The sequence below is a fragment of the Aedes albopictus genome, chromosome 3 (genome assembly GCF_035046485.1).
Source record: "Aedes albopictus strain Foshan chromosome 3, AalbF5, whole genome shotgun sequence".
Taxonomy (NCBI): Eukaryota; Metazoa; Arthropoda; class Insecta; order Diptera; family Culicidae; genus Aedes; species Aedes albopictus.
Genome location: NC_085138.1, coordinates 124,433,298 through 124,660,429, shown reverse-complemented (window position 1 = coordinate 124,660,429; position 227,132 = coordinate 124,433,298). Strand labels below are relative to the sequence as shown.

Sequence of the window (227,132 nt, the reverse complement as noted above, 5' to 3'; positions counted from 1 at the left end):
GGTAACGATAGAACCGAAACCCAAGCATAGGCATATCTTATGGCACGCTGTAATTATCAAAGTTCGTGCTCATGGAAAATCTCTCACGACGGCGAGGTGGTTTGCGAGGGCATTCCGAGGTTGTAGAAAAATGGCAAAGCTGTCGTACAAACGTCGAATAGTTCTTGGAATAAGGTCATCAAGGTATTGGTTCTACCTAGAACTGTTGGTATTACGTGATAAAGAGTTCAAACACAAAAGTAAGACCAAAAGGCCCATATGTACAGGGGATAGACAAAATGATCGGGACTGTCAAAATTTTCACTTTTCAAAAAATGTACAATTAGCTGTAACTTTTTAGAAAGTGCATCAAATATTCTCAAATTTTCACTCTAAGTTGTGCATCAGTTCACAAAATTTGGAAAAGATGGGGATATTTTGTAGGAAGTTATGAGCATTTTAGAAAAAGGTAGAAGTATCCGATAGCCAACTTTGAGCTGTTATAACTCCGGATTCAATAAACCGAATGCAATGAAATTTTGACCATTTATGACTTATATGAGCTTTGAAAAACGTTTGACTCAACTTGAAATTATTACGAAGGAAAAAAGTTATAGCTATTTAATTTATTTTATGTTTTTTAGTAAATCGGTGTATTTTTAATATGCATCCTATTACTTTGTCAATGAATTTCCGGCTATGTTGTTACTTTCTTTCAAAACATATTTATATTTAAGACAATTAGAGAAAATTTAAATGAACTATAATTAGCACCTTGAATTTTGAGCGATGTTGAAATTAAAGTAAATTTGGTATTTTTTTTAATTTCTTTTTATTTGTGAATTTTTACGTAGACTAATTCTTCACACTGGTATTTTATTAGAAAATAATCTAATCGTTATAATTTTCTTCCGTATGAAGAATTTTAAGCTAAGTCAAAAGTTTTTCAAAGCTTATTGTATAAGTCATAAATTGTCAAAATTGCATTGCATTCGGTTCATTCAATCCGAAGATATAACAGCTCAAAGTTGGCTATAGGATAATTATACCTTTCTCAGGAATTTTTATAACTTTGTGCAGAATAGCCCGAACTTTTCGAAATTTTGTTCAATGATACACAATTAGTTGATCAACTTACAGTGACAATTTGAGAATATTTTATGCATTTTTCGAAAAGTTACAGTCATTTGAAAATTTTTTGAGAAGTGAAAATTTTGCCTGTCCCGATCATTTTGTCTATCTTTTGTATCTACTTAGTCCGCAAGAAAGAGTTATATATAAACAAAACTTTACTATGGAAAAATGAACGTGGGTCTTGGATGACCAAAAATGAACCTGCGTAGTTTGTGGATAGAGCGGGCTCGTAACTGAATAACAACAAACACGTTTGAATTCAGTTTGTTTCAAATTAATGTAAATATTTTTTTATGGAAACATTACCAGATTGATATGAGTCCAATGTCAGTGCCAATGTTTGATCATCTGTATCCAATAATCGCAGAGAATCGAGTGCGTCATCGCGTTACACGTTCTTGTTAGCCTATTCAGAAAAATCCCCGACTTGAACCATAGAGAACATCGTACTATTTATTCAGTTGTTCACAATTGGTACTGTATCTGCAGTAATACTTGTGATTCGTCATAATATTTTGGCAATCTGTTTGGAAAATTTTCAGTGCATACTTGGTATAGGTTCTTGTTTGGTTATTTATCTACACCTTTTATTTCTAAACACACCTCCTTTTCCCTATTCGTCATTTGACGTCATTTTTTACTGTCAGATATTTCAAGGTTTTGACAAAGTGGTGACACCTGGTTCAATTCACCTCTGGTGAACAGAACCATTTCACACTTATCAAAAATATAACTGTATCTATCATATTTGACGCTTGCAAATACCAGCTTGACAGTACACGAAATAAAGAAAATACTTGTGATGTCATTATTGTTGAATTGTTCAATTAGTGTTTCTATCGGTAATGAAATGTTTAATCGACTAATCGAGATCAAATTCACTTTAATATTAGAAATAGATAAGGGTCTGTCCATGAACTACGTAGACTCTGAGGGGAGAGGGGAGTTTCTGGTCAAAGTCTACGCTTCATACAAATTTTCAAATTAATGTATGAACAACATTTTACGGAGAGGGAGGGGTGTGTTTCTGAGATGGCCTTAAATGAGTCTACGTGGTTTATGGACAACACCTAATAACTATCATTAACAGCTAAGGGAGTTCAAATCCATCAACTCGCTTGAAAAATCGATCGAAAAAAAAGTTTTATGCAATTCAGAATTATAATTCACATTTTATATAACTTATTTTGGTATAATAATGGCCAGTTTTTCCGAACTGGTTCATTATGCAACTGAAATGAGTTGCATAATGAAAAATAGTTGTATAATGTTCATAATGCAACTCATTTGAGTTGCATTATGAACATTATGCAACCCAAATGGGTTGCATTATGAAAAAAATCATTGCATAAAATTTTGTATGGAACTCGTTGCAAAACTCGATTTTTTCAGCACTCTTCGTATTTATCCAACTCGGCAAGCCTCGTTGGATAAATGCACGACTCGTGCTAAAAAAATCAAGTTTTTGCCACTCGTTACATAAATAACTATTATTGGCCATATTGACTTGGATCATGGGATTTTATTTGTTTCGTGCCTCTAAAACTAAAATCCTGAATCCAATGACTCATAAAAATGGAACGTTGAGTACATATTCTAGAAAACCATTTTTTTTTGCTTACAACCAAACAATCTTAAAAAGGCTAACGAATGGCAGACGAATTAATTGATATACACTCATTCTAATATTTCCTTATCAGTCAAATGGTTTAGTCGAAAGTACGTGTCAATTTTCGCGGTGTTTCACTATTCTTATGGTGTAAGATGGGAACTTCTTCACTTCGACGTGTAAATTTCAGGTTTTTTTTTACAGAAAAAGATCCTTATGAGGGTAAGAGACGACTTTTCTCCCCCTTGAATAGTCATTTTACGAAACAACAGTGGCGTAGCAAGGGGGGTGCGATGGGTGCGGTCCGCACTGGGCCTCCAAATCAAGGAAAGTTTCTAACACTAATTTGAATAAAATTCTTAAAATAGCGAAAGTTTCCTATAAGTATAAGTTTAGTACTTCGCTGAACTGCTGATAGGTATGTGGGGCCCTTTTGTGATTATCAAGAGTTTTTTGGAATGGGGCACATAGATGGCCCCAAAATTACAAGAAAAATGTGTTAGAAAAAAATGGATTTTGCGAAATTCGTTACCTTCCAAATCGGTAACGAATTTCGCAAAATCCAATTTATGAGCATTGTGAAAACGTCCCTGATATCCTAATAACAGGACCAAATATAGTTGTTGACTTAGCTTAAGGTAGCAGCTAAAATTCCGGGGCCCGTTTTATGGAAATTATTATCTAAACACATGTCAAGTCAAACCGTTATAACAATAGTTAGCCGTTTTTTTTTGCTTTCGTATGAAAAATAAGTGCATTTAACGTATTCCAAAGATTTTATCAAGTATTTATTTCCAAGTATTCCTTGATACGATTTATCAAGCAGTTACTTCAGAGATTTCTACAAAAAAATCCTCTGAGATTTAATTCAGAACTTTTTCATGGATTGCTTCAGATTTTTTTCTAAGCATTGATTTTGGAATACTTGAATTGATTCCTTCACGACCACCTCCAAGAATTTCTTCAGGAATTTCTTCAAAAAATTATCAAAGAATCCTTCAAATATTCCTTCAAGGATTACTTTTTTTGCGAATTCCTTTAAGCATTCCTTCAGGAACACCTCTTCGGATACCTTCATAAAGTCCTTCAAGGATTATGCCATGAAGTCCTTTAACGAAACCTTCAGATGAACTTTAAAAAATTTCTCCAAGGATTCTTTTAGAGACTTCTCCAAGAAGGAATCTTGCAGGAGTTCCTCATGGAAAATATCTGTGATGAATTTCTGAGTTCATGCTTGATCAGGTATGGCTCCTGAATGGATCCTTGTGAAATTTTCTGAAGAAATTTTGGAGGTACTCCCGGAAGGATCCTTGTAGAAATGCTTGCAGGAATTTTGCTTGCAGGTATGAAGTAGTACTAGAAGTACTATGAGGAATTACTTAAAGGATTCATGAAGAAATTTTGAAAGCAAAGGGATTTTTGGAAGAATGCCTATAATATTTTTCGAAGAAATTATTGGCATAAACCCCTAAGAATTCCTCTCAAATTCGTTGATGCATACCAAAAACAAATTTATAGAATTTTTAAAAATTTTCGTGTGGAAATTTCTGCAGGAAGCCTTGGGGGAATTTCTTTAACACCCCCTGAGTCAATTTGTGCAGGAATCCTTTGGTATTGAATGTGTTCACCCTTGATTATCTGAAAAAAAAATTGAGAAATCCCTGAAAAAAAATTGTAACGTAGCTTGAAAAATCCTTGGAGAAAAAGATGAAGTCTTTACTGGAATTTCTTAAAGGATTTATGAACGAATTGTGAAAGAGGAATTGAAAAAAATGCCTTATGAATCTTTGAACGATTTTATACAGCAATTATTGAAAGAGTTTGAAATGCTTGAGCAATGCTTCGTAGGAAATCCTTGAAAGGAATTTAAGAAAAACTATTCGAGGCATTTCAAAAAGAACCCTTGCAGAAATTTCTGAAAACAATTCTTGAAGGAATTCCTGAAGAATTTCTCTGGGAAATTTGCTCAAGGGATCACGTGAGGTAGCCCCAAAGGAGTCGTTTCTTGAAATCTAAAAAAAACTACTGAAGAAATACTTGGAGGAGTCCCCGAAGCAATCGCTGTAGCAACTATCGAAGTACATCTTGGAGGAATTTGTAAACAAGTGATTCCTAGATGAATCGTAAAAGATATCTAAGAAAAAGTTCTTGTAGTTCCTTATTTGAAACACATGTTTGATGAAATCGATAGAAAAATTGGAATGAGGAATCTCCATTTGACCTTCTTTGCACTTTTGAATGTTCCTTCGCAAACTTTGCGTATTCAGGCGTCCCTGCTCAACAAACTAGGGCACCTGTAATAATTGGTTGCGATCACATTTTATGGATAACTCGCTTCCATTGCTACTCCAAGAGAGTTTCATTGTGGTTTTGTTATTACAACGCCCTTCATTGTGGTATACCATAGTTATTGCTTTGAAAGAAGCTTGTCATCTGCGGTCTGTGCGGACCGCCAGTGATTTTCCTGAATGGAACTCGGACCTGTTCAAGTTCTAAATATCTTCGGATAAACCAGTCTTTTGTATAGCTACGAATCTTTAGCTTCTACCCCGAAGATTGTAGCTATAGAATCGATTTAGTGAGCACTAAAAAGCTCTGCTTACTTCAAATCTCCTGGAGCGAATGGGGCTTTGTCCCATTTTTCTCCAGTGAGATTTGAGTTTTTCAAACAGGTTTTGAACTCTTGTAGTTTTCTATTGGGTATTTTCATGGCGTGAAATTACTCTGTAGTTTTATCCCGAAAGGGTGCGTGCATTGTAAAAAGAAGGAATAAGTTCCAGATTTATCTGGTTACCCCGTTCTTTCTGAAATGCTTGAATCGCATTGTCGATTATCACATCTGTGATGTTCGTCTGGCTAACATGCCTGTTCATGTGAACTCACATGTCTCCCAATTTGGGATGTCCACAGTGACTCTTTACACAATGTTGTATACGTTTTCAAGAAAGCACTCGCTCAAACGTAGTTTTTGCTTGGGTGATTTCTTGAATATTGAGGATGCTTTTGATGACGTGCCTTTCTATGTCATATTGAAAGTCGCATGACGTCGCAATCTACCTCCAATGAGCTATACTGCCCATATTCGCATAACAGTCCCATGTTTGCTGGGTTTCCTATTCACATGGGACTGTTGTGCGAATGGGGACAGTATAGGCTCTCTTTACGCTTATGCGTTTTACAGTGTCCTTTTCAGGGCACTGATTAACCCCGTTGTGGTATGGGCTTTGAGCTCTCGTTGCGCTTATGCGTTCATTCCCTCTTTTAGGGCACCTCTTCCTATTTCATCACCCTTCCCTTTACCAATTCCCATCCCTTGTCCCATTCTCCCTCAGGTAAATGATGAAATAGGCTCATATGTATGGCGATGGCACAAATGTCCCAAATGGAGGATAACGTGCCTCTGGAGCCGGCCTTCTGATTGAACGATTTTATACAGCAATTATTGAAAGAGTTTGAAATGCTTGAGCAATGCTTCGTAGGAAATCCTTGAAAGGAATTTAAGAAAAACTATTCGAGGCATTTCAAAAAGAACCCTTGCAGAAATTTCTGAAAACAATTCTTGAAGGAATTCCTGAAGAATTTCTCTGGGAAATTTGCTCAAGGGATCACGTGAGGTAGCCCCAAAGGAGTCGTTTCTTGAAATCTAAAAAAAAACTACTGAAGAAATACTTGGAGGAGTCCCCGAAGCAATCGCTGTAGCAACTATCGAAGTACATCTTGGAGGAATTTGTAAACAAGTGATTCCTAGATGAATCGTAAAAGATATCTAAGAAAAAGTTCTTGTAGTTCCTAATTTGAAACACATGTTTGATGAAATCGATAGAAAAATTCGTGAAGGAGATCCGGATGAAATTGGCTAAGTAAAACTTTTATGGTATCAATAGATGGAAACCTTGGAAGATTACCTAAAGAATTTATTGAAAGAATTTCAATATATGTCTTGGACGAATTTGTGTGAAAATTCTTGAAAAAAATCTTGCATTTGTTTATTAGATTTTTCATTCGGAAATTTCTTTTGGATCTTTTTCAGTAATTATTATGGAAAACCGTGCAGGAATTCCTTAAGGAATATCTTTGAAAATTTATTTGAAAACTCCTTCGACAGATACTCCGAAAATTTTCTCTGGAAATTGGTTTGAGAGTTATTTTTTTCCTTTGGTTATTCCTCTACAAATTTCATTTGATAATTCCTTACGGAATTCCGTCTATTGTTACTTTTGAATTTCTATGAAATACACTTTTGGGAATTAAAAAAAATCAAGCATTTACAATGGAAAGGTCTAAGAAAATCTCAAAAAAATACTTTAGGAATTTCCAAAAATCTAAAATAGTTCACAAATAATTTCCTTAGCCAAATCGCAAAAATGTTTGATGGCATACCAGTAGATTTTTTTGGGGGAATTTCTGTGAGAATGCTTGAAAAATCCTCCATTTTTTTTTTGAATCAGTTGAATTGTTGGAGAAATCGCAAAAGAATTATTGGATAAACTAATAAAGAAATCTTTGGAAAAACTCCTGAAGGAAGTTTGAGAGGAATTTCAAAAGGCGTCTTTGAAGAAATTCCTTTGTAATATTGAATAAAACCTTGATAGAATTCTTAAAGCGATTCCTGAAGAATTAGATTGGAAGATGGATATCCTATATGAAGTCTTAATCCTGCATTAATCATTTTAAAGATGCCTCTAGGCATTCTTAAAGAATTCCTTAAAAAAGTGGCAAAACAGTCTTAAGAGGAGTCCCTGGAGAAACTTTTCAAGAAATTACAGTAAGGACCCGATTTTGTCAGCCATATTTTTAGACAAACTTTTGGCTCTCGTTATCCCACGGTCAAACTTTAACCAATTTATATGTAATTATCATCAAACTACAGCGGTAATGCAGTACATAAAGGGATAAAAAGTTTGAAAAACTGTTTAGGTTTTTGAGGAGAGCATAAAATGTGTTCCGAAAAGGGGCTGACAAAATCGGGTAACTTATGTATTTGATTTTATCTTATCAAATCAGGTATCTGTTCCTTCACTATATAAGCATATACGCTTCTGTTTTAATCCTACTAAAAACAAAGGAATTAAGCGCTTGTTTGTTAGAAGTGTCATGAATGATAACAAAAATTACGGAATCAATCGGTGCCGTAATCGCTTTGTTTTCGAATAAGACGAATATAGAATTGTATGGTTAATAAGGCACGGTGACCCTACTAGGAATCCTTAGAGATTTTTTAAACTATTTTTCGGAGGAATTTCTGAAGAAATAATAGATAAAAATAAACCCTGTCGAATTTTTTGACTAAGAGGGCTTGATGGAAAATTAGAAAGGAATTTCTGAAGAAATAATAGATAAAAATAAACCCTGGCGAAATTTTTGACTGAGATGGCTTGATGGAAAATTAGAATGGTTTTTCAAAAGTTTTTTTTCGAAAGAATTTTTAAGGAGTCTTTTCAAAAGTCGCAAAAGGAATTTTTGGAAGAGTTCCTACAGGTATGCCTGAAGGAATCCTTGGGGAAACTCCTAGAGTAGGTATTTTTTAGAATTCGTAGGAAATATCGGGAAGGATTTTTTGAAGAAAATCCTACAGAAGTTCCTCTAATATTTTGTTAGAGGAACACCTGTAGGGATCCTTGGAGATTTAATTGTCATCTAATGGATTCTTTGTTAATTTCTTAGAGGATTTCTAGGATAAATCTATTAATGAAACTTTAGAGAAACTTCTTGAAGAATCCTTGCAGATTAAAAAAAAGCGTTGTAGTAATTCTTGAAGGAATTTATGAAGGAACGCCAAGATGAGTAATGAATGCTTGCGGAAATGCTAAGATAAACTAGTGGATGAATCTATGGAGAAATGCTTGACTTCCGTGGAAAAATCATTTAAGGAATATTTAGAGGATCTCCTGAAGAAGATGAAGAAATGTTTGAAGAAATTCTAGAAAGACTTCTCTTCCGAATTCCGGGATTCTGATGTAATTTCCTGGAAAAATATCTGGTTCCGAAAAAATCAATGGAAAATTTTTTGTAGTGATTTTTTCTAGAATTACTTAAGAATTCTTTTATCTATTATTGATATTATTGATAGAATCCTTGGTGGACCCGCTGAATTTTTTTTTTGAGAAATACTCGATGAAGCCTTTGCAAGAATCTTTTGAATCATTTGAGAGTTAGAAGGAAAGATTTATCATTGTAAAATATATACATCTGTAATTTTCATGGGGGCCCACAAATTTGGTTCCGCACCGGGCCCCCAAATTCCTAGCTACGCCACTGCGAAACAACAATACTGTTGATATGTATTGATATTAATATTCACGTGTTAGGACGCCACTTCCTGTAAAATATTTATTCATAAAATCGGATCGTAAAGTGGACTATATGTAGGGCACTGCAAGCTTTGGTCGTTAAACTAAGTCTTTGACGTTTCGTGGCCTTGTTGTTTACGATTCGGACTTAACCAAATTTCGTCAGCTTTCCAAGAAAAAAATGGGAATGTGTGCTGATTTATGATTTGATGGTGGCACGGTGGCACCTCTCCGGTAAGACCTTCTGGAATAGAAATTACATCCGGGGCTCCTCCAGGCAATCCTTTGCGGTTTCTCAACAAATTAGTTCCAGGAGTTTTTTCTGAGATTCCTATAGATGTCCTATGGGGTTTCTTCAAGAGCTCTTGTTAGGATTCCTCCATGAAGTACTCCCGAAATTCTTTAAGAGAAGTTAATTCACATATTCCTTCAGAATTATTCCTGTTAGGATTAACCCAGCATTTTTTTCTGAAATTCTTTCTGAAATTTCTTCCATGGATTCTCCACAAATTTATTCTAGGATCCTTCTGTGCATGCCTCAGGGGATTCGTTTTGGAATTTCTTCAAAATTTTCCCCTGGAATCCTTCCAGGAGTTTCCACAGGGATTCCTTAAAGGTTCAATCTTTGATTCCTTCTGAAACTTTCAAGTATTTCTTCCAGGATTTCTCAAGGAGTTCCGGGAATCCTCCAGCAATTCTATCCAATATTATCCTAACAGCTTCTTTTGAAATGTCTTCAGAATTTTTTTCGACTTCTAGAAGGTATAGCTCCCGATGGGAACTGTTGGAGGAAACCCGGAAGAAACTTACTGGGGTTCTTCATCAAGGAAATCACTCAAGAACTTCATGAGGAATTCCATGAACGAAAACTGGTGGAGGGTGCTTGAAAATAGTCTTGGAGGATTTACCTCATAAACTCCAGGGTTTCCAGAAATTCCAAGAGGAATCCCGGAAATAATTTTCAAAGAAATACCGGGAGAAATTCACGGAGGATTCCACAGAAATTTCAGAAGCAATTAATGACAGAAGCCCATCACAAGTTCCCGGAGGCATCTCGGAAGAAGTTCTCGAAATAGTCCTAGAGAAATCCCATGAGGTTCTTGGAGGAATACCAACAATAATTTTAGATGGAGCTCCCTGAGGAATCACAGAAGAAAATCTTCGATGTATTCTAGACTAAATGTGTAGAGAAACCACTTAAAAAATTCCTGGATAAATCTCAGTAAAAATGTTGGGGTAATGCTAAAAGGAATTATTTAGGGGAATCTCGCAATTCATTGCTAGAGAAATTGTGGAAGGAATTCTGAAGAACTGTAGTAGCTCCTGATGTTACTGAGAAGGTATTCCTTGAAAACCCCAAGAATGAATCTCTTCTAGGATTCTACAAAAGTTTCATCAGGGATTCCCAGGATGTTCTTTATGAGAATCTTCCAAGGTCAATTTAGGATTCTTCTCGGAGGTTCTTCTGAGATTTCCGAAGGTGTTCCATCTGGGATTCTTCTAGGCGCTCTGCCAAGACTTCTTTGCGATTCTTTTCGTTTTTTAAGGAATACCTTCGGGCCTGTCCGTAAAGTCATATTCATATTTCTTGAACCAGTTGACCGATTTTAAACTTCTTTTTTTGATTGAAAGATATTGAATTGTGGTTTTTAGGAGTAATACGTTGAAGAGGCCAAAATGTATTTAGATGCAGAAAAAAAACAGATATTTTAGTTTTCTTCACGTCTCATGAATCTTGGGGCCAAAAGGGTACCCTGGTTTTAAATTTTTATTTTTGAGATTTGATTTTTTGGAGTATAGAGAGTCATATATTTTAATTCTAGCTGCTTTAAAATCACATGATATTGTAAATTCTCATAAAACTATGCCTTGTATTGCTGTGTTGAATGATTCATGATGTTTTTGGTATCCGTAGTTTTATAAGGATTCGAAATATAATCAAATTACCAAACAGGATAAAATTTTATTTTCAAAAAATCATATAAAATAAAAACATACATCTCTAACTCGCCTACTCCCGATAGTTAAACAGTACAAGCAGTGCAAAGAAAAAGCCAAAATACTCCCGCCACTAGAACATCACATTACCGTTAACCGTTCAGTACCACCTACAACAGATTCCACAAAAGGACAAAATGACAGGCTAAAAGTTGTAGGACAAGAGCGAACAATTCTTTGTCTCTGAAAAAGGCCCAAATCCTAGACTGAAACGTCGGAGCAAGAACATTGTAGTCCGTTTAATTCTCCAATAATACTGCCGAGATAACTACCATGAAAGATCCAATGGACATTTTAATATTTGTAACATATCCTCGCTGATTCGTCATTGATATCACCGTCATCATTGAAATTTCCGAAGCAGTTTTCTCTTTCAAGGCATAAATATTTACATTGAAAATGTATTCACTGTATTGCATACTTCATCTGGAATACCGTGAATACATTTTCATAACAAACAATTGTGTTTGGAACGAGAAAACTCCTTTCGAATTTTTAATGATGACGGTGATATCAATGACGAGTCCTTCAACCTTAATGCTAAAGCAAAGCAAATCAAAGATAACCGTATCCATCGTAGTTGCTATTCTGTGATTAACCAGAACAATCAACCCAAGTAACACAGAAAACATCTTTTTTTTTTTTTTATTCTTACTCACTTAACCTAATTTACAGCTCTTTTGTCCACTAGGGCACTACGTGAGCGATTCCAATTGGACGCTGCACTTATATTTTGTACAGCGCCTACATGTATTCTATTCTAATTCAACAATATCGAACTGGTGTCTTGTTCTGCTTCAACTTTTCTACCCTGTCCATGGTAGAATGATGAGCACGATGATGCTGATGTGTGGCTGCTGGTTCCTTTTCCAGTCCGATTGAGGGTCCATTATGAGTTGCGGTTCGCCGATATCCAAATTCCGGGTCCGTTAGAGCTATATGCTCCGAAGAGGGTCAGGTGCCAGCTGCTCTCGGGGGGAAGAGCAACTGACGAAAAATTGCAAGTGCCGGGGCTGGGTTCGAACCCATGACCATCCGCTTATGAAGCGAACGTGTGGACCACTGCGCCACGGGCCCCGACATTAGAAAACATCTTTGGAAATCAAAATTATCGAAGAAGTATTATTAATGTATTATAAGTAGATTTCAAAACAATGTTTGCTTTAGATTAGCTCTAATTGTGTTTCTCGATTACAAACAACGAAAAATGTATGACTTTGCTCATTGGTTTCATTAACGTATGAAATCTGTGGGTTATACAATGATAAAACATGTCTGAAACATCAGACACCAAGTAAATCGGTAGTGCCAACAATGTTTTCGTTTTGACACTTCGCAACTTTAATGACCGAATCTAAATATGTCATACACAGATCGAAAAAAGAGTGTAAAATTCTGTGACATATGATGCACATAATTGGAGCGTGGGATATCATAGAAGTTTACATGACATATCATGTAAAGTTCATGAAATATCATGTAAACTTCCATTATATGTCATGTAATTCAGCATGACTCTGAGAGTTTACATGACATATAACACAAATTTACATGATATATCATGTAAACCATCATAACATTAAGTTTACATGAGTAAAATGAAGTTTACATGACGTGTAAATCTCATTATTTTTATCTGTGTAGTCGTGTGCCTAAGAAACTACCCACTCCAGTAGTGTAGTGTATCTATTACTTTTTCACTTCAGATTCGAGAAATTATTAGGCTCTGCACTGATAACTGTGGAAGATAGAGCTAACATGAAACATATACGTCGTCATTCATGGCATTGGTGATGCACATACGGAGAGATGTTTTGGTTGGGCAAGCACTCCTTACTTCACCAACCATCCAATGTTGGTGTCTATGTATGAACTTGCGAATTCGTATTTGGGTGGATTATACCGAACCTACGAAATGCGCATCTGCAATTTCACGGAAAATACAAAACTTCACCATAGCACTGGACCATCCGAAGAACAAACCGCTTGATTATTGACAACAACATTTTGACGTTTTGATAGACTTAAAGCGTCGTCAAAAATAAGTTATATTTCACTTATCTTTAAAGTCCCATAGAACCAATGAATGGTGTTTGGGACTAGCTACCTACCTTGATACCTTGTTGGCTACAGAGTAACTTAACTCCAACGCCGAGCGTATAGTAGAGCACCATCTTCGTCGGTCTTGGGCGATGTTCCTCCACACAGAAAGAAAATATGAATATTAAATGAAACATAATCGAAGATATAATGTAAACTAAAGCCATGTAAGCGGCTTTTGCATTTAAATTTCCATTATAAATCATCGAATTGAAGCTTATCCGACAACACTCATAACATTGATCTCATATTGCTACAATAATCCAATCAACTTTACATGACGCCGCTGTAAAGTTGATTTAGCGTCAGATCCAATATGGCGCCAACATAAACAAACACCCGTCGTCGCCACAAACGAGATACTAAAGCAGAAGTCTGATTTATTGGCAATATTATGGAATCCATCAAGTGTTTCAGGTAACTTTTGAAGGACTACAGTAAATCAGTGATAATAATCATAGTTTTGTATTGATAATCCAGATAAATCGTGCTGAAGGATTGAACCAGGAGTAAGTACCTAGCAGCGAATAGCAGCATGAGAATGGCAGCGGCGGCAATCTTTTGAGAACCAGCCAATATGGGCATCAAATGGCGGTGTGATTCATGGTGTTTACCGCAAATGTGCCACCTTTCGTGGGGCGGAGTATGGTGAAGTATGTTGCATCGGAAGAGAAAACAATTTGTATCGGAAAACGTGAGGTTTATGCTACAATGCAAGTGAAAGTGTAAAGCAATCTACATATGATTTGTCATTCAAATGTGTATATTAAAATATGTTATTAACTTAGTGAATAAATGTGACAATAGAAATTGCTGTCTTATTATTCATAAAAACTTAAGAAACCTAAAATAGTACGAAACTCGGATGACAATTTTGAAAGTTACATCGCCATGAAATTTACATGACCAACCATCTCCTTGCAAATGAAATTTAATATGACACGTAACATTACAGTGAATGTCACGCTCCAATTATGTGCATGATATATGATGTAAATGTACATAAATTTTTCGAACTGTGCAGTTTCCCCGAACGTGTAGGGATCGTAGATCTTCTTCAACCGCGTGCAGCCAGCGAGTTCGCGGCCGCCCACGAAGTCGCCTACCTCTACCGGGTTCTCTGCTGAATATTGTTTTCGCTATTCTTTCTTCCGACATTCGCACTACGTGTCCAGCCCACTGAAGTCTGCCGTATTTTATACGTTTCACAATATTCACATCTTCGTACACTTGGTACAACTCGTGATACATGCGTCTGCGCCACACTCCATTTTCTTGTTTCCCACCGAGAATTGTCCGCAGCACTTTGCGCTCAAAAACTCCAAAAGCTTTTCGGTCTACCTCCTTTAACGTCCACGCTTCGTGACCGTAGAGGGCAACCGGAAGAATCAGCGTCTTATACAGAGCGAATTTTGTTTGCGTTTGCAAGTTACGGGACCTAAGCTGGCTACGCAATCCGTAAAAGGCCCTATTCGCAGCTGCAATACGCCTTTTCACTTCACGGGAAACGTCATTGTCACATGTCACTAGTGTTCCAAGATAAATAAATTCTTCAACAACTTCAAACACTTCCCCATCAATCACTACCTCAGCACCAACACCACTAGGCCTGCACAGTTCGAAAAATTTATGTACATTTACATCATATATCATGCACATAATTGGAGCGTGACATTCACTGTAATGTTACGTGTCATATTAAATTTCATTTGCAAGGAGATGGTTGGTCATGTAAATTTCATGGCGATGTAACTTTCAAAATTGTCATCCGAGTTTCGTACTATTTTAGGTTTCTTAAGTTTTTATGAATAATAAGACAGCAATTTCTATTGTCACATTTATTCACTAAGTTAATAACATATTTTAATATACACATTTGAATGACAAATCATATGTAGATTGCTTTACACTTTCACTTGCATTGTAGCATAAACCTCACGTTTTCCGATACAAATTGTTTTCTCTTCCGATGCAACATACTTCACCATACTCCGCCCCACGAAAGGTGGCACATTTGCGGTAAACACCATGAATCACACCGCCATTTGATGCCCATATTGGCTGGTTCTCAAAAGATTGCCGCCGCTGCCATTCTCATGCTGCTATTCGCTGCTAGGTACTTACTCCTGGTTCAATCCTTCAGCACGATTTATCTGGATTATCAATACAAAACTATGATTATTATCACTGATTTACTGTAGTCCTTCAAAAGTTACCTGAAACACTTGATGGATTCCATAATATTGCCAATAAATCAGACTTCTGCTTTAGAATCTCGTTTGTGGCGACGACGGGTGTTTGTTTATGTTGGCGCCATATTGGATCTGACGCTAAATCAACTTTACAGCGGCGTCATGTAAAGTTGATTGTCTTATCATGGAAATATCCGAACCCTAACAGATTTTTTTATGAAACGGCATGCTTTTATCGTATCTGTTTGGATTATTGTAGCAATATGAGATCAATGTTATGAGTGTTGTCGGATAAGCTTCAATTCGATGATTTATAATGGAAATTTAAATGCAAAAGCCGCTTACATGGCTTTAGTTTACATTATATCTTCGATTATGTTTCATTTAATATTCATATTTTCTTTCTGTGTGCTTCTGTCTTTACCCGCTATCATGTACTTCGTCTTGGTAGAGTTAATCGTCAAGCCTATCCTCGCTGTCTCTCTCTTCAGAGGAGCATAAGCTTCCTCTACTGCCCTACGATCGATGCCGACGAGATCAATATCGTCCGCATAACCGAGGAGCATGTGCGACCGTGTGATGATAGAGCCATTCCTCTGCACGCCTGACCTCGCTCCTTCGAGGGCAATGCACACTGGGCCACGAGCGGGATCTAGCAAGTAAAAACCTCTAGCGTTTTGGGAGTGCATATTTTTGAGTTGGTGTCTTCGGAGACTTGTATTTATTTTACCTGTACTTTTATGTGGTGAAGAAAATTAGTTGGTTATTTTGCCGCATAGGTGGCGCTGCGATACTAACTTTTTTTGTTTTACGTCCTAGAGGTTTCCCGTCTTCTGCAAAGTTGTAGAGCGTGCAAAAATAAGCAAAGTCGCCGAAGACACCGAAGTTGTGTGACTTCAAATAACGAAGTTATACTAAAAATAGTAAAATTTACGTGAAAATCACGTTTTCATGACTATTTTGAAAGTTAATTGCAAATTTATCAATTTTAACACTTCACACGTGTTAATCAAAGTAGCCTGCGTCGGATGATACCAACTTCAAAATTTTTCGGGACATTTAAAATGGTTTTTTTGGGCAAAATCTAGGACAAATTAGTAAAAATTACTATGATTTTTACTAGCAGTTTTTTCAAAAAGTTGCAAATTTCGGCAAAATTTGATGCTTGCGTGAAAATATCGCCCCCTTAATGCTAGAACTAGGTAACTCGTTTTGGAAAGTACAGGTAAAAACTGCTGGTAAAACTTATCCAGCTAGAAAACAAACTTTGTGTTGGTTTTGAAAGGTAAATTAATATGTGTTTTTGTAGTTTCAATTAACAAACTTTTGTTTATTGTGGTGTACGTTCAGATATAAACATATTTCTCGCGATTTCGCAAAACGAGTTACCTAGTTCTAGCATTAAGGGGACGATATATCACTCAAGATCTATTAAATCTTAAAGTTTGCGGGAGGTATAATTTGGTGTTTTTGAGACATCTTGTTTTTAAATATTGATATTTTTATACCTAAATTATTTTGAAAGAGAAGCAATTCTTTATTCCGGAGTTGTCCTGCCAGTATAAACTAAGCTTAAGCTAAGTTTTATTTTCATAATTTCATGAATATCCATCTAAACATATGAACGTTGAGTTAACTGAAAATCATTATTGATTCCACGGGTTGGTTACCGGAACTTAGCACTAACGTAAGTCGCTCACACAGGATCAAAAAGCATTATATTTTTATTCTTTCAAAAGACCAATAAATATATTGTCGATTTAATACATTAATGATGCGCAAGACAATTGAACACAAAACGTCAATTTTAAGTAATTAGGGCGTTGGGTAAACATAAAACTTTTAATGCCAAAGTGATCCGTGAGGATCTTTGCAGGACAACTTCAGAATAAAGAATTTCTTCTCTTTCAAAATAATTGAGGTATAAAAACATCAATATTTAAAAACAAGATATCTCATAAACACCAAATTACACCTCCGGCAAACTTTCAGATTTAATAGATCTCGAGCGGTATATTTTCAAGTAAGCAACAAATTTTGACGAAATTTGAAACTTAAAAAAAACTGCTAGTAAAAATCATAGTAATTTTAACTATTTTGCCCAAAAAACTAAATGTCCCGAAAAATTTAAAAGTTGATATCATCCGACCCAGGCTACTTTGATTAACACGTGTGAAGTGTTAAAACTGATAAATTTGCAATGAACTTTCAAAATAGTCATGAAAACGTGATTTTCACGTAAATTTTACTATTTTTAGTATAACTTTGTTATTTGAAGTCACACAACTTTGGTGTCTTCGGCGACTTTACTTATTTTTGCACGCTCTACAACTTTGCAGAAGACGGGAAACCTCTAGGACGTAAAACAAAAAAAGTTAGTATCGCAGCGCCACCTATGCGGAAAAATAACCACATAAAAGTGCAGGTAAAATAAATACAAGTCTCCGAAGACACCAACTCAAAAAAATGCACTCCCAAAACGCTAGAGGTTTTTACTTGCTAGATCCCGCTCGTGGCCCAGTGTGCAATGTTGAACAATAAATTTGAAAGAGCATCCCCCTGCTTCAATCCATCCAAGGTCACAAACGACGTAGACACTTCGTCCGCGATCCGAATACTTGATTTTGATCCATCCAGCGTTGCGCGTATCAGTCTAATTAGTTTCGCCGGAAAACCATGTTCTGACATTATCTGCCAAAGCTCATTTCTTTTCACTGAATCGTACGCTGCTTTAAAATCAATGAACAGATAGTGAGTCTGCAAGTTATATTCCCGAAATTTATCTAGGATCATCCGCAGGACAAACATTTGATCCGTCGTTGGTCGGCCCTCACGAAAACAGCCTGGTATTCGCCGACGAAGGACTCCTCAAGAGGTCGCAGTCTGTTGAACAGGACACGCGACAGTATCTTATACGCCGAATTTAAAAGGGTAATCCCTCTGTAATTGGCACACTCCATTCTGTGCCCTTTCTTGTAGATTGGGCATATGAGGCCATCCAACCAACTGGTGGGCAATTCTTCATCCTCCCAAATCTTTATAATCATCTGGTGGATTGATTGATGTAGCTGCTCGCTTCCGTGCTTAAGAAGTTCGACCGGGATCTCGTCCTTCCCAGCAGCCTTGCTGTTTTTCAGCTCCTTAAGGGCCTTTTTAACCTCATCCAGTGTTGGTGGTTCCACTGCTTGACTGTCATCCATTATGTTAATTCTGTTCCTGGGTGCTCCTTTGCTGTTACCATTCAACAAATCTTCGAAGTGCTCCTTCCACCTGGCTGCCACCATTGTTTTGTCTGTCAGCAAATTTCCTACCCGGTCATTGCACATGACGGGTACTGGCGCAGTCTTGTGCCGCGCGCCATTGACAGTTGCATAAAACCTCCGCATATCGCTCCTGTCCATACTTTCCTGCGCTTCAGCAATAACACTCTCTTCATGTTGCCGTTTTTTTCTGCGGTGGATTCGTTTCTCTTCTGCTCTTGCAACCCTGTACCGCTCTCTGTTCTGCCGAGTACCGGCCACTAGCATTCGTCTTCTGGCGGCATTCTTTTCGTTCGTCCGGCAGTTCGTTGGCAGTCCTCGTCAAACCAACCATTACGTTGGCGTCGCTGAGTGGTACCTATCACCTCTTGCGCTGTTGTTGTTACTGCTTCGTGGATAACTCCCCATAAGCTGTTGACATCTCCAGATCCGTTGATCTCTCCTATCCTCTCATCTAGCTTCTGATGGTACTGTGCAGCAACCCCTTCGGCTGACAAGCGATGGATATTGAAACGCATCGTCCTGTTGTTTCTTGAACTCGTGACGCTGGATAATCGCGCCCGAATTTTTGCGGCTACAAGATAATGATCCGAGTCAATGTTCGGGCCTCTGTATGACCTCACATCTATGACGTCCGAAAAATGTCGCCCGTCGACCAGCACGTGGTCTATCTGGGAGCAAGTGTCACCACTCGGGTGTCGCCAGGTGTGTTTTCGGATATTCTTACGTGCGAAGTAGGTACTGCTGATTGCCATCCCTCTAGCAGCAGCGAATGTCACAAGGCGCAGTCAATTATCATTGGTAACAGAATGAAGGCTTTCCGTTCCAATGACAGGCCGAAAGAAACTTTCTCTGCCGATCTGCGCATTTGCATCTCCGATGACTATTTTGACATCTTGTTTTGGGCACTCTCCGTAGGCCTTATCAAGACTCTCATAGAACTCATCCTTCATGTCATCGGGTTTGTCGTTCGTTGGCGCATAGATGCTGATCAGGCTGTAGTTGAAGAATTTGCCCTTCATCCTCAACACACAGATTCGGTCGCTTATCGGCTTCCACCGAATAACCTGCTTCATCTGCTTCCCGATCACTATAAAGCCAACTCCGCGTTCTGCCTTATCGCCGCCGCTGTAGTAAATGTGGTATGTACTTGAATGAAGTGTTGGTGATGGGATCCACCGCTCGGATTTCGCGTTCTCCAGTTTTGGGCCAGCGTATCTCCTGGATAGCGGCCACATTAACGCCGACATTCTGCAGTTCACGAGCCAGGAGCCCAACACGTGCGGGTTCATTCAAAGTTCTCACGTTCCAAGATCTGACTTTCCAATCGTTGTCCTTTATTCGTTGCCGGGTCTGTTGCCGTTGAATCAGTCCGTTTACTCTACTATTGCTTTTCTGGGTGTTTGAAGGTTTTCAGTAGGCTACCTTACCGGGGCCGCGCTGCCTACATGGCGTTGAAGAAGCTGCCTTCTTAGGTATAGCTGACGCAGTACAGCATTTCATACTCAGCGGCTGGATGCCAGAACAGACGCTGTTTGAGCCGCACCTCCTTGGTGAACAGACGCTCGGGACGTACCTCCTCAATCTAGCTGAAGTCAGAAGGACAACAGTGCCCAGGCTGCACTACCAGCTAAGCACACAACTCTTAGCTGGCGGTCTTTGTCATCGTTTGACCCGTGGAAGCATGAGGTAGGAACTTGTGAGGACCAGAGCTATGTTGGACGTTCTCCTTATCGACTCACCGTTTGGGACTAGCTACACACTCTCAATGTGCATAACTCTAGAGATCAATATTTTAAAGTAAATAACGCCGGTCACGTTTTTACAGTCATCGGTAAAGGGAAGGAATGTTAGTTCGACACAGTTGTCTCGGGAAGGAGTGTTTGTTAGTAAGGTAGGCTAAGGTGTTGATCTTGGGGCCACGTTTGGTAGGTGATATGATCCACTAGTTAAATAAAAATATACGACACGGTCTTTATCACGATTATGATTTATTTGCTCGCAGTGACGCACAATAATAGGGGTAATACACATAAGTCAACGGAACGGTCGTTCAATATTAAAACGCGTCAGTTCATTCATCGTTTAATTAAGGCCTATTTGCAGGTCAGAAGGAATCTCTCGGCCTATCTTGATGCATGGGAAATTCCTTATTGCCTGAATCACCCAAGAAATCCTTTTTCTTCGATGACAGTACGCAGTTGCGAAGAAATAACAATTTAAATGGCAGTCACTGTAGAAAGTTTCTGCCAGGAATTGGTCAATAAATTTCTTGAGCGAATCCTTCTAAACACGAAACTGGGCTTTAACCGTGAAAACCGACCTTTCCACGAAAATTGTCGCGCGCTTCTGATTCCGCATTCCCCATCTTCCTACCGAGAAAACCGACCAACACACGAAAATAGTCGCGAACTTCTCACAGTATTCAGCTTAGAGAAAACGGAGAATAAATTTTCAAGCTAAGAAAGCCATTGACGAATTATGTATTTTACTAAGCATAGTCCCGGTTGAGGTAATTTAGCCAATTATTTTTAATTATCTCAATGATTATTGTGACCTGCACTTACTTTCTTCCAACGTTTTTATCGCTTCAATATTAAGTCAGAATCAGAGCTACAAGATAAATTTGCAAAAAATGACCAGACTCCAGGAGTCCTCTTGAACACGCATTGGCAAAATTACCACGTCAAGGATGTAAAGAAAAAATCGGAATGATCTCACCCAGTTCCATGTCGTCGGATCAATGCAACAACTCCTTGACTCTTTCAATTTTCTGCAACACCGTTGGCTACCACTTCACGAGGAATCGCAATGTGCAGTTCATCCGCCCGAAACACGTGTCACTTTTCGATTTTTTTTTGCTGAAAAATACAATGCGACCGAGATACCCTTCACAACACCCTGATTTGCTGCTGAAGTCTTAATGCTGATGAGAAAATAACAGAAGAAATTATGGTACTTCCAGGATGCTTTTCAATGTTGGCTGTGCAAAGCGCTGAAAAAAAAAATGTATAACGTGTTTTATCATTATCTGCCATAACCAAAGGTCGAGGGACTTTTGGCGCAAGGTTAAGGTTTGGCGCCCGGATGAGCCCGTGTGGTAAAAGCTAAGCACACAATACACGCATAGAAACTAGCACTGCTTGTTTCAGTGCTTTATTTCCATTTTGGTTGGCGCTTTTCTCCATCGTTTGGCGGTTGGCAGTATGTATGGCAATGTAATGTTAAGGTGAAGTTCGCGCAATTGTTTCCGCATCATCATCGACTGTCGGTGCACTTGATTGTTCGATGCAAATGGAAGGCATGTGGGATCATGATTGTCTTTTATAAATCCAAAAAGGAAATTCGTTGAAATACTAGCAAAAATAGGGACGACATGGGATATCATGCGCTTGTTAACCTATTCCAACTGTTTTCAGACCTGTTATTGGAGAGGACTCAGAAGATCCAGAAATGCATTGGATATTACACTTTCCCTATATTAGTTTTTTTTATTAGTAGTGATGTATACTACACTTTATCTATTTAGCAATTAGTTTCCGAAAATTCGTGCATTCCAATTATTGTTCAACTATTTGAAATAAAATTTAAAAGCTTAATAAATTAGCAATTGGCATGCCTGGAAGCTTGTATTCGCAGTAATCGTTGAGACGTCATTTAAGTCTATCGTACTACCTTTAGACGCCGCCCGTCTGCGTCTCAACGTTCAGCTCACGTTCGTCATTCGAGAGTATAGTAAGAGAAAAAGAGCTCGATTGCTGGATAAAAATGGGAATCTGTGGGGAATAGAAGAAAAAAAAAACTGGTTGTGCTTGTTGGTCTAACCAATCGACCAACCCGATCGACTGACTGACTGACTGGGGAGCACACGGCCAGCAGTCCCACATCTCTGCCAACATCAACATCAACAACAGTCAACCGACGGACGGCCAAACCAGCATACCTTAGCCATAACCAAGCAACCAGTCTGGAACTGTGGACGGTTGGGGCTGATGATGATGACGACGACGACGACGACGACGACGAACAAGTCTCGATCGACCGAAATGGGATGGAATAGAGAGACACGAGGAAATAGTTGACCTCTTTCTCCACTGAACTGGTGTTGGTGTGTTATGTTGGTCGAGCTGAGCCCCAGCAGAAACGACGACTCTGGTGGCTGGTTGGCAGGCTGGAGCGAGGCCCAGAAAAGCGCTTGGTTGGCGCTGGGGTAGAGAGATACTAACAGCTCCAATCGGCAACATCAGCATCAACATCAACATCATCAGCAGCAGCAGTCAGTTGGAGAGTCTCTGCACGTTTCGTTTACTACTAGCACACTGGCCGCGTTCACAAGCGCTTGGTCCAGTGATTTTGTAGCATAGGGGAAGAAATGGGAAGTATCGTGATAGTGAATTTTACCTGTGAAGTTTCGCGTGTAAATCCGGATAACATCTGAGTGGTGTCCACTGTCCAGCCATTTGGATGAAGGTTTTTGGACCAAGTGGTCATTAGGGTAAACAGGTATAAGATGCCGAAACGGCAATATCTCTGAAACTAGTGTCTTATTCCATCTATTGTTCACTGCAAATCGTTGTTCTTAAAGTCAATGTAGCGTTGCATGTGAACAATGCATTTGAGTCACTCTCGATAAAACCGGCCCACTATTTACACCTTGTCTTTAAAAATGCTGAAGGTGGCGATTTTATGAAAGTCCTCGCTAAAATAAGTAAGAAAATGCATTTGATTACTCAAAATGATGGACCTTCGTTAGTAAGAGCCACAACAATGTTTGCAGATCCCTCGATTTTCGTCAAATGGTGGCTCATTTAAACCGTTATAACTCGCAAGTTTCTCCAAAAATCATCTAAAAACGAAATGTTGTTGAGAAGAGGAAAGATAGAACTACTATTAATAATTATAAAAAGTTGGGTCGGCCATATTGGTTTGGAGCCAAAACCATCTTGGATTTTTATACCAAAACTTTTTTTCACCATGATGACAACCACCGATTTTCAAAATTTTTGCATCAATTGGAAGCTGAGACATTTATTCATAACATATCAAAAAAATAGAGATGCCTTTTCTTCCTATCAAAAGTTATCAGCAGTTATGTAAATCAAACCACGTTTTCTCCATACATTTCCATGCGCACCGGCAATGACATGCAACAGCATCAGAGCTTACTATATGCAGGCACAAAGGCACCTGCCGCAAAATTTGGGTAAATCGGAGGTTTATTTCCTTTTTTTTTGTTTCTCAATGATGCGGGCAGAGGCGCGACCATGTCCAATTGCGTGGGTAGGACAAATGTATGTTGATTTACCCGGTATGTGAACCACTATACCCATTAGGCCGTCCCTTATTTTGCAAAAATTAGAAATGTTATATGATCGTTTAAGCTAAGAAATGATCGTGTCAAAATTTGAAGTCCATATCTTAAGGCTAAGTGGTTTCCCAAGGGGCCTAAAGTTGTCAAAAATGGTGTGGGACCAAAAAAAAACATGAAATTTTTTTCGACGAAAAAATACGCCATTCTACTAAAACCGGTGATTTTAGGACCCTAAAATGTGCTTAGATTTGCGATATCTCTACTCGTTTTTGAGTTATTGAGTTATTCGAATTACGTCTTCGAAACTCGACTACAGCACCTGTAGAAACAACACCGATCAGTTACAGATCAAAACTCAAACTAAAGCTGTATTGAATTCAATATAATTGCACGGTCTTCTAGGATCGGTCGTAGAATTTAGGGATAGCTTTGTTAGTGTAATGAAGAATAGCAGACATACCACAGTGTTATTATTCTACCAGATATATATATCAAAAGAAGAAGAATGGCGCTCACGTCAGTAGGGCACTACATCACATTTTCTCCTTCTCTTTCACTCTTACATTTTGTAAAGAACAAGGCCAAGAAACGTCAAAATCCCATAGAAAATCAAAACAATGCAGTGCTCTCTAGGGCACGGCATACGGCAGTTGCTATGATAAAGTGACATTTCATGGCCTGGTTTACGATTTTGACTAAGAAACATTACATCAGCTTTGACACTTGGGGAACGTCCATAAATTACGTCACGCAAAAATCGACCATTCTCTACCCCCTCTCCCCTAAGTCACATTTTTTTTGTGTGGGCCTCTAATTTGTTGTAAGGGTCGTCACACTTTGCTGAAACCCACCTCCCCCCACTCCCTTAAAGCGTGGTGTAATTTATGGACGTTCCCTTGGGAAAATTTCGCCAGATTTTCATGAGTGGTTTGATTTGATTCAGAATGTGGAAGGTTTTTTTTGTGTGTTTCGTGTGCATGTGAAAGTGTTCTGATTTATGGCTCGATGACGGCACGGTCCTTCTGGGATTCCGCAGGAGTTCTATCTGAGATTCCTCCAAGAGCTTCTTTGCGGGTTTTATACGGATTTGTTACAGGGCTCTTGTAGGATTCCAGGAGTCCTTGGTGAGATTTTTCCGGGATTCCTAAAGAGGTTCCGTCTGGCATTACCTGAAAAACTCTTGCCAGGATTCCTCCAGGATGTACTCCCGAGATTCTTTCAGAGAATTTTACTGGAATTTCATAAGAAATACCTCCTGAGATTACTTCAGGAGTTTTTGAATTCCTTCGAAATTTCTACCGAAATTTCTCTAGCAATTAATTCCAAGATTTCCTGCTGTAATTCTCTCTAGGATTCTTTCTGGGATTCTTAAAAGGCTACTTCAGGAACTCCTTTCAGGATTCCTTATGGGATTCTAGGATTTTTTTCCAAGATTGTTACAAAAACTCCTTCCCAAATTCTGTCTGGGATTCCTTCCACGAAATTAATGCGAGATTCCTCCAGGATTTCCTTCTTGCCCGTGTTACCGAACGGTAACAAATTTGTTTAGTTCTTTACGGTGTGTGAAATTAGGGAAACAGTTTATACGAGTTAGGCTCAAACGGTTGATTTAAAACAAACGCAAGTTTCTGATAACTGGGTGAAAACGCATATCTGCGGTGGAAAACACAATAACTGAAGTTGGCTGCGATGCTATAGCGGATATGTGGAACGCCAGATGATGAACGATAACGAAGGACTGGGTGAAGAAAACAAAAAAAAAGAGAGTCGTATAACAGCCGCCGAAGAGACAACCTCGCGAAAGTGGGATCGTCGGTTAGTTCGGGCGCACAGCGAATACGCCACTATTATCGTTACATCGCACTCGCCCCCCCCCCCCCCTTGGGGGGGAAGGGAATAACATTCTACGACCAAACGTCGCCGACCGCCAACGCAACAGCGGTAGTGGACAGCTACGTGATACGTATACCCTCGTGACCGCTCTCCTGCCGCGCAGCAGCTACTCGACGCCCATGCTCCGACCGGTCGCGTGCCGCTTACCCTCCATCGGCGCTGCTTGCCGGCCGTATCCGAGACGCTCTCGAGAAATACAGTGTCGCTATCCGGCGGCGTCACAAACTCTACAATCAAACACCGTGGTCAGGCTACCACGAGCCAGCTGCCGGTACTGCCGGCATTTTCGGTTCCGGCAAAGCCCCTCTGCTCAACGACGACTCCCCAATCCCCCCCCCGGAATTCCACGGCCACGCCCCTGCCGTTACCGGGCGTGTTTAGTGCGGGCCCTCAACTGACGCTCTGGCAGCTTTCTGGTCGCATTCAAGCGACCACACCGACAACGCATTAGTCGCTCAGCTGCGACGCAACAAGCTATCTACGACCGCACGCCTGTGACGCTCCTGAAGGTCGCTCCCTGGTCGTGCCGAAGACACCCTTCACCAGTACCCCGACCGCTCGCAGACCGCCTTGACAATTGTGAAACACCCCATGTATCAGCACCTGGATCAGCCGAATACAAGATTGAAGGTAAATTTCCCTGTAGTTGTTATAGGTTCAACACCGTCCGAAACTCCCCCTCTACTAAACGCCCTGGGACCCGGGAGACCAAAAGAAGGCCTTGAGTGCCCACCCCGGAAGCGGCCGAGGCTCAGACCAGCTGCTTGGGGCTTAGGTTAGTCCCCGTCTGGGACGACGAGTGCTCCCGCGGTCATAAGATGTTTCACCCGGAAGTTCTTCTGGAATTCTTTAAGAATTTTTCTTCCGGAATTTCTTCAGGAACTCTTTCCAGGATTCATCTGGGATCTCTTTTTTTTATTTTCCCCAAGAGTTCCGTTTGGAATTCCTCCAGAAGCTCATTCTTGAATTCGTTCATATGTTTCTAATGGACATCTTCCAATAGTTCATTGTAGAGTATGTTGAAAAATTCCTCCTGCAGTTCTTATATATAGCATTCCTCATGAAGTTCCTACAGGATTTCTTTGAGAAAATACTCCAGCAAGTTCCTCCTGGTTTTCCTCCACCAGGAGTTCTTGGGCGAATCTCAGATGAAACCTTTTGGGAAGCGCAGAAGAAATGAGGAATCGCAGATGAAGATTCTGAAGGAACCCTAAAAAACCCCGGCCGTAATAAGATCAAGATCAAGATCAAGGCCTAGGAATCCCACAAGAAACTCCTAGAGGAGCTCTGGAACAAATTTATGTAGAAACCGCCGTATGCTGTGCCATATACCATTTTTCATTGTTATGAAGTGGAATAAAGACCTCATGGATAAATATAGACAGGTGGCACGTAAAAATCTTGAGTGAAATATAAATTGTAATTAATGTCAACTTCAGGCCAGACAATGCTCTCTAGCATCAAAAATTAATGGAAATCGATATGTAAAACGTGGGTGAGTTATTTCGAAGATTTCAGTTTTTTTTTTTGGATCAAGAAAAAGTGGATTGCCAGCATCAGCAGCTCCTTTTGTGCATGTTGAATACAGTAATATCCCGATTTTATCAGCCCCTGATGAATTTTGGAATGATAAAACAGAGCCAGTGGTATTACTCTACCTGAAAGCGTGACGTAATTTACGGGCACTCCCCATAACATAAATGATTCTTTAATCTGCAGAGATTCCTCTAAAGATTTCTCAAATAAATTTTGATGGTACCAATTGTTCGATCGCCGCGATTTGCAAAGAAATTTTGCAAAGTTTTCATCAGTGATTCCTGCATAAATTCCTCCTGAGTTCCCTTCGCATGTTCTTTTTCAGCTTCTTGGCATAACGTCTTCACTGGTACAAAGTCTGCTCTTCGATGTTCTATGAGAACTTCCTCAGTTTTTTACTGAGTGATTCCTTCGCCAATGACTTTTTTGCATGTGAAAAACGTGTGTCAGGTACGAAAGATACCCTGAGTCCAAGAAAGTCAAGAAAATTTCCATTATCAAAAGTTCCGGACGGACTAATCGAACACGTTTCCCTCTGCATAGTTTTGCTGAATACACTCGTGTTTACCGCTTCTACTATAACTGACCATCTTTCCTCTGGATTCATAAATAAATAAAAATTGGTGAGAGTTCGGCTTTGCAGTCTTAAGTTCTCTAGAACGACCGTTTAGGATTCGTCCCTACGTTTCGGCAATTGTTGGTTCCTTCTTCAGGGGAACTGGGAGGGGGGAGGGTTTATTTTAAATGTTGTTTTGTACAATAACTTAGAATCTATACTTACAAATCATGAATATCGTTCACCGTCTAATGTCTTTGCCAATAGTGTTGTCGTGTTATGTTGTGGTAGGTTGTACATATGCTGTGTAATTTTGGAATTTTTACCCAAGTAACCAGTAAGCATTTAAAATAGCATTCCTTCAGCATTATAGTAGCCTTTACGACAAGGTGTTAAATGCCAATTAGCCGTATATGCGCCTATAGTGCTACCTCACAGCAGGTTTTGGCAAAATAACGGGCTGTCTTAGTGCTACCCCTTCAGGAACGTCGTGACGGAATGTCAAAGAAGCGTAACGCCTCGTCGACCAAAAAAAAAAAATAAAAATAGATTGACGTCTGCCTCTCGTACTCTGAGCGTGCTTCCCCGCTTCATCGTCCTTCCATATTCCAGCTGGTGCTAGGTGGTACTTATTTGCTCATTTTTGTTGTGATGTGGGTTTGAACTTACGATCCGGAGATTGATCAATCATATCTGCTTCGGATTCTGTTGCTCCTGATCCACGATGCTACAGCTGTTCCGGTGGCGTGAGTTGGTTTTACCGCCAATATAAAGAATGATTGAAAACAGCTGCAGTTCCAACATCCAAAACTTGTTTTCAAAGATATATTTCATTGTGTTAGAGCATTACCCTTTTATCTGTGAAATATGATGCTCTCTTCCCAAAGTATCCACCTATTCGGCACACATTTTCCGACGAAATGATAACACTAGTTTACAAAATAAAACGAAAGTCGTGAACTTCTGTCTACGACCAAAATTTTTGAAGCACAATTTAGCGCTGATTTCGAAACCGACCTTCAAAAAATTTTAAGTAGAACAGTTTTTGAGTTTTAGCTGAATATCGAGTTTTACAACTTTTCAAAATATGTAATTTACTAAAATTCAAATATATTGCGTTTTTTTCAACCAATTTTAAATCTTTTTCCATAAATTAAAAGCTGAGTACAATACCATTCGATCATCTGAATGCAGGTTTTGCGTCAGATTGATGAAATTCAAGATATTGGTGTGTTTTAGGGACGATCTCCTTAAATTTTAGCAAAATTCCCAAAAATTTTTGAAGAAATGTATTTTTTTCAGTAAGAAAAAACCAATTTAAAAATTCTTTCTCGACGTTTATTTGACATATCATATGTAGGCGAGTTACAGTAAAAATTTCAGCTCAATCGGAGCATTGATTACGGAGAATGAGATGTTTGAAGTGAGCGACTTTGCTTAAAAATAGAACAAAAATCGATTTCAAATCATCAACCTTGTATGGAAAGTCGGAAAAATTTCCGCTCTACTGTAATTTTTTTCCTTCGCGTTTTCGAACTCAGGGCATGATTCTACACTAAAAATGATCATCAGCTTACCAAGTTCAAAAATGCTGTAAACTAGTGTAATTGATGATCAATCCAACCCAGCTGCAGTAATGTTTTCTGTGGGGATTTTGGATGAGTAGGGGGAAATGAAGAAACAAATCAAATGCATAAATTTGTAAACAGGAGCATAGGCTCTGTAAGAGAGAGACAATATGTGTTGTCAAATGCATAACATATCTCCCAACCTTTTTGCTCTTAGCATTTAAAGAGCAGTTGAAAAGCATTCTGGTTGCTTCCAAGTGAAAACACCTCAAGCAGTTGAAATGCTAAATAACAGCCAAAAGCTTTTTAGTAGCACAGCTTATGCTAACTCAAGGCAGTTATGCATTCGAACTGCTTATGTAGGGCAACAAGCAGTTCGAATGCATAATACGGGCTGATGTACGGCTTATTCAAATGCTTAGTGGTTACCTGGGTAGTGATTATGGTTATTATTATTTTTGGCTATTGACTTACATTCGTTTTTGTGTTAAATTTGTCCATTTACTAAATATAATCACTGTTTTAATTTTTGCACTTTTGGAAACAGTCTTAATGGAACACAGTATCGACTACCAACACAAATTTAATCTCGATAAGACTAAAATTATAGACAGAAGTACCAACACAAACACATTAGGCTTTTTAGAGATGTGCCACATCTACAATACCCAAAACACCGTAAACAGAAGAGTAGACACACAAGGACTGAATTCAACGTACGCAGCTATTTTACACACAATCAAATCTCGAACCTATAATTCCACAACAATAACGCATAACCATGAAAATAGTCAAGACTCAAACCATACACACAACCTATCCTAGTAAAAATAACCCTACAGTTAAAGAAAATAGCTACTCCATCCAAAAGTGCAAAAATTAAAACAGTGATTAAATTTAGTAAATGGACAAATTTAACACAAAAACGAATGTAAGTCAATAGCCAAAAATAATATTAACCATAATCACTAAAAATTCCAAAATTACACAGCATATGTACAACCTACCACAACATAACACGACAACACTATTAGCAAAGACATTAGACGGTGAACGATATTCATGATTTGTAGGTATAGATTCTAAGTTATTGTACAAAACAACATTTAAAATAAACCCTCCCAGTTCCCCTGAAGAAGGCACCAACAATTGCCGAAACGTAGGGACGAATCCTAAACGGTCGTTCTAGAGAACTTTAGACTGCAAAGCCGAACTCCCACCAATCGTTACATCCAAACAGTCGAACCCTCGAACATCCAAAAAAAAAAATAAATAAATAAATAAATAAATAAATAAATAAATAAATAAATAAATAAATAAATAAATAAATAAATAAATAAATAAATAAATAAATAAATTTATGGAATTTCTTCCACGATATCACCTGGATGCATTACGGATTCTTTTCGTAAGTTATCTCGAGAATCCTCCTCCTTCTTTGGGTATTCTTATCGAGATTTATTGAAGGTTTTTTTCTCGGTACTTTTTTTTTAGCATTCCTCTTGGTATTTCTACAGGGATACATACAAGTTTTTTCTAGCATTTTCTCCAGGAATTCTCTTGAATGCTTTCAAGACATTCTGAAGTTCTAGCGGTGTTAATCCTGGAATTTTTTGCAAGGGTGTTTTTCAGGGAACCTAAGCAGATTTTCATCACTTATTCGTTTATTTTGGAGGCTCGCTCCTCAGTAGATTCTTCTCGTATTTTTTCCATTATTCCTTCTGAAGTATCCTACACAGATTAAATTTGAGATTCCTCAAGGGGTTCTTTCAAGGAATCTGTGCGCTTTAGGTTTATTGCGAGCAAGCGGGAGCTGCGGGAATGCACTACTGCTTTGTACTTTGACATTGCTGCACGAGGAAATACGACACGGGTGACTATGATACGTGACGCCTACTAGATTGCTTGATGTGCTATGCGTCGTTGTACACTGTTCAATATGACAAAATAAATCTACTGTCACACAGATTGCTTTTAGAATATCTCCTGAGTTATCTTGAAAGATAATCTCGGAAATCCAACAGGATTTTTTTACACGATTCGTCCAAGGATCACTCCTTTTGTTCCTCCCGAGGTTTTCCTTGATTTATCCAGAAATCTCTCCTGAATACTCAGGATATTTCTTTCTTAACGGATATTCTCAGGTTTTTTTTAAAGGATTCCAGCACAAGCTACTCATGTGGTTCTATCAGGCATCTTGTCAGACTCTGCCAGAGTCCAGATTTTTTTTTAAATTCTCCGGATTCAGGAGTTTTTTCTTCCGATTTTTTGTTCGGTTTTGTCCAGGGCTTCCTTTTGGCAGCCATTCAGCGGTATTTCCGGAATGCCGCATGATTTTTTTTCTGGGAATCTGCGATTCTCTTAATGTCGTAATATCAAGATGGAGAAGTTAAACAAAAAGTAAAGGTATCAACAATCCAATTCTACTATTGTGGACTGTTTTTCTACCTATCAAGTCTTAGAGGGTGACAAAATCGGGTCGAGAATGTAGCTTGACACAAAATCGTAGAAATTCCTTGTATGAGTTCTAAATCTGAAATCACTAGTTCAATTCTTTTCTTAGGGAATCCATGTTATAGATCCTACAGAAACCTTTTAGAAATTACAAATTGAACAAGAAAATACCGATGAAAAAAATCCTGAAAAGTTGGTGAATTGCTGAACACACTGTCTGTGGTATTCCCAAAGAAGCTAATAAAAAACTTCTTGGGAAAATTCCCGGGAGACATTCTTTATAAATCCTTCCTAATCTCTGGCGGTTTTTTTGAACATATTTTGGAAGAAATTTTGGTGGAATTCTCGGGTGTAGTCTTGTGGCAGATTTCGGAGGTACTAGTGGAGAAACTTCTTAAGGAGTTCTCGATTGAATTGAACGTATTTTCTTAAGACAATATCGTTAAACGTTTACGTTAATGTTGTTGGATTTCTTAACAGAATCTCGTGGAAGAACTTCCACAGGAAATCCTGAAGAAATTCTTGTTAAAACTGTTGATGTAAATACCGGTGGTAGTCCGGAAGAAAATCCCATGCCATGTGTGAATCAATCTCAAACTCTACATTTTTCTGTTTACAAAATTGCTTCCAGTCCATCGATTAGTTTTGCATTGAATTATGGAATAGAAATTGATTATGTTCAAACTCTGTCAACTGATTTTTAGACTTTAGATAATATGTATGTTCATGTTTGTCCCACATAATTCACTCCAAAAGAAAACAAACAGTATTATATGAGCAAGTCACTCTCATTCCCGCACACCCGAACACAAAAACCATCCGCTCCACACAGCCCGAGCCGATTCAGCTTGCGCACATTATTGCATGAATCTGGTTTGCTGCGGCTGCCCAGTTCCCACCACCCCCTGAACACCGCTAGCGCTCGCAACCCACAGCAGCCCCATCCACCCAGACCCAGCGCTCCCGCCCGGGAGAGATGTTAACTCGAAGCTCCGCCAACATGCAGACACGAACCCATCCGGCAGCAGCAGCCCGGAGAAAGAAGAAAGCCATTTCTTCGGAAGACTCTCTTGGCGTGCGTGCGCGGGTTCGCTCTCGCTCGACACTGATCGCCGCGCTCTTGCGCTGTTCCCTCTGCTTCCTGTGCCGCTTCGCTTGCGTGGAACGTGGAAGCTTTTGCCAATGCTGGATGGCTGGATGGAATCTGAAGTTCAGGGTGAGAGACCGATCGACTCGCGCGGTAAAAGAGAGTGAGAAAGAGTAAACACAGAGACCCCCAGACCGACCGACCGACTGCGCCGGTTCTTCGCCTTGCGGGCGGGTATTGGTTCGATCGAACGAGAATGCAAGAGAGAGTAGCAGCCGGGCGGAGGAACGGAGGTTGATGATCATAGTTTTGTGGGTCTGTCAGCCAGTTTGTTGTCGATCGTTGCTCTATGCGTTTGTGCGCGCGCGCCCAGTGTTGCTAGACGACGTCCGCGTGGCCTGCCCGAGTCGTAGCCTGCTCCTTCCGCGTAACGTGAGCGTGTGGTCTGGATTAAGCGGGGGGTGCGCGAGGTCCTGAATTCCTGAAGGATTCTATGGGGTGGTTAGCCCCGGCAGTGGATTGAGATTTGGGTGCGATCGATCGAAGAAAACTTGGATTGTGTGTGGAGAACGGTTCGCAGCAGCTTGAAGTAACCCAGTTTTCCGTTGACCTACTTTGGAACCTGTTCATGTGCGAGGTGCGACCCGTGAAGAATGGGATAGTTGGAGCTGTGGAGTCGAGATTGACCCAGTGAAGTGAGATCGATAAGATTCCGGAGGTTTTGATAAAAAGATACTGACCTCAGTGAGGAGTGAAGATACGAAGTGGCAGTGGGCAGTGATTTCAGGAATGCTCAGGAAGATTTAGTAGGTCAATACAGAATTCGGCAGGTGTTGATCAGTAGAATAAACATCTGAGTAACCGCAAGTGGAGCGAGAACTTGGATAATTTCCGAGTGGTGAAACGATTGATGTGTGTAGAAGAAAAAGCTCTATGGAAAGGTGTCAAGTCGCAGTGGTGGAAGAAAACTTGAAAACTATCTCACTCTAGTTGGTTGACCTAGATTTTAGTCGAACGAGTGGAACCGGAGTCTCTCAGCTCAGCACGCAGCGACGTCATCACGGGTTGGATTAGTGGAAGCAGCCGTTGATCAGCCTTGATCGTGATTTTCATTCATTGAGAGCCAGTCGCGGCTCGTATCGGGAGAGAAATTGAGAGAAGTGGAAGAAAGTTTCCATGCTGCGTAGTGTGTAGTGTGCGGTATCCCAACAGGGCTGGTACGTTGCGTGTGAAACACATATTTTGAATTCGCTACCTTTCCGACACGGCGCATAAGTGACACATAGGGTGAGCGAAAATAAAAACCGAAGGCAGTGTCAAAACGAAGAACCCAATAATGACAACAACTACGGCAGTGGCGGCAGAACCAGCAGTGTGTCGTTGGTAATGCATTTATGAATGCAGATGACCCGGATATTAAAAATACTGAGACTACACGCCATTGCTGCGATTTACATTTAATTGTGTCAAAGCTGTCCGACGTGCTGCGCTTCCGTGGGGATATGTGTTAATTAGATTTGCGCACAGAGAGCAAAGAAGAAAGATCGTGCAAAGAGGAATCGCCGACAGAGCCGTGAGAGAGAGCCGTAGGCTGTGAGTGAAAATAGAAAAAAAAAAACGTACACGAGCAGTGATCTGATTAAGAACCGCACCCCGCACCTTTCGATTGGTGGATCCTGCGCTTACGGCAAAGCGGTGCGATGAGAGAAAAGTGGTGAAATTGGTGAAAGAGAATGAGAAAAATTAAAATGTATTGAGGTGAACCTAATGAGAGCAAAACAACTAACCAGTGTGAACCGTGTGACAACAGTGATCTAGATCGAATGGATCGATAGATATTTATGTGTGTTATGCATGAATGATAAGCTACCCGTAAACAACCGAAAGTGAAAAGTGATAAATTGTGACGAGAAAACTTCCTGGATACAAGTGTTGCCAACCGATGCTGGAGTTAAACCGCCCGACAACATCTTGTACATAAATAGGCTAAATTTGGACATCCCCGAAAAATATTTCTGTGGTTTCCCCAAATTTTCAACGCCTGTTTCTTCTACCTGTTGGATCGATTGACTTTCGGCCTAGTAGAGGATCCCTCTTTCAGTATTAGTCTATCCATAGAGTCCCAGTGAGTATCAGAGTTGACCTTCGTAACCATCGTGTCTAACCCCTTTCCTCACGTTGGAAACACCCCAAATTTACTAACGCTTCCATTTTTCCACCCGCGACTAACCTCAAACTAACATAAACCGGCTTCCACTCAGAATAACCTCGAATCACACCCATGTAAATGTTTCTCGGGGATGCTACTCGCTTGTACTAGTGTGACACCCAAACGCTCAAACTCAAATTTGCACCGAACTGTCCGACCAGCACCCGTGACAAGTGATTTAGGATTTTGACCTGACCTCGCCCCTCAGCCGGACGAAACACCTGTTGAAGCGGTTAAGGCAGCACGCGGCCGGCAGCACACCTCCTTGCCTGAAAAGGTCGCCGAACTGAGTCGACCGATTGGTCGATTGATCGATCGACTGACTGACGACCGTAGTCGCCGTCAACCTGCTCTGCTACTACCGACCGACGACCACCCTTCATTATGCAAGTATATTCTATTGCCTGCCGTTCGTTCTGCTGTGCGGTGGTGGTGCTTGGGCTAGGTTAGTTTATGCGGAATTGACATGACCTAATGAATCTCGGACTTACCTGTGTGTCTGTCCACGGCGCGGCGTCCATCGTCGTTCGCCGTGTTGTTGGTGGTGATGACGAAGGAATTTCAATCGCGCAATGAGTAACCGGCCGCGGCTATCTTGCTGAGGAGTGAAAAACATTCCAATTTATTGCCTATCATATTCGGTAGCTGTGCGGTATGAGAAATCTGATGTATGTAAGCAAATGTTACACAACTTGGAAGCTGCGTCACGGTGACACTAGGAGAAATAATGGTCTTTTAGTGAATCATCATGCATCATCGAGACTTGTTGTGAGATGATTCCGAAATACTTTTCATATTACTTTATCGAATTGGCAATATCCGTAAAGTACAATGATTCAGACTGCATTAGTAATATGAATTGACGTATATGTTAAGTTGTGGTTTAAAATTGTTTTAAAATATGTTATGCCAAATCAAGAGACTTGAATGCAAGACGGAAGCGAAAAGGCACAAACTTGATGTAATCGATAACTACAGAACTATTCAGAAAGTACTTTTTCTCTAGTTGTGAAGTTCATCAGTTGGTTGAGCATTGTGAAGTAAAATGGACTATTAAGTGTTATTAAGTGTTTGATGATTGGTGAGATTTTATACTTGCTTTTTTATATTCTTGTTACGATTAAGGCTCCAATGAGAATTGCATATTATCCAAAACTGTGACGAAAAAGCGAACAAAACCACCTGATTGTAATAATTGACTAAATAAACAATCGGAAGTTCTTATTTTCTTCGATTTGTGGATCATTTTTTGAAAATGTGCTTTTTTAGTTCTGGAGCATTTGCCTTTCTCAATTGAGACTTAAACATGTAATTGTTCCACTGGAATCGTACCAGTAACGACCCTAGGGGAGACTGGGGAGACTTGATCCCTTTTTCTTAATTTACCTGAAATTTTAAGAAAAAACAAAAAACTAGATCCGGTTTCCGTACAAAATGACAGGTAAACATCTATTGCAAGTTAATACACAACAGAAGGGCTTTAAATTATTGTAAAAGTTTTAACTGTGTTTTTATGGAGGCATGTTTTATGATGTATTTTTCAAAAATGGGTGAAACTTGATCCCCCTTTGAACACATGGTTTATTTAAAGGGAAAACAATTCCAGAGTCTTTCCATTTATTTTCTTTTCGTGTTTTCTTGTATTTTCGGTGAATATGGAGTGTTTGAAATTGCAAGATTTCCTTAAATTTTTAAGGATATGCCGTATTTTCAAAATGGGGAGACTTGATCCCCCTTTTCTTGGTTTGTACTAAAGTTATAATAAATCTGACACATTTTATGGTTGAATAGACTAGAATTCCAAGTAAATAGAGGCTTCCGGATAGAGTTTTATTTTTCACATGTATGATGTGTGTGTAATCCTCGAGGGATCAAGTCTCCCCATGTCACTGTTGTGTATACTAAGCTGAATTAATGAAAATATGTTAACAACAGCCTTATTTGGATAAATAAGTTTGAAAGTATTTTATTCAAACTATGTGCTGTGAAATTTTGACACGATTTGGTTCAATTTTCACAAAGTTATTGAGATTTTTCGGAATCGCCTAAAAGATTTCTGAAGGGTTGAAAACAAACCACCAGCCGTTAAAAATAATGCAATGTGCAATCGGTATCACTTGCAGCCAAAACATAGTCGTTTGTCCAGGAGTAGTTTTGGAAAAATTATGCTAGAAGAAAAATGTTTTTGATTCCGAGCAAATATGGGGGGAACAAGTCTCCCAAGGGATCAAGTATCTTAAATCTCCCCTATTGCTCCATGAGTTTATATCATGGTACGTGTACTGTACATAAAAAGTAAAAATGATCCTTAGAGAAATCATATATTCCAATTGACTCAGATGAACGTATTGATTAAAGTTGTCTTTCAAGAGCCTGTAGATTGTGGTTCCCAGCATTTTGATGCATTTTGCTCGGAAGTGTTGGCTCGATTTCCCTCTCGAAGACAGTATGTCAACCGACAGCATAGACTTTATTTTTCATATAGAATAGACGGCATTGGAAAGATGTAAGTTTGTCTCCAAAAAAATCTATTTTTCTCGTGAACACGCACGATGGATGATGGATGATAAACAGTATTAGTGTAAAGAGGATGGTAAAATTTATATCAATGAACATCATATTTTTACGCATTACTCTTTTGGAGATATAATGCAAATTGCCTAACAAGATTAATGGCAAGATCCTCAAACGATGTGTATTGGTATATTACAAATTCCGTGCCAGACTTCTAATTAATAACTGGAACATTCACGCACGGAGAATTTCAATAAATTTCTGATTTCCTTGTATTTCTCTCCTTATAATTTTTGAGTGTAGAATTAGCAACTAGTTAAAATACACAAAAATAAAAAAAAAATAAAAATCCTTATAATTTTGGGAGATCTGTAGTACATTTCCAACGGGATTATTACCGAACTAATGGAGGATTTCAGGCAAAATTGCAAGGAAGATTTTTGGTAGATACCGTAAACCGGGGTCAAATTGATCATTCTACTAGGAACTCTTAAACGTCGTAATGATCTTAAACTTAGATGTCTAAGGATGAGTGAAGACTTTATTTTTTTTATAAAACAATAGTTTTGCTTTATTTGTTTAGGAATTTACAATGTATTTCTCATTTAGCTGAAATCATTGCTACTAAACAATCGATTGCTAATAGGACTTCCCGTAAATTATCTGCTTTAACATTTTTTGGAGCCTTGTTTGGGAAGTTATGTAGCTGATGAGAGCATGAAATAGTTAAAACAAAAGTTCATTTTATGATGAAATAGTAATTTATTGTGACAAAAATCACTTATTTTAGGCGTTCAGGCGTTTAAGGGGAAATTTCAAAATTTAATTTTGCATTTGAAGTATTAAACTCACTAGTTGTAAGATTTTAAACGCTTTATTCGGTTTAGGAAGCGCAAAACTAAGCGAAGAAGGGAATTTTCCTTTCCAACCGATGCTTAATTGTATACTGATTAATTTCGCCCCAAAGTGGCACTTCCAATTTTTTGATATTTGGAGTTATTTAACTTAAAGTTTGATTTTGTTGAACAAAATTCTGTCACATGGTTTCATGGAGATCCTCTGGGTACTGGTTTTACAGAAACTCTTTTGGCAATATTTGTATGACCACTGATGTTATCCGCAAAAGTTGTTTTAATGTGATCAATTTGACCCCGGATTACGGTGCTTCACGGTAAATGCATAGAAATTTAAAATGGTTTGTTCATAAAATTATACCTATCTCTTTTTTTTTTTGATAATTCGTTGCGTAAAACTAAGCCATCTTCTAAGATAATCTCCTAAGATAATTAATGCCCAATCAGCACACAAGTCACCAAGGAGTGTCGACAGCGCAGGTTTTTGGTTGTATAGGAGCTACATTCATTTAATTCTAACTCAAAGGCAGAATAACTTGAAAATGACTCGTCATGTCAACCAAAAACCTGCGCTGTTGACACTCTTTTGTAACTGCATGGACATGATGGATTGGTTTTATAAGTTATACAAAGCCGATACAAATATTTATTTCACTTTTTGTCCCACCACTCTTTGACTGGTCGAGGAGGGGGGATAAAAATAATAAAGCATTTAATTTAAAAAATATTCAAAACAAAGAATTTTTAGCAAGACCCGATATTTTGGTAAATATTGTTTTTATCTGCCCCCTCAAAATGCAAATTTCAGCCAAAAAAAAATAGAGGGGGGAGACAAAAAGTCAAAATCAAATTTGTATCAGCCTTAATTAATACTCATCTTCTTTATCAAATATGTATACGATATGCCTATGAAAACCTGAATTCTGTTCTGGGCTTGAGTAACAAAAATGCTTGGTAAAATTGTTCGAACGTGATCGATAATGCCACATCAACTTATTTGAGTTGAATAATAAATGTTTTTATGCAATTCAGTATCATAACTTATATTTTATATAACTCATTTTGATATCATAATGGCCAATTTTTCCGAACTGGTTCATTACGCAACTGAATTGAGTTGCATAATGAAAAAATAGTTGTATAATGTTTATAATGCAACCCATTTGAGTTGCATTATGAACATTATGCAACTAAAATGGGTTGCATTATGAAAAAAAAAAAACATTGCATAAAACTTTGTATGGAACTCGTTGCAAAACTCGATTTTTTCAGCACTCTTTGTATTTATCCAACTCGGCAAGCCTCGTTGGATAAATGTACAACTCGTGCTGAAAAACTCAACTTTTTGCAACTCGTTACATAAATAACTATTATGCGTTAAGCAAATCAATATTCCAGTTTTTATTTTCTCTTTTCAAGATTATTACATGATATACAGGGGGTGGCCAAAATGTTTGGAATAGGCAAATTTTTTTCTTCCACAAAAAAAAATCAACATGCTGTAACTTTTCATAGAGTGCATCAAAAATCTTAAATTTTGACTGTTTGTCAACCTATTATATGTGCATCTTCGGTACAAATTTGGGCTGGATTGAATAATGTTTCGCAAAGTTAGAACCCGTCGGGTAAAGCACTATTTTTTAGACAACTCATTTTTGGGCTGTCATATCTCGGAAACGAGTGAACCGAATTGAATGAAATTTTGAACGTACACTAACAATATGTAAATGCTTCATAAACTATTAAAACATAGGTACTTTTTATACGTTGAAAAAAATTACCATGTATTAACGCTTTTTTGGATTTTCTCGAAAAAATGTATTATTTTTACATCAATGTCAATAAATTTTTGTGTTGATATCCAAAGATTTTCCACTTCTGTTCTCAAGTTATCTCTAATCAGATATATAAGAGCCTATTAAGATTGAAGGAAGAATACATTTAGTAATTTTTGTGTGGTATAATAAATTTGACTTATTTTCCTCTATAAGGGTAAAAAATTCAACCCGGTATAACTTAATTCCCTTTATGAGTTTCTATTGTACACTTATAATGTTTCTAATGTTATGAGTTTATAAACTTCACTAAATTTCCTTGTAATATTTCTTTTAGAGCTAGAAAACCTTCGTAGGGATCTCTTTACTTCATCGAATTTTTCGTTATATATTTGTTTTATTCAAATGCTCACAACTTTTTATACGTGAATCCATTTTGCAAAATAAAAATAGCCCTGCGTTACCGGTATATTGGAAATTGATCTGAAAATCGATTGGAAATTTATCATAATTTGATCAGTGAAAGTGCCAAGTGTTCTCAACTTCTTAAAACTCTCTTATTTTAATATTTTTAAACAGGACTGTTGCGTCAAAGCAGCATCGGCTCAGAGCCCTATCACATTGAAATACTTCATAACAATAGAAGATAACTCTCGATCGAAGTGGTAGCAATATAATCCACAAGTACAACCTACACATCTACTATTGTGCGATAGTTCATTAGTGATATGTCAAATGTGAATACCATTGTTTATGTAAAACTAGAATGATTTAGCTATCTATATACTATATACTTTGTAGTAATTCGTTGACCGTCCAGGAGGGCTGATGCCTCTCGGAGGTAATATTAAACCGTGTATAATAGTGAATCATATCGTTTCTGGACTCCTTCTTTTGCTGATACCCGCCAAGCTACAAAACACCACAACATAGGGTTGAATCCTGGCCAAAAAAGGACCTTTAAAACTACATAAGTAGTAAAGCTCCCATGCATTTTTCGTTCAATGGATGCGCTTTCAATTGTGGCTCGAGCAACATGTCGACAGTATTTTAGCTTTTCTACAAGTCTTAAACAGTTGTCACAAACATGCTGTTATGCTTAAATATAGCATTTAACAAAGTTTGTTCCGAACTTCACTGTAGGTTCTTTTGAGAACCCCTTCTATCCAAAAATAAAAGTTGAAGATGATGTGATTTTAAAAACAAATTTATAACGGCTCTCTTGTTCGAATGCTGAACGATAGTTACTTGTCGAGGTCACGATAAAAGTTTATTCTATCATGTTTTGTCACTACAAGAGCTATTATAAAATCTGTCTATTTCCACTAGATAACTTTCCCCTACTACATGATAACTCACCTTTTTGACCCTGCAAAATTGATGTTTTTATTCGTCCGCAATTGAAACTATCTATTATTCTCAATTTTGTGAGTAAGCATTGAGTTATCTATTATTCTCAATTTTGTGAGTAAGCAAAAAGATTTTCAGTGAAAAATTGAAGTAATAACGTGATTTCCATTGTTTTTGGATGAATTCGATTTTGGTAAACACGACAACTGTCAAACTTGCTGATTGCTTCTTTGCTACCATAAAAGACGAAAAATAACTAAATGGTCTTCAATCGACATTTGTGAAAGCACTTGTGCACACATGAATGCTTTATCGCAGCAAAGTGCTCTAGTTCGTAACTTTGATAGAGGAATAGTTTTGCTCAACGAAAGTTGAAAATTTTTGATGATGATTGCTTACCTCTGTTTTTCGAATATAGGGCACTGCATGAAATTCTCTCCTTCTCTTTCCCTCTTACATAATTTTTGTAAACAACAAGGCCAAGGAACGTCAAAATCCCATACAAAATCAAAACAGTGCAGTGCCCTATGTGCCGTTTTTCAGGAACCATTATGTTTTATTTATTTGATGTTTAGTAGGCTGCGGCTTATTTTTCAAAAGTTGTTGAAACCTGAGACGAGACTCGCGAAGAGGACAAAAAGCAACGTCAAGTGCAGCCCAACTGAGCTGTCAGTTGTAGCCCGTTTGATTACGTTACCTAAAACGAGTAAAGTATTGCTATCCGAGATAAATTCTGAAGCCAAAATTCACTCCGAGCAGCATTTTCTTCCTCTGTACTGTCAAAAATAAATTGAAAACAAAGTATTCCAATGATTACTTTGCTTGGCGATTGTTGGCGATGCAAAATTTCACCTCAACATGATTTTGTGCGTGAATGGGATTCAATCACACTGCATGTGAGGTGATGCGGTCACGTACGTGTTTGAACCACCAGCACCAAACATAATGTCAACACAGATAGGAAGAAGAAGAAAATAACAAAGTGGAGAAAAAGAAGACCGTCTTCGCGAGTCTCGTCTCAGGTTGAAACCTGTAATTCGTAAGCTCTTCTGGATTCAAATAACATAGGGTAAACAGGTATAATATGCCCCCCTAAGCAGAAATGGCAATATATCTAAAACTTGCACCTTATTCCATCTATTGTCCACTGCAAATCGTTGTTCCTAAAGTTAGTGAAGTGTTGCATGCATACTTTGCCTTTGGAGGAGCGGCTGTGGAAGCTTTGAAACGTTTTTCGAAAACGTTCCAAAATTTGCCTTATCAAAACAAACGGGGCAATACGCCCCATCAAAAGAAAAACCTCCAGCTCCGTGATAAAACTGTTCCAGGGAATAATTCCACTTCATGCTTATCCTAGGAGGGTCTTTTAACAAGTGTTTAACTGTATAAAAGTTGCAAAATAACACAAGCGAACAGAGCTAGCTTCGTTTACAATGATGTCAGTTTACAAGAGGTAAAATATTACGCCAAAAGCCTCGATTTCAGACTTTTTGATATTTTTGTTGCTTTTCTGTACCAATTAACTAACGGATCCGCTTGATGGCAATTATTCTTCAATATTCAAGATTTCGAATCGGTCACGCATGCGAAAAGCGCATGAATCGATAGAAAATGAAGGGGGGCGTTTTGCCCCGGTGGGGCGCATTATACCCTTTTACCCTAAATAGAGAAACCTCTGAGTATGAGCCAAAAATATTGAGATTTAGAGGTGACGCAATCGCCTCAAAGTTAAATTTTTTTATTTTGTTCTTCTTTTTACAAAAAAAAAGTAATTTTGGAGTCCAATAACTTTTCAACCGGTTGACCAATTTCAAATTTTTCAGCTTTCTTTTGTAGATATTGCTGTTGCCTATCTTTGTCCCAAACAAACTATTCATCAAAGTAGTCATTTTTATGATAACTGCCAAAATATGCCTTAAAATTTGTTTTTTCATGCAAAATTGGAGTTTCTGACGATTACTTGCAATTTTTTACTCTAAACCAGATACTTAGCGTCATATTGAGGGATATGGAGCACATTGGAGGATTTTTTTTTATTTTTTTTTTTCTCGCATTTAGGACATGAAAATATTTTTTGATTCAGAACACTCCAAAAACTGTAGTTTCAGGTTTCTATGTGATTATTTAGAATACATTTTTCACTTTTAGCTCGAAACTAAGCATGAAAACAATTAAAATTTTGCCAACATTCTGATTTTTCCAATAAAATACGTGTTTTTGAACGGTTTTTGGTATTTATTCATTTTTAAACGAATTTTAAAGGTACAGTTTATTCACAGCTATCTTGGGCAATAAAAATACCTGCAAGAGTAAGCTAAACAAATTGAAATTGGTCAAACGATCAAAAAGTTATAGGACTCTGAAGCTCAAAATGTTTGTAAATAGAAAAAAAAAAACAAATTAGATCTTTAAAAACTCATATTTTGCGTGACTTAGGAAAAAAAAATTCTTTCGAAATTTAATTTAAGAGAAATTTATAAAAAAAAGCTTGAAAATCGGTTGAAAATTGAAAAAGTTATGGTACTTGATGTGAAAAAACCTTTTTATTATTCGAAAATTCAACCCAAATCTCAATAGTTTTGGCTTAAACTTAGAGGTTTCTTTTTTTGTGTCATTTTAATCCAGAAGAGCTTACGAATTCCAGGTGTCAACAACTTTTGAAAAATAAGCCGCAGCCTAATGTTTAGGTACTATGTGCGGAACGAAAAAATCATTCGATATTATATAGTGCATGAAGAATGCTTCAATGAAGAGTGCACTTAAAGCAACCCGTTATTACATTGTTTTACTTGTTCTTGGTAAACGTATTAAATTAAACGCGCCATTTTCCGAGGGGGCACTTAAATTTTGCGTTTTTTTTATCTTTTTTACAATAAATACTGTCCAGCACTTGAACTTAAGACACTGAGCGGCAAATATTTCACAACTGTTAAATAAATTTACTCTAGGTTTAACTTTTGGATTGATTGTTGTTCGATGTTTTTTTTTTTTGAAAGTATGTAGTTGTCAAACTGAATCAATGTTTATGTTACGATAACAGAAATTTTGAGATGTAGCAGCAACGCCTTGCTTTTTCTATAACGAGGAACCTACAATATGGCAGTCCTGCACACCGCCTATTTTAATTGGTAAAACTTGGCAGCTCGACTACATTTTTTAAGATTTTAATCGGTATGATTTAGTTTTTACAAAAAGAAATAACTGTAGTGTTTCTATGATATCTGAGTTGAGTTAGGTACAGTCAATGCATCTTTGAAAAATCGTAACTACTCTTATCTAATCTCATACATACGCGGAATCAACCTGGAAAGCAATCGTGTTACTTTTCTTGTCAATACTGATGCTTGCAGCATATCAGAGATATGACACATGCATCAAAGCGGCCTGGTCTACTGCGTTGTATTTACGCGCAAAGATGATTCTTCGAAATACTTGGAGTACAGAATATTTTATTTCGGCAAGGAACTTCTCGAATTTACAGGGGAGGAAGGATGCGTGGACGGTGAAGTTACCCATTTCGCACACTTTCTTCCTAATGTCTCGTTTATTTAATTTATATTTAATAAACCACCCACTGACGACCACCATTTTCAAAAACAGCAATCAAACCAAAACTCTTTTGCCTTTTTGAAATATACAAGACAAAACGAAACGCGAGGCACAGCTCTTTCAAAGCGGAGGATCTCAGCCCGGAAAGTGAAGAAAGAAAACCTTGTGGTCACTTATTACCGTCAAATAGTTTCTTTTCGGGTTAGAAAACACGCACATCTTCTCACCGGATTCTGCGTCGGATGACGATAATTTTGAAAGTTGTCGGAACGAACTTCGCGAGTTTTTTCTAAATGTGCGAAACTAAGCTTTACTTGCTGCGTAGAAAACCCGGCTCAAACAAGTACATGTTAAAACAGCAAAACTCACTGAATCACTATACATTTCTTCAAATATTAGTTTCGAAACGATCGGCCGAATCAAAAACTAAAGGTGCGATTATGAGCAATCGTAACTATTTTTAAGAGAAAATCAATACATTTTCGATATGCTTGATCCTAAAATTGGCGAAGAAGGGAAAACTTTATTCATAACATGCTTAAGCAAAGCTTGTCAATTTAAACCTATTATTTTTCTGCGTTTGTATTGTCACTCTATCACAATTCTATGTCAGACAATTTGTTGTGTTATTCGTGTAACGATCTATGATATTGATTGGTTGAAAATTTCAAATATTTGATGCAATCTAAATTCCTACCTACACTGAAATAAATTTTGTTGTTGTTTCCACCGAAACAATGGTAAAATTAAGAACTGTACCAACAATTTTCAACCGTCAACCGAATGTTTTTAGTCAACAGTAATACACGCATGGTAATATTGACAATGTTTCAGTACAATTAACAGAATTTTGCATTCGGTTGAAAATTGTTGGTACAGTTCTTAATTCTACCATGGATTCGGTGGAAACGACAACAAAATTTATTTCAGTGTATACAAAACAAGAAAATCATTCTCTAGAAACTATATAGGGGATTCTGGGGTAATACGCACCATTTAAGGAAGATGCGTCCAAATGCATATAAAAAGGCAATAATTTATTGGTTTAATGCATGTATTCATTGCATATACTTTCATTCTAAGAGAAACCAAACAAAATTTCAGCCTGAATACAGTTCAGCTCTTGAAAATAACGTTTTTTGTAAAGACTAACATTACGGCTTCGTATGTTTATGCGGGGCAGTATGCACCCTTGCTCGGGGTAAAATGCACTACAACAATGGGGCAGGATGCACTCAAACAAAGGGGCAAGACGCACCACAACATTGAGGCAAGATGCACCGTTGAGTTTAGAAATCTTTTTACTTCTTAGACAAAATGCATGTTTTATAAGGTTTTGAGACAAAAAATAGCTCAATTTAGTTTGCGATTACTTACAGAGTACTCATAGATATTATTACAGCTTGTTTTCTATAGGTGCGTTTTGCCCCAACCAATGGAGTGCATATTTCCCCAATCAATAGCAAAAAATAAAATAGTTTAAAACATATAATTTACGTAGATTACTGTTTAAGTTATTTTTCCTCTGCTTAGCATTGCCCTCAATGAATTGAATAAACACAACAGCATTAGATGTTTGGTAGGTTTTCACCATCAAATCATTCGACAAACGATCGGGAAAATTACATCAGAATCGTGCTTTTCAATTTTATTCATTTTTCTCACTAATTACGTAACGCAGAAATGTAAAATTTTCCAGATGCTCATTTTTTAAGACGTTCTATTAGACTGATAAGGTTTCAAAGCTCTAAAATCGATAATCCCTGAAAAACAAAGGGGGTGCGTTTTGCCTCGACAGTGCGTATTACCCCAGATGCCCCTACCTGGCAACAAATCCATACTCATGTTCTTTCGTCTCCTCTTTACGCTACCCAGAGAGCTTAACGCGAGAGAGCGCACGAGCCTACGGATAGAGACCGTACTTTGCGTGTCTCTATATTCTAAGCCCTGCTACGAACCGTACGTAAACTTTTCGCTTTCGAGCCCTACTTAGCAGCGACCGGTGCGGTCAGAGTGTCTGAAATCTCATGTATACATGAATGAGACAGTGTGCCATGCGCTGTTTGGAAATGCATCTCAAGAAAATTTGCGTGATTTGAGATCATAGCATGCTCATAAAAAAATGTGTGTGCGTGCCTCAATGAGACGTCTCGTGAGACTCGTCTCATTGAGACATTTGTCAGTTGAAACGAATTGCAGAGGAATTATTTTAGAGGCCCAGATATCTTGTGAACCTGATCCCATCCTAGAATTAAGGCAGAAATAGCGAGATCGATAATTATCTAGGGATTCAATATATTTATCCATGAGCGGTAATGGCGGTGGTGGTTTGGATTTTGACGTTTCTTTGGGGGTTACCGAAGTGGTTCGTAACCTCCTCACCCTTTCGCAGACCGCTCGCAAACTTGAGTTAATTGATGATCCAATGAATATTGGTTTTGGTTACATCGATTAGAAACTATGTAAGGTACACAACTCTGGGGCACTGGGTGCACACGTTCAACTTGCTTGTGTAGATCATAATGAACCCACTTTTTTTTTACAAATCCTTACCAGAATAAACCGTATTTGACACTGGGGCGACACTGAATAGCTACAGAGGAAACACAAAAACTGTTCTCGTTTCTAGTCGCTCCAGGCTCTACTTGCCAAACCAATTATGGTACATTTATGTGAAGTGAAAGAAGACGGAACCCGCCGATTTTAATCTATGAATTGAAGAACGTTAGGACCATTTCCCTTCATTCCTCCGTTGGTCAATCAAAACACGTCCACAAAATCACCAATCGCAAGCACACGAACTGACCAAACGAGTATCTACAGCACTCTTATGCAGTTTCTCGAAACATTATGAACATTGGACATATGTACTCACATAACTTGGAAAGACGCTCGTTCCAGGATTGTTCCTCTTAGGTACCACGTTTCCCGTCGTAAAACAACCTCCGGCATACTTATAACCAGAATCCTTTCCACTCCTGGAGTACGTCAACCCAATCCCAGATGAACATTATCTGTAAATGTAATCCTAGTGAAGGTTTAGCGAGTGTATCAAGTCGGCGTCGGGTAATAACAAGCTGCACTAGACCCTCCTGGAGCTTGTCTCATTGAGATGTCTCATTGAGACTCGCAATGCTAATGTGATGTGCACCAACATCGCGAGTCTCAAGCTCAAGGAAATTCCATGTACACACAGCCAACTTTTCTCAATCTCGTAATGAGATTTGTGCGTACAGATACTCTGGGTGCGGTTCGCTTCTTTGTTCGGGGCTCTACTTAACGTTAAAACGCTTGATTGAGCCCATGAGTGGGCTTGGTCTAAGAGAGATGAGTGATGCTAAAACCACAACACATTTCCACTTTCTAGTTTACGTGCCACGGCTGTAGAAGCCATCATCATTCACATGTCCAGTCAATCATATGTAATAACGAACTAAATCAATGCTTTATTACACCAACGAATCTAACCTCAAAATTACTGACAAGTCTCAGGTCACTTTGACAGATGTAACATAAGCATGCAAAGGACGGCAACAAGATCGATAAAGTAGAATGTTGGTGTAATGAAGAATAGGAAAACATGCACTGGCATACTAATTCCATGGTATCTATGATCGATTTAATTATTAGCACCTGCCGAGCTCATAGCATAACGAAGCAACTGCCGGTGTTATACTCATGCCTTAAATATATCAAAAATCTAATGCGCTTTATCTCTATAGGTTACCCTGTAGCGCGGTTCAGCACAATCGTCAACCCGAGGATCGAGGGATCGAATCCCAACTTGGCCGAAATCAGCAAAAAAAAACAGCAGCAGCAGTTCAGGACGTGCCCCAAGCCTCAAAAGTTCCACAGCAGGAGAGTGAGAAAAAAGAAGAGAAAAGGAAGCCGTAAAATAGGCAGAGGAAATATTTGTTTTTTTTTGACAAACTGGGGGATAGGAGAGATAAGCATTCAATCAGCCGTATATCTTGCCATAACTGCATTTTATTAGCACTAATGGCGCATTTACGGCAGATTAGCATTTAATGGCCTGCTGTAAAGGCGCATATGATGCCAAATTAATACCATTTAAACTGCTAATAGGTTACCTGGGCAGTATTGCAATATCCAAAATTAGGAGGAACAATAGAGTTAACCCAGAACCAATAAGTTTATGGGTACCAGTTGCATTTTCAAAAGGAGTATTTTTTCTACCGGAAAAATTCGATGTCGTTTCCGAACTCGTTAAAATTTGACAGACAAACGATAACATTTTACCGAAATTTGGTAGAATTCCGGTAAAAAACCATTACCGAAAGCTCAGCAGTTAAGATTTCGGTAAATATTACCGAACGCGACTAGCTGTGTATTTTCAGTATGAGTGTTGCAATTTGCGATTCCATATTTATGGAGGGTTGTATATATGGTACTGGTTCCCTTACATACTAAGCATGTGGCTCCCATTTTCATCCTACGAAAAACAAAGCGTTGTTAGTTTCGTTTCTCATTTTTGTAATTTTTGTTAGGAATGAGCACACATGAAAACAAAAAGAATGGAATCAATCGGTGCCGTAATCGCTTGTTTTCGAATAGGTTGAAAATAGGAGCGTGAGATTAATGATGGAGCACATACCTAAAATATTTCATTGAATTCACAGGCAAGATAGACCAACAAAAAGTGAAAAGTTAGTTCAGATTTCATTATCACGTTGAAAATATAATGTAGTCATTTGCGAAAATCGTGAAAAATTTCAATACCTCTGAAAGAATCTTAGATAGTTTTAGCTTTGCAGACGTCAAAATTTTGTAACGTCATGGTAGAATGTGTCATAACAACATTTGTTACAAGATTATCACAAAACCTTTAACAAATTTGTTCCAAAATAGAAACCAATACTTGTTATAATGTAGTTTTCATTCGAGAAGCTTACCCTATCAAAGTTTGATACAAACTTGGCCTGATCATATCCCAATTTGTAATATTTTTGTTTTAATGTGAGGGAGTGTTGTTAAATTTATTGCTATTTAAATGAACATGTAAATGCAACCTGAACATTCTACAGGATTCCTTATCAACGAAAGAAATAGGAAATTAACTGTGTTTAACGCTTCGTCATGCAGAGTAAATGGTAAATCTCTTTCAAGAGTTCCACTGGAAATTTTAACTATATTCCCTTTGGATTCAACCAGAATCTTTTCCATGGACCAAACTATCTAGTGAATGTCTCTTAATCGAATTCTCCGGGGGGATGGATGACAGAACGTTGTAAGATAAAACATCGAATGCCAAAACGTCGACAAAAAGAAACGTCGAAAGTGAAAGAATGTGATTCATTTAAAAGAATATTGAACTCATTACCCAATAAACATTTTAGCTGTACGAGAGTTGAACAAACCACTCTTAAGCAAACTTTAGCGTAAGAAACTGTTATTCAGCTAGTTCTGTTTCTTGGGTATTTGTGATAATCATTTTCAACGTTTGGCATTCGATGTATTGTCTATCCCACATCCTATATTATCCAATCTTGTTGTTCCATTACTCTGCTTAAAATTCTTGTCGGGAATTTAAAATTAAGACAGAAACTTTTTTTCCCATAATTGCTAACTTTCCGGTTTTGTTTTTGTTGATAATAATGAATTATTGATATAAAAAAACTATATGATATTGCTATCGAGATTTTTGGTAGACATGACAACACATGATACACGTCTGCTGTATTTCGTATCTTATCTTGTAGGGTAAATGATATAACTTCTGTAATTCTAACCTATGCTAACTATATTTGCTTGTGCTAACCTGATTGACTTAGCTGCTACACATCATTATTCGCGATAACCTGGGAAGGTCCTTGCTGGATTCCTTTTGAAATCAAGGCCTGCGTGTAACGCATGTACTTTTTTTCTCGAACCCTCGGAGCATCTTCAAGAGTGAACCTTCCTTGCTCTAATTGTATTCGTATGATTTGTTTTTTTTTCATCTAGCTGATAATATTTTCGAAAATGAAGGCAGAGTATTAAAGTATCGCGGTGAATTTGTTATAGCTTTCCAGCTCCCCATCCATTTCTCAGCTTGGTTTTAGTTAGAGTTAAGCCTAAGCATTTCATTCGTCTACAAAACGAAGCTATAAGACTCCAAACTCCCAGAGACCCATCTCACCAGCCAGCCAAACAACGACAAAACCACACGGAAATGAAATCGGCACCATCACACCGCACCAGAGACGACACGCCCTGAATACTGCTGATGGGATTCATCGCCAAAGCCATCTCATCGCATCGTCTAGCTCATGCAGCTAGCTAGCTAAGATTCCGATGCGAGTACAAGTTTGTGTTTCTATGGTTGAGGTTTCGAGAAACACCACATGCCGGCTGAAATGGGGTCAACAAATGTTTCGCGATGGGGGAACCAATGCAATGCAAGACTCTTGTCCCGAAATGAGGGGAAATGGAAAACGATGATTTGTTAAGTGAATTTTGTGGATACGTACATGCTGCTGTTTCTTTATAATAATAACTTTCTATGGAAACACTCAAATTATTCAATGATGTTTTGGACGCTAAAGGGATCAAAATGACTTTGTTTAAAAAAATCGACCTGGTCGACCCTTACTAAAAACGTCTTTAAAATACATTTACAAATATATATTTCAAAGTTTTTAGTTGAAATTGTCTGATGAATTCAGTCACTATTTTCTTAGAATCTCTGAAAAGATTTTATGAAAATTTATGTGAAAACTTATAGAAATCCAGTCGGGATTTCGATACAAATCACCTTCCGTTTACCTTTCGTTACTTATCAAAAGTAAAACTAATGAATCGTCTAAATTTTGTTTTTTTTTTTAAATACTTGTACTTGTCACTCATCATCTATCTGTTCCAATCATCGACTCAGAGGAAGCAACGTTTCATAATCATCTCAAACAAAATGCAGCAACCTGACCTCACAAAGCCAATGCCAGCTCAAGACTATCAGATGCAACTATGTCGTGGTCACAACGCAACGGATCCATCTAGTAAGTTGAAGGTCCTGATAGCGGATAACGCTCCGTCGTCACCGTTTGTTTATCTTCTACATATACTGACTGGACTGACATCGATCCATCTGATTCCGATTCACCACGATCAGAGCCAGTCAGCAGGTATCTACTGGTATAACTGCATTTAAATGGATCTTCCTCGGTTGGGTGAACCGCGCGCGCGTCACACACGCACACCTTTTTCCGAGGCGAGACTCATTTTCATCATTTCACAATGCATGCGATCGCATCGCAACCCAAAGAAGTGAAGAAGGTGCAACCGGTGCGGTGGTGGTGTGTGGCTTACCTTGAAATCATCTGTAAGAAACGCGTCCATCCGTTGGGCATGAGGTTCGTTTGTAAGTCCGATTGATTGGTCGATGATGATGCACCGGTTGCGGTTGTTGGTGCGGTACCACAAATTGTTGGACATTAGGGTGGAACGAAACGTGAAGAGGCCGAAGGCAGTTGGATTTCGATGTAGTTTTGGTGCATACCTAGTTTTTCCCGAGGCCCAAGTCCATGTTCGATGTTGTTATGGGCCTGGAAAATTGATTTCACTGAGAAGCAGTACACTGAAGTTTTTTTTTACGCGGTTTTTTTTTACGCGGTTTTTTTTTACGCGTTTTTTTTTACGCGGTCCGTCCTAAAAAAAAACCGCGTTATTTCAAGACCCGTCGTAAAAAAAAACCGCGTTATTTCAAAAACCGTCGTAAAAAAAATCCGCGTTTTTTCAAAAACACGCGTAAAATAGTCAGCACCACATCTAACGTGACTTGACTTTTTTTACGACGTTTTTTGAAATAACGCGGTTTTTTTTTACGACGGGTCTTGAAATAACGCGGTTTTTTTTTACGACGGGTCTTGAAATAACGCGGTTTTTTTTACGCGGTTTTTTTTTACGCGGGACCATTACCGTCGTAAAAAAAAACTTCAGTGTACACATTGCATTGGCCCATAGAATTGGGAGGACAAAATGTGTTAACCAATGCGATGGAGTAGATGTAAAATGTGTTTGGCACTAAGCTTAATAATTTCATGAACATATCTTACAAACATCACCAACACCAATTTATATAAATTTCATTTTTGAAGTTAACACAAAACAATCCCAAGTAACATTTTAAGTTTTGTTCGGCTCTACAATAGATCTTCATGACCAATTTTATAAAACTTGCAATAAAACTGAATCATACATCAAAACCTCTTGATAACCTCTTTAAGAGTATCTTCCGGCTAAGTGGACCACTCTCGGAGAGGTTTTGCAAACCGCATTAAGAGTAGCAATAAACCCGTTTTAAAACCTAGTTGAAATATTTCCCATTCTCGATTGTTGTTGTTTTTGTTTTTCAACAAAAACTATGACAGCTCAAGATGCAGAGAAGCTTCTTCGATGGCACGTAAAGTTCAGGAGGAAACATCATTCGTAAGTAGAAAGCGATTATTTAAAAGTAGTATTTTAGTAGTTATTGTGCTGGTAGGCTTATGGGCATTCGAATTTACCGTGAATATTGGGGTTGCAGAATCATAATATTAATGCGCTTCGAAAATAGTGAATATTATCATCTTGGAATGAAATAAATCAATTTGTGAATTTAGTAAAACTATCCCGAATCACAAGAAAATTCAGCAGACAGAGTTTATTTATGTGAGCATGTTATGAAAATGGTTGCAAACTACTAATTCATTGCTAATTTAAGCAAAATTAACTATTTTTCATTCACGTAAGCTAATTCTTCAATATGGCGACGACCATAATCAGCGAAAACAAAACGAAAGCATGTTTACTTTTATGATGACCGCAATAAACCTAGCAGTGTTGTAGTTTCTGCTTTTCCACCAACAGATGTCGTTACTAATCGAACGCATCGCCATCTGTTGAGAGTTTTAACAGTTTTATTGCGGTAATAATGATTGTCAGAAGGTTTACATATCGGAAAGTTTTGTTTACTCTTAAAATCTGTCTTTATGGATATCTTTAAGAATACTATAAAACATTTTATTAATGGTTTTCATAAAAGCAGTCATAAAACTGTGAGTTTTAATTATTGCTGTAATAAAACATTAATAAAAATCAAACAAAACCAATCAGCGATGGAATTGTTACTTGGGATGTTCAAACAAGTTTTTGTGCCAATTGATTTGGAAATTCTCTGCCAAAGTTATCCACTTTTTAGGTCATTTATATATTGCTCCCGGCCAAGTTTTTATTTTCGTAAGAGATTCTTCACTAATGGTTCTCGTTTCGAAACATTTCCGCTTTTTGCAAACTTCAGGTACCTTCCTAGCAAACATTTGAGTTGTACAAGGAAACTTTAGCTTAAGGAAAATATTATTCAGCCAGTTCTGTTACTTAGGTTGTTGGGTTTGTGTTGTTGAGCTGTCGGCAACCAACTTTGTTTTGGGGATGATTATTATTATTGCTTTGTTATGTAGACTTTCAGCCCTTTTGGGGATGATTCCGAACATACCCGTAGAACATTTCTTCATTTTCTCGGATAGCCTTAGTTCTAATGAGGCAGTCCGGTTAATGAAACATGTAAGACACGCATCTTTCTAACAAAAATAAGGAAGTAGATGCGTGCACTGCACTATGGGGCGGCTCCATGCAAAGTGGTGGCCAAAAACATTTTTTTGGTTTTTCCGCATTTTTTGGAAGTATTCTAGTAAGACTAGCATAACATTAGTCAAATTTATGTATTTTCATCACATCTGGAAGCTGTAACTAGTATTTAACCCAGTTACACAGAAAGAAAATATGAATATTAAATGAAACATAATCGAAGATATAATGTAAACTAAAGCCATGTAAGCGGCTTTTGCATTTAAATTTCCATTATAAATCATCGAATTGAAGCTTATCCGACAACACTCATAACATTGATCTCATATTGCTACAATAATCCAATCAACTTTACATGACGCCGCTGTAAAGTTGATTTAGCGTCAGATCCAATATGGCGCCAACATAAACAAACACCCGTCGTCGCCACAAACGAGATACTAAAGCAGAAGTCTGATTTATTGGCAATATTATGGAATCCATCAAGTGTTTCAGGTAACTTTTGAAGGACTACAGTAAATCAGTGATAATAATCATAGTTTTGTATTGATAATCCAGATAAATCGTGCTGAAGGATTGAACCAGGAGTAAGTACCTAGCAGCGAATAGCAGCATGAGAATGGCAGCGGCGGCAATCTTTTGAGAACCAGCCAATATGGGCATCAAATGGCGGTGTGATTCATGGTGTTTACCGCAAATGTGCCACCTTTCGTGGGGCGGAGTATGGTGAAGTATGTTGCATCGGAAGAGAAAACAATTTGTATCGGAAAACGTGAGGTTTATGCTACAATGCAAGTGAAAGTGTAAAGCAATCTACATATGATTTGTCATTCAAATGTGTATATTAAAATATGTTATTAACTTAGTGAATAAATGTGACAATAGAAATTGCTGTCTTATTATTCATAAAAACTTAAGAAACCTAAAATAGTACGAAACTCGGATGACAATTTTGAAAGTTACATCGCCATGAAATTTACATGACCAACCATCTCCTTGCAAATGAAATTTAATATGACACGTAACATTACAGTGAATGTCACGCTCCAATTATGTGCATGATATATGATGTAAATGTACATAAATTTTTCGAACTGTGTAGGAACTACTTATTCTTGAACAATTAACTTGAACGTTTTTTTTTATTTTTGAGGCAATTCAAATGCAAATCAAAACTAGAATAAGATTGCCATGCATAAGATAAAACAGGAGAGGTGGAGGTAGAAGCACCCCCCCCCCCCCCCTTCGATGCAAATCTGACCCCCATCCCATTTTTCAAATGTTATATAAGAGTATTGTTTTATCGATCATGTATTTTGGTAAAGAATTGTTTATCTGCCAAGAGCCCCCCCCCCCTCCAACTTATATGCCACCACCTCCCCTCCCAACCCCCCCCCCAACCCACACTACAGTAATATTTGTTCAAACTCGTCGAAAGGATACTTTTTTAATATGCTTCTATTATTTTACTGTTACATATCAACTTCAATAACTAAGATTATACTGCATGAATGAATATACTGCTAAATAGATCATCATTTTCATTGATAAATTTCCATCACAAATTTTATTAATTAAGTTTCAGGAGACACAGCTTAATCAAATTCACAAGCAATATCTACTCATTTTTCTGTTCAGGTGACATCATTCCATATAAATTTTTGGGAATTGTAAACATTTTAGATTCACTTTCACGATTTTTGAGAACATGGCCAATCAAATTCGCCATATTTGAATCGTTATGTCTATATGCAGTTTTTCTATAGTGTCCACATTACCGCCAAACATAACATCGTTTCCAAGTTCCGAATAAGCGTCGCGCCAATCGTTTTTTATTTTTCAAACCTTTTTTTGCGTGAGCCTTTTGCTATGCATTGTAAAAATATTGCGCTACGTACTTCAACTTTTGAGGTACAGTAGACGTTCTATAACTGCAACATGTTTGCGTTTCACTTAACGAATGAAATTCGATAACTGCAAAAACTGGCAGATGTCATAGAACTGTCAGTTGCTGCAGAATGCAGTCAATATGCATTTGAAAAACATCACATTGCAGCAAAAGTGCATGAGAAAAACATCGCATCGCTGTTGACATTTCATTATGACGGATAGCGGTGCGATAACTGCAAAATTGTTCCATGCAGTTAAAGCTTTTGCACTGAGCGAATGTCTACTGTAGTCGTTCTTCTTTAGCAAGATCAAAATTATATTTTGCCTTGATATAGTCGAATACTTTTGTTGCATTGACTATTTGAGATTTTTTTTTTAGATTTAAAGTAACACCACAGACGTCTCACTCTACGCAGTTCCCATCGTTTCCCTTTTTAACGCAATTAGCATTGGACGATTATGTTTTCGTGATGATGATTTTCATCGCATTTTGTCCCAAGTGATATGTCTGTTTGTCTGTGGTAACACGATGCTCCTATGTTCCATATTACCACAAACAATTATTTTCAGATTTGTTTGCGTTGAATTAACTACTGTGCTATATTCACGTTGCTAGCGCTGAAATTGAAAACGAACTTATAAATTGAAAATATTATCCTCGTCTTTTAAGTACAAGTAGGTAGTTTTTAGTAAAATCAATTTTTAAGACTTAATTTTACAATTAACAGTGCCACCTTTGAAGCACTGTTTAATTTGTACGATTTTTTTGTATGTGCTCGCATAATCAATAATCATAGTTAACAAAAAAAAAAACAATTTTCCGGGCTTGGGCCAAAATGACGTTCATCCGCAGCTATCCGCAGCTGGATTCGCGTTCCGCAGATACTATAGACCCCAAACTAAACTGTGGAGGCGGTCTCTTGAGACTGCTCGACCCTGCTTGTTAGATATAGACCAACTTAGGCAAAAAATGTTGCTTTTGTTAATAATTACTCATTTTTTACTGATTTCAATTAACCGTGTAACCCGAACAACACACCCATTTTAAAGTTCAGACAATAACATTTCCATCGGTGGATTCAAATCCAAAATTAAATCGTTTTTTCACTGAAAAAACTGCATTTGTATAAAATGAATTTTTTCTACAATTTTCACTATTTTTCTAAGTCTGATATCTGTGGCGCAATGAGTTTCCATCACAGAGGGCTGAAATTTTGGGAATCTAGGTTTGAACTATCTGGCTCTCAAATGGTATATAAGACACGTTATTTAAAGCAAGTCAATTTTTCGATTTTAGGCCACCACTTTTCCCATAGTGCACTGGTCGGAAGAACACACAAGAATACCTTTGTATGGGTCCCCTCACATCCCAAGTAACACCGAAAACATGATTCGCAATCGCAAAGTATTTACTTTGAGCAATATTGCTCATTTTATAGCAATGAGAAGGCAGTCTAGACTCTCTCGCAAAGGAAGGCTATCATCACCATGGTTATGCTTAAAACCATGTAACCTCCTCCCAATAATAACTCTGGATAAAAATTATTTGTTATTATATACAAAAGAAATAAATTTCGGCACACGCCATTGTGCCCTAAATAAATGAACTAAAAAAAGGACATATTTAACCTTTGGTTAGTAAGTATATTGCTTAAGGTGGCCCACACTTATATGAAAAACAAAAAAATCGAAAAATGCCAAGTCTTACCTCCTGAATCAGTTGTTTTGGACTCCCAAAAGCTATGTTCAAAATTTGACCGAAATCGGTTGAGCCTAAGGGGGCGCTCAAAACGCTTGAAGTTTGTATGGGAAAACTTGGCCAAATGTATGCAGAAATTAAAAGTTTTCGAATTTTACCGCTAGGTGGCGCTGTAAGCGTTCAATAACCAAATCCTTTGGTATTATTGTAGGTGATTATATACCAAACAACTTTGTCGAAGACCGCAAAGTGATCCAACGTCTGTGAAAAAAGTTATACCCTAGGTAAAGTGAGGATAAACTATTTTGTTATTTTTCCAATACATGTAAAGGAATAATATCAATAATGAAATCTCAATACTTTGCCTCACTTTGCCTAGGGTATAACTTTTTTTACAGCCGTCGGATCACTTCGCGGTCTTCGACAAAGTTGTTTGGCATATAGTCACCTACAATAATACCAAAGGGTTTGATTACTGAATGCTTACTGCGCCACCTAGCGGCAAAATTCGAAAACTTAAAATTTCTGCATACATTTGGCCAAGTTTTCCCATACAAACTTCAAGCGTTTTGAGCGCCCCCTTAGGCTCAACCGATTTCGCTCAAATTTTGAACGTAGCTTCTAGGAGTCCAAAACAACTGATTTAGGAGGTAAGACTTGGCATTTTTCGAAATTTTTGTTTTTCATATAAGTGTGGGCCACCCTAATATTGCTGCATGAAGATGGATTATGAACCATCTTTGCGATGATAGATATGCCATTTTTTATGAAAAGTACGCTTACCTTCTAAGAAATAATTGTCACACCGATATCGAACCAATTCCCGAGTAGAAAAAAATACCTTAGGGTACCCAGGACTAGTGGGACCCAAAAAAGTGCTAATTTGATTTGGTAATGCCAAAAAAAATCCAACACAAATTATTTGATAATTCAAATAGTTCTAAAAGACGTTTTTGGTATATTTCTTCATATTACGGTGAATTAACACTGTTTCAAAATATTTACCTTCCCAAATGCAAACATGAAAAGTATAGCAGATCTTCATTCACTTAGATTCACGATCAAGTGGGACCTATTCGGATGTTTTGTTCAAATGGCTTTATATAGTTGCTGCAAATAATGTAGTCTACATTAAAAATATCTTATACGAATAACTATAATGGATATCACGCCGAGGACCTGGGATCGAATTCCACTCTCGATAAACTCGCAAAATGTGAGTTCTTCTTTCGGAAGGGAATTAAAGCGTGGGTCCCAATATGAACTTGCTCAGGGCTGAAAATTTCTTTAATACAAATTGATTTTTTTAACACAAAATGCGCCATAAACTAAGTAACAAAAGAATTCTAAATTGCTTTCCATATTATATAGACAGGATAGCCACCCAGTTGGAATTTCCGGGAAATCCGGGTCAAGCTCGTGGAATTTGAAACTACTAGGTAAAAGTCGGGGCCTCCAGTTAGCCTACTGGATGAAGCTATGGGTAGCCAATCCGGAGAAGGCGGGCTCGGTTCCCGTTCGGCTTGGGAACATTTTCTCGGCTTCCCTGGGCATACCCTAGCAGAGGTGAATAGCAAATTAATAACTACGAAATAACATAACCTGTTTTGATATCTCGTGTTGTTATTAATAAATTATCAATGCAAAACATTCCGATAACACATTTTGTTGGACAATCTCATTTTGTAATGATCAAGCAATTGGTGTACGTACATCCATGAAATACACGCAGAAAAATTAGGCTTGTTTAAAACAATAAAACGCATGGTTGATTTTCAAACTGAGCATTCACTTATTCCAAAGTTATATTTCTTTGTTCTTACTTAGAGTTTATCGATCAAAACAACCAATTCCCATCATTCCATATAACCTTAAAATCTTCATTTGTTTCAACAAAATGGGGATCATAAACATGGCCCGGAAGCACTCACACATCTTTAAGAAATCTTAATCCAACATCGCTACAACGAAGAAAGTGTAGCAAATCCATCACTCCAACTTCCACGTACAGTTTTGGCCGTGATGTAAAACGCGCAGGTACTCATCCACTGCATCCATAAAAAGTTGGTCGTTTTCGATTATTTGCCTTTTTTTGTTCGTTCTCGCTTCCATCCGCTTGTCGAGTGTCTAAAAATAGATTTCCGAGCTGCCGCAGGAGTTGCCGTCACCAACACAATTACTTCCCGGCTTTGTTAGTGGCAAAAGTGCAGTCGTTTAAAACAATCTGTTATTTTATGTTGAAACTACCAAATCTCTGTTTGTTCTAACAAACTGTCAAAAATTTCGGCAAATGAAAATATTTGTATTATCAAACAATGGAACAGTTTAGTTTTAACTAGAAATCGGTTTGTCGCTATAGCAAACTGAAAAATCGATTGATTTGAACTAGAATTTATTTGTGTTTACAATTTATTTTTCTGCGTGCAACAACAATAGCACAACAGTTTTGAAATCAATCCCAAATAGGACATTTCGTTTATGTATAGATACGAACAACTACAACTTATCTCATTCTTTCTTGCGTTACCTCCAAACTGAGAGAGAACCTGCACATTACACTGATATATGTTGCCCTTTGCTGGCATTTACCAGATTTTGCTGGTATGTCATAAACATACAGAAAAACTTGTAGTTAGAAGACACAGAATGTTGCTAATTGACAAATTGAGGGAAGAATTTTTAAAAAAAATCGCGTTCTGGTGGGAGTCGAACCCACGACCCCGTATTCGCTAGACCGGTGCTTTAACCAACTAAACCACAGAACAGGTGATAATTCTGCGGAATAGAAAGTCAAACTGAACCCGAGCCCTCACCATGAACATTCACTTTTTCAAGAACCATCTCTCTTTCGGCTTAGATGTCAATCCACAACACAGCCTCGTTTGTGCCCAATAACTACAAGTGAGAGCGTATTATTTTTATTTGAAGCCGAGACTTACTCTCGCACTCCGCATACCTCCACATTAACTCTACTTTTCTATAAGCACTTCCAAATTGACTGAGAGCTTTATTTGGAAATAACCATGTTTACATTTGTGTATTGTGTGGCAAGCACGATGCTACTCTACGCTCATTTTAGAAACAATTGGTGGACTTTCTGGAATCGTAATAGGAATCTCTAAAAAGATGCATGGAAGATGTGGAGAAATTTCTGGAAGAGTCATCTTAGGATTTAAATGTAGAAATAGCATTTAAGTTAAAATACACGTTAATATAAAAATCTTAGTATTATTTGGATAAATCATCAGAGAAATGACACAGCGCAACATTTTTTTGTCTCAAGAGCCAACCTATGTGTCTCCGTAGGATTTTGGGCCGCTGAATCCGAATTCGGGCTCAGATTTGCACTAACACGTCACAATTTTGAGCTATACCTCAATTTATAGGGCAAAATATGCGATTTTGGGCTTTTTTGACTGCAAGCCATTAAGCAAGGAAATATTTTTTTTTTAAGCAATCAAAAGGTTAATTGGTCAATTAACATCTAAATTAACGACTCATGCGAAATATTTTGTTTTACCTCATCAAATTTGATAGATTTAAGCATTTTATGTTAGTATGAAAACTTGCATGCATCTTTTGGAGGGTGACTTGTATGGGAAATATCGTACCTAACATAAATCGCTTAAAACTATCAAATTTGATTTGGTAAAACGAAATATTTTACAGGAGTCGTTGATTTAGATGTTAATTGACCAATTAACCTTTTGATTGCTTAAAAAAATATTTCCTGGCTTAATGGCTTGCAGTAAAAAAGCCCAAAATCGCATATTTTGCCCTATAAATTGAGGATAGCTCAAAATTGTGACGTGTTAGAGCAAATCTGAGCCTGGATTCGGATTCAGCGGCCCAAAATCCTTTGGAGACACATAACTTTGCACTTGAGACAGACAAAAAGTTAATTTTTGTTACGCTGTGGATGACCTTAGAAAACATGGTAGAATTTTCAGAAGATATTTCTAGAGAAACCCTAGACGAAGTTTTCTATAAAATTCCAGGAAGAATCCTCGGAAGAATCTTCGATGAAATTTCTTGGAACTTGGAATTTTGAGAGGAGCTTTATGAAAAATCTTTTTTTGGGGAATCCTCGAAGAAATTTCCGGAGTAAACTGAAATATAGAATTATAACTTACTCTGTTATGAGTTTGATATTATAACAAATGTTGCTCTCGGATTATTATCAATAACATATAAATTTCAAAACATATTATCGAAATATTTTTAAAATTCGCTGTTATTGAGTTTTTATTCAATCTGACAAAACAAGTTATTGAAATGGTCTTCCGGGAGCATTTTTTTGTTATGATGTTTGTTATTTTGCCGCTTATGACAGGCAAGTTTATAACATAATATGCTATGTCAATAACACAAAAATAACTGATCATATTATTCAGCTATTTTGTCAAAATAACGCATTTTATTATGCTGTTGTTATTCCCTTTTGCTCGGGTAGTGTATCACCGTACTTGCCTCACAATATACAAATTCATGAAATGGCAGGCGAAGGAACCCTTCATATAATAGCTGTGGAAGTACTCTAAGAACAATAAGTTGAAGAGAGGCAGACCAAAAAAGTAAGGAAAACCTTGGGAATCATCGCTAGTCACTTTTTTTTTAATTACATTTGAAGTGTAGTTTCCGGGAGCATATGGAATTCTGATGAAATTGTCGATGGATTTCTCAAATGATTTAAGAATTTCTATAAATTCTTGATATAATTTATATAAGGAATTCATAATTGGGGTCTCCAGTTAGCCTAGTGGTTAAGGCTATGGATCGCCAATCCGGAGACGGCGGGTTCGATTCCCGTTCCGGTCGGGAAAATTTTCTCGACTCCCCGGACATAGTGTATCATTGTACTTGCCTCACAATATACAAATTCGTGCAATGGCAGGCAAAGAAAGCCCTTCAATTAATAACTGTGGAAGTGCTCAAAGAACACTAAGTTGAAGCGAAGCAGGCCAAGTCCCAGTGGGGACGTAGAGCCATAAAGAAGAAGAAGAAGAAGAAGGAATTCATAATGAAAAATATAAAAATTTGGCTGATTAGTTTTCGTGAATTGCTTAAAACACTCTGACAAATTAAAAATAATTCGTGACACATACGGAGGAATATATAAAGGTATTCTTTGAGTAATACAGGATTTCTACCCATAAGACCATTTTTTTTATAGAGTTAAGTAATGCAATATTTTCATTGTAAAAACCAGTTCAGTGTATATATATACATATACATAATAAAGAATTAGAAGTTCCTTTGAAGCAACAAAACTCACGAACGGATGAATTTGATTCGTATTCATGGTGACTGTATAAGTAGAAAAGTTAAATTGTCAAACCACCACAACAATGCCGGGTCAACTAGTATTTTATAAAATTATGCATACTATGTATGTTTTTTTTTTTCAAATTCTAAAAACTATACACAAACTAGCTGTCCCAGGCAAACTTTAAGGCTTTTTCTGCGAGTTGTGTGAGGTGAGACGAGTCGAATAAGGTGGCAAAAGTCAACTCGTTCCGATTTGATTCGTATCAGTTGTCTCACGTCACGTGAGACAAAACCGATCAGAATAAGCCTGTTTGTCTTCCCCACTGTATTTTCAACGATCCCACAGTGTTGGTAAAATCACACTCAAGTCTCACTCATGAACCGCTCCTGCGTGAGCAAACTCGTGCGCGATTCTGAATCATTTTCTCACGCGCGAGATTTTCATGCAAAATCTCGCTCTCGCGAGTCAAGCGCCGAAAACTCGTTCGCTTGTAAAACGAAACCAAATCAAATTAAACGACATTTAATGTTTTTACATGCAAGATATGGTCTCTTTCTGTCATACAACCGTCAACACTTCGTTGCAAATAATAAGCAAACCGAGAAATAAAGCAATGAGTAAAATCATGCTTGATTTTAGCGGCAGTGAGTTTGGCGAGTCAAGAATCGCGCGTGAATAAACTCAACCATGAGTTTTGAGATTTTGAGTTTTTACCAACACTGCGATCCCATCCAAGTTCCCGTCAACAATTTATGAACAATCAATGTTCAAAAATTCTCATTATCTGCATGTTTTTTTTTACCTCATAAACTATACTTGGGTGAAAACTAACAGAACAAAGCAAAGACGATCCAAATCCACTGCATTTTCATAAATACACTCCCCATCAAAAGTTTTGGGTCCCCCTCAAATACATGTTATTTTTTAAGCCTATGCCAGGCAGAGGCGAAGAACCAACCACGGACAATATAATAACAAGTTTTGCCATCATCTCATTTTATCATTCTTATGTTATTTATGAATAATACCAAATACGCCAGATTTTTTTGCTATAACTCACTAAATTTTGAACCAATTGACTTGATTTTTCGTACACAGGTAGTACTAATACCCCCATGTAGACACAATTTTATGGGAATCGGTTTAAAATTGTCAGAATTATGGCAATATCTCGACCCGTGAAAAAAAAAAATCGAGTGTAACTCACTAAGAACAAAACAAGTTATCAAGGGAAAACTTGTTTTTCTTCGTTATTTCTGATTTCTGAATTATTTCAGATTGACAATAAATGACTGAATAATAACAAAATATGCAATTGAAACAAAACAAATTCTTCTGGGCATCCCAAGTAAAATAACATCCCAACGGCATTTTTGGCAATCATAATACATTTTATTATTGTTTGAAAAGTTGATTTACCATCTCTCATTGAATTCAAATTTACGGCTGTATCATTCACTAAATTTTAAATTAGCCAAGATAAATTAAAATTGAACTAAAGATGGCAAATATATCAATAAATCACTCTTCCACATTTTTCTAAAGTGACCCCAATTTGTTTTTCGATGACATCAATATGTAATAGATTTGCTTAAAAACTTTCTGGCAGTTTAAAAGCTAATCGCAAATAGGCTACATTCATGCTCTAATCTTAAAATTTGGTCGACCCTATTTCCAGCAACATTGCCATAAGTTTAAGTTTATTTTTTTAGAATGTTTAGCAACTTTAGCTTAAGTTTACATACAAATATTTTTGAAAATGTTCCACCTAAATCGTGTTTAAAGTTTATGAATTTTATTATCTTTAGAATGAGACGTAAGTACTTGAAATTTGACGAAAATTGATGGAGATAAGGGCCTAAAAATTGACAAGTTTTTAAGGAAATGACCCCAAACTTTTAATCGGCTATGTATATGGTTATATTTATAAGTTCAGTTAAAACTTTATTGAAATCTCGCAAAAATTGATATCAAAAATTCAGAAGTTGCTAAGGAAATAGCACTCGAATTTTGTCAGAAATTGTTGAAAATAATGGTTAGATATTGCTTTGACCCAAGCAGCACCTGCAACATCATCCAAAATGTGGCTTTCTATGCTTTGGTCTAAAAGAGGTGCAATAAAAGCGCACGCAACTTCCATCTTGTCAGTTGAGTTGCATTTAAACTCCGAATATCGTTAAGTTGCAGCTTTGTTTCATAGGAATTACAAATAACATCGTATTTAACATCGATTTATGGAGGCGGAGCTTACATATTCCTCACAAGTGGCAATACAGTCAGCTTGCATTAAATGTGCTATGTAACACACATGAAACATCTTACTCTGGTTTGTTTGTTCAGATTAGGTTCCAAATGTGTTGCGGAAAACTTGCGCGTCTTTTCATTTTGACAGCTTTCTAACTTGTGGCAAAGGGTACAATGAAGTAACGCGTAACTTCAGTAGCTTTTATGGTGCATTGAGCAGCAAATCTTTCACAGAGCTTCTGGTGTAGTATGTAAGGTGAGAGATTAATACCCCTGGTGTCCATGGTTCGAGTCTGAATATATTTTTTACATTTTTTTTATCATTCCCCCTAGCTCAAGTTGCATAACGATTTAAAATTTGCGCTTTTTGCGTTTCAAAGAAGAAGCAATTGTGTTCTGTTGTCCTTAATTTGAACAGTGAATAAATTGCACTAATGTTGCTGGTACTGGCTTTGAAACAAGTCGTGTTGCTTGGGGACATTTCCACTATAAAACCCTTAATTAAATGAAGGACATCTATCCTCTAAAAAAAAGTCAGAGAAAAGTAATTCAAATTCCAACTTCCAGTTTCTAAAAAAAATCTGCATAAACATGACTGGTATGTCCGCTTTAATTTTATCTCGCACTTTTTTTTATTCCTGTTCGGGTTTGTCACTGCGACCAGTTTTTAGATCTATTGTGACATTACCCGTATCCTTAGTGTAGTGCATGTCGCATTACTCAATTGCCATTGAGGGGCAATAAAGTATCGATTTTGATACAGTTTTTGTTTTGTTTTCTTAGAAAACAAAACAAGAGTACTGATATTGGCCATGCATCGGAAACCTAGCATCACCCTTGTTTTACTGCTAAATTCTCCCCAGGTTTAGGACCCGAGTTTTAACATTAGCAGCAATATCATTTCAATAATGGGACATGTGTTCAGTAATAAGGATTCTAGTATGTTCCTTGCGTACTAGCACTTTCCAGTCTTCGAAGAGTTAGTACATACATGGATCCCTAACCCAATTTGATTTCCTTTGCATTGAGTTTAGCCTCAGATGGTGAGGTTTTTAACTATATGCAAAGTAAAGTTGGTAAACTTAGTTTTATTCAAAGACTGGAAGTCATCACAACACCAGTAGCAAGGACTAAATACTATAATGCCTATAATTATCAGAACACATATTCCAAAATTGAAAAATAGGACGACACTAGATTTCGGTTTGGTAGATCTAACACCGCAACGCAACCCAAAAAGGCGATCTACCCACGATACGGGCTCCGTTAAAGATCGAGCATGTTTTAAACCCCCTCAACCATTCATCCCTCAGCACGGGTCGCCTGACACCTTGGATTGGGGTTACCTGTTTGGTGGGCTTTTACCCCCGGAACAGGTGGTCCGTAGTGCTATTCTAAGCCGGCAGCTACACGGACATCTCGCACTTAATAGAATGACTCTTAGAATTTTTCTGTTACATTACAACAGAAATTTTGACAGGAAGTGCGTATTTTCATGTAGAACTTTACAAAAAGGAATCCGGCATTGAATAATTCAAATGTTCAATATTACCGTCTGTTACTAAAACTGATTCTGTTGAGAACTCCGAAAATAAGACTACGAACATCTTGTATCCATCAATAAGTTCATCATAATTTGTAATCAGAAACATATTCAAGTATCGTCTTAAAACTGTACAGATGAAACCGATACAAATTCTTTCCATATTTCTACCATAATTTACTACAAAACATTCTCAAACTACATCAGACACTTCTTTAAGATGCGTTCAGTTGTTTTGAAAAGTGATAATTTTTTGTCGGGAATGTTATGGTCAGTATTTTTTATTATTTATGTAAATAACTTGATTATCAAAATCAGTTTAATTCTGAAATCTATCCTGGCAGCTACAGTGCTGCTAATAAAACAAAACAAAAAGCCGTTCGTTGGATCACTAATCAGTAATAAATCAATAACTTTTTTCACAAGCATCCAATTGTTTTGCGGTCTTCGAAGGAAAGTTTCATAAATGATTTTTCTACAAGAAACGTTGATCGATTTGAATTATGGAGACAAGGGGCGACCTCTGGGATTTTTTATCTGAAAGTGTAACTTTTCCCATAGTAAATCCTATGCAAACTTTGAACCGCTTGCGATAAATTATAGTTTCACCGATTGCGCTGAAATTTTGCACAGTTCATATGGGACCTAAATGGAATCAAAAAAGTCGACTGGAGCGATAATTTGATGTGTGTCCCATACTACCCAGCAGTATAGGAAATCAGAGTTGCTGCGGTGATCTGAATTGTCTGAGGATGGCTGGAAGAAAAGAGTAGGCCGAAACGTCACACAAATAAAAGGCGTGTTTTCTTTGGCTCACCGAAAAACATCAATAAAATATTCACCATAACTCAAAAACGAGAAAAAGAGCATTCTAAAAATTTTAGCGATTAAAGCTTAAGAAATTATCTTCTCAAAACTTTTTTTTTATTTTCCACGAGTTCGGGCATAGTTTTTCCGTCCTTTCTTTAGGAATTTTCTCAACTGTGAAAATTTTTGTGGAAAACTTTTCCCAGTTATTCTCTATGATTCCTGAGATAGTGAAATGAAAGCATTTCTAGAAAAAAAAACTTTGTTTCTATGATGCTTCCTTTTTGAGTTATATTTTTTCAAAATAAGTAGTGTCAGGGGAAAACAAAAAATGTCCACCTAAGTTTTCAGAGAAAATAAGCGACCCTGATTTTTTCTCATTTTTCTTGTTCATATATCCATGAGCCCTGCCTGTGGAAGATGTTTCATAAAAATCTGAGACCCTTCGGCCTAAATCCGTACGGTTATTAAACAAATCCCCATTTGAACAGTTTTTATTTCTGCAAATATCGAATGAGCAGGGTAAGACGGTATATTGACTTGTAAGTTTTTGCCTTTCTCGTACACTAAGTGTACTGGAAAGGCTATATGTTCACTCCAAAAATGACTTTCTGATAGAAGAAGAAGGCCCGGAGGGTCGAGTCACATATACCAATCAACTCAGCTCGACGAATTGAGGTGATGTCTGTGTGTGTGTATGTATGTGTGTGTGTATGTGTGTGTGAGTATGTGTGTGTACAAAATAAACTCACATCACTTTTTGGCAGTAAACCTCAACCGATTTTAATGACCGACGGTTCATTCGACGCGGAATCTGCTCCCATTGTTTCCTATTGAAAATGGTTCGAATCGGTCCAGCCGTTCCGGAGTTATGGCCATTTAGGTGTTCCGGATCGGTACCCGAAGGAGGGGCCAGATATGAAAATGCTACAAAACCATGCATGCGACATATCAGACCGCGGCTTTTTCGATAACCTGACGAACGGTAAGCAGGAAAATACTCTCAGTCCATATCTGAGCCAGTAGTATTCCGGAATCGGTTCCGGATGTCCCGCCGGAAGTGGCAAAATATAAAAGTGAGCCAAATCCATGCATGCGACACATCAAATAGCGGCTTTTTCAATAACCTGATGAACAGTGAGCAGGAAAATAGCCTTTGAGCCAGCAGAGACTACCGGTAGTGTTCCGGAACCGGTTCTGGGTGCCCCGCCGGAGGTGGCCAAATATAAAATTGAACCAAACCATGCATGCGACACATCAAATCGCGTCTCTATAGATATCATGATGAACGGTTAGCAATAAAATGAAATCAGACTATATTTAAGAAAATCAGTAGTATTCCAGAACCGGTTCCGTGTGTTTTGCCGGAAGTGGTCAAATGTAGGTGGGAACCAAACCCATGCATGCGACACATTAAATAGTAGTTTTTTCGATAACCTGAAGAACGGTAAGCAGGAAAATAGCTTTAGATCACAGCAGAGACTACCGGTAGTGTTCCGGAACCGGCTCCGGATGTCCCGTCGGAAGTGGTCAAATATAAAAGTGAACCAAACCCTTGACCAAATCCATGCATGCGACACATCAAATAGCGGCTTTTTCGATAACCTGGTGAACAGTAAGCAGGAAAATAGCCTAACATCATAGCAGAGACTACCGGTAGTGCTCTAGAACCAGTTCCGGATGCCCCGCCGGAAGTGGTCAAATGTAACAGTGAACCAAATTCATGCATGCAACATGCCTCTTTAGATAACCTGATGAACGGTTAGCAAGAAAATGGTTTCAGACCATACTTGAAACAACCAGTAGTATTCCGGAACTGGTTCCGGGTGTCTTGCTGGAAGTGATCAAACCCAGACAACCAGTCATCGTATAAGATGTTGCATTAGACGATAAAGTGGAGGCCTTATGCGTGCATGCCTCCATTTAGGCGCATGTAAAATGTACGCATATCGCCTCTACTTCAACATCTTATGCAACATCTTATACGATGACTGGATGTCTGGGATTGCATATAGGAGTCAAACCCATGCATGCGATATATCAAACCACGGCTTTTTCGATAACCTGATGAACGGTTTACAAAAAAAATAGTCTCAGATCACGTTAGAGACTAGCGGTAGAACCCGTTTTGTATGTCCCGCCAGAATGACCAAAATGTAAAATGAATCAAATCCATGCATGCACATCAATTTTTGGCTTTTCAGAAAACCTGTTGAACAGTTAGCAAGAAACTTGTCTCAGACCATATTTGAGACAATAGGTATAGTCTTGGAACCGGTTCCGGGTATCTCCCAGGAAGTAGTAAAACAGTTAAAATAAGCAATGCAAACGATAAATATGTGTAAGAGAACAAAATCTTGACAAAACTGATGCAGGCTCATCAAATCACACCTTCTCATATTCCTGAGGTGTAAATATACGGTAGAATGGGGGTTGCATGAGAAAATTTAAATTTTATCGCATCAACCTCGAGCAAAGATTTTCAATCCCCTTTTGTGTCTAAAATTGCTGCGCAAAATTTTGAACCGACTGATTGCTCCTCGCGTTCTGTGATATGGTTCTAATTTGAATTGGATTCAGTACGAAAAATTTCACTTGCTTCCATTTTTTGGTCAATTTTTTTGAATCTAGTAACCAATGATAATAAAAAATAGCCTGAAGTGTGCAGGAAAAAGTTTATCGAAGACTGTAAAGTGATTTTTGGTTGTGAAATAAATTATATTTAAGCTTGCAATTATCGTCTTGGTATTGATGGGTCTCCAGTAATAGTAAAGGTGGTCACGCAGTCAACTAAGAGGTCTGATATTTTTCAACTCTGCCTAAAAATTGAACATAACACCGAAAATATGTGCCATCAGTAAGTTTCCCAACTGGATGATGGCTTGGATAAAATTCTTGCCTTTATAAATAAAGTATTGACAGGATTCAGGATGCTTACGTCGACGGAAAGATCATGAGTACATATTCGACGAGAAAGGCACTATCACCACTAGGTGGATTAATCCGGGTTTTTATCTCTACGCTTGCATATGCAAAGTATTGTTGATTCCATTTTTCCTAGTTCTACGCTTGGTTTTAGTTTCCTCCACCGCACCACCCTAATAACAACACCCATTTGCTCGAAGATGCTGCTGCTGCCGCCGCATCGCGTAGCCAAAGATTACCACTGCTCCGGGCCGGGCGGGTGGACGGTTGTAAGTTTCAATGAGCGAAGATTATGGATCATGCGTCTCGTTGTCTGGCCGTTGGGTTTTTCTCGCGCGCCGGTCCAACCCGACAACGGCGGCCGCAGCAGCTGCAGCGGGGGAGGCCAAACACATTTTGCCGTTATATGGGGCCGTGTTTCACAGTCGTTGGCCATGATCATGATCATCATCGCCGTTGTCTCTGGGGTTGGTCGCTTGTAAGAGGTGCTCGTTCATGGTCAAACACGGCCGCCGCGCCGATCGTTTTGTTTGTTGTTGGAGATTGGGTTTCTTCCACGATGTTGCTGCAGTCGAGGCGATGCGACGGTGCGGTGCCGGGGGCTTGGGTGATAAAAATGATTAGCTTGGAGTGTGCTTGGCGTTGGAACTGAGAGGAAAAGAAGAGTGGAGTTTTTTTTTTCCAACGGTGAGTTATAAAATAGGTCGAAGGGTATCGATTTCGAAACGCGTTTTGATGCGTTGCAAGTCGGTGTTAATAGGAGACCTTTGGATTTGGTATTCAGATTCTATCGATGCTTGGTTACTGAATGGATTCAGATTTTTAAACTTGACTGGTTCTCACGTCTGTGATGATTTTGTTCACATTTGCTGAGACCTTTGACGAAAGAATCATTAACGAATTTTGAGACTAGACGGCTATTTATACGATAAATCTATAACCGTTTCGGAAGGTTTCTGATTCGAAGGATATAAATTCACTTGTTTATTGATATCAGAGTAGATTCCCATCATAATTAAAGCCAAATTTAAGAGCACGTCATTTGTTCCAATCTAGGACAGGGGCCTATACAGTTGAAGAACCAGTATCTGATACCCATTCAAAACAATCATGGTTAAGGACATGGTGCTCAATGTTTTTTTTTTAGAAAATGAAAGCAAATTTTCTCAGGAATAAAAAAATATGAACTGGAAAAAGTTTTCCACAAAATTTCTACAGTTGAGATAATTCGTAAAGAAAAGCCGGAAGAACTATGCCCGAACTCGTGGAAAATTTTCGAAAAAATATTTTTGAGAAGGTAGTTTCATTAGCTTTGATTGCTGAAATTTTTGGAATGCACTTTTTTTCGTTTTCGAGTTATGGCCAATTTTGTTGAAAAATGTCCAAATGTGTCATAAAAGCCTTTTCATTGAAAAATCATAACTCAAGAACGAAGCATCGTAGAAACATTTTTTTAAGAAAACGAAAGCAAATTTTCTCAGGAATAAAAAAAAAGATAAGGAAAAAGTTTTCCATAAAATTTTTCACCGTTGAGAAAATTCATAAAGAAAAGCCGGAAAAACTATGCCCGAACTCGCGGAAAATTTTCAAAAAAATTTTTTGAGAAGGTTATTTTATAAGCTTTGATCGCTGAAATTTTTGGAATGTAATTTTTTTGTGAAAATGACCATGTAGGCCTGAGATTTGTTAGAGATTTTTTTCAGAAATATTTTCAAGAATTTATCCGAGAATTCCATCGGGAGCTTCTCAATTTATTTTACTGACAATTTCTTCAGAGATCCGTTGAGAAATTTCCCGAGTGTTTTTTTTAAGAAATTTATGGAGATAGATCCATCAAGAGAATCCTCATTGCAACATATCTCCAGGGATTCCATCGGTATTTTTTTGCCAAGATTTTGTTAAAAAAAAATCTTTTTGGATCCTTTGAGGGGTTTCTACAGGGTGTGATTAATCTGCATAAGTTAAAATTCACGAATAAAAAAAAACGATGAACTTCAAGACCGATTTCTTGTGGAGTTTCTCATAGGATTCATCCAGAGGTTTCTTCACGAATTGGTCTGTGGATTCTACAGGTCATTTGAACGAGAGTTCCTCCAACAATTCTTTCAGGGATTTCTATGTGAATTTTCATCGGGATTGGTTCGTGGTCAGTTATGACTATGTATTTTCAATGATCTTAGGGTAATGTCCGGTAAACTTTTGTGATGTCAAATCAAGCGCGTTATTTTTTAATATTTACTTTTGTTCTCATATGTTGAAATTCCAGAGATCCAGAGATACTATCGCGAATCCTCCGGCATCCCTCCATAGATTCTTTAACAGCCAATTAATAGAAAATTGATATAGTGCAGCTCCTCCGAATGTTGTAATAGTTTCTAGGTTTGTTGGTCATCAAAAATAGTTAGCCCAGTATGTTTTTTATTCCTTTATTTGGGTGACGATTTTTCATACAGAGTGGCAATAAAACAAGATTTTTCAAAACTAAAATTTCTCAAAATATAATAACTTTTGATCCAGTACGCCATTTTTTGTTTGTTTTGAAAGATACTGAGTTTAAATTTTTCGGCAAAAATACGTTGATATGGATAGACTGTGTAAAAATGAAATAAATGTGTAAATTTTTTTTCCTAACCTGTTGGGGAAAGTAAGCCACTGCGTCCAATAAGCTGAACTTTTGTGGGATAAATATATTAGTTTTTTTTACGTTTTTATAGTCTTGGCCGGGTGGCCTGTTTTATATTTTTACTAGCTGTCCCGGCCAGTGGTGGGAATACTCACTTGCAAGAGTTATACTCACTTGCTTCTATCTCAGTCCAGAAGCATGCTGTCAAAATGATGTTTGAAAGGCTTTTAGATTGTAGTTTTATTTAAAAGTTTGTCCAAGAAGGTAAAGGTCGTAGACGCATACCAGGGTCGTTAGAGAGCTGTGAGTACGAAGTGAGTAAAATTAGTGTAATTTAAACTCAGCTCTCTCATGATTTTGGTATACGTATGCGACCTTTACTTTATTCGGCAAACTTTTAGATAAAACTACAATCTAAAATTTGATTGATTGATTTATCTTTATTTGAGAGACTTTCAGTCCTTGGCTGGTTCGCCTCTACAATCTTAAAGTCCTTAAAACACCGTGTTTTGATAGCATGCTTTTGGACTGAGATAGAAGCAAGTGAGTATAATTCTTTGCAAGTGAGTATTCCCAACACTGGACTCCCGGCAAACGTCGTACTGCCTACTAAGTTGGTGAAGAACGTTAGAAAAGCTGCACAACTAAACGCCTGACAATCTATGTAAATCGCCGCAGCTGATCGTCCTCTCATGAACGAAGTCGATGCCCTAATACAATCCCTCCTCTTTAATTTGACTACGCTCAGAATTCAGTGAAATAACCTCAACTTTTTCGACGAGTATTTGTGCTCCATGCCCGACATCGTCCTGTCGATGGGCAACGTCGAGCCCGAAACCGGTCGACTTAAAAGGTAAATTTAAATCTTTTAATTTGTTGTAAGAACTATACTGCCCCCACTCGCATAACTGTCCCATATGAATAGGAATCCCAGCAAAGATGGGACTGTTATGCGAGTGGGGGCAGTATAAGTGTTGCGTCCAGTCACGCGTCGCGTTCTATGTTTATTGTCGAGGTTCTTACGCACAAATCTCAAGAAATTGAAACTTCCAGTAGTTTCTTCTGGAATTCCTCCAAACACTCCTTTGGATTTCGTAAAGAATTTTTTTCTAAAATTCATCTGAAGTAATCGTAGAAGATTTCAAGAAAAATTCTACAAGAGACTTCTATATGAAACAGAAGGATCACCATAAGGAATACCAGAGTAACGTCGAGGAGAGATCTTAAAAGGATCTTCCAAAGGAAGAGCAGAGGAACTTCCTAAAGGATTCCTGAAAGGATTTCTGAGAAAATTTCAGAAGGATCTTCAGCGATTTCTGCTGAGGCTACTTTTTGGAGCTTCTCCTGTAATTCTTTGTTGATTTTTTTAAATCTCTTGTGGTATTCCTTCAGATATTTATGCTGAGATTCTTCAAGGAGGTTCTTCTTAAATTTTCCAATAATTGCTTTTTATTTTCGGGTTTTTCTGGGGTATTTTTAAGGATTTTTTTTCTGTAATTCTGGGATTCATAAATTTATTATGCGATCCTCAAGAAGTTCCTCCTCAATTTCTACAAAGAATTCCTTCTATGATCCTTCAACAAGAACTGGCTTCAACAAGAAGTGACTTTTGGAATCTTATAAGAATCTACAGGAAGAACATACGAAGGATCTACTGAAGGAATCCCAGAACAAAGCTCAGAAACTCCATTAAATAATCCAGTAAAATGCTAAAAAAATCCAAAAAAAAATACAAACCTCAAAGACACTTGATTCTGTAGAGACAACTGAAAACTTCAAGGATGTTTAAAAATTTTCAAGCCTCTTCATCCGAGACAAGCTATCTTAAATTTTAAAGCCATATTTTCCCGACATTTTTTTTTTGTCGGAACTTGTGAAGAGATTGCTGATAAAATTTCTAGAGAATCCTAATTACAGGCATTGAGTCATTTCAGGCATGCGAGACATGTAAAAGTTCAAGGTAAATTCCAAGAGGTAAAGACTCCACAGAATTCCTGAAGAAATTATTACATTTATCCATAAGATCTTACCTTATGTTATTTCTAGGATCCTGAGAATTTCTTTGGCAGTGTTCGAATGGAAAAGGTTAAGTGTTTTGAAAATTCCTAGTACTAGTCTCTTAGGATCATTTGATTTTTTTTTTTTGAAAAATCTATCAAAGCATCCTATTTATTTTTTTCCAAATTTTCTTTTATGGAATATACGAGAAATTCCTTTAAATATCCAGGAGTTTTTTTTTTTAATCTGTATTAACGAGATTTTTAGCCCTAGGCTAGTTCATCTCGGGACCCACACTTTACTTTCCTTCCGAAGGAAGAACTCACATTTTGCGAGTTTGTCGGGAGTCGGATACGATCCCAGGTCCTCGGCGTGATAGTCCCAGGAGTTTCTCATTTCGACTTTGACACTTCCAACCTGAAACTTTATTGATCACTTTTCGATTTGTTTAGAAAAATTACATCATTTAGCAATATGTATCTTAACATGTTTCTATGTTGCTTTTTGCAAGAAATTTCTTTTGTTATTATTCTTGTTTTATGGTATTACATAACTACCGGAACAGGCTGGGCATTTCATCTGTTTTTTTTTCATCGCTTCTCATACAGTTATAAACTAATTACAACTTTTTCTTTTTTTTTTCTCCATTACCGAAATTTTTGGTCCTAGGGTAGCTCATCTCGGGACTCACAATTTACTTCCCTTCCGCAGGAATATACTCACATTTTGAGAGTTTGTCGGGAGTGGTTCGACCCCAGGTCCCCGGCGTGATATCGACGTGTTCAACTATCACACCAGATCCGTTCCAATTAAATACATTTTACGGCAATAAATCATATTTATATTCGTACACGGTGTGCTGCTATGCATAACTATATTCCATGCTCTGGGGTGTTAAACAAAATCCTTAAATTTATTCAAAAATTTCCACTTGTATGTCTTCCCTGATTCTCACTCAGAATATTTCCATGAGTTCTGCAAAACATTACACCCAGATTTAAAAGAAAATGTCTCAAGGAAATAGTTTCGCGACATCGCTAAATACATACCAAAGATAACATGATAAAACCAGTTAAGAACCATTTACAAAATTATCGTGTCTTATAAGCCTCCAAATGTTCAGAAAAAATCTGAAAGATGTGTGTAGTATTTCAGGAATCTACCTGACAATATGTCACAAGCATCGAAAAAGATTTTTTTTAAGTTATTGCAATGCTTTCATAAATAAATCCCAGGAATACTTGTGACAACCTTGTAATAACTTGAGTAAGCTCTCAGAATCCAGAGGTAAGGACCACCAAAAAACTAGTAACATGTTTATGTGGAGCGGAAAGGTTAGATCATTTTTCTATCACGCCAATAATGATCTGAGATTGCGTCCCACTGCTGACATGTTCATAAAATGTGAGTTATTGCTTCGGAAGGGGAGTAAAGCCATGAGTCCCGAAATGAACTAGAAATTTCGTAAATAATGCAAAGAAAAATAAAACAAAACAAAAGTAGCATATTCATAAATATTTTCATAAAAAAACTTGATTTCTGTTAAAAAAAGATGCCCTCTGGACCTGTCAGTTACTGTAGAATAAAATGCAAAAATGAAAATATGGGTAAACCATATTTAAAGTTATGAATTAGTAGAACACACTACTTGTAGAAATTATTTAAAATTTTCTTCTTATCCCGGGAACATAACAGAAATAGAAAAAATTGCTTTTGCAATGAATGATGCATGGAAAAATTTGCCTAATAATCCATTGATAACTATTCAATATTCCATAAAAGCATATCAGAAAATCTTAGAGCAGTCATTTGAATCAATGAAAAATTATCGACTGAATCCTTCTTTTCAAATGTTTTTTGCAATAAAAAATTCCAGAATTTCCTAAACTGCTTTATGAAATGACTCAAACTATCCATCGAATGTTCAACACAAAATAAGAAGCGATCCCTAAAAAATTGAAAATGGCCAAAAGAATATGGGAAACAATCTTAAAAACGTAAAAAATGATAAGGTACACCGGGGCAAGTTGAAACGCGAAGTTTTGAAACAGATTTCAATAGATTTTGGAAATTTCTCTTTTGCCAAAAGATTGTTTTAAATCATGTCACTCGAGCTTTATGGATTACATATTTCAAAAATGTAATGCACGCTACAAAAACTTTATGGATCGTTTCCAAATTTTTATGGTTTGGTTTCATGGATCGTTCTCCTTTTTTCTATGGATAATTTTTCATGTTTAATGGATGGTTTTCCTATTTTGAGTTGATCATTTCATATTTTTTATGGATAAATTTAGCCATTTTATTTAATAGTTTAGGAAATTCTTGAATTTTTATTATTTTCTGATATACATCTTTGAAATAATAATAATAAGTTATCAATTGATCATTTGGCAATCATGGATCGTTTTATTTGTTTAATGACGCAAACAATGGATTGCCCAACAGATATACAGGAGGTGGCCAAAATGTTTGGGACAGGCAACTTTTTTTCTCTAACAAAAAAGTTCAATATGCTGTAACTTTTCATAGAGTGCATCAAAAAATCTCAAATTTTGGCTGTTTGACAACCTATCATATGTGCGTCATTGGTACAAATTTGGGCTTGATTGGTCAATCTTTCGCGAAGCTAGAACCGTTCTCGCAGAACACTATTTTTAGACAATTAATTTTTGAACGGCAAAAGGTTATTGCGACCATAACATATTGCAAATGCTCCATAGAAAATTTAAAAGCGCTCCCTAAAGAATGAAAACATGTTCCATGAAAATATACAATGTTACCCATAAATAATTGAAAACGTTCCATAATTTATAGAAAATGTACCGGTAAAACATAATATTTTCTCATGAAAAGTGCTATTTTGTACCAATATTTATACTAAACTGTTCCATAATAAACTACAAATGTTTCATAATAAAATGCAAATGCTCCATAAAAAAAATAATTGTACCCATAGTTAATTGAATATTGCTCCAAAGAAAAACTAAAATGCACCATAAAAAATTAAAATGCGCCATAGAGAATAGATAAATGCTCCATAAGTACCATCAAACTGCACCATATAATATATAATTTGCTCCATGAAAAATTGAAAATGCTCCATAACTTTAAACATCTGCACCACTCATGTAGTGCAACCTAAAGCAATTCAGCACTGCCGAATTTAATTAGGACGATATGCTATCTATGGAGAATTTTTATTTTTTTATGGAGCAATTCATTTTTTATATGGTGCAATTTGATAATATTTATGGAGCGTTCATCTATTTTCTATAGTGTAATTTCAATTTTCAATCAATGCTCCGATTAAGCTGAATTTTTTACTGTAACTTGCCTACATATGATATGTCAAATAAACGTTGAGAAAGAATTTTTAGATTGTTTTTTCTTATTGAAAAAAAAAATACATTTCTTTATATATTTTTGAAAATTTGGCTAAGATTTAAGAAGATCGTCCCTAAAACTCGCCAATATCTTGAATTTCATCAATCTGACGCAAAACCTGTATTCAGATGTTCAAATGGTATTGTATTCAGCCTTTAATTTATGGAAAAAGATTTGAAATTGGTTGAACAAAACGTAAGATATTTGAATTTTAGTAAATTCCATATTTTTAAAAGTTGTAAAACTCGATATTGAGCTAAAACTCAAAAACTGCTCTACTTTATTTTTTTTAAAACACGGTTTCGAAATCAGCACTAAATTGTGCTTAAAAAATTTTGGTCGTTGACAGAAGTTCATGACTTTCATTTTATTTTGTAAACTAGTGTTATGGAACATATATAGTTTAATATGGAACATTTTAGTATTATTTATTGGTACAAAATTGCACTTTAAATGAGAAAATTATATGTTTACCGGTACATTTTCTATAAAGGATGGAACGTTTTCAATTATTTATGGGTAACATTGCACATTTTTATGGAACATATGTACATTCTTTATGGAGCGCTTTTTGATTTTCTATGGAGCATTTCTAGTTGTTTATGGGTGCAATAAATAGCCTGCCTTTTTGAACTGCCATATCTCGGAAACTAGTGAACCGAATTGAATGAAATTTTGAGCTCGACTGTAAGGTCGAAATACATATTTGTCAAAGGATGCAAATTCTTAGTGGAATTGCAAGGAATAGTACTTAACCCGATTTTTTTTTTACTCATTATACTGATAACGACGATTTAAAATGTTATCTTTCTCACAACAAGTAAAGTTATACCGGTTTGACATTTTCGCCCATGTAGAGGAAAATAAGTCAAATTTACAACACCACACAAAAAATACTAAATGTGTTCTTGCATTAACCTTAATTGGTTCTTATATATCCCTTTCAAGATAGCTTGAGAACAGGGGTAGAAAATCTTTGGATATCAATACAAAAATCTAAGATATTGATGCAAAAAATTAGAATTTTTTCGAGAAAGATCCAAAAGCATCATTACTTTTCTCAACGTTCAAAAAGTTCCTATGTTTTGAAGACTTTTGAAGCATTAATATATTGTTAACTAGCAGTCCCGGCAAACGTCGTCCTGCCTGCTTACTCTGTTTTTTGGCATCCGGTTCCATGAAGAAATGCCCCTCAAAATGGAATTTCAGATTTTCCTGTTTTTCTTGCCTTCCCGGTCACTTTTTCTAATTATTTTTTTTCGTACGAACACGTCGGAGCCCTGGCGGAATGCAACGGTGAAAGAATCATCCCGATCTGTTGACCCATTCCCGAGCCTATTCGTGACATACAAACACCATTCCATTTTTATTTATATTGATAAACGCTCAAAGTTTCATTTGATTCGGTGCACTGCTTTCAAAGATATGACAGCTCAAAACTTAGTTTTTTGGAAAATAGTGTTTTACGAGAACGATTCTAGTTTCACGAAAAATTAACCAATCAAGCCCAAATTTGTACCAATGATGCACATATAATAAGTTGACAAATAGTCAAAATTTGAGAATTTTCGATGCACTCTATGAAAAGTTACAGCTTGTTGATTTTTATGTGAAAGAAAAACAAAAGTTTTCTATCCAAATAATTTTGGCCACCCCCTGTATCACAAGAATTGTTTTTTTTTTTAATTTCGGGATTTCTTGGGTTTTTGCCAGGTTGGTAACCCTGAAAATTCAGGCGAATGAATGATAGCTTTTTACTAGCAGGGCTTACTTAGGCATTGCGTGCTACTAGTATTTGCCTCGGATGCTAAACTAACATTCAGCATATTAGCCGAGTAATATCCCTACGAGCACAAAAATGCAAAATATGGTGCTCATAGCTAATCGGATACGGTAACAAACAAAAGTTAACAGTATGTTATTTGATTTTGGGATGGTCGATTGTAAAATGCACTCCACGTAGGGTAAGTTGGGTAAAGATGTCATGTTTTCCATTGTTTTAAATGACAAATATTCTCATTTGTTCAAAATGTTTGTTCGTTTGTTCATAATGATCAAATCACAATCATGAATTATTTCATGAGTTGTGTCATTCACCCCACCTTGACATTGTGGACTTTGTTCCTCTACGTATTCATATATTAGGTAGTAACTAGCACGTGTGTTGTGCCCCCCTGGTTGAAAATCAATACGATTTTTGAAAAAGTACTTTACGCTCAAAATCTGAAAAGTGTTGCATGTTTGATTGTATGTACCAGATTTGAATACTTTCATAAAATTTATGGACCCCAAGTAACAAATTGACAACCTTTCAGCTTTCGTGGTAATTTATAAAGGTTTTATTATAGCAGCAAACATGCTGCGTTGTCTACAGAAAGCATTTAAATATACAAAATAACCACAGATAAAAAAATAACTTTTAATTGTTTTCACAACCTTCTGTAGCCAAAATTTAAAACCAAATATGGCATGGTTTTCAAACTAGGTTTATCATAGCATTCTGTTCCTCTAGAGAACCGTTCATTCAAAACTATACACATGGACTTATGAATGTTGTGATATATTATTTTATAAATGTAATTTGTTATTATAAAAGACGCGAGTAAGCCAAATGGTTTTATATGAGATCAAACGGCATTTAACCAGCTGATCAGCGGTTGCCTGCTGACCGAGCGGCATCATTGCTTTTAGCCCCATAATTCACATTCCGTATAGGCGATCTTGCCGTGGCCAGCAAGAATCAATGTATCGAACCAAAAAAATGTAGTCGCGGTTGAAACCCGAAGTTTCCCCACACGCGACAATCAAACTTTCTCCAAATCAATACCTGAAACCTATCGTCGGACGTATTGCACTGGCCCTCTATCTAGCGCACTTTGCCCGACGCACGTTTTGAGAGAAAATTCGATTTTCTCCTTCAAGAACTTCGATTTTCAACTGCACAAACAATAACTACGGATGGAAGTTCATCACGGCATGGGAAGTTCATCACTCCAGGCCATGGGAGTACAGCAGAACCACGGACGGAATAACATACGGAACACTTTACGAAGCACTCACCAGTGCCACATCAGGGGCCTGTAGCATAATGAAAATTTTACTAATAATATTAGTCTTGTAGCTTGTAACTTATAATTTTCTGTTGCATAAAAATACTACAAGTACAAGTTACAAGTCCAATACTACAAGTCGGTTGGACTAATATTATTAGTAGAATTTACAAGTGTATGTTGCATAAACAAACTACAAGTATAAAATATTAGCTATGACTTGTACTTTTGATTACAAGTCTCAAAGGTCTTGTAAAATAATTTACAAGTTAGATTTAAAGTGTTGCAGAAGTCATATTTAGTTTTGAATATATCGATTTACCATTTTGATGAACTCAAAAGATATTAATTATCTAACATGTTAACCTTAATTCCAGTTTTCGACGATTAAATTTGGCGGTATGTATTCGAAACTCATTGAAGAGAAAAATACACTTTGTATCCAAAACATAATTTCTGCTGAGTCTCTCAAATTCTCCAAAGTTTCCAATACCCATCTTTGATAAGAGGTTCTTGGTAAAATTACATATTATGGTCACTGCATAAGCACAGGTAAAGTTGCAGATGCGAAATTAATTTGAATCAATTACTTGTATTGCGCATCATTAAGCTAATCAAGAGCTACAATATACATACACTAAGTCGAATCGAATTGCGACATATAAAAGTAGGTAAAAGCTAAATTTTTGCATCCCAGATCACTTCGGATTTTAACAAGAAGCATGATACATGTTGCTAAATCTTTATACATTGTTTTTCAACCAGTACTATTAAATCTTTGGGACATTTTACTAAAAATCTAGGTGCTTGCAGTACCATACTTTGTAAAAAAAATATTTCGTCAGAGCGACCGAAAATTATCCAAACAGCACATGCTTTTCTTCATCTATCGTAAATATAAAGAATGCAAAACTTCGGAATAAATGAAGTTATTTCCGGATGTTACGCGGAAAATGCAGAATATAAACAAACATCAACTGCCATTTTAAATTAATAGTGAACTGTCGGATGAATTTTGACAGGTAAATGAATCAAAACAACTTGTATTTTCATGGTCACTAATATTATAAGTGCTAATAATATTAGTGGAAAATTGAGCCTTTATGCAACACAAATTATTAGCACTTGTAATATTAGTACTTGTAACTTGTAACTTGTAGCTAATATTATTAGCCCGATTATGCTACAGGGCCCAGGAAGTTCACAGCCAGCATCTCTCACGCTCGTGTCTGAATACTCGATTACTTACCACTCAGTTGCCGTTGGGAAAAAGCCATCGTTTGAAGGTAACTGCTAACTTTATAATCACTTTGATAAGAATACATAAAATCTTTTAAAATAGTTACGATGAAATACTTTCACTCGAATGGATGGGTCAAATGTAAACATCACATTCCAGCTGTCAAATTTTTAACATGTTGCTGTTTAGTCTTCATAAAAGTAAAAAAAATAACGAAACGGCTTTAGATCAGCTTTTATCGTAACCATTTAGCATGCAGGTTGTCATTACGAATGCAATCACAAGGCATTATGTGTTAAATAATGCTTTTATGAAAGCAAAGTGGAAATGATAGAAAAATAGATATTTTCAGCGCCGACATATTGGATTGTTGAATTATTCTTCCTCGATGATGATTTTCAATCATATTTTCAGGTGACATTTGTATGTTATATTAACGGTTTCGAACGGGGCGCTTATTTTTTCGCATCTTTTATAGCATATTCCACATGAAATTTCATCCGGCAATTGGTTTGGTGGCTTTATACTATAAATAATCACCGTGCAAAATTTGCAAATTTGAAACGCATTATTTGCATTATTTCTCTGCCAGTTTTGTTTTTTCTTCAATGATGAATTTATCAAGACGAAATATAATTTATGAATTCAGAATAGTTACGATGAATGTCATTATTAGTGGGGATAGCATTTACCTAGGTAGAGTACTCTAGAGATAGTTACCACAAATGCTGGATTACTTTTGCTGAATACACTTCAAAACCTTCACCAGGATGGGCCAACTAGCAAGATTTTAATCTTCCTGAGGTTATGGTATAAGCAATTCGGATAATTTTGCCTTGACAACAGTTTTATTGAGGTAGGTTTATGATAATCTTCTGAAAATGTTACTTGGGATGTTCGTTAACCCGGGAACGGTCGCGTCGTGTACTGAGTACACGCACCATAAAAAAAGCACGCTTGTGGTACACAACGTTAGCGTGGTGTCGCTAAGGGTGGCCGAAGACGGAACTACTCGAGCGTTAAGTTTTGTTTTCAGAAATACAAGGACAATTTCAAATGCACTCCAGAGGAAACTTTTGATACATTCACATAAATGCTCCCATATTTTTGGATCAAAAGCTTTCATCGGTAGCTCTAATTATATTATCTCCCAAACCTTAATTTGATTTGTTTCACAAGACCGTTGATCCATTAACCAACAAACCAGAAAGTAATCAAAGCCTCATAAATTTCCAAACGCATCTTGACTCCGACTCCATTTCATTCCGATTCCCCCTTATCCCCATCCATCCACCAGCCTTCCTACCTTAACGTGGTAAAATGCTAATGAATCGCTTTGATTCAGGTGCCCGCGCGCGGACAGTGCTTTATTTATCCAAAATTCCACGCCCATTCAACCGACCCGTCGTGCCGACCATTTCTCCAAACACAGCTTTTCCGTCCCAAAACGGTTACCGGCCGTCCCACCGTTCCGACCCCATCTAATCTCTTTCCGCGCGGTTTCTTCTGTGTGCCTTTCTTCGCAGCGCGGCGTGCGAAGTGATTAATGCCCACGGTGGTGGCGCGGCGACTCTGTCGGCGCAGCTCGACTCGGCATCTGCTGCCGCCGCGAGCTTTATGCGATTTTCCGTAATTAATTCGTTGTATTTTTCCCGTGTGCGCTGCTGCGCACATCTTCCTCGTTTGGACGGCGCGGCGACGACGGAACCCCATTGAGGAGGAGAGTCACAGCCGGCTGGCAGCAACCAGGCGCAAAGCAGTCAGTACCAGCGCGCGGTGGAACTACATATAACGAAAGGGGTTGGAAAAAGTGGGCTTTTGGGTCTCTGTGGCCCACTTGTGCGTTTGTTTGGGGTTTCGATGAATTCGAGGTCGGTCGAGCACTGTGGGGTAGATATAGAGTTTTTGCGACGAAAATTGTCGATATTCAACTGAAGTCTACCAATTATTGTCCGAGCGGTTTTCTAATCGGCCGAACAGGTCATTAGGCTGATTAGTTTAAAAGGCCGAATAGGTCATCCAACCGAATAGGTCAGTAGGCCGAAAAGATCGTTTGGCCAAAAAGATCAATAGGCCAATAAGGTCATTAAGCCGAAAAGTTTTATTTTTTTATTCCTTTTTATTTGTTAAGCTAATTTTTCACACAGTAAGCCGAAAAGTTCATTAGGGGCTGTCCATTAATTACGTAAGGGTTTATGGAGGGAGGGGCGCCATACAAAAATATTTGGGTTCTCATACAAAAAATCTTACAAGGGGTGAGGGGTGTCGAAAAATCGTGAAATTCCCCTTACGTAATAAATGGACAGCCTCTTAGACCAAATAGGTTATTAGGGTGAATAGGTCATAAGTATAAAAAGGTCATTAGGCAGAAGAGCTCCTAAGGCCAAATTGGTCATCATGCCGAACATAAGTGACGAATAGGTCATTGGCCTAATGGCCTATCCGACCAAATAAACAATTTGATGTAACAACATTTTGCAGCCACATGACCTTTTTCCGACCAATCAATATATCGACCTGGCGACCTTTTCGACCTAACCAAATTTTCGGCCGTTTTGACCTAATAACGTTTGCGGTCTTATATCATGCCTTATTTCGATAATACTGTGTATATTTCTACAATAGAACAATATGTATCTATCCAAAAAAGTTTTTTTGTAAAAACAGTGATTTAAAAAATAATAATACATCATTATGTTACGCATAATGAATGAGCTCTTGATAAGTGATTTATTTATTAAATTTTACAATTTAAACTGAGGCAGAATATTTTATAGTTGCAGGCGATCTTTGATGCATGAAGTTACATGTTTGCCACATTTACAAAAAATGTCCAAAAAAGGTCATTCACTTTAAAGGCACCTCCCATTGACCGGTGTTTCGGACTTTGCAAGTATCGAACCGCAATTTTACCGCATTGTTTGATATTGCAAGTTATCTAGATCGTTCCGGACTTATGGTCACATTGGAAATCCAGAACCAGCACCGGTGGAACTGGCCATGAGAGTTTGTAGAAATAATTTAAAACGATTAAATTCAAAAAAAAAAATCTACGCGGAATAGCGAAAAATGAGCTATTTTCTGGCATTTTGGGTACTTCAATATGAAATCAAAACTTCTGTTCTGTTGTCTAAGAATGTTCTATTCTCTAAAAAAAGGTTTCTTTGACAGGAAAACTCTATTTATTGTAGATAAGCCAAAAAAATGATTTTGGAAATATCGCTTGATTTTTTTTATCTAGTTCATTTATTTGGGGCTCAATCAACCGCTTGAAAATGGAATAACTTCATGCCAAAACAATGGTCATCAGCCTTTTAGTTCGTGCATTCGTGTGTTGTTGCTCCACGGTTCGTGGTTTCTCGAAAAATCTTAAGAATCTTTTTCACGAATCTTATCAGAAATGTCTCCATAGTAATAATCCAAAAAATCCACCATGCCATCTTTTTGGAACTCCTTCAAAGATTGCTTTACCATTTTCTTCCTTCAGAAAGCTTTCCATTGGATTCCTCTAAAATTTCTCCAATAATTACTTACTGGACTTCTCTCAAAACATCCTCTTGCGAACTATCCAAAAAATCTTTGGGCATTTATTCAAGAATTCTCTTAAAATTCCATACGAGGATTTCATCGAACACTTCTCCAAGTATGAATTCAAAAATTAGAAGCAACGCAGAGGATTTTTATAGTCTAAGGATAACATTGAGAGTTCCATTAAGGGTTTCTGAAATCTGCCAAGAGTTAATTCAGGAATTCCTTCAAAGATTCTCCAAGTAGTTTTTTCAAAGATTCCTTTTTTAAATACTTAAAAACTATTCACCATTTCAGGAAAAAATCCGGCAAAAAATCCTTATATAGGGTATTAGTTCCCTTATTAAGCATGTGGCTCCCATTCTCATCCTACAAAAAACAAAGGATTGAAGGGCTGTTTGTTTTGTTTCTTATTTTTGTATTTTTTGTTAGAAGTGAGCACCCATGAAAACAAAAAGAACGGAATCAATCGGTGCCGTAATCGCTTGTTTTCGAATAGGATGAATATGGGAGCGTGAGATCACTGATGGAACACATACCCTAAATAACGAATCGCTTTAAATGCTAAACTTTCCCAGACGTTTTATAAGAATTTCTTGTATTTCCACCAAGAATTCCTTTAGGGGATTTTATAAATATTCCTTTAGCGATTTTCCAGAAGAATTTCATCGATTTCACCAAGAATTTCTCCAAGTTTTTTTTTTTCAGAATCCGAGAATCTCTACAGGAATTTATAAAAGGTTTTCTCCAAGGATTCAATTAGCATGCTCTTTAACATTACTTTCAAAAATATCATTAAACATTCGAAGAGGTTCGGAAGTTCCTTCAGAAATTTTATTAGGCATTCATAAATTCTTCCAATTCTTTAATTCGATTTTCATCAAAGTATTTCTAGAATAATTCCGTCAAGGATACATGTAGGAATTTCTTCAAGGATTCTTCGGAGTTCATCCTAGAACTAATTTAGAAATTTCTCCAAGGATTCCTAGGGAAATTCCTCTTACTAATTCTATTAGGATTCATTTATTTTTTTCTTAAGGGATTTCTTTAGAATTAAACAAAATCTCTTCGGATTCTTAACTATTTCTAGAATCTTTTAAAATGTTCCTCTAATAATTTCCTCAAGCATTTTTTCGAGCATACCTTTAGCAATTTTGAAATAGTTCTTGAGGAAATTGTTTAAGAAATGCTTACGGAATTTTTCCAAGAATTAGTCTTGTAGTTTATACAAGGAAATATGCAGCCATTTTTATTCAAAATGTCTTCAATAATAGCACTAGTTTACAAAATAAAACGAAAGCCGTGAACTTCTGCCAACGACCAAAATATTTGAAGCACAATTTAGCACTGATTTCGAAACCATGCTTCAAAAAATGTTGAGTTGAGCAGTTTTTGAGTTTTAGCTCAATATCGAGTTTTAAAACTTTCAAAAATATGGAATTCACTAAAATTCAAATGTCTTGCGTTTTGTTCAAACAATTTCGAATCTTTTTCCATAAATTAAAAGCTGAATACAATACCATTCGATTATCTGAATGCAGGTTTTGCATCAGATTGATGAAACTCAAGATATTGACGAGTTTTGAGGACGATCTCCTTAAATTTTAGTCAAATTTCCAAAAATATATGAAGAAATGTATTTTTTTTCAATAAGAAAAAAACATTCTAAAAATTCTTTCCCAACGTTTATTTGACATATCATATGTAGGCGAGTTACAGTGAAAAATTCAGCTCAATCGGAGCATTGATTACAGAGAATGAAACGTGTAAAGTGAGCGACGTTGCTTAAATTTAGAACAAAAATCGATTTCAGATCATCAACCTTGTATGGAAAGTCGAAAAAAAATCCGCTCTACTGTATTTTTTTTCTTTCGCGTTTTCGAACTCAGATCACGATTCTACACCAAAAATGATCATCAGCTTACCGAGTTCAAAAATGCTGTAAACTAGTGTAGCTCAACAAATTCCTGCAAGTATATCTTCAAATTTTTCTCAATTACCCCTTCAATTTTTTTTCACGAAATCTGTATGAGACACTAAGAATCCTTTCAGAGATTGCTCAAATGTTTCACCTAGGACCTAGGAGTCCCGTCATAAATTTCTTGAGAAATTCGTCTAAGAATTCTTCCAGAAATTTCTTCAAGTATTCTTTTTGAAGTTTCCCAACAACAACTTGAGAAAAAAGTTCTATAACAACACCTTCATGGTTTTTATTAGGATTATTTTAGAAATATTCTTCCGTGGGTATTTCTAGGGGCTTTTCTAAAGATTCTTCTAGTAGTCAAGTTTCATTTTCTTCAGGGATGCTATCAAGGATTCTTTCAGGATTAACTAAAACTTCTTTAGGAGTTCCAGAAAATAATTCCTTATTGAATATTGTTTTACCGTTTTCTTCAAGAATCCAAATCAAACAAATCAAAGAATCGTAATTATAAGAATGCGACTGGGTAAAATTTCGTTAAGAGTACTTTAAGACTCTTAATTTCCTCCAAAGTTTTTTTTTTGGGATTTCGGCAAGGATTCACGGATTTACCTATGTACTCCTTCAAGCATTTCTGTAGCTATTCTTTCAGCAATTCTTTTAGAAATTCCCCCAAGAATTGCTTTAGAAATACCTTCTAGTTTTTCAGGTTATTTTTCATAAAATTCCTTTGTTAGTTTCATCAAGGACTCTTGTATGAGTTTTATTATATTGCTTCTAGAATTCTTCCAAGGTTTCTTTCCTTTCCATTTCCAAAAATTCTTCATGGGATTTGTCGAGAATTTCTTCAATCTGTGCAATACGATTTCTTTCGATGATTTTTTCAGGTTCTCCTGAACAGAGTTTTGAAGGAATTTGTTCAAGTTTTGTTTTAGAATTTTTTTTTCTGAGTTTTTTAGGAATTCCATAAAATTTACCCGCAGGATTTTTCAAGAATTCTTTTCGAAGTAGTTTTCTAAAAGGTTACTTATGTATAATATAAGATGTCCCTCCAAGAAGTTTTATTCGAAAAGATTGAAGATTTTATGTAGAAAAACCTCAGATTTTATTTCCAATGATTCTTTTTAGAAGATCCTCTGAAGATTCATTTGGCGATATCACTAAGTGATCATTCAAATATTTTACATTAAACTACTTCAACAATTTAATAAAGTAGTTTTTCTAAGTATTTATCTAAGAATTCGTTCAGGAAGTCCTCCAAGGGTTTCATCAGTGACTTATCCATCGATTCATTCAAAAGTCACTTACAGATTTTTAAGTAGTTTCTCCATCTCTCTCTCTCTCTATCTCTCTCTCTTCTTGGTGTAACGTCCTCATTAGGACAAAGCCTGCTTCTCAGCTTAGTGTTCTATGAGCACTTCCACAGTTATTAACTGAGAGCTTCCTCTGCCAATGACCATTTTGCATGCATATACCGTGTGGCAGGCACGAAGATACTCTATGCCCAAGGAAGTCAAGGAAATTTCCTTTACGAAAAGATCCTGGACCGACCGGGAATCCAACCCGCCACCCTCAGCATGGTCATGCTGAATACACGTGCGTTTACCGCCTCAGCTATATGGGCCCAAGTTTCTCCATCTATTCCTTCTGAAATTCTTCCAATATTTCTTTCAGAAACTCATCCTAGGATTTCCTCGGGGTTATCTTTAAGTATTGCTCGATGTCTTTTCAGTAGTTCCCACAAAGATTCTATTGACAATTTTCGAAAGAAGTCCCTTACTGATTTATTTGGAAATTCCTAAAACGATCCCCTAAGAATTTTTCTAAACACATTCTATTGTAATTCCCACAAAGCTTCCTTTGATAATCCGAATAGAATTCCACCGCTGACGACAGAAGGTACAAAATTGCATAATTCTTTGAAACGCCCGATGGAAACTTAAGGATTCGTTTTTGTGTTATTCCTTCAGTAATTCGGCTATCCTGAATTAATCCGCGAATAAATTCCTAAGGGAATCTTTGTAGAACTTTATACTGCCGTAATTCTGCAAAGTGACGTAAGCGCCATTCAAAATTTCGAAATTTTTTGGTATATTATATATAATATCTGGTGTACAAATAACACTGTGGTATGCCTGCTGTATTAGAATGCAAGATCTAATCGTAATCTATCATCTTTGGAAAGAAACTTAGAGGATGAGCAAGAGTTTTATGCATAATAACCAAAAATTGGGCCAAAACTCTCAATGTCGCTTACGTCATTTTGCAGAATTACGGCAGTATAAAGGTCTATCTGAAAGAATTCTCGGAGGCATGATAGAATAGGATAGGATTTTATACTGAAGAGATTCTTGGGAAACTTGTACATGAAATTCTTCGAGTACTTTTCAATTAAATCTACATGGGTTTCTGAAGGAATTTTTGAAAGAATTCTTGGACAAATCCCCATTGGAGGAGATTCTGAATAGATCTTTGAACAATTTCTATTGAAAAAAATTCAAATCTGGTTCGGAATTCTGAGATAATCTATGGATAAATTACAAAAGAAAATTTTGGGAGCATTCTGAAATGAATACTTGGAGAAATTCCTTAAGAAATCTTCTTACTTTTGATTTTATATTCCAACCACGATAAAGCCTGCTTCTCAGCTTTGTGTTCTATGAGCACTTCCAAAGTTATAATAACTTTCTCTGGACGTATCGTTTCTGACTACAAATATACGGAATTCCTTGGAGGAATTCCTGAAAGAATCGTTGGGAGAACTTTTCCTGGAAGGATTCTTAAGAAAATCTTAGAAGGAGATTCTGGGGGGGGGGGGAATTTTAGGAATCACTGCATGGAGATTGTTTTAAAGAAATATTCGGAAGCATTCTTCAGAATAGTATTCAAAGTACTCTTCAAGAAAAACTTGCAGTGATTAGTGAAGAAAACCTTGGTAAAACTGTTAAAAAAACCCTTGGAGTTTTTCACATTTTTCAGAAATATTTGGGGGTATTCCTAAAAGAATATGTACATGTTAAAATTTTAGAAGAAATCCTTGAAGGAGTTTATGGATGTTTTTTGATGACAGTCTGTGGGAAAAAAATGAATGAACTATCGAAAGAAATGTCAATTTCTTGATTTTGCTTTGGCTGACCAAGCCATGTGGGAAATTACACTGTTGAAAATTCTTTGACATCCATGTGCACAACAGAACATGTGCTCGATGAACAAATTGAGATTTGAAATTATGAAAAGAAATCCACGTACTCCGGTGAGACTCGAACTCACGACTCCCAATTCGCTAGACGGGCGCTTCTATTCCTTCAAGCTACGGAGTCACTCGACTATCTCCGTCGCCAGCAGGCCTAGAACTGAACTCGATTCCACAATCGCACATGGTTAACTTCTTTTCACAATCCAAACCCCCTTCGGATGGGATTTCGAGAATCAGTATCGAAAGAATCTTTGCAGAAATTCCTAAAGAAATCTTAAAAATATTTTTTTAAATTCATTAAGATATTTCTGAAGAAAATCCTAAAGTAATAGTTGAAAATTCATCTGAAGGCATCTTTGGTGGAACTCATGAGAGAATCCTTGCAGGAGTTCTTTATGAATTTGAGGAATTTCTTAACAAGTTCTTGAAGAATTCTCTGTCGAAATATCCTAAGCAATCATAGAATAATCCTGGAACGAATTTCCTAAATAATTCTTAAAAAAATCCTGAAAAAAAACTTGTAAGAATTTCTCAAGAAATCATTAAAAAATTCCTAAACGACAAAATGGATATTTTCCAAATAAAATCCTTGAAGAAATTCCTGGGGCATCCTTAATTCTGAAGAATCCTGAAGAAATCTTTAGAGAAAGTTATGACGGAAACCTAAAGGAATTCTTGAAGGGGTCCTTAGGGGATTGCCTTTAAGAATCCTTGGAATAAGGTACCCCGGGGCAAGTGGGACCTAAAAAAATGCTAGTTTGGTTTTGTTAAGCCAAAAAATTCTTAACATAAATAACTTTATAATTTCAATGGTTCTAAAAGACATTGTTGGTATATTTCTTCTTAGTAACGGGCATTAAAACTGTTTAAAAATTTTCACAATCTGTATATTATGCATATAATGAAAAGTGGAGCATATCTTCAGTCGCACCGTATAACGGGGCAAGTGGGACCTATTTGATTTTTTTTGTACAAATGGGTTAATATAGTTGCTCCATACATGTGAGGTAGCATAAATTATAAATATCTTTTGCGAATAACTATGTTTAGTGATTTATGTTGAAAAAGTTTTGTGGTATCGTGCATAAATTACGTAACACATATAATAACGGATCACTGCGAAAAAATGATTTAACTCTAGCAGTTCGTACAAAACAAATTGATTTTATTTATACAAAAAGCGCCCTAAGGTTAAATGTCGAAAGATTTCCAAACTTGCTTTTCATATTACGAATCGATTAATCTTGCCATAAGATTTTACAAGATTTACAGATGTTACGATCATTAAATAAAGATTTTTTAAATCGTGAACTTTGAATAAGTCGTTTTCCATTTTTTTTTCATACTTTATGACCAGTTCCTTAGCATTCAGAAAAACTCATTATGCAGTGAAAAACGAAAAAAAAAATAATTTGCTTGAACGAAAATAAGAAAAATAGATAGTTTCGAAAAAAAAATGTTCTACCCTAGACTCTACCACTTTAAACAATAGCTTCATCATCAGAATAGAAGTAATATTTTATAATTCAAGTTAAGGCGCCGATTTTTACTTCACTTTTGTATAATTTTCGACTTAGGCTGAAGAAAGCGAGATCAAACTGTGAAACTGTAAAATTGTGTGTGTTTACTCTCATGGGTCTCACTTGCCAAAGATGCTGAAATGTACTGGGGCAAGTGAGAGCACCTAACTAAAGGTAACAAATGAAAATAAATTACAGCTTTTTCGCTTGAAATAATTTGCAAGCACTCCAAATGTTATCCTGAAACCGAAAAAGTTTTATTTTATTTGTTATTCTATTTTTAAACGACGAATGTAGTAGAGTACGTTAATTTCACTTAGTGAATTGAAAATTACATATGAATAACAATCACATATATGGTCTCTTTATGGTGAGAACAATAACAATTTTTGAATTCAATGTATCCGTTGGTATGATACCTATGTTTTCTATGAAGAATGTTTGCTTAAAAAATTAAAAAATTAAATAAATACAGCTGTAGGTCTCACTTGCCCCGGATTCTCACTTGCCCCGGGGTACCTTACTTTTCGAACAAATACTCAGAGGAATTCCTGAAGGAACCTTTGTAAACAGTCTTAAAATCAATTCTGGAAATATTCCCGAAATTTGTGAGGAATTCTTGAATCAATAATGTTTGGAAAAATCCCTCGAAAGAGTTCAAGAGGAAATTTATTATGGTATGTTTGCAGAAATTTCTGACACAATCCTTTTAGGAATTGTTGATGAAATCCATGAAAAAAAATCTGAAAGAGTCTTTGAAGGAATTGCTGAAAAAAACCTACCTTGTATTTCCTGTAGGAAATCTCGGAGACTTTTCTGAAGGCGTACATAGAGGACTTTCTGAAGGCCCTCGTCGGATTTTGTACTGAGCGGGGATTTTCAGCAGTTGCCCAGCTGTAAAAAATTAATGTCAATAAAATCTTTGAATTTGCTTCCAGGTTGGGTAAAAGCAATATTGTTCGCCACTGCTCTAGTCTTCGCCCCATCACACAAATTTCATTATTCATGTATGAAATAGTACAAATGGAGTTGTATCATGTACGAAATCACGAATCCGACATACAATGAACTTGCTCATTAGTAGATTTTAGCTCCTGATTTGTAAAATGAAACAAAATAAACAAATGTCTTACGCTTTTTACCAACCATGCGTAAAAAGAAAACTTCGCTTCGTAGAATGCAACAAAGATTTGCAGTCATCAGTGATGCAATCATCACTGAATCGCAGAGAAAACAAAGCAATATGTATTCATTATTACACCAACGAACCTAACCTCAAAATAACTGATAACTCTCAGGTCATTTTGACAGATGTAACATGAACATGAAAACACTGAAACAAGATCGATAAAATAGAATATATGATCCGTCTCTTTCGTGCATGTGTGTGGTTTGTCGGAGTGATTTTTTCACGAAACGATTTCAAGCACATTACAAATCTTTTCATTGCAGTAAAAAACGAATGGCATTTGTAAACCGAACGCGCGATTTCGTACAATCAAACGAACTATATTTTCAGTGCAGTTAGTATAGTGGTTAAGGGGTACCTGGGCATAGTGTATCATTGTCCTTGCCTCACAATATGCAAATTCATGCAATGTCAGGCAAAGAAAGCCCTTCAACTAATAACTGTGGAAATGCTCAAAGAACACTATGTTGAAGAATGCCAGGTCAGGTTCCAGTGGGAACGTAGAGTCATATAAAAGAAGAAGAACTTCAAAAAATATGAAACCAATCAAAGTGGCTCAAGAAGTTGCACTTTCGTATATGTAGTGGTAATCACGTTCAAATGTATGCGTGTCTTTTTTGTAGATGTAGTTGTGAAACTGTGAGGAAAACATTTGCACTCTTACCCCGGAAGTTAGTTTTATCATTATTTACCCGTTTTACCCAATTTGATTGGATAATATTTGCATATGCAATTTGAATAGCCTTTAAATTAGCGTGCAATTTTGTGTGAGGAAAAATTCGCGCTAGTGTTCGTGTGCTGAAATGTCACTTATCTGTATATATTTTATATGATTTTGTTTTGAAAATTACACCTTCTGACCCACAGTGTAGTGGGAAATTCGAACGGAGGCTTGTTGGTGGTTCCGTCTCCAATAATGCAATGGACTCCCACATCGAACGATGGTGGTGGTGGAAGTTAGGATTGTAAATGGCCGAGGAAAATACCCCAAAACGAGATGGAAGAAATTGATAATGTAATTAAATTAATAGGAGATGTGCTGATGGCGGAAGCAGCGGGGTGGGGTAATGGAAGATTCAGTTCCACGCAGTCAGTCAGTGGTCTCTATTATCTTCGGCGGCGGCGGTGGCGTTGTACTCCTCAATTAGCTCAACGTTCGCCTCTTCCGTTGATTGTGGGCTTCCGATTGGATAAATAGCTGCCGGGCGTTTATCAGCTGAATAGATAGTGGTCTCTGAAAGTTATTGGGGCATGTTAATTGTACAGTCGTACGTTATATCGTAGTGACAAGGTTAATTTCGGTAAACATTTCTTTCTGATAGAGCTAAGAGCTGGTGAAGATGTTGTCGGGGTACGCTGACAACACAAAGCAGTGATGGGATTTTGCTTCCATTGCATCTGGGCAGATGCAAACAAAAAACAAACTTCTCGTGAACAACTGGAGCATGTGTCTTATTCCTTTTTTTTCGCGAACAAGCAAAATATACACAAGCACTAAACTGTGATTTGTGAAGTTGCTTTGAATGCTTCGTAACGGATTTCGTGGTCGGTATTTGAGCCTCGTACTGTACACCGCTTGTTAGATAGAGCTTCCTACGAATTTAAGGGCTCAACTAACCCTCAAAGACGCTTAAAAAAGTTTTCAATCTTCTTTCTTTAAATATGAGAATTATTCTAACGCACAATAAAAGGTTTAATTGATATCGATGAATTACGATCTAGGGGTCCGTCCATAAACTGCGTAGAATCTTATGAGGGGGAAGGTGTTTGAGGCCAATGCCAACGTCCTTTGTATGAACAAAACTCTATACGAGGGAGGGCATAATATGAGTTAACGATGTTTATGTACAACGGCTAATGCCTTATCTACCACGTGGTCATTTTTTTTGGGACTTTTCAACCCGCCACCCCCCCCCCCGCGTTTTTTTATTTGTCCATACAAAATGGTCATTGGCGGAACCCCCCTAATGACCACGTGGTTTATGGACAGCCCCTTATGTTAAACAAACCAATTCGGCATTTTTGATATGAAGAACAAACTAAGCTGATACTGAACTTTTTTTTCCTTGTACTCTGGTAAAATTTCTAGCATAACTTTCACAATTCCACCTACAAACCAGGAGACTGTGACAGACAAAAGAAGCAGAAAGTCAATTCGCTAAAATAACCTTGTCCCAAATCAATGAAATTGATTGATTGATTGATTGATTTGTTTTTATTAAAGAGACTTTCAGCCCTTGGCTTGTTCGTATCTATAATCAATGAAATTGTTACAATAACTCTATTTCTATTCTCTTTTCAGAGCCCCAGTAAAACGAATGAGTTGCAAAGATGATTAGCATTTTCCTTTATAGGTAAGTATTTTACGTGTATATTGACTTAAATAATAAATCTATTTCAAACCTTGTGCCTGAATTAAAAAGCTGGGCTAAATTAACCCTTTTCTGGTTTTCTCCAGGCATGCCAGAAGAATAAATTCATCTGTTGTATACAGATTTTTGAGCGTTCGTACAGATTGCAAATTAAATGAAGCAGCTGCCCCGGCAAAAGTTGTACTTATTGCTATATGAAGTTGGAGTGGTTTGACAAATGTTGAGTTAATTTCAGCACCGCACTTTAAATTGTTTTCATTGCGATCGTTTTTAAGTTATTGCTAGCTCATAAAAATTGAGAATTTTCACTAATTTTTGAAATTGAATACCAAAATGATAATTTCACAATCATCATGGCACTGGGCTTTCACATTTCCTGGGCCCCAAAATATTTCCCTTCACAAATAAAAATATGAAACAAGAAAAACTATAGAAAGAAGTATAGAAAAATCACGTGGTTTAATTTATGTCATAGGAACTCCAACTGCAGCATTTTATTCAGGTTCTTATGAAAACTTAAAATTCCACCATATTTTTTTTATTTCAACTAGACGGTTTTGTGCAATTGCTATAAAACTAACCGGACATGCTGGAAGAAATCTTCATCTAATAATGGAAGTTATCTCAAATGAATTTTCCACGTAATCCAAAACTCTGTGGAAAAAATGCACGCATGATTTTTTTTTTCTTTATTTCCCCCAGGTCAAATTTTTGTCGACTTGCTTGGTTTAGTTGTTGAGGCTGCGCCGCCATGGGTTCCAGTCTAACGCTTGTTTGCAGATTTCGTTTCCGCCCCTGCGTAGAGTGTGGCCGACCCATTTTCGCTCCCGAATTTCTGTCGCTATCGGCTTTTGATGACAGCGACGATGGAGCTTCACGTTAGAGATCCAATTGTGAGGCCACCATGCACGAATTATATTCCGCAGGCATCTATTGACGAAGACCTGCAGCCGTTAAGTGTTCTCCGCTGATACACACCAGGTTTCACTGACGTATAGCAGCACAGATTTCACGTTCGAGTTGAAAATTCGGATTTTGGTGCGACTGATTTGGTTGCTTTTTTATACAGGGTGCATGCGGTAATTTTGCACTAACCTTTAAACAGGAATATTTCATCAAAGGGTTGCAATAAAAATATAAATCCCACATCATCAAATGCACTATATTTCTAGTGAACTGTGAAAAATATAAAACCATTAATAATCAAAAACGTGGTGGTATGAGAAATCACTTAGCGGTCTTCAACAAAGATGTTCCGCATAGAATTCCCTATAATAATACCAAAAATAAGGGTTATTGAACGCTTCCAGTGCCATCTAGTGGCAGAAAACTATAACTATGCCATTCCTGCACATATTTGTACCAGTTTTACCATATAAACTTCAGACTAGTCGAGCGATACCTAAGACCTTATCAATTCAGCTCAAATTTGTGCTGTAGCTTGAGGGAGTCTAAAACAGCAAATTGAGGTGGTCAGACTTAGGATATTTTAGTTTTAAATTTTCTCATAAATGTTTGAGCAGCCCTAGTAGAATACCATTGCTCAAATTAGAATTTCCGACTTCTTCCAGTTCTTCTTCCAGCTGAGAAAATGCAGATAGTATGCTGCTGCTCCATATATTTATACTCAAGTTGTTCGCATTTTCGTCTTCTAGAAACCTCTTTTTCAAATTTATGGGATATTTTTTAAACGGCACACATAACGATGATACCATTGGAGCTCCTCGTACAAAACAATATTCTAGTTGTACCTAAAATATCACAATTGTTGACCAAAATATAGAGAACAACACTAAAACGGACTTGCAGCGGTTCTCAGGATCGTTCAAAAAAGGTTATCGATATTAGGACCACTTTTTTCTTCCTAAATCATTAAAATAATCACAATTGTTCTCGAAAAAATCATTTAGTATGGATCTATTGTCGAATTATTTTTAAAACGTGTTTAATGATTACGATATTATTTAGTGCAAAAATATCGCACGCACCCTGTACATTTCTTAAACTCGCAAAAGCAGCCCTCGCCTTCTTGATCCGTGCACCTATGTCGATCTTGGTGCCGCCCTCGGCCGCCATTTGGCTACCAAGATATTTGAAGCTTTCAACATTCTCCACTGATTGCCCAGCTACCGTAAAGCTGGAAGGGCCATTCTCTTTTGTCCCGTCTACATGAGCGTTTCACTTCCTTCTCGAGAGCCGAACAGCGCTGACGGGCTACGGCTTTGGCTCCTCGTGTTTTCGCTCGCTCTATCGCGGTTTTGGCGTTCCTTCGCTTCTATATCTTCTTCCAGGTATAATCTGTGATTCACTGCTTTCTTCGGGTGCGTAGCTCACGCAAACTATTCTCGCCGGTGGCGATGAAGGCGTTCTTGATGGCGTTCCATTGATCTTCTACGCTCCCACCTGCCGGAATATCCGCAGCACGGTTCTCTAGGTCCTCGGCGAAGGACCTTTTTACCGCAGCGTCTTCCAATCGGCGGGTGTTGAACCAGCGCCCGATTTTCTCCTCTTGTCGCTGGATCCTGGCAATGTGCAGTTGGATCTCGCCGATTAGGAGATGATGGTCGGATGCAATGTCGGCGCTACGTTTGTTCCGCACATCAAGAAGGCTCCGTCTCCATTTTCGGCTGATGCAGATGTGGTCGATTTGATTTTCCGTGACAGCATCACGGGAAACCCATGACACTATGTGCACTGGTCACCATGTCATTTTTGCTACAAAACTCTGCAAGCAGCTCTTCGTTTTCGTTCATTTCTCCGAGACCATGGCGTCCCATGACGTGCTCATAGTCCCGAGTTGTCGGAAACAACCTTCGCGTTGAAGTCGCCCATGAGGATCTTGATATCACCTTTCGGAATCTTGTCCCCGGCAGCATTCAGTTGACTGTAAAAGTTCTCTTTATCTTGCAATTCGGCAGCATCGGTTGGTGCGTAACATTGGATCATGGTAAGGTTTCGAACCCGTGTTCTGAATCTGGCTACAATTATCCTCTCAATTAAAGGTGCCCACTTCATGAGCGCAGCGAAGGCGTGAGCGCTGAGCAGCAAACCAACTCCACGGTGGCGCGGAGCGTGTTCACCTCGTAGGCCAGAGTATAGCAGAATTTGACCCGACGCCAATCTGTGTTTTCCAAAGTTCGACCAACGCACTTCGCTCAGTCCTTGGATATCAACCTTCAAAAGGTATGCCTCATTGGCTAGTTGTGCCAGTTTACCCTGCTGGGCTAGGGTTAATACATTCCAAGTTCCAATTCTTGCCCGGGTCATAGGGGCGAGATTGGGTCAAAACATTATCTGAAATATCTCATCAAATATTGGGAATATAGAATCAAAAATTTTATGGTGTCATCCTCGTAGTTGCCAGCAGTTCATGTTAAATTTACATTTAAAGCCTTTTTAAAATTTCACTTTTGAGGTACGATGAAACATCACACTTTAGGTGGATTGATACTTTTTAGAATCTCAAACTTAAATCCATCATGTAATATATTATTGGCATGTAGTATCAAACTTGGCCACGGTGTCTATGGTAGAAGAATTTTATTAGAAAAAAAAAAAACAGTATCCTCAAGTCACGACCAAATGAAAGCCAAGGGTCTATGCTTTTATTTAGTGCTAAGAGCGAAATGTTCTATCGGGGGTCATTTTCCCATACAAATTTTAGGTAAAAAGTATCCAAAAAATGGATATTTTTTCGGAAAATTGTTATGCAATTACACGGTCCAGGTAGTTGATGATAGGTATGTCCAACACAGTGTCCCAAAACCAAAATTAAATAACTGTTCGCATACAAGAAGCACGCAATGAACCTCTTGGCATTACTAAATGTAACGAAGAACAACACACAGTTTTACCCTTGAAAAAGGCCAAATACACAAAGCCGAAACGTCGGGCAATACAAAACTAGTCGTTTTGAATTTCCCTAGACTGAGAAAGCCAGTTCGAAGAATAAATAAATAAAAATTGTTCTAGACCTCCCGATAGAACATTTCTCTCTTAGCCTAAAATGAAAGAGGGCACCCTTAGGTTTCATTTGGCGAGTGATTTAGCAATACTGATTTTTTTCCGATAATATGGTTTGTCACAGACACCATGTGACCAGAACTTTATCAACTTACTTTGCTGTCAATGTCAGTGGTTCCCTTGACCTATTCTCACCTCCTCGAAGGTTCAATTTACATACATACTTGTAGTTTTAACCTTTCAGGACGCGCGCCATCAATCAACCGAAACTGCACCGCGCTCACGTTGCACACGTCGAGCGAGGTTTTTTGGTAGTGTTGTACTTTTTACAACAGCGCGCATGCTGAAGGGTTAAGGAAAATTGATAAACTTCAAATATGTTTTCATCATTTGTGGATGCATTGCAGTGATCAAAGGATTTTTTTTTATGCAAAGAAGCAAAAGTTATTGAACAATGAATGTGGAGGTATGCATTTCTGACCCATTCTCGCCCCCAACGACGGTACTCTGATAACAATGAAGTGACAATAAAATGTAAAGTTGACGCCTCAGCCGGGGTCAGCTGGCGTCACCACCCATGCAAACACTCCAGTCTTTTACACCAATAAAACCCAGCCCATCTCACGAAAGTCACTTTCCGTTACTTCACCCATAATCCACACGCCGCACGCCACAAGATCCGTTCAGCAGTCGTCCATCGCTGCTAACAAGATGCTACACCTTACACACCCCCGCACACGACGTTCCCTGATGGTTCGTTGATGGTGACGACGACCTGAAATCCGCGCATCCAACCACTACCTACCTACTTACTGCTGGTCTGGTTGGTCATCATTTCGGCAGCACCTCGTAAATCAACAGTTAATTCGCCGGGCCCCAGTCGTAAACCGTCCAGTCCGCAGTCTGCCTGGATTGGGCTTGAAGTAAGTGCGCGCGCGGAGCAAGGAAGGGTGGTGGTAAAAAGGTTGCGTTATTTGATGAAACACGAACCACCGAAAATTATGAAGTAGAACAGACAGTAAGCTGCTGCTAGAAGCAGCAACGCACCTATGGTACCTACCATCGAACGTGTGGGCAGCACGTCGTCGTCGTCGTCGCGATGGCTAATGATAATTATGACAACCAGCCAGCTGATGAGACTAATGATGGCCTGTGGTGTGCAGGGCAGTGAAATATGGATGGACTGCTGCCGCACTAAAGCCAAAGACGCGCATCAGTGAGTCCTAGAATTATTGTTTGTGTTCTTTGCTAACGGTTGGTTTTAGTAAATTTGTATGAGGCTACAATTCAGTCCGTTAAATCTGAGCCAAATGAAGAATCCTTCACTCGGTTAGGCAGCATCCATTTATTACGTACCGCTAAAATCGACATTTTTCGACCCCCCCTCCCCCCTCCGTAACGCTTTTTTGTATGAAAACCAGAAAATTTTTGTATGGGCCGTAACACTTGGCCATACTCCCCCCTCCCACTAGAGCGTTACGTAATTTGTGGATGGCGCCTTATGAGCCAATCGCATCTGCACACTCGGTGTACCAGTAGATCGACGGCACGACATCCACGCAACAAGGAACCTCTCCACGCGGTCACTAAATCGCTGTAAGGGTTCCCAAGTAACAATTTCTATGCCTTCTGCTCTTAGATATTATTCATTGAGGTTTTGTCATGGAATTTTTAAGCCCTTTCAGGTTCACTGAAGATGTTCATGTTGCAAAGCAGCATTAACAACATAAGCAACTTTAAAACAGTGTGTAGATACCTAGAAGTTCATCGAATAAAACTTCTATGCTTGTCTTTTTGCCAAGCAAAAATAAAGTTGGAAACGAACTGTTAAGTAAGTATTAAAACTTGAACCTAAAACTTCTTTCATAGCCGCATGCATGTTATATCATATCGCTCTTAAAACCAGATAAACTACCTAAATTCGTAATAAAGCAATCTTAAACCTTATCAGGGTTAACAATGGAAGCATTAAAGCAAGCTTAAGAATGATAATGAAATATGATCTTCTTCTGATCAATAGTTTCAATGAGCTACACAAACGAAAGGATAATTAACCAGGGATAATTATTCTTCATTCTTATTGAAGTAAACGTCAATGGAAAATCCTCGGATGGGTTTAATTTCCCGTCACCACACTAAGCTTCTTTCTCTAGAGTCCGATTGTGATCGGGGTTTCCAAAGCGATGGATGGGGATTCCATCGTATGTTCTAAGTCCGGCATCACAGCTGTGCTCGAATAATGACTTTTTTTACTCACAGCCGCAGCCGGAGTAATAAAATCCTGATTGTTAACTACTATATTAGGCTGATGCAAATATTATTTTTCTTTTATGTCCGAGATCTCCCATCGGGTACGAGGGGGGGGGACAAAAATAAATAAGGAACAAACAAAAAAAAAACTATTCAAAAATTTAAAATTTTACCAACTATTGAAAAAATATTTTTCAACTATTGAAAAATAGTTGCTTGTAAACATTTTTTCTATTGAAAATGAAGTCATGGGACGCCATGTTTTTTTTCGCCCCTTCAATATTTTGAGATTTTTGAAGGGGGGGGGGGGGGGTGACATAAACCAAATTAAATATTTGCATCGGCCTTACTTACCGAACACCCAAACAACCTCAAAAACACGAAACACAATTAAAAATCTTACAAAAATATAAAAGGTTTTCGTTTGTTTACGTTTTTCACAGCTATCGCCCAAGCGAAAAGTTCTTAAGATCATTCTATCTGATACCGCATTTCCTTAAAACCTAACAGTGTTTAAGAAGCGCATATACCTATGCATTAGGAATAAATAGGTGTGTGCTAGTTTTGCAGCGTATTCATAAAGAACAGCATCTCTAGAACATGTTGCTTTTACACTAACTTGTCTTAAACAATCATAAACAAAACCAGGAGGATTTAACTTGACGGCATCCATATTTTCCATCGCGATAATCAATTCCTGCTTGCAAAGTAGGTCGCCATGTTGATGATCGGATTGTGATTTTTGTTGTAAACAAGAAAGTGGACTCGGTACACCAATGAAACACATCTTGTTCGGTCTATACGTAAAACATTTCTGATTATATTTAGCATATAACAAACAGTACAACTCGAGAGGTAACTCAGCTCTCGCTACCCGATCATGCCTATCTCTCTATTGCTCTCTTAAATAAACGTATTCGAAAGGTAGTATTACACTACCATAACACCTCTTCCCTTAAGAAGAAAACTAATATTTTTGTTCTGAACGCTGACGAGATTATAAATTCAACAGCTACTAACTAATCCTGAATTTTAAGTGTTTAAATTTGCACAGGTATTATTTAGTTTAATCAATTAATTACATAAATTTCAAACTGCTTCTTCATGTATATTAAATAATAAAAAAACGCAATCAAAAGTACAATGATTTTTTTTACACGGTTCATATCGGGTGCAAGCACCCTAACAGTTGCCCAAGCAATAGTCGTCCCTCCGTTGAATGCATCCTCGTAACACAAACCTCATTAGTGCAAATGGGTTCTCCCTTCTCCACACGCTCTGTCGTCGTCGAGTTTGTCGTTGTCGAAACAAGTCGGCTGCCTTGACGTCTCTGCCCCATATTGTGTTGTTGTTAACACAGCTGCCTTCATTTTCTCACGAACGAAGTCCCGATTTAATATCGTCATGAGAGACTCTCAAAAAGTTCGGGCACAGGAGAAACACAAGCAACCTCTCATCAGAGTACGTGCAACGCCGATGATAAAAAAAATGCTCCCAATCGGATCAAAAACGTTGTCGTCGTGCGGGTGCTTCAGGTTCTCATGCTCACCATGAGCAGATAAAAAAAAAAACGAACAACAAAAAAGGCAAAATCCAGTCAAAATGAATACAAGCTGGACAAAAAAGGAATCTTAGTTGATTCAAAATGGCCTTTATACAAGACAATGTTCTACAAAAAACCACAATCATATGACACAATGAATGCTTTTTTTACCGTCCGCAAATAGAAATATTTAAAAATGCATCCAGGAAAAAAACAAGATTTCATATCAATCCTCTGGTCTACACAAAATACATAAAATTGGTAGGGAAAAAGCATACTAAAACCCTGGTGCACGAAAGAAAGTATACCGAACATCAAGATGTAAAACACTGCATAAAACACGCGGATAAAGTTGCATTTATAAATACAAAAAAAAAAACAAATATTTGCACAAATTCACGCGAAATTCACAAAAGCTGCACAAAAATAAAAACAGGTTGTGTTTGAAAAAAAAAAAACGCACCAAAAAACACCAAACACAAAATAAAGTGCACAAAACGCAATTCAAACATTGCACAAAATTAAGCACGCGTCCAATCAAATAAATTAAAATGAGGATTTGGTGGCCAATTTTATCCTCGTACGCCACTGTTGTAAACAAGAAAGTGGACTCGGTACACCAATGAAACACATCTTGTTCGGTCTATACGTAAAACATTTCTGATTATATTTAGCATATAACAAACATTACAACTCGAGAGGTAACTCAGCTCTCGCTACCCGATCATGCCTATCTCTCTATTGCTCTCTTAAATAAACGTATTCGAAAGGTAGTATTACACTACCATAACAATTTTAATTCATGGTGTTGCAAGGGGGATTGAAATTGTTATTTTCGATATGACAAAAACCTCAAAATGAAGTGGCGCTTCGTCTTATTTAGAGACGATGTATTGCATTATACCGGCAAACTTGCTTAGCATGCATTTTTTTGTCAAAGCAACAGAGTTTTTCTCCGTGGGAATTGGCATATCAATATTATTAACATGGATGACCGATGTAATTTTCGTTCTTGCATTATTAATAATTTGCAATGTACTGCCATGATATGTTTTCATTTTAGTTTCAGGTTCATTTCAAGTCATTGGTTTTAATTGTTCATTAAAGGTGTTCCTAGAACTATAAAACGGCATGTTGATCTTATTGCGTACAAGAAAACAAATCTTATCTATGCTGTATAGTATACTACAAGAATATGTCACAAAACCAGTGTTGGTAAAAACTCAAATTCTCAAATCTCATGCTTGAGTTGTTTCACGCGCGATTCTTGACTCGCCAAACTCACTGCAGAAAAAATCATGCATGAGTTGACTCGCGATTTCACTCATTGCGTTATTTCTTGGTGTTCTTATTATTTACATCGAAGTTTTTAGGATTGTATGATAGAACAAAAGCAAACCTATCGTACAACAACATTGGATGTCGTTAAAATTGATTTGGGTTCGTTTTACAAGCAAACGAGATTTCGGCGCTTGACTCGCGAGAGCGAGATTTTGCATGAAAATCTCGCGTGTGAGAAAATGATTCAGAATCGCGCGCGAGTTTACTCACGCAGGAGCGGTTCATGAGTGAGCTTTGAGTGTGATTTTACCAACACTGCACAAAACCAACTGGCATATATAACGTTTTAAGGAATGGTTTTAGCAACCTCCTGTAGGGTGGGCCCTTTTAGGTTTAATAGGGTTTTATCACGGCTTTATTAGAGCTGTTAGGATCATTTTGCTTTAAAACAAGTTTTAATGGTTTGATTGTAACAACAGCTCGTAGGCAAGGAGAAAACTAAAAATGTTACTTGGGGTTGATTTCGACCGCAGGGCACCGGTATGACATGCGTAGCCGACTCCGGACCCTTGGACCACCTCTTGTATAGCGTCATTCCATTACACCGGAGCCAGGATGGAACCTTGCGGGACTCCTGAGGTTATGTGGGAAAGCTTCCTACCCACTTCTATGTCCTAAACTGGTACTCGATTTTGGAAGTAACTTCCTTGAATTTTGTTCAAGTACCCGGGCACTCCCAGATGCAGGAGCGCATCGGCAACTGGTGCTGTTCAACGTGTTCCTTACATCCAGAATCACTACTGCACAGTAGCGACTTCCCCTCCTCTTACACTGGTGCCCTATCTCGGCGGTTTTTGTTACCGACAGGATAGTGTCTACGGTTGACCTCCCCTTTCGGAAGCCGTACTGGCTGATTTATACCCCTTAGTGTACCTCAACATTCTATTGAGGATAATTTTTTCGAGTACCTTCCCCGCCGTGTCGATCAAGCATATTGGTCTATATGCCGATGGGCCCGAGTGGTTTCCTTGCCTTTGGCATTAGAATTAGGGTCGGCCGCACCCAAACCTCTAAGAAAACTCCCTCGTCCAGGCATGTCTGCATAGCAGACCTGAACATCTCGGGAGCCTCTGAAATAGTTACTTTTAAGGCCAGGTTCGGAGCTCCGTCCGGACCTGGGCCCTTACCTACGCTAAGGGACTTTGCTATCTCCGCAAGTTCCACATCGGTGAACCTCTCCTCATCGCCAGCCCCAGTCCCCGACTGTCCTACAAAAGGAGGCCAAGGACTAGGATCATAATGCGGAAAGAGCCCCACGATGATTCCCTTCAACATCTCCGGAGATTGATCTGTAGGAGCTATTACTTACACCTCTTGTCTTGGCCATCACGATCCTGTAGACATCGCAGCTCACGAATCAGCATTGACACTCTGACAGAGACCCTCAAAGCAGGTATTTTTGCTTACCTTTATCTCGGTTTCCAGCGCGGCGCAGGTCCGCAATTGCTTGAGTCCAACAGTAAGCCGGTGGTCTTCCACTCCTGGGCAAGACTTGCCTAGGCATGGTCCGATCGCAGGCACGCAAGAGCATCGCTACCAGCTCATCGCCGTCTAAACCGAGTAGCTTTCGCTCACGGTAGAGCGCCTCCCTAAATACCCCTTCGTCGAAGTATGATGTCTTCCACCTGCGAGGGTTTGGCCTTAGCCTAGTGGCCTCTTCCTCTACCCGCTGCCTGCTGTTGTTGCAGACGATACTGTAGCGAACCGCTACGTGATCGCAGTGAGTATAGCCACCGTCTACGCTCCAGTTCAAACTACTACTTGCTAGGCTAGGACTACGAATGGTAACGTCAATAATCGAGTCCGCTCCGTAGCAACTAAAGGTGTTCTTGGTACCTGCAATAGCCAGATCGATATTCAGCATTGACTGTGACTCTAGCTCGAACTGACCCAACTGGTTCGTAAAACGGTTTCACAGTGGTTCAGGTTCAGCTGCGTTACCTGCACTGTGATTTGTTCACTGCGGTTTCCTAGAAGGCCGTGCACCTTGGACCAATCGTTGAATGCCTGTTGTTCACGGATAAGGGTCTTAGGGCCTTCGGCGCAGCCTCTCATACACAGTTTGCTCCTGTTAGGGCCTTTGCAGTCCCATGGCTTGTGTCCTGATTCCAGACACCTGAAACAAACCTCCGGTGGCTCGTAGAACGTCAGATGACATAAGCACCAGCCTATCTTAATTCTCCCTACTTTAACGGACTTTTTTACGTCCGCCACAGGTAGCTGAACTAAAGCTGCCTTTGTCAGTGCCGGCTCCTTCCGTAACCTTACGGCTGCGGCGGCCACCTGCACCTTGCACTGTTGCCGCAGTGCCGTGACGAGCTCTTCCACTTCGTGGCCTCGTCTAGGTTTTCAACCTTCAGAGTCGCCTCTTGTGTGAGAACCCAAACCTCAACCCTTTCACTACGGATCTCTTCTGCCAAGCTCTTGTAGGCAGCGCCCTTGCGCTCCATATCGCGCTTTAGCTCCAGGATCATCTCACCCGTACGAGTACCTCTGATACTGTGCACGCCAGCTCTCAGATCCACGAAATTGGCATCGCTCCGCATCGCCTTCAAGACGTCCGAGATGGGCACGAGTTCTGAACTATGCTCGAGGAGGACACGCAAGAACTCGAAGTGTTTAAGCGTCGGGTGCTTATGACCATCTTTGGTAGTGTGCAGGAGAACGGTGTGTGGCGGCGAAGTATGAACCACGAGCTCTCTGCTCTCTACGGCGATCCTAGCATCCGGAAGCTCGCAAAAGCTGGAAGGATACGATGGGCAGGGCATTCGCTCTGGAGAGAATGTTGGAAAAGAACCCTGCAAAACTGGTGTTCGCAAGAGATCCGGATGGTACAAGAAGACCGAAAGGGCAGCGTGCATGATGGGCGGACCAGGTATAGAACGATCTGGCAAATGTGGGAAGCGGCCGACTACAGTCACGAACCGAGTGTTGTGGCGAGGTCCAATGGTCGCAACCCCTGTTTCCTTCGATCCGGGATGGGCCGGATTTTTCAAGCACATCCTTCCCTGCTTTGCGGGGCGCCTGGCTGGGGTCTGACTTACTGCCCTTCACATTCGGGGTTAACGACCTCCTGGCCTTGCGAGTGCCGCCTGGTAGCGCCTCACCTAACGACTTCTGTGATTTCTAGTCGTAATCGATCGCGATCCATCTAGGTGGACTTCGAAGCCTTCAACTTTACGGGCTCTGCCACTGCCGCTGCTGAGTTTATCATAGTCCTGCTAACCCGTCTTATCAGGCCTGTCTAAGGTCTTTACAGAAGTCAGACTTCTAGTAAACGATGGAGTCAACCTGCTGCGCAGTCACCTCCATTGCAAAGAGTCCCTTTCTAATTGGTGGAGCCTCATAGCCGTGCGGTTAGGGTCACCAAGCTTATAATCGCACCATGCTATGGGGTGAGGGTTCGATTCCCGCTTCAGGCGTTGAAACTTTTCGTGAGAATAGTTTTTTCTCCGTTTCCACTGGTGCATGCTCCGTTGTCCGTTGTCTAATGTTAAGTTTAAAACAGTCTGAACAACCGAAAGCTGAAGACGTTGCCCGTGTCTTTATTTTTTTGTCTTTTTTAATCTTATAAATGGCCCTCATCAACCATGCTCCGTCCACGATCTCTCCCGACATACTAGCCGAGGAGGAAATGCAATTCTCAACTCTAGAACTACGTGCGCAGCTGCTTCCTGGGGTCTCCGCCAAGGTCTCCGATCTCTCAAACCCGGGAGCGGTCACGTCGTGTACTGAGTACACACACCATGAAAAAAAGCTCGCTTGTGGTACACAGCGTGTGCGTGGTGTCGCTGAGAGTGACCGAAGACGCGACTGCTCGAGGGTTAACCCTCTAATACCCAACCCCGCCTTTAGACGGGGTATAGTTTGAACATTTTTGTAATTTTTGTTTCGTTGACAATTAAAATTTTTATATTTTTGGTTGATATTTAGGACTGTTCTGTATATTTCAAAATGTTTTTCGATGTATTTTAAAACGTATTTACATTTTTTTTTAAATCATTGAAAAATTGATGTATTATCACCTTTCAAAAGTCATTGTTTATTTTGCATTGAATCGTCACAATTAACATATTTAAAAATTTTCCCAAATCATTCTAGTTTAAGGGAGTCGAATACACTTTAAAATTATTTTCCTTAAAATTACACGTAAAATAAAATTTTCCATGAAAAGAATTTAAAATAAAAATATTTCAACAATAATTAAAACTTCTAGGAAAAATATAAAAGTGTGGGGATGTTTAAAAATAAAAAAATAAAAAATAAAAAACCGAAATTCACAAAATCTAGAATTAAAAAAATCATCTTCCAAAACATGTTTAAATCGATTTTAGATGACGAGAAATGATATTTAGATCAAAATAAAAAAATTGGGTATCAGAGGGTTAGCTAACCCAGCGAAGAGATTAACTTCGCCACTACCGCTGTTACTGTGCTTCAGTTATTCTTTCGAGGACGCACATTGATCACACCAGTATCGTGTATTGTTGTTGACAATTTTTTTGGCGCAGTTTGATCAACGCAGAATAATTTAGGTGAGCTACTCAGAGCTGGCAACGGATCACAAATGACACCTGAAGCAAGATAGAGGAGCTAAGGAACGCCAAAGCCATCATAGAGCGAGCGAAAACTCGAGGAGCCAACGCGGTAGCCCGTCAGCGCTATTCAGCACTCGAGAAGGAAGTTAAACGCCTATGTAGACGGGAATTCCCTGGCCGACGAAGGCGAGATAGCTGCAAACACCGGCGACATCCGTCTTATCTACGATGTTTCACGTCGTCTTAGTGCTACGATTCCCGTGAAAGACACGTCTGGATATTTACCCATAGCTACTGCCCAACTGCTGCATCAAATATTCAGCATCATATGAGAAACCGCGACATTTACGGCCGACTGGAAGCAAAGCGTCTTAGTAAAGGTACCCAAAAAGGGTAACCTGACTGTATGCGATTAGCGGGGTAACATGTTACTGTGTATCGTTCTCAAAGTCCTCTGCAAAGTTATCCCTAATCGAATACAGGAGAAGATTGACGCAACTCTCCGACGGCAGCAAGCAGGATTCCGTGCCGGACGATTCTGTGTGGACCATATTGTCACGCTTCGTATCATCCTGAAGCGAATCAATGAATTCCAAGAGTCTCTCTACCTGGTGTTCATTGATTACGAAAAAGCTTTTGACCGTCTCAATCACGGAAACATGTGAGAAGCCATCAGGCGCAAGGGTCTCCCTGAGAAAATCATCGGCCTCGCTGAAGCACAGTGCAGGGCATTTTCGTCGTTGCTGGAGTGAGGCAAATACACAGCAAAAATTAATTAAATTTAAACGAGCTGTAAAGTGAGCATAATTGAAAAATACACTAGTTGAATCTGCCGTTTAGTTGAATTTTACATTAAAATAAATGCACATAACTGGAACATGTATTTCAATCTAAAATGGCATGTTTATTGATTCAGTTTTAATTGCAATGTATTATTAAACCATTAATGTGGAAATAAATGAATAAACGTTTATATTTAAGCGTAAATCGATTGAATTTTACATCATTGAATATAACCATCAGTCAAGCTAACATTGGTCAAGCACTCATGGCGGAGCTATTTTTATTTAGACTGTCGCTTTTTTTCCGGCCGTTCATTTGTGAGCTCAAAATTGGAGGTTTTTAAATATGTAGAATGTAAGAGTGAAAGAAAAAAGGAAGGAATAAGATCATCGATTGCACTGAGCAATTCTTCAATCCAGGTAAGAAAAAAATCATGCCACAAAAGTTCAGCTTCTTGGACGCAGTGGCTTAAATTATCCAACTGCGGGGAGGAAGAAAAATCAACACAGAAGGCAAATCTCTATCATTTATTTCATTTTATTCCTCCCGCAGATCGATTGCAAAAGGATTCCCAGGAAGTGAAGTCGATCTTGTTATTCCCACACAGCAAACTCCAGCAGCAGCGCAAACACTCTTCGAGGCAGCACAAAAAGTCGCCACCGCAATCAAATTAATTGTTCGATGGCCCTGGATGAGATTCGGCGGAGAAAACAAGGTGTTTCGTGCGTAGTATTCCGAAATGTGAAGATATTTTGAAGCGAAATAAATCAATAAATTGTTCTAATCCTATACGGTGTTGTGCATCACTTTGCTGCTCTTTGTGGTACCGAGCGGGGGAGGTGAAACATCCTCAATGTGGGAACAAACGAGAAATGAAACATAACAATACGTCGCCGAACCGCGTGCTGCGGTGCGAGTAAAAATCAACGGCGTTTAAATTTACACGTCTCGTTTTCCTTTTCAAGCCGTGTAAATATAAAGCGCAATTGAATTTTGTGTTTATTTTCATGCTCCAAATATGTGCATGAAAATAAACTTAAAATTACATTTTTATTTTAACTGTGTATGTATCCTATCACCGCTAATGTTCCTCATCGTAATCGACGAGATCCTGGTAGGTGCGATTGATCATAAACCAAACCGTGGGTTGCTGCTGGACAGCCCATTACAAAGGAACACCTAAATGACTTCAAACTGGCTGATGACGTTGCTCTTTTAGCTCAACTTCGCTCTGATATGTAGAGTAAGCTCGATGATCTGGCCGATCACTCCTCAGCGGCAGGTCTAACCATCAACGTTAATAAGACCAAATCCATCATAACAAAACCTCAACTTAGAAGGAATTTAATTGAAGCACTATTGATGACCTAAATTCAAAAACATGTGAAATATATCCCAGACCCCAAGCATGATAAGTTCATCAATAATATTCTCAAAACTTTCCCATGAAAGATCATTATAAAAACTTCATTGAAGCAGGCCAACGAATGCACTGCACTGTTAACTTAAATGTTGTTCAATTCCTTACTTCGAACATGCTAACCGGACAATCCGCTATCACAAACCTTCATGCAGCCCCAATCCCAGACACGCAAAAACAAAGCTACGGTTTGTTCGAAACCCTTTAAACATACAACATGATTGATGAATCTCCCACAACAGTTGTTGTTATAAAGCCTCCTTGCGCTGGAGCAGCCTCCCCCATCATCCATTGATCGCCGTAACTGAACGGTCTCCGTGAGAACACCACCTTCTTCTCGCACAGGTACCCATCGAAAGAAGAAGACAAAAATGCCAACGAGCATCGCCGATGATCATGATAACACCAAAGCAACCAACCACGCTATCATCGGACCCAGTTTCCTGCCCATCATTTATCATTATCGTCATTATCGGTACAGCCTCGCCACGGCCAAACCCCATCAATCCATTACCTTTAGGTAAGGTGCTTGGGTAGGTGGTTGTTGTTGGCTTTCATCAATCGGTTTGCCGCCAGCCAGCAATAGTGTTTCCGATGTTTTTGATTTTGCTGTTGGAAACAGTAGCTGCACGACAAGCTATGCACCTGCCCTAGTGCTATACCACGCACCGGTGCAATCCGATACGAGCGAGCGTCTTAAAAATTGACTAAATTGCCGCCACCCGCACCCGCCTTGTTTAACTTTTTCTTCTCTAAACTAACAAATCTAAGCGTTAATATCCCGAGAAGCGAAGAGTAACAAATTAAAGCTGTACACTTTCAGCTAAAAACACGAAAAAAATTACACATGAACACATAACATTTTTTCTCCATTTAAAAAAAAATATTTCTTTCAAAAATTGTAACTCGAACCCGATTTGTTGGATTGAAATGAGAGTTATATGCATTGCGGATAAATAATTTTAACTTTGCAATAACCTTACTTTCAATTCTTTTTTTCAATTATTTTTCTGTAGAAAGCAGGCTTCTAGCTTCAACAACAAAATAGTTTGGGATGGCCAAATGCGTTAAGCTTTTTTTTAAATGTTTGTATTTCATCGATTTTTCAAACAACCAAAAAGAACAATTTATGAGATTTTTGATACCATAAACAGATGTTACGTTCAGTTTCCAAAGCATGAAAAACATAAGATATTCTTTCCTATATTCAACCATGATAAGGTATAACGAATTGGAATAAAAAATTGGAAAAAATTTACCCTGTTAAATCTTATTTCAGATTTTTAAAGTGTTTTAGTCAAAAATGATCAGATACTTTTCACATATGTGAACTTTTACCTCGTCTCAAATAACATTTTACAATGTCCAATTTTTCAAATATGTAATTTATTTGTTTATTTTGTTTTGTATTTTTTTTTTGGATTCACTTTCCTTATAAACAGATCGACGTAGTTTAAAAAAGTGCACATTTTTAGTGTATTTTTTTGTAAAAGTCTTTGAAATATCCAATCACAAATTTGCCCCATTACGTTGAGAAATCTTCTATTGATTCCTTCCAAAATTGCTTCAGGGTTTCTTCCGGAAATTACTCCAAGCATTTGGTTTTAAAATCTACCAAGGTTTCTTGCAGAACTCCACCAGCGGTTTCTTCAGAAGTATTTCCAGGAATTCTTTAGAAAATTTCTCCAGAAATTCTTTCTGGAATTCTTCACGGTGGATTATTATTATTATTATTTTTCAAGGAAAAGCAAAGATACCTTGATCCCTCCTCTAAATGTGTATGAGAACAGATTTTGAAAATATTTCTTGTTACTAAAAAAACGACCAAACGATCTTGTTATATAATAAAAAATCAAAAACCGAAAAATGAGGAAACGCATTCAGTATCGCCTTAATACTAATTTTACACTTGTTCCTGCAGCATCTCATACAGAGATTCTTCCAGCAAATGCTCCATGCATTTCTCAAGATATTCCAACGGCATTCCTCTGTAGATAAATCTACGGATTTCTCCACGAATTCAACAGTATTTGAGTACTTCCTGAGACTTTTACAGGGATTCTCTGGAGACTTCAGAGTTATCTTTAGGAATTACCACAAGGGATTTCTTCAGTAGTTCATTCATAGAGTTTTTGAAAAGTTACTCTCAAAATTTCTTAAAAAATGCTGCATAAATTTCTTTGGAGATTCTTCTAGCGTCCGTTCCAAGGCTTCCTTGAGGAATTTCTTCGGAGATTCTCGCATAAGTTCCTGCAGGGATGGTGCTCTTTAGAAATTGCTCCTGCAGCTACATCAGAAATATCTTCGGGAAATTTCTGAGGATTGACTGAAGGAATCTCTCAAAAACTCCTGATGATATCTTTGGAGATTCATTGAAGAAGTTATTGAAAATTTTCTGGAGGAGTTCTTGGACAAAAATTCATGCAGCAATTTTTGAGTTATCTCTGGAGGAATTCCTGGATAAACTCCTAAAAGATTACCTGAAGAAAACCCCCTCAAGAACCTTCTTATTTCCAAGAAAAAAAAATGTGATGAGAATCTTCTGGAGAAGCTCTAGAAGTAACTGCAAGGAAAAATAGCGTGAGAAGTTTCTGAAATCATTCCTGCGTAGAGAAACTTGTGAAGGAATCTCTTTCAAAATGTTTGCAGAAATTGAAGATAAAAGTGCTAGAGGAATTGTTGCAGAAGCGCATCAATAAGTTTGTTGGCGATTTTCTAAAGCAAATCTCGGAAAAAATCCTGGATAAACCTCTTAAAGAATACTTAAAAGTAAATCTTATACAATATCTGAAGGGATTGATAAGAACCACTAAAAAAGAAATCGAAAAAATATTAGATGGATCAAAAAATAAAAAAAATACCTGGGATAACTGGAGGACTCTTAGCAGAATTGTTCGAAGATTCTTTCAAAAATGCCAAGTACTTGATTCTGCAGGAATTACTGAGATAATCTTTAGAATAAATAGTGAAGCATCTCAAGGAAAAAAAAATTGAAAGTATCACCGAAAAAAGTTTTCAATGAATTTTGGGCACACCCTGGAGAAATACCTGAAGGAAATTCTTGAGAAACAACTGGAGAAACGTTCAGAATATTCGCTTTCTAGAAAGTTTCTAGAAATATTTCTCAATAAATACCTGAAAGAATCCCTGAACATATGGAGTTCTGAAGAAATATCTCGTGAAATTTCAGCAAGAAAGAATCTTAGACTCTCTGAGAAAAACATTGTCCTAAAAGTTTTTATATAAAAACAAAATCTCCAAAGGAATTCCAGAAGGAACCCCAGGAGATTTTTTTGAAAAATTTAGTGAAGAATGTTTAGAGAAATCTCAAAGAAAATCTTCTGAAAAAACTTTGGTGAGAGAAATTCCTTCAGATCTTGCTTCAAAAATGTTTGAAGCAATTTATGAAGGAATACATAGACAACCTAGTTTCAACGAATCATTTGAAAAATTTCTGGAGAAACTGCTGAAGAAGATCAAAGGAGTACTCCGGTAGAAACTCCTGCAATTATCTCTGGAGGGATCCCTGAAGAAACTTTCACAGAAAAAAACACGAACAAGAATGCATTTAACATCTTTACAGGAATGTACAAGAAAAATTCTTGCTTTAATCATTCTGGAAAGTCCTCGAAGAACCCCATTTTTATGCAAATTCCGGTAAAATAAAAGGATTTTTTTTTCGATATTCCTGGAGGTAATCGTGGAGAAATGTATAAAGAAGTACATGGGAAGGAATTATGGTAGGTGTAATATCTAGAAGGATTCTTGCTGTACTGCTCTGCCGTGAATCGCATATCAGTTCCATCTTTGCTGGATTTCTTATTCAAATGGGACAGATATGCGATTAACGGCAGTGCTAGATTCCAGCAATTTCAGCAAATCGGTTTCGATTTACATTTTTGGAAAAAGAAAATTAGGTGTTTTTCATACGTCTTTTTCCAAAATAAGGTGAAGAATACTGCAAGAAAATAAATGGAAAACATGGAAGACATGTTCAGGTAGAATCTCATACATAGCGAAATACATATGAATTGAAAAAGGACATGTCTACGCGACGTCTGATATCTGATCCGTTACTTTTATCCGCTAAAATGTGTGCGAAATGGTATAGGGTAATTCGCCAATTGTTGAACACTACCCAAATGTTGAACAGTTTTTGAAAATGTTATTATAGATTTAACTTAAGTAATTTTCCATCAACGTAAACGTATGATCTAGATGCGTATACATGTGTGTCATGATATTGCTCCAATAAAGTTACAAAATTATACATATTTTACGTCAAAAATATCGATTGAAAATTTTGTACCGCTGATGACACGAATACTGCACTATTCTTAAGATTAATTTTAAGAAATTGCTGTTACGAAATAAGCTTTGCTGGTAAATCGACCACAAATATCAAAGTCACACCATAGTTACAATAACTGAAAGGATGTCCTTAACAGTTTAACATTGTTTAAAATCACATTTTCATTGTAATTTCATTTGAAAAAAAAAATATTTTTCTTATCGCACTATCATTATGCAGCTAAGATCCAATTGTTGAACACTAGCATAACCTACGATGTTAGCATGACTGCCAGATATTTTTTTTCACTTCACCTTTTTCAGGAGCGATCCACGGGGTTTCAAAGTATTTCAGGGTCGTTTCAGGGGTATTCTAGGGAGTTGATTGGGTCCTATGGGTTTCCAGGGGTATTTCAGGGGCTTTCAAATGCGTTCTTATCTTCTGTCATTTTCGCTTTTAGTCAAATCTTTGCAGCCATTTTTTGCATTTGGTTCTGTTTAAAACGATTTTCAGTCCACTAGAGCTCTCTTCAAATGGAAAACGATTTTTTGGGAACGTCCATAAATTACGTCACGCTTTGAGGGGGGGGGGGAGGTGAGAGGAGTTCAGCAAAGTGTGACGACCCGTACAAAAAATCAGAAGTCCCATACAAAAAGTGTGACATAGGAGGAGGGGGGGTTAAAATGGACAATTATTGAGTGACGTATTTTATGAACGCTCCCTCATTTGAATGAATGAGATGACTAACTGGGTGCAAAACACGAAAAACCCGGAAAAAATTCCGCCAGAGTGAAAAAATATTGGATGTCGGGTCAAAGTCGGATCAAATTTTATCAAATGTTGGACCACTGTTGGCCCCACATCGGATAACTGTCGAGTATATGTTGGGTTTGGTGCCCAAAATAAAAACAGGTGAATGATAGGTTGATGTCGGGTTATACGTCATCAATTACGAACAAAGCTTCAAACGTTCAACAATTAGCGAGAACCGTCCAACATTAGGATGAGCAAGCTTAAGGAAGCGTTCAACATTTGGGTTACAGACTTCCCATACAAATGTTCTATTTTCTCTTAGAAAATGGAATTTAAGGGAATACAAATCCAATGGGCAGTATAAGGAATAAGTAGATCAATACGTTCACTGGATATTTTTCAACTAAAGTGGAATAATGCACGGAAAAACAAACGAGAACAAAAATGCCAGTACTAACCGTTCAACAATTGGCGAATTACCCTAACATTGTACTAAATACTTTCGCCGCAGCGCTTAATGGCTAGTTTCCACTTCGTACGTACTGTGCAAAAATATAGGACAAGTAGTGGTTAAGTAATGATACCGCTTCAAAATTACTTGTGCAGTTCGCAGATGACAAGTAAGGAAAAAAGTGTAACACTCGTAACGTCTCCCGTGCGAATCAAATGGAGCTGTCACTTTTCCTTGCGGAAAAATAGTCCACGCTATTATTCCGTAAGGAAAAGTAACGTTTCTCCCCATACTGGATCAGTTGTCAAAATTACTTGCGAAAAAAAGTGGAATTTTACTTGAGGGGTCATTCAAATATGACGTCCATCGTTTAGGGGGGAGGGGGGGTCTGAGAAAGTGTGACACTCCATGTATAAGGTATACAAGATAGCGTGACAGAGGGGGGAGGGGGGGGGTCTAAAATCCCCGAAAAATGATGGACGTCATATTTGAATCAACCCTGAGCGCTCTACTTGGCTACAAAAAAATAAGCTGAACTTTGATGATCATGGATTTGGTAATGAAATATGCTTTTTTTAATATTTTGGTGTATTTTAACTTAATGCTAATTCTACACTTCATAAAATAAGCGTATAATGTAATGTAAAACTTTTAAGCAGGGCAAAACCTGTTGATCAAACACCTTTTTTAGCCCGTGGCGCAGTGGTCACACGTTCACGCCATAAGTGAATGGTCATGGGTTCGATACCAGCCCCAGCACCTTCAATTTTTCGTCAGTTGCTCTTTCCTTTCTTTGAGCAGTCCCTGAAAAAAAATCTCCTGACACAATCTCTAGAGAAACCCCTTCTAAAAAAACACAAGGAACTCCTAATAAAGGAATCCCTGGAAGAACATTAAACGAAATTTTGGTGAGGTTCCAAACAAACCATTGCTTTGAATTCTTAGTAGAAATGTTGGAGGAGCTCCTTGATGAACTTCTGAAAGATGTTTTAGATGGATGTTCTTATTAAAGAGATCATCCCTTAGAATCGAAAAAAGTTTTTTTAAAGGAATTTATAGAAGAACATTTAAGAAAATTTCTGAAGTAATTTCTTAAAAAATGTCCTGACTCCTCCAGAAGAAGTTGCTTCAGAGATGTCGCCAGGAGGAGTTTCTTCATTCTTTCTTTCCGGAGACGATTTATAGGTGATTTCTCCAGGGATTCCTCTTGGAAAGCCTTCCTTTTGTTTTTTTTTTTAGAAACTACATTCATTTCGTCTAGAAACTTTTTTCAAGAGTTCCTTCTAAAATCTTTCAGGATATTCTACATGTGTTTTTTTTTTCAAGAGTTCCCACAGGAATTCCCCCAGAAATTCTCTAGTAGTTTTTCTAAGAGTTTTCCTTAAAAACTTCAATAGGAACTTGTATCCCTGTCATGCCAAAGATTTCCATCTTTGAGTAACTGGTGAAGGATCTTCTTGAGAACTACAGAAGGCACTGGTGAAGGAATTTCAGCACGATTAAAAAAAATCTTTGATGCACTTGGAGATATTCCTTGAGAAACTGTTACAGATATTTTTGAAATAAGTGCCATATGAATTTTCTCAAGCAATTTCTGCAAGACCTGTATCCTTTTGGACCAATATGCTCTCAATTTGTTAAAAGAATGATAAACTGCGTTGCGAGAAGAACTAGCTGAATTGAAATACCTTCAGGAGTTAATTTGGCATTTATTTTAAATTGTATCGCAAATCCTTCTTTGCAGTTTTTGGTAGTCCATCCAGTATTTTTTTTTGAATTATGTCAGCAATTCTTTTGGTTTTCAATAACTCTTCCGAAAATTTCTTTAGGGATTCCTTCTATAATGCTTTCTAAATTTCGAAAATTTCTTCATGATTTCGGAAATTCCTTCTGCATTTTTTTTTCGGAATTTCGTTGTTTTCTTTTTCATTTTTTTTATCTATGCTATTTAGTATTTCTTCAACAATTGCTTTGGGAACTCATTCGGCAGATCTTTTTATACTTCCCATAAGAATTCTTAAGACATTTTTCACACGATGTTTTCAATAATTATTTAAAGAATTCCTGCAGCACATTTTTTCGGAATACTTTTGGAATTTCATAAATACACTTGTAACATGCTTTGAAAATCGAGTAGTTCATTGGCAATTGTTTTGGAAGTTTCTCAGACAAATTTTTTGGAGAACTCTTTGACTGTTACTTTGGGAACTTATTCGGTATTTTCTTGGAAATTTCTTCGGCAAATTTTGTAGACGTTTCCATTAGGAACTTCTTCGGAAAAATCACCAGCAATTCATTTAGAATTATTTCGGGCATTCCTATAGAATTTTCAATTTTCTTGGATTTTTTATTAAGAATTTCGTTTGGAATTCTAATTTTATTTTTGTTTTCCAGATATTGCTTAGATGATTTCTCCAAAAATTGCTTAGAGAATTTCTCCAGCATGGTCTTTGGAAAATCGTTCAGTAATTCCATTGGTAACTTCTTACGCATTTCTTTTAAAATTTCTTTCCGAAACTTCTTTGGTATATTCTTCGCGAATTGCTTCGAAAAGTTATTTGTGAATACTTGCCGAAAATGTTATCGGAATTGCTTTGGCAACTTCTTTGAAATATATTTAAGTAATTTGGAACTGGATTTGACCAATTTAATTGAAAAGCCCTCATAATTTCTTCCGGAATTTCTTTGTCACTTCTAATAGGAATTCCTTGGCAAAGCCTTTGGAATCTTCTTAGGTGAATTTGATGGAAATTTATCCGACCATTCCTTTGGGAATTTCTCAGGAAAATTTTCGGCAATTTATTCAGAGTTTCCTTTGAAGATTCCTTTCGAAATATTTTTTTTTTTTTGCAAATTGATTCGACAATTTTTCGGCTATTTTTAAATTTCTAAAGAATTTGTCTGTGAATTTCCAAAAGAATAGCCGAAGTGATTCGGATAGCCGATAGAATCCCTGACGAATATACCGAAGGAATTCTGAAATTTATTCTTAAAGTATGTGTATGCGAAATTCCCAAATTAATGGCCTAAGGAATTTCCAGATGACTTGCCAAAAGAGCATCCCATGGAATTTACAAGGAAAATTTTAAAAGAATTACTGATTATTTTTATAAACCAATTGCTAAAGAAATTTTTAAATAAGTGTTAAACACCTAAGTTATTGACAAAGGGATCACTAAAGAAATTATCAAATAAATGTCAACAAAATGTATAAACAAATCAGGAACGAAAATATAATAACAATGAAATTATCATAAATCATAATAGAATCGCTGAAAAAAAATACAAAAGGATGAAGAATGAAGGAATTCCAATGAATTGCCGTTGAAATTTTAGAACCAATTTCAAAAGAAATCACTAATCAAATTTCAATGTAATCATCGCCAAAATAAAAAATAAAATAAACACACCAAAGGAATTCTCAAATGAATTGCCTAACCGATAAGAAAAGGAATTGCCACAGGAATTGCTAGAGAAAAAAGCGTTACATACATACATACATTTATTTGTTCCACATCATTAAGACAAGACATAATCAACAATAGTACGCCACAATACTCGGTTTGTGGCTGCCGCTCTCCATCCTCGGTCACGCCCAATGCTCGCCAAGTCACGCTCCACCTGGTCCGCCCATCGTGCTCTCTGCGCTCCACGCCTTCTTGTGCCAACCGGATCCGTTGCAAACACCAGCTTTGCAGGGTTGTTGTCCGGCATTCTTGCAACATGCCCTGCCCACCGTATCCTTCCCGCTTTGGCCACCTTCTGGATGCTGGGTTCGCCGTAAAGTGCAGCGAGCTCGTGGTTCATCCTTCTCCGCCACACACCGTTCTCCTGCACACCGCCGAAGATCGTTCTTAGCACGCGTCGCTCGAAAACTCCGAGTGCTTGTAGGTCCTCCTCGAGCATGGTCCATGTCTCGTGCCCGTAGAGGATTACCGGTCTTATTAACGTTTTGTACATGGTGCATTTGGTGCGTGGGTGAATCTTTTTCGACCGCAGTTTCTTCTGGAGCCCGTAGTAGGCCCGACTTCCGCTGATGATGCGCCTCCGAATTTCACGGCTCACGTTGTTGTCAGCCGTCAGTATGGATCCGAGGTAGACGAATTCCTCCACCACCTCGAAAGTATCCCCGTCTATCGTAACATTACTACCCAGACGGATCCGGTCGTGTTCGGTTCCGCCTACCAGCATGTACTTTGTTTTTGAGGCATTCACCACCAGTCCGACCTTTGCTGCTTCGCGTTTCAGGCGGGTGTACAGTTCTGCCACCGTTCCAAATGTTCTAGCGATAATGTCCATGTCGTCCGCAAAGCACACAAATTGACCGGATTTTGTGAAAATCGTTCCCCGGCTGTTGAGCCCGGCTCGTCGCATCACACCTTCCAGCGCGATGTTGAAGAGTAGACATGAGAGTCCGTCACCTTGTCGCAGTCCCCGGCGAGAAACGAATGAACTGGATAGTTCACCCGAAACCCTTACGCAGTTTTGCACACCGTCCATCGTTGCTTTAATCAGTCTAGTCAGCTTCCCAGGAAAGCCGTTTTCGTCCATGATTCTCCATAGCTCTGCGCGGTCGATACTATCGTATGCCGCTTTGAAGTCGATGAACAGGTGGTGCGTTGGGATCTGGTATTCACGGCATTTCTGGAGGATTTGCCGTACGGTAAAGATCTGGTCCGTTGTCGACCGGCCATCGATGAAGCCGGCTTGATAACTTCCCACGAACTCATTTGTTTTAGGTGACAGACGACGGAAGATGATCTGGGATAGCACTTTGTAGGCAGCATTCAAAATAGTGATCGCCCTGAAGTTCTCACATTCCAAATGGTCGCCTTTCTTGTGAATGGGGCAGATTACTCCTTCCTTCCACTCCTCCGGTAGCTGTTCGGTTTCCCAGATCCTGACTATCAGCCGATGCAGACAGGTGGCCAACTTTTCTGGGCCCATCTTGATGAGTTCAGCTGCGATACCATCCTTACCAGCTGCTTTGTTGGTTTTGAGATGGTGAATGGCATCCTTAACTTCCCTCAGCGTGGGAGTTGGTTCATTTCCGTCCTCCACTGCACTGGCGACGTCGTTCCTTCCGTTGCCGTGGGCTCCCGTGCCTACGTTCTCCACGCCGTTCAGGTGCTGATCGAAGTGCTGCTTCCACCTTTCGATCACCTCACGTCCGTCCGTCAAGAGGCCTCCGTCTTTATCCCTGCATATTTCGGCTCGCGGCACCAAGCCGTTGCGGGATGCGTTGAGCTTCTGATAGAACTTCCGTGTTTCTTGGGGACGGCACAGCAGTTCCATTTCTTCACACTCCGCTTCTTCCAGGCGGCGCTTTTTCTCCCGAAAGAGGCGGGTCTGCTGTTTCCGCTTCTGTTTGTAACGTTCCACGTTCTGTCGAGTCCCTTGCTGCAGCATTACCGCCCTCGCTGCGTTCTTCTCCTCCAAAACCGTTCTGCACTCTTCGTCGAACCATTCGTTTCGTCGATTCCGTTCCACGTACCCGATGGTGCTCTCGGCTGCGTCGTTGATGGCTGCTTTCACTGTACTCCAGCAGTCCTCTAGAGGGGCCTCATCGAGCTCGCCCTCGTCTGACAACGCGGCTTCGAGATTCTGCGCGTATGCTGAGGCGACATCCGGTTGCTTCAGTCGCTCTAGGTTGTACCGTGGCGGTCGCCGGTACCGTACATTGTTGATGACAGAGAGTTTTGGGCGCAGTTTGACCATCACCAGATAGTGGTCGGAGTCGATGTTGGCGCCACGATAGGTCCTGACGTCGATAATGTCGGAGAAGTGCCGTCCGTCGATCAGAACGTGGTCGATTTGAGATTCCGTCTGCTGTGGTGATCTCCAGGTGTAACGATAAGGGAGGCTGTGTTGGAAAAAGGTGCTACGTATGGCCATATTTTTGGAGGCGAAAGCGTTAATATTTCTTAAAAAAAGGAATTATCGATCAAGAACGATTACTCGGCGAACAGTAGAAAATTTAATTCAACGGAATAGCAAATCCGGCTCTGGTTAAGGCCCTTTACCCTATGAGAGAGGCTCTAGCTGATAGAGAAAGTGAGCGCGTCATCTCAATACATCGACACGACTAAATCCAGCATACTGCTGTTCATTATATACAGACAGACAGGCATGAGCAATAGGTCCAATAAGATTATATCCTGTTGTTATTAGCATTGTAAAAACTATGTTTCCCTAGATTCTTGCATAAAAATGTATTTTAAGGACAGTTATAAAGATTCCGTTTAAGGATAAAGATCTTTGAATGAATCAATACTCCAGATCATGAAACGGTAAAATTAAATGCAATAAAAAAGAACTGTACACCTATATCACATACCATTTAGCTACACTGCACACACATTCTGGATCGGGCAATAAAAGGAAAAATTAGATATTCTGGAATAAAAAAAGGGAAAGAAAGGGAAGAATGGGAAGAGAATTGATAGTTTTGGCCCATTTTTTTGGTTATTATGCATAAAACTCTTGCTTATCCTCTAAGTTTCTTTCCATAGATTATAAATTACGACTAGATTTTGCATTCTATTACAGCAGGAATACCACAGTGTTATTTTTACCCCAGATATTATGTATAATATACCAAAAAGTATCGAAATTTTGTTCAGGCGCCCCTAAAACCCAAAACCCAGTTCCCCACCCCCTAACTACTATAAGTGCTGCAGATATTCCTTATGGGAAATATTTTGCAGTGCAGGGTCGCTCGTCAGAGACCACTTTTGAAATTGTACCTTTTTATCATTAAAAGTTTTATTTTCTGTGCGAAAAATTTTTGGTGATGTGACGTTTGTCGATGCTTATGAATTAAACTAGAAAAAGTTGAATAAGTTGAATTTGATAGTGCATTGATTAAAAAAAACGAACGTCAATCTAAAGTTGGTACCATTTTTAATATCCCAATTTAGACAATGCCTGAGAGAAAATGTAACGGAAGGCTGGCTCCCAAACACTGAGCACATCCAGCAGTTAGCTTATCCCAATTGACTGTAGTTGTCGAAATTTAGAATTATCTGTCACAAATTTGTCAGATTTGTTTCGGCGGCATTCTCAAGCAAATCATGACATTTCAAGGGGTTTACAAGGACATTTAGAAGTGATTTCCGTCAGTTAAAAAGGTTTGAGGGAGCACTCATGTATCAGTCAGCTTTAAAACATTTCAGAGGGTTTTCAGAGGTTTCAACGTGTTTGGAAGTTTCAGGAGAGTTAGAATGGCAGTTTCAAAGCGTTAAGTAGAATGGCATTTAGGGATTTTCAGGGAGCTTTGAAAGGATTTTCATAGGTTTTTAAGTGGTTTCAGGGTGATTCAGGTAGTTTTGTAAGTGGTTTCCGAAGGCTTCAGATGACGATATCGTTGGTTCAGGCGTGAATATATCTAGGAGGAACAAGACAAGAAAAGCTTTCAATGCACAGTGGCCCACACACCAGATTTACGAGGAAAGATGCATTCAGCGCCTTCAAATGATTTTTTAGACAAAATATGGTTTTCTACATAGTTGTAATAATAAGGCCATCTTTCCAATGTACATCAGGGTGGTCCATATTAAAATAAAATGAAAACCAAACTATTTTATTTGCAAGAATAAATGTATATATTCTTTGTAAAAGTTGTAGATCTACCATTTTTACCAGAAGACAGATTTTATGTAGCTTTAAAATTAACCGATCTAGAGAAATTTTCTGATTTAGCTTAGGGTGGTTCAAGAAAACCGGTTTTTTTGCTCTAACTTATTCAGTTTCAATTTCTCATCAAAGTCGCCTGTCTTCAGCAAACTTGCTCAAAATTGAAAGTTCTGCAATTTTTCCGAAGAATTATATAGTTATTCCTTTGAATAAAAAAGTTTGGTTTATGATCTCTTTAAAAATTTGGACTACCTTTATTTTCGTGTATGACACGAATGCTACAATAATATTAAAGTGTCGTTGATGAATAGTAAAAATAATAATTAATTCGGCACCTACATTTCAAAAGGGCGTAACTGCATTTGGAAGTAATACCTTCTTTCAAAGCTGTAGGTCGTACTGCCTCCCTTACACTCATACCACCGTGGTTGTCGGAATGTGGAGAGTTTTTCCCATCTGGTACTTGTTGTAAAAAACATGGAAATCATAACACATGATCCACAGCTTTAAAAGAAGGTGATGATTCCAAAAGCAGTTACGCCCTTTTGAAATGTTGGTGTCGAATTTCCGTGTACATTTTAAAGAGAGCCTCATTATTATGAATAACTTGAATATATAATATGAATAAAGTTCATATTTGTATAAAAAATCATTTAAAGGCGCTGAATACATCTTTCGTCGTAAATCTGTTTCGTGGACCACTGTGAAATGGTTGTTCCGCCCTTTTCACATGTTGATCCAGATTTGACATCGTTCATGTTATCTTTCTCCGCTCGGGCAATGCCAACAGCATTCGGATATTGCACGGTGATTATTGGCAGCCATCCGTCCAACCGTCCGCGATCCGTCAACGTTTCGAAAGCTCAGCCACAGCAACACTACTCCTCCTAACAGTCATACTTACAGGCAACCTAGGTGCTTCATGCTCTGTTTAGCGCTACAGCTACAGCTACAGCCAGTAGGCAGTGGCTGCTAGTTCGCGCTGCTTGTTAGTTTTTAATAAGGTGGATAAATTTCTTAACTTCCACCGAATGGCCGGTGGCTGGCTACCGAAGCCCCGCATCGCTCCCCCTCCCACACGCTCATCATGTGGGGGTAGTGAGTTTTTGCGCGCTGAAATGAATCACGTTAGTGTACGGTAGGATACACTTTTTTTTACAAATTCAATCATAGCGGTGTCGGCCCGCCGGCCGCGGTCCAGCTAGCCGTCAAAGGTGGTGGAAGTGTTGAACTGGTCCGTTACTTTGGCAAATGGAGCCAAGCGAAGCCACCATGTGGTTCAGCAGGTGGGTGGGTTGGCGTCCACGAGGGGACTAATTAATAAAATGGGCAGCTGAGGTGTGATTTATGGTTTGATCCGTGGGGTTCATCAATCCGAATGGGGAATAATTTTCGTCAAATGAGCGGCTAGAAGCGTGTCTTTTATGATTTTCGCGCAGACATGTTCTAATAAACCTTCCGTGCTTGGTTTGGCATGACGGCGGACGGTATGGTGGAACATTGATGAGATCTTGAGCTTTGAAGGTGGATGTTTTGTAAAATGGTTAAACTTAATTTGTCGTTGCTTGAAATCATGATTAGTTTAGGATTGCCTTTTGAATTATTGACATATTAAACGTAGGGAGTATGCCATTTTATAATAGTATTGACAACAATCTACAAGGCGCTACAAGAACTCCCCTTCCCCTCCGTAGACTTTTGTTCGTACAAAATTTTCGAAATTTGTATGGAGCGTAGACTTTGGCTGTCTTCGACATCGCTTGACCTTATAATTATGAGAAAAGTTACCTTTGCCTGTTTTCAAAGATTTGCGCTTCCCCACATCAATAGAAAAATCACCTGTTTCATACTGGCCCATATAGCCGAGGCGGTAAACGCACGGGTATTCAGCATGACCATGCTGAGGGTGACGGGTTCGATTCCCGGTCGGTCCAGGATCTTTTCGTAAAGGAAATTTCCTTGACTTCCTTGGGCATAGAGTATCTTCGTGCCTGCCACACGATATACACATGCAAAATGGTCATTGGCAGAGGAAGCTCTCAGTTAATAACTGTGGAAGTGCTCATTGAACACTATGCTGAGAAGCAGGCTTTGTCCCAGTGAGGACGTTACGCCAAGAAGAGAAGAGGAGAGGATACTGGCAGATTGGTAATGCATAGAGTGCTTCAGAAATTCAATCATGAATTTCCACAGAAATCTTCAGAAATCTTTGGGAGATTCCTTCAAAAATTTAATGAAGAATTCCTTTTGAAAAGAAAATATCAGGCATTCTTTCAAAAGTTCCTCTTCATAGGAAATTAATAGTTTTCTTTTTTTTTATTTTTTTTTCAAAGTTTATAGAGGGATTACTCCAGAAATTTATTTAAGATTTCTTAAAAAACCATCCTTGGATTCTTTCCGAAATTGTTTGTACCATGGATTCCTTTAGAAAATCCCACAGGAATTTCTTTTAAAAAGTCTTCCACATATTCTTTTTTGAATGTACTTAAAAGCATATTTTTTGATTCAGAAATTCTTCATGAATTTCATTCAGAATTAGAGTATAGGGTGACTTTACCAATTATGGTATGGTCCTTAGGTAGTAGAAAAATAATACAAAAATAACGAGAAGACCAACAAATGTTATCAATATGTTTAAAGATAGCTTAGTTTCCATACTTTTCAGGAAAAATAAGAAACGGAGCCAGTGGAGCGGACCTGGTGGATGGTTAGAACACTTGACTATCACGCCGAGGACCTGGATTCGAATCCCACCCCGACAAACTCCCAAAATGTGAGTTCTTCCTTCGGAAGGGAAGTAAAGTGTGGGTCCCGAGATGAACTAGCTTAGGGCTAAAAATCTCGTTAATACAGATAAAAAAAAGAAACGGAGGCAAAACTTTTTTTAATATTTATTACAGTGTGTGCCAATGACAGGAACCCTGCACCAGTTATGGTTACATTTCTAATGGTTTCGGCTTGCAGTCACAGAAATAAGCGTTGATTATTTTAATTCATCGCCGACGTTTCGATCCTCGGGTTTGGATCTTCTTCAGGGCCTGTGGTTTATTGACTGTTTTAATCTTGGTAATTACACATTTCTTACTTTTACTTACTCGAAGTTAAACAACTTGTAAAGTGCCGTTTTTACACGGATGTATGTCGGGTTTTTGGTGAAATAGCCTCACTGAGGATGAACATTTTAAAATTGTAGAAAATTGTGGGGATGCAACAAATTAAGAATTGGTAAAAACCTACTTAACAATTTTTGTACCCCTGCTAGGTTAACGGGAAAGTTAATTAATGGGGATTTTACACACTGTTCGACGTCCGGAATTTTGTTATGCTTTGAACCTTTTTCTGGTGTTTCACCGTCGAAGAAAGGGAGATTACTGTGGGTTGTGACGTATGGGAGGTTGTTGGGTGGTTGGGTTGACTAGTGTTGGTTGTGTGGGGATGTTGTTATCGTTGGTTTGTGTACTACGGAAACGATTTGACGACGAAATTCTCTCCTCTCTGCTTCGTCTAATAGTTTCGAGGAGGTTTGCGTACGCACAGCTGAGATGGTCGGTGTCTGTCCGACGGTTGACGGTGTTGGGCGTAGTAGCGATGTGGAACATCTCCAACACTTGCAAAGCTTGTCGTTTGTAGGTGATGTCGATGATGGATGGATTGTTCACGTTGAAACGGTGTTGGTTGGTAATGCAGTGTTCCATTAGTGCTGTCTTCTCTTTTAGCTGTTGTATTGGTGGGTCCGTGTAGCTATTTCCTTCTTGTAGCAATCTCTCTAGGGTATTGATGTGAGATTGGTGTCCATACATACGGGCTTGTAGCTTGTTTGTTGTCATGCCGATATAGTTTCGGTGGCAGTCTCGACAGTCAATTTTGTAGATTACGTTGCTTTTGTTCAAATGTGGCACGGGGTCCTTGGCTGTTTTATATAGGTGTCCTACTGTATTTTGGTTGCTGTACGAGATGCCCATAGCTGTGTTGTTGCTCTTCAATATTTTCTTGAGAGAGGGTGTTAGCGCATGGATGTATGGTATCGACCTGTATGTTGTTGGTTTTTCGTTACGGTTCGTGATCGGTGTTTGGCGCAGCATTCTGTTGATCAGTCCACGGGGGTAGTCGTTCTTTTGCAGGTGGCTGCGTATCAGCTCGTCTTGCTCTTCTCGGGACCTGATTGTGCTCAGAGACCGGACTCGATCAATGAAATTGATGACGACTGACAATTTTTGATCGGCGGAGTGAAACGAGAAGTAGTTGAGAATGCGCCCTGACGCAATCGGTTTGGCATACCAGTCCGTTTTCACGGTCCCATCTTCCTGTCTGATCACGAGAAGGTCTAGGAACGGAAGCTTACGGTTTTCTTCGGTTTCGGAGGTGAATTTTATTTGCTCATTTTGGGCATTGAACAAAGCCAAAACTCGATCAACCTGATCTTTGTGTATGACCAAAAAGAGGTCATCTACATATTTTCGGATGTATTCCGGAGGAATTCCGGCGAGATTGATAGCTCTGGAGATCAAGTTGTCCATCACGATATCCGCCAGAATGGGTGAAAGCGGGCTGCCCATTGCGGTCCCCGAAATTTGGTGGTAGTATTTTCCACGAAAGCAGAAGAAACTGGCATCAAAACAGAAACCGACAATTTCGAGGAAGAAATCTAGGTTGATTTCTGTGTTCTTCCCGATTTCGTCCCACATCATGATGATGTCATGTACTACCACATCTTTCGTGACGTTGGTAAACAACGATACCGCGTCAAACGACACCAGTATGTGGTTTGACGGTATGCGCAAGTTATTGGCATACACGCAAAAGCTCTTCGAATCCACAGCGTTGTATTGGCTTTGGAACGAGCGTTGCAAGATATCCGCCATGTACTTACACAGGTTGATCGTAGGTGCAGTCGTGTTCGGTACGACTGGTCTGAGAGGCAGATTCGGCTTGTGTGCCTTCGGCTGACCGTAAATTCGGGGGCACACGGCGTTGTAGCTGGTGAGATGGTACTTTTCCCTGTCGCTAATCAGCTGGAGCGCGTGTAGTCGTTTGACGATGTTGTTGTTCATCCGTTCGTATCGGTTTATTGGATCTGCGTTTAGCTTCTCGTACGTCGTTGTGTTGTCGATCAGCTGGGTCATCTTGTCGTCGTAGTCGGCGAGGCTCATCCCCACAATTTTCTACAATTTTAAAATGTTCATCCTCAGTGAGGCTATTTCACCAAAAACCCGACATACATCCGTGTAAAAACGGCACTTTAAAAGTTGTTTAACTTCGAGTAAGTAAAAGTAAGAAATGTGTAATTACCAAGATTAAAACAGTCAATAAACCACAGGCCCTGAAGAAGATCCAAACCCGAGGATCGAAACGTCGGCGATGAATTAAAATAATCAACGCTTATTTCTGTGACTGCAAGCCGAAACCATTAGAAGTTCCACCAAAATCAGTCATCCTATCAACAAGTTATGGTTACATTTTATAACTTCGGTTCCTTTTCGCACTAATTGCATGCATTCCTCATGGGAGTAGCCATAACTGGTACACTATGGCGAAAAAGGGTGCAAAGAAGGCGAATTTTTAAGAAAAATTATTTATTTCTACAGAGGTTTGAGTAAAATGTGGAGTTTAAATGAGTGCAATCATCTTTTGTGAACGTGATCTGTTGTTCACAATTTTTTTCTTGTTTAGTTTTTTTGGAAACATTTTTCGGCTTGCAGTCTAACAAATTGCGTTGATTAATTACATATCATTGCCGACGTTTCGGTCCGGCTATTGGACCATCTTCAGGGCTCGATATACAAATCAACAGGTCACACAATTTCGTACAATACAACCGTCGGGTTGAAATGGGTCACGCCGTCTGGTTTTTTTTTTAGAGGCGATAGTCTGCACCGTCAGGTAGTGTCCGTGTACTAGCTAGGGAATTCCCAAACTCAACCGGAACGAATGGCCCAAAAGTGTACCAGACGGCGTGACCCATTTCAACCCGACGGTTTACAAATTGTACGAAATTGTGTGACCTGTTGATTTGTATATCGAGCCCTGAAGATGGTCCAATAGCCGGACCGAAACGTCGGCGATGATATGTAATTAATCAACGCAATTTGTTAGACTGCAAGCGGAAATTTTTTTTTCCGAAAAACCAACCATCATCCAGTCGAAACTTGTAATTTTTCTTGTTTATTTACATCGTTAGAGGGTGAAAATCAACGATAGCCTATTTATTGCACCCATAAACAAACAGATACGCTCCATAGAAAATCAAAAAGCGCTCCATAAAGAATGAACATATGTTCCATGAAAATGTGCAATGTTACCCATAAATAATTGGAAACGTTCCATACTTTATAAAAAATGTACTGGTAAAACATAAAATTTTCTCACTAAAAGTGTAATTTTGTATCAATAAATAATACTTAAATGCTCCATACTAAAATACAAATGTTCCATAGAAAATCAAAATGGTACCCATAGTAAATTGAATATTGCACCATAAAAAAATGAAATTGCGCCATAGAAAATAGACAAATGCTCAGTATTATCAAATTGCACCATACAAAATATGAATTGTCCATGAAAAATTGAAAATTCTCCATACATAGCATATAGTCGTAATTTAAATTCGGCAGTGCTGAATTGCTTTACATAGCACCACTTTAGTGGTGCAGATGTTTAAAGTTATGGTGAATTTCATTTTTTTATGGAGCAACTCACATTTTATATGGTGCGTTTGATAATATGGTGCGTTTGATAATACTATTTCCAATGGTGCAATTTAATTTTTTTATGGTGCATTTTAATTTTTCTATGGAGCAATATTCAATTTACTATGGATACAATTTTAATTTTATATGGAGCATTTGCACTTTATTATGGAGCATTTGTATTTTAGGGAGCATTTCAGTATTATTTATTAGTACAAAATTGCACTTTTAATGAGAAAATTTTATGTTTTACCGGTACATTTTCTATAAAATATGTAACGTTTTTAATTATTTATGGGTAACATTGCACATTTTCATGGAACAAATGTTCATTCTTTATGGAGCGCTTTTTGATTTTCTATGAAGCATTTGCAATTTGTTATGGTCACAATAACCTTTTGCCAAAATCAACTATGATGAATAATTGGTACTATAGTCATAATTTAAACACTTACCCTACTCCAGATTTTTTTTCAAAATTTTTCAAGAAAAGTCCCATGGAGTTCCTCAGACTTTCTACCATATTTTTTCAGTAATCAGTACGACATTTCTTTCAGAAATTTTTCCACAGATTCCTTCAGAAATACTTTCGGTGATCAAGGAATCCAAAATTTATAATTTATCTTAAAAATTTCCGAATTTTTCATGAATTTCCTCTAATTTTTTGCAGGGATTCCTAAAGGAGATCTATGGATTCCTTTCAAGTTTGCTTTATAAGTTCCTTAAAAAATCATCCAGTAATCCAAAAACCTGCAAAGGTTTCTTTTAGAAAATTCTCCAGTGGTTTCTTCAGAGATTTTTTTTTTTAATTTTGTATTAACGAGATTTTTAGCCTTAGGCTAGTTCATCTCGGGACCCACGCCTTACTTCCCTTCCGAAGGAAGAACTCATATTTCGCGAGTTTTGTCGGGAGTGCGGTTCGATCCCAGGTCCTCGGCGTGATAGTCAAGTGTTCTAAGCATCACACCAGGTCCGCTAAAGATAGTTGAAAAAAAAAAATCTCCAGATATTTCTAGAAGTATAACATACATTTCTCCAAGATTCCCTTTAGGTAGATATCCATGGGTTTCTTCTGAAACTCCGTCAGGAATAGCTGTAGAATGCTTCTAAGAATTCGTTTAGAAAATCCTTCGGAAATTTTAAAATTTTGACCAAAATGATTCCGAATTGCTGCCAAATTAGGGCGGATGGATAACCCTCTCAGGTATTCCTTCAGGATCGTCTTCAGGGATTCCTTCAGGAACTCATACAAAAGTTCTTACATAAATTCTTCCAGGGGTTTCTTCGGGAAATCTTCGACAGATTTCTTTAGAAATTCGTGCATTTTTTAAAGAATTTATTAGAAAGTACGGGTGATAGACAAAATAAACGGAACAGGCATTTTTTTTTCTCAAAAAAATGTTCAACTATTTAGCTGTACTTTTTCGAAAAATGTAACAAATATTCTCTTTTTTTCCTGTAAACCACGAGGTCTTGTGGGGGAGGGGGGTGGATCGGGTAAAGACCACGGTCTATACAAATTTTAAAAATTGTGTATGAACGAAATACCACGTGGGAGGGGGTGGGATGGTCTGGTTGGGTTCGGAATCTCTCAAAAAACGACCACGCAAATTATGGACAACCCCTAAGTTGATCAACTAGTGGTCTAAAATTAATTCCGTGTTAGGAATTTTAAGTTATGTTAAAAGTTTCTAATAGCATATTGTATAAGTCAGAAATGCTCGAAATTCCATTGCATTCGGTTCATTGGATTCTGTCACATTCGCCCGAAAACCATTCGCCCGAAAACCATTCGCCCGAAAACCATTCGCCCGAATCACAAACGCCCGAATGACAAACGCCCGAATTCCAATCGCCCGAATAGACCATTCGCCCGAAAAGACCATTCGCCCGAAAAGACCATTCACCCGAATGACCATTCGCCCGAAAGTCATCCGCCGATTCCATGCAATTTCTTTGAACAAGTTTTTTTTCCTAGTTTGCCATGATGAAAGTTTAAGGACAGACGCATGGTATATTAAGTATCCGACCAATCGCAAGAACAGCTGGACTATCGCCAATAAATAATCATATAAGCTTAGTTTGAAAGAACGGCCTATGTTTTGAAGAAGGCCTAATTTCTTGTGAAAATATTACATAATTGGTCATTAACTGTTATAGCATTGTTAATCGAGAGGATAGTGCCAAAACTTCAGCACAGACATCAATAAAGTTAATAGTATTCACGATTAATCTACTCGAAATAACTACGTATCGTTAAAATGAACAATAGTTCATAAAAATTAAAACGTGTGAGCTAACGGATGCAGAAAAGAACAGCAAAATCACGAGAATGCAGTATTCTTATTTGAATAAGCTGTTCTTTTGAAACCATGTTTTGAATCCAGAAATTGTTTTAACGTCAAGGTTCCCCATAAAATAACAAATTAAAAGGACAGCCCATGATTGAAAGAAGGGAAATTTATGGTAAAAATGACATCAAATTGATTTTAATTTCCTTGAAGGTAGAACTAGAAAGAAAAGCCTATTAACAAAAGAAGGGACAATTCCAATGAATGTTTTCACAGCTATATTGCTGAAAATGTCTTTAAGGCGAAACTGGAAGCATTTCCTCATTTTTTTGGTTTTTGATTTTTTATAAAATAGGGAAGCAATATTTTCAAAATCGGTTTTCGTACACATGTAGAGTATAGATCAAGGATTTTTTTTTTCCAGGTGGAAAATGTTTTTCGTTTTTGCAGAAACCATTTTTTGTGTAATTTTGTTTAAAAATGGTTCCTGCAAAACTAAAAACATTTTCCATCTGAAAAAAAATCAGGAGATTCCTTGATCCATACTCTGCATGTGCACGAAAACCGATTTTGAAAATATTGCTTCGTTATTTTATAAAAAATCAAAAACCAAAAAGTGAGGAAATGGATCCAGTTTTGCCTTAACAGTATAAGTCTTATATCAGACTGTGTTCAAAGAAAGTATTTCCAAGATTATTATGGTTTTCGGGCGAATGGTCTTTCGGGTGAATGGTCTTTTCGGGCGAATGGTCTATTCGGGCGAATGACTTTCGGGCGATTGTTACATTCGGGCGTTTGTCATTCGGGCATTTGGAATTCGGGCGAAAGGTTTTCGGGCGAATGTGATAGAACCGTATTTCCCGGAACTCACGTAAAAATATCTGAAGAGTTTTTTTTTTCAGGGATGTTTACAAATGCTTATCTATTATTTTTCCGGAAATACGCGCACAGATTGCTCCAGGGATACCTCCAGAAAATCCAGCAAAAAATCTTTGAGCTTTTCTTCAGGAATCTTTCTCATTTTTTTTTCTACAGAGGGTTTCTCGAGGAGTTTATACAACTTTCTATAAAAAAAAAACCTTAGAAAATCCATCAGCGATTCCTTAAAGAGTATTCCTGCAATTCCTTCAGATCTTTCTCTAGAGATTCATGCAAGTGCACTTCCTGAGATTCCACAGGAATTCTACTCAAGTTTTCTTCAGAAATTCCTCCAGGGGTTTTTCCAGAGATTACTGCTCGGATTACTTCAGGGATCACTTAAAAATTATCTCCAGGTTTCTTCATCATTTCAGGGTCAAGAAGAGATTTCTTCAAAAGTGTTTTTATGGATTTTTTTCAGGATCTACTGTATTTCTTTGTAATTCGCGAAAAGATTCCTTCGGAAGTTCTGGTACCTCCAAGGATTCCTGGCAAAATTCTTTTAGAGATTCCTGTAGAAATTTTACAAGTTTTTTTTATTGTTTCAGTGGCCCCATCAGAAATGTATGCAGGAATTACTTCAGAGATTTCTTCAAGGATTGCTGCAGGAATTTTTTGCATATTTTTTTGGAAGTTTTCTTGGGAGTAATTTGAAGAATTCTTTAAAAATGGAGAATTGTCTAGAAGGAATTCCTTAAAAAGCTTCTGATGATACCTTTAGCAATTCCTAGAAGAAATTATTTAATTTATTATTTAATTTTGTTCAGAAATTTCCCAAGAAAATTAATTTCTGAACAAAGTTTTTGAAACAATTTAAGAAGTTATTTGTAAAAGAGTTTCCGTATGAATGCCGCGAAGAATAAAAACTACTCAATTCCTAGAAAAATAAAAAGGAAAAATTGCTTGAAAACTTTCTGGAGAGATTCCTTGGGTGGTCTTTAGCAGGATTTTTAAGAAAACTCTGGAGAATGCCTGCAGAAATTGCAAACAAAGGTACTGATGCTGAGCTTTTGAAGAAAACCTTCAATGAATTTTCTGAAAGATCACTGCAGCAATATCTGAAGAAATCCTTGGAAGTTCTCCTGGAGATGTTTATGGAATAATTTATCGAAGATTTTTTTAGTACACAAAATTTCTGAAGGAAATTCTGCAGAAACAAAAAAAAATAATATCCTGGAGGATTTTTTTAAGAAACACTTGAAAGTTAAATTTTCTAAGGAAGCATTGCATGAATACTTGTAAGAACTGGAGAAACCTTCGGGAGTATCCATTAAAGAATTTCTTGGAAAATTATAAGAAAAAGAGTAACTTCTGTAGAGAGATGCTCAAAAAATTCTGAGAAAACTCATAAAAAAGGTCTGCTTAAATCCTTCGCAACTTCTGGAGGAATACCTGGAGGAACTTTTGAAAAAACTTTTAAATAAAGTTCCAAAAGAATATGTTCAGAACTCTCCAGAGGTGTTTCTAAATATAAGCCTGTAAGAACGCTCGCTTGTATGCAGTAATACCTGAAGAAACCTCTGGAGAAATTCAAAAAAAAAATTCTGAGAAAATGTTTGAATTTCGTGACTACCAAGGAGAAATTTCTGAAAAATTCTACTAGAAAGAAAACTTGAGAAATTTCCAGAGGAGTTCCTGCAGAAATTCCAAAGAAAAAATCCTGGAGCAGTTTCTTCTGAAATGTTCAACCTTTATGCATAATTTGTAGAGGTTCAACAGAAAAGTTAACTTATTTCTCGTGGAATTTCGGCTTCTTCAGGGCTCAAAATGAAACAATTTATCTGATCCCGTGCACACCTCACGGTTGATTGTCGCGTTTTGATATGACACTGACCAAATCTCATTTACTGCCAGCCCCCTTGAATGTCGTGGGTGGGTGGTACAAAATGGGAGATCTACACCGGGAGCCACGACACTTGCCAATACTGTCAGCTGATAAAACATTAAAATAAAATCAACGCTTTTCTTTGACTAAGGCATTACGTTGGGACCTCCTTGAGTTCCTTTTGAGAATTCTCCAAAAATTTTCTAGACTGACATAGAGTTTCTTCAAAGATAACTCTTTCTGGGAATTACAACTGTGTTTTCTTCCGGTATTTCTCCAGAAGTTCCTTTAAGAATTCACTACCTTTGGGGTCATCCATTAAGTACATCGATCACGGTTCTAAGGAGGAAGGAGGTTTGCTAAAGTGTTACAAGTAATATATTAGGTATAGCAAAAACCCGTACGAAGGGGTTGGGGGGCGAAAAGTCCTAATTTTAGCATCCATTAAGCTCCCTTTTATGAAAACTCCAACGTGATTTTATATGAGTGGTGCAATTGTTATTTTTCCAGGGATCTATTCAGGATTCCTTCAGAAGCTCCCTCTGTGATTCTTCCAGGAGTTTTTTTTTTCTGAAATTCCTAAATAAATTCCATCTGGCAAGCATCCAGAATACTTGGAATCGTCCTGGGTTAATTTTAAGATAATTCCCGAAGTTCCTTTCGAGACTTCTTTAAAGGTTCTTTCAGAGAATGGGAAACCTTGTGGAATACCTGCAGAAGTACTATTACCGGGACTCCCTAAAGGAAATCCTGGAGAAATGTAATCTCAGAAGGAGCTTTTGAAGGCAACCCAGAACGAACATCTGGAGGAATTTATACAAAACTGTTGGAGATATTCCATAAATCAAGTTTGGAGAATAGAGGAGGAACGCCGGGATGCGAATCCCTTAATCCCGGAAGGAGTTCCTAAAATAATTGTGGAATAAGTTCTAGAAGGAATCCCCCTGGAAGCTTTTCATGGTCAAATTTTAGAAATTTCTGAAAGAATATCTCAAGCAATCCCGGAGAGAACTACTGGAGGTAACCTGGATTAAATCTAAAGGAAATTCCTGAATCAACTTTTGTGAAATCTCCGGAGAAAATCCTGAAGGAATCCCAGAAGAAAGTATGGGGGACATTCATGAAGGAAATCTAGAAGGAGTTCCTGGAGTAATCTCGATAAGAGCTAAAATGATAAAACACGCAAGAAATTCTTGAGGAAATCCAGAAAAGATTTCTTGGATCAATCCAGAAAGAACTCTTGGAGACATCTCAGAAGGAACTCCTTGAGAAACAACAGAAGGAACTTTTTGAGAAATCCAGGAAAAAAAATCCTGGAAGAATCCTGGGAGGAATTCCTGAATAAATCTCGGAATTTTTCAAGGAGGAATTTCAGAAGAAACTCCTTGAAAAATCCTAGAAGGCTCTTGAAGAAATTATAAAAGGAAGGAGTGAATTTCGGAATAAATTACGAATCAAATCCCCAGAAGGATGAATCTTTAATGGAATTCTTGGATAAATCATAGAAGCAACTTCTGGTCAATCTTGGAAAATTGTGGAGAAATCCCAGAAGAAACTTCATGAAGTATTCGTAAAGGAACTCCTGAGGGAATTCTTGAAGGAGCTTCTGGAGGAATCTAAGACAAACTTTAAGAAACTCCCAAAGCAATCTTAGAAAGAGCTCCTTGAAAAATCACAGAACATGAAGCATTACCAGAAGGAACTGCTGGAGGAATTCTTAAAAAAGAAAATCCTAAGGAACTTCCTGACGAATCCAAGAAGAAACTTTTTGTGGATTCTCAGATTTAATTCCTGGAGGAACATCAGAAGAAACAACTAGAGCAATTTCAGCAGGAATTCGCTAATATATTTTACTAACTGAAGTTCGCCCAGCAGCCCATCACTGTACATATGTATTTAAAAAAATAAAAAATAAACTCCTGTGAAACCTCGTCGCTGTGCGGTTAGGGTCACCAAGCTTCTAATCGCACCATACTGTGGGGTGAGGGATCGATTCCCATACATAAAAATGATAAAAATCAACCAATACTTATCATGCGACACATGAAATTGCGCTAAATTATATAAGATTTATCATGGTTGACAAATTTTGAGTCATGTTCAACCAGGGAGATCAAAAATTCACGATGTCGGTAAAAATGCCGGCTTAAAATCTAATATGGCTGCTCAAAATTCAGTTGTGTAATGGAGTTAAAGGTTTTTAAACATGCAAAATAGGTAGGTTGGAGAAGATTGTAAAATAACTAGCCACAGAAGTCCAGTGTCGCGACTGTTCGTGTAACTAACATCTAATTTGCCACGCCCTTACAGCGTCAGCAGCGGCGCTAGAAGTGTCAAGTTGATTTTGTTTACAATAACAAAAAATCCTCTACAAGATGGACACTTGAAAATAGTAAATTATTGCAATCAAAGTTATTAAAATAATTGAATTAGAAAAGTGACTACAGCGCGATTGGAGTTCTAGTGTATTTCTATTTAGAAGATACTCGGAGTCTAAAAGTGATGACCAGACAACCCAAGTAGGCGGCCTATTCGATATGAAAAAATTTATGAAGTTTATCTATCGCTCCAATTGATTAATGACCAATTCATCAACAGTGCGGTCCGTCATTTGGTTATTCCGATTTGTTCTGTAAGAAATTCTAGGTATCTTAATGTTTTACTGTACTAGTTGATGAGATAGAAAAAAAAAATCTTATCATGCGACGCCCCTGGATTTTCCTAGCCATGGGTGCCACGGACGATGATACAAAAATCACAATATGTAAACAGAAGCCATCTATTGTGACAAATTAAATATTAGTTGATCGGACAAAAGTGCGATATTTATCAACACGTCACGAGTTTTGTTGAAATGATACGTTTTAGGCTCGAAAAAGCACCATCACCGATAGGTGAATGAATTAAAGTTTTTTTTTCAATGATATTAAGCTTTCTATTTTCATTTTTTTCAATTTTTTCTATAATTGACATTTTTTTCTATTTTTCTCGTTTCAGGTACGTATCATCATCATTGTTTTACTGATTGAGGCATTTTGCAGGAAAAAGTTGGTAAACAATTTAATAGAAACAAATTTCCTTGGCTTTTTTTCACGAAATTTTTCCTATGTAGGGTAGAAATCTACTTCATCATATGCGCTAATTTCCGTCATATCAGACAGGAAATAGCCTATAATTACAGATATTGCCAATGGCTCATCAGATGAGAGCAAAAGGATGCAGAGCATCAATAACCAGTCCCTTTAGTAATGATAATCGAAAATGAATGCAAAATTTCTCGTTTCAATATCGCTCCACTCACGAGTTGAACCTTTTTTTCTCGTTTTGCGTACGACGAAGGCAACCGCACCAAAGCAACAGCTAGCCGAATTGTTCTTCATCACCGTTCCATTAGCACTTCGCCAGATTCACATGTTGAACTCACACATGTTCAACTCAAACCCCACAAAAGCTCTGTGTCACTTCAAAGTTGGATTTCACTGATGCTAAATTAGTCAAATAGATAAATCACTTTTCTCCCGTCAGTGTAATGCAAACAACAATTTGTCTTCGCCTAGGAAGGATGTAAAAAAACGTGTGTGTGGGTTTTCTTCATACGAAATATCGTATTTCACAACCACAGTGGAAGATTTCTTCGTTGCACTGTAATAGCACTGTGGGCAAAAATATTAATTGATATATTTTGGTCTTTTTCCAAAGCTACATTCATGTCAATTTAAAAGCTTTCTACTCAGTCGTACTTTGAACACATGATCAACACACCACATTATATTTTTTGACCATCCTATGTACCATAGAGTTACATAGAAGATGTGCTGAATAGACGTGAACTAGACGGAAACGGAATTCGAGGGACAATCATTTCATCTTATTATTTTAAGGCAATTGTAGTTCTTTCACAATATTCTTTCACATGATATGGAAGCTAATTTATGAATGAATAATTGATACCAAATTGGCCATGAGAAATTTGGCAAGGTGCAATAACAAACTCGATCATTATTGGTCGATGCTTAGATAGACGGGAAATAGATAAAAACCCCTCGCAATGTATCATTAGTAATCCTACGCTCCCAAACTCATCCTATTCGAGAACAACTCTTTTTGTCATCATACGAACTCATTTCCAACAGAAAATATAAAAATAATAATCTGAATAGACAGCCTTTCAATCATTTGCTCTGAGTAGAATGAAATTAGGGATACCTTTTGAATAAGGAAGATCGTTTTATGTTCATAACATGTTTCCAACATGTGTAAAAAATGTGGCCTTTCAAAATTGTATTTGTACAAGATCGTTCGCCATGAAGTTTCAGCCAACAGGTTGCTCATTTTCGGGTCAGAATGAAGTTGTATTCACATGCATAATTATGTAAAGTTAAAATAATTTATGTTAATGAACCAACCCTTCCGATGTATCGAAACCCCAAAGCTCTATCTATAAGCCCCTGTTCCTTCTGTGACCTCATAAATCTGAAACCATGAAAAGTCCCCTCATAACCTTTCGTGTGTTCGATGAGCCCCGGTCCGTAAAATTTACATCAAAATGCCATCAATTTTCCCATGGATCATCGACTTTACGGCGCAAAGTCGTGACATTTCGGTAGGCGCTTGAACTTGACCGCGTCGCTGTGGCAAGCAAATGTCTAAGGTCACGTTCCCAAAACCGACTGACTGACTATAGTGAACCTCCCGGGGGCCTCGGTGGGTACTTTTCCTCCTGAACCGAAAAGTATGCGCATATTCCAACCACACCGCACCGCACCGCCACACAATAAAAATAATCATAAAACAGGTCATTACATTGTTGTGGTTGGTGGCCTGGCTAGAAAATAAAAACAGCATCTCCTTTCCCTCCCTTCCAGTTCCCGGCAGTTGGTAGGCAGTAGTCTGTCAGCTCAGCCATGTATCCATTGAGCGCCACAAAACTACCTATAGTGGAAACAATGCTGCTGGCTGGTGCCTGCCGCTGAACTTGCAACATTAACAATAACAACAGCAACAGCAGCAAGCTCAAAAGCCATGTTGACCTAGAAATGAAACAAGACTCGCGTCGCGCACAGTTGGAATTTCTCCGGTGATCATGTTGGAGTTTTTACTACTGGAGGGTGGTCGGGGTGAAACGCTGTTACGGACTGATAAAAAGTGTATTAAATTAGTATGATTTTTGTCACAGCCTTGAAAATGAGTGAACGATGGCGTTCCTGGTGTATTTTATAATTGTTTTGAATTATGAAAACTGAACTCGAAAAAAAGTGAAATACACAAAATAATGTATAACTTTTGATTGCGTGCGATTATCTAAAAATGAATCCAGGAATTCCTTAAAAAAATGTTCAAAGCGTTCTTTTGGGAGTCCATTCAAAAATTCTTGCAATAATTCGTCCGGAAATTATTGTAGACATGGATTCCTTTAGATTTTATTTAGGTATTCCTATAGAGAGACTTCCAAGAGTTTGATAAGAAAGCTTTCCTGGGATTTCCTAAAGAGCTCCTCATAAGATTTCATCAGATATTCTTCCAGATTTTCCTCCAAGAATTTCTTTAGGGATTCACCCGGAAATTTATTCTGTGATTCTTTCAGGAACAACTGCATGGATTATTTTGAAAATTCCTCCAAGGACTCCCTCAGGAATTCTTTTTAGAATTCCTCCAGGAATTCCTTTTGGAATTCTTTCAGAAACATCTCCAGGAATTATTCCAGTATTTCCTCCAGGAAATGTTAAGGGATGCCCTAAGAAATTCTCTTTTGTATTGCTTCCGGGATTTCTTTTTGAGGTTTCTTCAAGAATTCCTCCATGGATTCCTTTAGGAACTGCTACAGCGATTACCCAAGGAGTTCCTCCACAAACTTATCTTAGGACTCCTTCAGAATTTCTCCCAGAACTTCATTTGCGATTCCTCCAAGTATTCCTACAGAGATTCACGCGAGATAACTTACGGAGTTTCTTCTGGAGCTTCTTCAGGAATTCTTCTTGGGATTTCTTCAGGAACTGCAACAGGGATTCCTCCACGAACACTTCTAAGGATTCCTTCAGGATTTCTGCAAGAATTTCATATGCGATTTTTCCAGGAAATATTCCTGGTATTCCTCTACGAATTCTTTGAAAGATTCCTCCAGAAATATCTTCAGGAATTCCACAAGCATTTCTTTCAGGGATTCCCCAGGGAATTCCAACAGGAGTTTCTCTAAAAATTCCTCCAGGCAGTCATCTAGTGATTCCTCTAGAAATTCCGCCAGAAATTCCTCAAGGAATTGCTCTTAAATTTTTTTCCAGGAGTTCCTCTAGACATTCTTTCAGGTATTCCTACAGGCATTCCTCTAGGATATCGTCTAGGGCAGTGATCCTCAGCCTAACTGTCTATGCGGGCCAAAATTGAATTTTGAAAAAAGACTGCGGGCCGCAAGTCATTAAAGAGTTTATTTTCAACAATTTCCAAGATTCATGATGTTATTTGGGACTTCTTGTGGATTTTGAGAAATTTCAGAATGATTTGCAGAAATTTCAGGGTTTTCGGGGTTATTGTAGGAATCCTTGATATTTTTTTTAAGTTTTTCTTGCGTAATATCTTAGGAAGTCAATAAAGAAAAACCTGCAGACATGATTTTCTGAGCAAATTCTGCAAGTATTTGTAGCCGATTTAGAATAGATATTTTAAGAGAAACTCCCAAAAGTATTGCTAGGGGAATGAAGAGTATCATACCCCCCCTAAAGCTTTTAGCGAAATTTCGGAAGTTTAGGCAACACTTTAAAAGAAGTTGTAGGCAAAAATTCTGTAGCTTTTTATTGAATTTTTCTGGTAAAAGTGCTGACTATATTTTTTGCTGATAAAAAAAAACAAAATGGGAATTATTCAAATTTTATTTTCGAGAAATTGAACTAATTACTAATGACGAGTTCTGCCACAAGTCGAAAATTCATGACAGAGAATTTGTTATATTAATCCTGAGCCAATTACATATTTGAGCACCACGCTAATGCGGAGTACAAAAAGCGAGAATTTATAATGTGTTGTACAAAATACAACAGCGCGATCGCTCGAAGGTTAACAACAGTTTTGGAAATTTTCGGAACAAAATTCGAAAATGTAGTCTTTTACAATTAGTAGAACTTAATCTTATTTCTTTAAAAACTTTCCATGACATTGGCAAAATTTCTGTAATTAATATTCAATCTCATGAAAGTTTTAAAATATGGTGAAATTTCTGATTTTCATTCTGGAATCTATGAGTGGGCCACTTCCTAATGCATTTCAGAATCAGTTCGCGGGCCGCACAAAACCTGGTCGAGGGCCGCATGCGGCCCGCGGGCCGCAGTTTGGTGACCACTGGTCTAGGGATACCTCTAAGAAATCCTACAGGAATTCTTTCTGACATTTCTCCAGAAATTGCTTCAGGGATTCCTTCAAAATTTCCACCAGGAAATTCTCTAGGAACTCTTACAGGCATTCATCCAGGAGTTCTTCAAGGAATTCCTCTTAGTGTTTTTCCAGACTCCTACATGAATTCATCCAAAGATTTCTCCGGAAATTGCTTCAGGGATTCCTCAAAGAATTCCACTAGTGATTCTCCAACGCATTTTTTCAGGTATTTATCTAAGCATTCTAAAGAGATGAACCAGCGTAGGGCTGAAAATCTCTATAATAAAGTAATAATAATAATAACTAAGCATTCTTCCTGGGACTTCTCTTTGGATTATTCTCCAGGAATTCTTTCAGCGTTTCCTCCAGATATTCCTCCAGGAATTGCTTCGGGGACTCCTCTAGGAATTCTTCCGGATATTCCCCAGGAGTGTTTCCAAGAGTTTCTTCCTGGGATTCCTCCAGAAAATCATGCAGGCATTCCTTCAGAATATCATCATCATTTGAATCATCTAGGATTTTTTTCTGGATCTTCTTGAAGGGATTCCTTCATAAATAAATCCAAGAATTTCTTCAGGGATTCATCCAGGATTTTCACCAGGAATTGATCTAGGATACCCTTCATAAATTCTGTCAGAAATTCATCCAGGAATTTCTCCATCAAATTCTCCAGGGATTTCTTCAAAAACTCTTCCAGGATTTTCTCTAGCAATACTTTCTGGATTATTATCAGGGATTCCTCCAGGAATTATTCCAGATTTTCCTCCAGGAGTTACTGCAGGAATTCCTTCAGAATTTTCGCAAATGATTCCGCCATGAATTTCTTCAGGGATTTTTCCAGGGATTTCTCCACGCATTTCTTTAAGGATTCCCCCAAGGATATTTTCAGGAATTCCTTCGAGGATTTTTTTAGGAATTCCTCCAGAAGTTCCTCTTGAAATTTCTCCCAGAGTGCCTCTTAATATTCCTACATCAATGATTCTTCCAGGAAATCCTCTAGGTCAGTGATCCTCAGCCTAACTGTCTATGCGGGCCAAAATTGAATTTTGAAAAAAGACTGCGGGCCGCAAGTCATTAAAGAGTTTATTTTCAACAATTTCCAAGATTCATGATGTTATTTGGGACTTCTTGTGGATTTTGAGAAATTTCAGAATGATTTGCAGAAATTTCAGGGTTTTCGGGGTTATTGTAGGAATCCTTGATATTTTTTTTAAGTTTTTCTTGCGTAATATCTTAGGAAGTCAATAAAGAAAAACCTGCAGACATGATTTTCTGAGCAAATTCTGCAAGTATTTGTAGCCGATTTAGAATAGATATTTTAAGAGAAACTCCCAAAAGTATTGCTAGGGGAATGAAGAGTATCATACCCCCCCTAAAGCTTTTAGCGAAATTTCGGAAGTTTAGGCAACACTTTAAAAGAAGTTGTAGGCAAAAATTCTGTAGCTTTTTATTGAATTTTTCTGGTAAAAGTGCTGACTATATTTTTTGCTGATAAAAAAAAACAAAATGGGAATTATTCAAATTTTATTTTCGAGAAATTGAACTAATTACTAATGACGAGTTCTGCCACAAGTCGAAAATTCATGACAGAGAATTTGTTATATTAATCCTGAGCCAATTACATATTTGAGCACCACGCTAATGCGGAGTACAAAAAGCGAGAATTTATAATGTGTTGTACAAAATACAACAGCGCGATCGCTCGAAGGTTAACAACAGTTTTGGAAATTTTCGGAACAAAATTCGAAAATGTAGTCTTTTACAATTAGTAGAACTTAATCTTATTTCTTTAAAAACTTTCCATGACATTGGCAAAATTTCTGTAATTAATATTCAATCTCATGAAAGTTTTAAAATATGGTGAAATTTCTGATTTTCATTCTGGAATCTATGAGTGGGCCACTTCCTAATGCATTTCAGAATCAGTTCGCGGGCCGCACAAAACCTGGTCGAGGGCCGCATGCGGCCCGCGGGCCGCAGTTTGGTGACCACTGCTCTAGGTATTCCTTCAAGAATTCTTCCAGGAAATTCTGCAGGAATACCTTAAGGAATTTTTCATGGCGTTCTCCAGGCATTCTTCCAGAAATTCCACCAGAGATTTCTCAAGGAATTTCTTCGGGGATTCCTAGAGGGATTTCTCCACAAATTTCTCCAAAGATTATCCTTCAGGAATTACTTCGAGGATTTTTCCAAAAACCCTTCCAGAAATTTTCCAAGAAATTCCTTCAAGAATTTCTCAAGGGATTTTTTTTCAGAAAAATAAAAAAATAGAAATATCCACTAGGAATTTCTTCAGAGTTTATGCCAGAAAATCCTCGGAAAATTCCTCCTGAAAATTCTCAAGGGATTTTTTTTTTTTCAGAAATTTCTCCTGGAATTCATCCCCGAATTCCTCGGTAGATTTCCCCAGAAATTGTTCCAGGGATTGCTCCAGGAAATCCTGCTGGATCTCACCCCATAATGCCTCCTGGAATTGCTACAGGAATTTGTTCAGAAGTTCCTTCAGGCATTTCTCCAGGATTCAGGGGGGTTTTTCAAAGAATTACTTAAAGATTACTCTAGAATTTTCTTCAATATTTCTTACAGTAATTCCTCAAGGGATTTCTTCAAAAAAAAATTCTAGGGGTTCCTTCCAGAATTCCTCCAGGAATTTTTCCAGAAATTCCTTCAAATAATCCTTCTGAAATTTATCTAGGATTTATTCTAGGAATTCCTCAAGAGATTTCTTCAGAAATTTCTCTAGGGATTCCTCCCAGAATTCATCCAGAAATTCCTTCAGAGATTCCTCCGGCAGTTCCTACGATAATACCTCCGGAAATTTTTTCTGGGATTCTTAAGGTATTCCAGTAGGAATTCCTCCAGGGATTCTTCCAGGTATTTCTCCAGGAATTTATGTAGAAAGTCTGTCGAGAATTGCTCCCGGAATTCTTCAGGTGATTTCTTCAGAAATTCCTCTCAGTTCACTTAAAAAAAATCATTCAGGGGTTCCTTCAGAAACCCTTCAATCATATTTTCCTGGGATGTATCCAAGTACTTCTCCATGATGATTTTTTGAATTACTTAAAGAATTTCTGAAGGAACTCCTCCAGAGAATAATATTGGGAGATGATTTAAAGAGGATGCAAACTGGAACCAAGACATTTTCCAGAGATTCTTTAGGAATCCCTCCAGCTATTTCTTCAGAGACTCCATTAGGAATTCTTTCAGGATGCGAAAAAATAAGTCCTCTATTTAAAAAAAAAACCTTCGGACGGGTTTCCATTATGTTTTACTGGAAACAATGTTGAAGAAATCATGAAGACTTCTGAGTTCTCAAAAGAATTCGTAATTTCCAAAAGAGTTCAGCTATAATTTATCCTAAGTCTTCCAGAAATTGTCCAACGCTCCCAGCACCACGTTGATTCGCGTAGAACAAGCGAGCTTTTTTCAACGTATTATACAAAGTACAACAGCGTGACTGCTGAAGGGTTAAATGTTATTATTTTCAATATCGTTGTGTTGTGTTTAGTTATAAAAGCTAACAGGTATGCATTTGCTAAGGGAACCAGGAAGGGGTCGTCGGCTTGAGGAAATTTTGTTCAAGTTTTACAACAAACGTTGTTACAAAAATCATTGTTACAAAGTTTTTTTTTTATATATTTTTTACTTCCCCCTTGTGGTGGGAAATCCCCTGTGTCCTATAAGCTGAACTTTTGTAGTCTGGAAATGTGTTAACAAAATATTTAAAACGAGCGATGGATTACCCTTTATATACAGTCGTTCCATAGGAAATCTATAAAGTTTTACCCCAAATGTCTTAACACTTGGTTGGTTTGTAGTACATCAAAAATAATTAGAACTGTATTTTTTTCATATAATAGAGTGACCTCCTGTAACATTGGGTGGTCCAAAAAATCCAACTTTTTCTAAACATAAGAATTTCAAAACGTTCAGTCCAAAGTTTCCCGTCAACTCCTCGTTTAAAATGTATGAAAAATTTATTTTCAAAAACCTCAATTTCTTTTTCTACCACTAATCTTCCTGGAATAGAAAAAAAAAAACAAAACATAACAAAGACCCCAAGTAACAATGAAAGCTGAATAATGAGAGTATCAGCTGATCATTGGCTGGTTAATGGTGTCAATGACTAAACGTAATGACAGCTGACTATTTGTCTGAATTATGGCTTGTTCAACCTCTTTAATCAGCAATACATAGATAGCTGAATATTAGGTTGAAAAAAAAAATATTCATTTTTGTAACCAACTTCAAAACATTCAACAACATTGAGCGTGAATCATATATTGATCAACCTTCAATCAAATATTTTTTGACAGATGACTCAAGTAATGTCCGTAGAGTCCGCAAAGCTTCTTCAGTCGCAATTCAGGCTTAGTTCAACTTATGTTCTTGATTATTCAGACACAACAAGTAATGTTCTCGCCTTCGAGAATATGTATACAATTGTGTGTGGTGTAGGTACTAGGGTGAGTTTCTATAAATCAGGAGGTCCGAGTTGAATTCCCAGTTTTCTGAAAGATTAATTTATACATTCCTAAACATCTTCTGGAATTATCAAGCCACAAATGGTAAAATTAAGCTTAAATTTTGAGTTTCATTTTTTTGTTTTTATTTTTACCCCTTAAGCAAGGAAGGGAAAAACTCATTGAAGTGAATGCGTATCCCTCACTCACTACCATGTACAATCTGATGTGAGTGTGCCTCACCCCAGCTAAGAAAAAAAATTATTATTCCATTGCTCATTCTGATTGTTCGCCGAGCACCGAACGACGCAAGAAACGACGGCCGAATGAATCGCTACTGATTCTGTATGCGGAAGACAAACGAACCAAAACTGAATGATTGTTGATGTTCTGAGTGGAGCGAGAGAGCATTCGTTTTGGAACGTTCATTTAGCGTTCACATGAAGGATTCAGTACTGAGAATTGAATCAGTGAGAGCGTTTTGACTCAATCAGCTGAACGTCACTCGGTGACTGAGAGTGAGAACGCTCTCTTGCCTTTGTACCGACCGATCCAAGCTGAATCTTTTTTACACTCTATTTGTTTCTCCTCTAATTCGCTTCGGTGGCGTCCGTGTTTGAACCGTTTGTGTCGCGTTCTACATGCGCCGTGCTCTCAGTCAGCATTGGGTTGTTGGCGTTCTTTTGCTATTTTAAATCGCCAGCGTTCAGGTGAGCGAGTGAGACTTCCCATGCTCCAGGACGTGCGCCATTGTAAAAAGTACAACATTACCATGAAAAACTTGCCGTATTCAGCGCGATGCTAAAACTGGATTTAGCATCAAACAGGCGCGAGTCCTGAAAGGTTAACCACAATAAATAAATTTAATTAGTTACAGCTTATTAAGCCCTAAATCAGCCTTTCAATGAACCTTAAAGCTAAAGGTTGAATGAAATCACCAAAATTAAATGTTTAGGAGCTGAATGAAGGATTGTACTACTTGTGCTCAGCTCTCGTTCAAATGAAGACTGCTTTAAAATAGCGGACAAAACGATTGTACAGCATCAAATTACTATCTGGTCGATTATGAAAATATGACCAGTAATCAGCGCCAGGAACTAGGCCAGCAACCACTACGAATGAACGCGCAGAAGGAACAAAGAAAAACCGAACCAACTGCGACTACTTTTCCTCGTCGATCAGATGACTTGTGAAGCAAACTGACTGGTGATCATTCATGCTCATTTGCAACGACGAATGTGGAGATGCGGGAATGATTCATTGGATTAATGTGTTGCCTAAAACATATAAAAAAAACCTTTTGTTTGTTTGGAAATGTAATATGGTAATGAACGTGACTGTTACAATCGGTTTAATTTAAGTTAATGTCATTTGCACTGTAATAATATGGTATTCCTTGTTGTATACGCGGACAGAAATATTTTGCCATTTTGCTGCTAGAAAGATAAAACATTACAGAATAGTCAACACCGCTGCTTTTTCTGGAAAACCTTGTAATTATAAGGCTCGAAATGTTGCTAATTGGAATATTTCATCTCTCAATTTGTCAATTAGCAACATTTCGAGCCTTCTGATTACAAGTTTATCCAGTATATTTAGGACATACCAGCAAATTTGGTAAAATGCCAGTAAATGGGCTATATGTGTCATTGTACCGCTGCTCTTCTTCCAATCAATGAGAAAACATTTTTGTCATGATTAATGACTGTCATGACTCTCCAAAAAAAAAAAAAAGGCAAGACATTTCTGTCAAGTGGAGACGTCGGTTTGGCCAATGAAGGCAACTACCCAAGCAACTACCCAAGCAACACACATGTTATATAAAAGTTACGACAGCGCGAATTGTGGTTGTATAAAAGTTTATTTGACGTTATTTCAACACAATGTTAGAAAACGTAAAATTAACTTCTATATAACCAAAACTTGCGCTGTCGTAACTCTTATATAACATGTGTGTTGCTTGGGTAGCTACCGCTCTGGGTTCAAAAGCGTCGGTCAAAGGATAGAAAATGTTGCTTCGTTTGGAGAAAAACGGTTCATTTTTCAAGCACTGGTACTCACTGGTATTCACATCCATTTTCGATAATCAGCATAATGGATCATCAGCATTATGCAAGTCTTGTTAGATACATAATAAAGAAAACAGTTGTGATTTCGGCGCAGAAGAGATAGTTTTACCATTGCAATCACTGATTGAATTGAAAACCCAAACTGGCTTGGATAAACAACATTTGCAGACTTTGTTCTCAACTGTTCAAACAACTCCTGAACATTTGTTTCTCTTCCGTTCAACCCTCTAGGGTTGAAGGGGTCCCATACAAAAACCACTCGACAAAAGTGAAAAATAAAATAATAAATGGATGTGGTTTACATTCGTACGTGTTTGAATAGCCTTTTCTTTAATTCGTAACTATTTTCTATATTTGGGTTTGTTTTACAGGAATAATTTTGTTTGTTTTAGCAACAATTTATAACATTCCACAATCTTTTGTAATCTGTGAATCTTTTGAAAACTCGGAAGCAACTTACTTACATTATTAAGATAATGCATGTCTTCCAAAATGTCTTCGAATTTCGAACCTCAGATCCATACTCATAACAGTAATCATATCCGCTACACATAGTCACGTTTCAGAATCAACTATTACAGGACCTGCTTGGAGACATATTAGATATTATTATAAGTATTCAAGCTCGTCCAAACTTCCTGGGGCTGGGATTATTCAAATAGCGACATTGCATTATTAACTAATATTGCTGAACGTACTGCACTGATATGAATTGTAATATTATGTTTTGGATCCGTTGCATATTGTGATTTTCAATATGAACTGTAAAATAACCCCCTTGATATTGCATTAATCATTCCAAATTTCTTTCGGACCAATCAAAATTCATGCTACAAAAACCAGAAATTCAAGTCTGCACTCCTTGCAGTAGTCATAATGACATTATAGACTATCAACTATGCTACCGGACCTAGTAGAAGATTAACTGCAGGAAATCCTGTTAACATTTTATGATCTCTTGAGCTTCCGGGACATATACGACTTACGATTGGTAATGTTGCGTTACTCACAATAGCTAACAAAAAGTTGTTACTCAACACCATGTTCCGAATTACTGGACAGTTTGAATAATCCTTAATAACTCCCAAGTATATCATACATACCTAACCTTACCGATCAGACTGAGGCCGGAGTGGCCTTTGCTGTACATAGTACATTGCAGTCGTCTCCATTCCTTTCGGTCCATGGCTGTGTGTCTCCAGTTCCGCACTCTGCGAAGGGATCGCAGATCGTCTTCGACTTGATCGACCCACATAGCTCGCTGTGCACCACGTCTTCTTATACCGGTCGGATGACTCTCGAAAACCATTTCAGTCGGGTTGCTATCCGACATCCTAATGACGTGGCCCGCCCACCGTAGCCTCCCGATTTTCGCGGTGTGTACGATGGTTGGCTCTCTAAGCAGCTGATGCAGCTCGTGGTTCATTTGCCTTCTCCAAGTCCCGTCTTCCATCTGCACTCCGCCGTAGATGGTACGCAACACCTTCCGTTCGAAAACTCCAAGGGCGCATTGATCCTCTACACGTAGGTTTCATGCTTCGTGCCCATAGAGGATTTTCGGACTAATCAGCGTTTTGTAGATAGTTAACTTCGTGTTACGGCGATCTTTATTCGATCGTAGAGTTCTGCGGAGTCCAAAGTAAGCTCGATTCCCTGCCACAATATGTATTTGTTTTTCTCTGCTGGTGTCGTTGTCGGCGGTCACCAGTGAGCACAAGTACACGAGTTCTGCAACCGCCTTGATTTCATCACCGTCGATAGAAATTAGGGGTGGCGGTCATGGTAATTCCTCCCTGGAGCACTTTGCCATCACCTATCTTGTCTTCGAAACATTAATGACTAATCCGATTCGCTTGGTTTTATTCTTTAGAGGGATGTACGTTTCCGCCATCGTCTCAAACTTACGAGTAATAATATCAATATCATCAGCGAATTCAAGCAGCTGAACGGACATCGTGAAAATTGTGCCACTCGTGTTTATCCCGCTCTCCTTATTACACTCTTTGAAGCATTGGCGGAGCCAGCATTTTCTTTTTTCTTACTCACTCGCCTAAACATACACGAGAGAGAGATAGATAGAAGAGGAGGCAGCTTGCCCCCTCTTTCATCCCGCTCTTTCTCGTGTATGTTTAGGAGAGTGAGTAAGAAAAGAGAAAAAGCTGACTCCGCTAATGCGTTGAAGCAATGTTAAACAGCAAGCACGTAATACCATCGCTTTGCAGTAACTCTCTACGAAATTCGAATGGACTCGAGAGTGTCCCTGATTCTCGAACTACGTACGTCACTCGATCCATCGTCACACCTTGATCAATCGTATTAGTTTATCCGGGAATCCATAATCGTGCATAATCTGCCATAGCTGGTGCCGATTTAAAATCGATGAGCAAGTGATGTGTGGGCACGTTGTATTCGCGGCATTTCTGCAACAGCTGGCGAATGGCGAGTGCGTTCACTCATGAATCCAGCCTGATATTGCCCCACGACCTTTCTTACAATCGATGGCAGACGGTGGCATACAATTTGATAGAGTAGGCAGCGCTCTGGAGTATGATCGCACGATAGTTCTCGCAATCCAACTTGTCATTCTCTTTTATCGTTTGGAAGCCAGGAAGATGTTACATATATGACAAAGAAAATTAGAGAAAATTCCATTATGATAAACTTCTGGACCGACCGGGAACCGAACCCGTAACCCTCAGTAAGGTCTTGATGAATTACCGCTTCGGCCCTTTCATCATCAAAAAACTATTTAATATGAAGCATTCCACCCCAACGACGCAGTTGATACCGTCTCCCCATATTTTTCCCATCGACCAATTTCGCCTGCTTTTTGCTGGTATGCTGCACCATGCCGTACTTACGCGGAGAAAATCCATAATTTTATATGCTTCACTCTTCCGATGCCAATGCACACCACCCCAGGGCTCCAGCAACGCCACACACTCACACAAAGCCAAGCCGATGTTGAAAGTAAAACGCGAAGAAAGTGCCCACAGAGGAATCAAATGAAAAACAAGCCCTCCAAGCTCCAAGAGTCGGTCCAAAGTATCTAAATACCAAGGTAAGAGATTCCCGCTAATATTCGCGGATTAGTGAGAAAAGGAAAAAAGCAAAAAATAGTTATGAAGTTTGCGCTGATTTGTATGGGGCGCATCACTATTTAGCAAACTTTCTTAAGAAATTAAGCACTCCCATCATAGAAGCAATTATTTAATTGCATCTCACTGGATTAAAAGTGACTTCCATGCAATAAAACAGGAAATATCGCCATTTGAAAATCTATAAAAAAAAATTTTTAATTGGTTCTAAACATATTTTTTCAGCATTTAGAAACATCCAAACTACTAAAACTTCACAAACTTTGCTGAAATAATGACATTTTAGTGTAAAAACACCAACTTTTCATAACTAACGCAGATGTGTTGGTGAGTCTAATTTTTGACATTTGCGGGAATCTCTTACCTTGGGTATTTAGATACGTTGGAGTCGGTCGACCGCCTTCCCGATCCGGGCAACTCCACGATCTCGATGTTTACGGCGGCGTGAGAGAGCTTTGGCTTTGGGGGCCAACGAGAGCGAGAGAGCGCGGTTCGGATCGGAGCGCCGCCGTGCCGAAGCAGCGATCTCACGAAGAACGACCGTGGAATGACGAATCAAGAAGTCAGACCAGCATCTCTCTCCCAACGATCGCGATCGCGTCAGTTCGCTCTCTCCGAACGCCCCAATCAGATCGAGCAGCACCGCGACTGCGCGGCGGCCGGGTCCGAACCGGAGAGAGCGCGATCGTTTGTTTTGCCCGCGTATGCGCGCGCGGGGGCTTGCTCAGCTCCCCCTGAAGACTTTTTGACGATCAGGGTCGTGTTTACAGGTGCCGGTCGCTCGTCGTCGGTTGTTTTGTCTGTGGCAGCCAGTCCGAACGAAAGAGACAGTGATACTTTCTCTCGTTGCCGGTCGGTCAGGTTGTCTCGCTCTGACGTAGTCGGTATACCCACCGAACGAGGTGGAAATGTGGGGCCCGGGTTGCTGCCGCTCCTACAGCAAACCTTCCGCACCACAAACCAGCCAGCCAGCATCTCTCGTCGAGTCGTCGCACGGAAGTGTGTTAGCAGGTCTCGTGGATAACGGTAGATTTTTTTTCCCCTGAGCTGTGCCTTCGTTTTGGTTGTTTGGTCGGATTTTTTCGATCGTTCGTGATGACGACGGTTGATGTGGCGGCGGCGCAGCGCGGCGGTGTATTGAGTGGCTGGCTGACTGCGTTCCTGTTGGGGTGGTGCGGAAGTTGGAGGTTGGTGGGTGGCGGGTGACTTTTTATGCTCTCTGCTGCGGTGGGTTGCCAAGAGCGAGGGACTTGGACGTGTGTTGCGATTTCGATGAGTGATGATGGTGCTTGGCGGCAGCGCGGCGTGGTGCGACGCGACGTTTGTTTGCAACTGAAGCGAAACGATTTCGGTACGTTGAAGACATGGCAGGGTTCGCAAGATGTATGATTTTGTTTTATGATTTATAGCATTGAGTGTCCTTTTTTCGATTATGTTCCAAAATTATAAGGGTTTTTTCGTCTTCTCTTGATGTAATTTGTCAAATGGATGAGAGCCTGTATCTCAGCTCAATTTTCTATTAGTACTTCAATATCTTTCCTTCTATAGCTATACAGTCGAGTCTCTTATTAAACGAATTCCTATCAAACGGACTCCTACTAGATAGGGATGAGCGTTATAGGAGACTAAGAGCTTATGGGATTTCGGCTTTTTGTGGGTGTGACCTACTATCTGCAATACTTTCTTCGGCAAAGTTTTAGGGCTTGAAAAGATCTACCATTTAGAATATTGGTTCATATGATTAGTTGGCAACTTGGCCGCTAGAGGCACCATTATCAGTTTGATTCTAAATTCGGTACCGACATTTCAAATAGGCGTAATTGCATTTTGAAACAAACCCCCCTTTCACATCTGTAGATCGTATTTCAATGCCGCCATGCAAATCACCGCCAGTATAGGAAAGAAGAGCAATTTCTCTGTCTAGTAATGTTTGTGAATTTCGTGGGAAACTTAAAATATGACCCACAGATGTGGAAGAGTCGTTTGTTTCAAAATGCAGTTACGCCCTTTTGAAATGTTGGTGCCGAATTGTACTACAGGAACCTATCTGGTTGTCAAGCAAACGTTACGATATGCGACATTCCTCCACTGGGTGGCGCTAGTGAACATGCAAATTTTAGAAATTTCATAGCTCAGAATCCTGATAACTAAGAAAATTGGTGTCTGCGGCCAAGTTGATCAGTATGACATAGACCTACATAAAAATAATATTTCTAAAATGTGCATGTTCGTTAGCGCTGCCAAGTGGCAGAATTGCAAAACAAGTGTTCATTTTTATGTAAGTCTAAGTCATACTGATCAACTTTGCTGAAGACACCAACTTTCTTAGTTATCAGGATTCTGAGCTATAAGATTTCTAAAATTTCCATGTTCACTAGCGCCGCCTAGTGGCAGAATTGTGAAACAAGCGTTCATTTTTATGTAAGTCTAGGTCATACTGATCAACTTTGCCGAAGACACCGACTTTCTTAGTTATCAGGATTCTGAGCTATGAAATTTCTAAAATTTGCATGTTCACTAGCGTCTCCTAGTGGCAGAATTGTGAAACAAGTGTTCATTTTTATGTAGGTCTATGTCATACTGATCAACTTTGCCAAAGACACCAACTTTCTAAGTTATCGGGGTTCTGAGATATGAGGTTTTGAAAATTTACTTGCTCACTAGCGCCGCCCAATGGAGGAATTTCGAACTTCGCAACTAATCATCAGTAAGTCATTGGCGTACCCAACCACTTTCCCGAAGACACTATCTTTCCAAATTATCAGGGCTTGAGCTGTCGCGTATCGTAACGTTTGCTTGACAACCAGATACGGTTCCTGTTGTACAATTTAGCATCAAACTAATAATGGTGCCTCTATCGGCCAAGTTGCCAACTAATCATATGAACTAAAGTTCTAAATGGCAGATCTTTTCAAGCCCTAAAACTTTGCCGAACAAAGTATTGCGCTATCTCTTAACATACCCGAGATAATACGCCACACCCCCAAAAAGCCGAAATCCCATAAGCTCTTAGTCTCCTATTACGCTCCCCTATTGCGGATTCCTTTTGCGCCCCCCGACCAGTGATTTTATAGAAGTCTCGACTGTACCCATAATTGGGTTCGTTGCTTAAATCTGAAATCTCCAACATGCTACATTACACAATGTTATAGTAGTTAGACTTGTGTTCTAAACCTTAATCATATGTGAAAATTGTGTGATGTCTGTGAAAATGTTTAATGATGAAATTCCATGTTCCAAATGTTTAATTCTCCAAACTTGTTCCAGGATTCCTCTAGCAGTTTCTTGTGAGATTCCTAGGGAGTTCGGAATCTTCTTCTGTGACTCCTTATTTCTTCTGGGATTCCCAAAAAGTTCCATCTGAAATTTGTTTAAGCATTTCTGATGAAGGAAAACCAGAAGGAACTTGCTGGAATATTTCCTTATAGAAATTCTATAGGAACTTCATGCGGAATACCATACACTATCCGTCATAAGTTCGGACTCGCTTGAAAAAGTATTGCAACAATCAGTTGAATATTGCATCACCTTGAAAACTTGAGCATCACCTCAAAACAACTACATATGTGCTGCTATATCTCAAAATCCTGATAATATGCAAAGGTACAGTCTTCAGCAAAGTTGTTGGGAAGGTCGTTGGCATCGTAATGGCAAGCAGTTTGATTCGCAATTCTGCCGCTAGGTAACGCTAGAGAGCATGGAAAAATGATCATTTTAACTAGTTCTATCTCGTGATCCTGATGAGATAGACCAGTGTTTTCCAAACTTTTAGGAGGTATCGCCCCCTTGGAGCTTGTAAAAACATTTTCGCCCCCCTAAGTGAGATTTTATTTTTCCTGGAAATTTACTTAGCGGAAGCCTTTAAAAGCCCACTATTTTACACTATTATGGCAAAACTGGTATTTAATGCATCTAAATTAGTATCGCTCTCATTTTTATTGAGTTTTTTTTTTGCAAATTCATTGATTGTCTGCATTTTAAAAACAAAACTGCATTATTACGTTTTGAAAACTTGATTGTGATATACATATTCTTCAACAACATCAAGCAAAACAGAACGGACTGTGAATATTATCGACCGCCGACCGCTTGATATCCTCAGCCAGATGTTTTGCCTTGTTGTTCTTTAAAACCCGAGATATTTAGTCACATGTTCTTAAATAAGAATGGTAAGAAATTGAAAAAAAAACAATTACGAAAATATCTTTTATGGAAAAAGTACAACTCAGGAATATGTTTATGTATTTTTTTTATATAATCAGCTTTACTCAGTATTGATTGAAAGTTTACTTAATAAAGCCAGTGATGCGAATCGACAAGCTTTCTATGATTTGGAGAACTTTTTATTGTTAAATAAGTAGGCATGCATCTGTCATTACTCGGTTTTGAGGAATTTCAACATTTTTTTTTTTGAATTTCAAAAAGTATTCAAAATTGCTCCAAGTAATTAGGAACGGTTGGAATACTTCCGGAAAGCTTATCTGAAATATTTTCGAACAATGTGTGACGACTTTCATTCACTTCATTTTAAACTTTATGATTTTGATTGAAATTTCCAAAAAAAATAGGTATAAATAGAAAAACAAAACTTTACTATCTAGTAAAAAACCTCCGTTCCTTTCATAATTTGGACAAAATTCAATCATGAAATTTCGCCATAGAAGTTTCTTATTTATTAAATCTACAGAATCACTAGGAATTCTTTTGGAAACTTGTGTAGCAGTGTGAATATTTTTTCCTTGGACTTTCGGCAAAAATTCCACATAAACATCAAAAATTCTGTAACATTTAGTCGATCTCGAAACAAACACTTTTCAATAATCCTAGAAACAAAAAAAAAATGGAATGTCAGGGAGTTTTAATGATTCAGTTGCATTCAATGCAATGCATTTCAATACTTTTGATATTTCGAAAAATCGCCCTCTCCCCCTCTTTAGTATTTTCGCGATTCAAATCTGGTTCATTTTTTTTTTTTTTTTGGTTTTTATTTATGTGTATTTTAACTAAAGCTAATTCTACACTTTGTCTGGTTCATTTGATACTCATGATATTCAAGTGATTCAGGTCTGACTCACTTCATGTTCAAGTGATTCAGTTCTGATTCACTTGATATTCAATATGTTTTTTTTTTATCTGTATTAACGAGATTTTTAGCCCTGGGCTAGTTCATCTCGGGACCCACGCTTTACTTCCCTTCCGAAGGAAGAACCCACATTTTGTGAGTTTGTCGGGGGTGGGATTTCAATATGTTCAGTTCTGTTTCCCTTCATACTCAAGTGATTGAGGTCTGAGACATTTTTAATCTAAGAGATTGAAGCCTGATTCACTTGATGTGCAAATGATTCAGGTCTGATTCACTTCATATTCAATAGATTCAGGTCTGATTCAATTCATGTTCAAGTGATTCAAGTCTGATTTCATATTTAAGAGTTTATTATCTGATTCACTTCATATTCAAGTGATTCAGGCCGTTGAAGTGATTCAGATCTGTGTCATTTTAATCCTAGTGATTCAGGTCTGACTCACCTGATATTCAAGTGATTCAAGTCGGATTTACTTCATGTTCAAGTGATTCGGGCTCATTCACTGATTCACAGCCAAGGGCTGAAAGTCTCTTAAATAAAGACATATCAATCAATCAGCTGATTCACTTGATATTCATTTTAATCAGGTTCCATTTACTTCAAATTCAAGTGATCGAGGTCTGATTCACTTTATATTCAAATGATTCAGTCTGATACAATTCATGTTCAAATGATTCAGGTGTGAGTCATTTTATTCCAAGTGGTTTAGGTCTGATTCAGTTGATCTTCAAGTAGGAGCGGACCTGGTGTGATGGTTAGAACACTTGACTATCACGCCGAGGACCTGGGATCGAATCCCACTCCCGACAAACTCGCGAAATGTGAGTTCTTCCTTCGGAAGGGAAGTAAAGCGTGGGTCCCGAGATGAACTAGCCAAGGGCTAAAAATCTCGTTAATACAGATAAAAAAAAAAGAAAAACAAAATCTTCAAGTAATTCAGGCCTGATTCACTTGATATTCAAGTGATGCAGGTCTGTGTCATTTCAATCCTAGTGATTCAGGTCTGGCTCACTAGATATTCAAGTGGTTCAGCCCTGATTCACTTGATATTCAAATAATTCAAGTGTGATTCACTTCATGTTCATGAGATTCAGACTCCATTTAGTTCATATTCAAATGATTGAGGTCTAATTCACTTGATATTCAAGTGATTCAGTCTGATTCATTTCATGTTCTAATAATTCAAGTCTGGTTCACTTCATGTACAAGTGATTCAGGTTCGATTCACTTAATATTCAAGTGATTCAGGCCTGATTCACTTGATATTCAAATAATTCAGGTCTGATTCACTTCATATTCAAGAGATTCAGATCTGATTCACGTGATATTCAAAGTAATTCAGCTCTGATTCACTTTATGATTAAGTGATTTAGGGCTGATTCACTTGATATTCAAGTGATTCGGAAGGAGCTCCTGGAAGAATCCTGGAGGAGTTCTTGAAGGAATCCTGAAAGAAGTTTTTGTAAGATTCCTGGAAAGACCTCAGAAATAATTCTTGAAGAAATCCCAGAAGGAACTCCGGGAGGAATCTCGAATGAAATTCATGGAAGAAATCCCCGACAGAGTTTGGGAAGGAGTTTCTGTAACAATCTTGAAAGGAAATCCTGAAGCAATCTCCAAGAGAACTGCTGGATGAATTCTGGGACAAATCCCGAGTGAAATTGCTAGAACTCCCAGGCATACTTTCCAGGAATACCTTTTGCAAGTAAAAAAAAACTTCTGAAGGCATTCATATAGAAACTATTGGAAAAATCTTGGATGGAATTCCTGGAGGATTCCAGGGACTTCTTGAGAAATCCCGGAAGAAATCTTAGGAATTTCAGAAAGAATCTTTGAAGGAATCCAGCAAAGAGTTCCTGAAGTAACCTTTTAGGAATCCCAGAAAAGATTCTAGAGGGAGTTTCTGAAAGAACCCCAAAAAAAATCTCAGATGCAGCTCCTGAGGAATCACAGAGGGAAATCTGAAGAATAATCCTAGACACCACGGGAGAACTTTCCGGAGTTATCTCAGGGAAAATGGCTGGGGTAATCCTAGAAGGAATTCCTGGAGGAATCTCGATCGGAATCAACTGCTAGAGAAATATCGGTAGGAATTTTGAAGGAATTCAAGAACTCCTGAAGTTATCTCAGCAGATACTTCTTATGAAATCCCAGAAAAATTCTCTGGAAGAGTCTCAGAGTACTTACTGGAGGAATCTTGACAAGATCTCTCAAGCTAATCCCGGAAAAATCTCTTCAAGGACTCCCTGGAAATCCTACAAGAAACTTCAGGAGGAGCACTGAACAAATTTGTAGAAAACCCGTTAAGAATTTCTAGGAGGAAATTCGGATAGAACTCCTGCGGAATCCCAGAAACCATCCATGAAAATGTGGTGAAATTTTTGTACTCATTTCTCATATTGCAATTCGCCATTAATGCCAAGATTTATATTGAAAAATTTATAGTCGTCTGATCCCGTTGTTTTGAAAATACGTGCTGATCTGATGCATCATCCCAGGTCCTCGGCGTGATAGTCAAATGTTCTAACCATCGCATCAGATCCACTACGATGATGAATCCACTAAATGATGAAAATCACATTATTTGATAATTAATTAATTTATTTTCGATTTTGGCAGTTAAACCGGTCGAGTGGAAGATTGTCTTAATTTCCAAATTTGACCGTTTCGCAAGTGACATGAATAAATTTCTAGAAATCCCTAGAAGAATTTCAGGAAAAATCCATAGAAAAACCCCTCCAGAGATTCTTGAAGAAATCCTTCGAATACTGAAGGGATCTCTGAAGATGTTGTACATTTTTGTTTATAAGTGAATTAATGAAAATGTCCTCAGTAAATTTCTGGTGGAATCAGGTGGAATTTTCTGAAAAAAAAAACCTCCAATCGAATGGAGAGTGGAGAAATGGCTGAGACAGTTCCCGGAGGGATTTCTGAAGCAATTCATGCAAGATTTTTTTATAAGAATCCATTGAGAAATTTCGGGAGGAATCCGTGGAAGATGTTTTTGAATGGAAGATGTAGTAAATTCTGTAGAGGACTTTTTAAAAGACTCTCGAGAAAAAAAAATAAACCTGAAAGGAATTTCTAAAGGTACTTATCAAATAGTCACTTAAAAGATTTTCCGAAGGAATCTCTGAAGGAATTTCTTAACAAATTCGTGGAAGACTTCGCTGAAGGCATTTTTGGAGGAATCCATGAACGATGTACTGAGAAAATCTATCGAAGGTTTTCCGAAGGAACCTTTTGATAATTTCTGGGCAATCTCGGCATAAATTTCTGTAAGAAATGCTAAAGGATTTTCTGATGAAGGCATTCGAGGAATTTCTGAAATAACGCACGGTAGGTTTTCTAAACAAAAACTCCAGATTTTTTTTGAGCAAACTATCAAGAAATTAATGTTAGAATACTTGGAACACTTTCTGTAAGAGTTCTTGGTATAATTTCCTAAGGAATCCATGAAATATTTGCCTTTTAAATATATGGAGAAATATCTGGAGGGATTTTTAAACTGCTTGCTGAGGAGATTCCTGTAAAACGTTCTGTAAAGATGACGTATCTGTATGACATTTCAGTGTGCCGTCGGACTCTAGGAAGCAGTATGAGATTTGTTTCTATCTGGAGAGCTGGTTACTCAGTAGGTAACATAGAGTAACTTCATACCACTGTATTCTACGGAAACCAATGTTTTATCAGAAAAATATGTCATCGACCTTCAAAATATCACGTATTTAAGTATTGTTTCGTAGAATTGCATTAATCATTGCGTTAACTACTATCACGTATTGTAACAGCTCACAATATCTTACAGACTCAATTCTGGCTGAAATAACATACATTTGAAACCTTAATTTTGAGAAATGGTAACCAAAGCAATCACATTTCTAACATGAACTACTTGTTCGTCATTTAGACGTTATTTTCAAATAAACCATGTCAAAAATGGATGCAGTTTTTAATTCTTTAAGAAAATCCACTTAGATTTCTTCAAGCATTCTTCAACTACTTAACCTAATTTACAGCTCTTTTGTCCACTAGGGCACTGCGTGAGCGATTTCAATTGGCAGCTGCACTTACACTTTGTACATCGCCCAAATGTATTATATTCTAATTCTACTATATCCATCTAATTGCCTTTGTGTTGCTGTCACTTTTCTACCCTGTCCATGGTAGAATGATGAGCACGAGGATGTTGCGATGGATGGCTCTTGTTCCTTTTCCAGTCCGATTGAGGATCCATTATGAGTTGCCGTTAGTCGATATCCAAGGTTCCGGGTCCATTAGAGCATATGCTCAGAAGAGGGTCAGGTGTCAGCCGCTCTCGGGGGGAAGAACAACTGACGAAAAAATGCAAGTGCCGGGGCTGGGACCGAACCCATGACCATGCGAAGAGAACGTGCGACCATTACGCCACGGGCCCCGGCCTTGCGAAATTCTCGATGTATTTAATTGTATCAGAGTGGTGCTGAGATAGCATTTTTCAAAGAAACCTGTAATTTCATGCATTTATGGGAAAACACAATATTTTCTATATATTTTTAGGGAAAAACAGCTCAGACTCATTAAGTTATGCGACCTCTGGTTGTCCCAGCCCAGTAGTGGGGACGCTACGCTAAGAAGTAAAAGAATTATATTCGAAGAATGCTCGTACACACCAAACGCTTTCAGCAATATTTTGCTGAATTTTGCCAAGCTGAAGGGTCCAGAAAATTTTTTTGCTGAACTTTCAGCGAAGTTTGCTGAATTTCAGCAAAACGTTACTGGTGATCAGCAAAGTTTACTGGACAAATCAGCAAAATTTGCTAAATTTCAGCAAAATTTTTGCTGGAACCTTCAGCTCGGCAAAATTCAGCAAAATTTTGCTGAAACCCTCAATCGATTTTTGGTGTGTAGGATAACAAACTGATTTTGCCTCATTGATACGCCAATCAACAAAATATTAAATAATGGAACATGTTATGGAAAACATAACAAACGTGTAATCAAAACTCTTGCTTTCCCCTCTACAAGCTAATAGAATAACAATCTAGAAATCGAAACCCCTCGGCATTGAAGTGAAAGTGAATTCTACTGTTACTTGCCTGCGAGGTTGCTCCGAAACGCCAAACAAACCCAAGAAACGGGGAAAATCCAATCATCATCAACGCGTCATCTTTGCCTCGATTCTGCCGGCCGACACACGGCTGCTGCTGGCTGCATACAGAGGAGGCCATTATAATGCCAACAGCAGAGACGTAGATGATCTTCCTCCCAGTCAGTGCCATGCCAACCGCAAGCTCGCTACACTTCTGCACTTTTCTCGAAGAAGCAGGAAAAATTACGCACCGATCCGCCACGCTCTTCTCCTCCACCTCCATTCGGCGGTCGGATCGGAATAGACGACGGAAAAGAGGCAAATCGGTTTACGACACGATGAAGCATAAAACAAAACGAAAAGCCCCGTCCATCCGCGTCAGCAGCAGCAACAGCAGGGAACGATTAGCGAGCGCCGCCGCCACGTCCGACGTCGTCTTCGCGCGATCGCGCGAGTGCCCGACTCGAACGGTATTCTTTGTATTGTAGGTAGGGGAACAGAGCCCAAAATGCCAAGATGGGGTAAAATGGCCCAACTCATAAAATCATTTCTGAATGGGACTTGATCATTGATATAGGTGAACGGTGTCAAGATATGTTTGCATTGAACATTCTTCTAGATGCTAGGCCGCCAAACCCACGGAAAATCTTTTGATTTCCCAGTGAAAATTGGCAACTTCCGGTTTTCCGTGCTTGCAATTAAGGTTTTCTGGTGATTTTATTACCAGCCAAGTGTTTCCAACGAGATTGAGGCACGCATGGAGTCGCATGGTTGTTGATGTCTACGCTTTCCATGTTAGGGGTCATTCAAATATTACGATCATCGTTTTGCGGGGAGGGGGGGTAACACTCCATGTATTGAGTAAACGAAAAAACGTGACAAAAAGGTGAAAGTGAGTCGAAAATGCCAGAAAACTGAAGGACGTAATTTTTGATTGTTTTCATGAAGTGGCATCTTACCCCATGGCAGATGGCCTTTTTGCACCACTTCCGTTTTACGAACCAGTTTTTGAAATCGCTAAAAATCAATGAAAATGCAATAATTTAGTAAAAATTTTTGCTGAAGCATCGAGCAAATATTGTCTAGTTGCTGTTACCACTTTGAAAGCCTAACATATGAGGCTATATATCATTGAAAACGATGAAAGTTTGAAAAATGGCATATTGCCCCACTTTCCCCTACTTTTCCCGCAGCCGCCAGACTAGCAACGCGAACGACGAACACTGCGCAAAATCGTTTTCCCAGCAAAAGCAGCAACAGCAAGGGCAACAACAAAACCGACGTAAAAAACGGTTGACCCATTTTTTCGCTTTTCATTTTGTTCCGTTTTGCGCTGCACTCCACCACACGCAGTGAAGAAAAAATCTTCAGCGTCATCATGCTCGGCTGGCGCGAGGTTCGTTGGGAATGGGGGAATGGGGTGGAAGGAAAAATGTTGAGCTAGATGGATGGAGGTTGGCCGCGTTGTTGTCTGCCAATCCAGGCGGGCGGCGAAAGCAGAACGGGGAAAAATTCGCTTTCAACCCGGTGGATGATGACGATGCTTGTTTCACCGTCGTCATCTTCAAGAAGTTGCGAGCTGTTGCTTTCCGGTGCGGTGGAGGGATGACTGGTCAAGCCAGAGCTGGAATTCAATTTTGCTAAGGGCTTTTAACTTTGTATTTCCGTTCCCATCGAAGCGGAATTAAAGACCTCTTATGTTTCAATTGGTCTCAACATTCTTCTTACAACAAACATATTTCAAGCAAACCATCTTGATGAGGACCTGCACGGCCGTTGAGTGTTCTCCACTGATACACACCAGATTTCACTCACGTGCAGCAGTACAGATTTCACTTCTTCTTCTTGTTTGCGTATCATCCAAACTGGAGCCAAGCCTGTATTTCATGGTAGTGTTTTATGAGCACTTCCACAGTTATTAACTGAGAACTGCCACTGATCATTTAGTAGCATTCGTATATCGTGTTTACAGTCGAAAAGTTCCTGGACCGACCGGGAATCGAACCCGTCACCCTCAGCATCGTCGTCATGCTACAAGGATCTCGTCGATTTGTGTTTTGAGACGGCCCTGACTTCGAATGACGACCCCAATTCCCAACCAGCAGAGGAACGACGGAGAAAGCATGAGATAATCGTGATAACCTGGGCGGTAATATGGCTCGATGAAAGAGAATTTACTTTATGAGGGGAAGTATTCTCGAACCCGTCCTAAATGGTGTCCGAACTTCGAAGGTAAATTATAGGTATCTGCCACGAAGCAATTATTCTTCGTTGTGCGCTGCATTGCGGTGCAAAATGATGACGTTTCACATTGCGATGCAATAATGGGCTGCATACCTTCCCGAGGATTGGAGCTTGTTTGTTGACCACGGTCGGTGGATGGACGATAACGCTGCGCTGTGGAAAGAAAGGAAAGATTTCAAGGATATAAAGAGCGAGGAACCTGAGAAAAGTACGATGTCAGAAAATGATGGATTGTCGCGTGAAAGAAAATGATTGTCTTTAAATGGAGTTGACCCTTAGTCAAAATTGGGAACTTTCCAAACTAACGATTAAAGTTCATGCACTAGTTGTGATAGCATTCAGCCAACCTCCAAGAGCTCTTACTTAATCCAGTGACCGAACACGATCGAACACAGCCATATAAAACCACTTGACCACGATCTAATCCAACAATAATATATACGACATGCGCCACCATAAGAGCTGTAACCCTTTCAGACCTGACGTCCCAAAAATCGAAAGTTTTTTTGATTATGATCGAGCACTGAAAAAGGTCTGATCCGAGGACCGAAACGTCGAAAAAGATAACAAACTATCGAAGCTAAAACCAAAGACTGCCCAAGCCGAAATCAGAAACTGCAAATTACTACAAACAGTCGATACACACAAACCTGTAATGAGAAGGTACAGAAATGTTTGATCTTTTTCTTATTAATTTTGCGTAACATTTTCTTCTTAGCGTAACGTCCTCCCTGGGACGGAGCCTGATTTTCAACTTCTAGGAAGACTTCCACAGTTATTTTTTTTATTATTATAGAGGTTTTTAACCGTCTGGTATCACAGTTATTAATGGTGAGCTTCCTCTGCCAATGACTGTTTTGTATATCGTGTGGCAGGTACGAAGATAGGTATTAGACTGGGTCAACAAAGTCGATTTTTCGGAACAAAGCTTTTTCGATTCATTTTAGCGTCCAAAGTAACTGTGCAAAATTTCGGAGCGATTGGTTGCTTCCCCGTATTCCGCATTGCGATTGAAATTTGTATGGAATTTAGTATGGGGAAACGTGCTTTTTTGCATTTTTCTTATAAATTGACATTTTTCGTCTAAAACAACCCAACCAATGACGGTAAAGTATAGCCTAGGATATGCCAAAAAACTTTGCCGAAGTTTGCGGTCTTCCAACACTTGTGAAAAAAGTTATTACGTAAAGATTACCCGGTGGTGCTTAACATTTAACATGTAAAAGAATAACAACAATAATAAAATCTCAAATTTTGACTTAACTTACCAGGCGAATAACTTTTTTCACAAGCGTCGGATCACTTTGCGGTCTTCGGCAAAGTTTTTCGGCATATCCTAGGCTATACTTTAACATCATTAGTTACATGGTGTTGGACAAAATAATTCAACTTCTGAGTAAAATACAAAAAAGTACGTTTTCCCACACTAACTTCCATACAAATTTCAATCGCAATGCGGAATACGGGGACGCAACCAATCGCTCCCAAATTTTGCACAGTTGTTTTGAACGCTAATATAGATTGAAAAAGCTTTGTTCCGGGTTGATACGATCAAATTTAAAGTTTCTCCATACAACGTTGACCCACTCTAATAGGTACTCTATGCCCAAGGAAGTTAAGGAAATATCCTTTACGTATCGATCCTGTCGCCCTCGGCTTGGTCTTAGTGAATACACGTAGGCTTACCGCATCGGCATTGCTCGCAGCACCTTGCAATCACTGACACCAATCGCTCTCCGGTCGACTGCATTCACTGTCACAAGGGTCCTATGCATCACGAGGGTTGTCTTCGTCTGACAACTACCAAAAGCTGGAGACCGATGAAAGTCCCATTCACATATACCGGACACCAGATAACACCTAAACAACAGAAGTAGCTGAATAAGAGTTTTTTAAGCCAAAATTTGCTTAGTAGTCGTTTGTTCAACTCTTAATCAGCAAAAAAGGTTTGTTGGCCAAACACCAGATACCAGACACCCTTTCATCCCACGGGTAACATCATAATAACATGTCACTTGAGTTCTAAGGTACTCAACTTCATCCAGTATTTCAAAATTGTCACCATCTGATATGACTACGGTATCAACACAAAGTCACTATTGGACCCATGTATTCCTGCGGTCATGTTCTTTGCCTTGCTGCTGTTGATAATGAGACCAATTCTTGTTAAAAGATTGTTTGAAAGTTTCTCCTATGGATCGACGATCAATGGAAATGGTCAGGGTTGGTAACCATCAGTTTTGTCACTGACCAACGATGAAAATCTAAAAACTTTGTCATCTTGCATTGAGGCATAAGAAATACTTTCAAGCATTTTCTCAGAAATTTCTCCTGTTTTTCGGAAATTGAAAAATTAGATTTATTCAAATTCTCCTGTTTTTAGAAAACCCTCAAAAAATACCTTGAGGAATTTCTTTCGGAATTTTTCAAAGAGTTCATCAGAAAACTCCCACAATAACTTCCTCACAAACCGTCAAACCGTCTTCCAAAGGCCCATTCGAAAATTTTCTCAGTTATTGCTTTGGATAGTTTTCTAGACATTCAGAAATTTCTCCAGGGATTCCTTGAGGAAATCATTCAGAGATTTCTTCATTAATTCGTCCAGGGTTTTCACATATTTCCCATGGTTTCATTCGGAAACTTATCCATGAATTCCTTCAGAAAATGTCATAGAAGTTCTTTCAAGGATCATTGCACAAACCCTCCTAGGATCCAGGATTGGATTTTTTTTTTCGTCGATTGTTTCAGTAAGTCCTCCAGATATTCTCAAAATTTTCTTAAAGAACTCTTTCAAAAATCTGGCATGAATTGCTTCTAAAATTCCTTTCTAGATGTCTTTAGAAAAAAATCTGAACTTTATTCAGAAATTATTCAAGAAGTTCCTGTATAAATTCCTCAAAATATTCCGCTTGCTAACCTTCCATATATTACATACTGATTTTTTTTTCTACAGGAAAGTTTTGCTTTTTCAGGAAATTTACTGGAATATCTGCAGAAATAATTCTAAAATTTCTCCGTTTCAAAATTTTCCATAAATTCCTTAAAAAATCCAACAGGGACTACTTTAGAATTCTTTCTAGAAATTATTTTAAAAATATTCTACGAACGACTCTTTGGGAATTCCTTCAACAAATAATTCATAGTGTTCTTCAGAAACTTTACCAACCTCCACATATACCATGATAAATTCGTCCCATATTTTATAAACCTTCCGAGGGTTTTTTTTACAGAGAATCCTCAAATAATTATTTCAGGAATTTCTTTATAAATTTTACCAAGCATTTCTCCAGAAACTTTCACAATAATTTGCCCACGGATTCTTTCTCACCATATTCCAAGGATTCATTCGAAAATTTTATAGGGTTATTGCTTTAGAGTCCTTCTAGATAATTACACTAGTTTACAGCATTTTTGAACTCGGTAAGCTGATAATCGTTTTTGGTGTAGAATCAAGCCCTGAGTTCGAAAACGCGAAGGAAAAAAATTACAGTAGAGCGGATTTTTTTTCGACTTTCCATACAAGGTTGATGATTTGAAATTAATATTTGTTCTATTTTTAAGCAAAGTCGCTCACTTCACACATCTGATTCTCCGTAATCAATGCTCCGATTGAGCTGAATTTTTTACTGTCACTCGCCTACATATAATATGTCAAATAAACGTCGAGAGAGAATTTTTAAGTTGATTTTTTCTTATTGATAAAAATACATTTCTTCAAAAAATTTTGGGAATTTTGCTAAAATTTAAGAAGATTGTCCCTAAAATTCGCCAATATCTTGAATTTCATCAATCTGACGCAAAACCTGTATTCAGATGATCGAATGGTACTGTATTCAGCTTTTAATTTATGGAAAAAGATTTAAAATTTGTTAAACAAAACGCAATATATTTGAATTTTAGTATATTACATATTTTGAAAAGTTGCAAAACTCGATATTGAGCTTAAACTCAAAAACTGTTCTACTTAAATTTTTTTAAAGGTCGGTTTCGAAATCAGCACTAAATTGTGCTTCAAAAACTTTGGTCGTTGACAGAAGTTCACGACTTTCGTTTTATTTTGTAAACTTGTGTTATTGAGAAACTCATCGACGGTCAATGCTGACGATAAGTTTTGGAAATCATCAGTTTCGTTACCGACCATCGACGAAAAACCACAAGACTTTTTATGCAAATAAAACTTCGACCATTTAGCATTGACCCATAAGAACTTCCTTTAACCATTTTTTCAAAAATTACACCAGGGATTTTTTTTCAGAAATTTGAAAGTCAGAATTTTTCCTGTTTTTTTTTTCACAAAATCCACAAAAATTTCCTTCTGGAATTATTTTGGATTTTTTTCAAGAATACCTCTGGAATTTTTTTTTAATTTCTTTGTATTAAAAAAAAAATTTTTAAACGTCTTCCAAATGTCCATTCGGATTTTTTTTCCGTTATTGCTTTAGTAACTCATCTAGACATTCAGAAATTCCTTTAGAAATTCTTCCAGGGGTTTAACAGGAAATCTTCCAAACAAATGACTTCAGAAAATCAGAAATTCCTCCATGGATTCCTTCGAAAACTCATTCAAGAATTCTATTAAAAAATCTCATATCAATTTCTTCAAGGATTCTTTCAAAAATCCTAGGATTCATTTGCAAGTTTCAAGATGCATTGTTTCATTTTCAGCTTCAGTTTCAGTTTCATGAATTATTTCAGAAAGTCCTTCGGATATTTCCGAAGTATCTCATAAAGTGCTTGGAAAAATCTGTCAATGATTACTTTACAAATACCTTCTGGATCTCTTCATAAATTGCTCTAAAATCCCACCTTAAAATTTTCAACAGATTGCTTTAGTAAACCTTACACGGATGCCTTTGGAACATATTACAGGTTTGTTTTTTTTTTAGAGAAGCTTTAGGGAAGTTTTCCTGTGATTTCTGCATTTCAAAATTTACAAGGGATTTCTAAAAAAGATCGTACTGTGATTTCTTTAAAAAATCCTCTTGATATTTATTCAGATATCCCTTGAAAAAATTATTCCGTTATTCAGAAAACCTTTCAAAATTATCTTCAGAATTCCTTTAGAAAATCCTACAGGAATTCCTTTAGCGACGTTCTCAGAAATCCGGAATGGCTTCAAAAAATCATCCAAATATTCCCGAAATTTTTGAGAAATTCTTAATAAAAATTTGACAGAAATTCCCTTCTGGTATTTCTACCAGGTCTTCCTTCCGAGAATGTTCTAGAAATATCAGCTTATATTTCTCAACAGATTCCTTTAGGACACCATGCACAAACTCTTTCAAAATATGTTACCGATTTTTATCAGATTCTTTTAGAGAGATTTTTGGGAAGTTTTCCAGGAATTTCTGCAGATATTAGTTTAATAACTCCTTTGTTTCAAAATCTTCAATGGATTCCTTGAAAAGCTCCTACTGGAACTTTTCCAGAAATTGTTTTGAAAAACTGAAAAAATCATTAAATTGGAAACTTAATTCTCTAAGGATTTGTGCAGGAACACCCACAATAATTTCTTCTCGGATTCCATCAAATCGTCTTCCAAGATTTCATTTGGAAATTTTCTTCAGTGGATGCCTTAGAAATTCCTCCAGATATTTATTTAGAGGTTTCCTCAGGAATTCCTTGATCAAATCATTCAGAGATTCCTTCAGGTATTCTTCCAGTGATTTTTTGGAAAATCTTTCAAGAATTTCTTCTGAAATTCCCCTAGGGATTTTTTTCTTTAGAAACTACAAGAATTCCTCCAATTTTTTTTTCAAAACCCCTGATTCATAGGAGGATTTGGAAATTTTCTTCCGGGATTGCTTCAGCAAATCAACCAAATGTTCCCGATATTTCTCAAAAAAAAAAATAACTCAGAAATTTTGCAAGAACTTTTCCACCAATTATTTTCTCAAAAGAGTACTTAAGCAAGCCATCTATGGATTCCTTTTGAATATACTACAGGTTTTTTTCAGATTTATTCAGAGATTATCGGGAAGTTTTCCTGGGATTTCTGCAGAAATTAGTTCCTCCATTCCTAAATCTCCAATGGATTCTTTTAAAAGTTTTTTCAGGGACTTCTTCAGATTTTTTTCTGAAAATTGTTTTATATATCTTTCATGGAAGTTCTTCAGTAACTTCTCCAAAAATGTATTCGGAAGTTTGTTTTGGAAATTTATTTTCCCAACGGTTCGTCCAAAACTTACTACGTTGATTTCCTCACGGATTCTTTCAAACAATCTTTCAAGGTTGCGTTTGGAAATTTTTTTCAGTTATTAAGTGATTACTTCAGACAATTCTCTACATTCTTCAGAAGTTTCTTCAGGGACTCGGTTAGAAAAATGTTCCGAAATTCCTTCAGAAATCTTCCAAAAAATTCTCTTGAAATTCCTTAAGGAATCTCCAGAAATTATTCTAGGAATTCCTTCGTAAATTACTCCGAGCATTCCATTAGAAAATCCTACAGTAATTACTTCAATGATTATTTCAACAACAATCCTGGGATTGATTCGATTTTTTTTTCTTCAGGGATTACTTTGGAAAATCGTTCAGATGATCAGTAAGTCCTCCAGATATTCTCAAAATTTTCTTAAAGAACTCTTTCAAAAATCTGGCATGAATTGCTTCTAAAATTCCTTTCTAGATGTCTTTAGAAAAAAATCTGAACTTTATTCAGAAATTATTCAAGAAGTTCCTGTATAAATTCCTCAAAATATTCCGCTTGCTAACCTTCCATATATTACATACTGATTTTTTTTTCTACAGGAAAGTTTTGCTTTTTCAGGAAATTTACTGGAATATCTGCAGAAATAATTCTAAAATTTCTCCGTTTCAAAATTTTCCATAAATTCCTTAAAAAATCCAACAGGGACTACTTTAGAATTCTTTCTAGAAATTATTTTAAAAATATTCTACGAACGACTCTTTGGGAATTCCTTCAACAAATAATTCATAGTGTTCTTCAGAAACTTTACCAACCTCCACATATACCATGATAAATTCGTCCCATATTTTATAAACCTTCCGAGGGTTTTTTTTACAGAGAATCCTCAAATAATTATTTCAGGAATTTCTTTATAAATTTTACCAAGCATTTCTCCAGAAACTTTCACAATAATTTGCCCACGGATTCTTTCTCACCATATTCCAAGGATTCATTCGAAAATTTTATAGGGTTATTGCTTTAGAGTCCTTCTAGATAATTACACTAGTTTACAGCATTTTTGAACTCGGTAAGCTGATAATCGTTTTTGGTGTAGAATCAAGCCCTGAGTTCGAAAACGCGAAGGAAAAAAATTACAGTAGAGCGGATTTTTTTTCGACTTTCCATACAAGGTTGATGATTTGAAATTAATATTTGTTCTATTTTTAAGCAAAGTCGCTCACTTCACACATCTGATTCTCCGTAATCAATGCTCCGATTGAGCTGAATTTTTTACTGTCACTCGCCTACATATAATATGTCAAATAAACGTCGAGAGAGAATTTTTAAGTTGATTTTTTCTTATTGATAAAAATACATTTCTTCAAAAAATTTTGGGAATTTTGCTAAAATTTAAGAAGATTGTCCCTAAAATTCGCCAATATCTTGAATTTCATCAATCTGACGCAAAACCTGTATTCAGATGATCGAATGGTACTGTATTCAGCTTTTAATTTATGGAAAAAGATTTAAAATTTGTTAAACAAAACGCAATATATTTGAATTTTAGTATATTACATATTTTGAAAAGTTGCAAAACTCGATATTGAGCTTAAACTCAAAAACTGTTCTACTTAAATTTTTTTAAAGGTCGGTTTCGAAATCAGCACTAAATTGTGCTTCAAAAACTTTGGTCGTTGACAGAAGTTCACGACTTTCGTTTTATTTTGTAAACTTGTGTTATTGAGAAACTCATCGACGGTCAATGCTGACGATAAGTTTTGGAAATCATCAGTTTCGTTACCGACCATCGACGAAAAACCACAAGACTTTTTATGCAAATAAAACTTCGACCATTTAGCATTGACCCATAAGAACTTCCTTTAACCATTTTTTCAAAAATTACACCAGGGATTTTTTTTCAGAAATTTGAAAGTCAGAATTTTTCCTGTTTTTTTTTTTCACAAAATCCACAAAAATTTCCTTCTGGAATTATTTTGGATTTTTTTCAAGAATACCTCTGGAATTTTTTTTTAATTTCTTTGTATTAAAAAAAAAATTTTTAAACGTCTTCCAAATGTCCATTCGGATTTTTTTTCCGTTATTGCTTTAGTAACTCATCTAGACATTCAGAAATTCCTTTAGAAATTCTTCCAGGGGTTTAACAGGAAATCTTCCAAACAAATGACTTCAGAAAATCAGAAATTCCTCCATGGATTCCTTCGAAAACTCATTCAAGAATTCTATTAAAAAATCTCATATCAATTTCTTCAAGGATTCTTTCAAAAATCCTAGGATTCATTTGCAAGTTTCAAGATGCATTGTTTCATTTTCAGCTTCAGTTTCAGTTTCATGAATTATTTCAGAAAGTCCTTCGGATATTTCCGAAGTATCTCATAAAGTGCTTGGAAAAATCTGTCAATGATTACTTTACAAATACCTTCTGGATCTCTTCATAAATTGCTCTAAAATCCCACCTTAAAATTTTCAACAGATTGCTTTAGTAAACCTTACACGGATGCCTTTGGAACATATTACAGGTTTGTTTTTTTTTTAGAGAAGCTTTAGGGAAGTTTTCCTGTGATTTCTGCATTTCAAAATTTACAAGGGATTTCTAAAAAAGATCGTACTGTGATTTCTTTAAAAAATCCTCTTGATATTTATTCAGATATCCCTTGAAAAAATTATTCCGTTATTCAGAAAACCTTTCAAAATTATCTTCAGAATTCCTTTAGAAAATCCTACAGGAATTCCTTTAGCGACGTTCTCAGAAATCCGGAATGGCTTCAAAAAATCATCCAAATATTCCCGAAATTTTTGAGAAATTCTTAATAAAAATTTGACAGAAATTCCCTTCTGGTATTTCTACCAGGTCTTCCTTCCGAGAATGTTCTAGAAATATCAGCTTATATTTCTCAACAGATTCCTTTAGGACACCATGCACAAACTCTTTCAAAATATGTTACCGATTTTTATCAGATTCTTTTAGAGAGATTTTTGGGAAGTTTTCCAGGAATTTCTGCAGATATTAGTTTAATAACTCCTTTGTTTCAAAATCTTCAATGGATTCCTTGAAAAGCTCCTACTGGAACTTTTCCAGAAATTGTTTTGAAAAACTGAAAAAATCATTAAATTGGAAACTTAATTCTCTAAGGATTTGTGCAGGAACACCCACAATAATTTCTTCTCGGATTCCATCAAATCGTCTTCCAAGATTTCATTTGGAAATTTTCTTCAGTGGATGCCTTAGAAATTCCTCCAGATATTTATTTAGAGGTTTCCTCAGGAATTCCTTGATCAAATCATTCAGAGATTCCTTCAGGTATTCTTCCAGTGATTTTTTGGAAAATCTTTCAAGAATTTCTTCTGAAATTCCCCTAGGGATTTTTTTCTTTAGAAACTACAAGAATTCCTCCAATTTTTTTTTCAAAACCCCTGATTCATAGGAGGATTTGGAAATTTTCTTCCGGGATTGCTTCAGCAAATCAACCAAATGTTCCCGATATTTCTCAAAAAAAAAATAACTCAGAAATTTTGCAAGAACTTTTCCACCAATTATTTTCTCAAAAGAGTACTTAAGCAAGCCATCTATGGATTCCTTTTGAATATACTACAGGTTTTTTTCAGATTTATTCAGAGATTATCGGGAAGTTTTCCTGGGATTTCTGCAGAAATTAGTTCCTCCATTCCTAAATCTCCAATGGATTCTTTTAAAAGTTTTTTCAGGGACTTCTTCAGATTTTTTTCTGAAAATTGTTTTATATATCTTTCATGGAAGTTCTTCAGTAACTTCTCCAAAAATGTATTCGGAAGTTTGTTTTGGAAATTTATTTTCCCAACGGTTCGTCCAAAACTTACTACGTTGATTTCCTCACGGATTCTTTCAAACAATCTTTCAAGGTTGCGTTTGGAAATTTTTTTCAGTTATTAAGTGATTACTTCAGACAATTCTCTACATTCTTCAGAAGTTTCTTCAGGGACTCGGTTAGAAAAATGTTCCGAAATTCCTTCAGAAATCTTCCAAAAAATTCTCTTGAAATTCCTTAAGGAATCTCCAGAAATTATTCTAGGAATTCCTTCGTAAATTACTCCGAGCATTCCATTAGAAAATCCTACAGTAATTACTTCAATGATTATTTCAACAACAATCCTGGGATTGATTCGATTTTTTTTTCTTCAGGGATTACTTTGGAAAATCGTTCAGATGATCCCGAAGTTAAAAAAAATCATTTAAATAATATGACACAAATACCTGCAGAAATTCTCTCTGGATTTCTTCTGAAATTTCACAAGAACTCCTTAAAAACAGTCAGAACAATTCCGGCATACAGTTCTCAAAAAATTACTGAAGCAAACATTCCATGGATTTCTTTAGAGTATGTCACAGTTTTTTTTTCGATTTTTATTTGGAGAGGCTTTCAGGTATTTCGGAGGAAACTATTTCAAATATTCCCTGTTTTTAATATTCCTTAAAAAGTTCCTACAGGGGCTTCTTTAGCAATTTCTCCACAATTTTTTTTTCAAAATCTTTAATTGCATTTTTATAGAAATTTCTCCAGCGATGCATTCAGAAATTCATCTCTTTGGAAATTTATTTCTCCAAGGATTCGTTCACAAACTGCCTCAGTAATTTCTTCCCGGATTCCTTCAAACCATTCTCCAAGGTTCAGCTTGAATTTTTCTTTAGTGATTGCTTTAAAAATTGCTCTAGATATTTATTCAAAATTTTCTTCAACGACTCCTTGAGAAAATAATTCCGATATTCCTTCAGGGGTTTATTAGAAAATCTTCTAGAAAAAAAACTTGGGAAATTTCTCCGAGAATTCCTTTAAGAAATGCTTCAGGAATTCCATCAAAGATTCTATCAAAGATCTTCTTAGGATTCATTTAGAATATTTCTTCAGCGATTGCTTTAGAAAGTTCTCCAGTAATCTTATTGTATATTACTTTTTTTCGAAAAAAATATATAAAAGTGCGGTCATTGGTTGTTTTGGAAACTCCTCTTTAAATTTCTTCAGAAATTTCTTCAGGGCTATAAATAACTTCATTTCTCATTTCTCAAAAGATTCTTTTAACAAACCTTCGATGAGATCGTATCGAATGTATTGCAGTTTTTACAGCCTTTTAGGAAGTTTTTCAATGATTTTTACTATTTTTTTTATTTATTTCAAAATCTTCCATTGATTTCTTACAAAAATGCTACATGGGCTCTTTCAGGAATTTCTCTAGGAATTCTCTTTAAAATCTTCCACGGGTTGTTTATCAAATTCCTATAAAAAAATCTTTAAAAAATCCTCCAACACTTCTTTTAGAACTATCTCCAAGGATTCCGTGATAAAACTCTTTCATATATTTCCTCAGTAATTCCTTCGTGGATTTTTTTTCTGAATTCCCTCCTATGGTTCATTTGAAAAATGTTACATGAATTCTTTCAAGATTTTCTCCAACGATTCTTCAAAAAATCTTTACTGAATTCTTCAACACAGTCTTGAAAGGTCTTTTTCAAAAGTTCTTCTCGGTATTCGTTGAGAAATTTCAAGAAAACAATCCAGAGAATCTTTTAGGAAGTCTTCTAGGGAATTCTTAAGAAATATATCCACGGATTCCGTCAGAAAATCTTCCTTGGAATTCTTCCATAATGTTTGCAGGTATCCAACTTTTTAAAAATCTTCTAGGGTTTGCTTTCAAAAAATCATGGATTCCTTAAAAATATATTCTCCAGGTATACTTTATGAAAATCTTGCATGGATTGCTGCTGAAATTCCTCTGGAGATTTATCCAAGTATTCCTCTAAAAACATTCCATAGATTTCCACGGAAATTCTTCCATGAGTTCTTCTAAAAATCTTCTGTGATTCTCCCGAACAATCTTCCACGGATTTTTGCAAAAAATCTTATTTGTTTTTTTTTCTCGAAACCAAAAATTTAGAATTATTTCAAATTTCAGAAATTGTTCCAAAAACGGATTCGTTCAGTAATTTCTCCTGTGGGTATTTCAGGAAATCTTTATCAGATTCTCCGAAAAATTCCTCCTAGCATTCTTTTAGATATCCCTTCGATATTTTCTTCGCTGATTTCTCTAAAAATTCCGTAAGACAGACCTCGGTGGATTCCTGCAGAATCTCTTAAGCAATTTCTTCAGATTGTTTCAGGATTTCCAGGATCAAAGATTTGCAAGAATTTTTTTCAAAACTCCTCAAGCGGTTTCCTTAGACATTATTTCATAGATCTCTTCAGGAATTTTTGAAGGAATTCTGTCCAATTGGATTGGACATTCCTGAAAAAAATGTCTCCAAGAGGTTCTTCAGAGATTCTGCAAGAGATTTTTGCATACGCTATTTCAGTGATTCCGGCAGAAAATGCTCCATGAATTCCTGCAGGAAATTCATACAGAAATTCCATCACGAATTCCTTAGTATTTCTAGTTTTTCAGAATTTCCTCTAGAATACTTTCCGAAATTGGATTTTAAGGACGTTTGGTCGAATCACGTTTGGTCTAATGACATAAGGTCGAAAATACGTTTGGTCTAAAAGTAAATTGTCCGTACATAGGTACGCTGTATTACCATGGATGTTGTTCATATTGAAAGTTGTCTCCTAAATACAGTTTTCGTTGGCATTGCTGAGTTTTCATCGAATATTGTTTCTTCTTTTGATCAAAGACTGTTTTTAAGTGACAGACAGACATACATATTTGTACTATAAAAGGAACTTTTTCTTTTTTTTTGAAAATAGGTTGTTCTTTGTAGTTCTCGATTTGTGTTGTATTTGTATACTATAGTTAATGACTAAAAAGAAATGGATATCGGGTCAAATTTTATCGAATGTTGGCTTGATAGCTGAGGCCTAGGCTGGGGCTCAAATAAATTATGTGTGCCGGTGATTATTCAAGCCTTGACTGATGCTGGGTTACCTAGTTGTTAATTGAAAATTGAGCATTTGCCTGTCTTTCGACCAAATGTCCATTCTATCAAATGTCATTCTACCAAATTCCATAGATTCTAGGAATCGATCCATTGGAAATTCATATTGATATATCTCTGGAAAAATATTGTGAAATTTCTGCATCATTTTTTTTAGAAATTAAGTAGTTTTTTCTCAGAAATATTTACAGATATTTATTTTCATTTGTTCTCCAGAAATTCCTCCGGGCATTCCTTAGACGATATCTTCAGGTATTCTAAAAACTGTCAAGTGATTGATATAGGAATTCCATGGAAGGGTTTCCAAGGAGTTCCTTCAAGTATTCCTCCATAAATATCTTCAAGAAACACCTTTTCTTCTTTTTTTAGAAATTTACTTATTTTTCTTCAAAAAGTTTTTCAAAACTATCTTGAGTTTTAATGTGCTTTTTTTTCATGAGAGTTGTTTTTTTTTGTTTGAGGGGCAAAACAGTTATTACATTATTTCACCACAAGAAACAAATTGATTTCACTGCGCATTACCAATACTCGCATATTATCTTTGCAGCACTATATGCTCAGCATTGAAAAAAAAAAACAGTTCCAAGACTCGAACGCAAGATTCCAACAGTGGATAGAAAAGGTGACTGCACAAATTCATGTAGGGTAGAAGCATTAGTTTTGGTCAGTCGAGTGTTTTGGATTCACTCCTCTTCGAGTTTGACAGGGCTGGTCCCTCCCTGGGTCTAAAATGAGAAAAAAAATGATCCACGTGGTTTTTCAACCGTTTATATACTGAATTTGCAAACTTTCAATGTTATGTTGGCTTGACTGGGATGTAATGTGATTATTCAGATATGTACCAGCTATTTACTGTTTAATTGAGATAATAGAGATTTTTGGATAAAATGGAACGATACTTGCTCTGAAACGGAATCGACATGAAACGACATTATTATCTATGCCATGAATCATCCTTAACAACTCAGTGGAGAAAGTTTGTTTTTCTTCCGCCAAAAATACTCATAAATCGCTTCACCATTCTAACTTGCTCACATTGTTCAGTCCAAATACGACCTTCACCCAGTGAAGTGCGAAAAAAATCCACAAGACCACAAAAACCACTAAAATTCCTCGTCCCCAGTCATTTGGCTTTTTTACCCGGTGGTGGAATCCATCAAACCTCATCCCATTCCGCGATTCCCGTTATGGCTATCGGGGTGACACCATTTCGCGCATTTCGTGTTTGTTCCTACCTACACGAACCCAGACGGCTCTGACCGTCGGCGATCGTCGCCACCACGCACCGAAATTTAGGTAGTTCTAATGACCAAAGCAAATAAAACCTCGTCTGTCTGTCCAACTTAACTGCGGACCCTCCGTGTGGTTATCGTTCAATCATCATTCCAGTCGCGCAATGTGACGAAATTAGGAAGCCAATCGCAGATAGGCTGTGTTGCGTTGTAGTGGAGAGGTGACTAAATACAGGTGGTCATCAAAGCGACGAATTCTCGGTGGATTTTTTTTCGTTTGGATTAAAATTCTTCTGTGCTATGGTTTTCCTATTTTTCAAATCAATTTTCAAATAACTTTTATGTTTGTTAAAAAATAAAAGTAGGTTTCACCCAAGCTCATCTGTGGCGCTGTGCCATACAATGCGTGTCACTCTTGGTCAGTGACTCTTGCGAACCGCTTGAATGAAATGAATGCGATACCTACAAGCAGGAAAAAAAATGAATATGAATAAATATGAATACTGATATGGATCGCGACGTCTGACTGCGCGACTTGTTCGCGAAGTTGTGCGGTAGGCGGGTGGGTTCAGCAACCTATCGTGTTGGATTCCAAGCGGTCAGCTGCTCGGGCTCGAAGCATTCGTTGTCATCGTGACTACATACATATCGATGTCGATGACACATTTTGTTTGTTTTGTAAATGGCCTTTTTGCAGATTAGCATTCCGTATTTTTAGCAGTTCGGTTGGGAGCCTTTAAAATAAATGGCTAACACGTGTGCCCGGGAAGAACAGTTAGATGAATCGATTAAGTAGTCGGAGATGGAGAGATGGCTAGCTAGAAGATTCTGAATGTCGGCTCCAGAGGAGAATCTTTTTGTTAAATATGTTTTTTTTTCCTTTTTCGTACACCAAGGTGTACCGAGAGGCTATATATTCACTCCAAAAACGAAAATTGGATAGAGCCCTCGGAGGGGTCAAGTCAGCTCGACAAGTTGAGATGGTGTCTGGGTGTATGTGCATATGTGCGTGTGTAAAAAATTGTCACCTCATTTTTAAATAGTAAATTTCAACCGATTTCAACGACCGATTGTTCATTTGACGGGGCATTTTGTCCCATTGTTTCCTACTGAAAATTATTCAGATCGGTCCAGTTGTTCCGGAGTTATGGCCGTTTCGGTCCGATACCCCAGGAAGGGGTCAGATATGAAAACACAGTAAACCCATGCTTGCGACACATCAAATCGCGGCTTTTTCAATAACATGATTATTGATTAGCAAAAAATTAGGTTCGGACCATATTTGAAACAGCGGCTTGTGTTCCGACACCGGTTCCGGGTGTCTAGTCGGAAGAGGCCAAGCAGGAAAGTTAGCCAAACCTATGCTTGTGACACATTAAATCACGGCTTTTTCGATAACTTGACGATCAGTTGGTAAGAAATTAGGCTCAGCCCATATCTGAAACTACCGGTCATGTTCCGGAGCCGATTCCAGGTGTCCCGCCAGAAGTGGCCAAGCAGGAAAATGAGCCAATCCTATGCTTGCGACACATCAAATCGCGGCTTTTTCGATAACTTGATGATCGAATAGCAAGAAAGTAGGTTCGGAACACATTTGAAACAACGGATTGTGTTCAGAAACCGGTTCCGGGTGTCCCGCTGGAAGTTTCCAAGCAAGAAAATGAGCCAAATCTATGCTTGTGACACATCAAATCGCGGATTTTCCGATAACCTGATAATCGGTTAGTATTCGGAATATATTTGAAACAACGGGTTGTGTTCCGGAACTGGTTTCAAGTATCTCACCGGTAGTGATCAAGCATGAAAGTTGACTAAATCCATGCTTGTGACACATCAAATCGCGTCTTTTTCGATAAACTGATGATCGGTTAGCAAGAAATTAGGTTCTGACCATGTTTGAAACCACAGGAAGTGTCCCGGAACCGTTTCCGGGTGTCCCGCCGGAAGTAGCCAAGCAGAAAAATGAGCCAAACCTATGCTGGCGATACATCAAATCGCGGATTTTTCGATAACCTGGTGATCGATTAGCAAGAAGTTTGGTTCGGACCATATTTGAAACAACGGGTTGTGTTCCGTAACCGGTTCCAGGTGTTCCGCCGGAAGTGGCCAAGCATAAAAGTGGGCTAAACCCAAGTTTGTGTGTGACACATCAAATCGCGTCTGTTTCGATACTCTGATGATCGATTAGAAAGAAAATTGGCTATCACATGTTTGACTATCGGTAGTGTCCGGAACGGTCATAAGACTGACCCAAATGCAAAAATAGCAAAAGTTTCATGAGGTCACCCGCTATATTTGTGCCTTTGGATGAGAAGAACAATCTGTGAAAGATTCAGCTCAATTGGTAAAAACTAAGCTGGTACAAATGAGTTGCAGTTTGTTTATGGGGGTTTCAGGCCAAGTACATGGGACACTAGATTACCTCCAGTTCATCGCTCAGCACGCTGGTTGTCCCGCTCGATATGGCTCATATTTGCAGGGTAGTAACTGTTGATACTCAAAAGAGCAAATTTGTAGAAGATCATATTATGGTGAAATTTAATGTTGTTGTAGTTTCAGCCAACGAAAGGAAGAAAAGAAACTGTACCCTCGTTTACCCTCAATTAGAACAGTTGCAACGAAATGCTGCGATATGGGAGTGTTTCAGCGACAATAAACGGATATATCACTCCGAAATTCTGAGAAGGATTACCCTTGAATAGAATCCATAGCATCCTGAGAAAAATGGATGGACAATCTTCCAGAAATTCTACAGAACTCTGAAAGAAATTCCAGACCATCTTGAAGAGAAATTCTTCTGTAAGGGATAATTCCAGAACGCTGAGAATGATTCTCATAGCACCCATGGAAGGATTCCCCCCAGAATCCTGGGATAACTTTCTCAGAATGTGATATTTTACTTAGATTCCTCAAAGGACTCTCCTAGAACCCTGAGACTACTTCCAGAATCCTGAACGTAATTCTTCCAGAACCTTAAACGGACACCAAAAATTAAAAGGGTTTCCCCAGAGCCTTGAGATGAGTTCACGCAGAATCCTGGGAAGGAATTCCGCAATGATGTTTTGCTAAAAGTCCACAAAGCGATTCCCACATAATCTTGAAAAAAAAATTCTCCGTGAATCTTTGGAGGATTCTCTCAAAATCGTGAGAAGGATTCTTCCTAGAGTCTTCAGAGATACTCTCATAGAATTCTGAGAAGTAATATTCAGAATCCTGATAAATCTCCTCCTGAATCTTTAGAAGAATTGTTTTACATTCCTGAGACAGATTCTCTCAAGATCTTAAGAGATACCTACTTCTACAAAATGTTTCAAAATTTCAAACAAACCCCAGACTGGTTCTTTCAGAATAATGAGAACGATTCTCCCAGAATCCTAAAAGGGATTGCTGAAGAGCTCTTAAAATACTGAAATAGTATTCTGATGTGGATTCCTGAAAATCCTGAGTGAAATGACTTCCACAATCCTGAACGAGATTCCCCCGAAATTCTAAGAGAGATTTTTCCGAAATACATAGAGAAATTCCAGGGAGAGATTTTCACAGTATAGTGAAAGAGATTGCTCTTGATTCCTGAGAGGGATTCTTCCAGATTCCAGAGAGGGATTTTACTAGATTCCTGGGTGGGATTCCACCAGAATCCTGGACAGGATTCCCTAGAATTCTTAGCAGAATTACGCCATAGCTCTAATCCTGGAAAGGATTTTTCTAGAATCTCTGAGAGGGACTCTTCCACAATCCTGAGAAGGTTTCTTCCAAATATAAAGGAAGAATTACCCACGAATTCTGATGAAGATTGCTAAAGAGTCCTGACAGGTATTCTCATAAATATGGATTCCCCCACAATCCTGACAAGGGCTCTTCATACACAATCCAGAGAGAAATTCACCAAAATCCTGACCCAAGACCTTAACAGGCATTTTCCTACAATCCTGGAAGGGACTGCTCCAAAATATTGGGATAAATTATTCAGGAAATGTGAGAGGGATTCCTAGGTGGGGTTGTCTCAGAATCTTTCTACTCACCGAGCTCGGCTGTGTGGATCTCGGTTTCTGAATTGCTACCAAACAGGTAGATTGCTTAGCAACGAGGTATATTATACCGAGTCTCGGCATTTATTAACTGAGAAGTCATGACAGCATTTAGGTAGCTGACTTCTCGGATGTGCAAATCTCGGAATACGTGAACCCATCTATGGCCCTAGAACAAGAATATCTGTCTGTGTATTAGGACAGTGGCCCACAGTATTTCAGGCGGAAATATATGCAATATTAGAATGCGTGTTATTATGCCTGAGGAGAAAGTATAGGTTTGCAAAAATATGTATTTTCTCTGACAGCCAAGCGGCACTTAAGTCGCTTAATAACTACACATGTAACTCAAAGCTAGTGTGAGAATGCATTCTGGCTTTGAAAAACTTATCCATACGCAATCGAGTCTACCTATATTGGATCCCAGGACATACGGGTCTAGAGGGAAACGAGATTGCTTATGAGCTAGCCAGGAATGGATCTAATGAAAGGTTCATTGGCCCTGAGCCCTTCTGCGGGATCTCAGACTGCTCTGTAAAAATGGAACTGAACAAATATATGGTCAGTCAAATCACATCAAACTGGAATGCACTTCCCCATACGAGCCAATCCAAAAGGCTCGTAACGATAAACCCCAAGAAAACCCAACAACTATTAGGTCTCAACAAAAGGGATCTCAACATCTACACCGGTCTAATAACTGGACACTGCCCCTGCAGATACCATCTACAAAAGATCGGAGCAATCCAAACCTCAAATTGCCGCTTCTGTGACGAGGAGAGGGAAACATCAGAACACATCCTCTGCTATTGCATTGCACTCACTCAACGTAGGTTCAAAGTTCTCAGCAAGCCCTTTTTAGGGCCTGCTGACATATGGATCTTATCTCCCAAGGACGTGGTTGGCTTCATAAAGCTAGTCTCGCCAGAATGGGGGAGTCACATACTGTAACTCAGGATCTCTATTCATCAATAACACAGCGTAACAAAAAATAAGTTTTTGCCTGTCTCAAGAGCAAACTTATGTGTCTCCGAAGGATTTTGGGCCGCTGAATCCGAATCCGGGCTCAGATTTGCTCTAACACGTCACAATTTTGAGCTATACCTCAATTTATAGGGCAAAATATGCGATTTTGGGCTTTTTTGACTGCAAGCCATAAAGCAAGGAAATATTTTTTTTTTAAGCAATCAAAAGGTTAATTGGTCAATTAACATCTAAATTAACGACTCATGCAAAATATTTCGTTTTACCTAATTAAATTTGATAGATTTAAGCATTTTATGTTAGTATGAAAACTTGCATGCAACTTTTGGAGAATGACTTGTATGGGAAATATCGTACCTATCATAAATCGCTTAAAACTATCAAATTCGATTTGGTAAAACGAAATATTTTGCATGAGTCGTTAATTTAGATGTTAATTGACCAATTAACCTTTTGATTGCTTAAAAAAAAATATTTCCTTGCTTTATGGCTTGCAGTCAAAAAAGCCCAAAATCGCATATTTTGCCCTATAAATTGAGGTATAGCTCAAAATTGTGACGTGTTAGAGCAAATCTGAGCCCGGATTCGGATTCAGCGGCCCAAAATCCTTCGGAGACACATAAGTTTGCTCTTGAGACAAAAAAATGTTGCGTTGTGTAATAGATGGTCTTGAGTTCAGTCGATACCAAGGTATTTCAGTGACAAATATGTTACTGAGATAACTTGCGTACCTCACAGCAAAAGGGTATATCACAATAGTTCTAAAATCTGGACGCAGTGATCTTCACCCGACAAACGAGAGAGAATACGTGAACCTATATGTACACGGTTTTACAAATTAAATGTGTAGAAACCTGAGATGAACTCTCTGGATTCCTCCAGAATCCTGAGCAGAGTCGTCCCAGAATCTTTGGAGGGATTCCTTATAATTCCTAGAATTTGGAAAGTAATTCCTCCAGAATGCTGAAAAGAATTCCCTCAGAATCCAGTGTGGGATTTTCCCACAATCTCTGGAAGTAACTTCCCAGAATAGTGAGAAAGATTTGGCCACAATTATGAGAAGAATTCTCTCAGGATGCTCAAAGAGATTGCCCAAGAGTTCTTAGAGATACTCTCGTTCTGAGATGGATTTCTAAGTATCATGAGAAAAATTTCTCCTGAATCTTTAAAATTACTCTTCCACAATCCTGAGATAGATTTCCCCAAACGCCAGGAGGGAGTTCTCCAAAACACTTAGAGAAATTTCCCCAGAAGTTAAGTAAGATGTATTCTGCTAGAGTTTTAGAAAGGATTTATCCTGAACCCTGAGAGGAATTTCCCAAAAATGTGAGAAATATTGCATCTTATTTTCGAAAGAAATTTTCCCAGAAACCTGGGTAGTATTTCATCATAGTTTTGGGTAGGATTCTCCTAGAAACCTTGGCATAACTGCCTCCGAGAAGAAATTCCTAGAATCTTCTGGAGGATCGACTGAGGGTTTTAATCTACGATTTAAACGGCTACGCAGTCTTGTAATTTGGGAAAACGAGGTTTATTATTTGCCCGACGTTTCGACACTGGGGTTTTGTGTCATCTTCAGGGGTAATTAATTTTTCGTTTTTGGTCTTATGTTTCGTCTAACTGTAACTGTCTTGTCGAGTTGTTGTTGGTACATGACTTATTTGGTTTATCTAGTTTTGCAACGGACTGTACGCTATCGGCGCAAATCTACCCCTGAAGATGACACAAAACCCCAGTGTCGAAACGTCGGGCAAATAATAAACCTCGTTTTCCCAAATTACAAGACTGCGTAGCCGTTTAAATCGTAGATTCCTAGAATCTTCAGAGGGATTTCTCCATAACTCTGAAAAGGATCATCCTAGAATGCCTGATTGGGATCCTTCCACAATTCTGAGAAAGATTTACCCCCAAATCTTTAGAAATGTTAAAGGGATTCCACCAGAGGTTCTGCCTGAGTGGGGTTATCTTAGATTCCAGTGAGGAATTGCCTCGGAACCATCAGAGAGAGAGAGAGAAAGATAGAGAGGGAGACTATTTGGAATCCTGAGAATAACTTTTTAGAATCCTGAAAGGGATTTTTGCTGAATTCTGAGATTTCTTCAAATTCCTGATAAGCATTCATTCTGAATCCTGAAAGGGATTTTCCAGAATATTGATATATATTCACAGGGCCTACGAGGGATCCTTGTTGGGGTTTGACAAGGTTTACTCCAGAATCGTGAAAAGAATAGATTCAGAATCCTGAGAAAGACTGACCAAGAATACTGAGAGATAATACCCTAGAGTAACGACAGGGATTATCCTAGAACTCTGCTAGGAAATGTTACAAAATTTTGAACGGATTCTACTTTTGGAACTAAAGTCTACTTTTGGAATTAAAGCTAAGAGCAAGTTTACCGGGGGCTACTATCTGGGCGAGTAAAATGATTGCCCACAGAGTTGTCATTTTAGTATAGTTACTCATTTCCACACCGGTCGCTACTATATTTAGTTACCGGATTGCGTACCGGTCGTTGCCAAATACTGTTGCGGTATAAACGAAATATTTTGGAAACATATTATGGAAGAATTTCTTCTGGGATTCCCCAGGAATTCCCTCTGAAATTCTAGCATGAATTTTTACTGAGTATCCTCGAGCAATACGTATTCCCCAGGAATCCCTTCCGGGATTTTACCTAAAATTTCTACTGGAATTTCTTTTCGGGATTCCTCCGGAAATTCCTCCGGGGATTCCTCCAAGAGTTCCTCCGGAGATTCATTCAGAAATTTCTTTGGTGATTCCTCACGAAATTCTTCCGAAATTCTCAGATGATTCTTCAAGGAATTCCTCCGGGGATCATTCCAGGAATTCCGTCGGGGATTCCTCCGAGAATTCTTCCGGGAATTCCTCCGAGAATTCCTTCGAGAATTCCTTCGAGGATTTCTCCGAGAATTCCTCCGAGGATTCCTCCGAGAATTCCTCCGAGGATTCCTCCGAGAATTCCTCCAGGAATTCCTCCGGGAATTCCTCCGGGAATTCCTCCGGGAATTCCTCCGGGAATTTCTCCAGGAATTCCTCCGGGAATACCATCAGGAATTCCTCCGGGGATTCCTTGAGGAATTCCTCCGGGGATTCCTCTGAGAATTCCTTCAGGAATTCTTCCGGGAATTCCTCAAGGAATACCTCCGGGAATTCCTCCAGGAATTGCTCCGGGAATTCCTCCTAGGATCCCTCCAGGAATTTCACCGAGGATTCCTCCAAGAATTCCTCTAGGAATTCCGCCGAGGATTCCTCCGGGAATTTTTCAAATAATTTCTCCAGGAATTCCATTAGGAATTTCTCCAGAAATTTCTCCGGGGGTTCATTCAGAAATTTACTCGGATGTTCCTTCAGGAAATTCCTCCGTGGATTTTTTCCAGGAATTCCTTCCGGCTATTCCCTGAGGATTGCTCCAGGCATTTCTCCAGGGAATCCTTAGTGAAATTCCTCCGGGAATTCACTTGAGGAATTTCCGGATGAATTTCTAGGGAAATCTTTAAAGGAATTCTAGGAGGAATCTCCACAGAAATTTTATATGAAATTTCCGGAGGAACTTCCAGATTAATCTCCGGATAAATTCTTGAGCAATCCTGGAGGATTTCCTGCAATAATCCCCGTAGGAATAACTGGAAGAATTGCTGGAGAAATTTCCGGAGGAATTCCTTACGAACTCTTGCAGGAATGACAGAATAAATTACAGGAAGAATCGTAAAAGAGCTCTAGAAATATTATAGAAGGAATTTCTGAAGAAATTCCCGGAGAAGTTCCTTAATGAATCACAGGAACAATTGCTACAGGAATCTCTGGAAGAATTCCTGGAGGAATCCCAAGAGAAATACCCGGACCGATTTCTATATTAATCTCCGGAGGGATGCCTGAAGAAATTCCAGAAGAAATTCCAGGAGTTTATTGAGGAATCAAAGGAGAAAGTGCTGTAGGGTTCCCCGGAGGAATTTCTTGAGGGGGTACATTTTCGCTTGTGATATTCGCAGCACATTTTCTCTAACTGCAAGTGTTTACAAAATGTGTTGCTTACCACTGGTGCGTTTTGTTCGAAACAAACAAATAAAAAACAACACAACACTTTTGACATATATGAAATAGCAATCGTTTCCTGCGCAACTATCGGGCGCCTAAATTTGAGCGCCCGATGTTTCCCGAAAGCCTCGCTGCTATTTTACTAGCCCGGTTAGTAGCCCCCGATAAGGTTTAGCGCTATGATACTGCGCTATGTAATTTAGTTTAGTCGCGCACCGGTAAAGGTGCTCTAAGTAGTTGCTCAAGGGGTTCAAATAACTCAAAAATTGTATGGAGGTAGAAAACATGAAACTTTTTTCGATAAAAACCTAACCGATTCTTATAAACTGACGATATCTTCACTCATTTGAAAGTTATCGAGCAAAATAGGGTTGGTTTCCTTTATGATTGGAAAATGTGGTCAAAATTCTCGCTTTTTGGATATTTCTTGTCAGAATCTCAAAAATGAGTAGAGATAATGCAATTCTAACCACCTATTAGAATCATCTGTTTTGGCATCGGGTATTTTTTCGTCGAAAAAAAATCCAAGTTTTAAAACAAGTTTTATTGTTGTGCTGTATCTTTAAAAGATACAGCACAACAATAAAACTTGTTTTAAAACTTTTTAACTTGTTTTTAACTTGTGAACTTTTTCCTAAGTTTAATGCACATTTATAGGGTTCTGGAGAAATAGAGCACCATGGGATCTCAGCAATATCATTTTGATTGCCTACATTTAGGCCATTTCGGGTAAAAAAGAACTATCAGATATAAGAATCGGTTCCTAACAAGGACATCAAAATGTAAAACTCTCGTATTGAACCCGGTTCGAGATGCCCATTTAGGATTCGTTTTCCTAGACAAAACTCATGTTATGAATACAGAACAAATACCCTTAACAAGAATGGAATCGGCCAAATGAAACACGATTCCAGGATTGACTGATGGACACAAACCAATAAATGAAACCTCTTCATCCTGTGAGCGTAAATAGTTATTTCATTGAGGCTAAACGGGCACTTTTATTTTGTGTTGTAAGTATGAATTTGTAATGTCATATATCTTTTGTGCATTTTGTAATTTTTTTCTACTTATTCGTTTATTTGGAAGGCTCGGAATGTGCATTTGTAATGTTGTATTTATTTTTCGTAATGAAAAAAAAGAGCATTTATAGGGTTCCATTTCTGTTTGTTCGTAGTATGGCACCCAACGTGGGCCATGAATAGTTGTATTTTATTATATGAAACAACATATGAAACACAGTTACATTCGCAGCTTCGAGCAGCGTTACCAGATCTACGGAAATTTCTGTAGATCTACGGAATTGCGCTTATTTTACGGAACTACGGTTTTTATACGGAAACCTACGGAAAGCTACGGGAAATCTACGAATTTTCGACCTGAATCTACGGAATAAAATTTCTGAAATTCTCCCCCCCCGCTCATCAATTTTCATCTACGGAAGCACTTGCGAAAAAATCTGACATCACTGGCTTCGAGGGATTTCGAAACATTAAAAACATTCGAAAGAACTTCTTCTTTGTGACTCTTCGTCCGCTCTGGGACTTGGCCTGCCTCGCTTGAACTTATTGTTCTTTGAACATTTACACGGTTATTGATTGAAGGGCTGTCTTTGCTTGCCATTGCATGAATGTGTACATTGTGAGGCAAGTACAATCACTATGCCCAGGGAGTCGAGAAAATTTTCCCAAGCGGAACGGGAATCGAACCCGCCGTTTCCGGAATGGCGATTCAAAGCCTTAACCACTAGGCTAACTGGAGAAAGAACAAAGGTTCCTTATTTCCATTACCCTATGTTGGTAATTCTAAGTTTAGGGTTATTCGATAATGCACGAGCAATATGCTTCGGAACTTGCTTCGCCATGAGCTGCGCTGTATGGCACTGATCTAGCATTAGTAAGCGCCTTTCAAAGAGTCGATCTGAAAAAAAAGAGAAGAGGAATGTATCAGGTGTTGGTGACATCCAAGACTGAATCACAAAATGGCCTCTATCGGCTTCTTTGTAGTCTACTATCAATCTCAAGAACTGAATTCATACGATAAAACGCTCTGACAATATTGAACATTGTAACGCGTTTTCTGCATAGAAACGGGAGTTTTGTTCTTGGAAATGCTCTGGGAAAGGGAAAGTACAAAGCTTTTTATGATTTTTACGAAAACAACGAGCGCATACCTTTTATGTAATCGACTTTTACTGGATCTAACTTTGGCACGGCTACATCCGGTTCCTCGATAGCTTCAGGATTTACGCCAACATTGCTACGACTTTGTTTTGAGACTGGTCCTTGACTGCCTTCCGATGTGGACTGTATTTTAGGAATGAACGTGGGCTGACTTTAGTTGACTGTTGGATAACTTTCCAGGACAATTGAGTAGAAACTTCTTCGGATTTTGTTATCAAGCTCTGCACCGCACTTCACATAACTACACAGTTTATTTAACAACAGATTACATTTATTGCAACAATTACTTCTCGAACATATATTTATCGGGGCAACACATGAAATAGGATTTAGGCTCCGTCCAAGCCATCCATGCCCTTTGTTGATGAATTTCGAACTGCGATTCGGTCGATTGCACTCCTTTAGGTTCCTTTGGGTTTCTCATTGGCTAACAGTGTTTGGACGAAAAAGTGATAAGTGAACCACTCGGCAGTTTTCTTCCCTTCTGTTGGTTCTGTTTCAATTACCAAGCGGTGTATGTTCTCTCGTCGAGTCGCATGGTTTACGAAGGAACACAAAGAAGATGCTCCGATATAGACAAACTGCGGCGATGAGCTGGCATCGCTTAGTGTAACACTTACCGATGATCTCTCATCGTTGGCTTGGGACAACTGTGAATAATCGTTATTTTTATCAGTATTTAATGCGTTTTCGCTTTAAAAACGTGAACTACTATTTCTGGAGCTCGATTTGAATAGGTCGTATGTGCTTTTGTCGATTAAAAATTCGATCAGTTGGATTCGCTTATTATAGCGAAAACCGTTGAAATTGAGCAAAGTTGATACATACATCAGAATCCTCATAAAACAGGCTTTCTGTTCCATCATTAAAAGTTTGCAAAATATGTGCCATATTGCTACAATTACTAAAATAAACTGATCGAATTTTATATCGACAAAAGCACATACGACCTATTCAAATCGAGCTCCAGATTTAATTTAACTGTATTCATGACGTTGCAGGTTGTGTAGTCACAATAAAAAAGAATTATGACAAAAAAATATTCTTACCGAATGCATCGCTTTCGTTAGCGTTATCGAGCATCTTCTCTCTTGATTGCGCTTTCGTATCGAACCGAACAAGAGAATGAACAGCATTTCGAGGAGCGTTCCCGAGCATGTCGGTTCACGAAATGTTACATTCGCGAATGTATCACCTGCTGAGCATGAACCATTCAGTGGTTCGCGATAAAAATCCACACACTGTGGGCGATGCATCGACGAGGGGTTCTTCGACGCAATCCTACACCCTAACAGACTTATTAGGCCGGACGGGTTAATTAAAATATAAATAAAAAAAATATTGTAATGGAACACAACAAATGTGTAACAGAATATTTGGACAAACACTACACAGAACATAAATTTTGCCTTGCCATCCTAGTGGATAACAATTTCCGATGACAGGATGACGAGGTTTCTTAATTATTGTTGATCCTTTAGTCAATCCTGTAATCGTGTTTTCTCTGGCAGGTTACTTTTTGGCTCGCAACATTAGTTGCTTTCGTAGCTTGGGTTTAGTCTAGGATTTTTTAATCATAAGAGGACATCTTGATTCGCGTTTCAATACGAGATGTTTGCATTTTGATGTCCTTGTTAGGAAACGATTCTTATATCTGATAGTTGTTTTTTTGCCCGAAATGGCCTAAAAGTAGGCAATCAAAATGATATTGCTGAGATCTCATGGTGCTCTATTTTTCCTGAGCCCTATAAATGTGCATTAAACTTAGGAAAAAGTTTGCTACAGATTTTCGACTGCAAATTCTATGGGAGTTTTTGGCTTTCCCAGTTTAGGGCTTGGATTCCGATTAAATTAAATCCAAACCATGAAAGGGGAAATGCCAATTTAATCGTTTGGATTCCCTAAACTGAGAAAGCCAAAACCTCCATAACGTAGGAGGAAGTTTTAACGTTAAAAAGGTACATTTTGTCCAAAAATAAAACTTGTAATAGCTTTTAACCCCTATAGAATTTTTGATAAGTTTAGACCCCTTCAGGGTCCACTTCGCCTTGAGATACGGACTTAAAATGTTGACACGGACAGGGGAAAGGACAGGTGAGGGAATAGGATCGTCGTACACGCAAAAGCGTACCACAATAAGTTCACATAGCACCCTGAAAAGGATAATGCAAATACGCATAAGCGTACCACAATGGGTTCAAACAACGCCCTGAGAAGGACACTGTGATAACGCATAAAGCGTATAAAGATCCTAAAGCTCTTTTCCACAGTGGGTCAAGAACAACAGAACGTCCTGAAGATTCAGGTTTCTGAAGTCAGTTTCACTTAATAAGTGTTTTCCGAGTACTAGGAAACGCAGATGCGCAAAAACTGGACAGGTACATATCAAATGATACGAAGTTCCCTAATCGGATTCACAGCTATCACATGAAAATGAATCAGCTTGCTGAATATTTGCCATGTGATAGCTGAGTCGGCAGTGGCCAGTCAATGCTTTGACCAGCATGCTGCAATTCTGTTTTGAAAGATACTTTGCCACCCCTAGAGATGGCTCAGTACAATACAATTTTGTTTGACGACATGACTCCAAACTATTCCAGTATTGTTTGTGCTGAGTGGCAGCCCAGGTGTCAATCTGAAGCTTGGATACCGGAATAGCTGGCTCAGGGCCAGTGAAGTCATAAGATGCTCCAGTGCGAGCTAACTCATCAGCGTATTCATTTCCAGCGATGCAAGAATGGCCAGGTATCCAAACAAGGTGAACAGCGTTTGCTGAATTCAGCTCCTCGATTTGAGTTCGACAAGCGAGAACTATCTTCGATCTGGAGTTGGCCGAAACAAGTGCTTTACTAGCAGCCTGGCTATCTGAACAGAAGTATATCACTTTACCCATTACGTGCTGCTGAAGTGCTGATTACATTCCGCACATGAGAGCAAAGATTTCGACCTGAAAAACGGTGCAGTGTCTACCAAGTGAATAGGACTGATGCAGCCTAAGCTCACGAGAATATACACCAGCACCTGCTCGACCTTCGAGAAGGGAGCCATCACTGTAACATACGATGCCGTCTGAAATACTTCTCTCCAGATAACCTCAATTTCGTGGAAAATGTCCGGTATGGAAAATTACAAGCAATTGTAAGATCACTTGGAGCAAGGACAACTGTCCCAATTCACCAAAAGTAGAAACAACGAGGTGTGTGTTGAACTGCGTTTCACAGGAGTTTCCTCTAGTAATCCAAGTACCCATGGGCGGTAAATGCAAGAATGTGCTTCTTGTTTGAGATGAATGTGTAGTGGGGAAACGTCAAAGAGAACTTCGAGCATTGCCGTGGGAGTTGAAGAGAACGCTCCAGACATTGCCATTAAGCAAACCCTTGGAAAATGCCCCAATTGAAATTGGACCGTTCTCACTTCGCCCTTTTGCCACCACACAAATCATTCATAGGTCAATATTGAACGAACAACAGTTGTGTAAAACCATTTGAATTGCTTGGGTTTCATACCCCAAGTTGTACCAAAGGATCGCCGGCATTGCCCGAAGGCCATATAAGCTTTCTTGATTCTGAACTCAATGTGAGGTATCCAGGAAAGCTTGGAATCAAGAATGACTCCAACGTACTTTACCTGTTCAGTCACATTGATTTCAGAATCAAAGAGACGTAAAGGTCGAACACCATTACGGTTTCGCTTTTCCGTGAAAAGAATTACAAATGTTTTACTCGGATTAACCGAAAGGCCATATGTATTGGCAACACCAACCCTCAACTACCTGAAGAGCGTTTTGCATCAGGTCGAAAAGGGTGCTGATGCACATACCGACTAACAATGTTAGGTAGTCGTCGGTGAAACCATAAGTAGGAAAACCGCTATTATTGGGTCGCCTCAATAGCGTATCTGCTACCAGATTCCACAAAAGTGGCCATAAGACTCCCCTTTGGGGGCATCCACAAACACTCAATTTCCTAATCCCTGCTGGACGCAATGTCGAGAAGAGATATCGGGTTTTGAGCATTTGATTAATCCAATTGGAAATCATTGGAGATATACCATGACCCCGTGCGGCTTCCAATATGGCATCGAAAAGCACGTTGTCAAAGGCACCCTCGATATCTAAGAAAACACCCAAGCAGGATTGCTTTTGAGCGAATGCCTTCTCAATATCGTAAACAACCTTGTGTCACAGTGGACTTACCAGATTGGTAGGCATGTTGGTTCACATGAAGAGGCACGTTGGCCAGATGAACATCACTGATGTAATGATCGACAATGCGTTCTAAGCATTTCAGAAGAAAAGAGGTCAAACTGATAGGTCAGAAACTCTTTGCTTCTTAATACGACGCACGACCGACCCACTTTCGGAATAAAATCCATCTGCCCCAGGAGATTTGAAAGGAGCAAAGCTATTAAGTGCCCACTCAATCGATTCTATAGTTTCAATACTCCAAGTCAAGGTCAGGGAATCATAACTACAAGAGAAGACATCAGGTTCATCCGAAGATGTAATATCCACACATCCAGGAAAGTGTGTGCTGAATAAGCATTCCAGAACTTCCTCATCAGAGGAAGTCAGATCGCCATTGGCAAACGAAATACGTTCACTCGGAAATCGTTAGATTTCGCAAGGATTTTGTTTAACCGACTGACTTCACTTAAACTGGAAACATTTGTACAGCCGGATCATTCAGCAGATCGGAGAGCTTTCCTGTAGGCCTTGCGAGTCGACCTGAAAGTCTCCGAACCAGTCGAACGTCGTCTGTTCCAACTCTTTCTACATTGCTTCCTGAGTTTCGACAGATCAGAGTTCCACCAAGCGGTTCCTCTTGTAATCTTCACAGACTGTAGATAGCATGCTTCTTCAAAATCTTCCATGGTGAAGGTCATTGTAGTATCAACGGCACCATCTAAATCACTTAGAGTGTCAATGGATGGTGAGTATCCATGAAATTTGGCCGCTACCAAGAGAGTAAAAAGATTCCAGTTTGTTGACCGGGGATTCCTGAAACGCAATGTTTGCGAAGTAACATTTGAATGTTCAAAAAAGATGTAGCGATGGTCAGATAAAGATTCTTCATCTGACACATGCCAATTGGTCAGCTCGTGACTAATTCTACTAGAGCAAAGGGTTCTGTCTAACTCTTCCTCTCTAGCAGATAACATGAAGGTTAGGCGGTTGCTTTTGTTAAGTAATGCAAGATCTGTGCTACTTAAGTACTCCATCAAACTGGAGCCTCTCAAGTTAATGTCTGAGCTGCCCCAGATGATATGGTGAGCATCAGCATCACAGCCAACAATTAGCGGAAGGCCTTTTGAAGTACAGTATGCGATGACGTGTTTTAAAGCATCCGTAGGGGATGCTTCATCATGCGGCAAATACACCGAACAATAGACGTATTTCCTGTTGAGGTTTCCAACAGATACATCAATTGATATAGCACATACATCTCTGGTGGTTAGTTCAGCGATGAGTGTAGCAACTATTGCGTTGTTGACAAGCACACAGCCTCGAGACATGACACGCGAGTTTGCCATTTCATGTTTACTGAAAGTAGCAAACACCGGATTCACAAGGTTTCCTAGATAGAATTTCCCCTTACGGAAGTAAGGTTCTTGGACCAAGGCCATTTGGGCTGTACCATTTTGCATAAGTCTGCAAAGATTGATTGTTGCTGTTCTTTTATGCTGAAGATTGATCTGAGCTATCTTAACCGTAGCCACTACCCAAACTAGGCAAGAATAAACTCTTCGCAACAACAGCACAACAAAGAACAGCAGCAACAAAACCAGATCGGTATCGATTGGAAAACGCCAAGGGCGAGGATACACAGAATACACTAATTAACAACATCTTCATAATCCCGCCCTTATTTAGCCTCTAGTGAGACGAGACTAAAGAAGGGCAGCTGATTGTCTCGGAGAAACACAAGGTCCACTGCACCATTGCTCCGCAGTAAGGGAAACATACTGTGGAGGGCGCCCTGGTACTCCACAGGCTCCGTTTACGGTTAGGTTTTTATTAGACCCCCCCCTAGCCATTCATTCCTAGGCAGGGTAAGCATAAAGCCGCATCACACCATGAATTAGGGGTCACCAGTTGGTGGACTCTTACCACCGGAGCAGGCGATCCGTAGTGTTATTCTTAGCCAATTGAGACAATCGCTACCGACACTACACAGCTATCTAGGCTGATCGAAAAAAGAAGGTAATATTGATGATCAACTTCATACGGGCTCGAACAGCCAATGGAGATTTCAGTGCAAAATTTCTGTGATTTCAAATAAATTTCCCGAGCATTTACCTATTTCATGAATGTGGACCAGTGTAACAGCTAATGTTTCACAGCTGATTCCGTAGGATTGATTAACCTCTAAACATTTGAAAAAAAAAATCAACGCAATACAAAGTCCATTCCACACAAAGGTGTTTCAGAAAAACGGTCCCAACTCCATTCAACAAAAAACGGGAGCGACAAAATTAGCAAAGGGTGACCCAAATTCTCGGAAACATAAACCCATTCAACGAGATCGCATTACCGCTCGCTCCCGCCAACCGATATCGCTCCTAATCACAATGACAATCGAAATAAAACACCAAAGCCCCAAATTAGGTCAACCCGATGGAGATAGGTGCATTTCGGGTAACTCCATACACACCATAAAAACTTGACCACCACCGCACCGGGGGGATCATCCGCAAGCTGCTTTGAATAATTAAAACCGCTCTCCCGCGAATTAGCATATTAAAAGCCTCGCCAACAACATGGGATTCAAATTTGACGGTTAGCTTACGATAGGCATCTGGAGCACGCTCGCTCGGTCGGTGGGATGCAAATTCCCCCTCGCGCTTGCGCGCGCGCGTGTGCTCGTAAACTACCTAAACCAGTTGGTTAGCGATGCGTATCACTTCGTGGGTCCGCGACGCGACGATGTGCAAATATCTAACCTAATTAAGTTCTTTCATGAATTTTTACGACCACGCTAATGAGTTTGTCTGTTTTCTCTCTCTTCCAGGTCTGGCCATGTACTACCGGATACCGCTCCTGACGTCGGTCACTTTCTTTAGGATTTGCTGAGAGATTGTTGCAGCGGTAGCGAAATTTTTGATCGGTTTCTTGGAAACGGAAGAAATCTCACGGTGGACTGTGACAGGGATAGGGTTTACAAAAGCATACGCGAACAGAAAACATACTTAGACCATTGCCAAATGGTCAACCACATGATGAGTGGACAAAACGAATCCGAGGTCGAGAGCCTGCTGATGAGCCCTTGCTGGAATCAATCGACCAGTGTGCAGGACCAGTACCTGCTGGACGGGGAGAAGTTGCTCCTGGACACGGACCTGGAATCGCTGCCGAGCGACTCGGAGACGCAGAAGAACTCGATGGACGTGCTGGAGAATCTGCTGCTGAACTCGACCTCGATCAACAGTAACAGTTCCAGCAACGATGGAGATGTCAAGCCGCTGCCTTCGTTCACCTCGTTCAACACGGGCCACTTGTCGATCAATGGCATTTCGGGGTACTCCTACACGGCGATTGCGCAGCGGATGCCAGAGGAGAACAACAATTATCCGCAGAATTCGTTTGGGAATGGGGCGAACAGTGGGAACAATGGCGACAACAATATTGTTTCGTCATCCACGTGTCTACCCGACTCCGTGCTGAATCCGGACGGGAACGGAGCGGACAGTTGCCTGCAGGATGTGAAGTTGTTCTCGGACAGTTCAATCGACGGGAAGATCTACTCGGCAAGCGCGGAGGGATGCGTGATAAGTGGGGCGGATTCGGTTTCCGCGGCGAAAATCTTCGTCGATTCCAAAGAACTGTCCGAATACGACATGAGCTCAATCGAAGACATAGCAGCGATAATAGGGTCGGCCATTGCGGACACGACAGTACCCAACAAGATAGAGAAAGACGACGGGAATGATACGAGGGATTCCTGGATGGATTTGGATGCATGGATCGAAGGAACATGTGCCACGCCCGACAGCAAACTAATCGTTTCCCAGCAGGACTCCCTCAGTGAACTGATCCTACCTCATTCTCCGGGTCACACGTCCGGGTCAACGTTACAAAGCCTGCTGACGCATACCTACATGCCCCTGCTGCAGAACCGATTACAGAATGGGCCTCCGATCAAGATAGAAACGCCCACGTCGACGTCCTACTGCGGCGAGCTGATATCGACTTCAACTAGTCCTCCAGGCTCGGTAGTATCCACAACCGAGAACCTGATTCTCAACGGAAGGTACCTGCAAAACCATCAAAATGCTCATTTTGCTCTCAACATGGGTCTCAAATCGGATGGCCTATGTAGTCCGGAGCTCTTAGGCAACTTCCCGCATACCACTACCACGACCCCAACGACACCAAAAAACAAACGAAGACCTCACAAACAGGGCAAAACCAACGGCCACGGCCACCAAGTGCACCAGGGCCAATCCCAGCAAGCGCAACAGCAGTCTTCCTTACACCAGCAGCAGCTGTCCGCGGTGGCAGCAGCAGCGGCAGCGGCGGCGGCCGCCCAATCCCAAGCCTCCATCAACTTCCCCGGAGCCAGTGACCTGCTACTCGGCAAGGACAAACCCGTCCACCGGTGTAACATCTGCAATCGGGGGTTCCTGAACAAGAGCAACATCAAGGTTCACCTGCGGACGCACACCGGCGAGAAGCCGTTCCGCTGCGAAGTGTGCGCCAAGGCCTTCCGGCAGAAGGCTCACCTCATCAAGCACCAGCAGATACATAAACGGATCGGGAGGGATTGACCATTAGCAGCAGTGGTGGTATCGACGACCTCCTCCGGTTCCGGATCCGGTCCGGGTCGGAAACGGTCGTCCACCGCCTACTGCGCCAAGAACAACAGTAGTAGCAACAACAACAGTTCTCTCAACGATCACCTCAATGGCAATTCCTCCCACCATCATCACCAACAACAACAGCAGCAGCAGCATCAACAGCAACAGCAGCAACATTCCCAGCATCAACTTCTGGCGAGTGCGCTGGGAGTTTCCGGGAATGGTGTGGGACTGGTTGGCGATTCCAGTCTGAGTAAGAAGTTCCGGTTCGTGCCGTTTGCGTGACAATGAACCCGGAACGGGTGAAGACCGCGGCCGCTACTCGGCCACTACTGGCAGGCGCGGTCTCTAAAAGGTGTACCTCATGTTTAGCGTTTTATTGCTTTTCATTTGACTTTTTTTTCTTGTTCTGAAACGCTGTTTCTCCTTCTGGTTTCAAACATGTTGAGGAAGTTGCACACTGGAAACAAAAATGCGGAATATTTGCGAGGAGTTGTGAGGTTTTAAAGTTTGCTGCTCGTATTAGAGATAAACGTATTGGTAGGTAGGTCGAGAATCGAGGTTGCAGATTAGAATTGCAATGGATCAATGGAATCAAAAGCAATGGTGATTGTTCTCGGGTTAGGTACAGAATTGCAATTTTGCGGGAAAACTCGATCCATGCGACAGCTACAGACTATGCCGAACTACACTGGACGAGAGCACTGTAACTATTGAGTGCCTGAAGAAGGTCCCAAATGGACCGAAACGTCGGACAAAATAAAACAGCAGCGTTTTGATTTTGTCAAGACCACGGTGTACAACATTTAGAAGGTGATATCTTCCGGAAAACTGACAGTTTTTTGATGACGTAATTCAAATCGTTCAGAGGCGATCTAGTACTCCACATAAATTTGATCATGTGAAGAACGATTAGAATGACGTCACATGTTTACATCCAAAATGTATGTTTACATAGGTTACTAGCCTGCCTTGTGATATTTATGCCGTGGTCAAGACTGAGAAGCCACAAAACATCAGACGTAGTAGACATCTAACCTAAAATCAACCCATTTATACTTTGATCATCTATCCGATATTGATCCAGCTTTTATCCGATATTGGTCCAACATTGGTCCGAATTTCGGCCCAATTTACCCTGATTCTGACTCGGAATCTTCTAGACATTACAGTCAGGAGTAACTTTGCATGATTTGATTATATACTCTCCGCCATTCCTTGTCCAGTTAGTCTTTTGAATAACAGTCCATTCAATTTGCCTTTTATTTTCAAGATACTCTCATTTACTGAAAACGTATTAAACAATTTCCGATGCAAACATGATTGGAAATATGTGTTGATTCAGATGAATTAAATGACTTATTGCATCACTGCCAGCAACACAATTTCAGCAGTAAAGTGATTCTCACGAGCAAGAGATGTCTTCCCATGACATTTCACACTGAGGGTCACGAAATTAGCAATAATCAAATGTCAGTCACGTGAAATTCATGACTTTTGACAGCACTGCTGGACATCATCATCAGCATATGTAGTAAGCTATGTGCCCAATTGACCTATTATGCCTATGAACGTTATTACCTGACTGAATCCCGGAAGAAATTCCTGGAGAAATCATTGAAGCAATTTCGGAAAAAATCTTTGCAGGAATTCTGTAAAGGATCTCACAAGGAATCCTAGGTAGAATACCTGAAAAATTCCAGAAAAATCCCAAGAAGAATTTAGAGTTGAATTCCTCGTGGAATCCAACAGGAATTCATTAAAGAAATACAGAAGAAATCTTTTAGAAAACTCTAGGGAAGTGGAACTATCTCGGCAGGGGTCCTATTTTGGGCACTTTTCTGCTATAACTCAGCCAATCCTGAACCAATAGACACATTTTTTGGAACGCGATGAGATACGTATGGTATCTAGCCGTGTACAAAATTTCAAGTCAATTGGTTTGGAATTGACTGAGTTAGAGCGAAGAGTGCCTAAAATACCGGCCGCTGCCCAAGTGGTTCGCTACCCTACATGAATCTCTGCAGGACACCCAGGAAAATCTCCAAAAAACAAAGCTCTGTTTGAATGTTGAAAAGAATCCCTGGATAAATGTCTTGATTAATCTCTAGAACATTCCCAGGAGGAATCTTGGGTGGATGCTCCAGAAAAATCTAGGATGGAATGCCAATAGGAATCTCAAATGAAATCTCTGGAAAAATTTTAGAAAAAAAACTGCTTTGAGGAACTCCGACAAAATGTCTCAGCAAACCTGGAGAAGAATTTCTGAGGGCATCCAGAGAGGAACTTTAAGAGGAATTCCGAATAGAATTTCTCGATAGAAATCCTGGGAAAAATTCTGGTCGAATCTCGGGAAGAGTCCCAAGACGAATCACGTGGAGGAATTCCGGTATAATCTTTGGAGATGGCATCTCTGAAAGAACTCCGGAAGGATTTCAGAACCGCTTTGGGAAACCTAAGTGTAGTTCCGATGGGAATCTCAAGGGAAAATTTAAGAAAAATTGAATGCAGAACTTCCAGAGGCAATCTCGGGAAGAATTCCTGGAAGAATCCCGGCAGAAATTCCTGGTAGACTCCAGAGAAAAATTCCATGAGGAATCCTGAAAAAAATCTTTGGATAAGAATCCCATGGGATGGTCCTCTGGATGAATCCCGGGCATAACTCTGCAGGAATCCTTGGAGGAAATCTGAGAAAATCCTTGCAAGAAACCCTCACGGGATAAAATCCGCTGCTTGAAACCTGCTAAATGAGTCATGATTTCGCGTAAAATGTGTGTTTTCATGTTATAAATATACACCACAAAAAAGGTCATAATTTCATGACTCATGTTGCCGTAACGTCACCCTGGTGTTACGTTTTTCATATTTATTTACAAAATTTTGTAAGTTAAGTCATGATATCATGCCCATGAATACCAGAACTATTAACTAGATTCATAAAACCAGAAGCGGTATTCATAGAACTAGTAGTTGTCATTTATGGTTCCAGTTTTATTAGCGAAATTTGGTAAGACGGTTCATGTTATCATGAAGTACGTACTCAAACTATTAACTAAATTTATGAAAGCTTGAGCATTACTCATGGTGCAAGTATTTGTCATTTATGGTACTGGATCGATTTGCGAAAAATGGTAGTACTGGCCATGTTATCATAAAGCATGTTCTAAATTTATTACCTAATGTTATAAAAACATAAGCAGTATGCATGATTCTAGTATTTGTTATTTATATTATCGGATTAATTGGTGCAAAGTGGCATTTAAGGTCATGTTATCGCGAAGCACGCACTCTGAAATCATGAACAAGGTTCCTGAATATTTCTGCTGATGAAGCTGCCGGAATTGTGCGTGAGCTTGATTGTTCTGCTGCTGATGAAGCTGGCTGGAGTTTTGTGCCGGAATATGAAGTTTTTTCACTTTCAACTTCTGGAATGTAGTTCAATAATTATATAGTTTACTACTATTTAAGTAAGAACAATTCACTACACCTTTTCGAAAACCAAAAAAAAAAATCTCACCGGAAAATACTGCCGCTCACAAAAGGCGCCTTGACAGAAGTGACAAAAATGGCGTAGGTGATTCTGCGCGAGGGTTTGCGTAACGCTTACAGTACCCAAATAAGTTTGTTGTGATTCATGATTTTATGACTCTGCGTTATGTTTATACGACTCAGCGTCTGGTTGAGATGACTCAGCGTCATAGTTTTATGACTCAGAGCCATGCTACCATGACTCAGCTTTATGGTATTCAATTTATGAAAACGAGCTTAATTTTTTCATAACGCTTTTGACGGCCATGGCTTTTGTTGATGGAATCAGTTATTATTATTCATGATAATCGTTGTTAGCGTCACGATATCATGACTTGTAGTTACAATATCATGAAGCGAGAAGTTTTATGATTTCATAACATTTTAGTCATGGATCCGGCAACGAATTTTTTCCCGTGCTGTAAGAAGGTCTGGACGAATCCTGGTAAAAATCCTTGAAGAAATCCCGGTTAAAATCTACGAAGATGACATCCCTGGAGGAATCTCGGGAGGATCGCCAAAAACTTTTTTCAATTTTCTTTTTATGATCACTAGTTCTTCATAATCACGAAAAGCTGAGCAGGAGGATTCTTGGAAGAAACCACAATGTTGAATTCCCCAGTAATCCTGTTATAACCCCGTAATAATCGCGAATGTAAATCCATGAGGATTTTGAAGAGAATTCCAGGAGAATATTAAATATTTAATGAATCCCAAGAGGAACCTTGGAAGTATTTCGGATTCCGGAAAGCTGGGTGTCTCTGTCTTGGATAAATTAAAACGACTAGTTTTGCTTAGTCCGCCATTTTCGCTCTTTTATTAGGCCTTTTTCAAGAGGATAGCTGTCAACCCCTTGGAAAAGGCCCAATAAAAGAGCCAAAACGTCGTGCAAAGCGATACTAGCTGTTTTGATTTACCCGAGATGGAGAAAGCTAGCTCCAGAGTCAACACTTTCCAGTTGTATTCATCCAGCACATTTCTTGGAGATATCCTTGATGGAATTTCAGGAGAAATTCTAGGAAAATGTGTGGAGGAACTCCGCAAAATGCCACAACAAAGAATTTCTGGAGGAATCGTAGAAAGAATTCCTGGTGGACTCCATGGAGACAAAAGGAACCTCGTGAAAAAATCCCTGGATAGGAATCCCAAGAGGAATCCTGGAAAGAATTTTTAGATGAATTCTGCAGTGATTCCTTTGGATCGTGGAGGCTTCTAGGAGAAAACCCGAATCTCGGAAAGAATCACTGACGACATCCCCTGGAGGAATTCCGGAAAAAATCTTTGAAGATGGCATCCCTGGAGGGACCCCGGGTGCAATGCTGGGAAGTGTTGCAAAAAAAAAATCTTGGGATAAATGTTGAAGTGAATCCCGGTGGTGGATTTAGCAAAAGTCCCTAAGAAAACCTTCTAAGGGATAGGAATCCTAGGGGAATCCCAGGAGAAGATTTACCATGTTTTGAAGAATCCTGGAGATAATTTCTAAAGATCTAAAAAATTAGTGTCAATTTCTGTAACATCCCGACTGGAAAATTATATCAAGTTTATATCATATCGTGTTATGATGTTATAATATTTTTCTATTACTTCTAATGTTCTAAACTAGATGCAGGATGATGTTAAAATAACTAAAATTGTAACAAAAAGTACACTGGTCTAAAAGATTATAACCTATTTTGTTATAATCATATCAAAATGATATCAGAATGTGATACGAGTTTTAACCTCAAGATAACTAGTTTCTATCAAAATTTGATATAATTTTATAACATTGTTTTTCAAATGCCGAAGACTCAATACTAAATTATAATACAATGAGTTATCTAACAACATTTATAACATAATGTGATATAATTGAGTTATAGTATTTTGAAAACACCAAGGATGTTGAACATGATCATATCTTAATGAGTTATAGATATCATGGTTTGCTAGGATTATGTTATATTTTTGTTAAAATTTTCTAGTCGGGATATAATGCACAGTATTGGAGCGTGATGTTTTACAGAAGATTACATAATAGATCATGTAAATCTCATAAAACATCATGTAAACTTCCCTTTATATGTCATGTAATTCAACATGACTCAGAGTTGCTACATGACATATGATGTAAATTTACATGATATATCATGTAAACCATCATTGCTGGAAGAGTACACGACTAAAATGAAGTTTACGTATCTTGCAATCTTCATTATTTTTATCTGTGTATCGCAATAGAAATCTCTAAAAGAAGTATTAGGAGTAGAGATGCCAGATATACAGATTTTTTTCTATTATACAGAATTTTGACCTTCTCTACAGACAAGATACAGAGAACAGAAAAATACAGATTTTTAAAATGTGATACAAATTTCTCCAGAAAGTATATGAAGTTATCTTCAATAAATTCAATGAAAACTTTGAAAATTGCTGCTTTAACTTTAAAGAATTTATGAAAATTTTAAAATTGTTACACAAGTTTTGTAGAAAAAAATACCAGTAAAAACTTAAAACCGTCAAAAAGTAGTACATTTGTGTTGGTTTCTATTGAAATCTAGGACTTTTGATGTCTGCTAAACCCTCAAATACGGCGATACATAAAAATCTGTATTGATACAGATATTTGTTAAAAATAATCTGGCATCTCTGCTTAGGAGTGCTTGGAGAAAAGTTGAGAAAAATCCTTCAAGGGAAATAATTCCTGCAAGAATCCCGAAAAAAAAACAAACCGAGAGAAAGCCGTGCTCTAACCCTGATATTATTGCCTGAGGGATACCTTATCGGATACGATTTTGAACTTATATGAGAGATGGCAATTTAAAGTTTTTAATTCGTTTTCAAGATTCTCTGGCATGTTGTCATTTTAAAACGTGTGCAGTATGAGGTATCCATTTTTGTTCCCTCTTGATTTACTCTTGGAACTATACTTCAACACGATTTTGAAAAATTCTGTTTTAAGTTGTCTACAAGTTCAGTAACTGCAATTTTTGTAAAATTGTAGTATAAATTCAGATTTTTGGCGGTCTGCACTATTGAAGGATTTTGTTTGGAAATTTGGATGAAAAACCGACAGCCCTGGCTCAAAAGAACTCCGGGTGAATTCGCTGGAAGATTCCTTGATGGGATTTCTGGAGAAATTACCGAACATTGCCTTAGGGGACTCTTGGAAAATTTCTGAACGAAACTCAAGATAAATTTCAAGAGGAAAACTGGAAAGAGTACTAAAGAAATTCTGGGAGGGATTCCTGGCGAAAACATTGAAGACTTGAATTCTGGGCTGAATAATGAGGATTTGGATTTGGAAGAAGAAGAATCCCGGGAGGAATTCTAAGAAGAATTCATTAGGGAATCCCTGGAGGTATACCAGGCAAAAATCCCGGGAAGTTTGCTTGACGGAACCTTGTGAAAAGTCCCAGAAGGAATCTCGAAAAGAACATCTATAGAAGTTTCGGAAGAAATTCCTGAAGAAGTTCCAAGAAGAGTTGCAAGAGGAATACCGGAGCAGAACTGTATTTTCGGAAGGAATTCATGGAATGATTTCTCAGAGATTCCCTGAAAGAATTTCAAATGTAATATTGAGTAAAATCAGGAGTCGAATCTCTACAGGAATTCAAGGAGTATTTCCGGGAAGAGATCCAAGAACAATTTTAAACAAAACCTTTGAAGAAATTTCAAAAAACTAATTCGGGTAAAATCTTGGAAGGAATTCCTGAAGAAGGTCATGAACGAATCTTCAAGGAAATTCTAAAAGGTAGGTTCTTTGAAGGCAATGATGAAAAAATATCTGGACAAAATATTGAATAAGTGGAATTTCTGAAGATGAATGTGTTACGAGTTGACTCAAACTGAAACCTTTCACAAAACAGTATCTACCCGGGTAGAGGAAAAGAGCTCAATATTGCGGATTTTTAGAAAAATTTCCACTCTGCGGTAGCCGCCGAGTTCTACCGCAGCTGTCAAAGTCCTACCGCAGGCTTGAAAATCATCCTATCATTGAAACTGAAGGCCAAATCAAAGCATGCTTGCAAGGTGAATTGAACTGAAAACCAACAACAAACAATGATCATCGGCGTCGTATCCAAGGCATCGCTGGGGCTCGCTAAGGTAGATCGATGATACCTCAGTGAAAATCAGTAGTCTGACAGCTGCGGTAGCTTTTCGTTCTACCGTAAAATGGAAAGTTTTCTCTAAATTAGCAATAAAGGCATAGTTTGATATTGAGATCAAAATGTGATATTGGTTTGATTGACATAGCATAGCATAGCATGAATACTTGCACAAATCTTGGATGGAGTTGCAAAGTTGAATATTTCCATTGACATTGCTGATGTCGCTACTATCTACAATGCCATAGATTCACTCAGCTCCACACACCTGGCCAAGTCCTAGCAAGCATTTATAAATCCCTTCATCAACTTAGAAAGAGTCCAGAACTGAAGCATCTTCCAATAGATGAAAGGATGTTGAAAATAGCGAATTTTCAACTTATATGCAGTTATAAAGTTAATATACTGAAGTAGAATTATTTATAAATAAATAATATTGGAAAGATCTTACTAATTGTTGTGGGGTTTTTGTGGTTCAATGCCGATCATCTAATTGTCTTGATTAATTTTCTTCTCTGTAAAGAACAACACAATACTGATATTGGTTTGATTGACATAAGAGATAAAAGATCTAAAAATAATATCTGAAATTTACTCCTGGAACAACATCATCAGATCATATTTAGATCTTGTAAGATCTAACCAATAGCAGCGAGCTATTCGTTTGATCTTGAAATATCAAATTTTTATATTGTTCAGATTTTCCAGGTACATTTTTCAGATATCATTTTCAGATCTTTTATCTCTTACATCAAATAACAAATATCACGTTTTGATCGTCAGTACTTCACCTCTACCCGGGTAGTGTGCTATCTAATGTTAAAGGTCCCATTACACATGACAAATATTTGGCCAAACATGTCCCTCAAATGACCAACACAACGTGAATCATGGCAACCTTAGATACATATCGGGCAATGACAAATATATTGGCTATGACAAACAGTGTAATGGCAATTTTGATCAAAGAAAATATAATTATTTCTTTTCCTAGAGACGATATACCAGTAGAAGTAGTTATTGTCACCCAGCGCCACCTAGGATAGGGTGTGACAACTGCAATTCGCCTGCCATGTTTTTTCTTCGTTCGATTTCATTGACGATAAAAATTCAGTGCTGCCATTTTACTTTATTCCAAATCTTCAAAACAATTGAAAGTTTACGATTGATGTTTTTTATGCACCGCAAAGCACTATTTGAAATTGAAACAGCACAACAAATTGCTTTCAAACACAAGGTTCTTTCATTTACAGTTAAGTATATCAAAAGTTCAATTGATTTCATATCAAATCAATGATTTTTTTATCAATGGCAATGCCCAAGAAACCGTATTGTAATTCTGAAAAGTGAGAGTATTAGCTGAACAATAACAGGTTAATGGTGTCAATGGCTGAACACAAAGACAGCTGAATATTGGTCTAAAGAATGGCTTGTTCAACCTCTTTAATCAGCAATACATAGAAGTTGAAAAGAATATTATTCAACCTTTAATCAAATAATATTTGACAGCTGACCAAGCATGGTTTTCGTGAAATTCACATCGCTTCTTCAGCCTCAATACAGTCTTAGTTCAATTTATGATCTTGGCTATTCAGACACAACAAGTAATGCTCTTGTTTTCGAGGATTTGTATACAATTGTGTATGGTGTAGGTGCTAAGGTGAGTGTCTATAAATCAGCGGGTCCGAGTTCAATTCTCAGTTTTCCCAAAAATTAATTTATACATTTTTAAACATCTCTTCTAGAAATAGACGCAGCTAATGATAAAAATAGGCTCACAAAAGTGTTTTAATTTAATGTTTACTCAATTAATAAATTTAATTGATTATTGATTAAGCGCATATTAAGCCTTAAATCAGCTTTCAATGAACCTCAAATCAGCTAAAGGTTGAATAAAATCACCAAAATTTGATGTTTAGGAGCTGGAAAAGGATTGTACCTCTTGTGCCCAGCTTTTGTTCAATTGAAGGCTGATTTAAAATAGTTGGAGAAACGTTTGTACGGCATCAAATTGTTACCTGGGTGTTCAGGCATTAGAGTCAATTTATGTTGATTTTTATTTTAACGCTGACGAGATAAAGCTAATATAAAGAAAAACAATGAATTTGAATATTGCTATTAAATGCTAAACCTGGAAACTGGCAACACGGCCAAACCAATAACAATGCGATCTGATCGCAGTAAACGGATATCGATTTCGATCTCCGTTTGATAGCAAATTGGTCTCAAATTGGAAGACTACGTACCGCATCCTATCCTAGAGCACCACAGGTGATTTTTCACTACAAATGATCCCATGCACGGGTTCACTAATATGACGTTTGAGCGGTGCCGCATTTAAAACAGTATGCTTAAATATTGCTCAGTTCTCAAGATAATCACCTCAAAAGGATTGTCCTATTGTTATTATTTTTACTTTATTATAGAGGTTTACAGCCATTGTACCATCTCTTATAAATCAATGCACGTGTTCACAAGTTTGCCTTTCGAGAAAAGCATCATTCGAGAGGTCATGGAAACGAGTTCATTTTCTATAATCAAGACGCAAAGGGAGTATAGATTAGGTTGACATTCTCAATTTGTACTTTGGATTCGTCATGTATCAGCTAAGATTTTGGTTTTTCCAATATATTTTGCAATTCAAAGTTGGGACTACAAGCATATTGGTGCTGATCTTTCCAGAATTTTTACTGTCAAAATTACAAGCTGTTCTCAAACCTTTTCGAAACGACATTTTTCGCCATTATTGCTATCACAGAATATTTCAGCGAGGTCTTAGAAGCTTCTTTCTTAATAAATCAGTTGCTAAATGTTGCCACACAAAAATGTTTGGAATATTTAATTATATTCTTTAAAGTGTTGTGTTTCAGCTCCAGCCGAATTTCAAAATTATTGACAAATTTTGTGAAATACTTTCGAATTATTTAGTTTTTTAGTACAGTTTGAGCATATTCAACAGATTTTTTACCAAAATCTCCAATCGTATGCCGTTTTTTTAATTTATTTTTATCTGTATTAGCGAGATTTTTGGCCCTAGGCTAGTTCATCTCGGGACCCACGTTTTGCTTCCCTTCCGAAGGAAGAACTCACATTTTTTTTGCGAGTTTGTCGGGAGTGCGATGCGATTCCAGGTCCTCGGCATGATAGTCAAGTATCCTAACCATCACACCAGGTTCGCTCCACAATTGTGTGCCGTTGTCAAACAGTCAAAAAATATATAATATTAGTTTTTGTAAAATTTATGAAATTTCTGAAATAGTTCAAACATGGAAATGGCTTGTATGAAGTGCTCTTCCATTTTGCATTGATATGAAAAAATCACATTTTTGAAAGTAAGTCTTTCTGTAGATACTGAAAAAATGGTACTGGGTGATTCATACTTTTCTATTTAGATTTTTCACTTAAAGCTGAGTGAAAATACTGTTGTTTTGCAGAAAAATAAAATGAAAAGTTATACGATGTTACAATTAAAAAAAACAGGAAATCATAGTGCAATTTTTGAGAAAAAAATGCTAAAACTGCTGAAACACTTCAACAAAGAAGGATTTCAAAATTTGTAAAGGAATTCTTGTATGAAGGCTGCCATACAAATTCTTGGAGAAAGTTTAATTAATTCCCGAAGACCTTGATTTTGAACGACATATTGGCCTCGTGGCCGTGCGGCTAGTGCTACCAAGCATTTAGTCGCATCGTGCTGAGCAGCGCGGTTTCGATTCCCGCCGCAGCTGTCAGGAAAAAGATTTCGACTGTGCCACTGGGCGCTGCATGCTAGTCCGTTGTCTAGTGTCGTGCTTCCTTCAAAGAGCAGTATAGCTCACTGGAAGCATTGAACGTGTCAGTGTCTTTAAAAATATCAATTGAATAATTCAAATACGAGTGCAACAACCTAATTCTGTCCATAGTGAAGTCCTTTTATTCCAGTGTAGTAATTCCTCAACAAAACTCCTCAATATGTACATAGTAAAACTAATTTATTGGAGCAAACCCTTAAAGCCCTGCCAACGAGCGCGCAGCGTAACCGGTAATCTCAAATCTCACAGCGTTTAGTAGTTTTAGGTAAATTATTTGACAAATTTATGGCAAATTATAAAAAAAAGAAATCTATCGTCGATAAATGTAATCCGTCCCAGCCAAAATGCGTACAGACGCAGAATGTTATTTCTCAAAATTTACCCCTTCCCATTCTCTCTCTTCGAAAAATCAAACTCAAATCCAAAACTAGATATAGATGTAATAAAAAGTTACAAATAAGAACCAGTATCACATTACACGCCACACGCGAAACACACGCACACACACTCTCCGTCACCCAATCAAAGAAAAGACAAATCACTCACACACACACAGACACCCACATACACATTCTATTGTTTTGTGCGCCATAAGAAAAATCTCAAAGCTCCTAGATAGCAAGAAAAGCGAGTGCGTGCGTAAGATCAAAACGAAAAAAGAAACCTTCGTAAAATCGCGAGCGAAGAACGAATAAAACACAAGTGCAATTTTTAACTTTAATCAACCTTTCTATATGTGTAGGATAGTCGTGGTCTGCTACCTAGCTCTAGCTAGCTGTTGTTTAGATTGTAAGCGTTTAACCACCTTCACTCACAGAGAGAGCTTTGTCTCCTCCAGCTCAGCTTCTCATGTTTATTTCCTCTCTCTCGTCGTTGAGGACGAGACCGTGTTGATAGAATTACGATGAACAAGTATTTTTCGCTATCCTCTGTAAATAAAAGTAAACTAAATAGATGATGATTTATGGTTTCGCTGTTAGGCGTAAACGTTTGTAGATAGAATAATTGCTAAATAAATCTGTGTATTTTTAAATGAAAACAAAAACGAAAAGATATCTGAACAATTACTCAGTTAGTTACTCGGTAAGTCACCCCTTCGCCCCTTACCACGAAATCGAAATTGTATCAAATTCAGCGATTCTAGTTCTAGTAAAAGCGATTGTAAGTTTGTGTAGTGAAGCCAAGCAGCGAATAGTTGATCCTTTCTTTTACTCATACGTTTACCCTCTAAGTTATTGTGGAATGTCAAACCGTTTCGACCACCTTTCAACCATATTTAACCCTTTACCTTGTATGAAATATTCTGCGAACGAAGCAACGTCTCACTTTTGAGTCTGTTTCGAGTGGCTTTCGAACGTCTTCGACTGTCTGGACTGGTCTTAGGAAAGGAATTCTTATTTATTTTTTCACCCTTCAAACAGGTCTTTTGAGAGTGGCGAAATGCGTTTGACGACAAATGACAGTCTATCTATTGATAGGAAATAAATGTTTACCCTAAAAATGTTGAACAATAAAGCTTGTAGTTGCGTTTTCGAGGAATACGAACCGAATTGAAGAATTCTTTTTAATTTTAAGAACCAATATGTATAAGGTGAGTACACATCCACCCACTCATTAGAAGAAATCCGCATTGATACTCTACATTGCGTCTTTCCAGTAGACTGGGTAAAATGTATGCACGATCGGTTTTGCTTGCATTTTGCGCATCGCGTTTGAATTTTGTTTAGAATTTTATAAGGGGGGAAACATGCAAAGTATCATTTAGGGGCGATTTCTTCACCCTGGCTTAAGCGTTAAGCCAGGTTTAACTGTATGTACCGGTTAAGCCGAGGTGAAGAAATCGGCCCTTAAAGTTTTATACTGCTCTATTACCTGTTTTCATGGCCAATTTTATAAAACTGCCAATAAACCAAGTATTCCATAACAACCTTCTGACCACCCCTATGAGAACGCCCTATAACCAAGTGCACTACAGTATAGAGGTAATAAAAGAATTTCTTGCACGCAAAATTGTAAACAAGTTCCATACTGAAAACAATCTGTAATTTTCCATTCCGATGGAGAATTGTGTTAAAAGCGACGGAGGTCATGCTTTTACAGTGAACTCGATGTAATAATTTTGAACTGTGTAATTTAATATAAAAGTAGCAGGAGTATAGGAAGTGGAACCATCTCGGCAGGCCTCCTGCTTTGGAGATTTTTCTGCTATATCTCAGCTAATTTTGACCTAATTGATTCAATTTTTGGAACGCGGTGAGATACGTAGCGTATAGTATCTACCCGTGTACAAAATTTAAAGTCAATTAGTTTGGAATTGACTGAGTTATAGCGAAGAGTGCCTAAAATACTGTAACCCCTGGAGCTTCCTTTAACCCCCTGAAACACCCCTGAGACCTCCATGTACCTCTTGAAACCCCTTGGAACCAACTGAAACGCCCTTGAGACCTCCAGGTGCCTCTCTAAAACACTGCTGAGACCCCCTGAAGTGCCCTAGAGTCCCTCTGTATTACCACAGAGATTCCTTGAGATGCGCTTTCAGTTCATGATAACCCTCTCAAAGGCCCCTGAGACCCCCATGGAACCCATTTAAAAACCCCTAGGATCCTCTGGAACACCCTGAGACCCCCTAAAACCCTCCTGAGATACCCTGGGCTGCCCCTGAGACCATTCAATTGACACCAACGCCAGAGTCAGTCAAGGCTCTCCGACGACTGATGAACGACAGCATTCCGCAGCTGGCAGGAATAAATTGTTGTATAGCAGGTCAGTGATCGACATAGCTGACGTATAACGTGACATAAACAAATTTTTGACCACCAAACCTAACAAGGACCCAACAGTTATACCATGTTATACGATGTGGGTCCAATAGTGGTCCAACATTGGATAAATTTTGACCCAAATTTGACCCGACTTTGACTCGAATCCGATAATTTTTCAGTCTGGTGGATTTTTTCAGAGTTTTCGTGTTTCGTGTTCCTGAGACCACCGGGTGTCTTCCTCATGCCCTCTGGAACCCCCTAAAACGCCAATGAGGCCCCATCACACCTCCGTGAGGCCTCTTGAAAGGCCCCTGCGATCTCTTTGTACCGCCCTAAAACGCCCCTGCAATTTCCCTTTCCTCTCCTTTGTAAGAACCCGCTGACCGCTGTTACTATAGTTTCTTTTGCTTATGCACAATATTGGTTCTGAATAGCTCTCCCTCTTTTTATGCAAGGCATAAAAAGGAGGAATCAATCAAAAGTGCATGATAATAACCTGCATGAAAAAGGTTTTAGTGTATGTCATTCCAAAAGACAGAGCCAAAATGTATTTCGCATCATTATGTAAAGTACAACTTTGTCTAAGGCTTGGTGTATGAAGAAAATAGCTTTGTATTTGCATTTGAACTTATTTGTGTAAATTCATAAAATAATAATTATCATTAAAAGTTATTGCTTCACATATCCAACAGCTAAGCAAAACATAATATACACTGAATGCATATTTTTTATTTACATTTAATTTATGCACCTTTTTATGCCCTGCATAAAAAGAGGGAAAGCTACTCAGAGCCAATATAAGAATATTTAATAATGACAGGAACTATTGCAACGGTGGCCAAGGGATGTTTATAGGGGAGAACAAAGGAAGGTTACAGGGTCGTTTCAGGGGGCCCAAGGGGTACAGCGGGGTACCAGGAGATCTTTTAGATCATTTTTTTACCAGAGGGTTTTAGGGGGTCTAAGGGGGTTTTCGAAAGCATTGCAGGGAGTTCCAGAGGACCTTCAATGGGTTTTGTAGGCGTTACAGGAACGTTTTCAGGGGTTTTCAAATGGTTTCACATGCTTTACATGGGATCCCAGTGGGTCTTAAGGGGGTTTCGTACGTTACATGTGGTCCGAGGGGGTTTCAGGGAGAACTTGGAAGCATTTCATGAAGTTTCAGAGGATTTTTAGGGATCCCAACACACTATCGTTTGTAACGCCCCGAAAATACCCTTTGATCTAAAGGTGGTCTGATGCGACCTTGACCTAAACCTAGCACCTGCAACTAAAATGTTGCATGTTGCACCTGGAACTCATTAAGAACATAACGAACAATTTTGACAGAAGATATAGAAGTTCCAAAATGTGCGGCAAAATGTTTTTTTGATCACGAAAAATATAAAATGCACTATAAAATAGCAAAATATTTCAAAATAAACGAAATCATGTACAAATAAAATGTAACCTTTTCTTCATAAATTTATCGACATGTTCCATTTTTTTAAAATTAAAGTGGTAAAATAGAAAAAAACTGATTGGATGTATAATATTGACCCAATAAAAAAAATTCTGCCTCATTTTCGCAGTACTGAACGACTGGTACCTACCACTGGGAAGATTTGAATATATGGTGTTTTGAGAAATCTAACGTAACGTACAAAAATATTAGGAGTTTCCCACGAAAAAATTTACAATGGCTTTACATTTAAAAAAAAACCCGGATTGATCCACCTAGTGGTGATAGTGCCTTTCTCGTCGAATATGTCGAATATATATTTTTTTTTTAAAGTAACTGAAATTTTTCATACTGAATCCCATGCGTGAGGGAGCAACCAGTCGCATAAAAATTTTACGCAGACGTTTTAAACGCGAAAGAGAATTGAAAAAGTTTGTTCGGAGTTATTACGATTAAATTTTAATTTTCCCATACAACGTTGACCCATCCTTCTGCATTATTACACCTCAGGAATCTGAAATGGTGTGATTGGATGAGATCGTCTTAGTTTTGTCAAGATATCTATCGCTTGCTTTATTTTTTCTCACTTTTGAATTCCGACGAAGCACCCAACCGAAGACGGCTAATAACAAGACAGACAGCTTCCACCCTGTTTCAGGCGACATGGTTGAAACGCCCTCAACGATTCACAGGAACATTAAAATATGATTGTGTGCGTGTACATGCAAATACGTACACGGAAATGGTAGCATCGCATGCACACTCATTCATGATGTTGTTCCCTGAAGTCGTTCGTGGCGCTAGTGTGCTTGTAGCTCCCAAGGTATATGGAGCAAGACGGTAGATGTCTGTCTTGTTATTAGCCGTCTTCGACCCAACGCTAGTTTTGGAATACTACCGGTAGTTTCTTATGTGGTCTGAGACTATTTTCTTGCTTACCGTTCATCAGGTTATCGGAAAATCCGCGATTTGACGTGTCGCATGCATGGGTTTGGTTCGCTTTTATATTTGGCCACTTTCAGCGGAACACTCGGAACCGGTTTCGGAACACCACCGGTTGTCCCAAATATGGTCTGAAACTATTTTCTTGCTAACCGTTCATCAGGTTACCTAATCCGCGATTTGATGTGTCGCATGCATGTGTTTGGTTCACTTAAATATTTGGCGGGGGAGCGGGCCTGGTTTGATGGTTAGAACACAAAACTATTATGCCAAGGGCCTGGGATCGAATCCCACTCCCGACATATTCACAAAACGTAGGTTCTTCCTTCGGAAGGGAAGGAAAGGGTCCCGAGATGAACTAGCTTCGAGTTAAAAATCTCATTAATAAAGACAAAAAATAATAATATTTGGCCACTTCCGGAGGGAACCCGGAACCGGTTCCGGAAAACCACGGGTTGTCTCAAATATGGTCTAAAACTATTTTTTACTAACCATTCATCAGGTCGCCTAAGGAGCCGCGATTTGAAGTGTCGCATGCATGGGTTTGTTTCATTTTTATATTTGTCCACTTCCGGCGGGACGCCCGGAACCGGTTCAGGAACACTACCGGTTCAGATATGATCTGAGACTATTTTCCTGTTAACCGTTCATCAGGTTATTGAAAAAGCTGCGATTTGATGAGTCGCATGCATGGGTTTGGTTCACTTTTATATTTGGCCACTTCTGGTGAGACCTTCGGAACCGGTTCCGGAGCATTACCGGTTCAGATATGGTCTGAGACTATTTTCTTGCTTACCGTTCATCATATTATCGAAAATGCCGTGGTTTGATGTGTCGCATGCGTGGGTTTGTTGCATTTTCATATCAAGCCCCTTCCTGGGGTACCGATCCGGAACGCCTAAATGGCCATAATTCCGGAACGGCTGGACCGATCCGAACCATTTTCAATAGCAAGCAATGGGACCAGATTCCGCGTCGAATGAACCGTCGGTCATTAAAATCGGTTGAGATTTACTGCCGAAAAGTGACGTGAGTTCATTTGTACACATACACACACACATACACACACACAGACATCACCTCAATTCGTCGAGCTGAGTTGATTGGTATATGTGACTCGAATCTCCGGGCCTCCTATCAAAAAGTCATTTTTGAAGTGAACATATAGCCTTTCCAGTACACTTAATGTACGAGAAAGGCAAAAACCTGAAACATTCGGTACATAATAAATGGACAGCCTCTTGTCGACGTTGATGGGAAGTACACGTCCAAGTGTCTGCTTTTTTGGTTATTTATGTCCTACACGAAAAAGTTTAATTCACCGATAAAAGCCAATCAAACCGAATAATAGTAAAGGTCCACGGTGATTATCTTCAACCGATACCTTATTTTGAGTCGATTTTACCCTAAAATGAGAATATCAAATTGATTAGTTACCCAAAATTAGGTTGTTTTTCCTCACTCCCCCACAGATGTTGTCGTAAATAAACAGAGATGCGTCTATCCAACGGGGGTCCTTGAGGCCAATAAGCCAATTTTGGGTAAATGTAGATTTACCCAATTTTGGGTTGAATGAAGGGGGTCTTGGGTTGATATTACCTACTCTTGAGTATATTTTTAATTGGAGGTAAAGGCAATTTACCTTGCTTGAGTTTAATCGATTCACTGAAGTGTTGACTTATTGGGCCGAACTATAGGATTGCGTCAAAAGAATCCGATTTTTGGTAGTTTGGCGGTTCCGTGTACCACGTGCAGCATTGTTGTACTTTGTCAATACGGATTCACATAGACATGATTCAACAAATAGTATCTTTCTTAATTCTAAGATTAATTTTCAGCATTTTATGGGTGCATTAAATAAGCTGCTGAAATGCACTCCGCCAAAGCAATATGGTGAGTTGATTTTTACCACAAATGGCTAAATTTTCACTCGCAAAATGATAGGTAGATTGAGGCGCGTTGAGAATACGGAGCTAAAATGCGTAACTTACCCATAAATCTGGAACGGCTCACAAATTAACGTTCTCGGTCAGCCTTATTTGCGGTATATATATGCACACAATTTATTAATCACATGAACGAAACTATTGATGCATAAAAACTGGCAGTGACGAAAGTGTTGACTAGCTGACTAGTTGTCGAATCGGTCACCATTTTTTAAGTCGACTATAAGCTGTATCTTGGTTATGATTCGATTGCGTATTAAAACCGTATATTTCACGAATGGATGTTTTATATTGGCTCCACCTTCTGCGTTTTTTTGGTTGCAATTTAGTCGTTAATAAGACGATTGGTTCAAATGGCATAACTTTCAATATAGTTGCATACAGATTACAGCAACTTAGTAATCCCAAGCAATACACATGTTATAATAGAGTTACGACAGCGCAAGTTTTGGTTGAATACAAGTTTATTTTACGTAATTCTAACTGTGCTGAAATAACGTAAAATAAACTTCTATACAACCAAAATTTGCGCTGTCGTAACTTTTATATAACATGTGTGTTACTTGGGAATGTCCAAGTGTGTTGCTTGGGAAATGCCTCGAAACGCCGTTGAAACCGCCGTAATCCCATTGAAACGATCTTCAAATCATCATAATAAATTTGAAATGCCTCTAAATCCCCTTTGGGCACCATTAATAGGGTCCAGGAGCCCCCTAAAATTCCCCAGAAATACTATCAAAGAGCCCCTAAAACCTCTAGGAGTGCCTTCAAAGTGTTCCTAAAACACCCTAAAACTCTCTTAAAAGACTCTGAAATACCTTGAAACGCCTCTCAAACCCCTTGCAACGCTCTTTAAAGGCCTTGAATTGCTCTTAAAGCCCCATGAAACGGCCCTGAAACTCCCTGAAACGGCAACAAATCTTGACAGAACACCTTTGAAAGGCTCTTCAAATCCCCTGAAACAACCGAACCCCTTGAAAAGCCACTTGGAACCCCCTTTTTTGGGCTCTCTGGGAACTTTATGGAACCCCCTTAGCCCCACATCAAATGCTCAGCAGCAAGACCTATTCTGGCAAACTAGATTCCCTCATTAAAGTCCGAACTTAATTTATGCATAATGTCCCTTCTATTATGCTTTTTTTTATTTAGTATGCACAAACACCCCAGAAAACTTTGAAATCACATAAAACGACCCTGAATTCTCTTGAGACTACATGACATGCCGTGAGAGCTCATGAAACCCCCTGAGTCCCCCTGATCCCTTGTTATACTCTCAATTTCTCCTGAATCACCATGAATTCTCCTAAGACTCCATAAATATTTGCCTGGAGAACTAGTAATAAGTTGAAATTCACTTTAATAATAATATTTAAGAAAAGCCTTAAAACTTCACTGAGATCTCCAGAAACCTCCTGAAAACCCCTTCTTGGCAGAGATGGCATTTCACCGTAGCGATTCACTGCGGCGTGAGTTTATCGACCACACTGGGGATAGGTACATTTTTCACCACACCAAGAAGCCAGTTTCTCTTGTTTTGGGTGGTGGGTAGACCAAGCGCTAGTGTGTGCTCTTGCTCGTTCGTCTTGGATCGAGTGTGGCTCACTCTTTCGCGCGCATCGCTCTCGCGCGCTCTCCCGTGTTTTCACCCAGCAGTCACGGAGTCATCACCATGGTGTCACCGAGGCGAGAACTCTCCGGTGTTTCACCGCAGCACGCACTCTGGCGCAAAAACCTCACTGGGGCGCGCGCCCGGGTGATTTTTTACACTTTCACCGGAGAGAATTTTAAAGCGCTCTCTCTGCACTGTTGTGTGGCCTAGTGCTCAGGGAGCTAAGAGATTTATTTCTACCAACCAAGCTTGCGCTCATCCGAATCGCAGTGGTGGATCCACATATAAGAGACGGGCTCCTGTTGAGATACACAGCGTGAGTGATGTATTTTCAATTTCTCTTTTCCACACTGAGGATATGGACATCTCTGCTTCTTGGGAGCCCCTAAAACGCTCCTGAGACCCTACGGAATACCCTGAAATCCCCCAGAATTCTATTTAATTCTCCTGAAACGTTTCTAACACTTCCAAAACTGCCCTGAATCCTCCCGAGGCTCTCTAAAACTCCCTTGACACCCCCTAAATCTCTTTGAAAGTGCCTCTGAAATCGGCTAAGACGTTTTAAAACTCTTGCAAAATGCCCTGATTTCTTCCAAAATGCCCCTGTAATGTCCCTAAAACCCCCTGAATAACAGTAAACTCTCCAAAGACCCCCTAAAGGTTCCCTGTAAGCCTCTGAAACTTGTTGAGGGTCGCTGAAATGCTCTTGTGGGTCGCTGAACGCCCATGAAAGTTCCTGAAATCCGTCTGAAGCCCTGATACTTCTCTAAAATTCTGCAAGAAACTCCAGTCAAACCCTATTGAGACCCCAGAGGCAAATGCTCCTGATGCCACTCTGAATCATCCTGGGACTCTCTTAAATGTACCTGAAACCACCCTGCCTGCATTTTCCATAAATACCCTGACACTTTCCTGCTGGTTCTCATGCGAACTCCTGAAATCTTACCAAAGCTGAAACCCCCTCATACGACTCTACGTCCCCATGAACTCCACCTCTCCTGCATTCTCCTTATGCACCCTGACACCAATGTGGAACATTGCCCTGACACTCCCATGAGATTCCCTCAAATCTCTCTGTTTCTTCTTAAGATTCCCTAAATCGCTCTTGAGACACCCAGAGACCACCTGAAACGTCCTGAGTTGCTACTGAGATTACCTGAAGCGCCCCGGAAAGCCCGGAATCTATTTGAGACCCGTTGCACACCTTTGAAACCTCCCAAAAGCCCTTGAGTCTTCCCAGGTGATTCTGAATCGCTGAAACCTCGTGAAACCCATTTAATCCCCACAAATTCCTTCAAACGTACTTGACACCTGAACCAAAGCAACAGCATGTCATATCAAAGTGCAAGTTATAGTTGTGTAGAAGTTTTTTCGACGTAATTCTAACGTAATGCTAGAATTAGGTCAAATTAATTTCTATACAACCAACACATACGCTGCCTCAACTCTAATATGACATGTGTGTTGCTTGGGAATCTCATAATTATTTTAAACCCCTAAGGAACTCCACATAAACTCCTTTGAAACCTCTCTGGAGGTCCCTGAATCCTGAAACACATTCGAAAGTAATTTCAGGAAACCCCCCAAAAATATTTCAAAAACCTATGACATCCTTTGAACTTCCTCTGGAACTCATGTAAAATCTACTCTACCGGATTATTTTAATATATTACACAGCGCAACATTTTTTTGTCTCAAGAGCAAACTTATATGTCTCTGACAGATTTTGGGCCGCTGAATCCAAATCCAGGCTCAGATTTGCTCCAGCACGTCACAATTTTGAGCTATACCTCAATTTATAGGGCAAAATATGCGATTTTGGGATTTTTTGACTGCAAGCCATTAAGCATGGAAATATATTTTTTGGCAATCAAATGATAAATTGGTCAATTAACATCTAAATTAACAACTGCAAAATATTTCGTTTTACCACATCAAATTTGATAGATTTAAGCATTTTATGTCAGTATGTAAACTTGCATCCAACTTTTGGTGGGTGACTTGTATGGGATATATCGTACCTAACAAAAATCGCTTAAAACTTTGAAATTCGATTTGGTAAAACGAAATATTTTTCATGAGTTATTAATTTAGATGTTAATTGACCAATTTATTTGTTGATTGGTTAAAAAAAATATTTCCGTGCTTATTAACTGGCTATCAAAAAAGCCTCAAATCGCACATTTTGCCCCATAAATTGAGGAGTAGCTCACAATTTTGACGTGCTAGAGCAAATCTGAGCTCGGATTCGGATTCAGCGGCCCAAAATCTGCCAGAGACACATAAGTTTGCTCTTGAGACAGACCAAAAGTTAATTTTTGTTACGCTGTGTTATTAGAAGGGAGAATTATACACCAACATAGGATTGTAGACGATATATAAAGGAATGTAATTCGATTATTAAGAAGATTTGCAAATACTATGAAATTTTAATGACTTTGGCAGAATTTAAAAGTAAATGTTTTGAATGGATTGGAAATAATATAAATTAACCCTCCTAAGATGTAAGATTTTTCGCACCACGATGGCGTAATGCAGGTTCAGCATGCCTATCTGGGTCGTATTGATCCCAACATCCTGATAGGGTTAGGTTGAATTGTTATTGAACTCTGTGAATTGGCACACTCGATCCTCCATTTAGGTAAAATCTATAGGTACCTTTATTACAGGTCTGCACTCGTAACAGAAACCATATCTGCTATTCTGAGTAACTTGCATAATCAACTGCAGTTACTAAACCAACCTGAAGTCTACTGAAAAATTATTATAAACCTTTGGGGTATTCAAGGTCGTCTAAACTATCCTGAAGTTTAGCTCTTGACAGCAACAGTAGTTATTCTCACTATAAACTGAAACATTACACATCCAACTGTAATCTGTAATCACCCTGGTGTTTCATGAGTCATTCCAAGATATTTTGAGATATTCCAGATCAACCAAACTAATTGGGAGAATAGCTTCAGGTCTAAACTTGTGCTAATAACTTTTTTTCAGTACGTTAAGTAGTGTTACTTCCACTGTATTTATCAAAGTAGTTCGAGGAACAATATGCATTGTTATATATTGTTTTCAATATTATATGAGAGATGAACCAGCCTAGGGCTGAAAATCTCTTCAATAAAGACAAAAAAAATATATGGATCATATTCTTACTGTTTTAGAGCTTAAATAAAAACAACCACTGCAACATGAGATGATTTCGTTTTAGATGGCAACATTACACAATCAAATAGGATCCATGAACCTCTTAACTGTCAAGGGTCACTTCATCATAGATTTGTGATAATTTAGGTCAACCAATATTTCATGAAGTACACAACTTTATATCTACACTTGCAATGCTTGTCTGCTACACCAAAAAATGATACATAATGAACCATATTTACCAATCTTCGAATATGTGTAATCAGTTTTGTACCTTTTAATTCCGCCCTCTTTTGCTTATTTTTTGACAGATACGCGTATTTCGACTACCACTTGTAATCTTCCTTAGTATCAGTTATCCACTAGTAGCGGATATTAAAACGTACAGAACTGATTACAATCATTCTGCTTAGATGGTTAGAAATGTCGGTAAAAGATCATATTTACCACAGATAACAGACGTTTATGCTAACAGACGGAATGTGTGTAAACCTTTTCAACCGTCATTTCAATAAGGAAGCCTAACTGGCAATTATTTAGAGATGGCGCAACGATCGCATTCATATCTTCCACTTCTTCTTCTTCTTCTTCTTCTTCTTCTTTATGGCTCGACGTCCCCACTGGGACTAGGCCTGCCTCACTTCAACTTAGTGTTCTTTGAGCACTTCCACAGTTATTAATTGAAGGGCTTTCTTTGCCTACCATTGCATAAATTTGGCAAGTACAATGATACACTATACCCAGGGAGTCGAGAAAATTTTCCCGACCGGAACGGGAATCGAACCCGCCATCTCCGGATTGGCGATCCATAGCCTTAACCACTAGGCTAACTGGAGATCCCGCATTCATATCTCTTGAGTGTAAATGGCAGATAATCTCAGTCAGGTAGCAACTACTGCAGCAATTCGTTGTATTATGTAAACAGTGAGCAACGTATCTGATTTTTACAATTTTTACACAGGTTTTGAGTTAAATTTTGTTCTAGCATAAACAACTATTGTCTGTGTATTTACTAATATTCTTCAAAGACTATTAGGCATTGTTCAGTAGCTTTGAAACATTTAAGATTGTTCAAACTTTTATGGAACTCATATTTTTGAAATCTATATTCGTTGTTGTCATTATTTGTGCTATAAATAGTCACGTTACCTGGTCTAACCAACCCAGATCCGTGAACTTCTGTGAAACTCAGAGTGATTCCAAAATACATTTGAGATATTTCAGCATCACTACACTTCCCTACAACTAAGGACTTCCAACTGAGGTGAAGATACTTATGACGAAGCACAAATCTGGGCCGCTGATGAGGATAAGGACTGCAGCCACGAACCAAAGGTTGTGGTGAAGAAAGGTTGATTTAGTTTTATTATAATTGTTATTAACGCCGAATAAAATAAATAGATTCAATCATTACATTGTGCCACTCAAAACAGCAAAAAAAAAAAAAATACTACGGCTGTAAATTCCATGTTGCATATTGTCCATATTGCAGGACAGTATAAACGATTCTGAATATCCCGAAGCTTTGTCTCTGATTGTATTCTGTGAGCTTCAGTAAGTATAATAGGTTGTACAACATAACTCTATATAGTCAAAACAGTAACTTAACTTACTGTAGATGCTAGATTTTAAACATCATAATAGTTCGGATAATCTCAGCCGATCTGATGATGTCCATTGAACATTCCGAAGCCCACGTAACACAGTTGTCACAGAAAAGTCACGGCGGCGCAGGTGTATGTTGCGTAGAAGTCACAGTGACGTTCTTCTAACAAATGAACACTTATTTGCTAGAAGTAAGTCACAGTGACTTTTGCGTAACTCAAACCTGCGCCACCGTGACTCTTCTGTGACAACTGTGTTGCTTGGGAGATTTACTGGACATGTTAGATTATAAATCGTAGCTTTGTATCATGAAAGAAATGACTGGTACACCCGTAGACTTTAGAATCTAAACTCAAGAACAATTTGGATGACCTAGGATATCCCGACTGATCTGTTTGGTTGACCTAAGATATCCAAAAAAATATTCTGCATCAAATTTTACTCTTTCTATGATATTGAGCACCAAAACCACAGAAATACGTAGAAAAAAATCTATAATAACTTTCTAAGCGTTACTCCGGCTTCAAAGGGTTAAACTACATTGAACCTTACTGAAACCCCCTTATCCGTATCTATAAAACGCTTCGAAATGCCTCTGAAACACCATTGAAATCCTCATGAAAGTTCGCCTAAAATCATACAAAACCTCTTAAAATCCCTTGGGACCCCTCTGAAACCCCATGAAACGCCT

The 227,132-nt window shown here is 38.3% G+C and overlaps 2 protein-coding genes and 1 long non-coding RNA gene across 3 annotated transcripts; 2 read left to right on the top strand and 1 right to left on the bottom strand.

The window, feature by feature from the left end:
• The first annotated feature begins 29,981 nt into the window (after window positions 1-29,981).
• LOC134290056 (uncharacterized) lies at window positions 29,982-30,689 on the top strand. The gene is made up of 3 exons (XR_009998824.1): window positions 29,982-30,357; window positions 30,418-30,495; window positions 30,552-30,689. It is a non-coding gene; the product is annotated as an uncharacterized LOC134290056 (long non-coding RNA).
• Window positions 30,690-32,684: 1,995 nt separating this feature from the next.
• Window positions 32,685-201,840, top strand: LOC109413913 (ichor). The gene is made up of 3 exons (XM_062855594.1): window positions 32,685-35,092; window positions 97,111-97,162; window positions 199,800-201,840. The coding sequence occupies exon 3, from the start codon at window positions 199,993-199,995 to the stop codon at window positions 201,553-201,555; it is 1,563 nt and encodes a 520-aa protein (XP_062711578.1). The 5' UTR covers window positions 32,685-35,092; window positions 97,111-97,162; window positions 199,800-199,992; the 3' UTR covers window positions 201,556-201,840.
• Window positions 129,517-131,298, bottom strand: LOC134290344 (uncharacterized). The gene has a single exon (XM_062857464.1). The coding sequence runs from the start codon at window positions 131,296-131,298 to the stop codon at window positions 129,517-129,519; it is 1,782 nt and encodes a 593-aa protein (XP_062713448.1).
• Window positions 201,841-227,132: the final 25,292 nt, after the last annotated feature.

Coding starts and splice junctions, on each gene's coding strand:
- LOC134290344 (XM_062857464.1), bottom strand. CDS start 131,298: ATGAGCCTCGCCGACTACGACGACAAGATGACCCAGCTGATCGACAAC.
- LOC109413913 (XM_062855594.1), top strand. CDS start 199,993: ATGGTCAACCACATGATGAGTGGACAAAACGAATCCGAGGTCGAGAGC.